This window comes from Rhinoderma darwinii, chromosome 4, assembly GCF_050947455.1.
Source record: "Rhinoderma darwinii isolate aRhiDar2 chromosome 4, aRhiDar2.hap1, whole genome shotgun sequence".
Classification (NCBI taxonomy): Eukaryota; Metazoa; Chordata; class Amphibia; order Anura; family Rhinodermatidae; genus Rhinoderma; species Rhinoderma darwinii.
Genome location: NC_134690.1, coordinates 84584538 through 84872895, shown reverse-complemented (window position 1 = coordinate 84872895; position 288358 = coordinate 84584538). Strand labels below are relative to the sequence as shown.

Genomic DNA, 288358 nt, shown 5'->3' with positions numbered 1-288358 from the left:
CCGAAGGACCTGGAGCACCTTCCTGACATGCTCAATGTGGGAGGACCAGTCCTTGGAAAACACCAGTATGTCATCAAGGTACACTACAAGAAATATCCCCAGGTAATCTCTCAAAATCTCATTTATGAAATTCTGGAAGACCGCAGGAGCATTACACAACCCAAAGGGCATGATGAGGTATTCGAAATGACCTTCGGGCGTGTTAAACGCAGTCTTCCACTCATCCCCCTCTTTGATGCGGATAAGGTTATACGCCCCCCGTAGATCAAACTTAGAGAACCATTGGGCCCCCTGAACCTCATTAAAGAGATCAGGAATCAAAGGAAGGGGATACTGGTTCCTTACAGTGACCTTATTCAGGTTACGGTAGTCAATGCATGGCCTAAGACCACCATCCTTCTTACCTACGAAAAAGAAGCCAGCACCTACCGGAGAAGTAGAGGGGCGAATGTAACCCTTGGCCAGGTATTCCTGGATATACTCTCTCATGGCTTCACGTTCGGGAAAAGAAAGATTAAATATCCTACCCTTAGGAAGCTTAGCTCCTGGTACCAATTCGATAGCACAATCGTATTCTCTATGAGGAGGTAACACTTCGGAGGCCTCCTTAGATAAAACATCAGCGAAGTCCTGAACAAACTCAGGTAGCGTGTTCACCTCCTCAGGGGGAGAAATAGAATTAACAGAAAAACATGACGTCAAACATTCATTACCCCGTTTGGTAAGCTCCCCAGTATTCCAGTCAAACGTGGGATTATGCAACTGCAACCAGGGAAGGCCTAAAACCAAATCGGACGATAATCCCTGCATCAACAGTACAGAGCACTGCTCCAAATGCATGGAGCCAACAAGGAGTTAAAAAACAGGGGTATGCTGTGTAAAATAACCATTAGCAAGAGGAGTGGAGTCGATACCCACTACCGGGACAGGTTTAGGCAAATCAATCAAAGGCATAGCAAGAGACATAGCAAATTCCACAGACATGATATTAGCAGAGGACCCTGAATCCACGAAGGCACTGCCGGTAGCAGACCTACCACCAAAAGAGACCTGAAAGGGAAGCAAGATCTTATTACGTTTCATATTTACGGGAAATACCTGTGCACCCAAGTTCCCTCCCCGATGATCACTTAGGCGCGGAAGTTCTCCAGCTGCATTCTTACGCTTAGGACAGTTGTTCACTTGATGCTTGTCATCCCCACAGTAGAAGCAGAGACCATTCTTCCTGCGGAAATCTGTACGTTGTTGGGGGGGCACGGAGGCCCCGAGTTGCATAGGTACCTCTGAGTCTTCCGGGGAGGAACGAAGCAACGGAACCTCGGGAGGCATCATGGGGGAGTCGGAGGAGGAAACACATAAACGTTCACGTTGTCGTTCCCTGAGACGTCGGTCAAGTCGTACCGCTAAAGCCATAACCTGGTCTAGGGAGTCAGAAGAGGGATAGCTAACTAGCAGGTCTTTCAGGGCATTCGACAGACCCAACCTAAACTGGCACTTTAAGGCAGGGTCATTCCACCGAGAAGCTACGCACCACTTCCTAAAGTCAGAACAATACTCCTCAACAGGTCTCTTACCCTGACGTAAGGTCACCAGCTGACTCTCGGCAAAGGCAGTCCTTGTCATAAATGAGTCCGGGAGCAGAAAAGAAACGATCAACGGAGGAAAGTTCAGGGGCGTCAGGAGCCAAGGAGAAGGCCCACTCTTGGGGCCCTTCCTGGAGCCGGGACATAATTTTACCCACCCGCTGGCTCTCAGAACCTTAGGAATGAGGCTTTAAGCGAAAGTAAAGCCTCCCGAAAGGAGAGAAAAGCCCTCCGGTCCCCTGAGAACCGGTCGGGCAACTTGAGGTGGGGTTCAAGAGGTGAGGTGAGGGGAACTACCAAGGTAGCATCAGGCTGGTTGACCATCTGAGCCAGGGCCTGGACCTGTAGGGAGAGACCCTGCATTTGCTGAGCCAGGGTCTCAAGGGGGTCCATAGTGGTGTCAGGGACCAGGGTAGACTAGGTATGGGCTTGTGATTATGTAACGACGGGGGTAGGGAAACGAACAAGTGAGCCCTAATCTACCCACCACTCTGTCCCTGCCTACTTGCAACGACCCGCCCTAGGCGACGGGGTACAACTGGGCGGCGGTCCCTGCGCTCAGTAAGTGCACGAGACAAACATACAAGGGAATACAAAGCAAAGGGAAAGGGGCAGTTGCCCACGGCAACACCGTGAGCAACCAGAGTGGTGAACGAGCCAAGTCAAACCAGGAGAGCACGAGGTACCAAACGCAGAGCAGGAGAGTAGTCAGTAAGCCAGGGTCAGTATGGAGCAGGATCAAATAGTTAGGAGCTGTAGCTGGGCCAGGAAACCACACGAGAAGAATCACAAGCAAAGGAGGAACAGGAAAGGCAGGTATAAATAGACAGGGGGCGGGAGCTAGCTCCGTCTGGCCAGGCTGCGATAGGCTCTCCCACTCCTAAGCCTGCCATCCTGAGTGGTGGAAGATGGAGTCAGTCTCAGAGACGTAGATTCAGGTGCAGACTGATTACCTATGGGAGTTAACCCCAAAGCTGTGCCTGGCAGATCCTTTACAAGCACCTAGTGGATTTTGGGGCCTTATTTTTATTACAATATATTTTGTATGTACATCTGGGCGTTTTTACTTCTTTTACTAGCTGGGCGTTGTGAATAGAAGTGTATGATGTTGACGAATCAGCATCATCCACTTCTCTTCGTTAACACCCAGCTTCTGGCAGTGCACAGACACACAGCGTGTTCTTGAGAGATCATGCTGTAACGTCACTTCCTGCCCCAGGTCCTGCATCGTGTCGGACGAGCGAGGACACATCGGCACCAGGCGACAGAGGCTACAGTTGATTCTGCAGCAGCATAGGCGTTTGCAGGTAAGTCGATGTAGCGTCTGTCGCCTGGTACCGATGTGTCCTCGCTCGTCCGACACGATGCAGGACCTGGGGCAGGAAGTGACGTCACAGCATGATCTCTCGAGGACACGCTGTGTGTCTGTGCACTGCCAGAAGCTGGGTGTTAACGAAGAGAAGTGGATGATGCTGATTCGTCAGCATCATACACTTCTATTCACAACGCCCAGCTAGTAAAAGAAGTAAAAACGCCCAGATGTACATACACAATACACGCCCACTTGTACTTAACTTTAAACACGCCCAGTTGTACTTAAGAAAGCCTCATTTGCATAAATATAAAAATGGTCATAACTTGGCCAAAAATGCTAGTTTTTGAAAAAAACAAACGTTACTCTTATCTACATTGCAGCGCCGATCTGCTGCAATAGGAGATAGGGGTTGGAAAATCTGGTGACAGAGCCTCTTGAAGGGCTCTTGCATTGCCAAAATAGTGGAAATGCCAAAAAAGTGACCCCATTTGGGAATCTACACACCTCAAGGAAATTATCTAGGGGTATAGTGAGAATTTTGACCACACAGGTTTTTTACAGAAATTATTGGAAATAGGTCGTGAAAATTAAAATCTACATTTCTTCCAAAGAAAATGTAGGCTTAGCGATTTTTTTCTAATTTCCACAAGGACAAAAGGAGAAAAAGCACCACAAAATTTGTAAAGCAATTTCTCCCGAGTAAAACAATACCTTACGTGTGGTCATAAATTGATGTTTGGACACACGGCAGGGCTCAGAAGGGAAAGAGCGCCATTTGGCTTTTGGAGCTCAAATTTAGCAGGAATGGTTTGCGGAGGCTAGGTCACATTTGCAAAGCCCCTGAGGGGACAAAACAGTGAAAACCCCCACAAGTGACCCCATTTTGGAAACTACACCCATTGAGGAAATTATCTAGGGGTATAGTGAGCATTTTGTCCCCGCATGTTTTTTGCAGAAATTATTGGAAATAGGCCCTGAAAATGAAAATCTAATTTTTTTCAAAGAAAATGTAGGTTTAGCTAATTTTTTCTCATTTTCACAAGGACTGAAGGAGAAAAAGCACTGCAAAATTTGTAGCGCAATTTCTCCCGAGTAAAACAATACCCCACATTCTGTCATAAACGGCTGTTTGGAAACACGGCAGGGCTTAGAAGGGAAAGAGCGCTATTTGGCTTTTGGAGATCACATTTAGCAGGAATAGTTTGCGGAGGCCAGGTCACAGGGGTGTAGCTAGGGGGGCAGGCGGGGCATGTGCCCCGGGCGCAGCTTAGAGGGGGCGCTAGCGCCACCTCCTCCTCCACTATAATTGTACCTGTGTCGCAGGGACACAGGTACAATTAGAAGCAATGAATGACCGGGCACGTTCCGCTGCGTTCAACCACCAGGAGACCTGCGCAGTAGAGAGCAGGTCTCCATGGCTGCCGGACGGCGTGGGAGCTGGATTAAGGTGAGTTTAAATATTATTTTTTTTGTTTGTTTTTAAATTGTAATGAAAGTGTGTGGCTGTATCTACAGGGGGGGCTTTATCTACGGGGGGACTTTGTCTACACGGGGGGGCCTTTATCAACAAGGGGGACTTTATCTACCGGGGGACTTTATCTACACGGAGGGGGCTTTATCTATGGAGGGGGGACTTTATATACACGGGGGACTTTATCTACAGGGGGGACTTTATCTATGGGGGGTGTCTATCTACAGGGGGGCTATATACTAGGGTGGGCTATCTATGGAGCACCATATACAGGGGGGGCTATATAGTATATAGCCCCCTGTAGATATAGCCCACCCCTGTATATAGCCCCCCTGTAGATATAGCCCTCCCCTGTAGATATAGCCCACCCCTGTAGATATAGCCAACCCCTGTAGATACAGTCCACCCCTGTAGATATAGTCCCCCTGGATATAGCCCACCCCTGGATATAGCCCACCCCTGTAGATATAGCCAACCCCTGTAGATATAGCCCACCCCTGGATATAGCCCACCCCGGGATATAGCCCACTTGTAGATATAGTCCCCCTGTAGATATAGTCCCTCTGTAGATATAGTCCCCCTGTAGATATAGCCCACCCCTGTATATAGTATCCCACAAATAGCTCCCCCTATAGTGCTCCACAGAAATCCCACCCCTGTATATAGCCCCCCTGTACATATAGTCCACCCCTGTATATAGTGCTCCACAGATAGCCCACCCCTGTATACAGGGGTGGGCTATCTGTGGAGCACTATATACAGGGGTGGACTATCTAGTGGAGCACTATATACAGGGGTGGACTATATGTACAGGGGGGCTATATACAGGGGTGGGCTATCTGTGAAACACTATATACAGGGGTGAACTATATGTGGAGCACTATATACAGGGGTGGACTATATGTGGAGCACTATATACAGGGGTGGGCTATATCTACAGGGGGCTACATACAGGAGTGGGCTATATACAGGGGGCTATATACAGGGGTGGGCTATCTGTAGAGCACTATATACAGGGGTGGGCTATATCTACAGGGGGCTATATACAGGGTTGGGCTATACGTGGAGCACTATATACAGGGCTGGGCTATATCTACAGGGGGCTATATACAGGGGTGGGGTATTTGTAGAGCACTATAGGGGAAGTTATTTGTGGGACACTATATACAGGGGTGGGCTATATGGGCGCACTATCTACAGGGGGCTCTATGGCAGGCACTATCTACAGGGGGCACAGTGTGTGTGTGGGACACGGTGTATGGTACTATTATAATTAGAGGTGCAGTGTATGGCGCTATTATATTTAGGGGCGTAGTGTGTGGTATAATGATAACTTTATCTTTATTTATAGGTGCAGAAATGTTGGAAAAGTGAGAAGCTGAAGACATGTGAGCGGCAAACTGCAGAAATGGTCTGTGACCGGGAGAAATCATCATAGAGGTCTGGACCGGATGGAGAAAAAGAACTAGAATCTAAGACGTCACCGGTGAGTCACCTAATGCAAATGTTCATTCTGCCTCTAATCAGTAATGTAGTCACTGTATGGTCTGCAGCGAGATGGTTGTATGATTGATAGGATTTATTTTTGCGAAACAGCAACTCCCAGCATATCCTTATCATTGTTCGGGCCATGCTGGGAGCTGTAGTTTTACGCCGTACATATCTATACGGCAGGGGTTGCACTAAATTGAGCTGTATTTGTACTGGTGCTGTATTTATGTACTGAGCTTGGTTCTGGGGCTGTATATATGTACTGAGCTTGGTTCTGGTGTTGTGTATAGAACCCTATTGCTTGTAAAATGTACAAGTGTTTTTATACTCGCGTTACATAAAAAGAAATGTGGAAAATAAATGACACGTCGATTGGTAGAGAAAACAAACACGGCGAGGGGGAAAGAGGTTGGGGGGGGGGCGCCAAACTGAATCTTTGCCCCGGGTGCTGGAGAACCTAGCTACGCCTCTGCCAGGTCACATTTGCAAATCACCTGAGTGGACAAAACAATGAAAACGCCAAAAAGTGACTCTATTTAGGAAACTATACCCCTTGAGGAATTCATTTAGGGGTGTAGTGAGCATTTTGACCCCACAGGTGTTTCATAGATTTTATTAGAATTGGGCAGTGAAAATAAAAACATTCCTTTTTCTTCAATAACACGCATCTTTAGCTAAAAAATTTTATTTTCTCAACAAATAAAGGACAAAAAGAACCCCAACATTTGTAAAGTAATTTCTTCAGAGTACGGCAATACCCCATATGTGGTCATAAACTGCTGTTTGGGCACACGACAGAGCTGAGAAGGGAAGGTACGCCATTTGGCTTTAGGAGTACAGATTTTGCTGGACTGGTTTCTGGGCGCCAGTGGGACTAAAATAGTGGATCCCCCCCAGAAGTGACCCCATTTTGGAAACCTCCCTCCAACAATGCATTCACCTAGGGGTGTAGTGAGCATTTTAATCCCGCAGGTGCTTTGTGGAAATTAGTGTGCATTCGATGTTGCAGAGTGAAAATGGGATTTTTTCCATAGATATGCCAATATGTGGTGCCCAGCATGTGCCACCATAACTAGACAACTCTCTAATTATTATACTGTGTTTCCCGGTTTTAGAAACACCCTACATGTGACCCTAATCTTTAGCCTGGACATTTGACAGGGCTCAGGACTGAAAGAGTACCATGTAATATTGAGGCCTAATTTGGTTATTTACAAAGTATTGGTTCACAATTGCAGGGCTCAGATGTGAAATAATAAAAAGAAATACCTGAGAAGTAACCCCATTTTGGAAACTACACCCCGCAAGTCATTTATTAAGGGGTGTAGAGAGCATTTTCACCCCACAGGTCTTTTCCATAAATGAATGCGCTGCGGATGGTGCAAATTAAAGATTAATATTTTTCCCTAGATATGCCATTTCAGTTGCAAATATGTTGTGCCCAGCTTGTGCCACAGGAGACACACACCCCAAAAATTGTTAAAAGGGTTCTCCCGGGTATTGCAATTCCATATATGTGGAAGTAAACTGCTGTTTGGGCACGCTGTAGGGTTCAGAGCGGAGGGAGTGGCATTTGGCTTTTGGAGCGTGGATTTTGCTTGGTAGTAGTTTTGTTTGAGTATTGCTGGTGTTTCCGTTTATAATGTAGGGGTACATGTGAGCTGGGCAGAGTACATCAGGGGCATAGTCAGGTGGTATAATAATGGGGTAAAAAAAACCAATAAAATAATCCATAGATGTGTGTTACGCTGTGACACAATCCTTTCTGCACAGGCCGGTGTTGCACTGATAAATGTCCTTCCTTATCCGTCTTTTGGTCCACAATCCGCACCTTTGCAGTTTTGGGAATTTTGCTGGGAAGTGTTGTCATGGTATCAAACGAGCACCCTCGCTTCCAGCGGATATGTTTGGGCCCTACCCTTCCTGGTTCCCTAATTTTAGGGCCTTGATAAATCGCGTCTTGAAACAGAAGAAATGTTCCCCTCGGGCTGGCACAACTGCATATTTTTTATTTCCTGACTTATTGGAGCCTTAACTAATTTAATTTTTTCATAGATGTAGTGGCATGAGGGCTGTTTTTTTTGCGGGACGAGCTGTAGTTATTATCGGTAGCATTTTGTGGTACATGCGACTTTTTGATCACTTTTTATCGTATTTTTTGGGAGGCCAGGTAACCATAAAAACGCAATTCTGGCATCGTTTTTTTTTTTTTTTTTATACAGCGTTCACCTTGCGTTATAAATGACATGTTATCTTTATTCTGCGGGTGAGTCCGATTACGGCAATACCTAATTTATAGCACTTTTTCATGTTTTACAACGTTTTGCACAAAAAATTACTTTTGTAAAAAGAATGTATTTTTTCAGTCGCCATGTTGTGAGAACCATAACTTTTTTAATTTTTCGTCGACAGAGCTGTATGAGGGCTTGTTTTTTGCAAGACGAGCTATAGTTTTTATATGTACAATTTTTGAATATGTGCGACTTTTTCATCACTTTTTATTCCAATATTTGTAGGGCAAAGTCACCAAAAAACAGAAATACTGGTATTGTTTTTACGGGTTTTTTTACGGTGTTCACCGCATGCAATAAATAATATAATATTTTTATAGCTCAGGCCGTTATGGTCACGGTGATACCAAATACATATGGTTTATTTATTTTTTTCAATAATAAAGGACTTGATAAGCGAACAGGGCGATTGTGTTTTATTTTATTACTTGAAACTTTTATTATGTTTCCAAACTTTTATTTTCTTTTACTTTTTTTACACTTTTTTATACTTTTTTTACACTTTTGTTCATGTCCCACTAGGGGACTTGAAGGTCCAACTGTCTGATTTTGTTTTTTTTTATAATATATTGCACTACCTACGTAGTGCAATGTATTAGATCTGTCAGTTATTCACTGACAGCAAGCCGATTAGGCTTTGCCTACCGGTGGGGCCTAATCGGCTTCCGTAGTCGCAGAGCAGGAGGCCATTGCATGTCAGGGCTGGCGATCTGCTAGCAACCGCTAAGATGCAGCGATCTCTTTCGTTCACTGCATCGAAGGGGTTAATGGCAGGGATCAGAGCTAGCTCCTGTTCCTGCCGTTACAGGTGGATGTCAGCTGTAACATACAGCTGAAATCCACTGCTGATGACGCTGACTCAGCGTGTCCTGAATGGCTTCCATGCTAGGCAGACCGGGAGGCCAGTATTAGACCTCCGGTTGCCATTGCAGCCACCGGAACCCCGGCAATTTCATTTCTGGGGTTCCGATGAGCTGCAAACACCTTAAATGCAACGATCGCGTTTGAGCGCTGCATTTAATGGGTTAATGGCGGGGATCGAAGCTAATTTCGGTCCCTGCCATTACAGCCGGATGTTATCTATAAGATAACGCTTACAACCGGCGATGATGGGACCGGCTCAGCTTCTGAGCCGGTGCCAAGCATTAGTTTTCTTTTTTTTTTCGTTATAAATTTTTTTTGATTAGAAAATAAAACAGAGCAGATAAAACATTTCACAAAATTGCAAAAGCTTGCACGCAGTGCAATACAATAAAGTCAAACTGTAGAAAATGTTACAGAGACATATGAACAATGGTAGGAGGTAGCCTCCCAAACATCAAAGTAATAGGAAGTAAATAATAAAATCTAATGGTAAGTAACAGTACCATAACCGCAGTAAAAGTAGTGCAATATTTAGGGAAACCAGTCCCAAAACGAGTAGTACTGACACGTTTAAGTGCAAATTTTAACACAAAGTTACATAAACACAAGACAACAAAGGAAAACACAAACGGACAAAAGCACACAGAATTTGGCGAGATGAGCGTTCAAAAGAGGCCATCCAACCAGAGGGGCAGATCAGTACCACCCCGGAATCTGGACCATACTGACCAAGTTCGAACAAAAATCTCGGATTTACCATGATCAGCAGACATCAGCTCCTCCATCCTCATGATCCCATTCAGCTCCGTTACCCATTGCTATAAAGAAGGCACAGTACTAGACTTCCAATGACGTGGAATTACCGTTCTAACTGCAGTCAGAAAATGCCTAAAGACCCCATTTTTGAGGTATGGGAGTGATCCAGGAACCATGGAAAGCAATCCAACAGAAGGCGAGGTAGGAACTTCAGTGCCAAAAAGCTTATTGCCAAGATCAAAAATGTTTCCCCAAAAGGGACGGAGCTTGGGGCAATCCCACCAAATGTGCAACATGGTTCCAGGAGCCTCCCCACACCTCCAACAATCTGCAGACACATTAGGAAATATCCTATGTAAAAAGGAAGGACAACGGTACCATCTGGTAAGTATTTTATAGTTTCTATCCTGAGCAAAACAAGAAGTTGGTAACATCCGGTGTAAGGGTCTTAGCCAAATATCCGCCATCCTGTCTCCCCCAACAGAGGAATGTGTCCACACCCACTGCCGGAGGGAAGGAAGGGTTATCAAACAGAGGAGTCAAAGGACCCGGACGGTGAGCAATGTCCATGGTACCAATGATCCGCTCCCATACCACTAGAAACTGACGTGTGAGGAAGGGCAGAGAAGACGTTGGTCGCTGTAAGCCAGACAACCAAGGCAAAGAGGAAAAATCAAGAGAGGACATATTATTCTCAATGCGCACCCATTGCTTACCCGCAGCTGCACGGTACCAATCCACCAACCTCATGAGGATCGCAGCTTGATGGTAACGCTTAAAGTACGGCAAACCCGCACCCCCTCCACCTTGGGCCTACTGAGAACAGAAAATCTAATCCGAGGCTTAGAAGACCCCCATACAAATTTGGTTATGGCCCTATGCAAGGTCTTAAAGAAGAACGCAGGAACCACGATGGGGACAATTTGAAATATGTACAGAAATTTTGGTAAAATATCCATTTTGACAGCGTTGATACGCCCGAACCACGACATGCGCCGACCCCCAAATGCCTCCAACTCTCACAAGATACGCTGTAAGATAGGTGTGTAGTTCATGGTAAACAGGTCAGACAAATGTGTGTGGATATGTATCCCTAAATATTTTAAGGATGCAGTTTGCCACTTAAACGGGAAAACCCGAGCGAGATAAGCAGCTAGAGGGGCGTCCAGAGATACATTCAGAGCCTCCGATTTAGAATAATTGACCTTGAAGTTACTCAAGTGACCAAATCGCTCAAACTCCCCAGTCAAAGATGGCAAAGAAATGCTAGGAGTCGTAAGATACACTAGAAGATCATCAGCGTACAGTGCTAACTTGTGATACTGAGCACCAACACAAATGCCCTTAATGCTAGGGTTAGTCCGCAGTGCCACAGCCAGGTGTTCCATTACTAACACATATAACAGAGGCAAAAGTGTAAACCCCTGTCTTGTTCCATTTGTAATAGGCAAAGAATCAGACAAAAGACCATTAACTCGTACCCGAGCTGTAGGCCTGTGATATAACGTCATAATCTTATCCACCATTGTAGAGCCAAGTCCGACCTAAGTCAAGACACTGCGGAAAAACACCCAGTGCACTCTATCAAAAGCCTTTTCGGCATCGACAGAAAGTAGGCACATCAGTATCTTGCGTGTCTGGCAATAGGATGTTAAAACCAGGGTCTTGTTAGTATTATCCCGGGCTTCTCTACCACGCACAAATCCCACCTGATCATCCGCAACCAAGCCTGGTAATAACGGAGAAATCTGGAGGCAATCAATTTTGCAAAGACTTTCACATCTACATTAATCAATGAAATGGGCCGAAAATTTGCACTCGTCGTGGGGTCCTTACCCTGTTTTGGTAGAAGAGTAATATGGGCCTCAAGAGACTGGGGCGCAAAGGGACAAGAGGAAGACACAGAGTTAAAGACTTTTGTCAAGAAGGGAGCAAGTTGATCCTTGAACGTCTTATAAAATCTATTGTTGAACCCATCAGATCCCGGACTTTTGCCCAAAGGAGAGTCCCCATTCGCCCGCAATACTTCAGATTCCAAAAATTCTTCCTCAAGTCCCAATGCGTCCCCAGCCTCCAAAGACGGAAAGGCCGTGTCCTGTACCTACTGGTCAATTTTTCCCCGCAACGCATCAGCCAGCATATCCTGAAAATGATCTTTGAGGTTATACAAAGTAGAATAATATTGTCTAAAACATTCAGTGATACCCACTGGGTCATGAACCTCACCGCCAGTGGGAGACGCAATTTTAGGGATATATGATGCTTGCGTACGGGAATGTAAAATCCGTGCTAAAGACCGACCACATTTATCCGCAAATTCGTAGGAGTGTTTGCGCATCCAATCCCGAAATCTAGCATGCGATTGATCTAGCAAAGAACGCAGGGATTCTAGCGTTGTAGTGAGCTCAGAAAAAACCTGTGAGGAAGAAGGAGCACGCTTATGTCTGGACTCCAACTCTCGTATCCGCTCCAGAAGCCGTGCAATAGCCACCCCTTTTTCCCTTTTCAAATGAGCCCCGTGCTGAATTATGACACCTCTAACCACGCACTTCAATGCCTCCCACTGTAAAGGTAATGGAGTAGAGTCATGAGCGTGCACAGCGAAAAAAGAGCTAAGCGTGTCTTTAAGAGCTGACATACACACACCGTATCCCGCAAGAGATTATCATTAAGCTTCCAAGACTGGAAATTGGGCACCGAATGAGGGAAGGTAAGGGACAAAAAAAACGGTGCATGGTCCGACCAAAACATGGGGCCCACCTCAGAAGTAGGGTGCCAAGTAAGCAAGTGATGGCTAACAAGAAAGGCATCTAAACGACTGTACATATTGTGCAACAGAGAGAAATAAGTATATTCTCGTACCTGAGGATGGAGAACCCTCCACACGTCAATCAATTGCATAGAGTGCATCGTAGTCTTCAAGTCCTCCAATTGCGTCTTAGGAACAGCAGGCCTGCCCGAGGAGGTATCAAGCCTGGAGTCAAATGTCAAATTAAAGTCACCTCCCACAAGTAAAACACATTCCGAAAACTCCTCCAATTTCCTGAGAAATACACGGCACACCCGAGCCTGATCCTGATTAGGAAGATAAAAGATAGCCAATGTGAAAATCTTATTCCTCAGGCCTCATGCACACGACCGTATTTTTTCCCACCCGAAAATACTGGCGTAAATACGGGTCCGGTGTCACACGTATTCCACCCGTTTTGCACCAGTATTTACGAACCCGTGCCCGTAAATATGGGTCCGGTGTCACACGTATTCCACCCGTATTTACGAGCACGTTTTTGGCGGCAAAATAGCACTGCACTAATCGGCAGCCCCTTCTCTCTATCAGTGCAGGATAGAGAGAAGGGACAGCCTTTTCTGTAATAAAAGTTAAAGAAATTCATACTTACCCGGCCGTTGTCTTGGTGACGCGTCCCTCTCTTCACATCCAGCCCGACATCCCTGGATGACGCGGCAGTCCATGTGACCGCTGCAGCCTGTGATTGACCTGTGATTGGCTGCAGCGGTCACATGGCCTGAAACGTCATCCAGGACGTCGGGCCGGATGTCGAGAGGGACGCGTCACCAAGGCAACGGGCGGGAGACCGGACTGGAGGAAGCAGGAAGTTGTCGGTAAGTATGAACGTCTTTTATTTTTATTTTTTACAGGTTTATACTGATCGGTAGTCACTGTCCAGGGTGCTGAAAGAGTTACTGCCGATCAGTTAACTCTTTCAGCTCCCTGGACAGTGACTATTTACTGACGTCGCTTAGCAACGCTGCCGTAATGACGGGTGCACACATGTAGCCACCCGTTATTACGAGAGCTCCATAGACTTCTATGGACTGTCCGTGCCGTTATTACGGCCTGAAATAGGACATGTTCTATCTTTTTCAACGGCACGGGCACCTTCCCGTGAGAAAACGGGAAGGCACCCGTCGCCAATAGAAGTCTATGAGCCCGTTATTACGGGTCGTGATTACGACCTGTAATAACGGGAGTTTTTACGGTCGTGTGCATGAGGCCTAATGGACAGCTTAAGAAAGACAAACCGACCACCCGGATCGATCAGGACATCAATGGTCTTATGAGAAAGCGATTTGTGGATATAAATACTAGCCCCTTTGGATTTAGCTTCCGGGTTGGCATTGTGAAACCAAACCGGATAATACCGATTAGTAAACTGTGGTGTATGGCCCACCTGAAAATGAGTTTCCTGCAGGAACAGGATATGCACCCGCTCTTTGTGCATGTGATACAGTACCTGTGAGCGTTTTTCAGGGACATTAAACCCTCTAACATTAAAGGTACAGACTTTCAACTGCGCCATCCCACCATACTCAGGATGAGCAAGCCAATACTGTGTACTAATGCAGCAAAGACAAAGACAAGACAAAAAAGGAAGGGATAACACGACAACAAAGACAAGCAAAATGTGTGAAATGATCACCCACTCCCTGATCTAATCAAGGAGAAACAATGCAAATACAGTAAACACCGGATACAACCAGTGAGTCCCTAAGAGAAGTGTCAGGACACGGTCTAGCCAGCGCTCTGCACCACCCAACCCAGCAATAATATGAAACATAGCTGAATTAATAAGAGATAAATGAAAAAGTAAAAAAAAGAAAAGGAAAAGGAAAGGAAACCAAGTGACGTAATATTAGGGCCAAAGACCAATGACAGAAAGCATACAGTATAAGGCACATGACATGGTCAGAAACAGACAGAAAACCCCAATAAAGAACCACCCACCATACAGTTATTGATAACATAAATGTACGTTTAGGCAAAGAAAAGTATGAAGTAAACATTCACATGGGATTAATGTCGACAACCCAGCAGGAGCCATAAATCAACAAGAAATGGCAAGAACATAAAGTCCACCTAAAATAAAAAAGAAAATTAAGCAGGCAACAGATTCATCATAGGAACATGTAAGTAGCAAACAACAGCCTCACAGTGCGAAGGCAAAATTGAAGATCCAACAGCAGCTCGCAAAATAGACTTCAGGAAGGAATCATAGCGGATCAGCATACCGACCACCATTACGCCTCATAGGAGATGCAGGGGAGCGGCCACACCTCCGTGATCGTGGACGCGGGGGCGGCTGAGGAACATAAGGCCATTCAGGTATAGAGACTCGAGGCAAATGAAGAGCAGCACAAAAATCCAGAATATCCCCGGGATCTCGAACAATCAGCAACCCGCCATCTTTCCGAACCTGTAACTGAAAGGGGTGGCCCCACGAGTAAGAAATCTAATGCTCTCTCAGCATATCCAGCAAAGGACGCAGCACTCTTCGTTTGTCTAAAGTCATCCTAGACAAATCAGACAGGAGTTGAATCTTGACACCATTCAAGAAAACGTCACCTTTATCACGGGCCTTCCTCATAATCTGTTCTTTGAGGGCGAAGAAGTGAACATGGCATAACACATCTCTAGGCCTGTCAGGATCCGGATTGCGAGGACCAAGAGTTCTGTGAGCTCTATCCAACTCCAGAGGATCACCTGCAGGGCGCTCCAGTAAGGAGTTAAACATCGACTGTAAAGTGGGTATAAGTTGCCCAGGAGAGACATCCTCAGGAATGCCCCGGAGTCGAATATTGTTACGACGGTTCCGGTTTTCATGGTCCTCCGACAGATTAAAAAGCATGTGAATCTGGTGGGAGTGTTGATCCAAGCGATCTGCATGTGAAACCTGTTGCACTGAGACAGATGAGATATCTCCTTCCATACGCTGTACTTGATCAGACAAGTGAGAGAGATTAGTAGTGAGAGATTGAATCTCAGATTTCTAAGTGGTCTCCAAGCGGTTAATATAACGTTTCATGTCCTGTTTAGTAGGTAAAGCTGACAACTGTAGCCGTAATCCCTGTAAATAATCCCCTGGGGCTGTTAGACTGTGAGACAAGTGACCTGCTGTATCCCTGGAGGAGATGGGAGGCCATGACGAAAGCCCCGGCATAGAAGAGGAGAAAGTAGGGGAGACTCGGCCGCCAATACAGGCACCACGTGGCGAGCGCTCCGGAGCAGGAGACGCCATGACAGTCCCAAGAGAACTCAGCTCACCCCCAGCCAGAAGGGGTGGAAACTGTCCCACAGGGCCACAGGGAGAGGAAAGGGTGCAGCCGGTACCTGGAGCATCAGCGGTGGCCGCAGATGTAAGCTCCTCAGCAAGCGGAGTCCCTCCGCCATCTCATCTCCCCTCTGGCGGCGCCATCTTGGAAGGAGCTCCAGCAGCAGCATCCGCAAGGAAACGCAGAATTGACCCGGTCGACGACATCTGCCTCGTCTGATACGGGGTCCCAGAGGTTGCCTTGGATTTCCTCACCATCAGGTAAGTGAACTTCAGCTTCTAACTGTGTTAATGATCGGGTTAGGGAAGTGCCGGAACGGAGCTCTCAAGCAGCACGTCTGGTCAGCGCCATGTCCAAGCCACGCCCCAAAGCACTAGCTTTCCATGATCTATCCATACGGCAAATGTCAGGAAGTGGTTAAAATCAAGAACCTAGCCATGCTGTCTGTCTTTAAAAACATTTGAGAAAGAATTGGTCTTTCCAAACAGCTCACTGAATTCGAGAGTGATACTGCTGTCTCTGTATTACCCTGCTCCCTCCTCCTCCTCCCCCTCCCATCTCCATAGATTTCTATTAGCAGTGCGCCTGTATCTCCTATTCTCTGCTCCTACTCCCTCCTCCGACTCCCACCTCCCCTTTCCATAGACTTCTATGGGCAGTGTATCTGTATCTCTCACTCACTCTGCTCCCTCATCCTGCACTCCACCAAACATTACAATTGCACAATGCAGTCAGGCAGGTAAATTTCTTCTGGCATTTGCCAAACCCAGACTTGTCCATCAGACTACCAGATAGAGAAGTGTGATTCATCACTCCATAGAACACATTTCCACTGCTCCGGAGTCCAGGGGCCGCATGCTTTACACCTCTCCAGATGATGCTTGGCATTGTGCTTGGTGATGTAAGGCTTGTATGCAGCTGCTCAGCCATGGAAACCCATGCCATGAAGCTCCCTGGGCACAATTTTTGTGCTGATGTTAATGCCAGAGTAGGTTTGTAACTCTACAGTCATTGAGTCAGCAAAGTGCTGGCGACTTTTATTTCCAATGCGCTTAAGTACTTATCACCCTTGCATTCAATCACTGGTGAAGACCTAAATTCTATGCTGAAACGGGTTGCATGCTAGCATTGTTTTACTTGTTTTTACTCTGTAAGTCAATACATTTTAAACTTTACTAAAATGGAAAGATCGTGGATCACTCCTTACCAAACAGAAGGGAAACCAAGAACTGCATACAATAAAAACAGGAGTGCAATGAGAAGGAGTGAATTTGTTTTGCATAATCCATTGATAATAGAATTGAATAGGATCCGGCGATGGTCCGAACAAGATCATTTTTATTTGTTTTTTTACAAAAAACATGCTGCAAATAATCTAAGAAAACAGAAGTCTTGAGGTGGGGACAGGATGGCCACAGCAATGGATGGGTCACATTTACTAATTCACATTCAAATATTTGGAACTTTTTTTTATTTTTCTATTGCAGTCATTAATAGGGAGCTTGAAAATCCTTTTAACACAGAGAGTTGTCGAGATTCACATATGTAGCACATAGGTGTTAATGGACACATATAGCTCTGTTACATCTGAATATGATGTTTCCATACATCTTGAAGGTGAAAATGGTGCACCTGATTATTTGAAGCGTTAAGGGTCCCAATCTTGTCTTAGAGAAAATATATATATTTATTTTTTTCAGCTTTAATTTGCCAAACTGCACTGTAACGATAAAACCTTGACTGGATACTATAGACAATCAGGACAGTTATGATATAAAAGGCTGAAGCCTAGTACGTCTCCAATACTGTCCATGGTGCTGAATTAATGCAAAAATCTAAATGACCATTGTGCATTATCTCTATCTGTATGATAGACCGTTGTTCTGTTTGTCTGCTTTTTTACGTTAAACTGTTATGCATTAATTATATCTGCCTATATTTTCTTTTTAATCACATTTTCATTAAGTCAAATTTGCTGACTTAATAATACAAGCATTAACAAAGTTATAATATTAACGTGCCCTTTAAAGGGGTATTTTAATCACACAAAAGAAAAGTTTATTGCTAGGATATGCTATCACTTTACAATCAGTGGGGGTCCAACTGCCGGGATCAACACTGATACTAAGATTAAAGGGTCTGCACCGCTGCTTTTGCGCCACATCCATGTCTCCGTTTTCCCTGCTCAGTGGCGCTCCCAGATACCTGATGAGCAGAGAAACACTGCTCTATTTAATTGTCTAGAGACAGATTCTCAGAGTACATTTTGTTATCTTTTCTGAACATATACCTTTACTTGCAGACCACTTTTTAAAGGAAAAAAAAACATATACAACATATTTTATTCAATAAACTTTTACAGTCATCTTAACACAGTTTTCAGAAAGCAGACATTTGCCTTAAACAGAAGGAGAATTATAAAAAGGATTCTGACAAAGTTGGACTTGAAATAAATTATCAAACCATTGCTGTTGCCCAGGGAATGTCAGGCAATAGCTGCATTGCACTTTCTTGAACTCTGTAAGAAACATAGAGAACTTAACTTTTTTAGAGCAATATTGATTTTATTGTCTCTTTTTACTTAATTTTGAGCATAATTAGTGGTTTTCTGGACATTGCACAACAGTCACATGAATAAAGGACGATTTTTCTAAATAATTGTGAAGGTAACTGGAGGCAAGTGTTCCTTTTTTTTTTTTACTACTTTTTCAATATGACTACTGTACCTTCAACAGAGGACAAATTTTCATGATCACATCATAAGGTGGTTATAATACGACCAATACATGTAATCAAAATAATAACTGGTCTCTTATGATGCTTACTTAAACAGGCTCTGTCACCACATTATAAGTGCTGTAATGTAGATAACAACAGTGTTTTTTTATTTTGAAAAACGATCATTTTTGAGCAAGCACTTATAATGTGGTGACAGAGCCTCATTAAGTGAAACCTCTAGTATCACAGTATGTATGGAATTGACTAAAAAGGGCACAAGGTCTAGGTCCCTCATGAAGATATGGACATTTACAGCCAGATCCTCAGGTAAATGTCCATATCTCCATGAGGGACCTAGACCTTGGAGTAGTCACCTAAAGAATAACTAGAATCTGGGATTGTCACCAGTGAGTCACTTAATGTAAATGTTTATTCTGCCTCTAATCAGTCTATAGTCACTGTATGATCTGCAGAAAGATGATGGGTGGTATAATTTTTTTTGTGAAACAACAACTCCCAGCATATCCTTATAATTGTTCGGGTCATGCTGGAAGCAGTAGTTTTACGCTGCACAAACCTATATGGCAGGGGTAGCCTGGCTGGTATATACAGGGATGATGGGGTTTAAATACAGAAATGATGGTTGTTATATACAGGGATTATGGTTGTTATATACAGGGATGATGGTTGTTATATACAGGGATGATGGGTAGTCCAGCCATCATCCCTGTATAAAACCTCCATCGTCCCTGTATACACCAGCCATCATCCCTGTTTATAACCCCCATCTTACCTGTATATACTAGCAAGGCTGGTATAAACAGAGATGATAGGGATTATATACAGGGATGAAGGCCGGTATATACAGGGATGATGGGGTTATATACAGAGATGATGGCTGGTATATACAGGGATGATGGGGGTTATATACAGACATGATGGGGGTTATATACAGGGATTATGGCTGGTATATTCAGGGATGATGGGGTTATATACAGATATAATGGAGGTTATATACAGGGATGATGGCTGGTATATAATTAGAATGTGCCTCTTCAGTTGTAAACATGCATTAGGGGGAGCCCACTGGGTTGGGGCCCATTTAGATATATTTCCCCCCCCTGTGCTAAACCCCTAGCTACGCCTCTGCATAGCGGAGAGGTGGGAGGAGCACTCAGCGGATAATAGAGTAGCTGGAGGATGTCGAAGCAGAGAGGGAAAAGGCTGGAGGTGACCTCGGCAAAGAACTTATAATTTGGAAGAGCCCACAAGAGAGACTGAAGGTGGCCACGACGGAAAGGCTGGAGTAGGCTGTAATGGAGAACTGAGGAGCTGGAAGAGACCACCGCGGAGAACAGAGAGACCAAAGAAGGCTGCGATGGAGAGCAGAGAGGCTGGAGGAGGCTGCGGCAAAGAACGGAAAGGAGAGGTGGGAGACACATCGGATAGTAGAAAAGCTGGAGGATGCCGCAGTAGAGAGTGAAAAGGCTGGATGTGGATGGGGCAGAGAGCATAGAAGCTGGATGAGCAGTCAACAGTGAGACTAGAGGTGACTGTGGCAAAGAGGCTGATAGTGCGGGAGTAGGACACGGCAGATCGTGGAGTAGCTCGAGGATGCCACAGTGGAGAAACTGGAGGTGGCCATGGCAGGGAGGGTAGAAACTGGATGAGCAGTCAATGGAGAGACTGGAGGTGGCCGTGGCGGAGAGGCTGGAGAAGGCTGTGGTGGAGGCTGGATGCCATTGTGGAGAGCAGAGAGAATGGAGGAGGATGCGGCGGAGAGCATCAAAGCTGAAAAAGGATGCAGCGGAGATCAGATGCCATTGCCGAGAGAGCAGAGAGAATGGAGGAGGATGCAGTGGAAAGCGGAGAGACTGCAGGAGGCTGTGACAGAGAGAGGAAAGGCTGGAGGAGACCACGGCGGAGAGCAGAAAGGCTGGATGAGGTTGCGGCAGAGAGCAGAGGGGCTGTATGAAGCTGCGGCAGAGAGCAGAGAGGCTGGAGGAGGTTGTGTCAGAGATCGGAAGATTGCGAAGAGCAGAGAGAATGAAGGAGGATGCAATGGAAAGTGAAGATACTGGAGGAGGCTGCTGCAGAGATCGGATGCCATTGCAGAAATAATGAAGGAGGATGCGGTGGAAAGCAAAGATACTAGAGGAGGCTGATGCAGAGAGGGAAGAGGCTGAAGGAGGCCATGGACAAGAGCAGAGAGGCAAGCGGAGGAAGGAACAGGTAGCAGGGAAACTGGAGGATGCCGCAGCAAAAAGTAGAAAAGTTGGAGGATGCTGTGGAGCGGAGAGGTTGGAAATGGCCGCGGCGGAGAGGGTAGAAGCTGAATGAGCCCATGACGGAGAGACTGGAGGTGACCGCGGTGGAGAGACTGGAGAAGGCCATGGTGGAGAGCGGAGAGGCTGGAGAATACCACGTCAAAGAGCAGTGAGGGTGGATGAGGCTGCGAAGCAGAGCAAAGATGCTGGAGGAGGATGCGGCAGAGATCAGATGCCATTGCGGAAAGCAGAGAGAATGGAGGAAGATATGGTGGATATCGGCGAGACTGGAGGAGGCCGCGGCAGAGAGAGGTGGGGCTGGAAGAGGGCATGGTGGAGTTAGGTGAGGCTATAGGAGGACACGGAAAGCCAGGAGCAATATGCACTGGAGAGCCAAGTGGCTGGAGGTGGCTGCAGCGGAGAGCGTAGAATGGAAGAGCCTGTGACAGAGAGACTGAAGGAGACCAAGGCTGCAGAGTAGAGAGGCTGGAGAAGACTGCGACAGAGAGAAGAGAGGCTAGAGGAGGTTGAGATGGAGAATGGAGAAGGATTAAGAGGGTGGAGGAGATCTTGGCAGAGAGCAAAGAGACTGACGGAAACAGTGGTGGAAAGCAGAGAGGCTGAAGGAGGCTGTGGTGGACAGTCTCGTGGAGGCCGGGGCAGAGAGTGGAAAGACTGCAGGAGGCTGTAGAGGAGAGAGTCTGGAGGTAGCCGTGGCAAAGTGGCTGGAGGAGGCCATGGCATAGACCAGTGAGGCTGAAGAGACTGGATATGGCCTTGGCGTACAGTGACAAGGCTGTAGTATGCAGTGGCGGAGAGCAAGAGCTGATTTAGATATGTCCTACACTCAATTGAGTAAACCCCCTGGCCATTGACAAAACCATGATTATTTTGTACCACAACCTTTTAATATCCAGAGGGAAGGACAGACCATTTAGCCATGATTTCTCAGAGGTTTCCTCCTAAGGAGGTTTTGCCTCTTCTGAGTGCTGGTGGATGACTTTTGACAAGTCAAAGGTTGTCTAAGTACAGGTCCCTTTTAGAGGGCTTTCCCCAAACTTAAAAGCAAACAACTATTCACACCCAAAAAGTTGCATTTGTTTTATTTAATATCATATGCTTTGTTTTGCTCAGGAAAACGACAGCAAAAAAAACCCTCAAAGCTTACTATCAAACTGAATAGTATGTCAAAAGATCCTATTTTCATGTAATATTAAAGGGGTTGTCCAGGCATGAACAACTGGTGACCTATTCACAGGATAGGTCATCAGTGTATGATTGGTGGGGGTCTGACACCCAGACCCCGCACTGATCAGCTTCTCCGGCTGCCTCCGGGTGCTGGATGTTATGCAGTGTTTGCAGTATTCGGAGCTGGAAGCAGATGGCTCCATACATTGCATAGCAGCCGTGCTGCAGAACAGCAACTCTGCTCCTATTCACTTGAATAGGAGCAGAGCTGCAGTACTGCAGCTCAGCTGCTATTCGGTGACCAGAGCCATCTTCTTCCGGCATGGATATCTGGTGCCCAGAGGCTGCTGGAGCAGCTGATCGATGCTGGGCCTGGGTATCGAACTCCCACCGACCATATACTGATGACCTATCCTGTGGATAGGTCATCAGTTTTCCGTGCCTGTAAAACCCCTTTAATTAACTGCACAATTTTTAGAGTATGCTGTGCCCTATAGGTCGTGTTGTAGTCACAGTCATGTGGTTTTCCCCCAATTGACTTTAAGCAAGAAAACAGCAGACCATGAAAGTAGTTGTAAATGTGGTACTACTATGCAGTACTCCATTCACTTGAATTGAGCTGATACCAGACACAGTCATTGGTAAAGCTTGGCACTGTTTGTAGAGAAAAGCAACCTTTTAATCAATGAGCAGTGATGTAGGTTTTGATCCCTGCACAGACAAATAAACATTGAATGTAAGATGAACAAATGTAAACAAATTGCTTTTATTAAAGAAGAAAAAGAGTAGTAGTCCATTGATCAACAGAAAATAAAATAAAACCGTACACATAGTGGGAGTATGCCACACAGTCAAAAAACACATGAAAATCATGTGATTTACCTGTACAATCTGTGCAGCCAAAAACTGCAACGCAAAACCATTGCAAGTTGCAGTAAAACCACGTTTAGCATGCCATCATATGTGTACGGGCAGCCTACATGATACAATAAAAACCTTATCGACCACTCATCAAGCTTTTCCAAGTCGCAATGGGTTTAAAATGAATGATCTTTGAGATAGAATAGTCTCCAAAACATTTGCAAATAATGTTTGGTAAACACAAAAAATAATTTATATTGGTTTTCTCATCACAGACTATAACCTTTACTCAGAGGTGTAGCTAGGGGTTTAGCACAGGTGGGAGGGGGGGGCAAAACAAATCTGACTGGGCCCCTAAAGCATGTTTACAAATGAAGAGGTGCATTATAATTATATACCAGCCAACATCCCTGTATATAACCCCTTCATCCATGTATATAACCCCCATCATCTCTGAATATACCAGCCATCATCCCTTTACATAACCCCCATCATCCCTGAATATACCAGCCATGATTCCTGTATATAATCCCCATTATCCCTTTATATAACCCCCATCATCTCTGTATATAAGCCCCATCATCACTGAATATACCAGCCATCATCCCTTTATATTACCCATATCATCATTGAATATAACCTCCAACAACACTGTATATAACCCCCATCATCCCTGTATATAACCCCCATCATCCCTGAATATACCAACCATCATCCCTGTATATAACCCCCATCATCCCCTTATATAACCCCAATCATACCTGTATATAAACCCTTCATTCCCTGTATATACCAGCCATCATCCCTGTATATAACCCCTATCATCTCTGTATATACCAGTATCTCTAGTATATACAGGTAAAATGGGGGTTATAAACAGGGATGATGGCTGGTATATACAGGGATGATGGGAATCATATACAGGGATGAAGGGGGTTATATAAGTGGATGATGGCTGGTATACACAGGGATGATGGGGGTTAATGCAGGGATGATGACTGGACTACCTAACATCCCTGTATATAACAACCATCATCCCTGTATATAACAACCATAATCCCTTTATATAACAACCATAATCCCTGTATATAATAACCACCATTCCTGTATATAAATCCCATCATCCCTGTATATACCAGCCAGGATACCCCTGCCATAAAGGTTTGTATGGCGTAAACTCCCTGGGAGTTGCTGTTTCACAAAAAAAATCATACGACCCATCATCTCGCTGCAGATCATACAGAGACTACAGTACTGATTAGAGGCAGAATAAACACTTACATTAAGTGACTCACCGGGGATGTCTTTTCAGATTTTAGTTGTTCTTTTTCTCTTTTCTTCTCCATCGGTCCAGACCAATATGATGACTTCTCCCGACCACGGCCCATTTATGCAATTTGCCACTCAGATGTCTTCAGCTTCTCACTTTTCAAACATTTCTGCACCTATAAACGTAGATAAAATTCTCATGGTGCCAGGCACTGTACCCCTAAATATAATAGCGCCATACACTGTGTCCCCGATTATAATAGCACTATACACTGTCCCTGATTATAATAGCACCCTACGCTATGTCCCACACACACACACACACACACACACACAAACACACACACACACACACACAGTGCTCCCTGCAAATAGTGCTCTCCAAAGATCCCCCTGTAGATAGTACCCACATACAGCCCCCTGTAGATAGTGCCCCACATATAGACCACCTGTAGATAGTGCCCCACATATAGCCCCCTGTAGATAGCGCTCTACATAAAGCCCCCTGTAGAATGTACCCACATACAGACCCCTGTAGATAGTGCCCCACATATAGCCCCTGTAGATAGCGCTCTACATATAGCCCCCCTGTAGATAGCGCTCTACATATTGCCCACTGTAGATCATGCCCCACATATAGCACCCCCAGATTATAGTGCCCCACAAATAGCCCCCTGAAGATCGTGCCCTACATATAGCCCCCCATGTAGATAGTGTCCCACATAAACCGTGTTCCAAATTATTATCCACATTGGATTTAAGTGTCATAAACATTTAATTATTCATTTTTCAATTAAACTCATGGATGGTATTGTGTCTTAGGGCTCTTTGGATCATTGTAATCAATCTCAGACACCTGTGATAATTAGTTTACCAGGTGTGCCCAATCAAAGTAAAACTACTTAAGAAGGATGTTCCACATTATTAAGCAGGCCACAGGTTTCAAGCAATATGGGAAAGAAAAAGGATCCCTCTGCTGCCGAAAAGCGTGAAATAGTGAAATACCTTGGACAAGGTATGAAAACATTGGATATTTCAAGAAAACTTAAGCGTGATCATCGTACTGTGAAAAGATTTGTGGCTGATTCAGAGCACAGATGGGTTCGTTCAGATAAAGGCATAATGAGGAAGGTTTCTGCCAGACAAATTAATAGGATTAGGAGAGCAGCTGCTAAAATGCCATTGCAAAGCAGCAAACAGGTATTTGAAGCCGCTGGTGCCACTGGAGTCCCGCGAACCTCAAGGTGTAGGATCCTCCAGAGGTTTGCAAATGTGCATAAAGCTATTATTCGGACACCCCTAAACAATGCTCACAAGCAGAAACGGTTGCAGTGGGCTCAGAAATACATGAAGACTAATTTTCAAACCGTGTTGTTTACTGATGAGTGCCGTGCAACCCTGGATGGTCCAGATGGATGGAGTAGTGGATGGTTGGTGAATGGCCACCATGTCCCAACAAGGCTGCAATGTCAGCAAGGAGGTGGCGGAGTCATGTTTTGGGCGGGAATCATGGAGAGAGAGCTGGTAGGCCCCTTTAGGGTCCCTGACGATGTGAAAATGACCTCTGCAAAGTACGTAGAGTTTATGACTGACCACTTTCTTCCATGGTACAAAAAGAAGAACCGTGCCTTCCGTAGCAAAATTATCTTCATGCATGACAATGCACCATCTCATGCTGCAAAGAATACCTCTGTGTCATTGGCTGCTATGGGCATAAAAGGAGAGAAACTCATGGTGTGGCCTCCATGTTCCCCTGACCTCAACCCTATTGAGAACCTTTGGAGCATCCTCAAGCAAAATATCTATGAGGGTGGGAGGCAGTTCACATCAAAACAGGAGCTCTGGGAGGTTATTCTGACATCCTGCAAAGATATTCAAGCAGAAACTGTCCAAATACTCACAAATTCAATGGATGCAAGAATTGTGAAGGTGATATCAAAGAAGGGGTCCTATGTTAACATGTAACTTGACCTGTTAAGTTTTTTTTTTTATTGAAAGAGCTTTTGATTTCTGTAAATATGACCTCCTGATGCTGCAAATTCAACAAATTACCGTTTTAGTTCTCTTTACAACCTTTAAAATGTTTTGATCTCTGATGTGCATAATAATTTGAAACAGTGCATTTTGAGTTTTTTACTTCTAAAAAAAAATCTGTTATCATTAGGAGATTTGTTCAATAAAATTCTCATTATACTCCAACGGTTGATTGCTTGAAGATTATAGTGACTGTCATTTGCATCGACTATTTAGGAAAATCAGCGAAAAATAAAATTTGCATAATTATTTGGAACGCGGTGTATAGCCTCCCCTGCAGATTATGTACCACATACAGCTACCCCAGTAGAAAATGCCACTCACACTTTTAAGTGAAATAAAAACAAAACTTGACATACCCACCTTGATCACCCATCCCCGCGCCATCCTGTGTCAATGCAGACCTGTAGAAACTGCATGAGCAGTCAATGTGGAGACTGGAGGTGACCGTGGCGGAGAGGCTAGAGATGGCTGTGGTGGAGGCCAGATGCCATTGCGGAGAGCAGAGAGAATGGAGGAGGATGCGGCGGAGAGCAGGATTGTGGTAAGGCCCCACCAGGGTTGCTAACCGTCCGTTAATTCACGGACAGTCCATGAAATTTGAAGACTTTTGTCAACTGTCCGTTGTGTCCGGAATAGAAAGAATGTGTAATGATGGGATAGGGAGATTCACAGGTGAGCCCTAATCTACCAGCCACTCAGTCCCTGCCTACTTGCACGGCCCGTCCTGCGACGGAGTACAACTGGGCGATGGTCCCTACGCTCAATATGTGCACGACAGACAAACAGACAGGGCTACACAGACGCTAATGGTAGTGGGGCAGTTGCCCACGGCAACACAGTGAGCAACAAGAGCAGGAGGATAGTCAGTCAAGCCAGGGTGAATATAAAGCAGAGGTCAATGGTAATAGCAGGAACAGCAGAGCCAGGAAACAAGGGAATCACAGGCAAACGACAAGCAGCAAATGAAGGTATAAGTAGACCAAGGGAGGGAGCTAGAACTGTCTGGCCAGGCTGTGATAGGTTCTCCCACTCCTCAGCCTACCAGCATGAGTGGTAGCAGATCGAGTCACTCTATCAGACCTAGGAGCAAATGCAGGCGTCGACACAGAAGCTGTGTCAGGCAAATCCTTTACAGTACCCCCCTTTTATGAGTGGCCACTGGACCCTTCCTAGGTGGACCTGGCTTGTTGGGGAACCGAAGATGGAACTTCCTGAGCAATAACCCGGCGTGAGCATCCCGGGTGGGTACCCAAGTCCTCTCCTCAGGCCCGTATCCTCTCCAATGGACTAGGTACTGGAGGGAGCCTTGGACCATCCTGCTGTCCACAATCTTGGCCACCTCAAATTCTACCCCTTCAGGGGTGAGAACAGGGACTGGAGGTTTCCTCAAGGTAGCCAAGAACGGGGAACAGCGTTTCAGGAGGGAGGCATGGAACACATTGTGTATTTGAAAAGACGGGGGTAACTCCAGCCGGAAGGAGACAGGGTTAAGGACCTCAATGACCTTGTATGGCCCTATATACCGGGGAGCACATTTTTTTTAAGGCACAAAGTTTTTTGAAGACAGCCACACCAGAACCCCAACCACAAACAAGGGGTTAGTAGAACGTCTTTTATCTGCCTGAGTCTTTTGTATGCTATGGGACGCCTCAAGGTTCTTCTGAACCTTTGGCCCAGACTGTGCACAGTTCCCGATGAACGACATCTATCTCGGGTTTGTTGGAACCACCAGGAGAAACAGAGGAGAACCGTGGATTAAACCCAAAATTACAGAAAAAGTGGGAGACCCCTGACGAGTTACTGACCCGGTTATTAGGGGAAAATTCAGTGAGGGGAATGAAGGAGACCCAATCATCTCGACAGTTAGAGATAAAACACCTTAAAAATTGTTCTAGAGGCTGATTAGTCCTCTCAGTTGGCCATTAGTTTCAGGATGGAAGGCCGAGGAGAAGGACAGATCAATCTCCAGCTTCTTACAGAAAGCTCTCCAAAATAATAAAACAAATTGTACCCCTTTGTCAGAAACAATATTGGCAGGAACCCCATGGAGACGCAGGATGTGTTTGACAAACAAGGTAGCTAACGTCTTGGCATTGGGTAGTTTCTTGAGTGGCACAAAGTGGCACATCTTACTAAAGTGGTCTACTACAACCCACACCACCGACTTGTCTTGGGATGGAGGCAGATCAGTGATAAAATCCATGGAGATCTAGGTCCAAGGTCTCTGGGGAATGGGCAAAGAACATAGTAATCCCGCTGGTCGGGACTTGGGAATCTTGGACCTAGCACTAATTTCACAAGCGGCGACGTAGGCCTTAACGTCATTAATCAACCCCGGCCACCAATAGGTTCTAGAAATGAGGTGCTTGGTACCCAGGATGCTTGGATGGCCAGATAGTGCAGAGTCATGATTCTCCCTGAGTGCCCTTAGCTGGAATTGCAGGGGAACAAACAGCTTGTTCTCAGGAAGATTCTCAGGAGCTGAACCTTGATCAGCCGCAATTTCGGATCTTCAACAGAGGATATGATTATACCTGGGGGCCAAACATCAGCAGGATCCTCCTCCGGCCATGAAGCTACGCTTTATTATTTTTAGACCCAGCCCTATAGGTGACCACAAAGTTGAATCTAGTAAAAAAAACAACGCCCATCGAGCTTGTCTCGGGTTTAGCCTCCGGGCAGATTCTAGGAAAACCAGATTCTTGTGGTCGGTAAGGACTGTTACCTGGTGCCTAGCCCCCTCCAGGAAGTGGCGCCACTCTTCAAATACCTATTTAATGGCTAAGAGTTTGCGGTTGCCAACGTCATAGTTACTCTCAGTGGGGGAGAACTTCCTGCAGAAGTAGGCACAGGGACGGAGATGGGTGAGAGACCTAGTACCCTGGGACAAGATAGCACCCACTCCCACCTCGGAAGCGTCGACCTCCACGATGAATGGCTCCATTTGGTTAGGCTGAATCAGCACTGGGGCAGAGATAAAGCCCCTCTTTAGGATCTCAAAAGCCTGGACCGCCTCCGGAGACCAGTCGAGGAGATCAGCACCCTTGCAAGTAAGGTCCGTAAGAGGCTTAGCGCTGACCGAGAAGTTAGCAATAAATCTCCTTTAATAATTAGAAAAACCCAGGAAGCACTGTAAAGCCTTCAGGGAGGCAGGATGGACCCATTCAGTCACAGCCTGAACCTTGGCAGGGTCCATGCGGAATTCGTTAGGAGTGAAGATTTGACCCAAAAATGGTATCTCCTGCACCCCAAACACACATTATTCGGTTATAACAAAGAGTTTGTTTTCCCGAAGGGCCTGGAGCATCTTCCTGACATGCTCAATGTGGGAGGACCAGTCCTTGGAAAACACAAGTATATCATCAAGGTACACTACAAGAAATACCCCCAGGTAGTCTCTTAAAATCTCATTTATGAAATTCTGGAAGACCGCGGGAGCATTACACAACCCAAAGGGCATGACGAGGTATTCGAAATGACCTTCGGGCGTGTTAAACGCAGTCTTCCACTCATCCCCTTCTCTTATTCGGATAAGGTTATAAGCCCCCCGAAGATCAAACTTAGAGAACCATTGGGCCCCCTGAACCTGATTGAAGAGATCAGAAATCAGAGGAAGGGGATTTTGGTTCCTTACAGTGACCTTATTCAAGTTTCAGTAATCGATGCACGGCCTAAGACCACCATCCTTCTTCCCTACCAAGAAGAAGCCAGCACCTACCGGAGAAGTAGAGGGGCAAATGTAACCCTTGGCCAGGCTTTCCTGGATATATTCTCTCATGGCTTCACGTTCGGGACAAGAGAGATTAAATATCCTACCTTTAGTGAGTTTAGCTCCTGGTACCAAATCGATTGCGCAATCGTACTCTCTATGAAGAGGTAACTCTTCAGAGTTTTTTTTTAAAAAAAACATCAGCGAAGTCCTGAATAAACTCAGGTAGAGTGTTCACCTCCTCAGGGGGAGAAATAGAATTAAAAGAAAAACATGACGTCAAGCATTCATTACCCCATTTGGTAAGATCCCCAGTATTCCAGTCAAACGTGGGATTATGCAACTGCAACCAGGGAAGACCTAAAACCAAATTGGACGATAATCCCTGCATCAACAGTACTGAGCACTGCTCCAAATGCATGGAGCCAACAAGGAGTTCAAAAACAGCGGTATACTGTGTAAAATAACCATTAGCAAGTGTAGTGGAGTCGATACCCACTACCGGGACAGGTTTAGGCAATTTAATCAATGGCATAGCTAGAGACATAGCAAATTCCACAGACATAATATTAGCAGAGGACCCTGAATCCATGAAGGCACTACCGGTGGCAGACCTACCATCAAAAGAGACCTGAAAGGGAAGCAAGATCTTATTTGGCTTCATATTTACGGGAAATACCTGTGCGCCCATGCGACCTCCCCGATGGTCACTTAGGCGCGGAAGTTTTCCGGCTGCTTATTCTTACGCCTAGGACAGTTGTTTACTTGATGCTTGTCATTTTCACAGTAGAAGCAGAGACAATTCTTCCTGCGGAACTCTCTACGTTGTTTGGGAGACACGGAGGCCCCGAGTTGCATTGGTTCCTCCGAGTTTTCTGTGCAAGAACGAAGCAATGGAACCTCGGGAGCCATCATAGGGGTGCCAGAGGAGAAGGCATAAAAATGTTCAAGTCGTCTTCCCTGAGACGTCGGTCAAGACATACCGCTAAAGCCATAACCTGATCTAGAGAGTCAGAAGAGTGATAACTAACTAACAGGTCTTTAAGGGCGTTCGACAGACCAAATCTAAACCGGCACCTCAAGGCAGGGTCATTCCACCGAGAAACTACACACCACTTCCTAAAGTCAGAACAGTACTCCTCAACGGGTCTCTTACCCTGACGTAAGGTCACCAGCTGACTCTCGGCAAAGGTAGTCTTGTCAGTCTCGTCATAGATGAGCCCGAGAGCAGAAAAAAAAAAGGTCAACAGAAGAGAGTTCAGGGGCGTCAGGAGCCAAGCTGAAGGCCCATTCCTGGGGGCTGTCCTGGAGCCGGGACATAATTATACCCACTCGCTGGCTCTCAGAACCTGAGGAGTGGGGCCTTAATCGGAAATAGAGTCTACAACTCTCCCGAAAGGAAAAAAAAGTCTTACGGTCTCCTGAGAACCGGTCAGGCAACTTGTGGCAGTGGTCAAGAGGTGAGGTGGAGGGCACTACCTGGGTCGCATCACGCTGGTTGCACCTCTGAGCCAGGTCTTGGACCTGTAGGGAGAGACCCTGCATTTGCTGAGCCAGGGCCTCAAGGGGGTCCATAGTTGTGTCAGGGACCAGGGTAGAAAAGGTATTGGGCCTGTAATTATGTAATGACAGGATAGGGAGACAGACAGGTGAGCCCTAATCTACCCGCCACTCAGTCCCTGCCTACTTGCACGGCCCGTCCTAGGCGACGGAGTACAACTGGGCAACGGTCCCTACGCTCAATATCTGCATGACAGACAAACAGACAGGGGTACACAGAAGCTTAGGGAAGTGGGGCAGTTGCCCACGGCAACACCGTGAGCAACAAGTGTAGTTTAACGAGCCGAGTCAAACCAGGAGATTACGTGGTAGCAAAAGCAGAGCAGGAGGATAGTCAGTCAAGCCAGGGTCAATATGAAGCAGAGGTCAATGGTAATAGCAGGAACAGCAGAGCCAGGAAACAAGAGAATCACAGGCAAAGGACAAGCAGCAAATGAAGGTATAAGTAGACCAAGGGTGGGAGCTAGAACCGTCTGGCCAGGCTGTGATAGTTTCTCCCACTCCTCAGCCTACCAGCCTGAGTGGTAGCAGAACGAGTCACTCGAGCAGACCTAGGAACAGATGCAGGCTGATTAACCACGGGCGTCGACACAGAAGCTGTGTCAGGCAAATCCTTTACAGAATGCGTCTGTGATTTCTGTATATTTGCTTTGTCCAAAGAACTGCGCATGTGCAAGTTGCGGTTGTTAAAGGAAGGAGAAGTATGTGCCTGTGTCACACGTGGTCTGCGTGATAACCTCTCATGAAGTACCTTGTTAGTGAGCCTTCCAAGCCTCCGCGCACCACGTATGGTATGTAGTACTAGAAGGGCCCTCCTGCCTGCCAGAGAGGAGCAGGAGGGGGAGAATAGAGTACAGGAAATCTGACAGCAGCAGAGAGAGAGAGCAATTTGTCTGGGACCTGACAGATGGCACAGGAGAATATGTGCAGAGCAGGACTGCTGGGCGGCCATTACTTCAACTTGTACTGCTGATGTGTGAAGCTCCTGCCCAGCATCCTGCTCTGCATCTAATTCACACGAGCTATACAGGTCAGCAGCACACTGCTCTATTACTGTGTCTTCACTGCTGACCTGTATAGCTGCTGCTAAAATTTCTCCTAAGCCCTGTACAGCCCAGTTCTTCATTCCCTGATAGCCCCTTCAGCCCTCAATCCCCATCTGTATAACAGCCCCTCAGCACATGCACCACCCCTGCTGAAGACGTTAAAGGAGACCGTAGTTGCCGAGAAGAGGGAGCAGACTACAGGAAGGAGATAAGTGTCAATGTATTTAAAGCCAAAGAGGTGACTGGAGTCACGGCCCGCCTTAGGATAGATGGCGCCCCATGCAAAATGTTCTTTCGACACCCTACCCCATCATAAATTAAATGCCCCATAAAAAAGTATAATGCCCTTTCAAAGTTTAATGCCCTTTTTAGTGTCCCCACAAAGTATAAAGCCCTTTATAGTTCCCCCTATAGTATAATGACCCATTTAGTGTCCCTCCCACAGTATAATGCCCCTTTAGTGCCCCCATACAATATAATGCCCCATAGCTGCCCCATACAGTACAATAATATTTAATAATATATAATAACCCCTTTAAGGACACAGTATTTTGTCCTCTACGCGTTCCCACACAGTACAATGCCCGCTAAGTGCCACACACTATATTGCCCTCTGTAGTTCCTCTACACAGTATAATGTCCCCTTAGTGGCCCCCCCAAATTATAATGTCCACCCTCCCCATCTCTGGGTGCCACACACAGCCCCCTTGTAGATAGTGCCCCCTGTTGATTGTGCCATACAGCCTCCCTGTATATTCTGCCATACAGCCCCTCTGTAGATAGTGCCATAAAACCCCCCACCTCCCCTTTGTAGATAGTTCCATACATACCCCCACCTCCCCCTTTTTGACAGTGCCCCGACATCCCCATTGTAGACAGTGCCCGCCACCTCCCCTTTGTTGATAGTGCCATAAGCCCCGACCTCCCCCTTGTAGACAGTGCCATACATCTCCTCACCTCCCCCTTGTAGACAGTGCCATACAGCCCCTCACCTCCCCCTTGCAGACAGTGCCATACAACCCCCACCTCCTCTTTTTAAACAGTGCCCCCACCTCTCCCTTGTAGATAGTGCCATAAGCCCCCCACCTCCTCCTTGCAGACAGTGCCATACAGCCCCTACCTCCCCCTTGAAGACAGTGCCATACAGCCCCCCATCTTCCCCTTGTAGATAGTGTCATACAGCTCCCCACCTCCCCCTTGTAGACAGTGAACGCAAACAAATAAAACAAAAAAATTATACTCACCTAGGCCCCATTCCCGTGACGGACAGAGCTGCTCCACAACGCCGATGGAATCCTTGCACAGGGTTCCTGTCCCTCGCCTGATAGACTGCAGGCCAATCTAGCCTGTAGCCTATTAAGTCGAAAAGCAGTGAGATACCAGCCATCATCCTTGTTTATAACCCCCATCATCACTGTAAATACCAGCCTGTCTGGTATATTCAGGGATGATAGTTGTTATATATGGGGATGATAGTTGTTATATACAGGGATGATGGTTGCTATATACAGGGATGATGGGTAGTCCAGCCCTCATTCCTGAATTAACCCTCATTAACCCTGTATATACCAGCCATCATCCCTTTGTATATAACCTCCATCATCCCTGTATATACCAGCCATCATCCCTGCATATAACCTGTATCATCTCTGTACAGCCTCGCTAGTATATACAGGTAAGATGGGGGTTATAAACAGGGATGATGGCTGGTATATACAGAGATGATGGGGGTTATATGCAGCAATGATGGCTGGTATATACAGGGATGATGGGGGTTATATACAGGGATGATGGTTGTATATACAGGGATGATGGCCGGTGGCAGACCTACCACCAAAAGAGACCTGAAAGGGAAGCAAGATCTTATTAGGTTTCATATTTACGGGAAATACCTGTGCGCCCAAGCGACCTCCCCGATGGTCACTTAGGCACTGAAGTTTTCCGGCTACTTATTCTTACGCCTTGGACAGTTGTTCACTTGATGCTTGTCATCCCCACAACCCCTGACGAAGCATCAGCGAAAGACGCGTCGGGTCCAGCAGCGGTCCCCCGGCCTTGATCTCCCGGCTATCCCCGTACTCTGCAGGTGTAGGTATACTGCCGTTTAGACGTTATACTTTTGTGATTGTACTCACATTTATTTATGTCTATATACCAATCTGTGCAAATGTACCATGCCTATTACCTGCTTAAAATTTACTATTTATTCACTATAGCATTCTGGGCGACCTTGTGACCGGATCACTATCTGGGTGTTCCGCTGCTTTAATGTTCTGATTCCATCCTTTTATCCTGCGAGGGTTATGTTATTTTATTGTGTCTAGTTTGTTTACTTGTTTGTGTCTAACTGACTTTAATAAAGTATTTTTTGTATTTTTTCAAATATATGGTCGTGACTTGTTTTTCTTTTTCGGTCTAAGTCATCCCCACAGTAGAAGCAGAGACCATTCTTCCTGCGGAGCTCTCTACGTTGTTGGGGAGACACGGAGGCCCCGGGTTGCATTGGTTCATCCGAGATTCCCGTGAAAGAACGAAGCAACGGAACCTCGGGAGCCATACCGAAGAAAAAGAGCTTTAACGTCTGAGTATACAAGAATATATAAATTTTATTGATAGAAAATAACATACATTTAAAAACACATCATAAGAAGACTCTAGTACTAATACCGTGGTACACAATACAGCACAGGACAAAAATAGGTAGCAGAGTGGTATATTAGAGCAGACCCATATTCACTACCCATACAATAAAGTATATAGTGGTATCTCATCCAAGTGGATCATATATTGATGGTTCTCAATGTCCTAATGTTTATATGGCAACAATGGATATATACCTGGCCAAAATAGAATGACATAGGGAAAATCAGTGAATATATGGTGAGCAGTTATAGTGATATTGTCTTACCCATTAAAAAGTGAGAGTATCAGGATATGTCCGTGCTGGAAGGTCCACAGTACAACCCAGAGGAGAAGGCACAAAAACGTTCAAGTCGTCGTTTCTTGAGACGTCGGTCAAGACGTACCGCTAAAGCCATAACCTGATCTAGACAGTCAGAAGAGGGATAGCTAACTAACAGGTCTTTCAGGGCGTTCGACAGACCCAATCTAAACTGGCACCTCAAGGCAGGGTCATTCCACCGAGAAGCTACGCACCACTTCCTAAAGTCAGAACAGTACACATCAACGGGTCTCTTACCCTGACATAAAGTCACGAGCTGACTCTCGGCAAAGGCAGTCTTGTCAGTCTCATCATAAATGAGCCCGAGAGCAGAAAAAAAAGGTCAACAGAGGAAAGTTCAGGGGCGTCAGGAGCCAAGGAGAAGGCCCATTCTTGGGGGCCATCCTGGAGCCGGGACATAATTATACCCACTCGCTAGCTCTCAGAACCTGAGGAGAAAAAAGTCTTCCGGTCCCCTGAGAACCGGTCAGGTAACTTGAGATGGGGTTCAAGAGGTGAAGGGGAGGGCACTACCTGGTTAGCATCACGCTGGTTGCACCTCTGAGCCAGGGCTTGGACCTGTAGGGAGAAACCCTGCATTTGCTGAGCCAGGGTCTCAAGTGGGTCCATGTTGTGTAGGAACCAGGGTAGAAAAGGTATATGGGACTGTGATTATGTAATGTCGGGGTAGGGAGACAGACAGGTGAGCCCTAATCTACCCGCCACTCAGTCCCTGCCTACTTGCACGACCCGTCCTAGGCGACGGCGTACAACTGGGCGACGGTCCCTACGCTCAATAAGTGCACGACAGAGAAACAGACAAAGGGTACACAGAAGCTAAGGGAAATGGGGCAGTTGCCCACGGCAACACCGTGAGCAACAAGAGTAGTGAACGAGTCAAACCAGGAGTGTACGAGGTACCAAACGCAGAGCAGGAGCGTAGTCAGTAAAGCCAGAGTCAATTTGAAGCAGAGGTCAATAGTACTAGCAGGAACAGCAGAGCCAGGAAACCAGACAGAATCACAGGCAAAGGAAGAGCAGGAAATGAAGGTATAAATAGACCGAGGGCGGGAGCTAGCTCCGTCTGGCCAGGCTGTGATAGTTTCTCCCACTCCTCAGCCTACCAGCCTGAGTGGTAGCAGATCGAGTCACTCTATCAGACCTAGGAGCAGATGCAGACTGATTAACCACGGGCGTCGACACAGAAGCTGTGTCTGGCAGATCCTTTACAGTATATAACCCACATCATACCTTTATACAACCCCATCATCTCTATATATACCAGCCTCCATCCCTGTATATAACCCCATCATCCCTCTATGTACCCCTGTATCCCTGTATGCATCCCTGTTTATAAACCCCAGCATCCATGCAAATACCAGCCTTGCTGGTATATACAGGGATGATGGGATTTATATATAGGAATGATGGCTGGTATATACAGGGATGATAGGGTTTATATACAGGGAAGATGGTGTTTATATATAGGAATGATGGCTTGTATATACAGGGAAGATGTGGGTTATATGCATGGATGATGGGTAGTACAGACTTTATCCCTGCATTAACCCTTATCATCCCTGTGTATATCAGCCATTGTCCCTGCATATAACCCCATCATCCCTCTATGTACCCCTGTATCCCTTTATGCATCCATGTTTATAACCCCCCAGCATCCCCGCAAATACCAGCCCGGCTGGTATATACAGGGATGATGGGATTTATATATTGGAATTATGGCTGGTATATACAGGGATGATGGGGTTTATATACAGGGATGATGGGGTTTATATATAGGAATGATGGCTGGTATATTAAGGGATGATGGGGGTTATATGCAGGGATGATGGATAGTACAGCCATTATCCCTGCATTAACCCTTATCATCCCTGTGTATATCAGCCATTGTCCCTGTATACAAACCCCATCATCCCTTTTATGCATCCATTATTGGGGAGGGGTACTTGCTTATCCTCTCCTCACACACAGGCTTCTTCTGCTCCTCTCTGGCGGGCAGCATCAGAGGTGTGCTCTAGCAGACATGCCTAGCGTGCGGCACTTCTGCTAGAATATTTTGGCGTGGGAGCGGCGGTCATGGCAAAGGCGGCAGGAGCCGCGGTCATGGCAAGGCAGCAGAAACGATGGACATGGCGAGGGAGGCGGCGGTCGTGGTGGGCCCCACCATCTCAGTGGGCCAGGGGCCACTGCTCCCCCTGGCCCCCAGTGGCTACGCCACTGGTGTGTATATGTAGTATGTGTGCAGTGTGTGTATATGTGTAGCATGTGTGAAGTGTGTATATGTAATGTGTGCAGTATGTACATGTAGTGTGTGTGCAGAATGTATGCATGTGTACAGTGTTTATATGTAGTGTGTGCGCAGTATGTATGTGTGCAGTGCGTGTATATGTAGTATGTAGCTATATTTCCAGTGATCCATGTGGCACTCTCTTTATAAATTGCACAGATCCTTCTAGAACTGGGTGAGTTTGTCCTGAACTAAACCAGACCATTACAAAAATAATTAAAAATGCAGACTAAGTTGACCTGACCCTATTATTAAGATTTCTAACTATTATCACTTTCTAATTCACAATTAACATTGCTAACCTAGTTATATTAATGTTTTAAGTTCGAGAAACATGTTATTATAAATTTTCTAAGCTGTCCATAAAATTTTTTGACTTTCCGTGATTTTGGGCCAGCTTGTCCAGAAAAAAAATTATATATATTTCCGTTACAGCCCCTTATAGATAGTGCCACACACACCACCTTGTAAATAGTGCCACACACACGCCCTTGTAGATAGTGCCACACACACCCTATTGGAGATAGTGCCACACACACCACCGGAGATAGTGCCACATACACCCCTTTGTAGATAGTGCCACACAACTCCACTGTAGAAAAAGCCACAAACAACCCCTTGTAGCTAGCGCTACACACAACCACTTGTAGACAGCGTCACCCCCCTCCCCGTAGATAACACCATTGAAGCTCCCTCTAGGAGTGGAATCCCCAGCCAGAGCATTGCCTATGCGCTGGCCGGGGATTCCTCTCCTGGAGGAGCCCCTGATGTCACTTTCCAGGTGGGCAAACACTTTTTGATCAAAATGTGCACTAAGAACCTCCCTATTATAAGTAGATTTAGCTTTAGTGCATATTTATTTATATTTAGTGGTTTAGGTGGCATTAGTGTCGCAGTGTGCTGATGCCATTCTTTTTCTGCTGTATATTTGCAGTCACAGGTGTTCCGGCACCTGCATACACATTTTATATCATTTAGTTGGAATGTGCTGTTCAAATTTTTGTTGTGTTTATGTGATCCATATATGTGGGGTTAGTGACTGCCTTTATTTTTGTTCTTGCACTCCTCCCATTCTGCCCTGGGCGATTTTAATTAGTTCAATGCTGGATCCTACCATCCCCAGGTATATATGTAGGCTTAGTCCCAGTTCTGGGTGTATGTGCAGCGTAGTTTCCCACCTTACAGAGGTCGCCTTGTCGTGGCAGGTGGGCAAACACTTTTTGATCAAAATGTGCACTAAGAACCTCCCTATTATAAGTAGATTTAGCTTTAGTGCATATTTATTTATATTTAGTGGTTTAGGTGGCATTAGTGTCGCAGTGTGCTGACACCATTATTTTTCTACTTTCCATATATGGACACTGCCGTCTGGGGCTCCCTCTGGAGACAGAATCCCCAGCCAGAGCGTCGGCAATGCTCTGGCCGGGGATTCCGCTCCAGGAGGAGCCCCTGACGTCACTGTCTATTAAATAGGTAGTGATGCCACGGGCTCATCCAGGAACGGAATCACCAGCCATCCAGCCGTTCCCCGTGTATTTTGACTTCGCTTTGGTTGATTCTTTGGTGAACAATTGTATAACTGTGCATGTAAGATTTAACCCCTTCCCGACATTTGTCGTAAGTATACTTCATGGAAAGCTAGTGCTTCCCGCAATTTGTCGTATACCTACGACAATTGGATGGCACGGGCTCAGTGTTTTCTTTGTTTTGTCATCACTAGACTTATTCGAACCTGACATAGTGACTAAAATATATTCTAATAAAAAAGAAGGACCCACAATGCACTAGGTGCTCCTTTGTTTCTGAGGCCTGTGCCTAATAATAACAATAAAATGATTGAAACAGAAAACCTAACAGCTTAGGTCAAATAAAGAAACTCAATAACCTTGTTGTTCTTTAACACGTTCCCGCCGCAGCCATTTTTTTTTTTTACCTCCCTTAGGGCTTGTTTTTTGCCGGAGGAGTTGTATATTTTCACGGCACCATTTATTGTACCATATAATGTAATGGCAAACTGGCAAAAAATATTTGTGGGGTGGAATAGGAAAAAAACTGTGATTCCTCAATATTATTGGGGGTTTTGTTTCTACGGCATTCACAGTGCGGTAAAAACGGCATGTTAACTTTATTCTGCGGATCAATATAATTACGGTGATACCAAATTGATATAGTTTTTTTTTATATTTTACTACTTTTACAAAGAAAAAAACTATTTGTAAGTAAAAAACTGACCGTTAAAAATATAATTTGAGTTTTGTCGCCATATTCTGAGAGCTTTTATTTTTCCGTTGATTGAGCGGTATGAGGGCTTATTTTTTGCAGGACGAGCTGTAGTTTCTATTGGTACTATCTTGGGGTACATAAGACTTTTTGATCACTATTCCATTTTTTGTGGGAGATGAAGTGATAAAAAAAACAGCGATTCTGATGTTTTTATTTTTACGGCGTTCACCATGCGGACTAAATAATGATTTATTGTAACAGTTCAGACTATTACGGATGCATCGGTACCAGTCATGTTAATTTTTTTATTTTTTTTTTACATTGTGCTTGAGGGAAAATGGGAAAAGGAAGGTTTTTTAAACTTTTAATTTTTTATTTTTTTTACTGTCTTTTACTTTTTCCCTAGGGGACTTGAACCAGCGATCGTTGGATCGCTTGCATGATATAGTGCAATACCGATGTATTTAATTATGTATTTATCAGGCCCCCATGCTGCCATGCCAACCAACGTCACAACGCTAGCGGGTTGCGTGGTGGCTGTTTGAATGTTAAAGCAGGCCGCCCACCTGATTTCAGTCATTTAAATGCTGCAGTCGGTATTGACTGCTGCATTTAACAGGTTAAATGAGCAGGATCCCGCTCGTTACCCTGAAGTGTCAGCTGTAACACACAGCCATCATGCTCGTTCTATAGAGCGGGCTCAGCCCTACCCGACGTGCGCCATTTATATACGGCGGATGTTGGGAAGGGGTTAAACGTGAAGCTTCACCTTTGGAGCGAATTACAATATTACGTTAGTTGATTTCATAGTTAGCAATTACTTAATAATATTATTACGAACAAATGTTCCATTTTGTTTTTCCAAATTCAATTGTACATTTCCTGACTTTCTGCCTAGATATTGAGCTAAGGAACCAGATTACAAATTTCAGCAACAGGTGTAAATACAATGAATATACAAAATCATCATATCTTTCATGCAAATTACATTTTTTTTGCAAGCTTACAACATGCAGGGGCACTGCAGGGGAATTGAGCACTTGCTGCCAGGTTTCCCCACACATAACAGCTGATTGCTGGAGGTGACTGCAGCAGCACATCCTGTAATCAGCTTATTTTCGGGGACCTTTCTGACAAAATGGGTTTTTCAAAAACAGACAATGCCTTTAGTTTCATATAATCAAACGGGACAGAAAACAGCCACCAGTTCAGTCCATATAATATTGCCACATAAAAGTGCCCCCCCCCCCCCCCAATTATATAACATTTCAACAGAATTCTCCAAGTTAACACTCCAGGGTTTTTTTTCCCCCATCCCCCCGTATGCAAATGTGATGTAGTGTAATGTAGAGATGTCTATTGACTTACCTGGTGCTGTAATTAATGGGCCACAGCTACTCTCTGGGCTGCTGTGAGGTCACGTTATCTTAATTCTAACTCCCTGTATCCTGCAGCGTCTACTGTAGGAACCAGAAGTCAGGTTCTAAATTTAAGTCTATGAGCGCCTTGATGTGAGTCTCATAGACTTGCATTGAGAGGCTGACCTCTGGTTTCTACAGTAGGCGCTGTAGGATGAGGGTTATCAGAGTACAGATCACATGACCCCATGGCAACCCAGAAATAAAGCACTTGGTAAGTCTAAATTAAATGACATCACATTTGGAAGTGTGCGAGGAGTGCTTCATCAACTACTTTTACCATAGTAAAGCCCACAAAGAAAGCTATTTAATTCCTTACATTACTAACTCCCTGCCATGTTGGTATTTTGAGTTTTGGAAATTACACAACATAGTGCCAGCATAGAAGTGACCATGTAGAACTAAACATACAATAATGCTACACCGTTGAATTTATTGGTGGCCATAACCCATGATGCCTAACAATAATATGTTCTTACCAAGGTAGTGTTTTAGGTTATGTTGTGTCACTTTTGTCTCTGGGGGACCAAAGAGGACATGCTTACAAGAAACAGTTTCCTTACAAGAAATAAAATAGTTCATTCTACATAATAAACATATTTCTTGCTGTCCGCAATCATTTTGATCTGTAATATAAAAAATAGAGCACTGCTGTGCTGACAAATTTGAAAATTGCTATAAACTACACAGTTAAGTCTTAAGTTACCGTATGGCATTGCAATCTCCACCTTCATTCAGTAAGAGCGCAGACAGCTGTGCATGTCAATATCACCACATGATATCTATCATCTTCATCAAAAAGTCTGCATATATCTAGAGCACGTGGGTATAGAAGCAAACCAGCAGGAGTATGTACAAGGAGCACTAGTGTGCACCCTTGTGGCCAGCTGTGATGAACAGCTGCCTGACCTATAAAGGTATATGCGTTGCACCCTATTGCGTCATATAAATAATTACATTGGGGTGGCTATCGTTACCCAGATAATACATGAAAGACTTATTACTTCTATTAGATTAAACAGTGGAAATCTTCTGATATGGGGACTCATTGCCCTGCACAAATTCAATGTACTGGCTGGTGTTGTATTTCAGAAGTTAAATTCACACATAATTATCAGGCGCTTGCAAATATTTTCAAAGCTGTCCAAATGCTTTTGGCAAATGTTTAAAGCACAGCAGGGAACAACCAATTATTTTCATCTCCACGTCAAATGCCTCTGGAGTTAGAAATATTTTAGATGGCTCTATTAAGATAATCTGACCTTGCAGCCTTCACTGTTCAGCCCAGAACAATTCATATAGAGGTGTTCTGTGCAAGGTAGTCACTGTCCTGTGCATCACAGTTTATTACAGATGCTCACTGTTCTGTATACACACCTGCTGCTTGGGCTATAACAGCACACTACTGATGCATAGTGCTCTGTTTGCTCATGTTAGACATGTATTTATCCATGTTAATAAGATCCGCTCTAAGCCATGTTTTGCCAAACTGAGCAAGCCCAATTTTTTATAAATCATAATTTAATATTCAAACCACTTAGCTTTGAACCCTCTCTATCAGTTCCGTATCCTTTCTACAGTGTGGAGCCCAAAATCAAACTGAATTTCCAAGGCGAGGCCTTACAAGTGGTATTATAGAGGGACACTTTTACATCTAGATCACAGGTTTTTCTCTTTTTTTTATACACCATAAAATCATACTTGCTTTTGCAGCTGCTACTTGACATTTAGTGTTTATTTTTAGTTTACTGGAAACCAGAATACATATTTACATAATGCTATGCCTGTTGTCGCTGACCGCCGCCATATCCCACTTACCGGCTGCTGCGACCGCAGGCCTCTGGAACCTGGCCGGCGTCTCCTCTCACAGAGACACTGGCACATACTGTTCGCTCCTCCTGCTGTTGCCTGTAGGGTGCATGCGCGTGCTCGTCGCCGGTTTTAAAGAGCCAGCGCTTCACACCAGCAACTTCGTCCCTGGACAATCACTGCACACCCGTGAATTTAAGGAGAACTCTGCCCACTTCCACTTTGCCTGAGCAATATTGTGTCTTTCCAGTGTTTATCATGCAAATGGTTCCTTAGCTGTATCCTGTATACCGTATTCAGTGTCCGTGTCACGTGCCAAGTCCATTGTCCGAGACGACTTCTGTGTTCAAGTCCATTGTCCGAGACGACTTCTGTGTTCAAATCCGGCGTCTGTGCCAAGGTGTTAGGAAAGTTTTATTTTAAATTGATGTATCGGAAACTAAAAGTGTGTATCGATCTATACAAGTTTCTCTGCAAAGGTTTTTTGCTAACAAGGTGTTTAATATGTTATCAAGTTGAGGGGGTGGGCAGTTGAATTCCTTTAGAGAGAGAAGTGAAGTATTTACATAAGTATTAACAAAACTGTCTAAGAACTGGTTTGAACTAGGTTTATCCCATGTATAAAAGCCATGATACTCAAGCTAGCAGCAGACATTTTGCCATATTGTCTCCTTATCGATAAGAATAAAAGACGCACATTCTCTATTCACGTGACTCCTTGAATCTCTTTGATAAGTACATAAATTCTTCTAACAATTGTCCATTGAGCCGGGAATCCAACATTTCCTGACCCCTCGTCTACCCGAGGACTGCATACCGTGCTCGGGGTGCGTTATTCAATGAACTCACTAAATCTAAAGACCTCCGGTTGAATTGCCATTAAACAGAGGCCAGTCTGATGGGACGGACGGGGTGGAGTGAAGGATTCTAAAAGAACGTATAGAGAAGAATTGAGGATTCAAGTTTTCTTCTGAATAAAGGTAATATAATTTTGTTTATATATATATTTTTATTATTTTTCATATTTAAATGTTGTAAGGTTATGTGATAAAAACCTAAGTTGGATCTTAAGTACTAAGACGGGGTCTTAGTTATATTAAGCACAGGTCTTAAAATAAAAACCTGGGAATAACGGTTCTCGAGATTAGAAGTCCATAGCCTGTGTGAGAAGGCTACAGGTAATAAATAACTCTGTGCAGCACGTAAAATATAAAGTACTTGGAGATTTAGAGGATCTCCTATAGATTAAGGATTATAGAGCATTAGCATTATTTGTTGTATACAGTTCAATATTGTGTTTAAAAGCATTGAATGATTGAGATATGAGGGGAACAGCTTTGTCTTTGTAAGTGTCTGAATTGTGCTGTGTAAGGTAATGATGTATATATGTGAATGTATGATATGAATCATATATGAGACTCTTTGACTGTGAAGAATGAATGTATGAGGGTTAAATAAATAAAACCCTGTGTGTATTAGGGAGTCCAATTAGGTATGGTCTAGGTAAAATTGTTACCAGGACAAATTTGTAGAAAAAATACTGTTAAAACACCCAAGAACATTAAGTATATGACTGATCAGCATAATACTTGTAAATATTGGTGCGCGATAGAAAAAAAAAATTAAGAAATTAAACTTTTTACTAAGGTATTAGCATGGAGAATGATGATGGGATCTTGTGAGAGAACAGAAGCTATAATGATTCTATTGTGTTAGTTACCAGACAGGGAGTCACAGGAATTCCATCTGTTCAACTAACCATTGTATATAATAAATTAACCTTTATCTTTACCGCTTTATATTATATAGACATGTGCCAGTGTTATTGTACACTAGGTCTCTCTATCTCCTGGTGTGCATACGTCATATTGGCTATATAAACTGCTTTCATTAATTATTTGATGTCCAATCTCCATAGGAAGACTTTGGTTTATATTATAGATTGCAGAATATGTGTAATATTGTAAAATATGTAGAATTTTTATGCTAACTGTATGCTTGCTGTTTGAATGAACGGAAGTATATAGTATATCTGTTTTTTTACAGACTTATCCACCAGAATGTGGATCTAAGTTGAGACACTTTATTATAAACTCCGTGTGTGAATTGGTCGGGCAACCACTCCCATCCGCGAATCTGGACAGCACTCTTGCACGTCCACGTTGTGACTATTATTGCGCTCGTGATCAGGAGTGAGTTAGCAAGTTAACAATTGAGGAAAGTAGGTTCTGCATCTTTTCTGTTGGGGTTATAAGCGTTTTCTACTATTAGAGTGATGCTCTTACAGCAATTATAACCCCACATGCTTCACCAATGTATTGTATGTCACCTAACATGATGATGATGATCTACTAACCACTATAATCAGAATTCCAAAGCCTAGAACAGGGGAATATATCCAGTTAGTGAGTTACAGTAAGTAAAAGAAGGTTTGATGACTGATGGTTACACTAATGTCGATATCCCCAATGTGATTAAGTCTGGGTGATTATAGAAACCATTGAACTTGTACTAAATTGTTGGAGTTGAAGAAACAAAGAGAAAGGGAATAATAATAATAATAATAATAAAATGTTGCCATTACATTGATCACGCAGGCAATCCATGTGTTAAAGCTAGTCTAACAAAAATAGCTGATTTCAGAGAAAAGTAGCTACAAGAACAAGAGGTTAACAAAGACTCCTAGTGGGATTATACCTTTTCTTTTTTTAAATCAAGCTAATTGATTTAAGGGAATAGCTGGATGGCTCATGAGTATACTTCAAACTGTGTTCCAAATTATTTTGTTTTGCATAGCTGGCTATATAGGCTTTTATTTGTTAATATGGCTAATGAACTGAAGTATAAGGTTTTGTAAAAAGACTGTTTTGATGTTTTTATGTACTGTATCTATAAGGTTTAAATAATTAAAGTTATCTGTGTACAGTCAGGTTTTAGAGTTATGAATATAGCAGAAATTTTGTTCCCTTACAGCATTTTGGCTCGCTGAAGCTTATTAGTTCTACAAGAAAAGGCGGGGGCTGCAGCTGAATGCAGTGTATGAGCATGTTAGAAGAAATGTAAAAAAGCTGCTCTCTCTCTCTCTCTCTTTCAATTGAAATATTTAACACGCATAGTCTGCATAAATGATATATTGCTAAGTTATCAGGTCATAAACTGATAACTCCCATTGTGTCTCCCTATAATATCTGTTTTTTCTCTATCCTTCTGTCTCCGGATTGTTACTAATATTTTGCCTTTACACACAGAGGCAAACAGTATGCCTGGATGGTGCTTCCCCGGGGTGCAGCAAATTCCCCTGATATTGTCATCCGTGCACTGAAAGAGCTGAAGGATAAGTGGTCCCCCAAACACTCCACCACTTGTCTATTGCAATATGTTGATAATTTGTGTTGTATCTCTGTTGACATGTGTGCTTAGGAAACGGTCTCATTATAGTTGTAGTTTTCCCATATAAGTTTACTGCTGTCCAAGACCACCCAGTCCCACACAACCATCACTATGCCTATGGTTGTAGAGAAAGCAGGGGAAAGGGGGGATGCCAGTGTAACGATGGGGGTAGGGAAACGGACAAATGAGCCCTAATCTACCCGCCACACTGTCCCTGCCTACTTGCAACGACCCGCCCTAGGCGACGGGGTACAACTGGGCGGCGGTCCCTACGCTCAGTAAGTGCACGAGACAAACATACAAGGGAATACAAAGCAAAGGGAAAGGGGCAGTTGCCCACGGCAACACCGTGAGCAACTAGAGTGGTGAACGAGCCAAGTCAAACCAGGAGAGCACGAGGTACCAAACGCAGAGCAGGAGAGTAGTCAGTAAGCCAGTGTCAGTATGGAGCAGGATCAAATAGTTAGGAGCTGTAGCTGGGCCAGGAAACCACACGAGAAGAATCACAAGCAAAGGAGGAACAGGAAAGGCAGGTATAAATAGACAGAGGGCGGGAGCTAGCTCCGTCTGGCCAGGCTGTGATAGGCTCTCCCACTCCTAAGCCTGCCATCCTGAGTGGTGGAAGATGGAGTCAGTCTCAGAGACGTAGATTCAGGTGCAGACTGATTACCTATGGGAGTTAACCCCGAAGCTGTGCCTGGCAGATCCTTTACAGCCAGACCCTTAATGTACGAACTTGTAAATGACAATGTCTTGTTTGATATGGAACATGAGACTGATTGTCACAGTTTAAGGGACCATTTGCAATACGAACATGGGTAGACAACAACAACGCTCAGGCAAGAAGTGGAAGAGTGGAGCCCTTTTTATTGTCCAGGGTTATCTGGGGAAAGGTTAGGGAACTTTAACATGTGCACGCACTGGCCCTTTAAGACCAAGCGCTTGCGTGCGCACCCTAACATTCAGAGCAGGGCCGGACGGCCACGAGTGCTGGCGTCTTCTAGGAGGAAGACACTGGCATGATGCCAATGGTCTGTGGTCGCGGCTGTCGTGGGGTAAGGAACGGCGGCCGTCCACGAGCACGGCCGTGACAGTACACCCCCTTACACCCCCTCTTCTTGGGTCCAGAGCGTAAGAGGAATTAACTTATAAAGGTAGGAGCATTAAGGTTCTCTTCCGGCTCCCTGGACCTCTCCTCAGGACAAAACCCTCTTCATCCTACCCTCTTGAAGTCCAGAATCTCCTTCACCTCAAAAACATCAGAAGAAGCGCTGGGAGCCACTGCAGAACTTGGAGACTTACTGTAGTGGTTCTGAACCACAGGCTTGAGGTGGTACACATGGAATGAGTTTGGGATTCTGAGAGTAGGAGGATGCTGAAGTTAATAGGATAAAGGGTTTATCTGTTGCAGAACTTCGAAAGGGCATAGGAACCTGGGAGCGAATTTGTGAGAGGGCATCTTGAGACAAATGTTTCTCAAGGATAGCCAGAACTTGACTCCAGGAGAGAACTGAGGAGGAACTTTTCTTTTTTTTATCGGCATGCTGTTTCATGCGGTCCACTGCCTGGAGGATCACAGACTTAGTTTGCTGCCAGATGTGAATAAAAGTCCCAAATGAGGAATTTGCTGTTGGTACTTGAGTCATGGCACGCACAGGAAGAGAAAGTCGAGTATGCTGGCTTTACACAATGTAGAAAGGAGATGAGGCAGTAGACTCACTTGGTTGATTGTTGTAAGAGAATTCCACCCAAGGCAGAAGTTGTACCCAATTGTCAGGTTGGGCGCAAACGAAATGCCGAAGATTATTTGTCTAAAATTTGATTGGTCCTCTCTACTTGACCATTGGACTGTGGGTGATAGGTAGAAGAGAAGTCCAGCTTTACGTCTAGCAGGTTGCATGGGGCTCTCCAGAACTTGGATGTAAACTGTACACCCCAGTACCAGACAATATGCTGAGGAAGTCTGTGCAGACGGAAGATGTGCAGAATAAACAGATTTGCCAGGCGAGGAGCAGATGAAATCAATGGAATAAAATGTGCCATTTTAGAGAAACGATCCACTACTACCCAGATCATAGTACATCCAGCTGAGGGAGGAAGGTCAAGAATAAAGTTCATAGCGATATGCTGCCAAGGGGCATCAGGGACAGGCAGGGGTAGTAGCAGACCAGCATGTTTGGAGCAGGTAGACTTGTTCGAGGCACAGTTCATATATGAGGAGACATAGTCCACAACATCTCTAGGCAGAGTAGGCCACCAATAGTGACGAGCTATAAAGTCCTGTGTCTTATGGATACCAGAGTGCCCAGCCAGTTTAGAGTTGTTTCCCCAGCGGAAAATTCTCTTCCTGTCTGCAGGACGAACAAAAGTTTTTCCAGGAGGAATGTCTCTGATTTTCAGAGGGTTAGCAGCAATAATCCTAGAAGGATCTATGATATATTGAGGAGTTTACTCAGTGTCATTGGTTTCATACGAGTCAGCCTTCACATTCTTGTCTGCAGGACGGAAGTGAAGCAAGAATTGAAATCGGGAGAAGAACAGCGACCATCTGGCTTGGCGAGGATTTAGTCGTTGTGCCAACTGTAGGTACGTGAGGTTCTTGTGATCTGTACAGATAATAATAGGATGGATAGCACCCTCCAGCAAGTGTCTCCACTCCTCTAAGGCCAACTTGATGGCCAGCAACTCCCGAACCCACGGTGGAATAGTTGCGTTCTGCTGGACAGAATAGTTTTGAAAAGAAGCCACAAGCCACCATCTTGCCTTTAAAAATTTTTGGGCATAGTAGTGCTCCAGCACCAACGGAAGATGTGTCCACCTCCAGAGAGAACTGGCAAGAAGCATCAGGGTGATGGAGAACGGAGGCTGAGGTGAAAGCGCTCTTGAGGTTAGTAAACTCTGATTCTGCCTCCAGGGGCCAAACCTTGGCATTCACCCCCTTCTTGGTGGGGGCCGAGATTGGATCAGTCAGAGACGAGAAGTTTGGGATAAATTGCCTATAGAAGTTTACGAATCCCAGAAATCGTTGTATAGACCGAAGGCCCTGTGGACGTGGCCACTCAAAGAAGACGGATTTAACCTTCTCTGGATCCAGCATGAGTCCACGGTCAGATACAATGTAGTCCAGGAAGTGCAGAGAGTTCCTCTTAAACACACATTTCTCGAGTTTAGCATATCGGCGATTCCCCCTTAACAGAAACAGAACTTGGTGAACATGCTTCCAATGTGTCATCAAATCAGGTGAGTAGATCTGGATGTCGTCCAGATAAACCACCACACAGATATACAGCAGGTCCCGAAAAATGTAATTTACAAACTCCTGGAACACAGCAGGAGCATTGCATAGCCCAAAGGGGATAACGAGATATTCGTAATGGCCGTCTCGGGTGTTAAATGTGGTTTTCCACTTGTCACCTTTGCGGATACGAATCAAGTTATAAGCTCCGCCCAGATCCATCTGTGTGAACACCTTGGCCACAAGAATTCTATTGAAAAGTTCTGAGATGAGCGGCAAGGGGTACTTATTCTTGACCGTGATTTGGTTCAGACATGGAAGAAGAGATCGGTCCTTCTTCACGAAGAAGAATCCAGCTGCGGCCGGGGAGGAAGAGTTCCGGAGGAACCCTCTCTCGAGGTTCTCCATAAGGTAGGGGACATGGCTAGGGTCTCTGGCAGGGAGAGAGGATAAACTCGCCCTCGAGGTAGTGAGGCATCAGGATGTAACTCAACAGGGCAGTCATAGATGCGATGAGGAGGAAGAGTCTCTGCTTCCTTTTTACTGAAGACGTCTGCAAAACTAGCATAATGTGAAGGTAGATCGGAGAGTGACTTAGGGAGTGGAGGCAAAAAGGAACGAACCTGTAGGAGGCAGCGGTGAAGGCATTCGGGCTCCCATTGGAGGACTTCTCCAAGACAGGCCCAGCAGAACAGGATTGATAGCCTTAGGCAAGACGAGGAAGGTGATCTGTTCCGATTGAAGAACTACGATTTCTAGTGTGAGTGGTTTAGTGACGGAAACAAATAGGATCAGGCAATGGTAGTCCATTCACAGAGGCAACAGCCGGGGGTCTCTCCAGGAGAACAGTGGGTAGATGTAGGCGATCCACTAGCTCCTGCTGCATAAAATTTACAGCTGCTCCGGAATCCAAATAGGCAGAGGAGGAGTTTGATGTCTTTCCAGAGATGATGGTCACAGGAATAGATAACTTGGGAGCTGCTTTGACGTTTTGCGTCTTCCCAACTAGAATTGTCTCTCCAACCAACCCAAGGTGCTGGAGTTTCCCGGCTTTTGTGGACATTAGCGCACGAAATGGCCTTTAAGGCCACAATACAGACACAGACCTGAAGAGCGTATGCATTGTTTCTCCTGCTCGGACAACTCGATTCTGCATAGGTACTTCAGGTAGAGCATCAGTAGGAGGCAATTGGGGTCTCTGGAACAAGGGTGCCAGCCTGTGGAACCATCTCTCTCGCCGAAACTCCTGAGCACATTCCTGGATCCTCATGTCGACTCGGGTAGCCAACAGGATAAGAGCATCCAGGGTAAAAGGAATATCGCGGGCTGCTAGTTCGTCTTTGATGTGCGTGGACAGTCTCTGCCAAAATGTCGCCACCAACGCCTCATTGTTCCATGCCAACTCCGCTGGCAGTGTGCGGTAGGAGATAGCATACTCTCCTACCATAGACCCTCCTTGCTTGGGAGTTAGCAGCGTGGCAGCTGCAGTGGTTGTTCGACCCAGCTCCTCAAATACAGTACGAAAAGTCTCTAAGAATAATGCTAGGTCCAAGAATTCCGGGCCCTCCCGTTCCAAGATGGGGTTCGCCCATGCCAGGGCCTTGACAGCGAGAAGGTGAATTATGAATGCTACCTTGGCCTCATCAGAGGGGAAGAGATGAGCATGCAGTCTAAAATGAATGGTACATTGGTTAATGAAACCCCTTCAGGCTCTAGGATCACCGTCATAGCGAGGTGGTAGAGGCAGCAAAACTGTGGATCCGGAAAAGACAGGAGGAGTACCTGGCAGTGGAACGGCAGCAGCATCCAGAGGAGGAGCAGGACACTGATCCAGTTGGGAGATGAAAGAATTTACTGCCACGAGGAATTGATCCTGGCATGCACGCAGGTCACGCATATCCGTTTGCATCACTTGAAACATGTTCTTAGCTTGGCCAGCGGGTTCCATGGCCTGAGCGTACTGTCACGATTCAGGGGTATGTGGACCCACTAGCCCGCTCATCCGTAGCGGTGTGGCAGCTGGCCAAATCAAAGTCTATACAAAGTCTAAGCAAAGTCCTTAGCACAAGGGTACCTGTGAGAGTCCAAACAGTAGCAGAGGCTTTGACACAGATGGAACTTGACGTGGTAGGTAGCACCAGACGTGGCAAATGATACCTTTCCCTTTTCCCATCCCTTGGTTAAACTTGATGGATATGTGTATTTTTTCAACCGTACTATGTAACTATGTAACTATGTATACCAGGAGTGGCAGATGACACCAGACATGGTGTATGACAGCAGGCATAGCAGATGACACCAGACGTGGTGTATAACAGAAGGCATGGCAGATGACACCAGACATGGTGTATGACAGCAGGCATGGCAGATGACACCAGATGTGGTGCATGACAGCAGTCATGGCAGATGGCACAACACGACTCCAACACTAAATAAAGCTCAGGAACAAACACAGCACGGGATTCAAGATACAGGAAGCAGGGCACAGGAACACTAGGAGCAGGATACAACTAAGGGACTATTTGTAATACGAACATTGGTAGACAACAACGATGCTCAGGCAAGGAGTGGAAGCGTGGATCCCTTTTTATAGCCGCCCATGATGATCTGGGGATAGGTTAGGGAACTTTAACATGTGCGCGCGCTGGAACTTTAAGGCCGGGACCGAGCGCGCACGCGTGCACCCTAAAATTCAGAGCAGGGCAAAACGCCCGCAAGTGCTGGCATCTCCTAGGAGGGAGACGCTGGCAGGATGCCAACAGTCTCTGGTCGCGGCCATCGCGGGGTAAGGAACAGCGGCGGTCCGCGACCATGGCCGTGACATCCTTTTTGCAATGTGTAGCCTAAAACTGAATTCCATATACAAGATATGGCCTTACAAGGGGTTTATATAACATTTGAATTATGGTTTTTTAATCTCTCTTTTTATACACCCTAAAATCCTATTTGTTTTTGCAGCTGCTGCTTGACATTGAGTACTGCAGCTTAGCTCATTTTTAACCAGAATACACAGGTCCTTCTTTTGTTCTGCTATTCCCTGGTTTATTCCATTTAATGTACATGAATTAATACTATTATTGCATCCTAGTGCCTCTCTTGTCCCAATGTCCCCAGCTGTATTTAATATAATGTAAGTGAAGCCTATTTTTTTTTAGTCAGTTCTATTACCTACCTAGTCATATGTGCCTTATATATATTTCTAATTAGAAGATAGATATATTGTTACATATATAACAGTAAAAAACATAATATGGCACTATGGGCCATGATATCCAGGTGCATATTTAATTGTGTATAAAAATAATTGTTTTGTTATGGTGTTAAATGAGATTTACTTTAGTAACATTGCTGGCAGCAAACACAAAGGAATAAATAGATGATAATTGTTCAGACATCAGTAATTTAAAAATAAACTAGTAATATTTGTCCATTTGTTGAAGTAGATCTTTAAAATTGTTAATAACATATTAGATTTACTAGAAAGTATGGTAACGTTTGTTGATTATGCTACTAACTATTGTCACAAATCAGGCACTTGCTATCATAATTCTTCTTTATTTAAGACATTAGTAAAGATAAACTACACAATAGTTTACAAAAAAAACTGCAGATTTAAATTAATGGAGTCATTGTTATTTTGTGACATATATAGTTTTTATTTTTTTAGGGTTAACACATCTTCCGACAAACACATTTGATTTATTTTACAGTTATACCCGTAACAGATTCTGATTAAATGGTCGGCGTTATATAGAAAATAAATTAAAACATGACATACATACATACATACATACATACATACATACATACATACATATAACGACTGAACGTGAGAAACACGAATGTAGAGAATTAATACCCATTGTCTTTCATTTTATTTGTATTATTATATATAAATATTTATATAAATGTCTTTACAGACATTTTTGATCCACGTGAGGGGTGCAGTCTATACTTCATACACATGATATTTTTTAAACAACACATTTACAATTTAAGTTTATACTGTACTTCATTGAAAATCCATTCTTATTTAGTCTTTTACAATTTTCTGTTAGTGGTCAGTCAAAATTCAGATGGACTTGTTTAGACATCTTGCAGACATTCATTTATCTGAATTGGTTACTCAGTTCAACTGCGTGTAAGAAAAATGTACCTGCCTTTATACAGTACCCTTGTGAGGAACTCAATCTCACCACATTTAAGACACACTAAAAGAATAAATAGGTCTCCATTCCTGGCAAAGAAGTGGCCACTTTAGCGTTACAAGAATGGTCAATCGGCTGTTTCACTTTCTCCCATTCACTATAATGCTGAGTGACTACACATGCTCAGTCACTTCTCTGCCTGGAAGAGGGTACTGGGACCCCCATGAATAGAAATAAATAGCATATCCTATCAATATGCCATAAATACCTCTAGCTGAAAGCTTAAGTTAATTTAATCACCATGGTTGCAAGGACGTTATGGAGGTTGACCACAACAATTTTTGGAAAAGTTTTTGAAGCTGTATGTTGTTCAAACTGTATACCGTATTTATATATCCCACTTAGCCCTTGTCCCATACATGCTGATAGTTGCCAGGGAATTTGGTTTAGCAAGGAAGTGTACCTGCTAAAAAGTTTTCTGGAAATGTTAGAGGGCCTTGTTGCTTGAATAAAAAGCATTGGATGGGTCCCTATTCCAATAGCCATTGCAGCTGTTAGTGGCAATAGTGGCTAAAGAGTCATATGTGTATATGTGCTGGATATGTTCTCTTTGGATGTTGGGCTTAGACTAAGGACCTTATAGACAGTTAAATAGTGTTTAGTAAGGGGCCAGGCAGTCTAGAATTTTGTTTCATTTAAAAAAAAATTTCCTCTGTGATTTCAACCAAGGAGATGGTGATCCGATCAAGTTCTCTTGTGTAGTTCAGAAAAATGCATGGAAATATTTTTATTTTAGTACATCTGAAGAAATGACTTGGATGAGTAGTGATATGTCTTCAACATTTCTAAACAAGTCCACTTGGTTTGGGTTTGACTTGGAAAAAAATCAAAACCCTCATAGACATCATGTGTAAGGGTATGTGCACACGATAATGACAATTACGTCTGAAATTACGGAGCTGTTTTCAGGAGAAAACAGCTCCTGCATTTCAGACATAATTGCTCGTACTCGCGTTTTGCGAGGCGTCAATTACGGGCGTAAATTGGAGCTGTTCTTAATTGGATTCAATGAAAAACGGCTCAAATTACGCCCCTAGAAGTGACCTGCACTTCTTTGTCAAGGCAGTCATTTTACGCGTCGTCTTTTGACAGCGACGCGTAAAATTAAAGGTCGTTGGCACAGTACGTCGGCAAACCCATTGAAAGCAATGGGCAGATGTTTGCCGACGTATTCAAGCCGTCTTTTCAGGCGTAAATCGAGGCATAAAACGCCTCGTTTAAGCCTGAAAATAGGTCGTGTGAACCCAGCCTAACTATCAAGCACAATATCCACACAACAAGGTGCTAGTCCAAGACTAGCATTTTGAGGTCCGACCTCAAGAAATCAGAGACAGCAGATTTTCTTTATACAGTAGATATATAACTACATTCATCTGCATATCCGTACTTCACATACAAAGACATATAATTATTTTACATATTTTTTCTAAGAACATATACAAATACATGCATTGTTGATTTCTTTGAATGTTATAAGCATGATTATTTTCACGTATAGACTGAAAGGCACAACAACACACAGCTGTACAGGCAACCATTCTATAAAGCACAGCCTATAAAAAAAGAGGTTGGCAGTAAAGTATATTTTTTTGAGCTTTATTTTCTAAAATGTTCTTAAAATGCTGAATCTAATATTTTTTTTATGAGCAATGTATTTTTGGTGTGTTCTAGATTTTCCTAGAATTGCTCACTGTCTAGGGCTTTGTATACAGTGAAAGAGACAAAAACATATAATTTGACACACAAGTATCTAGAAGATTCATATTCACTCTTGGTACGTACATAAATATGTATATTTATATTCATAGTCCTGAAACCATATTTGCTCTACAGTGCAACGGAGGCTACTGTATCTACTATATATTTAATGTTCACATTAACTGTTGATTTGTTATAATATTTAGTCCCAGACATATAAGGATTATTTTTTCTTTATTCTATTCTTTGGAGCTGCTTTGTTTGCTTATGTTTTTGAATTTAGATAATATAGTAGTTATACAGCCACAGATAATACATTATGATATTGCAAAACCTTGTATCAAATAGCAAATTCAGCTTTGTTATACAGTATCTAACTCAGCACTTCTACATTTGTATTTAGTCATTAGCTAAAAAAATGGGCTATTAACTTTGGTGTATTTAAAGAGGACCTGTCACTAGGTCATATAAATTGAACTGGTTAACTATCCTAAATAGCAGAAAAAATGTGAAAAAAATCCTCCAGCTCACCTTGTCACAAGAAGGGTATGGGAATCAGCACACGGATCCTCGTGTCGGCGCACGCAAGAGATACAACAGGAACAGGGGAGTTGGATCCAGCGCTGAGAGTGCAATTTCTGTTAAAACGGGAATCTATTCCCAAGTTTTATTTTGTCTTGGTTAAAATCGCAGCAGAGAAGCTACGAACAACAGTTAGTGACGGGTAGGTATAGTCCAAAGTACAGAGAGAAAAGGAGGATAGGCGGTAGCCTACGCGTTTCAGACCTTCGCTAGGTCCTTAGTCATGGCTTATGGTCATGACCATAAGCCATGACTAAGGACCTAGCGAAGGTCTGAAACGCGTAGGCTACCGCCTATCCTCCTTTTCTCTCTGTACTTTGGACTATACCTACCCGTCACTAACTGTTGTTCGTAGCTTCTCTGCTGTGATTTTAACCAAGACAAAATAAAACTTGGGAATAGATTCCCGTTTTAACAGAAATTGCACTCTCAGCGCTGGATCCAACTCCCCTGTTCCTGTTGTATCCTAAATAGCGCTGTCTCCCTGATTTCAGCTCTGTTTTCTTTATCCTGGACTCCCGTTCCAGAGATATGCCCCCCAATATGATAATTTGCTATAGTTAGCCAACTGGGGGGAGCCTGTTTCCCTGCCTCTGATGCTGACCAATCAGTATGAGTGCTTGAGGGTAGTTCACTCCCTGTTGGCTAACTACAGCAAATTAACATATAGGGAGCCAACAACACATTGGGCCCTATATCTTAAACAGGGGGGTTCCAGGAAAAAAAGAGAGCTGGAATCGGGGAGACAGTACTATACAGGTTAGTCAACCAGTTCAACTTATATGATCTAGGGACAGGTCCTCTTGAACTGAAGCCTTCGAATTAGGCAAAATCATGCACTAAATACAAGTAACACAGTATGCTCTGACTCTACAATCCTTATAGCAGATATCACCTTCATAGACTTAAAACTTTCTGTAAGCTTTTTTAAATTTACATGGCCAAAACACCTTCACACTTTATTCAATGCCATGTAAGATTCTTCTCTCTGAAAACCTTGAGACAGACAGCATGCTCCGTCCTACAGTGTCCTCCTGGCGCCTTCATATGAAAGATGAACATCATTCTGTATATTGAACTACTAGAGTCACAGCTGGACTTTGTTGAAATGAATATATTTGGTTATTGGTCTCTCTTTGGCAGTGGGTGACCTGCTTTGTATCTATATTGTTGCTTGGAGTATTCTGCTCTTCTGAGGTTGGATGTTTGGAGGGAGTATCGTTGACTGTGATGTTATCTGGTAGTTTACGGGTAGCCAAGCAAATCTTGGTTGATTTTGAGGAAAATTTATAACTGGAGGTGTGGGGGGCACTAGTACAGTGGAGAAGTGCAATAAAGCATCTGTAAAACTGAAAAAAGAAAATAGAATTGTTATCCTTTTACAAACAACGACATTAAATAGATCCAATAAATAATAATATATGCAATGATATATTGCTCTATATTTCCATTCATAAATCTGGTCATATGAGGAATAATCTTAACATATGTCTTATCACTGGACAAGTATCTCTTCTAAAATGTAACCTTAATGCGACCCTCCAGTCCCGCGACAACGTTTTTAATACAACAGTGTATATGGAGTAATAATATCTGATTCCCTTCAATTGTGCCCCTCCGCCAAGGTTTCACCATTTTAGGGTCTCCTCTTTGTTGTCTCAACATGGCTGCAGTGCTTCTTAGACCAGGGGTGTAGCTAGGGGGCTTGTGGGGCATGTGCCCCGGGCGCAACTAAGAGAGAAGGTAGGGAGCGCTGGGCCGGGCGCACAGAGCCACACCTACCATGAGGCAGGTTGAGCGCAAGGCTTTAGCATTGTGTGAGGGCGGCAAAAGCGCGATCACCACACAGACGCTGTAAATATTAGACCAATGTGCTGGAAACCTCTCTTGCTGCATCATGCAGGACTTCTTTCTCCGCCCTGCATGTCCCTTCTAGCTGTTCTATCATTAGCTGTCATCAGTCAGGTTCAAGCAGGAGGGAGGGGGAGGAAGTCTGCAGAGACAGGACAGGCAGAGAGTAGGTCAGGGAAGTTCACATCAGGCTCTCCTGTCACATGGGCTGAAGTACTGATAACAGCTATAAGCTAATAACAGAGCCTGGTGTGCACTCTTCCTGACCACCTCTCGGGGAAGCACTGTATCTGCAGGCTCTCTGCCCGCCTGCCTGAAAAAAACAAAACATATACCTCAGCAGAGTGTGAAACTGCACAGGAGTCTTTGCATACGTGTATGTGCACACCAAAGTTTACTAAAATTCAAAGGGGGGCGCCATTTAAGTTTTCGCCACTGGTGGCAAAAAAGCTAGAATCGGCCCTGCGGGCGCAGATACATGTAAATAAAAATGGCCGGACTATTGTACAGAACAAACACTGTTACACTTTGTGTCTCAATTAGTTCCTCATAAATTGTAAACTCTTGCGAGCAGGGTCCTCACACAGGTTTGAATTGTAAATTAACTTTGTCACTATGTAATGTCTGATATTGTTTGATTCATGTTCCCTCTAAATTGTAAAGTGCTGCGTAATATGTTGGCGCTATATAAATAAAGATTATTATTATTATTATTATTAAATACTCCTCCTGGAGCGGAATCCCCCTGACATCACTATCCATATATCGGCAGTGATGTCAGGGGCTCCTCTTCCAGGAGAGGAATCATACTTGCCGCTGTCCGGGACGGCCAGGGCTATGTCCTGCAGTCAACTGTATCTGCGTCCTTAGGACACAGATACAGTTGAACTTAATGCTGAAGCAAGGAACAGTCTGCTCCCTGTTGTTTCAGCATTAAGAGCAGTGAAGCAGAGGGAGCTCCTCCACTCGCTGAGGACTCCCCGGGCACAGTTCTTCTTTAAGCACTGTTCCTGGGGAAGCCCTTGACATCACTGTCCATATATGTATATTCAGTGGCTCCTCTGAAGTGGAATCCCCGTTGCTGATGCTCTGGCAGGGGATTCCGCACCAGGAGTAGCCCCTGACATCACTGTCCATTTATGGACAGTGATATCAGTGACGTCACTGTACATAAATGAACAGTAGCAACTAGGAGCGGAATCCCCAGCCTAGGCTCTGGTTTGGCATTCCGCTCCTAGAGGGAGTCCCAATGGCGCTATCTGCAGGGGGCAGCGCTATCTACGGGAACGGTGGCACTATCTTCAAGGGGCGTGTGGCATTATCTACATGGGCACAGTGGCACTATATAGCGGCACTTATCTACAGGGGACACTGGCGCTAGGTACATGGGTACTGTCTGTGGGCACTATCTATATGGGCACTGTGGCACTATACGTGGGCACTGGCACTAGATGGTGCCACTAGATGGACTGTATGGGGGTATCTAAGGCAGTATTATACTGTATTGGGGAAGCTGGGTCATTATACTGTATGGGGGAAGCTATAGGAGCATTACACTATATAGGGCAGTTGTGGGGGCATTATACTGTATGGCGGCAGCTAAGGTGTCATTATACTGTATGGGGCAGTTAAAGGGGCATTATACTGTATGGGGGCATTTTGCTGTATGGAAGCAGCCTTGTGTGCATTAAGCTGTATGGGGGCAGCTATCGGGCATTATACTGTATGGGGAAGCTATGGGGGAATAGCTGCCCCATATAGTATTGATTTATTCCGTCAAAAGCAATGGAACACTGTCACAACGGTGACAAACGGAAACCATTAGCAAAGTTTCCATCACCATTGAGATCAATGGTGATGCAAACGGAAGCGAAGGTTTCCCCCGACGGAAACCTCAGACGGAACCCCTCAACGGAAAGAAAACACTGATATGAACAGGCCCTCAGGCACTGACCTCTTCATTTATTTTGTTTTCATTTATTGTTATGTTAACTACTTTATATCATTATATCGCTTATAAAATGTACAAATGGTTTTATACTCAAGTTACATAAAAAAATGTGAAAAAATAAATAAATTACATCTCATTGATTGGTAGAGAAAACAAACATGGGGGAAGGAAATGTCAGGAAATTTGTTCGAGGGGGGGGGCACTAAACGGAATCTGAGCCCGGGTGCTGGAGAACCTAGCTATGCCTCTGCTTAGACAACAAGTCTGAGACACTCCCACTGTTCCCGGATTGGTCAGAGCTGCTCATGTGGCTGTGGCCATCTTGGGACAACACAGAGGGGACCCCAAAGTGGCAGATCCACGACAAAGGGGCACAACCAGGTAATATTACTCAATATACCTCATCACATTTATCATTTTGACCTGGGACTGGAGGGTCGCTTTAACTTACTTTCTCCAGTAATAAGACTTCATTTATAAGCCTAAATGTACAATTACAGTTCTAAAACTACATTTTGTCCAGTAAAGAAAATCTTATAATGTGTTCCAGAATTTATTGTCCAATATGACGAAACACATGGGTGACCAAATGTAAAAATGATTAGGCTAAAATAGAATATATTGTAGTTGCATAAGTTTTACTTCCGGTCCACTGCAACTATTAAGATTGTAGCTCACAGTAAATGTTCAGCTAGTTTTTGTACTACGCTATTGATTCCATCAAAAAGACAGAACCCTGCAACAACAGAGACAAACGGAAACCATTCGCACCGGATCCATCACCAGTGAAATCAATGGTGATGCAAACTGAAACCTTTGGTTTCCGTCTGCGTCAGTCAGGGTCCCGTTCTGACGTAAAGCTCCGACGGAACTAAGCCTAAATCTGACCTATTGCTCTGAGATGTTGACTTTGTATTATCTACAAAAGATCTCCTACTGAGTAGTAACATTACAAATGAAAAAAAGAAGGCATTATCACCACCAATTTATCATGGAGCAGTGAATAGGTTTGCAGAAATAGTAATTTGTATCAGAGAAAGAGATCGAGAGAAGACATTGTCAGCTATACGGGTAATCTTATATATAATATAACAAGACAATCAGTCTAAGCTTAGAAAAATTACGTCAATGCTTATCTAGTTCTTTCTGCTGAAGCAATGAGAATATGGACATATTTACAAATGCTAGAGTCCTTATCAAGAAAATATTACTCTACTCTCGTTAAACAAGAAATATTAACTGTGCCGTATGATACAAGATTTTAAAGGAGCGATTAGAACTGTAAAATCATTTGCTTGGTTAAAGGAAAAAATAAATAATAATAATAATTATATATATATATATATATATATATATATATATATATATATATATATATATATATATATATATATAATGTCCTTGGGCAAAATTAATGATTTTTTTTCAGATTAATAAATCAATTTTATTTTTTAAATAATTTATAATAATTTATATTCTGCCAACTCGGAAATTCATGTTGGATGCTCATGAATATTCATTACATGATCCAGCCCTGTTAAGCCTTTATTTAACATATTTTTCTACATGCTGACAGCTGGTAGGTTCGCTCCATTCTATGGGGTTGACGAAAACAGCAAAGCGCTATACTCTGAACCCATGTGTGACCACTGCTCCATTCAAACTCCGAAGTGAGGTGGAACGAAAGGGCTTGGGACCCCCGTTTTAGTGATCCAGTTCCATATTGTACTGCTGCTGCCACTACAACTTCCTCTACTCAGCTGCACATCTCCTCCATTGTCCATCATGTTCCATACTGTACTGCTGCTGCCGCTAATTCCGCTACTACTACGCCTACTCAGCCGCACATCTCCTGCCTTGTCCATCATGTTACATATCGTACTGCTGCTGCTAGGAACCCTATTCTGCACAGCGTAAATATGACTAGCCTGAAACTGCTCCCATAAGAGGGATAATTTTGGAATCACTTGTTAAAATTCCATTACTTCTTCCGACACAAACATGTGTATATAAGCACCGGCAGGCACCTGCCACCAAAAATGGTTAATATTTGGACCCTTCTTTTATTTGAAAAAGCATTACAATTCTGAAAACATGATACGGTATGGGATGGTATTCCCGCGGGGAGGCTGGGACTCCTAGGCTCATAGATAAGTATGATGCTAGGAGTCCGGCTCCTTGAACTGTGTTCGGTCTGGAAAATGCAGCTGACATACTGTTTAGTCCATATCTTACGGACCGAACATGGCTGTGTGAAGCAAGCCTGAAGGCCGGGGCTACACCTAGCCTTTTTGTAATGCTACTGATTGATTTTAACTCTCGAGCTACAGCTGCAGTCCAAATAAATACATTGAATTGCATGCAATCTTGTAGACTGCAGCTGTCACTAAAGAGTTAAAATCAATCAGTAGTACTACAAAAAGTCTAGGCGTAGCCCTGGCATAATTTTCAAGATTCTAATAACTTCCTAGCACATTAACCCTTTTAAGTAATTGAAATCAGAATGTGACTGTGTGAGACCCGACACTTTATCATGTACCGATAGAATATATATATTTTTTTCAATTGCCAGTCATCCCACAGACACACTTCAAACTTAGAAACCTGAATTTTTCAAATAGTAAATTCTGGTACACTTTGATCTACCTAGTACAGAATGTAATAATGTAAAACCTAAATGAGAACAACCTCATGGTTGGACTTAAAAGCTTCTGTATGGTCAAAGCATAACGCATCAAATAGAAGCAGAGTTCATAGAGGTTTAGTCATCATTGTCCACACATTTTGGATAGAATGTACTGTATTATCCCGCAAAGATCACTGTATCATTTCTTTAACAAAAATTTAGAATCTGGTTTTCATGTGGCATTTATCCTTTGGCTTAAATCTACTAGGGAATATATGGAAAAAAATAAAGATTGTGAATATAAGGAAATAAAGGTGGGCTTCCATGTGTCTTTGTTCTTGGTGTATTACTGTCTGATACATTTATTATAATAGTTTGTTGTCTATTTCTTGCATCTTAATGTATTGAATATCTTAGTTACAATCTCTTTTGTTCTAATATTCCATTTTATTTGCAGGTTTGCAGCCTGTTCTCTCCCACCTACTGGCTATGAATAAAAGGATCCTTTTTTCATTTTCACTGTTCTATATTCAATACTGTGATGCCGAGGCTACACTAGGGTGATTTTTCTTCTTTCAAACACAGCGCCTCTTATAGCAGTGCTTCAAACTAAAAGTGGATATTACACAGAAAACGAGGGTCCAGGACTGAAGCATATAAAGCAAAGCAGCCTAACAATAGATAAAATAGTGTATAAGAATTGAAATAATATAGAGGATTAGCCAATGCTACTTATTAAAAGAAAAGCAAATTAATATTATTGGCTGCAGGCCACGTTAGGCCTGCAGCCTATAAGGCGCTGGGAAGACTCCCTGCGCAGGCCGGTGTGATGAGGTACTGCATCACGCCTGTCTGCGCATGCGTCTAGTCCGGAAGATTCACATGCGTCCAGCTAGAGCGGCCGCCACGGGGCAAGGTAAGTAAAATATATATATTTTTTTTAGGTGAGGGTAGCACTGTGTATATATTCAAGGAGGGGAGGGGAGTGCTCCGTTACACTATATACAAGGGGGAGTGCTGGGTGGCCCTATATACAAGGGGGAGGGTAGCGCTGTGTGAGCCTATGTACAAGGGGGAGGGGAGCGCTGTGTGACACTATATACAAAGGGGGAGCGCTGTGTGCACTATATACAAAGGGGGAGCGCTGTGTGCACTATATACAAGGGGAGCACTATGTGGCCCTATATACAAGGGTGAAGTACTGTGTAGCTCTACATACAAGGGGGGGGAAGTGCTGTGTGACCCTATAGACAAGGGGGGACTGGAGCGCTGTGTGCACTATATACAAGGGGGAGCGCTATGTTGCCCTATATGCAAGGGGGAGCGCTGTGTGGCCCTATATACAAAGGGGGAGCAATGTGTGGCCCTATATACAAAGGGGGGAGTGCTGTGTGACACTATGTACAAAGGGGGAGGGCTGTGTAGCACTATATACAAGGGGGGCTTTGTGACACTATCCACAGCGGTATGTGTGTGGCGCTCTTTACAGGGGGGGCTTTGTGGCGCTATTTACAAGAGGGGGAGGGCTGTGTGGCGCTATTTACAAGAGGGGGTGGGCTGTGTGGCACTCTCTACAGGGGGGCTGTATGGCGCTATCTATAGGCGGCTGTGTGTAATTCTCTCTACGCAGGGGATGTGTGATGTGCTAGCTATAGGGGGGATGTGTGATATATACAGGGGGCTGTGTGTGGCACTATGTACAGGGGGCTGTGTGTATGTGGTGTTTTACAGTGTATGGTATTATTCTATACAGCCGTGCAGTGTTTGGTGCTATTATATTTAGGGCACAGTGTGCGGCAGCATGATAATTTTCTTTTCTTTTATAGGTGTGGAAATGTTGGAAAAGTGAGGAGCCAAAGACATCTGAGTGGCAAATTCTGCAGAAATGGTTCATGGCTGGGAGAAGTCATCATGAGCTCTGGACCGGATGGAAAAGAAAAGAGAAAAAAACGACTAGAATCTGAGACGTTGTTACCTGTGAGGCACTAGATTTATAGAGAATCTGTCACCTCTCCTGACATGTTTATTATAGGAAATCCTTGTATTTCACAAAAAGTATTTCTGCAGTCCAGGACTGATGGACAGATCCCCTTGTCAGGAGGATGTGTCCCTGCACAGTGTGACGCTGTCAGTATGTAGGGACGCAGCCCTGTGACAAGGGGAATCGTAACACCCATTTGTTAATACTTGCCCAAAAAGGTAGTGTTAACAATAGTTACGGCGCGGCAGGACGGTGGTACAGAAGGGGGGCCCAAGTTTGGGTAACAGCCCAGGGCGTATGGTCTACTTAATCCGCCACTGGGACCACCTTCCGCCATCATATCCACAATGTACATCTTATCATATTTAACCCCTTAATGGCCATGCCTATGTTGGCCTTACTGACCAGGCATTCTTTTTTCTCATTTCACCTTCGCATTCTAGGAGTCATAACTTTTTTATTTTTCCATCGACCTGAGGGCTTGTTTTTTTGCATGACAATTTGTGTTTTTGAATGGCCTTTAAATGAAATAAGGGAATTGAAAAAAAAAGCGATTCTAGTATTTCCCATTTTAAATTTACGCTGTTCATTATGCATAGTAACTTTTATTTTTCCATCGATGTATCCATATGTGGGCTTTCTTGCGAGACGAGTTGTAGTTTTCATTGGTACTATTTTGGAGTACATGGGACTTATTGATTAACTTGCATTATATTCTTTTGGTGGGAATGAGAAAAAAAGTAATTTTGCAGTTGTTTTTTTGTATGGCATTCACCATGCGATTTAATTAATGTGTTAACTGTATTGTTAAGGTCGTTATGAGCACAGCGATACCATATATGTGTTTTTTATATATATTTTTACACTTATTTTTTAATAAACTTTGTTTAACTATTTTCAACTTTTTTTTTTTGTCCCACTACAGATCTTCACTATACAATTTTTTGATCACTGATATAATGCTTTGGTATACTCAGTATACCAAAGAATTACTGCCTGTAAGTGTAAAAGTGTTGGGGTATGTTCACGCGGCCTTAAAATCGGAAGCAGAACGCCTCCAAACATCTGCCCATTGATTGCAATGGGAAAAAAGGCGTTCTATTCCAATGGCTGTTTTTTTACGCGGCTGTTTTTGAAAAAGAAGTGCAGGTCACTTCTTGGGACGTCTTTGGAGCTCTATTGAAAACAGCTCCAAAAACAGCCGTAAAAAAACTCTGTGAAAAATGCGAGTGGCTTAAAAAACGTCTGAAAATCAGGAGCTGTTTTCTCTTGAAAACAGCTCCGTATTTTCAGACGTTTTTGAGTTTGTGTGTGAACATACCCTTAGGCGATCTAGTAGGCCATGCCTCTGGCATGGCTTAATAGTTATGGCAGGCCTGGGAGCCTTTGTTAGGCCCCTGGGTGACATGGCACCCATCAGTGGCCGGTGATGGCGTTCGCAGGCCGCCGATGGGTGACAGAGAGAGCCCCGCCCTTCTGTCAAACCACTTAAATGTCACAGTCGCTATTGATCACAACACTTAAGGGGTTAAACGGCCAGGATTGTAGGTTTCTCCAATTGCAGCAAGTGTCTGGCTGTTAGTCACAGCCGGGCTTCCACTGTGAACTTCTGTGCCCGCAGATCACCATTACATGAATGCACGTCAGAAGTACAGGTATGTGATAATGCGGTAGGGTTTACAATAAATGCTGACTGTAAAAAAACTGTCCAATATTAAATTTCCCCTCCATCAATTGGTAACATCCCTGGGGATCTAGACAAGTGGAGGCTATAATGATATTATCCCTGGTGGGATGGGGCAGTGAAGGGGTTAGAAGTAACATTCCTGGTGGTTTAGGGTAGTGTAATTCCCTGTGAACTCCCTGGGAAGGGGTTAACTACCTGTACTAAAGGCTGTAAAGCTCTATTTTTGGACTTCAATTCATCAATTACCTATAAAACAAATGTTATTTACATTACAAATGGAATGCTGGTTTGACAGATGTGAGTTTTTATGGGAAAAGACCGACATTGTGGTCCTCATTTATAAAAAGAAGTGCAGACAAAAATGAAGTTGTTTGTTGTAACCAGTTAGAAAACGGTTTACAATTACTTTCCTGCACTAGAAAAATTTAATCTGGAAGATAATTGGTTGTTATGGGTGACATTACGGATGTATGAACACAAACCATTTTGTCACCTTTTTCGCTGGTATGTATTCAGCTTCTTTTTTTTAAATTTTATTAAATGCCCAAAAAAATATATTTCTATCATTTCCGCAAAATAGGGCTGCAGAATTCACATCAAAAACTAAGAAAACAGTGACAAAAATTGCATGTGAATGCAACCTTATTATTTGGTGCACTGTAAATACTCACAGTTTGCTACAATACAGATGTAGCCATCTTTATCTTGACTTATAAAACATTAAATACACAGTGACAAGAAACTTTGACTTGACTTTTTCAATAGCTTTTGCTGTGTGATATCATGCTGCAGCAAGTTATCAGTCAAGAGAAATTCGGCGACATCTGTACCTCTACTTGTACATTGTTGCAGAACAGAAGAGAGGATTAAGCTGCTAATGTATTTAACTCACAGTGGATTGACAGGATACAATGGTATCTATGTATCAGCTACGCGAAATATTAAGGCCCCTTTACACGGGCCAATGATGAGGCAAACGAGCGTTCATATGAACTCTCGTTCCAGATCATTGTCCTGTGTAAACAGGGAAACGATCAGCTGATGAACGAACAAACACTCATTCATCAGCTGATCTGCTAGTTTATGCAGCAATAAATATAATAGTTGTTGGCAGCACATCTCCCTGTGTAACCAAAGAGATCTGCTGCCGACATTATGGGAGCGTACGATCGTAGTAATGATCGCTCATCCCCATACATAACCGATCATTGCTCCTTCTGAAAGGAGCAAACGAGCGCCGATCAATGACCTGTCTCGTTGATCAGTGCTCGTTTTCACAGCCCATATTGGCCTGTGTAAAAGGTCCTTTAGGTTTGGACAGGTTTCCAGCCTTTAGATCAGTGAGGGACAAATAGTAGATCTCAATCTACCTGAGGACCTCAGAGCGAAGATGAGTGGATCTCAATGTTAGGTCAGCTAGCTTAAAGGCATGGTGTTGCCAGAAAAACATGTTGTTTTTTTTTTTAATTAAACATTTAGTGTGTGGGTGATTAAACATTGTTCAATTTTTTTTTATTTTTTTCACGAGTCAGGAAATATTATAAATTATTTCTAATTTATAATACTACCCATTTTTGGTCACTAGATGGAGCTATTTCCCAAAATTGCAGCATTGCAACATTGGGTTAAAAGCCCTAGCTCTAGTGAGCTCTCAGCATCCCCCCCTCCTTTATCCTGGCTAGTGCCGGGATAAACGAGGGGTTTGAACGGTGTAACCTCCTACACTGTGTGTCGCCATTTTTTGAGCTAACACACAGCGTAGTAGGTTTACATACAGTAGTAAACACACACAAACACGAACATACATTGAAATCTCTTACCTGCTCCTGCCGCCGCGGCTCCCTCCGGCCCGTCCGCTCCGTTTGCTGCCGCTGGTCCAAGTGCACAAATCCGGAAGCCGCGACCGGAAGTAGTAATATTACTGTCCGGCCGCGACTTCCGGTCCACAGGAAAATGGCGCCGGACGGCGCCAATTTCGAATTGGACGGTGTGGGAGCGGCGCATGCGCAGTTCCCACACAGACGCCGTACACTGAAGTCAATGGGACGGGAGCCGTTCGCAGTCCCTATGGGACTGTGGCTGCCGTATTCCATGTCTGTATGTGTCGTTAATAGACACAGACAGAAATGGAACAAAAAATGGCAGCCCCCATAGGGAAGAAAAAGTGTAAAAATAAGAAAAAGTAAAACACAAACACACAAATGAATATAAACGTTTTTAATAAAGCACTAACATCTTTAACATATAAAAAAATAATTTGTGATGACACTGTTCCTTTAAACACAAAAAAGGTGAGACTACCTCCGTACATTTGTGTTTCAGTGTGACTGTCACCACCCTTTTCTAGTGGAAAGCTCATTGGTAAACCATATAGGAACATGTCTCGATCAGTGCTATCAACTAGTGTAGGTCTCACACACTCTTTGATGACTAATATATACTCCCACAACAGGACAGAGGTGAGGAGCAGCATGTTCATGCATGAAGAATGCATGGCATGTAACCACCATAATAAACTATGGCTGCTACCACTATTAGGCCATATTCACACAGGGGCGGATACACTGTGTAAAAGTACACAGCGTATCCGCCCTAGAGCCCGCAGGGAATTCCGGATGAAAAACCGCACCACATTGGGGTGCAGTTTTTCGGGCGGAATGTCTGCTGTGGAAAACTAGTTCAAAGAAAAAAAAAAGACTATACTTACCTCGGTCTTCGTAGTAATGACGATGCGTCTCTGTTGTCCGTGCAGCCTGGCCTCCTGGGATGACATTTCATCCCATGTGACCGTAGCAGCATGTGATTGGCTGCAGCAGTAACATGGGATGAAAAGTCATCCCAGGAGGCCGGCTTGGATGGAGAAGTATGGAGATCTGGACAAGTATAAGCTTTTTTTTTTCTGAGTTGTGATTTTTGCAGCGGAAAAGCTGCGATTCAGTCGCAAAAATTGCAACATCTGCGATTTGTTGCAAGTTTTACCTCCTGCTGAGGGGTGAATAGTGAATTAGCTTATCTGTGTATCTCTCTCTTTCACCTGCTGGCCAGCAAGCCTTTGTCTTTGTCCACTTGTTTTTACAGACAATCTGATTCCGCATTCCCCAATAACACACAGCATTACCTGTACCTTACCTGCATGTGACCAAACCTGAATGGAGGGTGTAGTGGGTTTATATAGGAGGCACTTGATTAATGACAGGTGAGGCAGAGTTGCAGCCACACAAAGTATATGTATTTTTATTTTGTATGATTTGGTTATGTGTATCGAGATTGTAAGAACCTTTTCTTTTTAAAATGAGCCAGGAAGTATGGAATATGTATAATATGTGGTTTATGTATAATATGTATGTGTTTGAAATTTAAACACAAATGTGTGTGTCCCTTTAAGACTGTAGAATTCTGGGAAATAGAATATTGTGTATTTGATTGCACCCAGAAGAGGGTGGAACAGGTTCAGTTAAGAGCATATGAGCTGAGGATTGGGGTGTGTCTCGATATGAAGGCAGCTGCAATTCAACCCCTAATGTACCTGCTTTTTATTGTTTTATTTTGTATTTGCTCAAAATAAATACGAGCATTGTTTGCCAAATCCTGAGTGAGGACTGTTTATGACGGCAAGAACACCCACACCCCAACACCTCCCCATTGAATTGAATGGGGAAAACGCACAACAGAAAAGCAGCAATTCCAAAGCATAAATTGATGTGCTGCGGATTAAAAAAACGCATTGCAGGTCAATTTATGAAAATATTTTCTGAGTATTTTTAACACAGTGTGTGGATGAGATTTGTTTTGTTTAAAGTTGCAGACCGTTTCTTTTTACAATGATTTAAGTGAATGCCCACTCGCGAACACAATTTTTTTTTTTTGCTATTTTATCTAAAAAGGTCCAAATTCTTTACTGATTATTTCCTTAATATATCTTGATAGGGGTAGGACCTCCATTTATCTGATACTGAGCTCCAAATCTTCTGCCTTCAACCACCACTAGGGGGAGATTAGGAGTTTACTGCAGACTACATTGAATTCAATAAAAAAACCAGTATGTAATAAGCTCCAAAGTTCCCACCGGTGGCTGCTACACACAACCAGAATTGTATTATTTAACTATCTGTCTATAGAAGGGATGTGCAGCTCAATATCAGAAAAATGAAGCTTCAACCACTATAAAGTTATAGTAAGAATATAATAATCAGTATAAAATATTGAACCAACTAAGGTGGTAATAGGTGTTGCAATCTGATTGGCATAACATGTTTCTGGAGATTCTTCTTTTAAAAATAATGAATTGATATTATCACTGATTTAACAATATTAAAATGAGAATTCAATTTTGTCAGAACTCTCATACAGTAACAGACCTGGACAAGTCTGATAGGACCAAGAAGAACAAAACGTGTATTGCTGGGTCATAGTTTTTGACAGCAGGTAGTCGAGAGAGTGGGAAACATAACCCAAATACAACACATGCCTTCTGTCTTCTATTGCTTTGTAACTTTGGTTGAAGGAGACATGACTTTCAAATATTCTTAAAGACAAATTTAACCTAGGAATCAATGTAAAAGTTTTAAAACAAATGTAAAATCTGTAAAGTTCTAGTTCTGAAGTGAAGGAATAAATGACTTGGTTAACAGCAGCCAAGTGATAGAATATTGAAAGACCATAGAGCTCAATATAAAAGCTCAATATAAAAATAAATAACACTTTAGGGTATGTTCACACGCAGAGTCAAAAACGTCTCAAAATACGGAGCTGTTTTCAAGAGAAAACAGCTCCTGATTTTCAGAAGTTTTTTGTGCCACTCGCGATTTTCGCTGCATTTTCACGGCCGTTTTTGGAGCTTTTTTCGATAGAGTCTATGGAAAACAGCTCCAAAAACTTCCCAAGAAGTGTCCTGCACTTCTTTTTCGCGGCCGTTTTCTTACGCGTAAAAAAACGCTGCGAAAAACGCTCCGTCGGAACAGAACTCAGTTTTTCCAATCGAAATCAATAGGCAGGTATTTCTGCGTCTGACATTTCGGCAGTTTTTCGGCCGTTTACGGCCCAAAAACGGCCGAAAATAGGCCGTGTGAACATACCCTCATAATAGTTAAAATGTAAAAACTGCTCAATGGCCGCAATTTCAGCTGAAACTCTTTAAGATTTAGTGAAGGAACAAAAATGAAGAATAACCCACAAATAGCAAAAAAACACTATGGGGGAGTGTATCACATTTCTGTCCCAAATTGCGCCTCATGCATACCGTGTGTACTATGGCTCCATGAAAGTTCCAAGTTGTAGAGAGCGTAAAATACAAATGTTTTTCTTTTAATCTTGGATTCATAAGGAATTTGACAGGGAAAAAAATGTGCCATGTACCATCGGATACCCTGTACCAAACCTCTGTAAAGCAATGCCTTAAAGGGGGACCTGTCACTAGATTTTAGGGTACTAACCCATGACATATGGTATGTGTATGAAGCCTAAGAGTATGTGCACACGACCTCTTTTCAGATGTAATGGAGGCGTGTTACGCCTCAAATTACGCCTGAAAAGTCGGCTCCAATACGTTGGCAAACATCTGCTCATTGCTTGCAATGGGTCTTACGATGTTCTGTGCAGACGAGCAGTCATTTTACGCGTCGCTGTCAAAATACGGAGCGTAAAATGAATGCTCGCCAAAAGAAGTGCAGGACACTTCTTGGGACGTTTTTGGAGGCGTTTCTCATAGACTCTATTGAAAACAGCTCCAAAAACGGCCGTAAAAAACGCAGCGAAAAACGCGAGTTGCTCAAAAAACGTCTGAAAATCTGGAGCTGTTTTCCCTTGAAAACAGCTTCGTATTTTCAGACGTATTTTCAGACATATTTTGTTAATCGTGTGAACATACCCTTAGTGTAGAGAATGAGCTTCTTGCATGAATTCAGTATGCACCATCCAGCCACACTTCATCAGCAAATCAAAAAATGGTTTTGTATTTTTCGTGTTGGTATCATGTATAATTTTCTCCTCTTGAGTCAGTGAATTTATGAATTATAGAAAGGAGTCATGGGGTTGTAGGAGGCAAAGGAAAGAAAATTAGGTATTACTGGTAAATTGTCTTCTCTGCTGTTTCCCAATTTGCATTTAACTGGTTGCCGACACAGGACGAGTATGCTCGTCCTGAGCGGCGGGCACTTCGCGCATTAGCACAAGCATTCTCATCCTGTGTGACAGCCGTCGTCGAGAGTGGGGCAATGACTGTAATACACAGCCACGGCCCCACTCTGACAGCGAAGAGGAGAGAAACCTCTTCTCTCTGCCGTTAACCCTTTGAACGCCGCGATGAAAGCAGATCGCGGCGTTCAAAGAGGGGGGACTGCACATTGATCGCATCACAGAAAAGAACTGTGACGCGATCAAAGCCCACAACTCATATGGCCAGACAGCCCAGGGTCCATTGAAGGACCCCAGGGCTGTCTGAACTTATTTCCTGTTGTTAGGGCGTACTGAGGTATGCCCTAACAACTGCCTGTGTACAATCAGTACACAGGCTAATATACTAGCATATAGATCTATGCCAGTATATTACAGTTACAAAAGAAAAATAAAAATGATAAATCCCTTTATGGGATTAAAAAAAAAAGTTAAATGAATGTAAAAAAATAATAATGATAAATAAATAAATAAAAAGTAAAAAAAAATGCACAGAAACACACATTTTTTTATAATAAATAAACTTTTTAAAATATAAGTCCCAAAACATGAAATAATATAGACATATTTGGTATCGCCACAACCGTAACAACCTGTACAACATATGTATAACATTATTTATGATGATCGGTGTATGGTGTAAAAAAAAAATATTAAAACTGCAGCGGAACTGCTTTTTTTCTGCATTTTCGCCAAAATAAAAATTTATAGAAATTAAACGATAATGTATTTGTACCAAAAAAATGGTACCTACATAAAGTACAACTCGTCCCGCAAAAAACAAAGTCTCATACAACTACATCGTACAAAAAATAAGAGTTATGAGCGTCGGGATGCAAAGAGGAAAATGTAAAAAAATTGTTCTGTCCTCAAGGCCAAAATTGGCCGTGTCCTTAAGGGGTTAAACTAAAATACAAAGACAGCACTATTACGATTCTTTAAAGCTACAAACCTGGCTATAAAGATGGGAAAGTTACTGCCAGAAAAATAATGCTTTACACTTAGAAATATAAAAAACATGAAAGTCAAGAGATTCAGACAGACAATAAACCAATTATTTGCAACATTTAGTATGACTCTAGTACCACACTTTAAATTATGGAAGTGATTTTGGATTAGGCCTTGTTGACACAGTGCAAATTTGCTGCAGATATTGCAGGAATTTTTTAAGCCAAAACTAAAATTGGGTCTATGAGAGGAGACACTTTAAGACATTCCTTTATACAATGCTTTCGGAAAGTCTTCAGACCCTTTCACTTTTTTCACTTTTTGTTATCTTGAGGCCTTGTGCTAAAATAAAAATAACAATTTTTTTCCCCATCACTCTGCACTTAATACCCCATAATGACAAAGTGAAAATAGAATTTTAGAAATGTTTGCAGATGTATTAAAAATAAAAAACTCAAATTTCGCATGGACAATAGTATTTAGACCCTTTGATATAACAATTGAAATTTAGCTCTTGTGGCCTCCCATTTCTCTAGATCATCTTTGAAATGTTTTGACGCCCTGATTGGAGGCCACCTGTGGTAAATTCATTTGATTGGACATGATTTGGTAAAAAACACCCCTGTCTATGTTGCAGTATTTGCAGCTTTCAACAGCAGGCATTGTGGGAGAATAAAACCATTTTTTACATGGGACAAAAAGCAACAACATCAAGATGGAGAATACAAGAGATAACATACACATCACTAGAGGAGCCACACATAGATAATAACTAATAGTTAACACAGCGCCATCTACTGTCAGTTCAAGATAGTTCTTCCAGCATTAAGCTGCCAATGTAATATTCCAACACCCCTTCTCAACAGCTAAGGCATAGCCCCTTCCCGCCACAGCTATTTTTCAGATTTTCATTTTCGTTTTTTCCTGCCCACCTTCCAAAAGCTATAACTTTTTATTTTTCCGTCGATATAGTCCTATAAGGGCGTGATTTTTGCAGGATGAGTTGTAGTTTTTCGTAGCACCATTTATTTTGCCATTTAATGTACTAGGAAACAGGAAAACATTATTTGTGCGGTAGAAAATGAAAAAAACAGCGATTCTCCATTGTTTTTTGTGCTTCGTTTTACGGAATTCCCTGTGCAATTAAAACAACATGTTAACTTTATTCTGTGGGTCAATACGATTACGGCGATACTAAATATATATCATTTTTTCTATATTTTTCTACTTTTACAAGTAAAAACCTAAGTGTAAAAAATATTATTTATTTTGCGTCAACAAATGCTGAGAGCCATAACTTTTTTATTTTTCTGTCGATTAAGTAGTATGAGGGCTTTTTTTTTGCGGGATAAGCTTTAGTTTTTAATGATACCATTTTGGGGCACATGCGACATTTTGATCACTTTTTATTTCATTTTTTTTTTGTGGGAGATGAGGTGACCAAAAAAGAGCGATTCTGGCGTTTACATTTGGATTTTTTTTTTCGGCGTACACCGTGCGGGTTAAATAATGATATATTGTAATAGTTCAGACTTTTACGGACACGGCGATACCAATTATGTTTATTTATTTATTTTGTTACTATGCTCTAGGGGGAAAATGGTAAAATGGTTTTAACTTTTAATACTTTCTTTTTTTTTTTAAATAAAAAAAAATGTTATTTTACAAATTTTGCTTTTTTTATTAGTCCCCCCAGGGGACTTCAACCAGCAATTGTTAGATCGCTTGCACGATATACTGCAATACTAATGTATTGCGGTATATCGTGATTCTGACAGGCTTCTATTAAGCCCAGCCAGAGGCAGTGCTTAATAGGAGCACAAAGATGGCGGACCTGGGGGCCTTCAGTTGGCCCCCAGGCAGCCATAGCAACCATCGCCACCCCACGATTGCATTGCAGGGGGTGCGATGAGCTGTTAGAGGGGGTCGCCCCTCTCTTTCTAATAATTTAAATGCCGCGGTCACTATTGACCGCGGCATTTAACAAGTTAAACGAGCGGGATCGCACTTGAGTTAATTCCGTTTGGAATTTTGAGGCAGATTTTGCTCTGCCTGAACACTGCCGTTTTTCACGGCCATTGAGCGCCGCAGGCAAAAAACGCAGTAAAATACGCTTTCTCTGCCTCCCATTGTTGTCAATGGGAGGTCAGAGGCGTAAACGCCCGAAGATAGGGCATGTGACTTCTTTTTCCCACGAGCCGGTTTTTCATAACGACCCAAACTATAAAACTATAATATTATTTTTCCCGGACGGTGAACACTGTAAAAAAAACAAAAAAAAAAAAACAAATGCCAGAATCACTATTTTTTTATCACCACCCCTCACAAAACATGGAATAAAAAGTGATCATAAAGTCGTATGTACCCCAAAATAGTACCAATAAAAACTACAACCCGTCCCGCAATAAACAAGCCCTTACACAGTTTTTTTGACTGAAAAATAAAAAAGTTCTGGCTCTCAGAATATGGCAACACAGAAATGTGCAAAGTGTCCAAAAGCGGATAAGATCGGGCACCAGTTATCAGTGTAACACCGGCCACATATCTCTGAAATATTATTTTTTGACCACATTATTATACCCTCTTATTATGCCCTGATGTTCTCCGCACAGATTACATATGCCCCCACATTATAAACTGAAATACCAGCAAAACCCCAAACAGAACAACTACCAAGCTAAATCTGCACTCCAAAACCCAAATGGCGCTCCCTCCCTTCTGAACCCTACAGTGTGCCCAAACAGCCGTTTACGTCCACATATATGGCATCGCCATACCCGAGGGAACCAGATTAGCAGTTTACGAGTTGTGTGTCTTCGGTGGCACATACTGGGCACAACATACTGTGCACTAAAATAGCATATCAGCGGAAAATTGCAATTTTCACTTTGCACCATCCGCTGTGCATTAATTACTAATGGAAAAACACCTGTGGGGGCAAAATGCTCACTAAACCTCTTAAAATGCCTTAAGGGGTGTTGTTTCCAAAGTAGGGGTCACTACTTTGCAGTTTGTTTTGCTATTTGACTTCAGAGCCCTGCAATTGTGGGCCAATGCTGTGAAAACCACCAAAATGGTCCTCAAATGCGCATGTTGCTCTTCACGTCTGAGCTCTGTCATATTTCCAGGCAAATGTTAAATGCCTTGAGGGGTGTAGTTCCCAAAATGGGGTCACTTCTTGGGGGCTTCCACTGTACTCTGGCACCTCAGGGTTTTGCAAATGCGACATGGCACCAAAAAACCAATCCAGCAAAATCTGCATGCCAAATAGCGCTCCTGCCTTTCTGAACCCTGCTGTGTGTCCAAACAGCAGTTTATGACCACATGTGGGGTATTTCCGTACTCTGGGGAAATTGCTTTACAAATGTTGGGGTGATTTTTCCATTTTATCCCTTGTAAAAATTAAACATTTTTACTTTTTAGTGGAAAAAATGTTGATATTTTTACGGCCTAATTCCAATCAGTTTAGCAAAAGACCAGTGGGGTCTAAATGCTTACTATATCCCTAGATAGATTCCTTAAGGTGTATAGTTTCCCAAATGGGGTCACTTTTGGGGGGTTCCTGCTGTTTTGGTCTCGCAGGCACTTTGCAAATGTGACATGGCACCTAAAAACCATTCCAGCTAAATTTGAGCTCCAAATGGTGATCCTTCCCTTTTGTGTCCAAACAGCAGTTCATGAGGACTTAGGGGGTATTGCGATAATCGGGAGAAATTGCTTTTCAAATGTTGTGGTGCTTTTTCTCCTTTATGCCTTGTAAAAATTAAGAATTTCAACATTTTATTAGAAAAAAATTTCGATTTTCATTTTCACGGCCTAATTCCACTAAAGTCAGCAAAAGAATCTATGGGGTCAAAATGCTCACTAAACCCCTCAATAAATTCCTTGAGGGGTGTAGTTTCCCAAATGGGGTCACTTTTGGGGGATTTCCACTGATTTTGTCCAACAGGGGTGTAAAGGATCTGCCAGGCACAACTTCTGTGGATACGCCCATAGGTAATCAGTCTGCACCTGAGTCTATGTCTCTGAGACTGACTCCATCTTCCACCACTCAGGATGGCAGGCTTAGGAGTGGGAGAGCCTATCGCAGCCTGGCCAGACAGAGCTAGCTCCCGCCCTCTGTCTATTTATACCTGCCTTTCCTGTTCCTCCTTTGCTTGTGATTCTTCTCGTGTGGTTTCCTGGCCCAGCTACAGCTTCTAACTATTTGATCCTGCTCCATACTGACCCTGGCTTACTGACTACTCTCCTGCTCTGCGTTTGGTACCTCGTGCACTCCTGATTTGACTCGGCTCGTTCACCACTCTTGTGGCTGAATTAGCTAGACAACTGTCGGATATTAATGTTTATGAGCCACTTCCTGGAGATCCTAAATTTAGAATCAAAAATACCATTGATACTATATTGGTTGAGGCTCATAATGCGGGTATCATTGATGGTGACCTGTTGGATTTTATGACGGTGCGGCATCCGGTGGTCCCTGTGCTGTACTGTCTTCCAAAGATCCACAAGGCATTGGTTGACCCTCCGGGTAGACCGATTATATCGGGTTGCGGTTCCATTTTTTCACCGATAGCCATTTTTTTAGACAAAATGTTACGTGATTTTGCCACCAATGCCAAATCGTATATTCAGGATACCACTGACTTTTTGATTAAATTGAATGAGGTTGAATTGACGGGGGACTGCACACTTGTATCATTCGATGTGTGCAGCCTCTATACCTCAATCAACCACACGAGAGGCCTACATACTGTATCTGAAGCGTTACAACAATCTAATTATACCCATGAATGTATTAACCTTCTTATGTGTCTTTTGGAAATTGTCCTCACAGAAAATTACTTCTTATTTGGTGACTCCTTCTATGCACAGAGGAGGGGTACGGCCATGGGATCTAACGTGGCTCCCACATACGCAAATATGTTTATGACAGCTTTAGAGGAAGGCGCCGTCTATGTCTCTCCCCACTTCACCAAGGTTTTGAGGTGGTGGAGATACATAGACGACGTCTTCGTCATCTGGACAGGCACTCAAGTGGAGTTGGAATGTTTTTTTAGCTTTTTGAATAATATAGATGATGACATTAAATTCACTATGGATTCTTCAACAACATCTTGAGGTTTGAAAGCTGTCACCCCCATCCTATGATCGCATCTCTTCCCTACAGCCAGATGTTGAGGGTGAAAAGGATTGTGCAGGATCCTTCCACTCTTGACATCAGGTTGAGCGATATGTCTCAGAAATTTAGGAATCGGGGGTACCCTAAAAAACTATTGGACAATAAAAAATCCAAAGTGGAGGGGATTTCGAGATGTGATCTTCTGCAAAAACGCAAACAAACGCCCTCGCATAGACTAACACTGGTGTCTACATACTCTCATAAGAGCAATGACATTGCCAACATCATTAAAAAAGAATGGGGGATACTTAGGAGTTCTTTTGATAAAATTCCAGAATTTGAGGTCCCACCACGTATAGCTTATCGTAGGACCAAAAATTTAAGAGATCGTTTAGTACATGCCGATGTGGGCTCTTTGACTAAGAATTACCAGTCTTTATTAGCCCCCCAAAAATTTGGTTGTTTCCCGTGTTTGGGTTGCAATAATTGTAGGAATTTGGTTAGGAGCGAGGTGTTCACCCATCCTATTAAAGGTTCTACTTATAAAATTAAATATCACCTCACATGTAAATCGGATCATGTAATATATATTATTCAATGTCCTTGCAAATTATTGTATGTAGGTGAAACCTCTCTTGATTGTAGAAAGCGTATAAACAATCATAAGTCCACCATTCGTACCAAGAAAATTGACCTACCATTACCCAAACATTTTGTGGAAAATAACCATGGTGAGAATGACTTTAAGTTATATATTGTTGATCATGTACCGCGCCATAGACGAGGTGGAGATAGGATCTCCAAACTGAAAAGATTGGAGTTGGAATGGATTTTTAAATTAGACACCTTATCCCCTAGAGGTCTTAATATAGACTTCAAAATCTTTCCAAGTTTCTCTAGATAATCCAGTGGTACATTCTGATTTGAACATCTGCCCGTGCATTTATCATCTTCCCCTTGTTCCTCCCCCTCCTCTGTGCATTAGGAGAATAGGAAATAATTTGACTATATCTATATTATAATTATATTCTGTATGCTATTTACAATATTTAGGTCTGATATATATTATCAATGTCCTATAAACTATTTTATATATTTTTCTCCTTTTTCTTTTTATCCTAGATATTATTCTCAAGATTTGCCTCAAGGATCGGTTGAGGCTGTATATCTGCACTACCCTTATACTTGACTATATGCATCTTATATTTTATTTTTTTTGAAAAGTGTTCTCATATATATTATTCATGTCTTCCGTCCACAGTATCCCTAAGACGATGTGTAAATCTCTGTATATTATGAGCTTTATATATACGCATATGCGCTCCTAAAATCCTCATCATTATAGCTGAGGTATAGGGATTATTGGTCTGAGACATTTAATCTCAGTCTACAGAGATAGTATACATAGTTCACATCGCTTTATATTTGATCAATTAGACTTCATAGTGGACGGGATGTATGGGCAACATATGGAGTGATGTTGCCCTTTTTCAAAATGGGTCCGACGATCCTTTATGGGCATTGCGCAGATGTGAATCTGCGATATGTCTAATGACTCATAGTTGAGACGGACAGGATCCGAAGTCACTCATGAGAAACATCTATGGGTGTATAGCCCTTTTTCAATATGGCGACTAGCGCCTCTGGTAGACAATGCGCATGCGTATAATGACGTATCATGCGATGACTCATACACACAGGTGCTAGGATTACGCAATACTCAGTTTCCATGTAGTAAGGAAGTGCACAACGCTATCAGCCGATCCAGTGAGGGTAAGATGTTTTTAACTTTATTTTATACACCTGTCTTTGTACACTATCACATGTCATTATACACATGTAGCCCATCTGATTGATTGGCCTTATTACAGTGAATGCACGATTTATACTATGTATATGTAATGTTTTTATTTATTTTTCTATTCATGTATTAGCACATTCATAGGGGATCCTATTGATATAAAAAATTTTGTATACCTGCTGTAGCATTATTGCACAAGTTTAGTATATGTATGTAATTGGTTTAATGACCCTGTATTGCATATATATGCGTTTTGTATGTCACATTATTATGCTTGAGAAAGGCTCGTATTGAGCTGAAACGTTGCACCGTGGAATAAAAGGATCTTCACTTTGAAAATTTGGTAGTGCTGTCTCCATTTCTTTTTTATCTTGATTGAGGGGTCACTCGGACTGTGACCCAGGAGACGCGCACCCTCTTGAAAATTTATCCTGTGCTGCTGATCTACACATACTTGTTGCTCACGGTGTTGCCGTGGGCAACTGCCCCATTTCCCTTAGCTTTGTGTACCCTTGTCTGTTTGTCTCGTGCACTTACTGAGCGTAGGGACCGCCGCCCAGTTGTACCCCGTCGCCTAGGGCGGGTCGTTGCAAGTAGGCAGGGACAGAGTGGCGGGTAGATTAGGGCTCACTTGTCCGTTTCCCTACCCCCATCATTACAAGGGGCTTTGCTAAGGCGACATGGCACCCGAAAATCATTGCCGCAAAACTTGAGCTCAAAAAGCCAAATGGTTCTCCTTCCATTCTGAGTTTATCACTACATATGGGGTATTGCCGTAATCGGGAGAAATTGCTTTTCAAATGGTGGGGTGCTTTTTCTCCTTTATGCCTTGTAAAAATAGAAAATGTCTTTGTTTTATTGGGAAAAAAATTTCGATTTTCATTTTCACGGCTCCATTCCACTAAATTCAGCAAAAAAAAATGTGGGGTCAAAATTCCCACTATACCCCTTGATAAATTCCTTGAGGGGTGTAGTTTGCCAAATGGTGTCTTTTTGGGGTTGTTTCCACTGTTTTGGCATCACAAGACCTCTTCAAACCTGACATGGTGCCTAAAATATATTCTAATAAAAAGGAGGCCCCAAAATCCTATAGGTGGTCCTTTGATTTGTAGGTCTGTGTTTCAGTGAATTAGCACACTAGGGCCACATGTGGGATATTTCTAAAAACTACAGAATCCGGGCAAAATAAATATTGATTTGCGATTCTCTGGTAAAACCTTCTGTCTTACAGGAAAAAAAAAGGATTAAAAATGAATTTCTGCAAAAAAAATGACATTTGTAAATTTCATCCCTACATTGCTGTAATTCTTGTGAAACGCCTAAAGGGTTAATAAACTTTCTAAATGCTGTTTTGAATACTTTGAGGGGTTCAGTTTTTAAAATGGGGTGATTTATGGGGGTTTGCATTGTATGGGCCCCTCAAAACCACTTCACAACTGAACTCGTCCCTGTAAAAATAGCCTTTTGAAATTTTCTTAAAAATGTGAGAAATGTATGATAAAGTTCTAAGCCTTGTAACGTCCTAGAAAAATAAAAGGATGTACAAAAAACTATGCCAATCTAAAGTAGACATGTGGGAAATGTTAATTAGCATTTATTTTGTGTGGTATTACTATCTGTCTTACAAGCAGATACATTTAAATTTAGAAAAATGTTGATGTTTTTCACAATAAAATACTGAATGTATCGACACAATTTTACCACTAACTTAAAGTATAATGTGTCACGAGAAAACAATCCCAGAATTGCTTGGATAAGTAAAAGCATTCCGAAGTTATTACCACATAAAGTGACACATGTCAGATTTGAAAAATGGGTCTGCGTCCTGAACGTGCAAACTAGTCCATGTCCTTAAGGGGTTAAGGCCAAAAATTCTGATCATTTCTTGAATCTTGTTTCTTTGGTTCAGAAGAAAACTACTGTCTTCCTCTCTTTCAATTTGAATACCGAGGTCATGATTTATGTTTCCAAGATCTTTGGTCTCAAAATTCTCATTTAGAGTTTGTATTATTTTTGTTTCATCCCCTTCTTGCTCAAAACAGACTAGAAGATCATCCACATATGTGAGCTCATAAATCCATCTGTCTGTCAGTCTCCTTGTGTATAGGCAGGGGTCGGCCTCACTCCTCTGGAAGTCTTCATCTGTGAGCACTTCATTTATATTGACGTCCCTGCTCTTGCAGCCGGCTTTAGACCATATATACTTCTCTGGAGTTTGCACACTACGTCTAGTCTTTGTTCATCTTTAATTGCTGGTGGTTGTTCCATGTAAATGTTCTTAGTTAGGTCACCATGCAGAAATGCTGTTTTCACATCAAAATGTTTAACCTGCATTTTCCTTGTAACTGCTACTGCGAGGAAGCTCCTGACGGTAGCATGTTTGACTTCTGGAGTAAATGTCTTATCGTAGTCCTCCCCATATTTTTGAGAATATCCCTTGGCAACGAGTGTTGCTTTGTATCGTTCCACCGTGCCATCTGTATTGTATTTAACTTTAAAAGTCCATTTACAACCTATGGCTTTTCTACCTAGTGGCAGCTCTGTTAGCGTCCATGTTTTGGTGTCAATCATGGATCTAATTTCATCCTCTGCAGCCTTGATCCATTTATTGGCTTCCCCTTCTGGAAGCTTGGATACGTCTTCCCAAGATGTGGGTTCATATACAGTGGCGGTGCTTGCCTTGTATGAGAGACGTACAGGTGGTTTACCTTTGTTTTCTCTTGTTGAACGCCTTGGTTCTGTATCTGGATTTGGTAGCGTCTGATCATTGGCAGGGCTTGGGCCTACACTAACTTCAGCATACAGGTAGTCTGATCAGTGTCAGTCATCTGTTCTGCTCTTGATTCCAGTGATGTCATCACAACATCTTTCAGATCCTCAGCAAAAGTTACACTGTTGTCACTCTGTCTGTTTTAGGGTTTAGGATTCTGTAACCTTTACACTGTATCCGACAAAGTTTCCATCTACTGCTGTGTTATGGAGTTTGGTGTGTTTTTATTGTGGAATATACACAAATGTTCTACATCCAAAAACGTTTAAATGCTTTACACTTGACTTCCCGCCATGCCACACTTCATATGGGGTTTTTGTCACCGTTCTGGAGAAGAGTCTATTTTGTAAATAAGTAGTTGTCATTGCGGCTTCACCCCAATATTTTTCAGGTAATCCAGAATCTGTCACCATGCATCTGATCATTTCAGTCAGAGTTCTGTTCTTCCTTTCAGCTACCCCATTTTGCTCTGGTGTATATGGAGCTGTCTTTTGATCTTCTATCCAATCTTGTTTAAAATAGTCTTCTATTTTGTATCCTGTGAATTCCCCTCCATTATCTTTGAAGTATGAGAGGCTTCCTCTGAAACTTGTTGCTTGTCTTTGTTACATAGTCTTGTAATTTATCCAAAACGTAGTTTTCGCTCTTCATTAGATAAGTGACTGTGTATCTTGAATGGTCATCCATAAAGGTCACTATATACCTGTTGCCGCTCGGTGTAGGCACTTTCATAGGACCACAAACATCACTGTGTATTAGGTCAAGTGGTTGTAAGGCTCTGGTCCTGCTTTCTTTAGGAAGTGTTGCCCTTGTAGCTTTAGATTTAATGCAACATTCACATCTAACAGTGACTGGACAAGTGGACACTGTAAGATCCTTTGTTAGTTTCTGCTTTTGCAGTTCCTGAATGCTTTCTGGATGTCTGTGTGACCTAAACGTCTATGCCACATTTGAATACAGTCATTGTGTCCATGCGGCAGAGTCTCACCTGTCTCTTCACAGTGTTGAGATCATATATATGCTCATCTGCTTTGACACTGACTGTCACCCACTTTCCGTGCAGGATGACACACTTGGTACAGCTAAGTTGTGCCCATTTTGACTGGGGCTTACCAAGATCCCATGCCTGGTTCCTTCTGCATTTATTGTGCTTCAATCTGCAAGATAAATTGTTTCCTTGTTATTTAAAGAGGCTCTGTCACCAGATTATAAGTGCCCTGTCTCCTACATAATCTGATCGGCGCTGTAATGTAGAGAACAGCAGTGGTTTTTATTTTGAAAAACGATAATTTTTGAGCAAGTTATGAGCAATTTTAGATTTATTCTAATTAGTTTATTTATAGACAACTGGGCATGTTTTTACTTTTGACCAACTGGGCCTTGTACAGAGGAGTGTATGATGCTGACCAATCAGTGACCAATCAGCGTCATACACTTCTCATTGTTCCAGCCCAGCTTCTTTCACAGCACAATCACACTGTAACAATGGGCTGGAACAATAAGAAGTGTATGACGCTGATTGGTCACTGATTGGTCAGCATCATACACTCCTCTGTACAAGGCCCAGTTGGTCAAAAGTAAAAACACGCCCAGTTGTCTATAAATAAACTAATTAGAATAAATCTAAAATTGCTCATAACTTGCTCAAAAATTATCGTTTTTCAAAATAAAAACCACTGTTGTTATCTACATTACAGTGCCGATCAGATTATGTAGGAGATAGGGCGCTTATAATCTGGTGACAGAGCCTCTTTAAATCAAGTTCCGTGAAAAAACATTTATTAGTTGTCATGTGACTTGTTGCTCCGGAGTCAATACACCAGCCACGCAATATCTGACCATTTGTCACTTTAAAGGTGCCATCCCAATTATCTTCGCAAGGATCAGAGATTGTGGTTTTGACCTTTTGTTTAGTCCCTTTTGGAAATTGTTTCTGCTGTTCTGCTTTCCATATTGTACATTCTTTCTTTAGGTGTCCCTGTTTGTTGCATCGGAAACATGCTCTTGTTTCCTTCTTTTGATATCTTGTCTTTGTAGCTTTAAGAGCTATTCCAGTGTCAATTGATGTGGAGTCCTGCATGATTTCCTTTCTTTTCTGGTATTGATCGACTAGCCTGGTCTTCACAAATTCTAGTGTCAGATCTGCCTCAGGCCTTGTCTCCAGCGCATTGATCAGTGCACCGTATGAGTCAGGTATACCGCATAACAGTACGGCTACAAATGGCTATCTTTAATGTACTCACCAACTGACCTCAGTTGTGCAGCCACTTCCAGCATTGCATTTATATGCTTCTGCATATCTTTTTCTATGTTGTGTCTCATTTTATACAGTTTCCTCAGCAGAAATAACTTGCTATTTAAAGTGGATCTTTCGTGCAGCCTTTTTACTGCATCCCAGATGTCTTATGCAGCGCTGTCATGTCTGATGTGGATAAGATGGTCATCCTCCACTAATAAGCTTATGGTGGCCCTTGCCTGTCTATAGTAACATTTCCACTTTAAACTTCCATAGCTGGTAATTAGAGATGAGCGAACTTATGAAAAGTTCGGTTCGGCAAGTTCGCCGAATTTCGTGCAAAAGTTCGATTCGGACTGAACTAGTTCTGACCGAACCTGTAATACAAGAAAGCCCCTAAAAATCGTGTATAACACTGTTTTAAAGCCCTAGAAGCCCTGTATAACACTCTTAGGTCACCCATGAGTGTATCCAAGTACTTTTGAGCTGTCTTTAATGCAAAGTTGGTGTCAAAGTTACGCCAACATGTATGGCTCTAGGAAAACGGATGGGACACGGAGATAACTAACAGAAACCACTGCACTTGTGCATGTTGTATGCTTAATGCATTGTTAAAAAGGTACAAAAATTAACCATTTTAGGCGGCTGATGCCTGCCAGGGTTCATACATATAAGGTGGTAAAAGAAGAAGCAATGGCTTTTGACAAGCCCTCCAAAAATTGACCCTTTTTATTGGCAGATGCCTGCCGGGGTTCTTCCATACATGGATGTAAAAGCAACAAGCAATGGCTTTTCACAAGCTCTCCAAAAATTGACCCTTTTTATTGGCAGATGCCTGCCGGGGTTCTTCCATACATGGATGTAAAAGCATTAAAGCAACAAGCAATGGCTTTTCACAAGCCCTCCAAAAATTGACCCTTTTTATTGGCAGATGCCTGCCGGGGTTCTTCCATACATGGATGTAAAAGCAACAAGCAATGGCTTTTCACAAGCTCTCCAAAAATTGACCCTTTTTATTGGCAGATGCCTGCCGGGGTTCTTCCATACATGGATGTAAAAGCATTAAAGCAACAAGCAATGGCTTTTCACAAGCCCTCCAAAAATTGACCCTTTTTATTGGCAGATGCCTGCCGGGGTTCTTCCATACATGGATGTAAAAGCAACAAGCAATGGCTTTTCACAAGCTCTCCAAAAATTGACCCTTTTTATTGGCAGATGCCTGCCGGGGTTCTTCCATACATGGATGTAAAAGCAACAAGCAATGGCTTTTCACAAGCTCTCCAAAAATTGACCCTTTTTATTGGCAGATGCCTGCCGGGGTTCTTCCATACATGGATGTAAAAGCATTAAAGCAACAAGCAATGGCTTTTCACAAGCCCTCCAAAAATTGACCCTTTTTATTGGCAGATGCCTGCCGGGGTTCTTCCATACATGGATGTAAAAGCAACAAGCAATGGCTTTTCACAAGCTCTCCAAAAATTGACCCTTTTTATTGGCAGATGCCTGCCGGGGTTCTTCCATACATGGATGTAAAAGCAACAAGCAATGGCTTTTCACAAGCTCTCCAAAAATTGACCCTTTTTATTGGCAGATGCCTGCCGGGGTTCTTCCATACATGGATGTAAAAGCAACAAGCAATGGCTTTTCACAAGCTCTCCAAAAATTGACCCTTTTTATTGGCAGATGCCTGCCGGGGTTCTTCCATACATGGATGTAAAAGCAACAAGCAATGGCTTTTCACAAGCTCTCCAAAAATTGACCCTTTTTATTGGCAGATGCCTGCCGGGGTTCTTCCATACATGGATGTAAAAGCATTAAAGCAACAAGCAATGGCTTTTCACAAGCCCTCCAAAAATTGACCCTTTTTATTGGCAAGGGTGAGTAGTAGCAGCACATTAAAAGACACTCGACGACAGTCACAGGACAAAGCCCTGTGGTGGGGCAGGCCTGCTTGTAGCAGACGGGCGGCAGTGGAGGTGTATTGGTGGTAGTAGAGGTACTAGCCAACACAGACAGCAAGGGTGCAAGCAGTAGTAGCAGTAGTAGCAGCACATTAAAAAAAAGAGACTGGACAGTCACAGGAGGACAAAGCCCTGTGGTGGGGCAGGCCTCAGGCCTGCTTGTAGCAGACGGGCGGCAGTGGAGGTGTATTGGTGGTAGTAGTCGAGGTAGCCAACACAGACAGCAAGGGTGCAAGCAGTAGTAGCAGTAGTAGCAGCACATTAAAAAAAGAGACTGGACAGTCACAGGAGGACATAGCCCTGTGGTGGGGCAGGCCTCAGGCCTGCTTGTAGCAGACGGCAGTGGAGGTGTATTGGTGGTAGTAGAGGTAGACTAGCCAACACAGACAGCAAGGGTGGTAGACTGGTAGTAGCAGCAGCACATTAAAAAAAGAGACTGGACGACAGTCACAGGACATAGCCCTGTGGTGGGGTAGGCCTGCTTGTAGCAGACGGGCGGCAGTGTAGGTGTTTTGGTGGTAGTAGAGGTAGACTAGCCAACACAGACAGCAAGGGTGCAAGCAGTAGTAGCAGTAGTAGCAGCACATTAAAAAAAAGAGACTGGACAGTCACAGGAGGACAAAGCCCTGTGGTGGGGCAGGCCTCAGGCCTGCTTGTAGCAGACGGGCGGCAGTGGAGGTGTATTGGTGGTAGTAGTCGAGGTAGCCAACACAGACAGCAAGGGTGCAAGCAGTAGTAGCAGTAGTAGCAGCACATTAAAAAAAGAGACTGGACAGTCACAGGAGGACATAGCCCTGTGGTGGGGCAGGCCTCAGGCCTGCTTGTAGCAGACGGCAGTGGAGGTGTATTGGTGGTAGTAGAGGTAGACTAGCCAACACAGACAGCAAGGGTGGTAGACTGGTAGTAGCAGCAGCACATTAAAAAAAGAGACTGGACGACAGTCACAGGACATAGCCCTGTGGTGGGGTAGGCCTGCTTGTAGCAGACGGGCGGCAGTGTAGGTGTTTTGGTGGTAGTAGAGGTAGACTAGCCAACACAGACAGCAAGGGTGCAAGCAGTAGTAGCAGTAGTAGCAGCACATTAAAAAAAAGAGACTGGACAGTCACAGGAGGACAAAGCCCTGTGGTGGGGCAGGCCTCAGGCCTGCTTGTAGCAGACGGGCGGCAGTGGAGGTGTATTGGTGGTAGTAGTCGAGGTAGCCAACACAGACAGCAAGGGTGCAAGCAGTAGTAGCAGTAGTAGCAGCACATTAAAAAAAGAGACTGGACAGTCACAGGACAAAGCCCTCTGGTGGGGCAGGCCTGCTTGTAGCAGACGGCACTGGGGTGGATTGGTGGTAGAAGTAGTAGCAGCTGCAGCACCAACAGCGGTACATTAAAAAAAGAGTGGACAGGACAGAATCCCATAGTAGCAGGCAGCAGTAGCAGGCGGCAGCGGCAGCAGCAGCAGCAATGTCAGATCTAATCAGTGGCATCAGGCACAGGGGTTTTAAAATCCTCACCGATCCACGCTTGATTCATTTTCAGAAACGTGAGATTTTCCAAGCTGTTGGCGGACAATCTTGTTCGCTTAGGGGTGACGAAGCCCCCTGCTGCGCTGAATACCCTCTCTGACGCTACACTGGAGGGTGGACAAGACAGTACACCCATGGCAAACTGGGCCAGTTCTTGCCAATGATCCAATCTGCTGACCCAGAAGTCCATGGGGTCTGGGATCAGCATTTCTGACGGAGAAAGGGCACAGTCCAAGTACGAGTGAACCTGGTTGTTTAGGTGCTGCACCTGGAGATGGTGAACATCCCTTTGGTGACTAGTGCTACGATGTGTGTCAGGTCGGGGTATTGGATGTAAAAATGTCAAATGGCAATGAATGAGAATTTCAATCAGCCTCGCTGCAGTGCACTCAGGGAATGCTGGGCCTTGTAGTACTTCTAGGCTGCCTGTATGGCAAGTTGGATTGTTATTCCTGTTAATAACGGCCAGGGATGAGCCCCTTTTAAAAGCGTATTCACACACGGACACTGGCTTGGCAAATGGCAATGAATGAGAATTTCAATCAGCCTCGCTGCAGTGCACTCAGGGAATGCTGGGCCTTGTAGTACTACTACTACCACTACTACAAAGGCTGCCTGTATTGCAAGTTGGATGCAATGGGGATGAGCCCCTTCTAAAAGCGTATTCACACACGGACACTGGCTTGGCAAATGGCAATGAATGAGAATTTCAATCAGCCTCGCGGCAGTGCATTCAGGGAATGCTGGGCCTTGTAGTACTACTAGGCTGCCTGTATGGCAAGTTGGATTGTTATTCCTGTTAATAACGGCCAGGGATGAGCCCCTTTTAAAAGCGTATTCACACACGGACACTGGCTTGGCAAATGGCAATGAATGAGAATTTCAATCAGCCTCGCTGCAGTGCACTCAGGGAATGCTGGGCCTTGTAGTACTACTAGGCTGCCTGTATGGCAAGTTGGATTGTTATCCTGTTAATAACGGCCAGGGATGAGCCCCTTTTAAAAGCGTATTCACACACGGACACTGGCTTGGCAAATGGCAATGAATGAGAATTTCAATCAGCCTCGCTGCAGTGCACTCAGGGAATGCTGGGCCTTGTAGTACTACTACTACCACTACTACAAAGGCTGCCTGTATTGCAAGTTGGATGCAATGGGGATGAGCCCCTTATAAAAGCGTATTCACACACTGGCTGAGTAGTGAGTAGTGGATGAGCCCCTTCGATTTCTGAATTCCTGCCTTTTAGATTCCTAAAGCTTTCCCTTACTGCACAGAGATGCTATCCCTACAGCTCCTGTCTGTAAAATGGCCGCTGAGCTCCGTGCATAGACTTTTATTGCAGGCTTGAGCCCGCCCCTATGCTGCCTCCCGATTGGCTGGGAGAGCCGTTTGCAAGGCATTATGGGGTAGCCTGATGTCAGGTGATCTTCTGTAATCCTCCATTTTAGATGTAACATGTGGCAGGCGCCAAAATGTAGCCGGGTTCGGTCAAAACGGGTTCGGCCGAACTCGGTAAAGTTCGGATTCGCTGCGAACCGAACTTTTCCTGAAGTTCGGACCGAAACCGGGTTCGGTTGTCCCGGTTCGCTCATCTCTACTGGTAATTGTCATTGTTCAGTTTGGCCACTGTAAGTTACAGCTCTGAGCTGCCGGCCATCTTCCTTTATATGTTTCTTACTTCTATTCAGGAGATGAGACCTCTGGATAATTCCTGGTATCAGTCTGATCACCAAGCTGTGCTGTTCTGTTCCTTGTCTGTGACTGGGCCCATAACCTGCTGCTGTATTTGCAGCTTTCAACAGCACTCAGGCATTGTGGGAGAATAAAACCATTTTTTACTTGGGACAAACAGCAACATTATCAGTAACAACATCAAGATGGAGAATACAAGAGATAAGGGCCTGTTCACATCACCGTTCATTTCCGTTCCGGGGTTCCGTCTGAGGGTGCCGTCGGGTGAACCCTGCAACGGAAAGTGAAACTGATAGCACAGCTTCCGGTTCAGTCACCATTGATCTCAGCGTAGTCGACTACGCTATTGATTCCGTCGGAAAATCTTCACCAAGGCCTTATGATTACATTCCCTCCCCTGAACATCTCATCATTTACAGTAGCTGATTTACTGTTTACATGGAGTAGGAAAGTACTGCTTATTCAACATTTTTGTTAAACTTTTTGAAGGTTACTTTTCTTTTATACTATTATTTTAATAAATTTTCTTACTGAAATGTTCCGAATATGTTTATTGCCCCTGACTGCCATGTTTTTTCCTTTTTATTCCCTCGATATTGCAGGGAGCAGTGTCTTTCCTATTGAGGTGATCACTGTGCTACATAAAAGCATAAGAGCAATGGTCGTGGCGACCCTTTTATGACACAGCACTGACGCTAGTGAAGAGAATTTACACTGAGACAACGATTTCACAGTTAAAAAAACAAAGAATACAAAAACCCAGATATCAAATATTAGTTAGAAAGGGTGCTGTGAAGAATCAGCTTTGGGTGTCATATGGTTGCCTCGGCAGCTCTAGTGCCTAATGTGCAGCCAACATCTCTCACCATCCCATCAAGCCTCAGATGGAGATGCAGAGAAGATGAAATTTCAACAGGACATACATAGGCGGATTGGTTGAAATGTTATATGCTACTACATGGGTGCTGGAAGATGTACTAATACAAAGGTAATAGGGAAATGTGTCAAAAACTGTGTAACAGTAAAAGAAGGATGAAGGATTAAAAATAAATACGTAGGATGTGTTAGTGGGACAAATATGTTGTAAAATAGGGGTAATGGAAAATTAACCTGTTATAGAGTTAAGGGCAGAGCCCTAATGTCCCCGGGCTTGCCTGCTGCTCTCTTAATACACAAGCTTTAATAGCACTCATCAGACTCATCTAGCAAATCTTTATGTTATATATATCATAACATATAAGGACGTTATATGGGAAAAGGTGGAAACATTGTTTTATGACGAGTGAGCTAGCATTTTCCAGGAATGCTCTGATCAAAGCAAATCAGATACATGTTTAGAAAATCTCAAGATAACTTGTTATTGAATCCCTAGACTTTTGTAGTTCTAGTAATTTATTTAAACTATTGAGCTACAGCTGCAGTCCAAATGAATACATTGATTTACATGCAATCTTGTGGACTGCAGCTGTCACTCAAGAGTTAAAAACAATCAGTCGCGCTACAAAAGTGTAGGTGTTGCCCTGGCCTTAGAGAGGTTTTTTTCAGATGGGACAAGCCCTTTACATTTTTACCAAGACATCCATTCATGTTCCATCCGTATGTAGAGGCACCACTGGTTAATCCTCATCTCATCATGAGTGAAGAGATCAAGAGTTGTCAACGTCTTCTTGCCTGTCTTGCTAAGTAGTGACCTGAATATATGCAAACTGCAGCTTAGCAAACATCGTGACTAAAAAATATACATTAGAGAATTTTTAAGACTCAATCAATAATTACAATGGAAAATCATGGGTGTATGAAATTGTTTGCGCTGAAATGATCAATCTTTGTTTATGGGACACTTGATTCATTTAAATTATCATGTGCTCATCAAAATATAATGAGTGTTTATCGTTGTTGAAACATAATGATTTACTATCCAATTTTCCTCATGCGCATGAACATATTATATGATCTAACTGATTTATTTCAATTGCATTTTCAGGTTTTGGGTGGATAACTGGATAGTTCCTGGAGGAAATCATCCCAAGTCCAGAGGAGCGCAGGTACTGTATAGATGAGGTGCAATGGTAAAAATGGTCCCACAATGCAGAGGTGTAGCTAGGCAAAGATTCAATTTGCTGCCATAGTTCTGTATCTAAATACAGTAGCTAAGGCAAAGTGGCTTTTTGGCACCCTCTTTGGTACTCAGCACCCATTGAAAATGCCCTGCAAGCCATCCTTAGCTACGCACCTGCCACCATTTAACATTTCAATCCATTTGATGTTGTCAAGATAGTTGATCCTTTATTTAAAACTTTATCGATCAAGCAAAAATAGATATGACAACAATAACACAATTCGAGTATACAAACTCAACAGAAATAAATAACCTGAACACATAGGCATCAAAGGGAAATGTATTGTATTTCTTTAATTTGTATTCTTGTTTGGCTTGTGGGGGTAAAAGGCTACGTTTCAGGAGAAAACTTTCCAGTATTGTATTTCTGAAATTACTTTTAATAAAAATAATGCTATTTTTCTCATCCAACATGACTGCAATAGAATAAGAGTTTGTGCAGTGAATAAGGCGTATTGATTAAAGCGCTATGAATACTTGCAAGCAATAATAAAATGAGAATGTATGGGGAAAGGTGAGTGAATGTCCCTCTCTCCCTATGAATCTGCCCCAGTATACATACCACCCTGCTGTGTGCCCCACTCCCCCGCTGAGCACGTCAGACACTTTCCATAACAAACAAATCTGGAAGGATGAGCTGCAATTTACTTGCAATGTCTTGTATTGTGCTGTGCTGTCATTAAATAGAGTAATTTAAAATAAATAGGACATGAGATCTGGATCTATAAGAAAACATTAGCTGTCAGTGAAATTTGTTTTATCTCATAATGTAAAATGCGCCACTTCAAACATTGTCTGAGACTAAGTAGACCCTGAATTTCAGATGAAGTTATACTGTATGGCTCATTATAAGTCTGCCGCAAAATAGTGTTTATCTTACAAACCTCTATGACTCCAGCTACCCCAGTAGACAGCTCCGGAAAGCTTAATAATGACTGTTCTTAATCAGCTGTACTTTGGTGCCTTGGACTTTGCAGAGAAGAGGTCAGACTTGATGGAATAAGGAAAGGTTTGCAGTCAAAATATTGGTGTATTGTTTTGAATGAAATCTCAAAAGAAAAAGATTAAAGATGTGCTCACTTATCATTGCTTACACAGCATATTTATTCTAATAAAGTCACTTTTTTGGAGGGTCTGGGTCATTCCCAAGTTTGAAAATTCATACAGTTCTTTTTATCAACTTTCAAATTAAGACAGGTCCAACTTAGTTCCGGATGAATAGTTATAGTTTTAAGACCAGAATGCATCAACATATGATGTTTAAAGGCCTAAAAATACTTTATTTTATGAAAAAATTCCACATATCCTGCTTCAGAGGAAGAAACCATTAGGACAAGCCCCCAGTCCACGAGCCATATTAGGGCATATGGACATTACAGATGGGATCCTCTACTTTATTACCCAGAACATGCAGCCACTGAGCTTTAATAGCAGGAGTCAGGCCATGATTAGGAGTGTCGATGGGTTGTCATGGCAACCTGGGCCTAACAAAGGCATGACCAGAGGAATAGCCTAATAGATTGTCAGTGTAACACTGATACTGCAATAATACTTTGGAATACTAAGTATTGCACAGCATTATGTATGCAATCCAAAAATTCTCTAGTGGGACAAAAATAAGAAAAATAAAATTGTATACAACAAAAAAATACATATAGGGAACCAACGCAATCAGAACAACCTGTAGAATAAAGATCATGCACAGTGCATGGTGTAAATAGAAAAAACAGGAAATGATTGCGGATTTGCCTTTTTTTCCCCATTCCCCTCCAAAATCTTTTTTTTTTCATTAAAAAATGTTTTTCTTTTTTTTAATAAAGTTCACCACGGGTCCTTCAAAAGTCAAGCCATCATACAGCTACGTCTATGGAAAATACAACAAGTTAGGGCTCTTGGAATGTGGCAACACAAAAATGACCTTTTACCAAAAAACATGCTATTATTGTGCAAAATAACAAAAATATATTTTTAAAAAATGTATTAGTATTGCATATTTCTACCGACCCATAGAATAAAGCTAAGTTGTTATTTTTACTGCACAGTAAACACTGAATTAAAAACTATGGCAGATTTGCTGTTGGTTGTTTTTGGGGTTTTTACTCCCCCCCCCCACCCTTCAAATTTTTATAGTAAAAGCTAATCAATAATTTATTTGGATGCTGAAATAATGCCATTAAAAAACAAAACTTGGGGAAGTGGCCTGATGCCGAGGAGAGCGGTCGCATAATCCCGAGCTCCGCTTCTAGCCTCAACTAAAACGGCTCACATCTACCTTTAAAGGTCGAACAACGACATACACTTACCTGGAAACCTCAGCAGCAGGCACAGAGCAGCAGTTATGGTGAGAGGAACCCAAGACGGCCGGTCCGGTAAAACTCACCTCATATTACCCTCCGGCGGGAAACTCACAAAATGGCGCTGGCCAGCCTCTGCAGGCAGACAGGTTGGAGCCGGGAGCTCCTACTCTCACCCACGCAGCACAAAGCATGGCAAGCAATCCGTCTGCTGTTGATGGATCCTCAGGCACACCAGACAAGCTGTATGCACTGGACTTCAGGTCAGTTTCTTCACCTCCTATACTACCTAAGATCGGTGGCTCCAGGGAATGCAGCCCTCCTGAGGGATCAGCCATTACCTTGTCTAACATGAGAAGCTTGATGTCAGCGTTGAGATCCTCTATGCAAAAAGATTTTCAAGCTGCCTTCACTTCATTGTCTAAGGACATTAAAGATATTGGTGAGCGTACAGCACACCTTGAGACGAAGATGGATGAGTTTACCTCTGCTTATAATACTTTAGTGGATGCTCAAAATGAAACAGATGAAGATATACTGCCAGTAAAATTAAAATTGGCTGATTTGGAGGACCGCTCCTGTAGGAACAACATTCGCTTTCGTGGAATTCCTGACTGATTACTTTTCTGCATTGCTTCCAGAGGCAGATCAAAGAGATTTGATGATTGACAGAGTACATAGACTGCCAAAACCCAAACAACTCCCGCAGGCTACACCAAGAGATGTGCTGGCGAGAATTCATTTCTACCAAACAAAGGAGGCCATCTTAAAATCGCCGATTAGAGCTACTGGCGTCCCTGAGCAGTTTATGGGTATTTCTTTGTATGCTGATTTATCGTCAACCACTCTCAACCGTAGAAGAGAATTTGCGCCTTTCACAAAGCAATTACGTGACCAAGAAATACCCTATAAATGGGGTTACCCGGTCAAACTTATTTTTAAAGGAACGGTACTACTCATGTTCTTCATTCGCCCAGGGAAGCTGAGATTCTTCTAGAAAAATGGTTTCCTGATCTCCAACCACAGGATCAACAAATGCTGAAGAAAAGGATATCTCCTTTACTAACCCAAGAATGGACACAGGTTGGATCTCCGAAGAAATCCTCATCCAAACCTGTTTGAAATCGGTGGAGCGAGTTCCTGCAATAACTCTGATCCTTCTCTTATTTCTATATTAAGGTTATCCATTTCCTAACTGGTATCTATGGGTATATTTGATATTGAGGGTTTGATATGCCTTTAAATTAACCAGTAGGCTAGGTAGGCACTACTGTTAAAATGTTTGCCTTAAAATGTCTTACCTCCCCTCCACGATGCCAACAACCCTTACAAGGTTTTGGCTTGTTCACTTTGAACATATTTTTGTATTTTTTTCTCAGGTTTATATGTTATATGGTATCATTATCGCTCAGCAAGAAGAATACGATATATATATATTGTCTTTTATTACTGGGATATTAATGTGAGAGACGGGAATGATTTGACCAATCTGGGATGTTACGTTGTTACACCGTATATGATTTTTTCTTTCCCTCATGGTCTTTCAAATATCATCTTTGAATGTGAAGGGCCTTAACAGCCCCTTCAAACGCTCTCTCATGTGGAAAGAATGTAAAATGCTTAAATGTGATGTTTTATGTGCACAAGAGACACATCTTCTGGAAAGAGACGTCCACAGGCTTAAAAATGCACAATTCCCCCATATCTTTTGCACTCCAAACTCACATAAAAAGAAGAGAACGCTAATTGCTATCAAACGTTCTCTGGCCTTCCAACTTATTCAGGTAATTTACGATAAATGCAATAGATTTATAATTTTACAATGCATTATTAATAATTAAAAATACACTTTGGTTTGACTATATGCCCCTAATAAGCATCAAGGTAGATTTCTCAAACGTTTAATTAGGTGACTTGAGAATAATAAATTTGGCTCCCTTGTGCTGTGTGGAGACTTTAATAAGGTACTGAACCCTCAGCTAGATAAAAGTCATCACAAACCGAAAGAAAAGAATACGGATATTTACAATATTTTGTACAAGGAAAATCTTTATGACACATGGAGAACGTGTAGTGCTTCGGAAAGAGACTATACTTTTTTCTCCCACCCTCATAGAAGCTATTCTAGGATAGATTTTATCATTGTCGATCAATGCATGCTCCAACGTGTAATTAACCCCACTATTGGGGCCATCACTTGGTCGGATCATGCCCCGGTCTCTGTGTCTATTAATGAGCAATATAACCATGTTCCTACTTCCCCCTGGCGCACAAACAATTCCTTACTGAACAATGAGGAATACAATGCCCAGATACACAAGGCGCTGAATGACTTTTTGGATATTAACATTCCGGAAGATACCTCCATTTTTAACAATTGGTGCGCACACAAAGCTGTTATTAGGGGTCATCTTCTTAAAATTGCGGCAACAGCAAAGAAATTAAGACTAGCCAAAACACAAGATCTGCTGTCCAAAATTAAGAAACTAGAGGACCTTAACAAGAATAAAACAACCAGAGGCCTCACACTCGAACTAAAACAATTAAGAACGCAACTTCACCAACTGCTATACCATAAGTGTAAATATGCACTGAGAAGGAATGGAATGCTTTACTATTGGCAAGGGAATAAAGCTGGGAAAATGTTAGCCAACAAATGTAAAAATAAAACCTTGAAAGCTAAAATTCCCTATATTATCAACTCTTCTGGGGAAAAAATTTTGAATCCCCAAGGAATTGCTAACTCCTTCACTGAGTATTATGGTCATTTATATAATCTAAACAAGGACCCCACTACTAGTCAGCCTACGCAGCAGCTTATAGAAAGGTTTTTTGGAGACTGTCAATTTACCGTCTATTTCGAGCGACAATCTACTGCTCCTTAACTCGCATTTTACCTTATCAGAAGTACAGACAGTTATCAAACAACTCAAGATTAATAAATCACCTGGACCGGATGGTCTGACAAACTAATATTTTCAACAGTTTTCTCAGATTATCTCCCCTCACTTAGTATCGGTGTTCAACCAAGCAAATGCATCTGGCTGCTTCCCTAGAGAAATGCTACAAGCATTAATAATAACTCTCCCGAAACCTGGCAAATCTCCTGACAGACCCGAAAATTTCAGACCAATTTCATTGTTGAACAGTGATTTGAAAATATACTCTAAAGTATTGGCCAATAGGCTTGTTGACATCCTTCCTTCTTTGATTAAAATTGATCAAGTTGGCTTTATTAACCCCTAGGCGCACCAGGAGGCAACTGTACGTCCCTGCTGCCAGTGTCTTAGCGCACAAGGAGTTTTTCCCGGTGCACACTGTCGGCGACAATGTGCACCGGGAACCGGGAGGTCAGCTGTCGCCGACAGCTGACACTCCCCTCTTGCCGACCAGCGGTCCTTTGCCGCTGGTTTCGGCGAATTAACCCCTTAAATTCGGCGATCAGGTGCAATGGCCAAATTTTGGGGGTTTCTAACATATCGGCAGAACCCGGTCAGAAATCGCAGGGTTTGCCGATAGTTACTATGACAAACGGAAGCCAAACAATGGCTTCTGGGTCTGCCATGGACGGAAGCCCATCAGGACCAACCTTCGGCTGGTCCTGATAGGCTTCCTGTCAGAGTGACAGGAAGTCACTGTGTTGTTCCCGATGGCACACTGTCGGCGACAGTGTGCATCGGGAATTTGGAGATCAGCTGTCCCCGACAGCTGACACTCCAGTGTTGCCGATCAGCGGCTCATCGCCGCTGATTTCGGCAATTAACCCGTTACATGCGGGGCTCGATTGCGATCTCCGCATGTAGTGGGTTTGTAGTGCATCAGCAGCCCCCATACAATCGTGGGGGCTTCTGATGCTTGTGATGGCACCCGGGGGCCAGACGACGGCCCCCAAGTCTGCCATGTATGTCAGCCTATGAGGATCAGCCGCTGCTGATCCTTGTAGACCAACTGTCAGAGTGACTGTGACGTCACACTGACAGTTGGAATACGTTACACTACCTAGGTAGTATAATGTATTCTAGCAGCGATCAGAGCTGCAGGTCAAAAAAAGAAAGTGTAAAAAGTAAAAGAAAAGTTAATAAACAAAAAAAGAAAGTGTAAAAAGTAAAAAAAGTTAATAAAAATATTTTAGAAAAGTGTAAAAATAAGTTTTTGTTTTCCTACAATAAGTCATTTATTATAGGGAAAAAATGAAAACGTTAAAAAAAAGTACACATATTTGGTATCACCGTGTTCGTAACGACCCAAACTATGAAACTATAATGTTAATTTTTCCACACGGTGAACGCTGCAAACAAAATAAACGGAAAACTATATCAGCATCGCTATTTCTTGGTCACCACCCCTCACAAGATATAGAATAAAAAATTATCAAAAAGTCGCATTTACCCCAAAATAGTACCAATAAAAACTACAACCCGTCCTGCAAAAACAAGACCTCCCACAGCTTTTTTGACGAAAAAATAAAAAAGTTACGGCTCAGAATAGCGTGTCCCAGAAAATAAATAATTTTATAGAAACGGCATTTTATTGTGCAAACGCTACAAAACTTTAAAAAAAACTAAACACATATGGTATCGCCGTAATCGTACTGACTGGCAGAATAAAGTAAAACTTAATTTATTGCGCACGGTGAACGTTGTAAGAAATAAAGAATTGAAAGTGCCAAAATCGTTGTTTTTTGGTCACCTTAACTCTAAAAAAGATCCTGTGGGGTCAAAATGCTCACTATACCCCTAGAAAAATTCCTTGAGGGGTGTAGTTTCCAAAATGGGGGTCACTTTCGGGGGGGTTTCCACTGTTTTGGTCCCTCTGGGGCGTTGCAAACCCGACACGGCACTGAAAACCAATCCAGCAAAATCTGCGCTCCAAAATCCAAAAGGCGCTCCTTCCCTCCTGAGCCATGCTGTGGGTCCAAACATCAGTTTACGACCACATATGGGGTATTGCCGTATTCGGAAGAAATTGATTTACGAATGTTGTGGTGCTTTTTCTCCTTTATTCCTTGTAAAAATTAAACAATTCTATGTTTCCACAGAAAAATAGGTGATTTTCATCTTCACAGACTAATTCCACTAAATTCTGCAAAAAAACTGTGGGGTCAAAATGTTAACTATACCCCTAGAAAAATGCCTTGAGGGGTGTAGTTTCCAAAATGGGGTCACTTTTGGGGGGTTTCGACTGTTTAGGTACCACAAGACCTCCTCAAACCTGACATGGTGCCTAAAATATATTCCTAAAAAAAGGAGGCCCCAAAATCCCCTAGCTGCTCCTTTGCTTCTGAAGCCGATGCTTCTGTCCATTAGGACACTAGGCCCACATGTGGGGTATTTCTAAAATCTTCAGAATCTGGGCAATAAATACTGAGTTGCGTTTCTCTGGTAAAACCTTCTGTGTTACAGACTTTTTTTTTATTACAAATGAATTGCGGCAAAAAAAATGAAATTTGTACATTTCACCTCTACTTTGCCTTAATTCCTGTGAAACGCCTAAAGGGTTAAAATACTTTCTGAATGTGATTTTGAATACTTTGAGGGGTGCAGTTTTCAAAATGGGGTGATTTATGGGGACTTTCTAATATATAAGGCCCTCAAAACCACTTCAGAATTGAACTGGTCCCTGAAAAAATGGCCTATTGACATTTTCTTGAAAATATGAGAAATTGCTGCTAAAGTTCTAAGCCTTGTAACGTCCTAGAAAAATAAAAGTACGTGAAAAAAATTATGCAAACATAAAGTAGACATATGGGGGATGTTAACTAGTAACTATTTTGTGTGGTATTACTATCTGTTTTACAAGCAAACACATTTAAATGTAGAAAAATTTTAATTTTTGCACATTTTTGCTAAAATTTGAAGTTTTTCACAAATAAATATGGAATTTATTGACCACATTTTTTCACTAACATAAAGTACAATATGTCACGAGAAAACAATCTCAGAATCGCTTGGATAGGTAAAAGCGTTCCGGTGTTATTACCACATATAGTGGCACATGTCAGATTTGAAAAAATCGGCTGTGCCACAAGGCCAAAACAGGCTGCATCCTAAAGGGGTTAAACACAGGCAAACGGTAGATGGTACTAGGAGACTAATCAACCTCCTTCACTATGCAGAAGCATATAACATTCCCTCTCTGCTCTTATTCCTTGATGCGGAGAAGGCCTTCGATAGGATCCATTGGGGCTATTTGGAGTCAGTTCTGAACAAAATAGGACTGGTGGGGCCGATTGGTAAAGCTATTTTAGCCCTCTATTCCGGTCCATCTGACTCAGTATACTCAGCGGGCTTCTTGTCCTCACGCTTTGACATCACAAATGGAACAAGGCAGGGGTGCCCCCTTTCTCCTTTAATTTTCGCTCTACTAATGGAACCCTTAGCTGAGAAAATTAGGACTTCTAGTTTGATCTCCGGCATTACTATAGGGAAGTATGAATATCGTATAGGACTGTTCGCGGACGATGTAATAAGAATGTGTTCCTCTCCATTAATATCTTATATTAATAAACAATGTTATATCTGACTTTATATAATTCACTGTATTTCAAAGATATATTCAATTGTGCTCCCACAACATAACCATTTTAAAGGATTCACTGGTGTGATATATGAGTAAAATATAACATTTATTTATAACTCTCTAAAAACAGGGGTACAATCACCACTGTGAAAAAGCCCCACCGTGTGTATAAAAAAGTATTAAATAATAAACACTGAGTTCTAATTCAATTGTGAACCTCCTATAGCTCAGTGTTCAACAAGAATATCAATACGGAATCAGCATTTGAAAAATGGGCATAACAATAGTCTTGACCCTAATTCACACTAGAGTCCGTGATAACCGCACCGGAAGCTCCTAGTGTTAAGGTATACAAACAATGCTAGTGTTCCCAATGCTAAAAAATTCCTATTCACAACCGACCCTACGCGTTTCAATACTCATCATCAGGGGTCTGTAGCTTGGTCACTCTGGCCGGGATGCCAGCGATATTTAGTTCAGTTTTGTGTAGATAAATGAATGTCTACCCCACTATAAAGTGTCATTTGACCACCTACTGAAAAAGGAACCAAAGCCAGACTGCCCACATGATGATCATTGATAATTAAGAGACCACCTGTCATGACGACCATGTGGGTCTCTTGCTATCCTGAAGGGATAACTGGCCATGGAAATGCATGTTTAAATGAATGTTTAAATAAAACATGCATAGTTTGTCTGCTCATTTAAACCCCCTGGGGTAGACATTCATTTATCTACACAATATGTATTATCAGTGTAGTTGTTTATCAATGGCAGTCCAGCTGCGGGTTTTGAGCTGATCCGCAACACTTACCCAAACTTTAAATATCGATATACTCCTTCCTTACAGTGGTGAGTTCCTGGCAGCATGGGCGACTCGATTGTGGCCTCTAGTGCGCCTGCGAGTTCGGCATTTGATGCGGTCGATGTTGGTTCCTGGCTGTCAGCTGATGGCCGGGAGTCACATGGACAGGTGTCACGAATTCGATTGGTGAGTGTGATTGGCTGTTTCGATTGGCGGTGCCGAGGACAGGGGGAGGAGTCAGATGCTTTAAATAACTCAGAGTCCCAGAATGAAGCATTCTTGTTGAACACTGAGCTATAGGAGGTTCACAATTGAATTAGAACTCAGTGTTTATTAATTAATACTTTTTTATACACACGGTGGGGCTTTTTCACAGTGGTGATTGTACCCCTGTTTTTAGAGAGTTATAAATAAATGTTATATTTTACTCATATATCACACCAGTGAATCCTCTATCTGACTTTAGTAAAGCCTCCTATTACAAAATTAATACATCTAAATCGCAAATTCTGAATATGGGTCTCCCTATGAAGACTGTCCTACGACTTAAAGCGATATTTAAATGGGTAAAGGATGCCCTTCCTTATCTAGGTGTTAATTTAGCATTCCCGGTTTCGAAAATGTTTGACCAAAATTATCTCTCTCTTCACAAGAAAATTGAAGAGAATTTACATAATTATAAGCATCATGGTGTATCGTGGCTGGGCAGAATTACAGCTATCAAAATGTTAACTCTCCCCAAGATACTCTATATTTTTAGGAATGTTCCCATATTTGTACCAAATGCTTTTATTGCTAAATTGCAATCTGAATTAATGAGATTTATATGGGAAAAACCAAACCAGGAGTTAAAGCAGACATTCTTTATAGACCCTTGCGAGAGGGAGGTCTGGGATGCCCTACCCTTATACAATATTATAAAGCATCTATCCTCGATCAACTGAAATCATTATGGTCCATGGATGTCTCTAAACACTGGGTATCTATTGAATCTTTCTTTTTGGGGAGGTCATCACTGGTAATCTCTCTGTCTGCGTCCTCCTTGTTTGGCGAACTGATAAGGTCCACTCATCCCACCTTAAGAGCGATCATGGACTTATGGCACCACCTAGTTATTAAAAATAACTTATTCTCAACCGACTATGGGAGGTCTAGTATTGCAATGTTTATGGCTTTCATCCCAGATCTTGATATTTCCTCTTGGATGGCTAACGGTTTACTTACATTGTCTGAGTTATGGGAAAATGATTTGCTCTTATCTTTTGAAAAATTGGCCCAATTATACAATATACATAAACACAACTTTTATAAATATTTACAAATCAGACATGCAATCTCCCCCTTATCCTTGCCTCTTCCAACCTCAGAGTCGCTCCTAAGCAAGTGGTTAGCATCTAAAGTACCTCCCAGATGTAACATATCCTATTGTTATAAATTTTTATTATGCTCCTTTCCAAACGACTTGCATATTTATAAACAGAAATGGGAGCGGGACCTGGATATAAATTTTTCTGACAATCAATGGAACGCTGCCTTTTTAGCTGTTTCCTCGATTTCCAGATGCACTAACCACATAGAAACTGCCAGAAAACTCCTATATAGATAGTACCTTACGCCTTCAAAACTTTACAAATACTACAAAGCTTCGAATGATTGCTGGAGATGTAGTAATATTGGAACTATGAAACATATCTGGTGGGAGTGTCCGTCTGTTTTAGCGTTATGGAGGAAAATAGGTTGATTTTTTGTCACATATATGTGGATATCCAATTATACTAGATGCCCCACTATGTCTTTTGGCAATTGATGCTGATAAATTTGATCGTACCCACAGAGGGTTATCTTACATAATATTATAGGGACAAGATCCAAAATAGCGAAATATTGGAAATCTGATAAAATCCCGTCACTCTCAGAAATCATTCAGGGAATAAATGACAACTGTTGGTTTGAGTCCATGGTCGCTTCTTCTCTTAAAGAGACTCTGTCACCACATTATAAGTGCCCTATCTCCTATATAAGGAGATCGGCGCTGTAATGTAGGTGACAGTAATGCTTTTTATTTAAAAAAACGATCTTTTTTCACAACGTTAGGAGCGATTTTGGTTTATGCTAATGAGCTTTCTTAATGCCCAAGTGGGCGTACTTTTACTTTCGACCAAGTGGGCGTTGTACAGAGGAGTGCATGACGCTGACCAATCGGCATCATGCACTCCTCTCCATTCATTTACACTGCACTAGCGATATAGATATATCGCTATGTGCAGCCTCATACACAAACCCTAACATTACTACAGTGTCCTGATAATGAATACACATGACCATCTAGCCTGGACGTCATGTGTACTCAGAATCCTGACACTTCTGACTCTTTTTTTGTGAGATTCCAGCAAGTGAAACCAAATCTCGTTTAGCTCCGTGATCTCGCGAGATTTGGTTTCACTTGCCGGAATCTCACAAAAACAGAGTCAGAAGTGTCAGGATTCTGAGTACACATGACGTCCAGGCTGGATGGTCATGTGTATTCATTATCAGGACACTGTAGTAATGTTAGGGTTTGTGTATGAGGCTGCACATAGCGATATATCTATATCGCTAGTGCAGTGTAAATGAATGGAGAGGAGTGCATGATACCGATTGGTCAGCGTCATGCACTCCTCTGTACAACGCCCACTTGGTCGAAAGTAAAAGTACGCCCACTTGGGCATTAAGAAAGCTCATTAGCATAAACCAAAATCGCTCCTAACGTTGTGAAAAAAGATCGTTTTTTTTAAATAAAAAGCATTACTGTCACCTACTTTACAGCGCCGATCTCCTTATGTAGGAGACAGGGCACTTATAATGTGGTGACAGAGTCTCTTTAACAAGAAAAGAACATTTGACAATATGTGGGATGTCTGGACCTCTGGTCAATACTGTAATACTATTCACTAAGTTATTTTGCTTTATCTGTATCTTGACTTTAAGATAGAGTGAAAATCGCCATGCTATATGTCCTGGAATTTTCTCATTTTTTCATGCTCTATACAACAAAGTGCTTTGAAATTGTTCTGGTACCTCTGTAAAGTTTTTTATATTCTGTTTTGTTAACTTGGTAAGCTTTGTTTCTGCTTACTTGTATGTACGATTTGAAAAAAATTAATAAAAACGAATGTGACAAAAAAAATAAATAAATAAAACTTGGCCCACAAATAACAAACCCTCATATACTGTAGCTACATCGACTGAAAAAAACGGATTAAAGGTCTTAAAGGGTAACTAAAATTTTTAAAAAGTTAAAAACCGATTGCTAAAACGAAGCTGCAGAAGTGCTTGGATGAGTGCTGTGCCGCTTTGTTTCTGATCGACTTTTCTCGGAAAGCCGAGTGAGGGGTTACCGGCTCATTAGAAAGTCTATGAGTCCGTACACCGCTTTCTCTGACATGTATCACAAATACTTAAATTCAATGTTACTAAAAACAACAAAAATAAACTCAAATCAATATAAAATGAATTATTTTTATCAAATCTTTATTTTAATTTTCATGTAAACAGCACTTGACATGTAATACATATTGATAAGAAATGTTAGGAATAATCATCGCATATCGTGGCATCAGAATATAGTTGGAAAACAAATAACAAAAGACAACCAACAGATGGCACTCAGACATTATCAAATCAAATAATATATATAAAGGACAAAATAATAAGTTGTAAATTGCCACTTGTCAAAGAGTACAGCAATTGGCATTTGTGCCTTTGGATAAAAAGCAAATCACGGAAACAAGCTCTGCCTCATGGTGAGTTGGCCATAGCCCTTGGTGTCCATGGAGACCAGAGCTCCAAAAATGTTTCATGGGACATAGTCTCCCAACTATAGAATTCTTCAAGTCTGTAAAATTTTTGGACCTTATGTATCCACATTCAAATATGAGGAGGACCTTTATTAACCCCTAGGCACACCAGGAGACAACTGCACGTCCTGGTGGGAGGTCATTTTGCGCACCAGGACATACAGTTTCTGAGCGGTTCCAGGTGCACACTGTCCTAATGGACAGTGCCTAGGAACCAGGAGGTCAGCTATCCCCGACAGCTGACACTCCACTGTTGCCGAGCCAGCGGTTCATCGCCGCTGATTTTGGCAATTAACCCCTTAAATGCGGCAATCGATTGAGATCGCGGGGGGTTCCAATGGTTGGCATGGCAATCGGAGGCCAGACAATGGTCTCCAGGTCTGCCATATATATATGGAAGCCTATCAGGACCAGCCTCAGGCTGGTCATGATAGCCTTCCTATCATGTCACACTGACAGTTATAATACATTACACTACGTAGGTAGTGTAATGTATTAAAGCAGCGATCGGTAATACAGGTCTTCAAGTCCCTTAGTGGGGCAAAAAAGAAGTTAAAAAAAGAGTTAATAAAAATGTTGCAAAAAAGTGTAAAAATAAAAGTTATAAGTTAAAAAAACATGTGCCCCAAAATAGTACCAATAAAACTACAACTCGTCCCACAAAAAAACAAAAAAAATGTATGGCTCTTAGAATAAGGGATTTTATTGTGCAAATGCTGCAAAACTTAAAATAAAATATATACGTGTATATAATATACGGTATCGCCGTAATCGTATCGACCCGCAGAATAAACTAAAATTTAATTTATAGCTCACGATGAACACCGTAAAAAGAAAGAATACAAAACATTGTCAGAAATGCTGGTTTTTGGTCCCCTTGCTTGCTAAAAAATTAAATAAAAAGCGATCAAAAAATCAAAAAAATCGCATGTACCCCAAAATAGTACCAATAAAAACCTGCAGCTTTATCCACAACAAATAAGCCCCATTGGAGAGAAAATAAAAATGTTATGCTCTCAGAATGTGGCGATGCAAAATGTGCAGAGTGTTCCAAAAGCGGATAAGATTGGGCACCATTTATAAGTGCAACACTGGCCACACATCTACAGTTAGGTCCAGAATTATTTGGACAGTGACACAATCTTCATGATTTGGGCTCTGCATGCCACCACATTGGATCTGAAATGAAACAACTGAGATACAAATGAAGTGTAGACTTTCAGGTTTAATTCAAGGGGTTGAACAAAAATATCCTGTGAAATGTTTAGGAATTGCAACCATTTTTCTACACAGCCTCCTCATTTCAGGGGCTAAAAAGTAATTGGACAAATTAACATTACCAGAAATAAAATGTTTTTTTTTTAAATACTTTGTAGAGAATCTTTTGCAGGCAATGACTGCCTGAAGTCTGGAACCCATGGACATCACCAAACGCTGGGTTTCCTCCTTTGTGATGTTTTGCCCGGCCTTTAGTACAGCTGTCTTCAGTTGTTGCTTGTTTGTGTGTCTTTCTGCCTTACGTTTTGTATTAACCCCTTCCCCTCGTAAACAACTTTCAGATTTTAATTTTAGTTTTTTCCTCCCCACCTTCCAAAAGCCATAACGTCTTTATTTTTCCGTCAATATAGTACTATGAGGGCTTGAGTTTTGCGGGACAAGTTGTAGTTTTTCGTAGCACCATTTATTTTGCCATATAATGTACTAGGAAACGAGAAAAAAATATTTGTGAGGTAGAAAATGAAAAAAACAGCGATTCCTCCATGTTTTTTTGCGTGCCATTTTTACGGAATTCACTGTGCAATTAAAACAACATATTAACTTTATTCTTTGGGTCAATACAATTACGGCGATACCAAATATATAGTTTTTCTATATTTTACTACTTTTACAAGTAAAAAAGTTTATTTTGTGTCGCCAAATTCCGAGAGCCATAACTTTTTTATTTTTCGGTCAATTAAGTGGTATGAGGGCTTATTTTTTGCGGGATAAGCTGTAGTTTTTAATAATACCATTTTAGTGTACATGCGACGGTTTGATCACTTTTTATTTCATTTTTTGTAGGAGATTAGGTGACCAAAAAATAGAGATTCTGGCGTTTACAATTTTTTTTTACGGCGTTCTCCCTGCGGGTTAAATAATGGTATATTGTAATAGTTCAGACTTTTACAGATGCGGCGATACCAATTATGTTTATTTATTTATTTATTTACTATGCTCTAGGGGGAAAATGGGAAAAGGTTTTTTTTTTTTTACTTTTAATATTTTTTATTTTTTTACACAAAAAAAACCCTTTATTTAACTTATTTTTATTAGTACCCCTAGGGGACTTCAAACAGCGATTGTTAGATCACTTGCACGATAAACTGCAATACTAATGTATTGCAGTATATCGTGATTCTGACAGGCATCTATTAACTTCTTCAAAGGTGACATGGTGCCTAAAATATATTCTAAAAAAAGGAGGCCCTAAAATCTACTACTTGCTCCTCCTTTCTAAGGCCTGTTCTTTGGCTTAATTGGTGCCCTAGCTAATAACAGTTTATTATAAAGCTTTGCAATCAAATATTTTGGTGTGGGGATTAGATATACTGAGCCTGGTTTCATACCAAGTGCAGTATCTTTGAATGTCATAGGCATCTAAAAACTCTTTTCAGAAAATATGGCAGTGAGTGTATTGCATGGGGGACCAGTTACTAATGTCAAGTGTCTCTACAGTGGGGATGTTTGTTTCTTTCAGCAATGTCCAAATTTGGACATCTCGCAAAGAATGGCAAACATCCGGGATCATCAAACCAAGAATTGATACGGCAGTAAATTAGAGGTGGCGAGGGGTCGAAAGGAAAGACATCAGGTGAAGGAGGTTAGTTTCAAAGCTTCATGAAACTAGGAGTCTTTTAAGTTCAGGGTGTTTGGTCTTTTTAAGTCTAAGGAGCAGGGTGGTTTCAATAGCCTTAAAATCCCAAATGTGAACCTGAAAGAAAATTCGGCATAATAGTAGAGAGGATGGGAGGGGAGGCTAGGGGATGGTAAAAGGTAATGAGGTAAGGTTAATATCCTGATTGGGTAACCACCAGAAAATACGCACATTAATGCATATTACAGTAGTGTAGATCCTAGAAGTGAAACAGTGGAAGATGAGGGGCTAATATCAACTCTATATTTAGAGCAGCATTTCTGAGGAAACGGGATGCACAAAGGCAAATGTAGCAGCATGTGTCAGTGGTATAATAACAAGTCCCCTCGTACAGAATAAGGGAAGCAAACTGTACGAAAAGGAAATGGTCCGCACTTAGAGATCAAGCATTAAAAAGGATATACAGTTGTGTACAGTTCGGACAGTCAGGTAACATCCTCTCTTGCTCGGGATTTCCTTATTTAGGTCTTTAGACTGTGAATCAGTAATCCAGCCCACGGAGATTTGGGAGGTCCTCATCCTCTGGAAGGAGCAGCTAAGAAGGAATGTTCATGGATTCTAGTTGAAGGGGTTCCCACATCACCAGGAGATCGTCTGGTGATTTAATAGCTATCCTCTTTCTTGTTCTCGTAAGAGCAATCCCCAAGAGGTATAGCCAGCGATAAGGTACCTTGAGAGAGTGCAGTTTGTTGATAAGTGGCTTAAGAATTCAGCATTTTTTTATAGGCAGATGGCGCCAGATCTTAAAAAAATTATAGACATGTGTTTTTCAAAGAGGAAATCTTCCCTATTTCTAGCTTTGGTAAAAATGTCTACCACATCCAAATAACTTAGTAAGCCACATACAATGTCTCTGGCCAGTTCATTCTGGGCTGCTCTAGGCCTGAGGGCTCTGTGCACAATCTCAAATACGATTCTTTCAGCTCTATCAGGGCTTAAGAGGACTGAGAAAATGTTCATCGTTGTGGCTGCGAGGGTGTCTTATGTAAAGTTTTCAGGCAGACCCCTGATACGTACATTTTTCCTTCTAGCTCTCTGCTCCTCGTCTTCCAGGACCAGAAAGGTTTGTTTGATCTTTGCTCGCTGGAGGCAAATTTTCTCCCTCAATGCTTTACTGAAGGAAATGGAGGCCTACTACGACTGTTTAGGGGACTCAACATTCCCCCCAATATGGCATACGTGCGCCTTAATATTGGCCAGTTCAGTGGAAATGGGCGCTTGTGCTTTAGTAAGACCTTTCTTTAGGAATTCTCTCAAAATAGAGAGGGAGTCTGTACCTCTCTTGTGATCAGAAGTGCTCTCCTCCTCTGAATCCTTTGTGAGCGCATCTCCTGGCGCCATCTTGGATGTTCTGGCCACACTGAAACGGAGCGGTTTCCTAAAGAATTTCCCCATGTCAGACTGAAAATGTTGCAGTTTGGGTGTTGCAGGGGGTTCGGAAGGATTCTCCCTGTTAGTGAGTTTACCCATGCAGGCTCTGAAATACTGTGTATTCTAGCAGTAAGAGTGCGGTTCACGCATCCGCCATCTAGCTCGGTCTGGCTTTGTCCCATATAAAATGAATTCTTGACTACAGTATTGATAAACTTATGGAAGACCTGTCACTTTTCCTGACATGTCTGTTTTTATTAAATCATTGTATTTCCAAATATGCAGATAAGGTATTTAAATAGTGAGCTAGATATTTGTATTATGTATTTTGCATATGTTGGCGCTTTATAAGTAACATAAATAAATAATACATAGTATGTATCCCAGCACGTAAAATATAATACAAATACCATTGAAAAGTTTAGCAAAATGCCACTCAGTGGTACTTGACCTAACTAACTTTTTTTTTCTTTATCAAGAATTTTATTAGAATATAAAACAGAGCATATAAAACATCTCACGAAATCTCAAAAGTTTGCACGCAGTGCAATAAATTCAAACTGTAGAAAATGTTACCGAGACATAAGAACAATGGTAGGAGATAGCCTCCCAAACATCAAAAAAATAAATAAAAAGGAAGAAAATAATAAAATCTAATGGTATGTAACAGTACAATAACCAAAGCAAAGTAGTGCAATATGTAGGGAAACCAGTCCCAAAAACGAGTAGTAATGACATTTTTAAGTATTAATTTCAACACAAAGTTACACAAACACAAGACAACAGAGGCAAACACAAACAGACAAATGCACATAAAATTGGAGATATGAGCATTCAAAAGAGGCCATCCAACCAGAGAGACAGATCTGCACCACCCTGAAATCCGGACCACATTGACCAAGTTTGAACAAAGATTTCGGATTTACCCCGATCAGCAGACATCAACTCCTCCATTCTCATAATCCCATTCATTTCAGTTACCCATTCCTGTAAAGAAGGCACAGTACTAGACTTCCAATGACATGGGATTACAGTTCTAGCTGCAGTCAGAAAATGCCTAAAGACACCCTTTTTGAGGTGTGGCAGTGATCCAGGAACCATGGAAAGCAATCCAATAGAAGGCGAAGTAGGAACGTCAGTGTCAAAAAGCTTGTTTCCAAGATCAAAATCTTTCCCCCAAAAGGGACGGAGCTTGGGGCAATCCCACCAAATATGCAACATAGTTCCAGGAGCCTCCCCACACCTCCAACAATCAGCAGACACATCAGGAAATATCCTATGTAAAAAGGAAGGACAACGGTACCATCTGGTAAGTATTTTATAGTTTTACTCCTGAGCAAAACAAGAAGTCGGTAACTTATGAGCCAAGAAGAAAGAAGTCCCCCAATCCTCCTCAGAGTGTGGAACCCCCATTTCCTCATCCCAAGCTGTAGTGAATGTCAACTGAGAATAAGAGTAACCAGGTTGGAGGATCCCATTTAAATAGGACAGCATATGAGAAGGAGCAGAAGTCAAAGACAGATAATGTTCCAAAGGAGTCTTATCCTGGAGCAACACAAGACAATCAGCCATGGAAGAGAGATATGAACGCAGCTGAAAATAGGACTACCATATTGAACGTCTCCCCGGGCAGGCTTTAGAGACAGCAGTAAGTGACAAAATTGCACCATCAGGTGTAAGGGTCTGAGCCAAATATCCGCCGTCCTGTCTCCCCCAACAGAGGAACGTGTCCACACACACCGCCGGAGGGAAGTAAGGGTTATCAAAAAGAGGAGTCAGAGGACCCGGACGGTGAGCAAGGTCCAGAGAACCAATGATCCATTCCCAAACTACAAGAAACTGACGTGTGAGGAAAGGCAGAGAAGACGTTGGTCGCTGGGAGCCAGTCAACCAAGGCAAAGAGGACAATGCAAGAGAAGACATACCTTTCTCAATGCGCAACCATTGCTTACTCGCCTCTGAGCGGAACAAGTCCACCAATCTCATGAGGATCGCAGCTTGATGGTAACGTTTAAAGTCCGGCAAACCCGCGCCCCCCTCCACTTTTGGCCGACTAAGAACAGAAAATCTAATGCGAGGCTTAGAAGAGCCCCACACAAATTTGGTTATGGCCCTATGTAAAGTCTGGAAGAAAACCGCTGGCACCACAATAGGGACGATCTGAAATATGTACAGAAATTTGGGCAATATATCCATTTTAACAGCGTTAATACGCCCAAACCACAACATGCGACTACCTCCATACGCCACCAACTCCCATAAGGTACGCTGTTGGACAGATTATATAATTCAAGGCAAACAAATCAGACAAATGTGTGGGGATATGTATCCCTACATATTTTAAGGACGTGGATTGCCACTTAAATGGGAAAACCCGAGCGAGATGAGCAGCAAGAGGGGCGTCTAGAGATATATCCAACGCCTCCGATTTAGAGTAATTAACTTTAAAATTACTCAAATTACCAAATCGCTCAAACTCCCCAGTCAAATCATAGGAGTCGTGATGTACATGAGAAGATCATCAGCGTAGAGGGCTAGTTTGTGATGCTGTGCACCAACACAAATGCCATCGATGCTAGGGTTATTCCGTAGTGCCACAGCCAGGTGTTACATGACCAAAACATTTAACAGAGGCAAGAGTGGGCACCCCTGTCTCGTACCATTTGTAATAGGCAGAGAGTCAGACAAAGGACCATTAACTTGAACTCGAGCTGTAGGCCCGTGGTATAATGGCATAATCCTATACACCATAGTGGTGCCAAGTCCAACCTGATCCGACCAAAACATGGGACCCACCTCAGAAGTAGGGTGCCAGGTAAGCAAGTGGTGGCTAACGAGAAAGGCATCTAATCGACTGTACATATTGTGTAATAGGGAGAAATAAGTATATTCTCGTACCTGAGGATGGAGAATCCTCCACACGTCAATCAATTGCATGTAGTGCATCGTAGTTTTCAAGGCCACCAATTGTGACTTAGGAACAGCAGACCTGCCCGAGGAGGTGTCAAGTCTGGAATCAAGCGTCAAATTGAAATCACCTCCCACAATTAAAACACCCTTCGAAAACTCTTCTAATTTTCTCAGAAACAATCGGCACACCCGAGCCTGATCCTGATTAGGAAGGTAGAAATTAGCCAAAGTGAAGATCTTATTCCTAATGGACAGTTTAAGAAAAACATACCGACCACCCGGGTCAACAAGGACATCTATGGTCTGAAGAGAAAGCGATTTGTGTATACATATAGTAGCACACTTGGACTTGGATTCCGGGTTGGCACTGTAGAACCAAACTGGATAATAGCGGTTAGTAAACTATGGTGTATGGCCCACCTGAAACTGAGTCTCTTGTAAGAACAAGATATGTACCCGCTCTTTGTGCATGTTATACAGTACCTGCGAGCATTTTTCAAGGACATTAAGCCCTCTAACATTAAAGGTACAGACTTTCAACTGCGCCATCTCCACCGCACTCAGGATAATCAAGCCAATAATATGCACTAAAGCAGCGAAGAAAAAGACAAGACAAACAAGGAAGGGAGACCACGACAACAAAGACAAACAAACGGGCGAAACAATCACCCACTCCTTAATCTAATCAAGGGGAGACAAACCAATATACACCGGATACAACTAGTGAGTCTCTAAGAGGACAAGTGTCAGGACAAGGTCTAGCTCTTATTCATGGCTAGTTCGAGCTAGCCATGAATAAGAGCACAGTCAGTGCTTGAAACGCGTAGGCTTTCATCTACTTGCCATTCCTACCACCTTGTCATTCCTCCTGGTGTTCTTTAGAGCTCTTTTTGCTTATATTTCAATAAAGTGGAAACTGAGTTTCCCCACTTATATCACTCATCGCTGGATCCTCTCTTTCTTTTGCTCTCAACTTTATTTTCAAACTGGCACCAATGGTGCACACGGCCTCATGGTAACTTCAGAATATTTCCCATGTGGGAGGCACTTGTTAAGACACGGCTTAGGCAGGAGTGTATGATGGCTGGCTTGCTGTTGCATTGTCGCGGACAGGGCCAAGGGTGCCCGTCCCTGATGCAGGGATTTTAGTCTGGCAATTCGGGCTGTTCGTAGGCAGGCTACTGCCTGCACCCACCACTGCTCACACAATCAAACTCAAAGTGACTCCTGACTACCACCCACAGCTCGTTTGAGGATCCCTGCCACAGGCCCAACGATAATACCCATGCTATCAGCAGCTTCACTAACAGCTTTTCCATCTCTTTCTGCAGCAGGTCTATATATCAGGTATATATCACTGCCTTTTGTGTGCTGACATTGAACAGTGAACTGGCGGGAATACTACTGTCCAATGTATTAGGCGCCGTCCCCGATGTGATGACACAGAATAGCTGTGTTGCATGTTGTCATGGTGTGATTGCAGTCAAAATGACATCTAGACTCTACATATCGGCGCCTACCAAGTTTAAAAGCCCACGAGTCAACCACTACTTTAACTGTATAAACAGAGCCACAATGTTACAGTAAAAAAAAAAAACGGCAATACAACACAACATCTATACAGGCCGGATAGACATAACATAATCACCATACATCAGAGCGGCTGAACGCACCTAGTGGGAAAAAAGCAGATAACCCTGGCAATAGAATACAGTTAAAGGCACAGTGCTCAAATTATCTCATCTGTAGGGTTACAATGCCACTAAGGGCCCAAAATGCAATGTAATAAAGTAAAGTTGCCTTTTAGGTTGGGGATTCCATCCCCACACTTTACAAGCTGATGATATAGTCCCTTCTTACTTTTCCCTTACAAGAAGTCTTCTCATGTATGCCATGCTACTGCAGAGACTCTGCTCCTTCCCTGACAAGCAGGGCAGAAAGGTATTTATATTGGCTGCTCTACAATGAACAGAGGATCACTAGGCAGAGAACTGGCTGTGTGGAGAGCTACTGAGCATGCCTGTTCACCAGTACTCAACTCATTAGATAGACTTGCACATTAATATACTCTTTGAACAGAAGGTGGCACCATATAATGTAAGTATATGCCATAACTCTTCACTGGATCATTTTTTTAAACTCCTTAACGACTGCCGACTGTCTTGATGAGAGCTCCTGTGATCTCTCATCTTCAAACCAATAGTTGCATCTAACAGCTCCCGAACTTTGATAAGCCTCCTGAACAAAGCTGGGATCAGAAAAAAATCCGACCCCAGCTGTTTAACCGGTCAGTGACTGCGGCATGATCAAAGGGGACTCCCTTCTTTGATCGCGTCTCCGGAAAACCGGGTGATGCCATTGAAGACTGGGGAATCCTCTGCAGTCAGCCCTGGTGTCATAGAAAGGACCCTAGAGCTGTCAGTTCAGTATGCCTGTTGTTAGGGCACACTATTTGCTGCCCTAACATCAGCCTGTGTCATAGTGACACAGTGGAATGTATTAGCATAAAAGAGTATGCTAATACATTTTAAGTAAAAAATAAAGTTGTAAATAAAGTTATCTCTTAATGGAATTGAAAAAAAAATGTAAAAAAAAGAAAAAATTGAACAAAAAAGACATTATTTTGCATCAAATATATTTTAATTGTCCATACATCACATAAAAACAAAAAAAAAACGTATTAGGTAGCTAAATGACCATTATAACCTGCATAATTAATGTAAAAGGTTATTTAGCGTAAAACGTGATAAAAAATAAACAAAAAAAACAATGCCAAGAATCACTTTTACTTATATTTACGCCGTAAAAATAAATGATATTACTTACAAAGTGATTTTTTTTCTAGCCCCAATCCACGCAGAAAAAAAAAAAAATGTCTCCCGCATAAAACAAGGCATCATACAGTCACGTCAATGAAAATATAATCAGGTGAAGCTGGTACAGCTGCCGCCAGTGGCAAAACTACTGCTATAACAGCAATAGCGGCCTCTATGAGGGGGTCCGTGACGCTTGACCCATAATGTGCCGGGCGGCATGCACTCTCTAATTCCCGGTGGCATTACCTGCACCGGGCATCCGGGGCTCTGGGCGACTGCCACATCCTTAGGATGCAGATGCAATTGAATACTATGGGGGAGCAAGGATCTAGCTCTGCTCTGCCATTCATTGAGGTGCTGGGACACGATGACGTCAATGGATCACGCCAGTCTACTCAAGGATAGGCTGCTGAGGAGGCTGCGGAGCTGCTCCGTTCATTGCGGGAATGGGGCTAGGTGCGTACAAGTTTTTTTTATTTGTTTTGGGGCTGTGGGTCGCTATCTACATGGGGGGGCTGTGTGTCGCTATCTACAAGTGAGGGGCTTTGTGGCACTATCTACAGTGGAAGCTGTGTGGCACTAGCTACAAGAGGGGGCTGAGTGTAGCACTAGCTACAAGAGGGGGCTGCGTGGTACTACTTGCAATGGGGGGCTGTGTGGCACTATCTACAAGGGGGAGTGTGTGTGGCACTATATACAAGAGGGAGGCTGTTTGGCACTATCTAAAGGGGGGGGGGGTTGTGTGGCTTTATCTACAAAAAGGTGTGTTGCACTATCAACACTATCTACAAGTGGGTGGGTGTGTGTGGCACTAGCTACAAGATTGGGCTGTGTGGTATTATTTACAAGGGGGCTTTATCTACAAGAGAGTATGTGTGTCACTATATACAAGGGTGTGTGGTTGGCACGCTCTACAAGGGGGGATGTGGCACTGTCTACAGGGGGGCTGTGTGGACCTATCTATAAGGGGGTGTGGCACTATCTACAAGAGCAGACTGTTCATTATTCACCATATAGTCTCATTAGCCTGCCGACATGATCATAATGTATGTGGACGAGAGATCGGAGTAACAACCGCTGGTCCCCATCCATAGCTCCGTGTGACAGGAGCAAATGAGTGCTGATCAACGATGTCTCGTTGATCGGCACTCGCTGCACCGGCCAATTATCGGCCAGTGTAAAAGGGCCAAAGGACCTTTGCAGCATATAACTGCTGTTGTCAAATCTGCCTCCCCTTCTCCACCTCACCAACAATGGGGGGTTGCCTTACCAATGAGGCCCACCTCACAGTTTGAAAGTGCTGATCTATACAATAAATATGATATTCACTGTGTGACAACCCCTTTAATTCATTCATAACTAAAGATGACATCATTATAAAGCCCTGCAGAGTGTGAAGGCATGTCAATTTTCTGTCCATGTCTCTATTTTGTTCATATCACTTCATAGGAGGACTATCATTACTACAATAACAATGTGTAACAGGATGGTTGCAGAAACTGAATATTGGTGTTAATATAGTACATGCTCTCTTGGCATATATCATGTATAACAATGGTGTGATAATGTGATGTTCTGTATGCAGGGTCTTCAGATGGGTGACCAATAAGAGGATCTGTCATAGGCAGAATACAGAAATGATATGCTCCACTTACTTTGAAAGGAGACATGATCCACAGCTACAGCACAGTACATTATATGTCACAAACATTAGGGAGCCAAAGATAGCTCTGTCCATAGAAATGTTCAATCAGTTTGTAAAATTAGGTTAGTCTGAAATTTCATGGTCAGTTAAAGTTGCAGTGAGGTGGTGGAGAGAAAAAGCTGAGGGCGGAGGACTAAAGAGATGGAGGAAGTGAGAGATGAGATTAGGGGTGGAAAGGAAAAGATAAAAAATGCAGAAAGGTAAAAGGACAAGTAAATGTTCTTATATGAAAAAAAGAAGCCAAGCTATGTCATAACAGAACAGAGAGTAGTTAAAGAGGATCTGTCCCAGATGTAGCAGAGTTGACTTTCTTCATTTAGCGCAACCCTTTGTAATATATGTTTTATGTGGTTTTATTATCACAATATACTAATAATGAGGTTCTAAAGATTAAAATGATAAATGTACATAAATTATTTAGAAACATTGCAAGCACGTTGCATCACTAATATTTTACTAACTTTGAGTAACACAAAAAAAAAATTCCACTTAAATCTGAAGCTAAAGTAAAAATTGTACTGGTTTCCTGTAACTAGATTGCAGTGCATCCTGGGAGCTAAGTTGTCTCACAGTGTAAATAAACCACAATCTGTTTCAGGGCAACCAGCGGACTTTGGAAGGCAGCTATGGATATGACTAGATAAAAAGATAATAAATCAACCGCTCTTTAACCCCTTTCCGCTGTGGCCACTTTTGACCTTACTGACAGAGCCTTATTTTTCAAATCTCAGATTTGTTACTTTATGTAGTAAAACCTTTGGAATGCTTTTACCTATACAAGCGATTCTGAAATTGTTTTCTCGTGACATATTGTACTTTAGGTTAGTGAAAAAATGTAGTCGATAAATTCAATATTTATTAGTGAAAAACACCAAAATTGTGAGAAAATGTGTAAAAATTAGCATTTTTCTAAATTTTAATGTATCTGCCTGTAAAACAGATAGTAATACCACACAAAATAGTTACTAGTTTACATTTCACATATGTCTACTTTACGTTTGCATAGTTTTTTTGAACATCCTTTTATTTTTCTAGGACGTTACAGGGCTTACAACTTTAGCAGCAATTTCTCACATTTTCAAGAAAATGTCAAAAGGCTATTTTTTCATGGACCAGTTCAGGTCTGAAGTGGCTTTGAGGGCCTTATATATTAGAAAGTCCCCATAAATCACTCCATTTTAAAAACTACACCCCTCAAAGTATTCAAAACAGCAGTTAGAAAGTTTTTTAACCCCTTAGGCGTTTCACAAGAATTAAAGCAAAGTAGAGGTGAAATGTAAAACATTCTTTTTTTTTTTAAGAAGAAATTAATATTTTATTGATTTTTTCTGTAACACAGAAGGGTTTACGATAGAAACACAACTCAATATTTATTGCCCAGATTCTGCATTTTTTAGAAATATCCCACATGTGGCCCTAGTGTGCTAATGGACTGAAACACAGGCCTCAGAAGCAAAGGAGCACCTAGAGGATTTTGGGGCCTTCTTTTTATTAGATTATATTTTAGGCATCATGTCAGGTTTGAAGAAATCTTGTGATTCCAAAACAACGGAAACACCCCAAAAAAGACACAATTTTGGAAACTGCACCCCACGAGGAATTAATCTAGGGGTGTAGTGAGCATTTTGAACCCACAGGTGCTTCATACATTTTCCAATAAGATGTCACTTTAGCTAAAAAAAAAATAATTTCCACAAGGAATAAAGAAGAAAAAGCCCCCCAACATTTGTATAGCAACTTCTTCAGAGTATGTAAATACCCCATATGTGGTCATAAACTGCTGTTTGGGCAGACGGCAGAGCTTAGAAGGGAAGGAGCGCCATTTGGATTTTGGAGCGCAGATTTTGCTGGATTGATTTCTCGGCACCATGTCGCATTTGAAAAACCCCTGAGGGACCAGTACAGTGGAAACACCCCAAAAGTGACTCCATTTAGGAAACTCGCTTGAGGAATTAATCTAGGGGTGTAGTGAAATAATAAAAGAAACCCCTAAGAAGTGACCCCACTTTAGAAACTACACCCCTCAAGGCATTTATTAAGGGGTGTAGGGAGCATTTTCATTCCTCAGGTCTTTTCCATAAACGATTGCGCTGCGGATGGTGCAATTTTTCCCAAGATATGCCATTACAGTGGCAAATATGTCGTGCCCAGCTTGTGCCAGTGGAGGCACACACCGCAAATTTGTTAAAAGGGTCCTCCCTGGTTTGGAGATGCCATATATGTGGAAGTAAACCGTTGTTTGGGCACGCTGTAGGGTTCAGAAGGGAGGGAGTGCCATTTGGCTTTTAGAGTGTGGCTTTTGCTTGGTAGTAGTTTTGTTTGGAGTTTTACTGGTATTTTAGTTTATAATGTGGGGGTACACGTAAGCTGGGCAGAGTACATCAGGGGCATAGTCAGGTGGTATAATAATGGGATAAAAACAACCATAAAATAATCCATAAATGTGTGTTACGCTGTGAAGCAATCCTTACTGCACAGGCCAGTGTCGCACTGATAAAGTGTCCTTTCTTATCTCCCTTTTGGTCCACACTCTGCACCTTTGCAGTTTGGGGAGTTTTGCTGGGAACGTGTTGTCCCGGTATAATACGGGCACCCTCGCTTCCATCAGATATGTTTGGGCCCTACCCTTCCTGGTTCCCTAATTTTAGGGCCTTGATAAATCGCCTCTTGAAACAGAAGAAATGTTCCCCTCGGGCCTGCACAACTACATATTTTTCTTTCCTGACCTATAGTAGCCATAAATTATTCTAGTTTTTTTGAGGGACGAGGTGTCATTTTTATTGGTACCATTTTGGGGTACATGCGACTTTTTGATCACTTTTTATCCTTTTTTTTTTGTGAGGCAAAGTGACCATAAAACAGTAAATCAGGCATGTTTTTTTTTAGCTTTTTTTATATAGCGTTCACCATGCATTATAAATTACATGTTAACTTTATTCTGCGGATCACCAAATTTATAGAACTTTTTTATGTTTTACAACTTTTTGCACAAAAAAATTACTTTTGTATAAAGAATGTATTTTTTCTGTCACTATGTTGTAAGATCCATAACTTTGGAATTGTTTAGTCAACGGAGCCGTATGAGGGCTTGTTTTTTTGCAAAATAAGCTATAGTTTTTATAGGTACCATTTTTGATCACTTGTTATTTCAATTTTTGGAGGACAAAGTGACCAAAAAACAGCAATTCTGACAATGTTTTTTAGGTTGTTTTTTTACGGCGTTCACTGCGCGGGATAAAAAACATAATATTTTTATAGTTCAGGCTGTTACATAATAAATGACTTGATCAGGGAAAAAAGGGTGATTGTGTTCTATTTTATTACTTGAAACTTTTATTTTATTTTTTACAACTTTTATTTTTACTTTTTTTGACACTTTTTTTTTTGACACTTTTTTTGACACATTCTTTTAGGCCTCATTTACACGAGCGTATTATACGCGCGTGCGACGCGCGTGCTTTTCACGCGTGTCGTACGCACCTATAATAGTCTATGGGGCTGTTTAGACGATGCGTGAATTTTGCGCTGCGTGAGTGCGTTGCGTAAAACTCACGACATGTTCTATATTCTTGCGTTTTTCACGCAACACGCACCCATTGACTTCAATGGGTGCGTGAAAACAACGCATGCCACACGGACGGTCCTGCGTTGCATGCGCGAAAATCACGCAAGAGCTGTCAAACTCCTGAATGTAAACAGAAAAGCACCACGTGCTTTTCTGTTTACAAACATCCAAACGGAGTGTCAAATTCGAGATGAGCGCACCGAACTTCACCGGGTTCGGCCAAACTCGTTTTGACCGAAACCGGTAAAAAATGTTCGGGTACGCGACGTCAGGAGACAGTCACTGTCCACGGTGCTGAAAGCGTTAAACTGGTTCAGCACCATGGACAGTGACTTCCGCTCCGAAAATCCATGAACCTGTAAAAAAAAAAAGACGTTCTGACTTACCGATAACTCCGGTCCGACCTCCCGGGATGACAGTTTAGTCCAAGTGACAGCTGCAGCCAATCACAGGCCAAGCACAGGCTGCAGCCAATCACAGGCTGCAGCGGTCTCATGGACTGCGGCGTCATCCTGGGAGGTGGGGCCGGTTGACAAGAGAGGGACGCGTCACCAAGGCAACGGCCGGGAGCCCGGACTGGGGGAAGCAGGAAGTTCTTGGTAAGTATGAAATTTTTTTTTTATTCACAGGTTGGTGTATATTGTGTTCGGCATTCACTGTCGAGGGTGCTGAAAGAGTTACTGCCGATCAGTTAGCTCTTTCAGCACCTTGGACAGTGACGGGCGTCGACTAGCCTCATCTCTATGATGGCGGCTGCGTGAAAATCACGCAGCCGCGCATCATACACGGATGACACACGGAGCTGCCAAGTGCCTTTTGCGCGCGCAAAACGCAGCGTTTTTTGCGCACGCAAAACGCACACGCTCGTGTAAATGAGGCCTTAGTCCCACTAGGGGACTTGAAGGTCCAACTATTTGATTGCTGTTCTAATATATTGCACTGACTATGTCACTGACAGCAGGCCGATTAGGCTCCGCCTCTGGGTGGGGCCTAATCAGCTTCCGTATTGGCAGACCAGGAGGCCATTGTTAGGCCTCCTGTCGCCATAGTAGCAGTCAGCAGCCCTGCCATCGTATGGCAGGGCATATCATTTGCTACAAACCACTCAGAGGCAGCGATCACTTTTGATCGCTGCATCTAAGGGGTTAATCGCAGGGATTGGAGCTAGCTCCGGTTCCTGCCATTACAGCACGGCGTCCGCTGTAACATACAGCAAACATCCACTGCTGATAACGCCGGAAGCTGAGCCGGCACCGTCTTGCCGTTGGTACCGGAAGCCTTTTAGGCCCCATCTCTGAGCGGGGCATAGGAGGCTTCGGTAGCTGGCAGACAGGGAGGCCAGTAATAGGCCTCTGGTTGCCTCTGCAGCCACCAGCAACCCAGCGACTACGTTGCTGGGGTGCCGGTGGCTAAAAACCCCTCAGATGCTGCGATCTCTATTGAACACAGCATCTGAGGGGTTAATCAGCCGGATCGAAGGCTAGCATCGGTCCTGGTCGTAACATACAGCTGGCACCCGGCGGTGATGGTGCAGCTCAGCTCCTGAGCCTGCACTATCACCGCGACGTAATTGTACTGCGATTTGCAGTAACCCCTGTATATATACGGCCAATGTCGGGAAGTCGTTCAATTATTTTTGTTAAACAACCATTGTGTACTTGATACTCATGATAAATATACAGTGCATTGCTGTTTGTCCGCTGGAGCTAGATTATTTCCTGTATTTTTACTATTCATGTGTGTTTATGAACATCATTAAATTGTGCTTTCTTCTGGGCAAGTATGAAATATTTATGAAGACTATTGCTGATATGAGAAATGTACCAACCATGTCGTATTGAATCAAATACTTGTATGCACTGCACAAAACTGCTTTGTAAAGTTTTAACTTGGGCTATTCATTATAGAACTCTCAAAACTAAACTCCATTTTAATCTAATATGAAAAGACTTTGTCCCAGTCATCCCTATACTACCTCTCTCCATATACCCTATTAGGTAGAGCTGGGCGATTACGGCCTAAATAAAAATCCCGATTAATTGAACATGTAACCTCGATTATGTTAAATAAACAATGTTTAGGTCACACCCCTTTTTGCATGTCATGCCCCCTATTTGCATGCCACACCATTGAAAAATATAGATCTTGAGCCTGCTGTATACTACTGTGTATAATATACCCCCGACACTGCCCCTCACACAATATAATGCCCAGATAGCTGCCCTCACACATAGTATAATGTACCTCTAGCTGCCGTCTATGCAGTATAATGCATATACAGTTATATCCAGAATTATTTGGACAGTGACACAAGTTTTGTCATTTTAGCTGTTTACCAAAACATATTGAATATACAGTTATATAATCAATATGGGCTTAAAGTGCAGACTCTCAGCTTTAATTTGAGAGTATTCACATACTAATTTGAGGAAGGGTTTAGGAATTACAGCTGTTTAATATGTAGCTGCATCTTTTTCAAAGCACCAAAGGTAATTGGACAATTATCTCAAAAGCTATTTAATGGGCTGCATGGGCTATTCCCTCGTTAATCCATCATCAATTAAGCAGGTAAAAGGTCTGGAGTTGATTTCAGGTGTGGCACTTGCCTTTGGAAGCTGTTGCTGTGAACCCACAACATCAGGTCAAAGGAGCTCTCAATGCAAGTGAAACAGACCCTCATTAGGCTGAAAAAAATGAAGAAATCCATCAGAGAGATAGCACAAATCTTAGGAGCGGCCAAATCAACAGTTTGTTACAGTCTTGAAGAAAGAAAAAAAAGCGCACTGGTGATCTCGAGAACTCCAAAAGGCCTGGATGTCCACGGAAGACAACAGTGGTGGATGATCGCTGAATCCTTCCATGGTGAAGAAAAACCCCTTCACAACATCTACCCAAGTGAAGAACACTGTCCTGGAAGTAGGTGTATCAGTATCTAAGTCTACCATAAAGAGAAGACTTCATGAGAGCAAATAAAGAGGGTTCACCACAAGGTGCAAACCATTAATCAGCCTCAAAAATAGAAAGGCCAGATTAGACTTTGCCAAACAACATGTAAAGAAGCGAGACCAGTTCTGGAACAGCATTCTTTGGACAGATGAAACTAAGATCAACCTGTACCAGAATGATGGGAGGAAGAAAGTATGGAGAAGTCTTGGAACGTCTCATGATCCAAAGAACACTACATCTTCTGTAAAACATGGTGGAGGCAGTGTGGTGGCATGGACATGAATGGCTGCAAAAGGCACTGGGTCACTAGTGTTTATCGATGATGTGACTGAAGACAGATGCAGCCAGATGAATTCTGGGATACACTTTCTGCTCAGATTCAACCAAATGCAGCAAGGTTGATTGGACGTCACTTCACAGTACAGATGGACAATGACCCAAAACATACTGCGAAAGCAACCCAGGAGTTTTTAAGGCAATAAAGTGGAATATTCTGCAATGACCAAGTCAATCACCAGATCTCACCCTGATCGAGCTGCATTTCTCTTGCATAAGACAAAATTTAAGGCCAAAAGACCCACAAACAAGCAACAACTGAAGGCAGCTGCAGTAAAGGCCGGGCAAAGCATCACAAAGGAGGAAACCCAGCGTTTGGTGATGTCTATGGGTTCCAGACTTCAGGCAGTCATTGCCTGCAAAGGATTCTCTACAAAGTTTTTTAAAAAAAACATTTTATTTATGGTAATGTTAATTTGTCCAATTACTTTTGAGCCCCTGAAATGAGGAGGCTGTGTAGAAAAATGGTTACAATTCCTAAACGCTTCATACAATATTTTTGTTCAGCCCCTTGAATTAAACCTGAAATTCTACACTTCAATTGCATCTCAGTTGTTTCATTTCAAATCCAATGTGGTGGCATGCGGAGCTCAAATCATGAAGATTATGTCACTGTCCAAATAATTCTGGACCTAACTATATATACAGCCCCAATAGTGACTAAACAAAATGATAAAATACATACTCACTTAACCCTTTTCCAATGACGAGTAGAGGAGGTCCCTCTGCTCCTCCATTCTGTGTGGCTTGGCCCATATTTTCAGATTCTGCTGGACTTCTGCCATATACCACCGTTTCAGGCATCCTAGTGGTCCATGGTGTCCTCAATGCCTTGCCCCATTTACTTTTTGTTTGTGCCCACACATCAGTGCAAGCGGACAGTGACCGCCCCAATGGTATGTACACAGATGATGGGGGTTATATACAGGGTTGATGGTGGTTATATACAGGGATGATGACAGACATTTTTAGATAAGTGTGGTCCGACTCTTGGCAACCCCGCCGACCAGCTCGTATGAACGCTGCAGTCTCTTCATTGTTTACATGTATTTGTTTTTCAATCGTACTTGCAAGCACTGTTAATTCCTACAATATGAACAATTTCTCCCAATCATTTGCATCATGGGAAATGTTAAAACGGTGAGTTGCCTCAAATATATTTTTCTCAGATAACAGAAAAGTTTATGCTGGTAGTGTTCACCAGTAGAGATTTTCCTACCGATCATTTTTAGTACCATACATGTAACAATTATCATTAACAATCAGAAAATCATATAGATTATTAACATTATTTATTATGTTCCTGCAAAGAGGCACTAAAATTTATATAAGCAACAACCCAAACACCTTGCTATTATGGGATGAGAAGATGAAATACAGAATAAGATAATTAATTTAAGTAAGGCCGTTTCTACACAAGCATCATACAAAGTTAACGATGTTAAAAAAAGACACATGACCATCAAGTTTAACCTTTCTCAAATAATTAGACATATTATTTATAACCATCAATGCCTTTTGTCATTAGATAAACATCGAGCCCTTGTTTAAATGCTTACATAGTATCTGGCATTACTACTTCTTGGGGTAGGGCATTCCATAGTTTTACTACTCTTACTGTAAAGAGCCCTAATACAAGTGCAATGGACTTTGTCACAGATCTACCTCTCTCTGCTGGATGCAGTGTGGTCTGGGTGGTGGTGGATCGATTCTCCAAAATGGCTCATTTTGTTCCCCTGACTGGTCTGCCTTCTGCTTCCCGACTGGCCGGCCTCTTCGTCCAACACATCTTCCGTCTGCACGGCTTGCCTCTGCATATTGTCTCGGATCGAGGGGTTCAGTTCACCTCAAAGTTCTGGAGAGCACTCTGCGGTCTCCTCGTGTAAAGTTGGACTTCTCCTCGGCCCACCATCCCCATTCCAATGGTCAAGTCGATAGGGTTAATCATATTATGGAGAACTATCTGCGGCACTTTATCTCCAGGCAGCATGATAACTAGGTGCAGCTGCTTCCTTGGGCTGAGTTCTCTTATAACAACCATACTAGTGAGTCCACCACCTCCAGCCCATTCTTCATTGTCTACGGCCAACATCCACAAATACCTCTTCCTGTTTCCACTATGTCCCAGGTGCCTGCAGCTGACTCTTCTTTCAGGGACTTTCTGCAGATATGGCAGCAGACCCAATCTTCTATTCTGCTGGCGGTTGGCCGCATGAAACGAAAGGCAGACACTAGAAGACGAGAACCTCCCCAGTTTCTTCCAGGTACTAATGTCTGGCTGTCTTCCAAGAATATCCGGCTGAGGGTGCCATCTTGCAAGTTTGCCCCCAGGTTCCTCGGACCCTTCGGGATTCTGCTGCAGATAAATCCTGTCTCTTACAAGCTTCGGCTGCCTCCCACCCTCAAGATCCCAAACTCCTTCCATGTCTCCCTGCTGAAGCCTGTGGTCCTGAACATCTACTCCAGGACTCCTAGTTCCACAGTGGCTCCGGGCGGCTCGTCAGGGACATTCGAGGTGACGGAGATCATGGACACCAAGAGAGTAGGATGAAGAACGTTTTATTTGGTGGATTGGAGGGGATTTGGTCCAGAAGAGAGGTCTTGGAAGCCAGAGGAGAACATCAATGCTCCTGCCCTCGTGAAGAAGTTTCTCTCCCGCTCTTGCCCCAAGAAGAGGGGGCGTAAGAGGGGGGATACTGTAATGTCTATGGTCGCGGACCGTCGTCCTGACTTACCCTCTGACGGCTGCGGCCATGGACGTCTCCTGGGAGACGCCGGCACTCACTTCCTGGTCCGGACACTGTCTCTCGTTGTTGTGTTACCTTAAGTTTGTCCTTACAAATGGTCTCCTAGTGTTTTCCAGTTCCCAGTGTTAGGCCTCATGGACACGACCGTAAAAACTCCCGTTATTACGGGTTGTAATTACGACCCGTAATAACGGGCTCATAGACTTCTATTGGCAACGGGTGCCTTCCCGTTTTCTCACGGGAAGGTGCCCGTGCCGTTGAAAAAGATAGAACATGTCCTATTTCAGGCCGTAATAACGGCACGGACAGTCCATAGAAGTCTATGGAGCTCTCGTAATGACGGGTGGCTACATGTGTGCACCCGTCATTACGGCAGCGTTGCTAAGCGACGTCAGTAAATAGTCACTGTCCAGGGAGCTGAAAGAGTTAACTGATCGGCAGTAACTCTTTCAGCACCCTGGACAGTGACTACCGATCAGTATAAACCTGTAAAAAATAAAAATAAAAGACTTTCATACTTACCGACAACTTCCTGCTTCCTCCAGTCCGGTCTCCCGCCCGTTGCCTTGGTGACGCGTCCCTCTCGACATCCGGCCCGACGTCCTGGATGATGTTTCAGGCCATGTGACCGCTGCAGCCAATCACAGGTCAATCACAGGCTGCAGCGGTCACATGGACTGCCGCGTCATCCAGGGATGTCGGGCAGGATGTGAAGAGAGGGACGCGTCACCAAGACAACGGCCGGGTAAGTATGAATTTCTTTAACTTTTATTACAGAAAAGGCTGTCCCTTCTCTCTATCCTGCACTGATAGAGAGAAGGGGCTGCCGATTAGTGCAGTGCTATTTTGCCGCCAAAAACGTGCCCGTAAATACGGGTGGAATACGGGTGACACCGGACCCATATTTACGGGCACGGGTTCGTAAATACTGGTGCAAAACGGGTGGAATACGTGTGACACCGGACCCGTATTTACGCCAGTATTTACGGGTGGGAAAAAATACGGTCGTGTGCATGAGGCCTTACCCGTTCCTGCTGCCTATACCCTGTATCCTGTGCTACCGTGCCTCTGTGCATTCAAGAGTTGGAGTCGTGTTGTGCCCTCCGCTGCATCTATTGTGTCGCACCCCGCCGGGTGTCTGTCTACTGTCGGAGCCTCATCTTAGCCTGAATCCACCGCTACTGTCTACATTGCCTCAGGTACACTTTCTGAACTATAGACATCGCATTATACCTGTTTGGCCAGCTGATATCCCGCTAAGCGGTACGGCCCAGTGGGTCCACACCCCGCGCCGGGACAAAAATCAAGCCCCAATTAACTAAGACTCCCTTTGCCAGTGGAAAATTGGCACCTATTTCAAGTGTTAAAGGATGTGAGACATTGGGTTTAATTGTTGTTTATCCTCCCTCTGACTGCGGCTGATCAGTGGAATGGAAAAAAGCAGCCATATTTTTATAATCCTGGGCAACCGTTATAATACAGTTGTTACGGCTTTATTATTGTACAGAGTATTCCCTGGCAGGGACTTGTAGTCAGGATTTTGTTCAAGTATAAACTGGGATCTAGTTCCTAGAATCCTGACTCCTGCGTATAATATTACTTGGAATGTAGGACTAGTTTACTATAATATAATTTGCCTTACAGTAAAGGAAATCATAACCAACTCTGCTTTGATGTAGAGTAATTTAAAGGTGTTGTTCAGTCTCAGTAGGTGGTAATGTAATTACAGGGGTCAGTTATTTATAAGGATGTTAAAAATGATTAAGACATGTCCAAAACTAATTATGATGAAAATTTAGTGACTTGAACCTGCTTGAAATCCAAATTGATTTGCTCTGTGAATTATATAACAATACAATCAAAACTTTAGAACGTCATAAATGACAATGGATGAGCAAATGAACATGAATTGAAAATATATCATCACCATTAAAAGAAACAAGTAGAACAGTAAAAATATTGAATGCATAAACTGCAATAGACAATTTCTTAAAGAAAATGTTTTTATTAATATTGTTATTACCATTAATAATAATAATAATGATAATAATATTAATAATAAGAAAACAATATTAATAATAATCATTTACAATTTTCATTATTAATTATTTTAAAAAAAAGAATAGCCTCACAACCCAAATTCAGTGTAAACCTTTATACTATGCTCTTTTGCATATAAATTGAGCTGCTATTGGAGCAGTTGTAAGTATCACGATGTTACTCGACAAAAAGTGAAAGCTCTGCTTCTGACCATACACATGGAGCTCTAATTGTCCACCATCCCCTGGTACTTTGGGTGGGGGGGGGGGGTTGCTTGGCAGTAAACTGCAGTATTTTAAATTGTAGAGAGGCAGTATAGAGGTGTCATGGCATTTCATGATTTAATTATCGTATGCTAAGTTTTCTTACTATACAAATAGAAAATTCACTTCTGTATATAGATTCCACACATTGTAAACCAGGTCACAATGGTATACCAGGAACCCAAATGTCATGGGTCTATATTTTCTCCTGAAGTACTGGAGGACCAACCAAGTTTATACTGAATTTGCCACAGTCTGATTTAAAATAGTCATTATTGCTGATGCCAGGAGATCGATACCTACCAGAATGCATAGTGCCTACTATAAAATTTGGTGTAGGAGGGATAATAGTATGAGGCTGTTATTCAGGGTTTGGCTGGGCCCCTTTTTTCCAGTGAAGGGTAATATTAATACCACAGAATACAAAGACATTTTGGACCATTGTATGCCTCCAACTTTCTAGCAACATTCTGGGGAATGCTCTTTCCTGTTCCAGCATGACTGTGCTTATGTGCACAAAGTAAGGTGATACAGAAAAGTTGTGATGAATTCGGTGTGGAAGAATTCAGGTGGTTGCACAGATCCCCGACCTCAATCCCTCTGATCACCTTTGGGATGAATTGGAACACCGATTGCAAACCAGACCTTCTCACCCATCACCAATGTCTGACCTCATAAATACTCTTTTGACTGAATGGGCACAAATTCCCACAGACACACTCTAAAATATTGTAGAAATCCTTCCAAGAAGAGTGTAAGCTGTTAAAGCCGCTAAACGTGGCCAAACTTCTTATTAAAATCCATGTTTTTGGAATAGGATGTCTAACAAGCTCCTGTAGGTGTTAAGATCAGGTTTCCACATAATTTTGGCCATGTAGTGTCTATTCTGAAAATGATTTTTTAATTATGTAAGGAATAAACTCCATTTATATAAAGCAGGAAAATCCCCTATAAGTGTTGTTTTAACCCTTCAGTATCATAAAACCTTATGATGACCAATTGCAATCTTTAGTTTGTTCTCTACATAACTACCTCTCATCTGACTTATAAATATATACAAATACTTCGATATATGCCAGGAAATATCCCAGGAAACCCAATTATCTACAGTATACAGTATGTCCATTGCATGCATCCAAAAAGTGGTTGGTCTTACAAAACAGGCTTTGCTATAAAAATGTGTAATATGAGTAGGTGGGTGAAAGCAAAGATTGGCGCATGTAGCTCTAACATAGTTTACACAATTGGGCAGGTGATAAAAAAAAAAGAGTTACCACACAGTGTAGGTATATTAAATATAATTTATGGCATTTGTATAGCTTTAAAAGTAATGTATCATATATTTAATTTTAGTTTTAATAATAAAATGTATGTATGTTGAAAATAAATAATGTGTGTATTATTTTTTTAAGTGTTACCGCTATTTATATTTTATTTTTAAAAACGTCCCTATAGGCGGCTATATTGGAGACATACACTCCCTTTCTGTATGGACAGTGCAGCAGGTTGTGTGTCCTTTATGGGCAGCTGCAGTAAGTGAGAGTAAATGGACATAAATGTGCCGATAGACTATGCAGTCTCCAGGAAGATGAAGTACAGTCCCCCTCCCCCAGAGACCTAGGAGATGCAAACAGAGCCTAATCTGTGTGTATAGTGTTGCTGTCCTCCCTTATCTAGGCCTCTAGCAGTACAATGGAGCTGTCATTAAAAGGAATGTGTCGCTAGCATTTTTTTTTTTTTTTTAGTTAAACAGTTATTATTTGAGTTGATTACACATTGTTTTAATTTTTTTAATTTTTTCACAAGTCAGGAAATATTATAAATTAGATTCTAATTTATAACATTTCCATGTGCTGGGCACTAGAGGGAGCAGTTCCCAAAATTGTAGCATGGTCAATGTGGTAAAGCAACCTCATTGCTTTATGCTGCAAATTTTGGGTAGACACACTCTCTGGTGTCCTCACACAATCCCCCCTCCCTTAGGCCTCGTTTACACGAGCGTGATATACGTGCGTGCGACGCGCGTGCTTTTCACGCATGTCGTACGCACCTATATTAGTGTATGGGGGCATGCAGACAGTCCGTGAGTTTTGCTCAGCGTGAGTCCGCTGAAAAAAACTCACGACATGTCCTATCTTTGTGCGCTGTTCGCGCATCATGCACCCAATGAAGTCTATGGGTGCGTGAAAACCATGCATGCCGCACGGAAGCACTTCCGTGCGAACTGCGTGATTCGCGCAACAGCTGTCAATCTCTGAATGTAAACAGAAAAGCACCACGTGCTTTTCTGTTTACAAACAGCCAAACGGAGTGTCATAATGATGGCGGCTGCGCGAAAATCACGCAGCCGCGCATCATACGCTGATGACACACGGAGCTGTTATGTGCCTTTTGCGCACGCAAAACGCTGCATTTTTTGCATGCGCAAAACACACACGCTCGTGTAAATCAGGCCTTATTCTGGATAGTGCCAGGAGAAGGAGGGGGTTTGAATTGTCTCACAGTGCTCAGTAGTCAGTATAACATAAACATACGCGAACATAAAACACACATCAAATACACGAACATAACTTACCTGCTCCTGCCGCCGCTGCCGCCTCCGCTCCTATTCCTTGCGCCTTCGCTTCCTTGAACATATGGCCGAAAGCCGCGGCCGGAAGCCGCGGCCGGAAGTCGTCATCTTACTGTCCGGCCGCGGCTTCCGGTCCACATGAAAATGGTGCCGGATTTCACTCTGCCAAAGACCTTCCTTTTGGTCTGTGTGGGAGCGGCGCATGCGCCGTTCCCACACAAGCGGCGTACGCTTCAGAGAATGGAACGGCTCCCGTTCGCATTCTCTATGGGGTTGTATGTGCCGTATTCCATCTCTGTATGTGTCGTTAATCGACACATACAGAGATGGAAAAAAAATGGCAGCCCCCATAGAGAAGTAAAAGTAAGAAAAAAGTAAAAAGTAGAACACAAGAACACAAATAAATAAAATTTATTTTAATATCATACTAAAAGCAATTTGATAAAAAAAAATTAAAATGTCATGACACCTTCCCTTTAAATCTCCTGTCCTATAATGTGATGAGTCATTCAGCCCCAATCTATACAACAAAGCTGAATAGTGGACTTCAGAAAACAGGGTATGTCAGCCTACTTTGTGTGCTCCAGTGGCCAGTGTAAAAACTGTATAATGTTAAAGAGGCTCTGTCACCAGATTTTGCAGCCCCTATCTGCTATTGCAGCAGATCGGCGCTGCAATGTAGATTACAGTAACGTTTTTATTTTTTAAAAACGAGCATTTTTGGCCAAGTTATGACCATTTTCGTATTTATGCAAATGAGGCTTGCAAAAGTACAACTGGGCGTGTTGAAAAGTAAAAGTACAAGTGGGCGTGTATTATGTGCGTACATCGGGGCGTGTTTACTACTTTTACTAGCTGGGCTTTCTGATGAGAAGTATCATCCACTTCTCTTCACAACGCCCAGCTTCTGGCAGTGCAGATCTGTGACGTCACTCACAGGTCCTGCATCGTGTCGGCACCAGAGGCTACAGTTGATTCTGCAGCAGCATCAGCATTTGCAGGTAAGTAGCTACATCGACTTACCTGCAAACGCCGATGCTGCTGCAGAATCATCTGTAGCCTCTGGTGCCGACACGATGCAGGACCTGTGAGTGACGTCACAGATCTGCACTGCCAGAAGCTGGGCGTTCTGAAGAGAAGTGGATGACACTTCTATACACAACGCCCAGCTAGTAAAAGTAGTAAACACGCCCCGATGTACGCACATAATACACACCCACTTGGACTTTTACTTTTCAACACGCCCAGTTGTACTTTTGCAAGCCTCATTTGCATAAATACGAAAATGGTCATAACTTGGCCAAAAATGCTCGTTTTTTAAAAATAAAAACGTTACTGTAATCTACATTGCAGCGCCGATCTGCTGCAATAGCAGATAGGGGTTGCAAAATCTGGTGACAGAGCCTCTTTAACTTGGGGGAAAAACGGGAATTTTCAATTGTCAAGAGTTATATCTTATTAATTTCACTGGTCCAAAGTAATATATATGGATTGAAGTAACGTAAGATGACTCATGATGGAAATGGATAAGTGCATGGCTTAGGGCACATGCACATGGCCAGATTACAGCTCAACTTTTCTACAAAGCTGTAATATGGCTGCCATAGAGTTGCACGAGGCATGCATCTACTGCTCCATGGTCTCTGTATGAGGCATTAGTTTAACAAGGTGGTGTTAACTACAGAATCTCTCTCTGTTTTAATCAGCTGATACAGGGAAGAAAATGTATCACTGTATTTTTCTCTGGCTACAGCAAGAATCAATATTGGATATCATTTTTAAGGTAGTTTAAGGAGTTTTAAGGTAGTAAAACTGCACATTTTTATTATTGTTATTATTAATTATAATAATAATAATAATATGGTTAGATTGAAGATCCCACACATGGTTAGGGCCTGTTCACATCTGCGTCTGTGTTTCTGTTGTTTTGCTCCGTCAAAGGAGTAGAACAACAAAAATACCAGAAGCGACAGTTCCTTTGCATGTAATTTTACCGGAAACAATAGCACAGAATTCTGCACTATTGATTTCAGGATCTTGGGCCGGATTTGTGACAGAGGACCCTAACGAAGACTCTAAGGGCTTATTCTGACGAACGTATAATAGGTCCGTGCAACGCGCGTGATTTTCACGCGCCTCGCACAGACCTATGTTAGTCTATGGGGCCGTGCAGACAGTCCGTGATTTTCACTCAGCGTGTGTCCGCTGCGTAAAACTCACGACATGTCCTATATTTCTGCGCTGTTCGTGCATCACGCACCTGTTGAAGTCAATGGATGCGTGAAAATCACGTGCGTCACACGGATGCACTTCCGTGGGACGCGCGTGATTCGCGCAACAGCAGTAAAACTATGAATGAAAATAGAAAAGCACCACGTGGTTTTCTGTTTACAAACATACAAACAGAGTGTCATAATGATGGCGGCTGCACGAAAATCACGCAGCCGCGCATCATACGGGGCTGACACACGGAGCTGTTATGTACCTTTTGCGTGCGTAAAAACGCCACATTTTTTGCACGCGCGCAAAACGCACATGCTCGTGTAAAGCCGGCCTTACTCAGATGTGAACAGGCCCTTATACAGAAAGTAGTTCTCTTTGTAGAAGACTTTGCATTTCTGTGCATTTCTAAACTAACTAAAATGAATTATTGCATTTTTATGGCAATGCCAATTAAACTGCTTAATATGACAAGTATGTGATCGTTCAGAAATGTATCGTTGTCAGTGTCACTGTTAGGGTATGTTCACACGCAAACTCAAAAATGTCTGAAAATACACAGCTATTTTCAAGGGAAATCCGCTCCTGAATTTCAGACGTTTTTTAAGCCACTCGCAATATTCGCTGCGTTTTCCACAGAATTTTTTACGGTCGTTTTTGGAGCTGTTTTCTATAGAGTCTATGAAAACAGCTCCAAAAACGTCCCAAGAAGTGACCTGCACTTCTTTTTTGCGGCCGTTTTTTTTACGCGTAAAAAAACGGCCTGTCGGAACAGAACGCGGTTTTTCCCATTAAAATCAATGGGCAGATGTTTGAAGGCGTTTTGCTTCCGATTTTTTGGCCGTTTTTCCGGCGTTTACGGCCCGAAAAACAGCCAAAAAAAGGCTGTGTGAACATACCCTTAATGTGTGTGGGTGGCCATAGACGGGTAGATACTTTATCTGAACTCATGTAAGACACATTAGTCTATATTCAAAACTTTGCCAGCTGTACATGAGTAGTGGACAATATTCCTTCCTTTTGTAACAAATCATTTTGGAAAAACTTTTTCCAATACACTTTCTGTATCAATTCCTCATAGTTTTCTAAATCTCTGCTTGCAGTCATTAAATTTACTTCCAGAAGATAACAATCTGTCCTGGTCATGTCTTGGACACACCGGCGCATGGTTCGTTACAATACAGTTACCAGCGCTCTGCCTTCTAACGAGCCGTGTATCCGTGTGTTCATCACATGACGATTACTGATTTTTATCCTCTGGAAGTAAACTATGAAGGTTCCCATTGAATAAAAACAAGCAGAGATCTTGAAAACTGTATTTTGGATTGTATCATTTTTATTTTACAATGAATACGTTTTATTTGTTGAAACTGTAATATCGCTTTAAACAATTCTTGGGTCAGAAATGTTAATTGGCGCGAGGGTTCAAACCACACGGCATTGCCGATTGCATGGATCTATCATGGTGGTGCACGGTGTGTATACAGGTTTGTATTACAATCTGGATTACATGCCGCTATATTGTTTTCTGTAAGGTACTGTATTAGAAGCCAGGTCCAGTATGGGCTTCTAGCAGGCTATGGGTGTCATAATACGGATCTATACAACATGGTTTTATAATACAGCTGTATGCATGAGTCCTAAGTCTCGGGTAAATTCAGCCGGAAAGTAGTAAAGTCATTTGTACAATAATAAATGTCTCTTTTTACATTAAACTTGGAAGCTCAGTCTACAGACCAACAGGTCCTCTATTCTCCTCCAAATACCTTTCCAAACATGATGCCAAATGCCGCTTCTAGTTTACAAGTGGTACCAGTTATTAGGAGATTAAAAGAGCATAAGGAGGTTTAGTTGGCATATAAATACATGAGTCTTCAGGCAAATACTGTGTCACCAAAGATGAACGTCCCAAAAAACCCACGGTTGATGTCTTCATATATTATATTTAATGCGTCTTTTAGGACTTTCACAAAATAAAACAGGTTTCATTGTTTCCCTATACTGTAAAAGCCCTTCTACACCGGCCAATTATCGGGCAAACGAGCGTTCACAAAACGCTCATTCCCGATAATTGCCATGTGTAAACAGGGCAACGATCAGCCGATAAACGAGCAAAAGCACGCTCATCTGCTGATTGTATAGTTTACGCAGCTAAAATATTATCGTCGTCGGCAGCACATCTACTCGTGTACACAGGGAGATGCGCTGCCGACATGATAGAAATGTATGGGGATGAGCGATCGTAGTAATGAGCACTCATCCCCATACATACAGTGAAGGAAATAAGTATTTGATCCCGTGCTGATTTTGTAAGTTTGCCCACTGTAAAAACATGAACAGTCTAGAATTTTTAGGCTAGGTTAATTTTACCAGTGAGAGATAGATTATATTTAAAAAAAAACAGAAAATCACATAGTCAAAATTATATATATTTATTTGCATTGTGCACAGAGAAATAAGTATTTGATCCCTTTGGCAAACAAGACGTAATACTTGGTGGCAAAACCCTTGTTGGCAAGCACAGCAGTCAGACGTTTTTTGTAGTTGATGATGAGGTTTGCACACATGTTAGATGGAATTTTGGCCCACTCCTCTTTGCAGATCATCTGTAAATTATTAAGATTTTGAGGCTGTCGCTTGGCAACTCGGATCTTCAGCTCCCTCCATAAGTTTTCGATGGGATTAAGGTGTGGAGACTGGCTAGGCCACTCCATGACCTTAATGTGCTTCTTTTTGAGCCACTCCTTTGTTGCCTTGGCTGTATGTTTTGGGTCATTGTCGTGCTGGAAGACCCAGCCACGAGCCATTTTTAATGTCCTGGTGGCGGGAAGGAGGTTGTCACTCAGGATTTGACGGTACATGGCTCCATCCATTCTCCCATTGATGCGGTGAACTAGTCCTGTGCCCTTAGCAGAGAAACACCCCCAAAACATAATGTTTCCACCTCCATGCTTGACAGTGGGGACGGTGTTCTTTGGGTCATAGGCAGCATTTCTCTTCCTCCAAACACGGCGAGTTGAGTTAATGTCAAAGAGCTCAATTTTAGTCTCATCTGACCACAGCACCTTCTCCCAATCAATCTCAGAATCATCCAGATGTTCATTTGCAAACTTCAGACGGGCCTGTACATGTGCCTTCTTGAGCAGGGGGACCTTGCGGGTACTGCAGGATTCAATCCATTACGGCGTAATGTGTTACCAATGGTTTTCTTGGTGACTGTGGTCCCAGCTGCCTTGAGATCATTAACAAGTTCCCCCCGTGTAGTTTTCGGCTGAGCTCTCACCTTCCTCAGGATCAAGGATACCCCACGAGGTGAGATTTTGCATGGAGCCCCAGATCGATGTCGATTGACTGTCATTTTGTATGTCTTCCATTTTCTTACTATTGCACCAACACTTGTCTCCTCACCCAGCGTCTTACTTATGGTTTTGTAGCCCATTCCAGCCTTGTGCAGGTCTATGATCTTGTCCCTGACATCCTTAGAAAGCTCTTTGGTCTTGCCCATGTTGTAGAGGTTAGAGTCAGACTGATTAATTGAGTCTGTGGACAGGAGTCTTTTATACAGGTGACCATGTAAGACAGCTGTCTTTAATGCAGGCACCAAGTTGATTTGGAGCATGTAACTGGTCTGGAGGAGGCTGAACTCTTAATGGTTGGTAGGGGATCAAATACTTATTTCTCTGTGCACAATGCAAATAAATATATATAATTTTGACTATGTGATTTTCTGTGTTTTTTTTTATTTTATATAATCTATCTCTCACTGGTAAAATTAACCTAGCCTAAAAATTCTAGACTGTTCATGACTTTGACAGTGGGCAAACGTACAAAATCAGCAAGGGATCAAATACTTATTTCCGTCACTGTAGCTCCTTGTGAAAGAAGCAAACGAGCGCCGATCAATGAGCGGTGTCGTTGATCGGTGCTTGTTTACACTGTACTCGTTGGGCTGTTTAATAGGACCTTAAAGGAATAATGTTAATTAGTATTATATTGTGATGAATTGTGTTACCTGCTTATTCATGAAGATGTAGATAATAGGGTTATAGACAGTACTGCTCTTTGCAAGAACAGAAGGGATGATACTAGCAGACGGGGTTATGAGTCCAGGCTTCCCGAAAGTAGCAATCAAAGCCATTATTCCATAGGGCAACCAGCAGAGAAGAAAGCAGATAACCATTACGATGACCATGATAAGGACCCTTTGTTCCCGGGTACGAGCTGTTCCTTTCGTGACACCACTGACCTGCAGAACACAAAACAGCATGGTAAGTTTCTTACATGCACATGGGATGTCCAGATCCCTGCTATTACATCATTTCTTACATATTTGAATTAGTATTAATTTCACATTCCCCATTTCTTGATATTTTTTTTCACCTTTTTCTTGACATTTGCCATATTCCTCAGCACTTCAAGTATGAGAATAAAACATGGCTGCTGTCTTTACTATTGTCCAATGGTTGTGGATTTACTTGATTCCGGCTAAACTGCAATACCAGACCCAGCCATTGACAAGAATGGCGATGTTTCTGTAAGAAAGAAGCCCTGCTTTCTAACCTCAGACAACTCCTTTGTTCCTATTTTTTCCTATTACCAATACAAAAACCATCATACAAAAACATAATTCTTAAAGGCCTTTTACATGGGGCAATAATGGGTGCTCGTTACAAGCAATTTATCTATCCATGTAAATGGACCCTTCAAACAAAACCATTCAACCCCAACCGTCCAAGGAGACCAATATTTATCAAACTTGTGCAGCTGCCCTTTTCTTCATAAAATACATTTTCAGAGTTTACTAATATATACATTGCCTTGACCAAAACTTTAAATCCAAGAGATGTTTTAGCTTTCACTTCAGTCAAATCAGTCTTCTAGCTATTTGTAGAACCTGTAACCCAGAAATGATATTGCCAAGTACTCCATTATCCCATTTTACTGCCTAAATTTAAATATGGCAATAATCTCCTCTACAACCAATAGATGTAAAGCTTCGGACAACGCCACAAAGTGTGAATAAGGTTAGCATTTAGGCTTTTATAACTTGGGCATTTAAAATTGAGGATTGAATTTATTCAGCCGTTTAGAGGTATAATACACATAGTGTAAAAAGTTAGCAAACACTAAATGCATTTTTGATTGTAACAAACACCATTTTCAAGTAATTTCTCCACTGGCACCAGGGAAGTTATTCCGTACCATCCCTCAATTTAAACTCCTATACTACAACTGTATGTTATAGTAAAATCCATAAGAGTCTTGTTCAAACCGCTATATAATTCTGTAAACGGTGCGGAAGCAATGCCATTTATGCTCAATCTTGCGCTGGCCCCACTATGCTACAATCTCACCCAGGCTATGTATTGATCCCCCAGGCCAAATTTATGTAGTACACCCCAAATATATTCCTACTTGACCATGTCGAGTGAAAGCAGGACACAGGACTCCTCCTCTGCTGCATATTACTTAAAAATAATTAGTTTTGCAATATAAATGTATTAAAAAGAATTTGTGTGTTTAGAGATTATTTACATTAATATCAGTGTAGCGCCCCCTAGATTTTTTCCAACCTCCGATTTTTTTGTTCACCTACGGCATCAAGCAGTGCTGGACACGCATACGCCGTTCATCTGGTCTGTAAAGCTGCAGTTTGGCACAGCGCATTGATCCATTACATGTGCACACGTAGTGTTTTCAGGCATTTTTCGTGCCGTAAACGTCCCAAAATACGGCTGAAAAATCGGAAGCAGAACGCCTACAAACATCTGCCCATTGATTACAATGGGAAATACGGCTTTCTGTTCCGACTGCGTTTTTTTACGCAACCGTTTTTAAAAACGCCCGCGAAAAAGTGCATGTCACTCCTTGAGCCATTTTTTCATTGACTCTATAGAAAAACAACTCCAAAAATGGCTGTAAAAATCGCAGCGAAAGACGAGAGTTTGCTTAAAAAACGTCTGAAAATCAGGAGCTGTTTTCCCTTGAAAACAGCTCCGTATTTTCAGATGTTTTTGAGTTTGTGTGTGCACATACCCTAACAGGGAACGCGGAGTATACTCAGTTACTACCTTGACAAGCCTTGAACATCCTGCACTAAGCCAAACCAGTACACTAAAGTAAACTAGTGGGCTCTATAGGAACATGTGGGGGGACTATTTGTTAGGCAGCCTGTGGGAGAGATACTAGAAAACAGAGCTCAGGCTTCTTTACACGCAATGCACTTTTGGGAGATCGCGAGGCAGGAGAGTCACGTGGAGCGGCGCTGCTGCCCATCCACAGGATCCCGAGGAACCAGAAAAAGGAGAGTGGTGAGTAAATTAATAAAAAAGATCAGATATTTAGTTCTGACATGCTTTTTTTGCATCACTCTCCTTAGAATTAAGTTTTATCTTAATAGCTTGAGAATTATTTTTTAACATGGTTCCTGGGATAACGCCTTTAATATTGTACAATTTATTTAATTTGTTTCCCTAAATTAATAACTAGTTAATTAATAACTAATACTTCTTTAGGGTGCTTAAATTCAGATGTTCTTAAAGAGGACCTGTCACTAGCTCTACAAAGTGAGGTATTAGACTCACGTAATCCCTGCTGTGTCTGAGTCCAGAGGTGTTTGTTCCTTACTTATGTGTCCCCACGTTGCTGAGATATTGCCCCCTCTTTATTTATTAAACAACATGTAAATTAACCGCTGGCTAGTCAAGTGGGTTTGGCCGCCAGTGATTCTCAATGGGCGTAGCTAGCAGAGAGCCTCTCCCACTCCTAGGCCAGCGTCATCATGAGAGACTCACGCGATGACAGTAACACATAGTTTAATGTAATCGGGGCACCTGTCGCTATATATTACTATAAATTACTATATTAAGAAAATATGAATTGCAATAGGAAAAGCACTAACAGCAGTAACAATATTAAAATACAGAGACTGTAAGGCCCTGTTCACAGAGAGTTTTTTTGCAGGCGGAAAAATCGACCTTAAAATTCCTTCAGGAATTTTGAGGCAGATTCTGATCTGCCTACACGCTGTTTGCCTTGAGAGCCGCGGGCAAAAAATGCTGCGAAAACCGCTTTCTCGGCCTCCCATTGATGTCAATGGGAGGTCAGAGACGTAAACGCCCGAAGATGGGGCATGTAGCTTCCTTTTCCCGCGAGCGGTTATTACCGCTCGTGGAAAAAAAACGACTCTGCCTCCTATTGAAATCAATGGGAGGCGCTTTCGAACTTTTTGGACGCGGTTCCATGTTAAAAAAACGTGCCAAAAAACTCAGTGTGAACTCCCCCTAAAGCCTAGTTCCCCTGGAGAAATTTGCAGGCAGAAAAAATCTGCCTCAAAATTCCTTCAGGAATGCCTGCACCTTTTTGCTGCGGTTTTTCCGGCGTTTTTCACCGACGGCCATTGAGGGCCGAGGGCAAAAAACGCCATGAAAAATGCTTTCTCTGCCATTGATTTCATGGGTAGGTCACAGGTGTAACCGCGGCAAAAAAGAGCATGCCACTTCTTTTTCCTGCGAATGGCTAAAAGCCTCCACGGAAAAAACCTGCCTATTGAAATCAATGTGAGGCGGTTTCAGACATTTTTTGCAGCTGATTCCAAGTGGTTTCCGCATCAAAATCAGCGCCAAAATACTCAGTGTGAACTGACCCTAAGAGACACAGGGAAATCCATATCAGAAGATAGAAACAAAGAAAGTAAACATAGAAGTATAAAAACATATACAGTATACTATATTACAAAGAGAACCATTCATGCAGCTAATACCTGTTTCATAATTCAGATTAAGTTTAATTCAAACGTATGCCCACAAGCTACTTTCTTATTTTGCGAAATTCAGCCGAAATACTTTGTGACTGAACTGGAGCATATCAGCTATAAGAACATATTCTGATTTATTCTACTAGAATGGTCTTGTGTTAAACAACAAGGACCTGGAACAATAATGGTCAAGAGTAAAAATGTTTTTGGTGCACTGAAGCCAAGGACGGCAGTGGGTGGGATGTACTTGCAATTTTTTTGTGCTATTAGAATTGTTAATAACAGAGCATAGCCCTGAGCTTTAAACCTGTGCATAGCCCCGAGCTTCAAACCCCAGCCCTTATAAGACGTCTGGGCCTATTTTGAATAAATAAAATAAAATTATACCATTCTAAACCATATAATAATAATGGTAATAATAATAATAATAATAATAATAATAATAATAATTATAATAATAATAATAATCTACTTAATTCTATTACTATATAATATTAAGTGTTAACCACTAAATCACCCTAGACCCCCTTGATATTAACCCATACCCTTAGACCTTATTAGCATTTCACATCCGTGTTACACGCGTTAAATCAACAGACATCACACGGACCTATCCAATTCAATGGGTCCATTCAGACATTCGGTGTTTTTCACAGTGTGTGTCCGCTGCGTGAAACTCACTGCATGTCCTATTCTTGTGTGTTTTTGCGCATATCACACCCATTGAAGTCAATGGGTGCGTGAAAATCACGGACAGCACACGGACGCACATCCATGGGATGTCCGTAATTCACGCAACAGTTGCTAAAGAAATGATGAGAAAAAGAAAAACACCTCCTTCGATTTTTTTTTGCTGACGTAAAATACGTGTGACATACGGATGACATACGCGCGTAAAAAATGCAGATGCGCACTGTACACGGATGTCACACGGAACTGCAACGCGCGCAAAACATTGCATTTTTTATGCGCGCAAAACGGACATGCTCGTGTGAATAAGGCATAACTAGACTAACATGGATAATAAATATCAATATTTATTCATCACCCAAGACCCCAGAGCAGTGGTTCCCAACTGAGGTGCTGCGAGAACCGTCCAAGGGTGCCGCGACACACGGTTCATCCACTGCAAGAAAAACAACTTTTTTTTGCTACAAGCTCCGCCCCCGATGCTTACTCTAACTATGCTTGTAGCAGACGTGACGCGCGCACGTCTGCTGCAAGTACCACCCACTAATTCCCACTAGAAGAGCCCGACGGAGGGAGAGGAGCAATTAACGCTGGGCAGAGTAGGTTACATTCACACGAGCGTATTACGTAGCACGTAAATCTAGTCCGTGTGTGTTGCGTTATGCATCAGTGTGCTTTCCGAGTGGCATGCGTTTTTCACGCACTCGCAAAGCACTTCTTTTTTTTTAATGGAATTGATGCGTAAATCACGCACTGCACACGGATGTGCATCCGTGTGCGCTGCGTTGTTTTCACGCACCCATTGACTTCAATGGGCGCGTAGATGTGTGAAAACGCACCAATATAGGACATGCAGTGAGTTTCACTCAGCGGACTATCGCATGTGAGAACGGCCCCATTGAAATCAATGGGTCAGTGTGCTGTGCATGATTTCCATGCGCAGCACACGGACGTTATTCACGCTCATGTAAATGGAACCTACGTATTTGCTATGTAGTTTGTTAGCAATTGTGTGAGAACTGGAGCCAGGAGAATGCTGGAAGTTGTAGTTCTCTCCTTTACCTCCTCCCTGTAATGATATCACATAACAACAGTCTGTAAGAGATATGGAGAAAAAGTGTAGGACCACAAACTGCGCCGCTAATCCAAACAATTGTAATAATATATTCATATTTATTAGTACAAGGGCTACGTATTTCGACGCCGGACAAGCATCTTCATCAGGCCATGTACTAATAAATATTAATACATTATTACAAGTCCTAGACTTTTTCTCCATATCTCTTACATATTTTGGCAACAATCCAGTTGCGATTATTGGACCTGGCTGCAGCAATACTTTTGATTCGGTTGTCCATGGCCTTTCCCAGAGTTGTGCCTGTTGCACAACTTCCTAAGGTGAGCATAATACTGTTCCCTTTTCCGCCCTCATCCCTCCTTGGGTAATCCGCACCATGTGGCGCCGTCTTATGTTTTTTCTTTTTTAGATTTCATAACAGTCTGGACATGCTGGGAGTTGTAGTTCTCTCCTCTTATACCTCCTCCCTGTAATTGTTCTCTGATATCACATAACGACAGTCTGGACATGCTGGGAGATGTAGTTCTCTCCTCTTATACCGCCTCCCTGTAATTGTTCTCTGATATCACATAACAGTCTGGAAATGCTAGAAGTTGTAGCTCTCTGCTTTTATACCCCCTCCCTGTAAATGTTCTGATATTACATAACAGTCTGGACTTGCTGGGAGTTTTTAGTCTCTCCTTTTATACCCCCTCCCTGTAAATGTTCTGATATTACATAACACTCTGGACATGCTGGGAGTTGTAGTTCTCTCCTCTTATAACCCCTCCCTGTAAATCTTCTCTAATATCACATAACAGTCTGGGCATGCTGGAAGTTGTAGTTCTCTCCTCTTATACCTCCTCCCTGAATTGTCCTCTGATATCACATAACAACAGTCTGGACATGCTGGGAGTTGTAGTTTTCTCCTCTTATACCCCCTCCATGTAATTGTTCTCTGATATCACATAACAGTCTAGGCATTTGGAAGTTGTAGTTCTCTCCTCTTATACCCCCTCCCTGTAAAGTTCTGATATCACATAAAAGTCTGGACATGCTGGGAGTTGTTGTTCTCTCCTCTTATACCTCCTCCTTGTGGTCATATTACTGTGAGTGGGGGTCGGATTTTCACTTTACTGGAGGGGGCTGATAGTCACTTTACTAGAGGGGGCTGATGGTCACTTTACTGAGGGGGCTGATGGTCATTTTACTGTGAGGAGGGGGCTGATGGTCACTTTACTAGAGGGGGCTGATGGTCACTTTACTGGGGTGGCTGATGGTCACTTTACTAGGGGGCTGAGGTTACTGGGGGGCTGATGGTCATTTTACTGTGAGTGGAAGGCTGATGGTCACTTTACTGGAGGGGGCCGATGGTCACTTTACAGGAGGGGGCTGATGGTCACATTACTGGAGGGGGCTGATGGTCACTTTACTGGAGGGGGCTGATGGTCACTTTACTGGAGGGAGCTGATGGTCACTTTACTTGGGGGGGCTGAGGCTGAAGGTCAGGCTGATAGTCACTTTACTGGAGGGGGCTGGTCATTTTACTGCGAGTGGGGGGCTGATGGTCTCTTTACTGGAGGGGGCTGATAGTCATTTTACTGTGAGTGGGAGGCTGATGGTCACTTTACTGGGGGGGCTGATGGTCATTTTACTGTGAGTGGGGGTCTGATGGTCACTTTACTGGAGGGGGCCGATGGTCACTTTACTGGAGGGGGCTGATGGTCACATTACTGGAGGGGGCTGATGGTCACTTTACTGGAGGGGGCTGATGGCCACTTTACTGGAGGGAGCTGATGGTCACTTTACTTGAGGGGGCTGATGGTCACATTACTGGAGGGGGCTGATGGTCACTTTACTGGAGGGGGCTGATGGTCACTTTACTGGAGGGAGCTGATGGTCACTTTACTTGGGGGGGCTGAGGCTGAAGGTCAGGCTGATGGTCACTTTACTGGAGGGGGCTGGTCATTTTACTGCGAGTGGGGGGCTGATGGTCACTTTACTGGAGGGGGCTGATAGTCATTTTACTGTGAGTGGGAGGCTGATGGTCACTTTACTGGGGGGGCTGATGGTCATTTTACTGTGAGTGGGGGTCTGATGGTCACTTTACTGGAGGGGGCCGATGGTCACTTTACTGGAGGGGGCTGATGGTCACATTACTGGAGGGGGCTGATGGTCACTTTACTGGAGGGGGCTGATGGCCACTTTACTGGAGGGAGCTGATGGTCACTTTACTTGGGGGGGCTGAGGCTGAAGGTCAGGCTGATGGTCACTTTACTGGAGGGGCTGGTCATTTTATTGCGAGTGGGGGGCTGATGGTCACTTTACTGGAGGGGGCTGATAGTAATTTTACTGTCAGTGGGAGGCTGATGGTCACTTTACTGGGGGGGCTGATGGTCATTTTACTGTGAGTGGGGGTCTGATGGTCACTTTACTGGAGGGGCTGATGGTCACTTTACTGTGAGGAGGGGGCTGATGGTCACTTTACTAGAGGGGGCTGATAGTCACTTTACTGGGGGGCTGATGATCACTTTACTGGGGGACTGAGGCTGATGGTCTCTTTACTGGGGGGGCTGATGGTCATTTTACTGTGAGTGGGAGGCTGATGATCATTTTACTGTGAGTGGGGGGCTGATGGTCATTTTACTGTGAGGAGGGCTTATGGTCACTTTACAGGAGTGGGCTGATGGTCACTACTGGAGGGGGCTGATGGTCACTTTACTGGGGGGCTGAGGCTGTTGCTGAGTCTGATGGTCAATTTACTGTTGGGGGCTGATGGTCATTTTACTGTGAGTAGGGGACTGATGGTCACTTTAATGGAGGGGGCTGATGGTCATTTTACTGTGAGTGGGGGACTGATGGTCATTTTACTGTGAGTGGGCTGATGGTCATTTTACTGTGAGTGGGGGTCTGATGGTCATTTTACTGTGATTAGGGGTCTGATGGTGATTTTACTGTGAGTGGGGGGTTGATGATCATTTTACTTGTGAGTGGGGGGCTGATGGTTATTTTACTGTGAGTGGGGGACTGATGGTCATTTTACTGTGAGTGTGGGGCTGATGGTCATTTTACTGTGAGTGGGGGACTGATGGTCTTCAAGTGGTTTCCACCTCTGAGCTCCAATGGAAATTAATAGGAGGCAGAAAATACCTTTCTACTTTTGCATATACTTTTGTATATTATTTGTTGTTGGGGGCTATGTTCCCTTATGGTTCGCATTTAGGTTGTCTACTTGTAAATTAGGGACCCCTTTTTACGCCATTGGTTTGGTTAGAGGTTTTTGTAGGTTTTTCATATGGGTTAGCTTAGTTTGTCAGAATAAAAGAAGAATAAACTTGAAAAAGAGAGATAGTTTTCTGAGACAGAACTATATGTCAAGTAAAACTCACTGTTATTGAACGTGTTACATTGCACTGAGTGTCAATGATGATGTGCAGATAGTGTTTTCTGAGGGTGAGGATCATGAAAATTTGTCTCCCAATCTAACTGACCTACAGATAGACAATTACCAGGATGATTTTTTTGAGTTACCCTTATCCAGTACCAAAAGCTGTGCTGGATGTGATAATAAAAAGGGTTTTTGATTAGCTAAAAAAAAAGTTATTTGTACAGGTGACACAAGAAGCGCAATTTTCAGTAGCAGAAAAGTTTTAATCATAATTATAACAAGATATAGTTGCTGTATAGTATTGTAGAGACAAGAATGTGGCAGATACATAAGAAGGAACCATAAAGGGAAAACTAAGAAAATGAAAGGCTAACTAAACTTTTAAAAAAACTTTTAACATGTCCTAGTGACCTGTCAGAAGTCTTGATCGGTTTGGGTCCGGGCACTGAGACCCCCACTGATTGCTAAAATGAAGCTGCAAAAGCGCTCGGTGAGCAGTGTACAGACCCATAGACTTTCTATTGAGCCTGTACACCACTCGCTCAGCTTTCTGGGGAAAGCCAATCAGAAACCAAGCAGCACAGCACTCACCCGAGCACTTCTGCCTCTGCGTTTTAGTGATCGGTGGGGGTCTCAATGTCAGACCTCCACCGATCGAAACTTATGACATGACACTATGACATGTCAAAAGTTTTTTTTAAAAGTTTAGTTACACTTTAAGTAAAAAAACAACCTGTTGACTATAAGGTCATGATGACATATTCAGGTTTTGATGAGGATTTAGGCACAGATTTTTTGCTAACAATTTTTGCAGCAGAAATCCATTCCATACATCTGAAAAACGCTTGCAAAAGTTCCATCTACATGATACAGAAAGAAACCCATCAGATGCATGGAATGGGTTTCTATCCCAGAAATTTTTACAAGTTATCTCTCACGTGATCTTTTTCCTAGGTTTACCCCAGGAAATTTATGAAAAGTCCTAAAGTTTTTTATGAAATGTAAATTTTTAAGGGACTCCTACATTTTAATATAGAGAAATTATGATTATATTCTTTGAAAAATGTGACAGATAATATTCCTACACAGAAAAATGAGGTGTAATTGCCATCCCGGAAAAAACGCTTGTCTTTTTTCCCGGTTTTTCTGTGCATAAAATGATGCTTCCTTTTTGTGTATCGCTGTATGAACGTGAGGACACCTGAAACGCGTAGTATCTATTACAATAAAATCTACTGAAAAATACTTTGTTTTGAGCACTTACCTGTCAGGCGCCGTGTCCCGAATACTGCAACTTTTCTTCTCCACATCCTGTGTTCGTTCTCCCCGGGAACAGATTTTTCTCCCGTGAGATAGTAGCGGGTGGCAGCCGACACCTACAACGATCTTCAGCAACATTTGTTTCCATGCTAAGCAGTAGTGTTGTGCCTATCCTTGCACAACACTGCCAGGTGAGTGTACCAGCTCACCTCTCTGCTCTCACTGACCACCCGTTCCTTACAATATTACCTTAGAGGAGCGCCGTTGTCCTCCTCTTTCCTTTTTCTTCATTTAGTGATAATATTCCTAGGCTTCCTGAACTGTGTGTCCGCAATGGACATTAGGAAAATATACATCACAGTCAACCTGTTCTTTAACTTGTAACTGTCATGGCAACAAATTACCTTAGGGAAAATACCAATATTCAAGTGTGGCACTGGCAAAGCATAAGTAGTAAATTTAAGAAGCACTAATATAGAATTATATAAATACCATATGTGTTTTGTACAAAAAATAAATAAATAAAACCTCACTTTTGCTGAAATTACACAAATAAAATTTCACAGTAAGAATAACAGAGATAAAGTTTCCAGTAGGCTGTATAGATATGGCCTTGAGCACTGTACATCAGCTTGATTGGAAAGGATCATGAACCACACAGAGGGGACTTGCATCACACACATAAGGAGATTTATGCAAGCTGCTTTATAAAATTGGAACAAGCTGCCATAAAAGTACATCCATTTTTATCTTTCGGCAATGTACTTTCTTATGAACCAGACTGCAAAGTTTTAATCAACAAATTCTTCCCCTTAAGACATTTGGTTCAGTTTCTCTGCAACTTAAATCCACTATTGATCGATTACTATATTTCATCGTATCGTATCCTTGACTCCCAAACATTCTTCCTCTTCGAGACTTTTTCACATTGGAAAGTTATCACAGCTGGTGAAGAACAAATCTTTCTATATTTAAAGAAAGATTTATAGCTAGCACATTCATTACTCAGGTTGTATAGGTCGCTTTTCTTCAATCCATAATGAAAATCAGGATGCAAAGCCTCCAATACAAAAATCTTAAGACATTTTCATGTACATAACTGAACTTTGCTCTCCTTGTTCAGACACATTTTTGGGACCTACTTATGCTTGGGCACACTGATAACTTAATCCAATGGTAACTTATGCGGCTAAGATTTCCTATGATGGACTGTAATAAATAATACTATGCCTTTCATTTTTTTCTTGGTAAGACTGCAGGGAGCCCAACGGAAAAAAACTGGGTTTGTCAATAGCTACTAATGCCCACCTTGCCCAAATCCATTTTCCTCTTTTTTCTTATTGAAGGTCAATTCCAGTTTTTATTAGAAAAGGTACATATCAAAAATATAAAGCAACTGGATCTTATGCCCATAACCAGTAACTTGACAGCATGTTTACACCTACCACTTGATAGTGACCACTCAATGAACTATGACTTACATGAGCCAAGACTATGAGCAACCACCTTCAATGGCAACACAAACTACTGATCCGTATCCTTTTTTTATATATTCTTTATTTTAAAGACACAATTTTTTCAGTAAGAAACAACATATCATATATCATATATAACATTATAAAAGCAGTGCAACAAAGGCAATCACTTTCATATATCCAAATTGCAATAAGGATATTCCCGCATAACAAATGTTTGAAATAGAAAATATTCATGAAAGTAAGTCACTGAGCAAAACCAAATCCGATTATCAGACAAGACAAACAAGAAATCATAAATGAAAAAGAAGAAAGGGGACATACAAGACAAACAAACAAACAAACAAACAAACAAACAAACAAACAAACAAACAAACCGTATCTCCAGCATTAGATGTATGGGGGCATGTAATATCATATTGATCAGCATATTCACCAGCTCAGAAAGCAACCCATACCCCCCCCCCAGCTTATTATCTCTCGGATGTAGCCAGCGTCAAGACACAACATATCATGAGTGTCATGAGTGTCAGCCATACAGATTATGTGCAGGTATTCTGTGAGGGATTTCCTGGGTCTAAAACTGGGTCCAGACTGGGTCTTAACCCCCCCCCCTTAATGGGCATGTCAGATGACATATCGTACCTCCCCAAGTGCTATTAATGTATATCCTGCCTCCCGTCTCCCGAATCCCAGCCACGTCCTTGCTCCAGTCTCTTATGATAATCCCTCCATGGCTTCCACACCCTCAGAAACAATTCCCTTGAGAAGGTATGCCAACCCACGAGCTCCTCCACTGAGTGTAGCTGATGAACCCTAGACCACCACATATCCATGGAAGGAGGTTCCTCACTTCGCCACTTCAACGGTATCAATAATTTAGCCACCGAGACCATCAAAGTGGCCAAGTCTCTCCGTGCAGGGATAAAATCTCCAGAGGGAAGCCATAGAAGGATCAGGCCAGGTGATAGTACCACAGAGCCACCAACAACATCGTTGATAGCCCTTTCCACCTGGACCCAAAAAGGTTTGATTTTGGAGCAGTACCACCAGACATGTGACAAGGATCCAGGGGCCAACCCACATCTCCAACATACATTTGAGGCAAGAAGACGATTCTGGTAGAGATATGCCGGAGTTCTGTACCAGCGTGTTAGCAATTTGTAGGAGTTCTCCTGATGTCTCACACAGCAGGAAAACCCGTGAGATCTAGATAGAATAGTGGAGACTTCTCTTTGTGAGAATACAATATCTAACTCCTTCTCCCAGGCCAGCAGAAAAGAGGGTTTGGTGGGGGTTAAATCTACCAGAAGATTAGTGTAGATTTTTGACAGAGCTTTGGCGGGAGACTGTGACATAAGAGTATAATTCTCCATCCAGGTAGGATCTGGATATGGAGCAGGAACCGTAGCCAAGAACTTGCAGCATGCTGATTTATAACCCCTTTGGTGGAGAAATGTAACATTCGCGGCCCAAGTAGCCCCCCCTTCGTCACCAGAGCGTCCCAACAGCGCATTTAAATCCGGAACCACCCTTCCCGCTGTAACCTCCCTAACCTGAAGAGAGCTCAGGAGAGGCCATAATGTCGACCCTAGAGATGTATCTCTATCCGTAAAGTAGGGAAGGGCCCCCAGTGGAGCTATCGGGGACAAGTAACCCCTGGCCATATTCAGTGCCTTAGACCTCTGACAGACTTTAAGCATACCTCTCGTCATGTCACTAACTAAAAGCGTTTTCGGCGGTAGCGGCAATTTAACCCAAAGTAAGTGGAGATATTCCTCCGAGAGGACCCGTCTCTCCAAATCTAAATAACTATGAGTAAGAGATACGTTAGCAAGTTGTGACCAACGAAGTAGTTGAATGGCTGTATAATATAACCCTATATCTGGTAATGATAAGCCCCCCTGTTTCTTTTTCAAAATGAGTAATCTATGAGCCAATCTGGGGCGTCTACCCTTCCACAGAAAATTAATAAATAGCCGCCTGAATCTATTGAAATAGCTAACCGGGATATCTATGGGAATATTCTGCAATGGGTACAGGATCTGAGGGAGCACATAAGTGGCCAATAGATTTTTCCTGCCAATCCAAGAAAGGAATGGAATATTAATTTTAGACAGGAATTTTTGTATCTTCAATACTAGAGGGGCAAAATTCAGGAAGAATATATTTTTGGGGTCCGCTGGGATTTTAATGCCTAAATATTCGATAGCTGAAGATTGCCATTTAAACGAGGAAATGACTTTCAAGTGTGCTAACTGGTCCTTTGGCAAAGAGATACCCAGGGCCTCTGATTTCCCATAGTTAATTTTAAAATTGGATATATCTCCGAACTGAGCAAATACATCCAGGATCAACGGGAGGGTAGTGAGTGGATTCGTAACCATTAGCAATAGATCATCTGCAAAGGCCGCCGTCTTATGGACGCGTCCCCCAACCCGGAGACCCTGGATGCCCTCGGTCTGGCGAAATTTTAAAAGCAGCGGTTCCATCATAATAACAAAAAGGGACGGGGACAGAGGACATCCCTGCCTGGTCCCATTTGATATGGAAAAGGGAGCAGACAAGGATCCATTAACCTGAATCCTAGCAGAAGGTTCTCTATACAATGAGAAGATAGCATTTATGAATGTGGACGGAAAATTAAATTTCAGTAGAGCTCTCCTCATGTACTCCCAACAGACCCTGTCGAAGGCTTTTTCGGCATCAGTGCCTAGCAGCACCATAGATCCCCTAGTTTTACGCACCTGTAAAATCGCATGCAACACTCTGCTCACATTGTGCTTACCCTCTCTCCCCTTCACAAATCCCACTTGCTCATCTCCAATAATCAAAGGCAAGAGCGATTGCATGCGTGTCGCCAAGATTTTTGCCCACCATTTAACATCACAATTTAATAGCGAGATGGGTCTATAGCTTCCGCACTGCTCAGGATCTTTCCCTTCCTTAGGAAGAATAGTGACAAATGCTTCCAGAGACTGTGTGGGGAGAGAGGATCCCCCCAGCAGGGAATTACAAACTGCCGTAAATTCTGGAATCAGTTGTTTCCGAATTTTTTTATAAAAGGAGATAGGCAACCCGTCTGGCCCCGGGCTCTTCCCTGAGGGAATAGAGTCCAAGATCTTTCCCACTTCTTCCTCCGTGATGGGCGCTTAAAGCGCCTCGCCTTGTATCTTGGAGAGCTGAGGTGTTAATATATCTGACAGGAAAGCGGTTATACGTTCCTGCCTGTCTAGTGTAGGAGGGAAGGCCCCCCCGGCGACATCAGGCAGATTATAGAGCTGGGAATAAAAAGTCTGAAAGGCCTCGGCAATGTGCGGTGTTGAGGTCACTCTCTCTCCTTGATCAGTTTTAACAGCTTCTATAAACACTTTTGCCTGCCTCTGTTTAATTAACCTGGTCATCAACTTAGAGCCCCTATCTCCATGCATATACGTCTGAGAACAAGCTACCTGATATGCCTTAGTGGCTTTATAATTAAGAAGGTCCCTAAGCTCTTGGCGTAATGAGCACAGCAATTTATAATCTAAATGGGATCCCCCCTGTTTATGTAATCTCTCGGTTTCGGATATTTGCTCCAATAAGAGTAAAATATGTTTAGAACGCTGTCTCTTAAGGTGAGAAGCCAATGCAATAAGCTCCCCCCTCATATATGCCTTATGTGTCTCCCAGAGAATGGGTCTGGTTACCTGCGGGGAATCATTAAATTGAAAAAATTCCTCCAACTTAGAAGCTAACACCGCACTATTTTCATCTTGTGCAATAATTTTGTCATTAAGTCTCCAGAGCCACTCCCTTTGAGGAATACACCCCAATTCCAGGGTAGTGCATACCGGGGCATGATCCGAAACCGTAAGACTCCCAATATCAGCATGCTGCAAGTTCGGCAACAAAGCTAAAGAAAGGAAAACATAATCTATTCTATGATAGGTGCCATGGGGAGCAGAATAAAATGTATAGTCCTTTACCGATGGATTACCCAACCTCCAAGCGTCTACCAAGCCCAGTTTAGACAAGAGCATTTTAAGCTTACGGAGCATCAAAGGCGGAAACGTCTGGACCAAAGAGGTGGAGTCCATCGGCAAGTCAAGAGACACATTAAAGTCTCCCCCCAAGATAAGCTGACCCTCAGTAAAGGATCGAAGGGATAGGAGGGTAGACCTCATCCATTTATATTGCCCTATGTTAGGGGCATACAGGTTAGCAAGCGTAATTTTCATACCAGAAACTAGGCCTTTTAAAAAAAGGTAGCGTCCTCCTTCATCCACCAGAGACGATTCTACCTTAAACTGTACATTCTTATGAATAGCTATAGACACCCCCCGTGACTTAGAAGAGTAAGTACTATGAAACCATTGTGAGTAAGTATGTACAGGCAACGTGGGGATGTGTGCCAGTCTAAAGTGCGTCTCCTGTAGAAACAAAATATCAGGAGCCTGTACCCGTAGAGAACCCAAGACCCTGGATCTCTTCTGAGGGGAACCCAAGCCCTTCACATTAAATGAGCACAACTTCAACCTACCCATCTATATGACTGACCAAGAGACATCGCAGCAGGCGCTGAGATAGTAGACCAACATCCGAGAGATACTTCGCTCCAACCCCAAAAAATGGGAGACACTAGAAAAATAAAGACACATATAAGAAAAGGAAAATAAAAATAAAACATAGAAAACCTGATGACAGCAAGTGACCTCCTCCCTATTATCCCGGAATAAGGAGAAAGTATAGCCCGAGACAGAGGTCTAAGGACCTGCCCCTGTCCAGGGGGGGGGGGGAGAAAAAGAGCTCACCATGAGATCATAAACACTTCATCAAAACTAAAGAAGCATAAAACAAGTCAAATACAGTCAAACACCTTAATGAAAATGATACAGACATATTCGCTCAAATTATTAAAGGCATTAGTCTAGCTACAGCACAACATTGACTAAAGCAGAGCCTTAGCAGAGCATTAATGGTTCTTACGGAGTATATCATCCGAAGTTACTCACTCGGCCAGCGAAACAAGGAAAATGTGAGAGAGGAAGGAGGAGGAGGAAGGGGGGGGTGGATAGGGGGGTTAGAGAGGGGGGGGTAGAGAGGGGGGGTAGAGGGGGGGGGGGAGGAAAAAAGGGGGGGGACAAATCCCAGTTAGGCAGCCGTGCATTCCCATAGATAAGAACCAATTATCATTCCATCAAAGGAAAAGCAGCCCAGATCTTCTGTAAAGTACCAGCTCCAGCTCCATATTCGCCATTAACCGTAGCCAGCACCAAGTCCCATCAGGTAATCAGGGATTAACTCCTAAAGGAAAGAAGATTCTGCCTTTTGGGCGACTTGGCGTTCACCACTGGTTTCCATGGTCGGCGCGTTCTGGGCCTGGCGAGATCCATAGCCACTGGCATCCAAGAGGGGACAGTTATAGGATCCAAATCCAGCACCTGCCACGATTTCTCCAGATCTTCCGGCGTGCGAATGGTAATCTGCCTCCCCGCTCTCATAGTCGCCAGCCCAAATGGAAAGAGCCATCTTATCGGTAGCTTATGAGCCCGTAGAGCATCCCATGACCGGCTTTAAGATTCGGCGTTTCGCTAGCGTGCTAGCTGCGAGATCTTGGTATACCGCAAGCTTAGTTCCTTCAAATACTAGCTCCGTGGCCTCTCGTGCCGCTTTTAAAATGGCCGCCGTGTGTACAAAACTTAAAATGCCACATATGATATCTCGTGGAGGCTCCGTGTCAGCGGGTTTAGGCCTCAGCGCCCTGTGCACCCTCTCAACCACCAAGGAAGCGACCCGGTCCTCTCCTATCAGGGAGGTAAAAATCTGCAACACAGTACCTGCTAGCGAGTCCACAGCCACCGATTCCGGGAGGCCCCGTAGCCTAATATTCCTTCGCCTACTCCGGTTCTCCTGTTCCTCCAGGTGTGTATATATAGGGTATTCAAGTGATCAGCATGCTCTTTCGCCGTTTTGTGCTGAATAACTTGTTGATCCAAAATGGATGCCTGCGTCTCCTCCAAGGCGAGGACCGTGTCCAATATGGTGCATGTCAGCCTTTATTTCCCGGAGGTCGTTCATCACGGGGGTGAGAGCCTGCATCAGGGTCTCCTTCAAATAAGCCCTGGAGATAGGTTCAGCATCTACCTCCCCTGCACAGTCCGAGGGAGCGTACGAGCTGTCTGAATCCTCTGCCCTCTAATCGTCGTGCGATAGTTCCAGCGCCATCTTGGATCTCCCCGCCGAAGAAGCCCCTCTCTTCTTAAAGAATTTGTCCATCTCCGGCACAGGTTTGGGGTGCCGAGGGGTACCCCCCGTGTCCTTGGTCTTGTCCTTACCCGTTTTTCCCATGACTAACGGTAAGTGGTCGGTGTTTTTCGGTAGTTTTGATGAGTGTGAGGAAGAGCTCCGGGATCACACCTCCATCTCTCAGCGTAGCAAGCTCCGCCCCCCACTGGTCCGTATCCTTATCCACTTCCCTCTTTGGCCACTTTTGACCTTCCTGACAAAGCTTCCTTTTTCAAATCTGACGTTTCACTTTATGTGGTAATAACTTCGGAATGCTTTCACCTATTCAAGCGATTCTGAGATTGTTTTCTCGTGACACATTGGACTTTATGTTACTGGCAAAATTTGCTCGATACATTCAGTATTTAATTGTGAAAAACACCAAAATTTTGTGAAAAATTGCAAAAATTTGAATTTTTCTAAATTTAAATGCATCTGCTTGTAAGACAGGCAGTTATACCACACAAAATTGTTGCTAATTAACATCCCCCATATGTCTACTTTAGATTGGCATAGTCTTTTGAATATCGTTTTATTTTTCTAGGACGTTACAAGGCTTAGAACTTTAGCTGCAATTTCTCATATTTTCAAGAAAATTTCAAAAGGGTATTTTTACAGGGGCAGTTCAGTTGTGAAGTGGCTTTGAGGGCCTTATATATTAGAAACCCCTCAAAAGTCACCCCATTTATAAACTTCACCCCTCAAAGTATTCAAAACAGCATTTAGAACGTTTCTTAACTCGTTAGACGTTTCACACAAATTGAAGCAAATTAGAGGTAAAATTTACAAATTTCCTTTTTTTTTTGTTGCAGAAATTCATTTTTAATAAAAAAAAATTGTAACACAGAAGGTTTCACCAGAGAAATGCAACTCAATATTTATTGCCCATAGTCTGCAGTTTTTAGAATTATCCTGCATGTGGCCCTAGTTTGGTAATGGACTGAAGCACCGGCCTCAGAAGCAAAGGAGCACCTGGTGAGTCTTGGGGCTTCCTTTTTATTAGAAAATATTTTAGGCACCATGTCAGATTTGAAAGGCTCGTGCGGTGCCAAAACAGTGGAAACCCCCAAAAGTGACCCCATTTGGGAATCTAGACCCCTCAAGGAAATTATCTAGGGGTATAGTGAGCATTTTGACCCAACAGGTTTATTTCATAAATTATTGGAAGTAGGCCGTGAAAATTAAAATCAACATTTCTTCAAAGAAAATGTAGGTTTAGCTAATTTTTTTTATCATTTCCACAAAGACTAAAGGAGAAAAAGCAGCGCCAAATTTTTAAAGCAATTTCTCCTGATTAAAACAACACCCCACATGTAGTCCTAAATGGCTGTTTGGACACACGGCAGGGCTTAGAAGGGAAAGAGCGCTATTTGGCTTTTGGAGCTCAAATTTAGCAGGAATGCTTTGTGGAGGCCATGTCACATTTGCAAAGCCCCTGAAGGGACAAAACAATGGAAACCTCCCACAAGTGACCCCATTTTGGAAATTACACCACTTGAGGAATTCATCTATGGGTGTAGTGAGCATTTTGACCCCACAGGGGTTTTATAAATTCTATTAGGATTGGGCAGTGAAAATTAAAAAAATAATTTTTCTCCAATAAGACTTAGCTTTATCTAAAACATTTTCATTTTCTCAATAAATAAAAGAAAAAAACAACAACAACGTTTGTAAAGCAATTTCTCCTAAGTACGGCAATACTCGATATGTGGTCATAAAGTGCTGTTTGGGCACACAGTAGGGCTCAGAAGGGAAGGAGTGCCATTTGGCTTTTGGAGTGCAGATTTTGCTGGATTGGTTTCTGGGCACTATGTCGCATTTGCAAAGCCCCTGTGAGACCAAAACAGTGGAAACCCCCCACAAGTGACCCAATTTTGGAAACGACATCCCTCAAGGTATTCACCTTGGGTTGTAGTTAGCATTTTGACCCCACAGATGTTTTATAGATTTTATTAGGATAGGGCAGTGAAAATAAAAAAAATCTGTTTTCTTCAATAAGATGTAACTTTAGCTTAAATGTTTTCATTTTCCCCATAAATAAAGGAAAAAAAGAACAACAACGTTTCTAAAGCAATTTCTCCTGAGTACGGGAATACCTGATCTGTGGTTATAAACTGCTGTTTGGGCACACGGTAGGGCTCAGAAGGGAAGGAGTGCCATTTGGCTTTTGGAGTGTAGATTTTGATGGATTGGTTTCTGGGCACTATGTCGCATTTGCAAAGCCCCTGTGGGACCAAAACAGTGGAAACCCCCCACAAGTGACCCCATTTTGGAAAGTACACCCCTAAAGGTATTCACCTAGGGGTGTAGCGAGCATTTTAACCCCGCAGGTGTTTTGCAGAAATTAGTGTGCACTCGATGTTGCAGAGTGGAAATTGTATTTTTCCATAGATATGCCAATATGTGGTGCCCAGCTTGTGCCACTATAACACGACAGCTCTCTAATTATTATGCTGGGTTTCCCGCTTTTAGAAACACCCTACATGTGACCCTAATCTTTTGCCTGGACTAATCGACAGGGCTCAGGAGTGAGAGAGTACCATGTGAAATTGAGGCCTAATTTGGCAACTTACACAGTATTGGTTCACAATTGCAGAGGCTCTGATGTGAAATAATACAAGAAACCGCTGAGAAGTGACCCCATTTTGGAAACTATACCCCTCAAGGCATTTATTAAGGGGTGTAGTGAGCATTTTTACCCCACAGGTCTTTTCCATAAATGATTGCGCTGCGGCTGGTGCAAAGTAAAAATTAAAATTTTTCCCTAGATGTGACAATTCAGTGGGAAATATGTAATGCCCAGCTTATGCCACTGTAGACACACACACCAAAAATTGTTAAAAGGATTCTCCCAGGCATGGCGATGCCATATATGTGGAAGTAAACAGCTGTTTGGGCACGCTGTAGGGCTCAGAAGCTTTTGGAGCGTGGATTTTGCTTGGTAGTAGTTTTGTTTGGAGTTTTACTGGTGTTTCAGTTTATAATGTGGGGGTGCATGTAAGCTGGGTAGAGTACATCAGGGGCATAGTCAGGTGGTATAATAATGTGGTAAACATTAAAATGATCCATATATGTGTATTATGTTGTGACACAATCCTTTCTGCACAGGCCGATGTCGCACTGATAAATTGTGTCCTTACTTATCTCCCATTTGGTCCACACTCCGCATCTTTGCAGTTTGGGGAATTCTGCTGGGAAGTGTTGTCCTGGTATAATACGGGTGCCCTCACTTCCAGCAGATATGTTTGGGCTCTCCCCTTCCTGGTTCCCTAATTTTAGTGCCTTGATAATTTGCTTCTTGAAACAAAAGAAATGTTCCCCTCGGGCTGGCAAAACTGCATATTTTTCTTTCCTGACTTATTGGAGCCTTAACTTAATTTTTTTTTCATAGACGTAGTGGTAGGAGGGCTGTTTTTTTGCGGGACGAGCTGTAGTTATTTTGGGGTACATCCAACTTTTTGATCACTTGTTATCCTTTTTTTTGGGAGGCAAGGTAATAAAAAAACAGCAATTCTGCCATAGGTTTTTTTTTTTTTTTTATACAGCGTTCACCATGCGTTATAAATTACATGTTACCTTCTTTCTTTGGGTCAGTACGATTCCGGCGATACCTAATTTATAGAACTTTTTATGTTTTACAACTTTTTGCACAATAAAATTACTTTTGTAAAAATAATGTATTTTTTTCTGTCGCCAAGTTGTAAGAGCCACAACTTTTGTCTACGGAGCTATCTGAGGGCTTTCTTTTTTGTGAGACGAGTAATAGTTTTTAGATGTACCATTTTTGGATGCATGCGACTTTTTGATCACTTTTTATTTCAATTCTTGTAAGACAAAGTGACCAAAAAATAAGCAATTCTGGCATTATTTTTTAGGTTGTTTTTTTACGGCGTTCACTGCGAGGGACCACTAACATAATATTTTTATAGTTCAGGTCGTTACGGAAGCGGCGATACCAAATATGTATGGTTTTATAATTGTTTTACAATAATAAATGACTTGATAAGGGAAATAGGGCGATCGTGTTTTATGTTATTACTTGAAACTTTCATTTTATTTTTTACGACTTTTATTTTTACTTTTTTTTTTTACACTTTTCTTTAGTCCCACTAGGGACCTGAATGTCCAACTGCTTGATTGATGTTCTAATACATTGTACTACCTAAGTAGTGCAATGTATTAGAACTGTCAGTTATTCACTGATCAGGCTCCGACTCCGGTCGGGGCCTAATCGGCTTCAGTAATGGCAGACAGAAGGCCATTGTTAGGCCTCCTGTTGCCATAGTAGCAGTCGCCAGCCTTGCCATCGCATGGCAGCCTGCCGATTTGCTACAAACCACTTTGATGCAGCGATCGAATTGGATTGCTGCATCGAAGGGGTTAATGGCAGGAATCGGAGCTAGGTCCGGTTCCTGACAATACATCGTTGTGTCACCTGTAACATACAGCGGACACCCACTGCTGATGACGCCGGCTCAGCTTCTGAGCCGGAACCTGAGCCGGCGCCATCTTGCCGATGGTATCGGAAGCCTTTTAGGCCCCGCCGCCGAGCGAAGCATAGGAGGCTTCCGTTGCTGGCAGACCGGGAGGTAAGTATTAGGCCTCCGTACGCCTTTGCAGCCACCGGCAACCCAGCGATCACGTTGCTGGGGTGCCGGTGTCTAATAACTCCTCACTTGCTGCGATCTCTATTGAACGCAGCATCTTAGGGGTTAATCATCCGGATCGGATGCTGGCTCCGGTCCAGGCCGATACCTCAGGGTGCCAGCTGTAACATACAGCTGTCATCCGGCGGTGATGGTGCAGGCTCAGCTCCTGAGCCCGCACTATCACCGCGACGTAATGGTACTGTGCTTTGTGGCAAGCCCTTCCCGATTGCGCTGTATATATACGGCGCATGTCGGGAAGGGGTTAAAGCCTGCACTGTTTCCACTGCCAGATTCCTTGAAAAGTCTTCTAGGGAGCACAGATGAAATGCATAGAGACATGAAGGAATGCAACAGGGCATAAAAGGGTAAAGTACCAGCATGTGGTAGCTCTTTTCAGGGCGATTACTCCATTATTTCCACTAGGAGAGAAACAAGGACCTATGTAGGGTGCAGCATAGGGATTTATTGCATCAAACTACATCCAAATTAAACCATCATACATCTAAAGTATCTACTGAACCCTGGTAAGATGTTTTTTTTTAACACTGTGAGGGAGATCACTATCTAACAAATAGGAGTAGATATTTAAGGTAAAAGGTATATAGGTGCTCTGTATATTCATCATATTTGTACTTTAGTCTTTTGATATATACATATTGTATACATATATTTGATATATACATGATTTAGATTAAAACTTATATTTTAGAATCTACTCTGGAATTGTTCTAATTAAATATTTATATTGTACCATTATACCTTGCACTAGGTATTTTCTATAAAATGTATGGTGTAACTAGCCAACCCACTGCTGTCTTCCCAATTACATTAAGGAGTAATTACAATCGTCAGATGTGCAGCCGCAATATCTCTTGAATAGGACTGACAGCTTAAATAATGCAACTGCAGCAACTGCAGCAAGCTCACCTGTGGCGCTGGCTAGAGGATGACGAAAAGCTACTATACATGCCTGTGTGACATTTCCCTGCAGCGCTCAGTGACGATGTTTACTAGTGCCTTTCCTGCCTCTGTGCGCTAGATATCGGGAACCATGCATTTGGTTGACTGACTAGGGTGTTTATGAGCTGTCATTAAGCTCCTGCTGTTATCAGTGACATCAGACTCCATGAGTATCGTGAGACTAATAAGGATTATGAGGGGAGGGGGTTGAGAAGTAAGGGAGTATATGGTAAGAATTATCAGGATGAAGATAGGAGGTATTTTCAGGAGATGAAGAAAATATAAGAACAAAAAAAGAGGCTGAGAGACATACAGATGTAGCATTCTTTATCTTGACTTTTAACGCATTAAATACACAGTGGCAAGATCCTTTATCTTAAATTTTCCAATGACTTTTCAATGGCCTTTGTTGTGTGATATCACGCTGCAGCAAGTTATCAGAGTCAAGATAAAGATGGCTACATCCGTAGGCAGATTTATCTCTGTATTTACACCAAATTTTCTTGTGTAAATAAATTGAAAAACAATGGTGGATGGGATGAATGCAACATTTAAGAAGACCCTCCAACACTATTTTAGACACATGCGACTGTCACTTGCCAAATTTGACACATGGGCTTCATTTATGAACATTTCCCACCACTTTCTTTATTAGAAAACTTGCAGAAAACAACCTAGCTGTAATGATCCGTGGGTATGTGGACCCACTAGGCGGCAGAGCCGTGGCAGAGCACCAGCTGGCCAAACAGTATATACAATGTCCTAGTAGTTCAGACAGTAGCAGAGGCTTAGGCACAGATGAAACTTGTAGGTAGATGATGCCACGCGTGGCGGATGAAATCAGGCGTGGCAGATGACACCAGGCATGGTGTATGACAGCAGGCGGGACAGGTGGCACAACACGACTCCAACACTCGATAAGGCTCAGGAACAACCACAACACGGGATGGAGGTAGCAGGGCACGGGAACATTGGGAACGGGATAATACTAAGGGCCCATTTACTAAGACCAACATGGGAATACACAACAATGCTCAGACTTCTATGACTTCTCCCGGCCACGAGCTATTTCTGCAGTTTTCCGCTCAGATGTCTTCAGCTTCTCACTTTTCAAACATTTCTGCATCTATAAACAAAAAAAAAGTTATCATAGTGCCGCACAATACGTCCTTATATATAATAGTACCATACACTGCACCTCTAATTATAATAACGCCATACACTGTGTCCCTGATTATAATAGCACCATACACTGTGTCCCACACATAGTGCCCCTGTAGATAGTGCCCCCATAGATCCCCATGTAGATAGTGCCCCCATAGCGCCCCCCATAGATAGTGCTCCCATAGATAGTGCCCCCATAGAGCCCCCTGTAGATAGTGCCCCACATATAGCCCCCTGTTGATAGCGCTCTACATATAGCCCCCTGTATATAGTGCCCCCATAGAGCCCCCTGTAGATTGTGCCCCACATATAGCCACCTGTAGATTGTTCTCTACATATAGCACACCCTGTATGTAGTTCCCTACATATAGTCCCCCTGTAGATTGTGTCCCACATAAAGCCTCCCCTGTAGATTGTGCCCCACATATAACCCCCTGTAGATGGAGCTCTACATATAGCGCCCTACATATAGCCCCCCTGTAGATTGTGTCCCACATAAAGCCTCCCCTGTAGATTGTGTCCCACATATAGCCCCCCCTCCTGTAGATAATGCCGCCCACACTTTTTAGTTGAAAACAGCAAAATTTACATACTCACCCTTATCCCGTTACCACGCCGTCCTGTGTCAATGCAGGCCTGCTCTCTTCTGAGCAGGTCTGCAGGGGCTGAGTGACGCCACTGCGCCACTTGTGTCGTTGAAAGGCGCTGACTGGCAGGGAAGAATGACATGCCCCGTCAATCAGCGACCTTCAACAATGGAAGCGGTGTGATGACGTTATCGCGCCGCTACCATCGTTGATTGGCAGGGCAGAATGAGTTGTCCCGCCAATCAGCGCCTTTCAACAAGTTGAAAGGCGCTGATTGGTGGGACATCTCATTCTGCCCTGCCAATCAGCATCATTGTAAGGAGCTGAATGGTCAGGTATGGAATGTACCCGACCATTCAGCGCTTATGCAGATACACGCAGGTACAATTAGTGCAGGAGGGGGTGGCGGCGGCTGGTTTCAGTTGCGCTGCCGCCCCCTCAGAGAGGCAGCAGGGCAGACGGTTTGGCCCTATTCCCTCTCAGCCCGCCCCTCCTCCCCATTAGCTTTGCTAGCACGCTGCAATGTTTTTTTTTAAAAATGATGTGCGGCCGCCCAAACCGCCCATATGATAATCCGCCACTGAGAATAAGGTGTGTGTATAATGTACAGCATGTAGTGTGTGTTGTGTCAGTGGGTACTATCTGTCAGTACAAGCAAATACAAAAAAGGCCATTGCTTTGTGAGTAGGGTGTCTGCTGCCGACACGATTATTACTGCTCACTAGCACCCTAGCAGGTCACCATTACCATGGGGTCCGGCACTTGCTGCTATCTATTGGATTTTACTTACATAAATTAATAAATGATCCAAAACAATCCAATAGATAATCCAATCTTCACTTACCGCTCTTCACTCCTCCCCACCTACGAGCGCCACCGCAGTAGGTCCTTACGCGTCCAGCGCCAAAGTTTTTGATGCTGGACAACATCAGGACTAAAAGATGCAAACAGGCTCACCACGCTTCCCTTGTTGGTGTTGTAGTTCTTTATACTCTGGTGTGCACAGAAATAAACTTGTGGGCTTCCGTATAGGTGAAAGGAAAAATGTCAACCAGCACCTCCTTGTAAAAATGTATTTCTTTATTGGCAACTCATTAAAAGGTATAGATGAAGCACAGGTATGTTCTCCTAACACTTACGCATTTGGAACATCTTTTCTTAGTCTGCAATGGCTAAGAACAGTTGTGTTTGAAACTCGTAAGCATCAGGCGATCATACCTGTGCTTCATTTATACCTTTGAATTAGTTGCTAATAAAGGATTCTAGTTTTACAAGGTGGTGCTGGAGGATGGCATTTTTTATTTTTACCTAACGTCAGGACTTAGAGCGACAGCATCTGGAGATGAAGAGGACCTAGCGAGAAGCGGTAAGTAAATGTTGGGGTCAGACGATTTTTGATCTGAATACATTTTGGGGTCTCATGAAGGGATCTGTATTCATTTTGGGGTTGTGATAGCGAAGCTCCCAGAAAACAATGATCTCTTTGTGTTGCAATTAATAAAATTTTTAATTATGGTGTGCCCCTATATATATATATAAATATATATATATATATATATATATATATATATATATATATATATATATATGCTAGTAGAGTTACCCAGCTTCGCATGGTTCTATTTGTTTGTTGTTTGTGTGTGTGGTTAAAAACTTTGTTTCCTATTCATATGTCTCAGTCTGCTGGGGAGTTTCAGCAGCTCGCTGTTTGCTGTGACGTATGTGGTCAGCCTGGAGACGGGCTTGGGTCTGTTGAGAGGTTTCAGCATATCGGACAGCAGCCATATGCCATTTAAGATTTTGCTGCCCTCGCCCACCCCACCAAGGGGGTGGGGGTGTTTTTTTTTTGGCGGTAACTGGTAGATTTTATTACCCCATTAAATCCCACCAAATTTCAACCCTCTACCTCGAGCCGTTCAAAAATTATGAGGGTGTTACGATACTTTTGGTGGGCACTGTATATATATATATATATATATATATATATATAGCACACAAGAATATGGCGACAGCACATTGTGAACACTAATGTCACCTAAACACTATAAATAAATAAATAAATAAATAAATAAATAAGCATTGTTGCTGAATCTACTTACAGTAGTGAGGTTCTTAGCGCACATTTTGATCAAATTGTAAGGGCCCACATGCCACGACAAGGTGATCTCTATAAGGTGCGTCCCTACGCTGCCAATACACCCAGCAGTGGGACTAGGCCTACATATACTTGGGGATGGTAAGAACCAGACTTAAACTATTTAAAATCACCCACAGCAGAATGGGAGGAGTGCAAGATCAACAAGGGACATAGTCCCGAACCCCACATGCAATTATGTTATGCAATACATAAGAGACACAAAAGTTTGAGCAGCACATTCCAACAAAATGAAACAAAATGTGTAAACAGGTGCAAGAACGCCTGTGACTGCAAAATGATACAGCACACAAGAAAATGGCGACAGCACACTGCAAACACCAATGCCACCTAAACACTATAAATAAATAAATAAATATGCATTACTGCAGAGTCTCCTTACAATAGTGAGTAGGAACCAGCATTAAACTAATTAAAATCACCCAGGGAAGAATGGGAGGAGTGCAAGATCAAAAAATGGAGGCAGTCACTATCCCCAGATATATGCAATACATAAGGAACACAAAAGTTATATATACACTACCGTTCAAAAGTTTGGGGTCACCCAGACGATTTTGTGTTTTCCATGAAAACTCACACTTATATTTATCAAATGAGTTGCAAAATGACTAGAAAATATAGTCAAGACATTGACAAGGTTAGAAATAATGATTTTTATTTGAAATAATAATTTTCTCCTTCAAACTTTGCTTTCGTCAAAGAATGCTCCATTTGCAGCAATTACAGCATTGCAGACCTTTGGCATTCTAGATGTTAATTTGCTGAGGTAATCGGGAGAAATTTCACCCCATGTTCCAGAAGCCCCTCCCACAAGTTGGATTGGCTTGATGGGCACTTCTTGCATACCATACGGTCAAGCTGCTCCCACAACAGCTCTATGGGGTTGAGATCTGGTGACTGCGCTGGCCACTCCATTATAGATAGAATACCAGCTGCCTGCTTCTTCCCTAAATAGTTCTTGCATAATTTGGAGGTGTGCTTTGGGTCATTGTCCTGTTGTAGGATGAAATTGGCTCCAATCAAGCGCTGTCCACAGGGTATGGCATGGTGTTGCAAAATGGAGTGATAGCCTTCCTTATTCAAAATCCCTTTTACCTTGTACGAATCTCCCACTTTACCAGCACCAAAGCAACCCCAGACCATCACATTACCTCCACCATGCTTGACAGATGGCGTCAGGCACTCTTCCAGCATCTTTTCAGTTGTTCTGCATCTCACAAATGTTCTTCTGTGTGATCCAAACACCCCAAACTTCGATTCGTCTGTCCATAACACTTTTTTCCAATCTTCCTCTGTCCAATGTCTGTGTGCTTTTGCCCATATTAATCTTTTCCTTTTATTAGCCAGTCTCAGATATGGCTTTTTCTTTGCCACTCTGCCCTGAAGGCCAGCATCCCGGAGTCGCCTCTTCACTGTAGACGTTAACACTGGCGTTTTGCGGGTACTATTTAATGAAGCTGCCAGTTGAGGACCTGTGAGGCGTCTATTTCTCAAACAATATCTACATGGGTGTATAGAGGCCCATTTCCAGCAACCATCACTCCAGTGTTCTAATGGTACATTGTGTTTGCTAACTGTGTTAGAAGGCTAATGGATGATTAGAAAACACTTGAAAATCATTGTGCAATTATGTTAGCACCGCTGTAAACAGTTTTGCTGTTTAGAGGAGCTATAAAACTGACCTTCCTTTGTGCTAGTTGAGAATCTGGAGCATTACATTTGTGGGTTCGATTAAACTCTCAAAATGGCTAGAAAAAGAGAGCTTTCATGTGAAACTCGACAGTCTATTCTTGTTCTTAGAAATGAAGGCTATTCCATGCGAGAAATTGCCAAGAAACTGAAGATTTCCTACAACGGTGTGTACTACTCGCTTCAGAGGACAGCACAAACAGGCTCTAACCAGAGTAGAAAGAGAAGTGGGAGGCCCCGCTGCCCAACTGAGCAACAAGACAAGTACATCAGAGTCTCTTGTTTGAGAAATAGCAGACAAAAAATGGCGACAGCACCCTGCGACACTAATGCCACCTAAACCACTAAATATAAATAAATATGCACTAAAGCTAAATCTACTTACAAATAGGGAGGTTCTATATATAATATATAGTACTATATCACTTAAAATAAATATGCGTATATAGATCTATGTACATCTTAAAGGGGTATTCTGATCGGTCAATGAATCTGCCATAACTTTAATCAGATTGGAATACCCCTCTAACAAAAAATAAATGTAACATCTGATGATAATCACTGAGTATAATATCCCTTATAGATATATACAGTTTTGGAGAACAGGGCCCCATGTCACCAATGGTGCATTAGAATGTGACCTATAATAGTTACAAAGGGGGGATAGCTGACTTTCTGGCTCCATTATGGTATATAGAACTTAATTATATATTAATTTGATTAATGAAGAAAGCCTTTGTTTGCATACATTTTCCTTTTCTTATGATGATTGGAGGCACCAAAAGAAAATGTTGCACAGAGTGCCATGTAACATGAGGCCAGCCCTGCTGACTGGACTATACACAGAGGTGCTGCTGTAGTGTGCAGTGGCTCTAGAATAAAGTCTAAAGGTGTCCATGTATATTCAGACAGTGCAAACCTCGATATGCCATGACTAAAAAGAGAATAAACTAAAGCAGTCCCCAATTTCCTCTAAATAAATATCCAGGAGCAATAATTGCCGCAAAATATCATATATATCAAATTATCTGAAAGACTGAGTTGCGGTATTATTTTCATGTTTGTGACTTTGTTTATCAAATCTCAATAAACCACAGCTTAAGAAATATTTGCACAATTGTGAAAATGCTGACAGGGTTTAAAAAAATACATATGGAGGATAACAAATGTGGAAATGCAATTACGCAATATTTTCCTTTAAATTTAATTATGTTGCACGGTTTTACACAGAAGATAGTACAATACTTAATTTCAGGTAATGTGATCATTATGGTAATTATATTCATATCTGTTGGAAAAGTCCAAGAGGTCATACAGTGTGATGTAGATAAGTGTAGAATATACAATATTTGATTTCCTTTTGTACTGAATATAAATTATCACAAGGAGAGCTCTGTCAGATTAATTTAGCGTAAACCGTAAGAAAAAAAAATCATACCAACTGACCACTTGTTAGTTAACCCTATGTACATTGTTACAAAAGATTATTAATAAACAAAATGTAACATGTCTACTCCTAGATGTTGAAAGTATTGACAATAATATTGTGGACACCTAAAACACAGTTGTTATTTTATTAAATAGTTTCAAAATTATTTGTTGATTCATTTTTTAATATATCATTATAGTTGAAGCTCTGATTTTCCTCCAAATCCCCTACATAGACAAAGTAAATTATAACATTTTGTCTGACTGCAGCCACCACTAGAGGGAGTTTAGGAGAATACTGCATACATTTATACACCCCCTAGAGGCAGCTGCATAATTTTATCATTCAACTATATATCTATGCAGGGGATTTGGAGCTGTGAATCAGAAAAAGTTCCAACCCCTATAAAGATAAAATATATATATACACCGAATTCCAAATTATTATGCAAATGTTATTTTTCGCTGATTTTCCTATATCGTCAATGCAAATGACAGTCAGTATAATCTTCAAGCCATCAACCGTTGGAGTATAATGCAAATTTTATTGAACAAATCTCCTAATGATAACAGGTTTTTTTGTAGAAGTAAAAAACTCAAAATGCACTGTTTCAAATTATTATGCACAACAGAGATCAAAACATTTTAAAGGTTGTAAAGAGAACTAAAATTGTAATTTGTTGAATTTGCAGCATCAGGAGGTCATATTTACAGACATCAAAAGCTCTTTCAATAAAAAAAAACTTAACAGGCCAAGTTACAAGTTAACATAGGACTCCTTCTTTGATATCACCTTCACAATTCTTGCATCCATTGAATTTGTGAGTATTTGGACAGTTTCTGCTTGAATATCTTTGCAGGATGTCAGAATAACCTCCCAGAGCTTCTGTTTTGACGTGAACTGCCTCCCACCCTCATAGATATTTTGCTTGAGGATGCTCCAAAGGTTCTCAATCGGGTTGAGGTCAGGGGAACATGGGGGCCACACTATGAGTTTCTCTCCTTTTATGCCCATAGCAGCCAATGACACAGAGGTATTCTTTGCAGCATGAGATGGTGCATTGTCATGCATGAAGATAATTTTGCTATGGAAGGCACGGTTCGTCTGTTTGTACCATGGAAGAAAGTGGTCAGTCATAAACTACGTACTTTGCAGAGGTCATTTTCACACCGTCAGGGACCCTAAAGGGGCCTACCAGCTCTCTCCCCATGATTCCAGCCCAAAACACGACTCTGCCAGCTCCTTGCTGACGTCACAGAGTGCCATGTAACATGAGGCCAGCCCTGCTGACTGGACTATACACAGAGGTGCTGCTGTAGTGTGCAGTGGCTGTAGAATAAAGTCTAAAGGTGTCCATGTATATTCAGACAGTGCAAACCTCGATATGCCATGACTAAAAAGAGAATAAACTAAAGCAGTCCCCAATTTCCTCTAAACAAATATCCAGGAGCAATAATTGCCGCAAAATATCATATATATCAAATTATCTGAAAGACTGAGTTGCGGTATTATTTTCATGTTTGTGACTTTGTTTATCAAATCTCAATAAACCACAGCTTAAGAAATATTTGCACAATTGTGAAAATGCTGACAGGGTTTAAAAAAATACATATGGAGGATAACAAATGTGGAAATGCAATTACGCAATATTTTCCTTTAAATTTAATTATGTTGCACGGTTTTACACAGAAGATAGTACAATACTTAATTTCAGGTAATGTGATCATTATGGTAATTATATTCATATCTGTTGGAAAAGTCCAAGAGGTCATACAGTGTGATGTAGATAAGTGTAGAATATACAATATTTGATTTCCTTTTGTACTGAATATAAATTATCACAAGGAGAGCTCTGTCAGATTAATTTAGCGTAAACCCTAAGAAAAAAAAATCATACCAACTGACCACTTGTTAGTTAACCCTATGTACATTGTTACAAAAGATTATTAATAAACAAAATGTAACATGTCTACTCCTAGATGTTGAAAGTATTGACAATAATATTGTGGACACCTAAAACACAGTTGTTATTTTATTAAATAGTTTCAAAATTATTTGTTGATTCATTTTTTAATATATCATTATAGTTGAAGCTCTGATTTTCCTCCAAATCCCCTACATAGACAAAGTAAATTATAACATTTTGTCTGACTGCAGCCACCACTAGAGGGAGTTTAGGAGAATACTGCATACATTTATACACCCCCTAGAGGCAGCTGCATAATTTTATCATTCAACTATATATCTATGCAGGGGATTTGGAGCTGTGAATCAGAAAAAGTTCCAACCCCTATAAAGATAAAATATATATATACACCGAATTCCAAATTATTATGCAAATGTTATTTTTCGCTGATTTTCCTATATCGTCAATGCAAATGACAGTCAGTATAATCTTCAAGCCATCAACCGTTGGAGTATAATGCAAATTTTATTGAACAAATCTCCTAATGATAACAGGTTTTTTTGTAGAAGTAAAAAACTCAAAATGCACTGTTTCAAATTATTATGCACAACAGAGATCAAAACATTTTAAAGGTTGTAAAGAGAACTAAAATTGTAATTTGTTGAATTTGCAGCATCAGGAGGTCATATTTACAGACATCAAAAGCTCTTTCAATAAAAAAAAACTTAACAGGCCAAGTTACAAGTTAACATAGGACTCCTTCTTTGATATCACCTTCACAATTCTTGCATCCATTGAATTTGTGAGTATTTGGACAGTTTCTGCTTGAATATCTTTGCAGGATGTCAGAATAACCTCCCAGAGCTTCTGTTTTGACGTGAACTGCCTCCCACCCTCATAGATATTTTGCTTGAGGATGCTCCAAAGGTTCTCAATCGGGTTGAGGTCAGGGGAACATGGGGGCCACACTATGAGTTTCTCTCCTTTTATGCCCATAGCAGCCAATGACACAGAGGTATTCTTTGCAGCATGAGATGGTGCATTGTCATGCATGAAGATAATTTTGCTATGGAAGGCACGGTTCGTCTGTTTGTACCATGGAAGAAAGTGGTCAGTCATAAACTACGTACTTTGCAGAGGTCATTTTCACACCGTCAGGGACCCTAAAGGGGCCTACCAGCTCTCTCCCCATGATTCCAGCCCAAAACACGACTCTGCCAGCTCCTTGCTGACGTCACAGCCTTGTTGGGACATGGTGGCCATTCACCAACCATCCACTACTCCATCCATCTGGTCCATCCAGGGTTGCACGGCACTCATCAGTAAACAACACGGTTTGAAAATTAGTCTTCATGTATTTCTGAGCCCACTGCAACCGTTTCTGCTTGTGAGCATTGTTTAGGGATGGCCGAATATTAGCTTTATGCACACTTGCAAACCTCTGATGGATCCTACACCTTGAGGTTCACGGGACTCCAGTGGCACCAGAGGCTTCAAATACCTGTTTGCTGCTTTGCAATGGCATTTTAGCAGCTGCTCTCCTAATCCTATTCATTTGTCTGGCAGAAACCTTCCTCATTATGCCTTTATCTGAACGAACCCGTCTGTGCTCTAAATCAGCCACAAATCTTTTCACAGTACGATGATCACGCTTAAGTTTTCTTGAAATATCCAATGTTTTCATACCTTGTCCAAGGTATTGCACTATTTCACGCTTTTTGGTAGCAGAGAGATCCTTTTTCTTTCCCATATTGCTTGAAACCTGTGGCCTGCTTAATAATGTGGAGTGTCCTTCTTAAGTAGTTTTCCTTTGATTGGGCGCATCTGGCAAACTAATTATCACAGGTGTCTGAGATTGATTACAATGATCCAAATAGCCCTAACGGTATGTGCACACGATAGCAGGACTTTACGTCTGAAAAGACAGACTGTTTTCAGGAGAAAACAGCTGCCTCGTTTCAGTCGTAAATGCTCCTCCTCGCATTTTGCGAGGCTTCTCTGACAGCCGTAAATTTTGAGCTGCTCTTCATTGAGTTCAATGAAGAACGGCTCAAATTACGTCTGAAAGAAGTGTCCTGCACTTCTTTTGACGAGGCTGTATTTTTACGCGTCATCGTTTGACAGCTGTCAAATGACGACACGTAAATGACAGGTTGTCTGCACAGTACGTCGGCAAACCCATTCAAATGAATGGGCAGATGTTTGCCGACGTATTGTAGCCTTATTTTCAGACGTAAAACGAGGCATAATACGCCTCGTTTACGTCTGAAAATAGGTCGTGTGAACCCAGCCTTAGACACAATACCATCCATGAGTTTAATTGAAAAACTAATAATTAAATGTTTATGACACTTAAATCCAATGTGCATAATAATTTGGAACACGGTGTATAGATCTAAGAGGTAAATCAGTATAGAAGTTTGGACCTAAAAATAACATGGTGTATGCGGGTGGATAAATCAGGAGGCAAAATTCTATTTGTGTGACACATACGTTATACTTGTCAACGGTTTCAGAGCATTTTTGCTCATGGCAATATCCATATTTTCCGAGCATTATATAAGAAGTTTACTTAAATAGTGCATCCACTTTGTATTTTCCAGGTACATTCCAGATCATGAATATTTCCTTTAACATGGTTTATCCCTATATTTCCGCATTAACCAAATGTGCAGTGCAATTGTTTCCGATGCTTGAATTTAAAACTTCAGAGTAGAAGGGATGTTCCAGGCTAAAAAAACAACAACCAAATCATTTAACTATACTCAAAATGCTAAAATAATAAACTTCTCAAGAAACAATATACTCATTTCCAGTAGTCAGGTTCCATGCTGCATCTGTCAATACAACCTGCGTGATGACCATTGTGCGAGTAGATGAGTCAATCATGCCCACTGTAGTGACGTGTCGATCATACGGATTTCACTATGGGGCTGTGACTGTGCACTCACATGATGTGTCATATGGAAAGAAATGGGATGAGAACAGCATAAAACCGTCAATGCAACATACGTTCTACTGGGTTAGCTCTCACCCATCAAATGGGAATATCTGGAAGAAGTGAATGAACGTCAGCATTAGCTTCAAAAATGAATTAGATTTATTGTGCCAAAATATACACCAGACATGGTGTATTTTATGGAACAATAAATCTAATTCATATTTGAAGATTTTAAAGATAATGCTGACGTATATTCACTTCTTCTAGATATTCACATGATGTGTCATCCCTGCAGACATGTAAACATAGACCCTGTGGGGTGTCTGAGAAACGGCAGAAAGGGAACGGTGGGAAATACCAAAGGCGAGTACTGTATATTGAGAATTTTATTATTTTGTTTCAGTACTTCTGTATTTTTATATCCCCAATAATCCCATTCAATGATTTATCACTTAGCTTAGATAATGTTTTATTAAAAATGTTAAAATAAAGTAAAAATAGAACACGGATGTCAAGATAAACATAATGGGGTGTGCAATAAGTCAAGGGCCTCCGCTATAGCATTGTGGTAATAGGGTCATCTCCCCTGAATCATGTTTTATTTTATGCAGTGATGCATCAAAAACTATATTTCTTTTTAGAGCAATGAGGGTAAGAAAGAAGTCTAGACATTGAATCTACTTAAAGTGGTTGTGCCATCAATAGAAATGGCAATATATAAACTCAATATACATTTTAAAGTAACTTTGTGAAGTATTGTTATTAAAAAAAAAAGGTTTCCTTGCAGAACTATGGCAATTATCTGCTTGTATTAGCAAATGTATAGGTCTCTGCAGGGCTTTCTGTCCAGGGTAGAAAAACCTAATACCATATTGTGGGATCCAAATTGATCTTTGCTATAGGTCCCCCTCTGTTCTACGTATGCCACTGGTTGTCTTAGCCTTGTACAGACCTATGAACTTGAGCATTGAAAGAAATATATGTCATAAGAGTAGAGCTTTGGTTGAACAAAGGTCGTGAATTCTTTAAATCTCTCATCATGATATTTTTGATGATCTACAAGTTATTACAACATGTCCTGCATAAAGTTTCAGCCCATCCTGGCTTCTATTAGCTAATAATACTGCCATCTTGCTCTGTTGTGATCAGGGATCACAGATACAAGTCAACAAGTACAAAGGTGGGTGTTTAACAGGTTTCTATTTCACACAAAGGGGGAGTTCACACTGAGTTTTATGACAAGTTTTTTGATGCGGAAACTGCGCCAAAAAACGGCTGAAAATGCCTCCCATTGATTTCAATGGGAGGCGGAGACTTTTTTCCCGCAAGCGGAAAAAATGGCTCGCGGGAAAAAGAAGGGACATGCCCTATCTTCGGATGTTTACGCCTCTGACCTCCCATTGACATCAATGGGAGGCAGAGAAAGCATATTTCGCTGCGTTTTTTGCCCGTGGCGCTCAAAGGCCGCGGGTGAAAAACGCAGCGAAAGTCGGCGTGCAGGCAGAGCAAAATCTGCCTCAAAATTCCAAACTGAATTTTGAGGCAGATTTTCTGTCTGAACCCGGCCTAAGGTTGCAGGATTACCTTCCTCAGTATTGTCCTGAGCCATGAGGAATTTGTACTGCATGCTGTCAAATATATGATTTTTCTATTATCTATTATAGACTACCATTATCTGTAAATCTGTGGAGGCCAGGTCCAATGTTTACTATTGTTCATTTGGATAACAAACTCCATGTCATACCACTTATCTAAAGTTATAGTTCTTTATAGCAATTTTACATTCTGAAAAATACCTGGTTCGGAGGAAATTTTTTTTTTTTTCTAATTACAAAAGACACACAGACATTAGTCTATAAATACTCACCTAATTTTATGAAGTTAACCAACCCTAACTAGTGAGGAGGGGAAAAAAAAGGAGGACATATTTGATACTATTAAAAGGGGTTAGCTCATCATGACAATGCCTTTTTAAATTGAAGCCGCCACAATGATCAGTTGCCATCACCAAGGTAAGCAATTATGCAGTCGAAATGCAGTGTTTGCAATGGAGTATATTCAAATGAGTGGTCATCCATGTAATACATGAACACCCCAAGATTGCTCTTAGTGGCTCTGGCTAATAGAGGGGATCCTCTAGGATGTCCATATTTCCTAATAGGAGATGTGGAGAGGTGAGGCCTTTAACTTCCTTTTGGAATATTATCAATGTAAAGATTATGGTAGCTTCTGCACATGGTGACACGTCTTATTAGGACACAATTCACATTATTTGGATCTATTTAATTAACACGTTGTTTGGCACTAATTTGTTTGCACATACCATCGCTGTATCATTAGGGTAAAGGTGGCAATACACATTATGTGAATGTAGGCCGACCATCCAGATTTTAAAGGCATCGGCCGACCATCTAATGTGTATGGCGGGGTCCCGACCCTCCAGATATCGAGAGAAAAGGATTGGGCTGTTGGATTTCAACATGCTCGATGCTTTTGTTTGCAAGGAGATAAGCCACTGCTAGAGGTGTCTGTCAGGGGCTTCCTCCCGTCTTCCTATTGAGAACATTTCACGTTCGGCCGAGCTGGGCATGCATGTGTATGGGGGGATCGGGCGGAATAGCTGTCAGCCAAATGAGCCTTCAACCGACAGCTATCTAAAGTATATGGTTAGCTTAAGGCCAGACATGGCGGACCTGCTGCAAATTGCGATGCGGATACCGTAACGCAAATTTGCAGCAATTCACAGTACAATACAAGTTAATAGTTGTCAAACCCACTCCACATGTAGCGGAAAACATAGGGCAAAGTCTCCAGACTATTTAGTCTCACAGACAGACAATATTTTCTAGAATTCTAAGTCTAGAGATTATTTTTCACAAATCTTATACAAATACATACAAAAATATGAACAATGGAAAATAGTATTTGGACAAGAAAAATTAATGGGCAAAAATAGCCTGATGTGCAGTATGTGTCAAAGTCTCTAGAGCACAAATTACTGTCAGACTGGACCTTCTTACATTTATTCTACATGGCGGAAGCGTTATTTGAGGTGACTCTTCTTTCAAACGCCTTAGATCTGAGCAGCAGTATGCCTCAAACCTTCTTTTATTATGTACAAAGCTGGGCTGACTCTGCACCTCCTGCAGTCTGAACAGTCTGAACAGTGAGGCTAACTAGACTTATGCTCATGGTAAGGGTTGTTTCTAAGAACATTCAGACACTTGTTGCACAGGGATATAATTAAAAAACTTTAAACGTATAGCGTCTGACCCTTTATGTTTGAAAAATAGAAAACATTTTTTGAAGTCCCCTTAAAACGGCAAATTGTAATTTCTACCACTGTTTATAATAGAAAAATACAATATGCAACACAAAAATGAATTCATTTGAAGTCTATATACTTTTACCCAATATGTATAGCTCTGTTTTTTAAAGGAAACACTAGATATGAAAAATAAAAGTAAACTTGCTCAAAGAGTTTGTCAGTTGGCAGAATTTTCTCCATTATCCTGTGACAGCCTTCTAGAAATTTAGTAGAGGATACAGGAGTTAATATCCCTCTGATTTCTTCCATTTTTGTCTGACTGAGGGATTGGAACTTAGCTAAAGGGCAGGTTTTAGTATCTCTGCAACACTGGAAGCAGCGGCAGATGGGATGGAGCATCTTTATAAGGTAAGTATATGGCAATACTTTTATTTAGTCCCGTTTTATTTCCAGAAAAACCCATCAAAAGACTAATTTCATATGATAACTGCATGACATATATAATTAACAGTACAGAATATGCGCTATTGCACGTCTTGTATGTATATTTTGTAAGCTGTAGTCAGTGCCGCATCTGCCATGAGGCCAGGTGAGCCGACGACCTCAGGCGGCACCACCTACCCAAACAGGGGGGGCGGCATTTTCAGCCCAGGACGGACTGGACCGGGGAGAGACGTGCCGAACGTCTGTAATACTCCTCCTCCTCTCTGACGCTGCACACAGCACATGCAGCCAGAGAGGAGCAAGTCTGCAGGAGGAGCAAGTCTGCAGGAGGAGCAACGAGCAGCAGAGGTAAGTTCCTGCCTTGCTGGGACCGGGACCCGTGACGTGAGTATACTGCAAGGGGGGGTCTGGGCATTTTACCGACAGCACAGGCCTCTATGGGGCTGGAATAATCCACCCCATAGAGCCCTCACATCACTATAATGCAACGATTAGTGTGGGTGGGGGAGGGTCTGACTGTCTGACTTACTGCAGAGAGCTCTATAGGGGGGGATTCTGCCCCCCCCCTTTAGAGCAGTCAGTCAGATGCTCAGACCCCCCTAACCTTTCAGTATAGAAACTAGTCAGGGCTCTATGGTGGGGGGATAATTCCCCCCTATAGAGCCCTCTGCTGTCAGTAAAACGCCCCCCCCCCCCCTTGCAGTATACTCCTGGCTTTGTAGCTTTCCTGTGCTTAATTAGCGTGGGAAAGCTACAAATAGGGCTGTGACTGGTGAGTCTCACAGTCACTCACAGTGCACACTGAATGCGGCAGCCAGTCTGACTGTGAGTCTCTGACCAGTCACCACCCACACGCAGCAGAGACAGGAGAGACTAATAGTAAACCCTCAACTACTACAGTTTCACAGGAATTGTCTGACAGCTTCTATAGTGTAGTGGTTAGCTTGTCTGCCTTACACATGGAAGGTTGCTGGTTCAAATCCCAGCTGGGTTTTTAGTTTTTTTTAAATATTAATATCTTGTATTGGGCTTTGTTCACACTAGCATTAATATACGTTTACCTCTCTTCCGTCAGAGGGAGAGAGGATCGATACGTTAAACGGAAAGCAAAGGTTCCATTAGAATTACCATTGCTTTCAATGGTAATTCTTTTGTATCAGTTGCTTTCCGTTTGTCTCCGTTCACTAGGTTTCCGTTCTTTTGAACGGAAATAAAAGTTCTGCAGACTGCACTTTTGTTTCCTTTAAAAAAAACGGAAACTTAGCGAACGGAGACAAATGGAAAGCAACTGATACAAAAGAATTACCATTGAAAGCAATGGTAATTCTAATGGAACCGTTGCTTTCCGTTTAACGTATCGATCCTCTCTTCCTCTGACGGAAGAGAGGTAAACGTATATCAATGCTAGTGTGAAAGAAGCCTTAGGGCCTGTTCACATCAGCGTTGGCTTTCCGTTCTGGGGTTCCGTTGGAGGTAACCCTGCAACGGAAAGTCAAACTGAAACCACAGCTTCCTTTTCCGTCACCATTAGCGCAGTCGACTGTGCTATTGATTCCGTCACAAAAACGGAAACCTGCCGGAATGGTGACGAACGGAAACCATTAGCAATGTTTCCGTCACCATTGATTTCAATGGTGACTGAAACGGAAGCTGTGGTTTCAGTTTGACTTTCCGTTGCGGGGTTCACCCGACGGAAACCTCCCACGGAACCCCGGAACGGAAAGCCAACGCTGATGTGAACAGGCCCTAATCCTTCCCCATAAACCTGCCCCCACTAAATTAAAATAAATATATTATATAATGTATATAGCGCTGTATCCTGTATCCGTCAGGTCAGCGGGTCCTGCAGGATCGAGCTGTTACCAATCACATCTAAGTTCATAACTTAGATGTGATTGGTAATAGGCGACCTAATGGATTCAGGTCTCAGCGCAATATAAAAAAGTACAAATCATTTTCAATAAAAAGTAATTAAAACTTGCACCAATCACAGTAATAGATATCTTTATATATCATAGTGACATGTCCGAAGTTTTCATCGGTGGGGGACCGAGCACTGAGGCCCCCACCGATCCCTAAAACGAAGCAGCAGAAGTGCTCGGGTGAGCGCTGTGCCGCTTCATTTATGATCGACTTTCAGCCGAGTGAGCGGTGCACGGGCTCCTAGACTTTCTATTGAGCCCGTACACTGCTCCAAGGAAAGCCAAACAGAATTGAAGCGGCACACCGCTCACCCAGGCTCTTCTGTTGCTTCGTTTTAGCGACTAGTGGGGGGTCTCAGTGTTCGGACCCCACTGATCAAAATTTCTGACATGTCAAAAGTTTTTAAAAAAGTTGTTACACTTTAAAGAGAATCTTTCACCTGCCCACAGATTTGCATTTGAGTGCAGCATGTAATGGTCAGGGCTGCACAAACTCTGGGGCACTTTACATTTTTTTTTCCTACCCTCTTTCCTTACTTAGATATCGGTGCCGTAATGTTTGGCGCCGATATTTAAATAACCCCATGAACTGCCAATGGGGCGGTAATTGGCAAGGGGGCGTGTTATATCGCTGTGACACTGTCCAATCAGCTACGGACAATGTCAACAGCAAGAGCTGGAGAGAGGAGAGCATGTGCGCGCGCACGCTCTCACTCTTCAGCTCACGGCAGGCAAGTACAAGACTGTGATCTCAGGTGAGAGATCAGTCTTGTCGTCCTTGTCTGCCGAGAGCTAAAGAGCGAGAGCGTGCGCGCACAGCTCCGATGCCATGAAACAGAAGAAGAATTCACACTCTTCTTCTGTTCCTTAGTGGTGGCGGAGCTGCGCTCTCGCGCGCACGCGCTCTCTATCCAGCTCTTGCTCTGAAACTGTCTGTAGCTGATTGGACAGTGTCACAGCGATGTTACACGCCCCCTTGCCAATTACCTCCCCATTGACAGTTCAGGGGGTTATTTAAATATCGGGCACCAAATATTACAGCACCGATATCTAAATAACGAAGGAGGCTAGGAAAAAAATGGAAAGTGCCCCAGAGTTTGTGCGGCCCTCCCCATTACATGCTGCACTCAGCTGCACATGTATGGGGAGATGAAAGGTTCTCTTTAAAAGAAAGGTGTTATAATTTTATTTTTTTTATTTGATATGTTTTATTTTATGGGCCTAATTTTTCTTATTATTTTAATATGTTCCCGAAGGTAGCTATTTATTCATATGTTTGTACGTCTGTGGGGGCAGCCAACTTTATTTTTATTTTTCATACTGCTAATTCTTGTTTTGCAGGTTCCGCTGGACCATTTGGACTACGTCGTAGATTCGTTGGACTACTTCGCTGATGTAAGCTTTTTTTCTTTTTTTTTTTAATAAAATGGTTAAAGTGGATTGTGTGGAAGAGTTGTCATTTCAATAAAATAAATTACTTTATGTCTCTGTTTTTTAATACTTCATTACCGCCTTAGTAATGGCTGCTGTCTGATCGAGAGCGTCCATTACTAAGAAGGGGCTTAGTGTTAGCCAGTAATAAGGCTATCACTAACCCCTATTATTACCCCGGTACCCACCGCCACCAGGAGTACCGGGAAGAGCTGGGTACCATCCAGCACCCGACCGTTTGAAGAGAAGGGCACTTGGGTGGCCGCAGGCTGGTACTATCAGGCTAGGAAGGGACAAAAACCATGGCCCTTCCCACCCTGGTGATGCTAGGCTGCTGCTGCTGCTTTATTGTATCTGGCTGGCTATGAAAAATGGAGGGGATCTCACGTAATTTTTTTTTCAATTTATTTTAAAAAAATGACGAGGGGTTTGCCCAATTTTTCATAACCAGCCAGATACAATAAAGCAGCTGCAGCCTAGCATCCCCAGGGTGGGAAGGGCCACTTTTTTGGCCCTTCCCAGCCTGATAATACCAGCCTGCGGCCTAACAGTAGTTTCAGATGGCCAGGTACTGAATCGTACTCGACTCTTCCCGGTATCCCTGGCGGCAGTGGGAACCGGGGTAATAATAGGGGGTAGTGATAGCCTTTTTACTGGCTAATGCTAAGCCCCAGCCTTAGTAATTGAACACTGTCAATCAGACAGCTGCCATTACTAAGGCCATAATAAAGGATTAAAAAAAACCAGACATAAGATTTTTTTTTTATTGAAATCAAAACTCCCCCATGCAACCCTCTTTCACAATTTTTTATTTTTTTTTAAAGTAGATCATTGAAGTAGTCCAATGAATCTACGACGTAGTCCAAACGGTCCAGCGGAACCTACTGTAATGGCAGGAAGGAGGTGAAGGGAAAGTGAGCCCTAATCTACCCACCGCCCTGTCCCTGCCTACTTGCAACGACCCGCCCTAGGCGACGAGGTACAACTGGGCGGCGGTCCCTACGCTGTCTAAGTGCACAGGAAAACAAACAGGGAACACGCAAGGGAAGGGGCAGTAGCCACGGAACGCCACGAGGAAACGGAGCGGCGAACGAACAGTCAGGACCAGGACGAAGTGAGTACACCCGAGCGGGCACGGAGACAGAAGCAAGCCAGGGGCAAAGCAAAGCAGGTCAAGCAGAACTGCAGCAAGGCAGAAGCACGGCAGAAGCAGGCTGGAGCAAGCAGCAGTGGGGCCAGGAATGCAAAAGAATTACAAGCACTGAGGGAGAGAACAGGGCAGGTAATAAAGGACAGGGGGCGGAGCTAACTCCGACAGACCAGGCCGCGATAGGCTCTCCCACTCCTGAGCCTGCCACCCTGGTTGGTGGGAGATGGTGTCAGTCGAACAGGTCTGGCCTCAGGTGTGGATTGATTAATCCCAGGAGTATACCTAGATGAAGTACCTGGCAGATCCCTAACAGTACTCCCCCTTTTATGAGGGGCCACCGGACCCTTACTAAGGGGACCCGGTTTAGTGGGGAAGAGAAGGTGGAACCTCCTGATCAATACCCCAGCGTGAACATCACGGGCAGGTACCCAAGTCCTCTCCTCCGGCCCGTATCCTCTCCAATGGACCAGGTACTGGAGGGAGCCCTGGACCATCCTACTGTCCATAATCTTGGCCACCTCGAATTCCACCCCCTCAGGGGTGAGAACGGGAACAGGAGGTATCCTCGAGGGGGACCAGGACGGGGAGCAGCGTTTAAGGAGGGAGGCATGGAAGACGTCATGTATGCGAAAGGATGGGGGGAGCTCCAGACGGAAGGATACAGGGTTGAGGACTTCAATGATCTTATAAGGTCCAATAAATCGGGGAGCAAACTTCCTGGACGGGACCTTAAGGCGCAAGTTCCTGGACGACAACCAGACCAAATCCCCGACGACAAACCGGGGGTTAGCAGAACGTCTACTATCCGCCTGAATCTTTTGTGCGCTCTGGGACGCCTCTAGGTTCTTCTGAACCTGGGCCCAGACAGTGCACAGTTCCCGATGAACATCCTCTACCTCAGGATTATTGGAACAACCAGGGGAGATGGAGGAGAACCTTGGGTTAAACCCGAAATTACAGAAAAACGGGGAGACCCCTGACGAGTTACTGACCCGGTTATTCAGGGAAAATTCAGCAAGGGGAAGGAATGAGACCCAATCGAATTGACAGTCAGAGATGAAACACCTTAAATATTGTTCCAGGGATTGGTTGGTCCTTTCCGTTTGGCCATTAGTTTCGGGATGGAAGGACAGATCAATCTCCAACTTTTTACAAAAAGCTCTCCAAAATAAGGAAACAAATTGTACCCCTCTGTCAGAAACGATATTGACTGGGGCCCCATGGAGACGCAGGATGTGTTTCACAAACAAAGAAGCTAACGTCTTGGCGTTAGGTAGCTTCTTAAGGGGCACAAAGTGGCACATCTTGCTGAAGCGGTCGACTACCACCCACACCACCGACTTGCCCTGAGATGGAGGCAAATCGGTGATAAAATCCATGGAGATATGGGTCCAAGGTCTCTGGGGAATGGGCAAGGAACATAGTAGGCCCACAGGTTGGGACCTAGGGGTTTTGGACCTAGCGCAAACCTCACAAGCGGCGACGTAAGCCCTAACATCTTTAGGCAACCCAGGCCACCAATAGTTTCTGGTAATGAGGTGTTTGGTGCCCAAGATGCCAGGATGACCAGATAGAGCGGAGTCATGGTTTTCCCTGAGTACCCTCAGCCGGTATTGCAGGGGAACAAACAGTTTGTCCCCAGGGACGTTCCCGGGAGCTGCACCCTGATCAGCCGCGATATCAGAAGCTAAATCAGAATCCGTGGCAGAGACGATTATACCAGGGGGTAAAATACAAGCAGGATCCTTCTCGGAAGGAGGATTGGCCATGAAACTACGTGACAGAGCATCAGCCTTAATATTCTTGGACCCAGCCCTATAGGTAACCAAGAAATTAAATCTGGTAAAGAATAGTGCCCACCGAGCTTGTCTAGGATTAAGCCTCCGGGCCGATTCTAGGAAAACCAGATTCTTGTGATCCGTAAGGACCGTTACCTGGTGTCTGGCCCCCTCCAGGAAGTGCCGCCACTCCTCAAAAGCCCATTTAATGGCTAGAAGTTCGCGGTTGCCAATATCATAGTTACTCTCCGTGGGCGAAAACTTCCTAGAGAAATAAGCACAGGGGCGGAGATGGGTGAGGGAGCTGGTACCCTGGGACAAGACGGCCCCCACTCCCACCTCGGAAGCGTCAACCTCCACAATAAATGGCTCCTCTTGGTTGGGCTGAATCAGCACGGGGGCCGAGATAAAGCACTTCTTGAGAGTCTCAAAGGCCTGGACGGCCTCAGGGGGCCAATGGAGGACATCAGCACCCTTGCGGGTAAGGTCCGTAAGAGGCTTAGCGACGACCGAGAAGTTGGCAATAAATCTCCTGTAATAGTTGGCGAACCCTAAAAAACACTGTAACGCCTTAAGGGAGGCAGGTTGGACCCATTCCGCCACAGCTTGAACCTTGGCAGGGTCCATGCGGAATTCATGAGGAGTGAGGATTTGCCCTAAAAATGGTATCTCCTGTACCCCAAAGACACATTTTTCAGTCTTAGCAAACAGATTATTCTCCCGAAGGACCTGGAGCACCTTCCTGACATGCTCCACGTGGGAGGACCAGTCCTTGGAAAACACCAGTATGTCATCAAGGTACACAACAAGAAAATTACCCAGGTACTCTCTCAGGATTTCATTAATAAAATTCTGGAAGACAGCAGGGGCATTACACAACCCAAAGGGCATGACCAGGTATTCGAAATGACCCTCGGGTGTGTTGAACGCAGTTTTCCACTCATCCCCCTCTTTGATGCGGATAAGGTTATATGCCCCCCGTAGATCGAACTTAGAAAACCATTGGGCTCCCTGAACCTGATTAAAAAGATCCGGAATCAAAGGAAGTGGGTACTGGTTCCTTACGGTGACCTTATTCAGGTTACGATAATCAATGCACGGCCTAAGACCACCATCCTTCTTCCCCATGAAGAAGAAGCCAGCACCTACAGGAGAAGTCGAGGGGCGAATGAAACCCTTGGCCAGGCATTCTTGGATATACACCCTCATAGCTTCACGTTCAGGACATGAAAGATTAAATATCCTACCCTTAGGAAGCTTGGCACCAGGCACCAAATCGATAGCGCAATCGTAATCTCTATGGGGGGGCAACACCTCGGAGGCCTCCTTAGAAAACACATCGGCGAAGTCCTGAACAAACTCAGGAAGCGTGTTTACCTCCTCCCGGGGAGAAATAGAGTTAACAGAAAGACATGACATAAGACATTCATTACCCCATTTGGTGAGATCCCCAGTATTCCAATCAAACGTGGGATTATGCAACTGCAACCAGGGAAGGCCTAAAACCAGATCAGACGATAATCCCTGCATCACCAGTACAGAGCACTGCTCCAAATGCATGGAGCCAACCAGGAGTTCAAAAACAGGAGTATGCTGAGTAAAATAACCATTAGCAAGGGGAGTTGAGTCGATTCCTACTACAGGGATAGGATAAGGTAAATCAATACAAGGCATCTTTAGAGACATAGCAAATTCCACAGACATGATATTAGCAGATGAGCCAGAATCCACGAAAGCACTGCCCGTGGCAGACCGGCCAGCAAACGAGACCTGAAAGGGAAGCAAAATTGTATTGTGTTTCACATTAACGGGAAATACCTGTGCGCCCAAGTGACCTCCCCGATGATCACTTAGGCGCGGAAGTTTTCCGGCTTCTTATTCTTGCGCCTGGGACAGGTGTTCAGTAGATGCTTGTCGTCCCCACAGTAGAAGCAGAGACCATTCATTCTGCGAAACTCCCTACGTTGTCGAGGGGACATGGAGGCCCCGAGTTGCATAGGTACCTCCGAGTCCTCCGTGGGGGGGCGAGGAGACGGGACCTCGGGGGGGGGATCGCAGAAAAGTCAGAGGGGAGCACACTGAAGCGTTCTAGCTGACGTTCCCTGAGACGTCGGTCAAGTCGTACTGCTAGGGCCATAACCTGGTCAAGGGAGTCAGACGAGGGGTAGCTAACCAGCAGATCCTTCAGGGCGTCAGATAATCCTAACCTAAACTGGCACTTTAGGGCCGGATCGTTCCACTGAGAAGCTACGCACCACTTCCTAAAATCAGAACAGTATTCCTCAACCGGTCTCCTACCCTCACGTAAGGTCACCAGCTGACTCTCGGCTAAAGCAGTCCTGTCAGTCTCGTCGTAAATGAGTCCGAGGGCAGAGAAAAAACGATCAACAGAGGAAAGTTCAGGGGCGTCAGGAGCCAAGGAGAAGGCCCACTCTTGGGGCCCTTCCTGGAGTCGGGATATGATGATACCCACCCGCTGGTTCTCGGAACCTGAGGAGTGGGGCTTTAGGCGGAAATACAGTCTGCAACTCTCCCGGAAGGAGAGAAACGTCTTACGGTCCCCTGAAAACCGGTCAGGTAACTTGAGGTCGGGTTCTAGAGGTGAGGTGAGGGGTACTACTAAAGCAGCGTCACCCTGATTGACCCTTTGGGCCAGGGCCTGGACCTGTAGGGAGAGGCCCTGCATCTGCTGGGTCAGGGTCTCAAGGGGGTCCATGATAGCGTCAGCGTAGGAGAAATGGTAGACTAGGTAAGGGCTTGTAATTATGTAATGGCAGGAAGGAGGTGAAGGGAAAGTGAGCCCTAATCTACCCACCGCCCTGTCCCTGCCTACTTGCAACGACCCGCCCTAGGCGACGAGGTACAACTGGGCGGCGGTCCCTACGCTGTCTAAGTGCACAGGAAAACAAACAGAGAACACGCAAGGGAAGGGGCAGTAGCCACGGAACACCACGAGGAAACGGAGCGGCGAACGAACAGTCAGGACCAGGACGAAGTGAGTACACCCGAGCGGGCACGGAGACAGAAGCAAGCCAGGGGCAAAGCAAAGCAGGTCAAGCAGAACTGCAGCAAGGCAGAAGCACGGCAGAAGCAGGCTGGAGCAAGCAGCAGTGGGGCCAGGAATCCAAAAGAATTACAAGCACTGAGGGAGAGAACAGGGCAGGTAATAAAGGACAGGGGGCGGAGCTAACTCCGACAGACCAGGCCGCGATAGGCTCTCCCACTCCTGAGCCTGCCACCCTGGTTGGTGGGAGATGGTGTCAGTCGAACAGGACTGGCCTCAGGTGTGGATTGATTAATCCCAGGAGTATACCTAGATGAAGTACCTGGCAGATCCCTAACACCTACCAAAAAAAAGTTAGCAGTATAAAATGTAAAAAAATGATTAATTTGCCACAATAGAAACCCCTGCTCCGCCGTTTGCTCTTGTAGGCCACAGCCTGGTTTAGGCCTGAGGCCTAAAAGAGATCGGGAGCACGCTGATGACGTCAACTGCCTGGCACGATGACGTCACTGCATCATGCCGACCACACCGGGCCACTGAACTCGGTTAAAAATCATAAGTCAATTAGGTAATAAAAAGGGGGCATAGAAGACGTTAAACCATTTTCAGTGTTAATGCTGCGTTGCTGATCTATGATACTAAAGTAATACAGTAAAAAGAGTTCTTTAAATCTTCTCTATACATTAAACAGCACTTTACAAATAAACAACAAATGTTTTCCTATTTAATTTTTTTTTATATATTGCGTGTTTGATGTGTAAAGGTAGTAATGAGAAAACTCCGATAGATTGGGGGGGGGCGCCTTTTTATAGTTCGCCTCAGGCAGCAGAGGGGCTAGGTTCACCCCTGGCTGTAGTACTTGAGTTCCTCTTTGGAATTTACCATTGATATACAGTACATGTAGCTACAGAGGGATTCATAGGGAGTAGTTAAAGGAATGTCTACCTTCTATACCAGGGGTAATAAACTGGCAGACCGCGGTCCAATTCTGGACCACGAACGCTAGCTGTCTGGACACTTGTACTTAACTGTATCCACGTCCTTAGGACCCAGATGCAATTGAAAAGCCTAAAAAGCGCTGGCAAGGGAACATCAGTTCCCTGCTCTGCCATTCAAGACTTTTACTTTAATGCAAGTGAAGTGATGACATCATTGCACCACCTGCATCGTTCCCATAGAGCAGGTCTGGCCAGAAGAAACCTGCATCTCTTGATTACAGCGAGGAAGTGCGGAAAGGTGAGTTTGTGGTTGTTTGCCATTTTCCACAGGGGGTACTGTGTGGCACTATCTACAAGGAGCACTATGTGGCACTATGTACAATGCACACTCTGGCACTATCTACAATGGGCAATGCATGGCACTATCTACAGGGAGCACTGTATGGCGCTGTCACATTCCCTGTTCTCAGAACTGGTCTGAGAGCTAGACGAGGGTTAAAATCTTGAATGCTTTGCTTAGCTGTCAATCTCCATCATCTAATTAGCCACTTACAGTGGAGGAAATAAGTATTTGATCCCATGCTGATTTTGTAAGTTTGCCCACTGTCAAAGTCATGAACAGTCTAGAATTTTTAGGCTAGGTTAATTTTACCAGTGAGAGATAGATTATATATAAAAAAAAATAAGAAAATCACATTGTCAAAATTATATATATTTATTTGCATTGTGCACAGAGAAATAAGTATTTGATCCCCTACCAACCATTAAGAGTTCAGCCTCCTCCAGACCAGTTACACGCTCCAAATCAACTTGGTGCCTGCATTAAAGACAGCTGTCTTACATGGTCACCTGTATAAAAGACTCCTGTCCACAGACTCAATTAATCAGTCTGACTCTAACCTCTACAACATGGGCAAGACCAAAGAGCTTTCTAAGGATGTCAGGGACAAGATCATAGACCTGCACAAGGCTGGAATGGGCTACAAAACCATAAGTATGACGCTGGGTGAGAAGGAGACAACTGTTGGTGCAATAGTAAGAAAATGGAAGACATACAAAATGACTGTCAATCGACATCGATCTGGGGCTCCATGCAAAATCTCACCTCGTGGGGTATCCTTGATCCTGAGGAAGGTGAGAGCTCAGCCGAAAACTACATTGGGGGAACTTGTTAATGATCTCAAGGCAGCTGGGACCACAAGAAAACCATTGGTAACACATTACGCCGTAATGGATTAAAATCCTGCAGTGCCCGCAAGGTCCCCCTGCTCAAGAAGGCACATGTACAGGCCCGTCTGAAGTTTGCAAATGAACATCTGGATGATTCTGAGAGTGATTGGGAGAAGGTGCTGTGGTCAGATGAGACTAAAATTGAGCTCTTTGGCATTAACTCAACTCGCTGTTTTTGGAGGATGAGAAATGCTGCCTATGACCCAAAGAACACCGTACCCACTGTCAAGCATGGAGGTGGAAACATTATGTTTTGGGGGTGTTTCTCTGCTAAGGGCACAGGACTACTTCACCGCATCAATGGTAGAATGGATGGAGCCATGTACTGTCAAATCCTGAGTGACAACCTCCTTCCCTCCACCAGGACATTAAAAATGGCTCTTGGCTGGGTCTTCCAGCACGACAATTACCCGAAACATACAGCCAAGGCAACAAAGGAGTGGCTCAAAAAGAAGCACATTAAGGTCATGGAGTGGCCTAGCCAGTCTCCAGACCTTAATCCCATCGAAAACTTATGGAGGGAGCTGAAGATCCGAGTTGCCAAGCGACAGCCTCGAAATCTTAATGATTTACAGATGATCTGCAAAGAGTAGTGGGCCAAAATTCCATCTAACATGTGTGCAAACCTCATCATCAACTACTAAAAATGTCTGACTGCTGTGCGTGCCAACAAGGGTTTTGCCACCAAGTATTAAGTCTTGTTTGCCAAAGGGATCAAATACTTATTTCTCTGTGCACAAAGCAAATAAATATATATCATTTTGACAATGTGATTTTTTTTTATTTTTTTTATATAATCTATCTCTCACTGGTAAAATTAACCTAGCCTAAAAATTCTAGAATGTTCATGTCTTTGACAGTGGGCAAACTTACAAAATCAGCAAGGGATCAAATACTTATTTCCTTCACTGTACATCAGAAATTTCAGGGCAACATACAGCCAAATTGTCTAGGCCCCCCTCCCGTGGTACCGCCCATTAACGGTTCCCATGTCCAGCACAATATCACGCTCTTTGTGTACTATAAAAAATAAAAAAACAATTACAAATTCTACTGAACCAACTGCCTATTTAGAGACAGGCAGCAGCTTCAGGAGCACATCATAAGGGTAGGAACACACTTGGCGGATACGCTGCGTAAAACTACACAGCGTATCCGCCCGGTTAGCGGCAGGGAATTCCGCCAAATAGTGGTGCAGTTTACATGTCCGCTGCGGAAATCCTGCAGAGAAAAAAAAAAGTTTAGACTTACCCCTAGCTGTAGTCTAGGTGACGCGTCATTCTCTTCTAAGCGTAGCCCAGCCTCTTGTGATGACGCTGTAGTCCATGTGACCGCTGTGATTTTCCGGAATGAATTTTGTTGCATAAAATCCACAGTGTTCACGCCTAGTGTGTTCCTACCCTAATAATAAGGGCCAGTTTACAGAGAGTCTTTTGGCATTGATTTTGTTGATTTTGCCGCGGATCCTGCGTTAGAACCAGCACCAAAAAAACGTCAGAAACCACCTCTCCTTGACTTCATCTGAAATCTTCGAGCCATTCGTGGGAAAAAAAAAGTGCATTTTCACCTCTGACCTTCCAGTCAAATTACTGGGAGGCAGGAATAGCGTTTTTCTCTGTGTTTTTTGCCTGCGGTCCTTTATCCCTGGGGGCGAAAAAAGCCACAAAAGCGTCGGCAAGAAAGTGCAAGCAGGTCAAAATCTGCCTCAAAATTCCTGTAGGAATTTTGAGGCACATTTTTTCTTCCTGCAAAATACTCAGTGTGAACGGGGCCTAATACTTTTCAGACACTTTACTTACTGTGTCTGAAGAGTTGTTGGCCCCCACTCCAGTCCTCATTGTCCCAAGACCAGTCCTTGTCAGGCAAATAATTTCAGGCTCGCAGGTCTTCCAGATCCAGTCCTCTATGCTCCAAAAAATGGCAGGGATCGGAGAACGCCCACTGCCGCGCTCTAAGGAGGTCAGTAGAAGAGGGGGCAGCCGAGAGGCGTAGCTAGGTTCTCCTGCCCCCCCTTGTAGATAGCGCCACACACAGCCCCCCTCCTGTATATAATGCCACACAGCCCCCTGTAGATAGCGCCAGACACAGCCCCCTCTTGTAGATAGTGCCACACACATCTCCCCTTGTAAATAGCGCCACACCCACCCTTTGCAGATAGCGCCACACACAGCCCTTCTCTTGTAAATAGCGCCACTCACAGTCCCCTGTTGTAGGTAGCGACACACATAGCCCCCCCTTGTAGATAGCACCACACAGCCCCCTTTGTATTTAGCACCACACAGCCCCCCTTGTAAATAGCGACACCCAGACCCTCCTTGTAGATAGCTCCACACAGCCCCCCTTGTAGATAGTGCCACACAGCCCCCCTTGTATATAGCGCCACAATTCCCCCCTGTAAATAGCGCCACACTGACCCCCTTGTAAATAGTGGCACACTGCCCCCCTTGTAAATAGCGCCACACAGCCCCCTCTTGTAAACAGCACCACACAGCCCCCCATGTAAACAGCACCACACAGCCCCCCTTTGTAGATAGCTCCACACAGCCCCCCTTGAAGATAGCTCCACAAAGCCCCCTTGTAAATAGCGCCACACAGCCCCATTGTATATAGCGCCACCCAGTCCCCCTTGTATATAGCGCCACACAGCCCCCTTGTATATAGCGTCACACAGCCCTCCTTGTATATAGTGCCACACAGCCCCCTTGTACATCGCACCACACAGCCACCCTTGTATATAGCGCCACACTGCCCCCCTTGTAAATAGCGCCACAATGCCCCCCCTTGTAAATAGCGCCACACTGCCCACCCTTGGAAACAGCGCCACACAGCCTCCTTTTGTAAACAGCGCCACACAGCCCCCCTTGTATATAGCGCCACACTGCCCCCCTTGTAGATAGCGCCACACAGCCCCCCTTGTAAATAGCGGCACACAGGCCCCCTTGTATATAGAGCCACAAAGCTCCCCTTGTATATAGCGCCACACAGCCCCCCTTGTATATAGCGTCACACTGCTCCCCATGTATATAGCACCACGCAGCCCCCCTTGTATATAGCACCACCCAGCCCCCTTTGTATATAGCACCACCCAGCCCCCTTGTATATAGTGCCACACAGCCCCCCTTGTATATAGCGCCACACTGCCTCCCTTGTAAAAAGCACCACACTGCCCACCTTGTAAATAGCGCCACATTGACCCCCCTTGTGAATAGCACCACACTGCCCCCTTGTAAATAGCGCCACACAGCCCCTCTTGTATATAGCGCCACACTGCCCCCCTTGTAAATAGCGCCACACTGCCTCACTTGTAAATAGCACCACACTGCCCACCTTGTAAATAGCGCCACATTGCCCCCCTTGTGAATAGCACCACACTGCCCCCTTGTAAATAGCGCCACACAGCCCCTCTTGTAAACAGCGCCACACAACCCCCTTGTAAACAGCACCACACTGCCCCCTTGTAAATAGCGCCACACTTCCCTCCTTCTAAATAGTGCCACACTGCCCCCTTTGTAAATAGCGCCACACTGCCCCCTTGTAAATAGCGCCACACTGCCCCCTTGTAAATAGTGCCACACTGCCCCCTTGTAAACAGCGCCACACAGCACCTCTTGTAAACAGCACCACACAGCCCACATTGTAAATAGCGCCACACAGCCCCCCTTGTAATTAGCGCCACACTGCCCCCCCCCCCTTGTATTGTGTTTGGTCTCTACCTCTCAGAGAACTAGAAAAATAAGAATATTACACAAAAGAAAGGGTAAAATGCGCAGGAACAAGAATGATGCGCTTACTGATCGGTAGATAGAGAAAGGCTTCCTATACCCCTTTGTAACCCACCCTTGCTAGCAAATTTACACAGTAGATATTTAAATGTAATGTCATAAAGATTTGTTTTCTCACACACCAGTAGTTTGGTCAGTCACTTTACCTTACGTATCTTGACGTATCTGGGCTGATCTAACTAATGTATGTTACACTGTTTTTTTTTTGTATAATGAGAATATTAAGTGTATGTTCACGTAAACGCCTCGAAATTGTGCCTGAAAAAACAGTAGCTGAACGTCTACAAACATCTGCCCATTCAATTCAGTGGGAAAAACGTTCAGACAGGGTTGTTTTAAAATACAGCTCGTAAAAAAAAACAGCGTAAAAAGGAGCATGTCACTTCTTGAGCCGTTTTTGGAGCTGTTTTTCATAGTCTCAAATGGAAAAACAGCTCCAAAAACATCTAGAAAAAACACCTCAAAAAACATTTTCAGCTTCAAAAATGGCTGAAAATCTGAGTCTGTTTTCTCTGAAAACCGCGCCGTAATTTTCAGCCGTTCTTGACTCAGCTTGAGAACACACCCTTAAAGATAAGGGTATGTTCACATGCAAAGTCAAAAATGGCTGAAAATGACGGAGCTGTTTTCAGAGAAAACAGCCTCTGATTTTCAGCCATTTTTGATGTTGAAAACGTTTTTTGAGGCGTTTTTTGGAGCCGTTTTTGGAGCTGTTTTTCAATTGACACAATGAAAAACAGCTCCAAAAACGGCTCAAGAAGTGACATGCTCCTTCTTTTTATGCATTTCTTTACGTGCCATTAACTTAAAACAGCGGCGTAAAAAAATGCCCCGTCTGAACAAAACACAGTTTTTCCCATTGAATTCAATGAGCAGATGTTTGCAGGCAATTAGCTACTGTTTCTTGAGGCGTATTTAGGCCTGAGAACACAGCGTGTGAACATACCCTTAAGGTTCCAGAGGTGTAACTTAAAGTTCCTTGATCCCAATGTAAAATCTGCAATAGAGCCACTACCTACCATGTGCCATGTATAATACTGGTGTCTTCTTTTGTGACAGAGTGGTCTTTGATCTCCATCAAGCACCAGGGCCCGTATGCAACTGTTACCGCTTGCACCCCTATAGCTATTCCCCTGAGTGGTTCAGTAAACAATTTCAAACTATTCCAGATACTTGATTTATTTATAACAAATATTGTGTAGCAATGACTAGCGCTGATGTTAATGAAGGGCGAGATCTGAACAAATCCAATATATGACAATGATCTGGCAGAAACGGCGTTACCAGACATTAAAAAGAAAATAAAAACACTTTTGTATTGTAATACTGTCACTAATTAGGCATTCTTGTGTCATTAGTAAAGCAGCTTCACCATTATTATCTCATTTTTGTTTACATTTCTCTCCAGTGAATAAACATGAAGTGTTCTCAAGGGTATATAAAACAACTGATTAATATATTCAGCCAGAAATAGTGCTGTTAATTTTTTTTATCTGTGTTGTTTAGAATTTTAAATATCATCAAGAAATGTCAGGATCAAATTCAAATTTTTAAAAAAAATCTAGCTACAAAATTGATATAAATTGGTACTTTTTTAACTCCTAAATGCTAGAAATTCTTATACACTGTATGTACATGAGTACGTGGACACCCCTAATTATTGAGTTCAGGTGTTTCAGCCACAACCATTGCAAACCGGTGTATAAAATCAAGCACACTGCCATGCAATCTCCATAGACAAACATTGCTAGTAGTATGGGTCAAACTGAATAGTTCAGTGACTGTAAACGTGGCACTGTCATAGGATGCCATCTTTGTCACAAGTTCGTTTGTGAAATTCCTGATCTGTTTAATCTGACCCGGCCAACTGTATGTGCTATTATTATGAAGTGGAATCATCTAGGAGTAACCACAGCTAAGCCACGAAGCGCTAGACCAGGCCAACTCACAGTGTGGGGCTGCCTAGTGCTGAGGCATGTGGCTCGTAAAAATCACCTATCAACTGTTGTATCACTCACTACAGAGTTCCAAACTGCCTCTAGAAGTGACATCAGCCCAAGAACTGTGTGTCAGGAGCTTCCTGAAAAGAGGCAATGTGTAACGGCTGCCGCGCCGTTCCCACTGCCTCTGCTCCGGTTCCGGCGCCCTCCCTCATCAGCTGCTCGTCCCGAGCTCCACTTACCCGATCCGGACGCTCTGCTGGCCCTGGACGGCGTCAGGTCAGTGCAGCCATTACCTCCTTCCGCGGTCGGCATCCTCGATGTGCGGCTGCAGTCACTAGAGGGCCGCACGCTGACTCGTCCTGCCTTAAAGGGCCAGCGCGCGCCTTAATTCCCAGAACTTCCTATTTAAGGTTCCTCCTCCCTTCCATCCCTGCTTGTTCAACCAAGTTCCCATGAGTTCCCTGTGCCCTAGTTCCCTGTTTCCGTTCCTTCTGCCTTTTGTCTGGATTTCCCGTTACTGACCTCTGCTTGAACTTGACTATCCTTGTCTGCCACCTGCCTTGACCTATTGCTGCCATACCCGTTACGACGTCTGCTGCCTGCCTTGACCTATTGCTGCCATACCCATTACGACATCTGCTGCCTGTCCTGACTTCTGCCTATCCATCCAACCGCCTCTACCCGCTGTGCCAAGCGTTGCCTGGGTCCCACGCACCATCTCCCAGATGACACCGAGGATCCACGAATAAACCGGTGAGAACCATTATACAATGGAAGTGTAGACTTTCAGGTTTAATTCAAGGGGTTGAACAAAAATATCCTGTGAAGCGTTTAGGAATTGCAACCATTTATCTACACAGCCTCCTCATTTCAGGGGCTCAAAAGTAATTGGACAAATTAACATTACCATAAATAAAATGTTATTTTTTTTAATACTTTGTAGAGAATCCTTTGCAGGCAATTACTGCCTGAATTCTGAAACCCATGGACATCACCAAACGCTGGGTTTCCTCCTTTGTGATGCTTTGCCAGGCCTTTACTGCAGCTGTCTTCAGTTGTTGCTTGTTTGTGGGTCTTACTTAAGTTGTCTTAAGCAAGAGAAATGCATGCTCGATTGGTTTGAGATGTGCTGATTGACTTGGCCATTGCAGAATATTCCACTTCTTTGCCTTAAAAAACTCCTGGGTTGCTTAGTGCCTTTGGCAGCCATGCATGCCCATGCCATCACACTGCCTCAACCATGTTTTACAGAGGATGTGGTGTGCTTTGCATCATGAACTGTTCCAAGCCTTCTCCATACTTTCTTCCTTCCATCCATCATTCTGGTACAGGTTGATCTTCGTTTCATGCTGTTTCAGAACTGGGCTGGATTCTTTAGATGTTGTTTGGCAAAGTCTAATCTGGCCTTTCTATTTTTGAGGCTGATTAATGGTTTGCACCTTGTGGTGAACCCTCTGTATTTTCTCTCATGAAGTCTTCTCTTTATGGTAGACTTAGAAACTGATACACCTACTTCCAGGAGAGTGTTCTTCACTTGGGTAGATGTTGTGAAGGCATTTTTCTTCACCATGGAAAGGATTCTGCGATCATCCACCACTGTTGTCTTCTGTGGACGTCCAGGCCTTTTGGAGTTCACGAGATCACCAGTGTGCTCTTTTTTTTCAAGAATGTACCAAACTGTTGATTTGGCCACTCCTAACATTTGTGTTATCTCTCTGATGGATTTCTTTCGTTTTTTTCAGCCTAACAATGGTCTGTTTCACTTGCACTGAGAGCACTTTTGACCTCATGTTGTGGGTTCACAGCAACAGCTTCCAAATGCAAATGCCACATCTGGAATCAACTCTAGACCTGCTTACTTGATGATGGATTAACTAGGGGAATAGCCCATGCAGCCCATTAAATAGCTTTTGAGATAATTGTCCCTTGAAAAAAGGCAGCTACATATTAAAGAGCTGTAATTCCTAAACCCTAAAGCCTAAATTAAATCTGATAGTCTGCACTTTAAGCCCATATTGATTATATAACTGTATATTCAATACGTTTTGGTAAATAGCTAAAATGCCAAAACTTGTGTGCCTGTGCAAATAATTCTGGACCTCACTGTATAAGCTGCAGCAGCATGGAGGAGATTATACAGCCGTAATGAGAAGTGTAGCTCAGAATCCAGCCCTCGGGGGAGATATAAATCTTATTATGAGCAGCAGCAGTACGTCTGTCTGTGTCTTTCGACTCTTTCTCACTCTCACCCTCCGTGGACTTCTATAGGTAGCTGTAACCTGATTTCTAAGTGAGCTGAGAGACGGTGTTCTATAAAACAAGATGGAGAAAGCAGTATATTCAGAGTGAGTGAACAGTTTAGGAAGGAGGGGAGGAGTCTGATAAGTAGAGAAAGAGGCATTTTGCTGTAATAAGATATATTACAAAGTTTCTTATATTTACTTATACTAATACTATTGATTTATGCAGTTTGTTCAAAGTGCAGTGCCTATTTAAAGGGGTGTTATGGTTTCAGCAAATAAAATGTATTCACTGTATAATGACAAGTTAATCCAATTTTTCAATACACTTTCTATTTTAATTTGTCACAGTTTTCAAGATCTTTGCTTGAAGTCATTCACTAGGAATCTTAAGTATTTACTTCCAGTGGGTAATCTGTTGTGGTCATGTCACAACGCGTTACAAGACAGATAGATCACTGATAACTGTAGTGTAACTGTAACAAGCCAAGCACCTGTGTCAGTGGCGCAGCTATAGGGGTTGCAGAGGTCACAATTGCGACCGGGCCCCAAAGCCTATTTACAGTTACTATAGTAACTCGGGCCTATGTAATAATCTACACGGACCCCTGTTACTGTAGTAACAGTATACTTACCCTCCTCGCTCCAGGCACAGCGCTGGTTCAGACGTCTTTAGCGTCATGACGTCACGAAGCTACGTGTACCGCGCACAATGTCATGATGCTGAATGGTGTCAGGACCTGCGCTGCCCCGGAGCCGAAGAGAAGTGTAAGAATAGGATTTCTGGCTGCTGGGGCCCTGTATCTAAGCCTACCATGTGGTAGGCTTAGATACAGGGCCCCGCAGACAGTATCGCGCATGATGTGATACTGTCTGCTGGGTCCTGTATCTAAGCCTACCACAAGGTAGGCTTAGATACAAGGCCTAAAAGACAGTATCATACATGGGCCCTGTATCTAAACACTATCACACATGGTGTGATTTTGTATGCTGGTCCCTTCATCTAAGCTTACCATGTATACTGTCTGCTGGGCCCTGTATCCAGGTCCTAATTTTTCCACTAGGTACCAGTGCTCTTCTCAGGGACTCCAGAACTGCTCTTGATGACACTGTCCATATATGGACAGTGATGTTGGGAGCTCCCGGAGGTATACGTTTAATTTACACTTGTGACCGATGAAATATAGTGGCATCCCATACCCATAGTCTCCCAAGCCTAATTCACATATGCGTTGGAGGCTTCAATAGAGGCCTCCATTGCAGATTCTGCTGAAAATACCGAAAACAAAACCACGGACAATGGGTTCCATCGGGCAACGGTTGTCTCCGTTCAACGGAGCCTGCACTTCTGCCATTTTCGTTGTTCTGCTCCTCTGACGGAAGACTGATGTGCACAGAGCCTTGTTACTAATGATTATTCACTTACTTTTGAAAGTAGGTGAATGGCCACTAATAACTCCTAGCACAGAGACTCCTTTGTATCTGAAGGAGTCCCCACACTAGAATTTTTTAGTGGTGTACGCACCCAAGATGCGCTAAAATTCTGGCACATCTCGGGTGATCCTGCGCCAAACTGAGCAGCGACAGCTCTAAGCTGTCATTAGTTCATTTATATCACGTGGTGCCCTGTTAGCTCAGTTCATTGGCCTGATTTTAAAAGTAATGCTGGCCCGCTGCTGCTATGTTGCATCTGTCTGGTTATGAAAAATGGGGGGAACCCCATGTCGTTTTTGTTAAAAATAATAATAAATAATTGGAAAAAAATGTAGGGGCCCCCCCATTTTTCATAACCTGCCAGATACAACATAGCAGTAGCAGGTTGGTGTTACCAGGGTGGGAAGGGACACTGTTTTTGGCCTTACCTAGCTTCATAACACCAGCCTACGGCCGCCCCAGTGACCGGCCATCCCTACGGAGGATTGGTTACTGGATCATACCCGGCTCTTCCTGGCACTATAAATAAATAAATATGCATTGCTGCTGAATCTACAAACAATAGTGAGGTTCTTAGAGCACATTCTGATCAAATTGTGTGAGCCAACCTGCCTCGACAAAGCGACCTCTATAAGGTGGGTCCCTACACTGCTCATACCCCAGAACTGGGACTAAGCCTACATATACCTGGGGATGGTAGAAAACAGCATTAAACTAATTAAGATCACTAAATGTAGAATAGGACGAGTGTAAGATCAAAAATGGAGGCAGTCTACATATATATACACACCGAAAACAGAGTATAATGCCAAATATATGTGAAAGAAATAACAGATCTTTATTAAATACATATAAAAACATACATGTTAAAAAGGTACATGAAGGGAGAGACTACCCCACATATATGCAATACATAAGAGACAACAAAATTTGATCAGCCCATTCCAACAAAATGAAACAAAATGTGTATACATGTGCAAGAAATTCTAAGGGTATGTTCACACGGTTAACAAAATACGGCTGTAAATACTGAGCTGTTTTCAATCTAAAACAGCCCCTGATTTTCAGCTGTTTTTTAATCAAACTAGCGTTTTTCGCAGCGTTTTTACAGCCGTTTTTTACGCTGTTTATCTATTGTGTCAATGAAAAATGGCTCCAAAAACGGCTCAAGAAGTGACATACACTTATTTTTACGGGGCGTCTTTTTACGCGCTGTTTTTTTAATCATACGCCCCGTCAAAACAAATCGCTGTATTTGCCATTGAAATCAATGGGCAAATGTTTGTAGGCGTTCTGCTTCTGATTTTTCAGCCATTTTTCGGGACATTTACGGCCCGAAAAACAGCTGAAAATAGGTCGTGTGAACCTACCCTAAGACCTCAAACAATAAAATATCCAAAAATATAAAAAAAAACCACTATAAATACAGAAAAAAAGCATTCCTGCTGAATCTACTTACAATAGTGAGGTTCTTCAGCAGCAATGCATATTTATTTATTTATAGTGTTTAGGTGGCATTAGTATTCGCAGAGTGCTGTTATGTGTCATACTGTCTGCTGGGGCCCGTATGTAAAACTATTATGTGTAGTACAGTCTTCTGAGCCATGTATCTAATCCTAATCATCTAATCATATTTAATACAGTCTGCTGAGCCACTTTATGTATTCCTACACAATATATATATATATATATATATATATATATATATATATATATATATATATATATATATATATATATATACATACACACACATGTTTTTTTTGGGGGGGGGATATGTATCGGGGCTATTAACCCTGACATTTTAAGATTTAGCAACACCCCTGCCTGCTAGTGCTGCATCGTTGGGTCACTTAGGAGGCCCAAAGATGCAGATGAAAGCTGCAGGCCGTTGGCCATAAAGAGAATTTGGTGGGGGCCCAAGATGAACTTTTTCATCGGGGCCCATGAGCCTTTAGCTACGCCTCTGATCTGTGTGATTAACAAATCACATGACTGCAAGCAGAGATCTTGAAATATGTGAGAAATTGATATAAATAGTATGTTGGGAAATTTTCTAACTTTCATTATAAAATGAATAAGATTTTTTTTTTGGCTAAAACTCTAATACCCTTTTAAAGAGTAATAAAGGAAGGCTTTCTTATCTCTTCAAAATCTTACTGAAATAGAGTCCCATGATGTAGAGATGGCCATGGTTCTTGTGATCTGCTAAAGTTGCTTTCCAAAGTTAATTTCCCACATTAATCTCATAGATTAATAATTAGTTATTTATTCTTCTAAAAAATAATAATAATATTGTACATTATATTGCAACAGAGTTTATATGGAAGAGATCAACAATATCTAAAAAGGTAAAAAATTAAACACCTCTGATGAGGAATATGCTACAGTATGTGCCTTTATGCACAGCCCTTTACATTTAATAGTTTATTTATTTAAAGGTGTAACTGTATGCAAAAATTGAAAATCCAGTTTTTGCCGACTCAGTAGCTGGGGACCCAAAATCCTGAAGCCCAGCAATAGGGCATTTCTTTATACAGATGACAAATCAGTGTAGGATACCAGTATGTGAGTGCAATGCAGGTATGGTGATCTACAGAGAAATTATATGTGAACACCTAATATGTCCTCTTTTCAGGGCTTCAGGAAAGTAACATTTTGTGAGGAGAGATATATCGCAGAATGTCATCCAAAAAACTCTACTTGGTCATCATCAAGATGCTTGTTAGCAAATGTGAAATCTGCCTCTATTTTTGTTAGCAGTGGCTTGTGACTCTTTCATGGATACCATTTTCTATTGGTGGAATCATGAACGCTGGCCTTATCTGAAGTGAACTAAGTTGTTCCCCGGATGTTTGTCTGGATTCTTTTGTAACTTTCTGGATGAGTCATCAATGCTTTTTTGTATAGATTTTGGAAGGCTGGCGTCATCTAAGGGTATGTTCACACGTAGTCAACAAAAACGTCTGAAAATCCAGAGCTGTTTTCAAGGGAAAACAGACCCTGCTTTTCAGACGTTTTTTTACCAACTCGCATTTTTCGCTGCGTTTTCACGCCGTTTTCGCGGCGTTTTTTCCGTTAGTTTTTGGAGCTGTTTTCATTGGAGTCTATGAGAAAACAGCTCCAAAAACGTCCAAAGAAGTGTCCTGCACTTCTTTTTACGAGGCGTAATTTTACGCGTCGTAATTGCCGTACGACGCGGAAAATTACGCGTCGTGTGGACAATACAGCGTTATACCCATAGAAAGTAATGGGCAGATGTTTGACGACGTATTTGAGACGTATTTCCAGACGTAAAACGAGGCAAAATACGCCTCGTATACGTCTGAAATTTGGCCGTGTGAACATACCCTAAGAAGATTCACTGTACTAAATTTTCTCCATTTGCACATAATGGCTCTCACTGTGGTTCCCTGGACTCCCACAGGGTCTTAGACCTGCCTTTGTAATGCTTTCCAAACCCATATATTTTAATACGTTTCTTTCTCATCTCATTAAGAACGTTTTTAGATTTCTGTCCAGTTTGCTGCTTGTTGAACCCTTTTTATATTGCTGGTTCTATTTAAGCGATTTTTAGAATCAGCAGGGCTAGCAGAAGTCAAGTCTAGTCTAAGTGAAACCAATTTGAATACAATTTGTTCAATCATTTGAGTTATTATAGTTACTAAGGGGGCAATTATTTTTTCAGACAGGGCCAGTTGGTGTTGCATGGCTTTTTCTTTCAGTAATTGAAATGATCTGTTAATTTTTTTTTGTGACCTTTGCTCATAATGTTGGCAATGAACAGTAAAATTTTATCAGGAACACTAAAGCTGCTGGAGACAATAAAGAAAAAAAAAACAACAATGGATAAATAATAGGAACATTTGCTCACCCAATGCCAGAAAAAGTGCAATGTATGTAAAAAAAACAACTTTACAGTAAATTACATTCTTTTATCTTTAAATGGACTTTTGATAGACTATAATTTAATGTCCCTCCCAATCACATTGATATACAGTATAAATGTGCAACAGCTCCAGCTGTGAGGGAAAGAGTTGTAACACAGCTTACTAATATAAATGGGAATATGCTTTTCCGCTGCCTGAGGTGAAAATGTAAATAGCGCCCCCCAGGTTTTGATTGACATCCCCCTGGCTGTTCTACATTCCTAGCAGCCTCCTCCAACTCTTGCAGATGCGCCGTTGCCTTGTACTGGCATGTGCAGGGCAGCCAGTCAGAGTACACCTCACTGCTAGGTGCGTGCCCAAGTAGTACAAGGCAATGGCACATCTGAGAAAGTTGGAGGAGACTGGTAGTGATGTATAACAACCAGGGGGATGTCAAACAAGCATGGAAAGGTGGTTTTAGAGGCAGGACTATGTGACGCTTTAGGATAGCGGCACCGCCCCATTACCCCAATTACAGCATCAGAACCAAGCTCTGATATATACTGCTCCAGAACGAAGCTCACTACATAAATACAGCACCAGAACCAACCTCAGTAAGTATATACAGCCCCAGGACCAAGCGCATATATATATATACAGCACCAGAGCCAACCTCGGTACATATATATATATACAGCTCCAGAACCAACCTCAGTACATATATACAACACCAGAACCAGCTCAGTACATATATACAGCACCAGAACAAAGCTCAGTACATATTATACGGCAACAGAACCAAGCTCATTACATATAAACAGCACCCAAACAAAGCTCAGTACATAAATACAGCACTAGAACCAAGCTCAGTACATAAATACAGCACTAGAACCAAGCTCAGTACATAAATATAGCACTAGAACCAAACTCAGTACATAAATACAGCACTAGAACCAAGCTCAGTACATAAATACAGCACTAGAACCAAGCTCAGTACATAAATACAGCACTAGAACCAAGCCCAGTACATAAATAAAGCCCAGAACCAAGCTCATACACATATACAGCACCAGAACAAAGCTCAGTACATATATACAACACCAGTACCAAGCTCAGTACATATATGCAGCACCAGAACAACGCCCAGTACATAAATACAACACCAGAACCAAGCTCAGTACATATATACAGCACCAGAACAAAGCTCAGTACATATATACAGCTCCAGAACAAAGCTCAGTACCTATATACAGTACCAGAACAAAGCTCAGTACATAAATACAACACCAGAACCAACCGTAGTTTCATAAATACATCACCAGAACCAAGCTCAGCACATAAATACATTACCTGCACAAATACAGCTCAATTTAGTGCAACCCCTGCCATTTAGGTTTGTACGGCGTAAAACTACAGCTCCCAACAATGGTAAGGATGTGCTGAGGGTTGCTGTTTCCCCAATAAAAAAAAAATCATACCACCCATCATCTCGCTGTAGATGACTATATTACTGCTTAGAGGCAGAATAAACATTCAAATCAAGTAACTCACCAGTGACGTCTTTTCAGATTCTAGTTATTTTTCTCTTTTCTTCTCCATCTGGTCCAGATCTCTATGATGACTTCTCCCAGCCACGACCTATTTCTGCAGTTTGCCGCTCAGATGTCTTCAGCTTCTCACTTTTCAAACATTTCTGTACCTATAAATGAAGAGATAAAATTCTCATGGCACTGCACACTATGCGACTAATTATAATAGTACTATACACTGCAGCCCTAAATATAATAGCACAATTCACTGTGTCCCTGATTATAATAGCACAATGCACTGTGTCCCCCAGACACAGTGCTTACTGTAGATAGTGCCCCATAGAGCCCCCTGTAGATAGTGCCCCCAGAGGCCCCTGTATATTGTGCCCCCTGTAGATAGTGCCCCCATAGAGCCCCCTCTACATAGTGCCCCCATAGAGACCCCTGTAGTTAGAGCCCACTGTAGATAGTGTCCCCTGTAGATAGTACTGCCATAGAGACCCTGGTAGATAGTGCTCCCCATAGAACCCCCTGTAGATAGTGACTCAATAGATATCCCTGCAAATAGTTCCCCCCCATACAGCCCCCTGTAGATAGGGCCCCACATATAGCCCTCCTAGAGAGAGCGCTCTACATATAGCCCCACTGTAGATAGCGCTCTACATATAGCGCCCCCTCTATATAGTGCCCCAAATATACCCCCCCTTTAAATAGTGCTCTAAATATAGCCCCCCAATTAGATTGTGTCCCACATAAAGCCTCCCCTGTAGATTGTGCCCAACATATGGCTCTCCCACTAAGATAATGCCACTCACACTTTTAAGTAAAAAAAACAAAACTGTACATACTCACCTTAACCCCATTCCCACGCGGTCCTGTGTTAATGCAAGCCTGCTCTCTTCTGAGCAGTTCTGCTGGGGCTGAATGTCCCAAGCGGTGCAACGACATCATGCGTCGTTGATTGGCAGGGCAGAATGACTTGCCCCACCAATCAGCGTCTTTCAACAACGGAAGCCGCTAGCGTCGTTGAAAGGCGGGATAAGTCATTCTGCCAATCAGAGTTATTGTAAGGCGCTGAATGATTGCGCTCGGAAACGTGCCAGGCCATGCAGTGCTTATGCATGTAATTGCACCTGTATCCTTTAGGATGCAGTTAGAATTAGTGCAGGAGGGGGTGGCGGTGGCTGGATTCAGTTGTGCCGCTACCCCCTCAGAGAGGCAGCAGGCCAGACAGTGCAGCCCTGCCCTCCCCATCAGCAGCAGCCCTATTGACTCCCAGCCAGCCCCTGCTATTGCTCTCCCTGCCCCTCCTCCCCATTAGCGGTGCTAGCATGCTGCAATACTAATTTTTTTAAATGATGTGCGGTTTGGCCAATATGATGATCCACCACTGACCGCTATACAACTCTAGAGTTCCAGGAATATTAGATGTTAGGCCTTAACTATCTTAGATCACCATGGATAATATATATCAATATTAACTCCTTCATTACCCTATTTTACAGCTTTAACAATAATTGAATAGTTTTAAGGGAAATTGGAGTACTTGTGATTTGCAGGGAATTTATTTGAACTGAATTCGAGGGCCAATTTGATTGAATCTGACTTGAAACGAATTTCTAGAAAATCTTCTCTACAAGGAAATAAAATACGTGTAAGCAGAATGAATGGGAAAGCAGAAAACAATTACTTGAAGTGCTATTACTAAAGGATAATGCACTGGGAGCAGAAGTTCCCCTTTGAACGTTAAATTCAACTAGAAATTGAATAGTAGTTTCAGTGGATAAAACAACACTGTCCATTTTTGTATTGCTAGTACAAGAAAGATCATAAATACTTGTCTCTTAAAAGCAGGAATGGAGATGCCGGCCTCAGGGGAAGTGTTTTTCTCATCATCTGTCTATAGAGGTAATCTTACTTTGGTGAACACTACTGATTCGGTCATTTGCAGATTGACTTCACCTAAGAACTGCTAACATACATCTGAGTGATAAAAGAAAAAGCTTACAAATTATTCAGCGGAATGAGAAAGGTTACATTGTGTTCACTAGCTGAATGAGAAACCATGCAACACACAATTGGTTGAGAGGATAAAGATTTATCCACTATGTACAAAGAAGTAGTAAAGTAGTGGTGGAGGAATATAACTTTGGGGCATATTTACACTACCGTTCAAAAGTTTGGAGTCACCCAGACAATTTTGTGTTTTCCATGAAAAATCACACTTATATTTATCAAATGAGTTGCAAAATAACTAGAGAATATAGTCAAGACATTGACAAGGTTAGAAATAATGATTTTTATTTGAAATAATAATTTTCTCCTTCAAACTTTGCTTTCGTCAAAGAATGCTCCATTTGCAGCAATTACAACATTGCAGACCTTTGGCATTCTAGCTGTTAATTTACTGAGGTAATCGGGAGAAATTTCACCCCATGCTTCTAGAAGCCCCTCCCACAAGTTGGATTGGCTTGATGGGCACTTCTTGCGTACCATACGGTCAAGCTGCTCCCACAACAGCTCTATGGGGTTGAGATCTGGTGACTGCGCTGGCCACTCCATTACAGATAGAATACCAGCTGCCTGCTTCTTCCCTAAATAGTTCTTGCATAATTTGGAGTTGTGCTTTGGGTCATTGTCCTGTTGTAGGATGAAATTGGCTCCAATCAAGCGCTGTCCACAGGGTATGGCATGGCCTTTGTAAAATGGAGTCATAGCCTTCCTTATTCAAAATCCCTTTTACCTTGTACAAATCTCCCACTTTACCAGCACCAAAGCAACCCCAGATCATCACATTACCTCCACCATGCTTGACAGATAGCGTCAGGCACTCTTCCAGCATCTTTTCAGTTGTTCTGCGTCTCACAAATGTTCTTCTGTGTGATCCAAACACCTCAAACTACGATTCGTCTGTCCATAACACTTTTTTCCAATCTTCCTCTGTCCAATGTCTATGTGCTTTTGCCCATATTAATCTTTTCCTTTTATTAGCCAGTCTCAGATATGGCTTTTTCTTTGCCACTCTACCCTGAAGGCCAGCATCCCGGAGTCGCCTCTTTACTGTAGACGTTGACACTGGCGTTTTGCGGGTACTATTTAATGAAGCTGCCAGTTGAGGACCGGTGAGGCGTCTATTTCTCAAACTAGAGACTCTAATGTACTTGACTTGACTTGTTGCTCAGTTCTCCCGGGGTCTCCCACTTCTCTTTCTACTCTGGTTAGAGCCTGTTTGTGCTGTCCTGAAGGGAGTAGTACACACCGTTTTAGGAAATCTTCAGTTTCTTGGCAATTTCTCGCATGGAATAGCCTTCATTTCTAAGAACAAGAATAGACTGTCGAGTTTCACATGAAAGCTCTCTTTTTCTAGCCATTTTGAGAGTTTAATCGAACCCACAAATGTAATGCTCCAGATTCTCAACTAGCTCAAAGGAAGGTCAGTTTTATAGCTCCTCTAAACAGCAAAACTATTTACAGCGGTGCTAGCATAATTGCACAAGGGTTTTCAAGTGTTTTCTAATCATCCATTAGCCTTCTAACACAGTTAACAAACACAATGTACCATTAGAACACTGGAGTGATGGTTGCTGGAAATGGGCCTCTATACACCTATGTAGATATTTCATTAAAAACCAGACGTTTGCAGCTAGAATAGTCATTTAGGACATTAACAATGTATAGAGTGTATTTCTGATTAATTTCATGTTATCTTCATTGAAAAAAACTGTGCTTTTCTTTCAAAAATAAGGAAATGTCTAAGTGACCCTAAACTTTTGAACGGTAGTGTATATTTTTAAACTGTAGCTCCACAATTGAATCGAAAATATACCAAGTAAGTGTCAAAAATAGAAATTCTATAATGTAATGATATTGAAGGAGAGAAGTAGTATTAAATGGTGGGCATTCAGATGACAGAGGTTGGATAAGTCATAAATGTCTAAGATAAGACCCATTAGAATGAGTTTTCCCATGTTCACAGGATATGCCATAAATGTCCAATAGAAACATGTCCCACCTTTTAAAAATCCCTTTTGTCCCCTAAAGTAATCTAAACAATAATTTTTTTTTTTTCATAATTAGTTTTCCCTTGTATACCCTGTTCCTACAAACCAAACTATTACAACATAACATTGTTTAATCCACAGGGTGAACGCCATAACAAAATTGAATTGAAATTGAATTGAAAAAATTTAATTGAAAAAAAAATCCAGAATTGCTGTTTTTGGTCCCCTTGCCTCCTCCAAAAAATGTAATAAAAAATGATCAAATATGGTACCAATAAAAATAACAGCTTGCCCTGCAAAATCGACGGTAAAAAATAAAAAGTTATAGGGCTCACAATATGGCAACATATTTTTAACAAATATTTTTTTTTATTTTTACTTTTTTTACTTTTTTTATTTATTTTACTCATAACATTTACATCATGTACATATCGTAAAGAAAACAAAAAAAATTGAGAAAAAATAAAAACAAAATATTTTATTTTGTAAAAGTAGTAAAAGTAAAAAAAAAAGAGCTATATACATTTGATATTGACCTTAAAACAATCAGAATTGATGATTTTATGCCACTAAACCCACAAAATTTTTTTTGAAAGTTTCCCAGTATACTATATAGACCATTAAATGGTGCCATTAAAAACAACAATTCGGCCCACAAATAAAAAAATCCCACTCGAAGTAAAAATAGAAAGGTTATAGCTCTTGGAAGACACTGAAGGAAAACATGAAAAATGGCTGTGGTGAGAAGGGGTTTATGTCCTATATTTTAAAAAATGAAAATGTTTTTGGGTGAGGGATGATTTTTCAATTCTAACAGATTATTGGTGGGGTTAGGTCGACTTTAATTAAATTGAAATAGAGCCATATACAAGCAGTGGCGTAATAATCGCAGGAACAGGGGGTTAGACCGTGAACGGGCCTAGAGGGAAAGGGGAATGCCACGGATCTCCTCAGGCTGCCACATCAGGCCCCGGCAAACTTCTGCGATGCAAACAAAGTCCTGATACCAAGCAGTAAATTCTTTTTTTTTTTTTTAAATGTCTTATATGGTGAAGTGGCGGTATAGGGCACCGACACAGAGTCAGGCTCTATGTTGCTATGCCCCTGGTAGATACAACAGTAAAAAGCAACTAGATTTTCAGTTTTTACATTTTAGGGAGTAAAAATAAACCCCCAAAAATACCCAAACAGTAGTAAAGGTAATGAAGATATGTTAAACAGATGCTAGATCTTTTATTTGCTGGCAATATGACCAAAATGAATGTATGTGGAGCTCCGCTGAATGACTAGTACTGTATTTAACTATTTACTAAATGTAATATTTACCTGTAATTACTTGTAATTATACTGCTGTAGGACTATGTATGCACACTTATATGTATAATGTATTTCTCAATGATGTTATTCTATTATAAACAAAGTATAATTAGACTCAACTAATTGCCATAATTGAATGATCCCAATGATGTAATCATGTACTGTATATTGCACGTTCATGATTTGATCTGCATTAGACCACATTATACTAATATGTCTGAGTAATTAATTTTAATTGCAAGTAATCTTAACCTTATGTGATGCTGTTTTATGCTAATGTAATCATATAGTGCATAATTGATCGAGAATCCGTGTCTTGCAGCAGTTTTCACGTATTTTTACATGATTTTCAGATGAGTTTCTGAGAGAGTTAAGGGGCAAATAGATTAAACACTGACAGATTTAAGAGGGACTTGAAATAACAATCAGACAAGGATCTTTTTAATAAGATAGATAAATATATATTTTTCCCGTTTATTCGTCACTGTTTAGCTCCCATCAGGTGTCATACAGAGCTCAGCATGACTATTTTCTTTAGTAAAGGGCTAGGCAGATACTTTGTATAATGTGACGCAGGAAGGTAGAAGTTAATATTTAAAACGTATTTCTTTATTTTTTACATTATAAAAATTGTTATAAAGTTGTAATTGGGTATGACACTTTCTGCTATATTCATAATTCAAGTCATAGGACGTGTCTGTTGTGGGATTAGGGTGGCACTACTTCCTCTTTGTAAGGCATAATTCAAGTCATAGGACGTGTCTGTTGTGGGATTAGAGTGGCACTACTTCCTCTTTGTAAGGCATAATTCAAGTCATAGGACGTGTCTGTTGTGGGATTAGGGTGGCACTACTTCCTCTTTGTAAGGCATAATTCAAGTCATAGGACGTGTCTATTGTGGGATTAGGGTGGCACTACTTCCTCTTTGTAAGGCATAATTCAAGTCATAGGACGTGTCTATTGTGGGATTAGAGTGGCACTACTTCCTCTTTGTAAGGCATAATTCAAGTCATAGGACGTGTCTATTGTGGGATTAGGGTGGCACTACTTCCTCTTTGTAAGGCATATGGGTGTCAGACAGTGGGATCCACGCTCGGGACCATGCTCTGTGGGCAGAGCGGAGCTACGCTAACAAGCAGCAGCTCACTCTTTGCCGGACCCCGTTTGGCAATTCATTTTTGGCCACTTTTACACGGCAGTATTTTGGTCAGCAGTTTGCATCAGTATTTGTGAGCCAAAACCAGAAGTGGTTACAAAACATGGAATAGGGGAAAACACATGAGGTGGCTATGAAGCATTCGTTGTCAATGGAAGCATATTCTAATAAAGCTTGAGAGTTGACGTTCATCAACTGCATCATTGAGTGTCCAGTAGGATTATTTAACCCCTTAGTGACCAGCCTATTTTAGGCCCTAATGACCAAGCTATTTTACTCGTTTTTCTATAGTCGCATTAAAAAAAGAGCTATAACTTTTTTATTTTTTCGTCTACATAGCTGTATGAGGACTTGTTTTTTGCAGGATTAGTTGTACCTTTTAATGGCACCATTTTGGGGTACATATAATGTTTTGATTAACTTTTATTAACTTTTTTGGGGGGGATTAGAAAAAAAACCTGAAATTCCACTATTGTTCTATGTGTTTTAAATTGACTCAGTTCACTGTGCACCGTAAATAACACATTACCTTTATTTTACGGGTCGGTAAAATTCCGACGATACCCCATATGTATAGGTTTTTTTATGCTTTACGACTTTTACACAATAAAAACACTTTTGAACTAAAATTATTTGTGTTTGCATCGTCGCTTTCCAAGAGCCGTCATTTTTTTTTTTTTCCGTCAATGTAGCGATTTTTGGGGCTTGTTTTTTTGCGGGACGAGACGTAGTTTGGATTGGTACTGTTTTGGGGTACATGGGACTTATTGATTCATTTTTATTATTACTTTTTTGGGGGACAATTGAAAAAAATTGCAATTTCACCATTGTTTTTTGCAGTTTTTTTTACGGTGTTCATCTTGCGGTTTCAATTACATATTAACTTTATTAATTGAGTCATTACGGTCGCAGCGATACCATATATGTGTACTTTTATTTATTTTTTACACTTTTACTAAATAAAACCACTTTTTATTAGAGGAAGCTCCTGTGATCCGTGCCTTAATGAGACCTGAGTTCCCGGGAGTGCAATCCCCTCCTCCGTCGTCCATGCTGCCAGATTACTCCCTTTCTTAAAGCCCCTTTCCCATAGCATTTGTACCCGAGACCGACCCGCACAGCAGCCCGACTATTCCGGAGGCCCTTGCTTCTATTATCTCTATTGAGGTAGCCCTAGTGACATAACTGGCCATATGTGGACATTTACGTCACTGGGTCTACGTCAGGAAAGCTCCAGTGACGTAGCTTTCCCTTGAGAGATAAACAGAGGCCGTAGAATAGTGGGAATGGCGTGCAGATGGCTGTGGATTGCAAAGGCCTCGAAAATGGGGCAGCAAGAGATGGGAGTCATCTGACTGTCTCGTGCATGAAGGCTGGAGTGCGGGCAGCATGGACGAGGATAATGGAGAAGGTGAGTGCGCTCCCAGGCACTTAGGAGGTCTTATCGGGGCAAGGATCACAAGAGCTTCCCCTACCGGCCTCACACAACACGAAGCTCCTGACATAACTTTGAGAGTTCCCAGGCAGAGCATCAGGATTCAGAGAGGGGAAACTCTCTGAATACCGATACATTATTCCGGATTCTAAAGCTCTTCACAGCCCACCCGTTGCCCCTTGCAGCATATACATAACAGGAGTGGAGAGTGTTTGGGCAACATATCCCACTGTATGCCTATACAGTGGGATACGATGAAGCCTTCTGTCACAGGTATACATTAGGAGTGCTCCCGACGTATACCTATGACAGAAGGCAATAACATAATGTGACGGAGGCTCTTAAATGGTGGCCGGTGTTCAACCGGTGCTCACCATACTGTCGTATTTTGTGCACTGTGAACCCTAAATGTATTTTGGAAATTTGGATCGAATTTGATTTGTGTAGAAACGCTTCGCTCATCTCTATTTAGGAGTCATCAGGATTCAGCAGCTACGGACAGACAGCAGGGACTCTCCTCATCTTCTGTTCCTTCTGCATCCTTGCCCATCTGAATGAAAGCCGGGCTCTTGGCTTAGAAGCATAATGATAGGACTTCATCTACTACCTTCAGCATAGTGTTTGTCATGTCATGGCATCATAATAATGTCTGAAGCAGTAGACAAGGAAAAGCAACCCTTAGAAGCCTAGAAGTGTCCCATGTAGTCAATTATGTGTAATGAACAGTCCATATGGTTGCAAATTGTTGCATTTTGGGGTTTGCTCATTGTTGGATGGTGGAGGTAGGATCCTTTTTTGGGATAGTTAAAGCCTGGCTCCTAAAGGTAGAACCAGCTGTACTGCTATGATAGTGGTCTTGCAGCCTACAGTAAAACTGAATGGGATTACCTGACCTGATTATCACTAGTAGAAGGGGTTAATGCCAGAATGGCCGTTCTACCTACATAAAAAGGGACAATTGCTGACATAAATTATAGTGATAGGGACATGATTATATGGTTACCTGGGGAGGAGTGATTCCATTCGCTCTCCTCTAAAACATAACTTGTTGTGAAGAAGAGGTGGGGAAGTACTGGCTAATGCGATACAGTATGATACAAATTAAATTAATATGAAAATATTACATTGCACAAAAGAATAAAAAAAATCCACTGATAAGATTAATTATTTTGACTAATTAAAATGATAATAGGTGTCCTTTTAAATATATTACCTATAAAGCACAAGGAACAGATTAGAGCTGCTGCCTACTTCATTACAAAAGATTTTGCTACCACTACATATCTATTATGAACTTATATTATTGCAAAAGATAATATTTAAATCTCCAATACCTTTGCTCATAATTTGTTGCTACAGTTACGGAAAACAATTCTAAATTGTATACATAAAGACTAGAGATGAGCGAACCGGGACAACCGAACCCGGTTTCGGTCCGAACATCGGGAAAAGTTCGGTTCGCAGCGAATCCGAACTTCACCGTGTTCGGCCGAACACTTTTTGACCGAACCCTGTCAAAAATATTATACAAATCGGCAGCCACTTGTCTCTATCAATCACTGATAGAGAAAAGACGCTGCTGATTAAAAATAAAATAAAAAGCATTTCATACGTACCCGGTCGTTGTCTTGGTGACGAGACCCTCTTCTTCCTCCAGTCCGACTTTCTTTCCTGACGTGGCAGCCTGTGATTGGCTGCAGAGGCCGCTGCAGCCTGTGATTGGCTGCAGAGGGCGCGGCAGCCTGTGATTGGCTGCAGCGGTCACATGGGCTGTAACGTCATCCGGGAATGTCGGGCCGGATGTCGAGAGGGACGCGTCACCAAGGCAACGGCCGGGAGACCGGACTGGAGGAAGCAGAAAGTTCTCAGTAAGTATGAACGTCTTTTTTTTTTACAGGTTACTCTATATTCTGATCGAAATTCACTGTCCAGGGTGCTGAAACAGTTACTGCCGATCAGTTAACTCTTTCAGCACCCTGGACAGTGACTATTTACTGATGTCGCCTAGCAACGCTGCCGTAATTACGGGTGCACACATGTAGCCACCCGTCATTACGGGGCCTCATGCACACGACCGTAAAAACACCCGTTATTACGGGTCGTAATTACGACTCGAAATAGCGGGCCCATAGACTTCTGTTAGCCACGGGTAACTTCCCGTTTTCTCACGGGAAGGTGCCCGTGCCGTTAAAAAGATGGAACATGTTCTATTTTTTTATTTTACGGGTCGTGCTCCTATACTTTATAATGGGAGCACGGCTCTTAAAAACGACCGGCTGCCCGTGGCCGGCCGTGCCCGGTCGTGCTCATCTCCTGAAATACTCTGTGCTGCCTTAAACTCTGTGGACAGGTCAGGATCCTGTTTCTTTTAAATGCTGCTGGGGAATCCGCTCGATCCACTATATAAGGCTGCGCTACTGTCACGGTCACTGGGTTTGTGGACCCACTAGGCCGCTCCACCGTAGAGGGGAGGCAGCTGACCAGGTCGCAGTCTATGTGAAAGTAAGATAGACAGTAATGCTTAAGGTACCTGAAATAGTCCGGACGGTGACTATGGCTTAAGCCCGGATGGAGGCAGGTGCGGAAAGTGGCGGCAGACGTGGCGGGCAGTATCCGATGAGCAGATAGCACTTGACGTGGCAGATGGCACTTGACGTGGCAGATGGCACTTGACGTGGAAGACGGCACTTGACGTGGCAGACGGCACTTGACGTGGCAGACGACACTTGACGTGGCAGATGGCACTTGAAGTGGCAGAAGACACTTGACGTGGCAGACGGCACTTGACGTGGCAGACGGCACTTGACGTGGCAGATGACACTTGAACACGGGTAGGCACAGGAACAATGCGGAATACAGGAACGGTAACAGGGCACAGGTAACAGCTGGAACGGGAGACACTTAAGGAACCATTTGCGCGCGCACCCTACGGGACCCGGCCGGACGGAGCGGAAGTGAGTGCTGGCATCTCCTAGGAGGGAGACGGAGGCCAGCGCTCACAGATCCATGGCTGCGGGCGTCAGGAGGTGAGTGAACCCGACGGCCCGCGGCCATGGGCGCTACAGTATCCCCCCTCTTACACCCCCTCTTCTTGGGGCCAGAGTGAGAGAGGAACTTTTTAATAAGAGCAGGAGCACTGAGGTTCTCTTCTGGCTCCCAGGACCTCTCCTCAGGACCAAACCCTCTCCAGTCCACCAGATAGAAAGTCCTTCCTCCTACCCTCTTGCGGTCCAGGATCTCCTATACCTGGAATACATCAGAAGGACCGCTGGAAGCAACTGTGGAACTAGAGGTCTTGCTGTAGCGGTTCAGGACCACTGGTTTCAGGAGGGACACATGGAAGGAGTTAGGGATTCTGAGGGTAGGGGGCAGCCGCAGCTTATAGGAAACAGGGTTAATTTGTTGCAGGATCTCGAAGGGACCAAGGAACCTGGGAGCAAACTTGTATGAAGGCACCCTCAAGTGAATGTTTAGAGAGGACAGCCAGACTTTAGTCCCAGGAAGATACTGAGGCGGCTCTCTTCTTTTGGTATCTGCCTTACGCTTCATGCGATCTACCGCCTGCAAAATAGAGGACCGGGTCTGTTACCAGATTTGCAGGAAGTCCCCATATGCATCAGTCAGCAGCGGGTACCTGAGATGAAGTCGACACTGGAAGAGGAACTCTGGGATGTTGACTGTACACGATGTGAAACAGAGTGGAGGTGGTGGACTCACTTGTGTGGTTATTATATGAAAATTCCGCCCATGGTAGAAGCTGTACCCAGTTATCGTGCTGTGAAGAGATGAAGTGGCGGAGGTAATTTTCCATGATCTGGTTGATCCTCTCAACTTGCCCATTGGACTGGGGGTGATAGGCAGAGGAAAAGTCCAAACTCACATCCAGGAGTTTACAGAGGGCTCTCCAGAACTTGGAGGTAAACTGAACCCCACGGTCGGACACAATGTGAAGAGGCAAGCCATGCAAGCGGAAGATGTGCTGAATGAAGAAGCTTGCCAGTCGAGGAGCAGAGGGTAGGCCGTTTAGCGGGATAAAATGTGCCATCTTAGAGAACCGGTCCACCACCACCCAGATGGTGTTGCATCCTGCTGAGAGAGGAAGGTCCGTGACGAAGTCCATAGCGATGTGCTGCCAGGGGGCACTGGGTACAGGCAGGGGTTGAAGCAGGCCGGCAGGCTTGCTGTGAGCCACCTTGTTAGAGGCACACACCGTGCAAGCAGAGACAAAGTCCAGAACATCTTTAGGCAGCATGGGCCACCAGAAGTGACGAGCGACCAGGTCTTGGGTTTTACGGACACCAGCGTGCCCAGCCAGTTTAGAACTGTGTCCCCAGCGGATAATCCTTTTTCTGTCAGCCAACCGAACAAAAGTTCTCCCTGGAGGGATATTTCTAAGCTGCAGAGGATTGGCGGTGACAACGCAGGATGGGTCTATGATCGTCTGAAGGGACTCCACCGTGTCTTCCGTTTAGAATGATCTGGACAGGGCATCGGCCCTCACGTTCTTGTCCGCAGGACGGTAGTGGAGCAGAAATTGGAAACGGTTGAAGAACAGTGACCACCTGGCTTGACGAGGATTCAGTCTTTGAGCGGACTGAAGGTAAGTGAGATTCTTGTGGTCGGTGAAGATCAGGATGGGGTGAGCAGCGCCCTCCAGAAGATGTCTCCACTCCTCCAGGGCCAATTTGATAGCCAGTAGCTCCTGATCTCCAATGGAATAATTGCGCTCAGCAGAGGAAAACAGTCTTGAGTAGTAGCCACACACTACTGCCTTTCCTTTGGAGCTCCTCTGGAACAGACGTGCGCCTGCACCAACAGAGGAAGCGTCCACCTCCAGTGAGAACTGCCGAGATATGTCAGGGTGATCGAAGCTGAAGTGAAGGCTTTCTTGAGGCTAATGAATGTGGACTCTGCCTCCGGAGTCCACACCTTGGTGTTCACACCCTTCTTGGTAAGGGTAGAGATGGGGGCCGTCAGAGAAGAAAAGTTCGGAATAAACTGCCGGTAGAAATTGGCGAAACCCAGGAACCGCTGTTTGGCCCTTAGGCCTTGAGGACGTGGCCATTCCAGGACAGACTTTAACTTCTCAGGGTCCATCTTAAGGCCCTGATCCGAGATGACATAGCCCAGGAAGGGCAGAGACCTCTTTTCAAATGTGCATTTCTCCAACTTGGCATACAAGCGATTCTCTCTTAGTCGCAGAAGAACTTGATGAACGTGCCTCCGATGGGTCATCAGATCTGGGGAGAAGATTAGAATATCATCGAGATAAACTACAACACACGTATAGAGGAGATCTCGGAAGATGTCATTAACGAACTCCTGAAATACTGCGGGAGCGTTACACAGTCCGAAGGGCATCACTCGGTATTCGTAGTACCCATCACGGGTGTTAAATGCCGTCTTCCATTTGTCACCCCGGCGAATACAGACTAGATTATAGGCCCCACGCAGATCTAGCTTGGAAAATATTTTGGCTCCTCGTATGCGATCAAACAGCTCGGAAATGAGTGGCAACGGGTATTTGTTTTTGACCGTGATCTGATTGAGACCACGGTAGTCAATGCAGGATCGGAGAGATCCATCTTTCTTTTTAACGAAGAAGAATCCTGCCCCAGGCGGGGAGGAAGATTTTCGAATAAAACCCCTCTCCAAGTTCTCCTTGATATAGGCTGACATTGATAACGTCTCTGGCAAGGAGAGAGGATATACTCGTCCACGGGGAAGAGAAGCATTGGGAACCAGTTCAATGGGACAGTCATAACTCTGATGTGGAGGCAACGTCTCAGCCTCTCGTTTGCAAAACTGGCGTACTGAGAAGGTAGATCGGAGAGTGACTGAGGCAGAGGGGCCACAACAGGACGGACTTGTGACAGGCAATGGCTATGGCATCCCATTGAAGAACTTCTCCAGAACTCCAGTCGAGTGTCGGGGCGTGTAGACGGAGCCATGGCAGACCCAGCAGGATAGGATTGATAGCCTTGGGTAGTACCAGGAAGGAGATCTGTTCTGAGTGAAGAGCTCCGACCCGTAATGTCACCGGCTCAGTGATGAGCATGATTGGATCAGGCAGCGGTAGACCATTCACCGAGGCAACTGCCAGGGGTCTCTCCAGACGGACTGTGGGTAGTTGAAACCGATCCACTAGATCTTGGTGGATAAAATTAGCAGCCGCTCCAGAGTCAAGATAGGCGGAGGAAGGATGTGATGCCTGTCCGGTGACGATGGCCACAGGTATCGATAATTTGGAAGAGGTTTTAACGTTTGGAGACGTTCCACCTAGAGTTGCCTCTCCAACCAACCCTAGGTACTGGAGTTTCCCGGTTTCTGTGGGCATTGACGCACGAAATGACCCTTGAGGCCGCAATACATGCAAAGTCCAGAGGAGCGTCTGCGCTGCCTCTCCTGTTCAGATAACCGGACTCTGTCTACTTGCATGGGTTCCTCAGGTAGCGCACTAGGAGTGGACAATTGTGGTCTCTGGGCAGGGGGTGCTGGTCTGTGGGCCCGGCTCTCCTGACGAACCTCTTGAGAGCGCTCCCGGATTCTCAAATCAACCCGGGTGGCTAACAGGATGAGGGCATCCAAGGTAGAAGGAAGGTTGCGGGCTGCCAGTTCGTCCTTGATGTGAGAGGACAGTCCCTGCCAGAAGGTCGCCACCAGTGCCTCATTGTTCCATGCCAGCTCGGCTGCTAGGGTACGGAAGGAGATCGCATACTCCCCTACTGTGGAGCCTTCTTGCTTGAGGGTCAACAGAGTGGCTGCGGCAGAGGATGTTCGACCCGGCTCCTCGAACACGGCACAAAAGGACTGCAGGAACAAGGCAAGGTCCGCGGATACAGGTCCTTGTTGCTCCAAGATTGGGTTTGCCCATGCGAGGGCCTTGCCAGCGAGGAGGGAGATGATGAACGCTACTTTAGCCTCCTCGGAGGGGAAGAGATGAGGCCGTAGCCTAAAATGCACCGTGCATTGATTGAGAAATCCTCTGCATGCTCTGGGGTCACCGTCATAGCGAGGAAGGAGAGGCAGAGGAACTAAGGATCCGGAACAAACAGGGGGAGCAACCGGCAGTGGCACGGCAACAGCTTCTGGAGGAAGAACCGGGGGTGGAACAGCGAGTAGATCCAGGCGGACCAGAATAGAATTCACCGCCTCAAGGAGTTGATCCTGACGAGTGCGTAGGTCATGCATCTCTGTCTGAATCTTCTGTACTGGGGTCTTGGGCTGGCCAGCGGGTTCCATGGACTGAGCGTACTGTCACTGACACAGGTCGCAGTCTATGTGAAAGTAAGATAGACAGTAATGCTTAAGGTACCTGAAATAGTCCGGACAGTGACTGTGGCTTCAGCACGGATGGAGGCAGGTGCGGAAAGTGGCACCAGACGTGGCGGGCAGTATCCGATGAGCAGATAGCACTTGACGTGGCAGACGGCACTTGACGTGGCAGACGGCACTTGACGTGGCAGAGGACACTTGACGTGGCAGACGGCACTTGACGTGGCAGACGGCACTTGACGTGGCAGACGACACTTGACGTGGCAGATGGCACTTGACGTGGCAGATGACACTTGAACACGGGTAGGCACAGGAACAATGCGGAATACAGGAACGGTAACAGGGCACGGGTAACAGCTGGAACGGGAGACACTTAAGGAACCATTTGCGAGACAGACAGGGAAAGACTAACAACGCTTAGGCAAGGATCAGAAGGGCTGGGGCATTCTTATAGGGCAGGGAATCACGTGGGTTAATGATAATTGTTTTCATGTGCGCGCGCTGGCCCTTTGAGAGCGGGCGCGAGCGTGCGCGCGTACCCTACGGGACCCGGCCGGACGGAGCGGAAGTGAGCGCTGGCATCTCCTAGGAGGGAGATGGAGGCCAGCACTCACAGATCCATGGCTGCGGGCGTCGGGAGGTGAGTGAACCCGCTACAGCTACAGTGCTTGGGAATAAGTGACTGGGGCAGAAGAGGATGGAGGTGCAGCCTTATATAGTGGATCAAGCGGGTTCCCCAGCAGCATTTAAAAGAAACAGGATCCTGACCTGTCCACAGAGTTTAAGGCAGCACAGAGTATTTCAGGAGATGAGCGTGCGGTACTTGTGCGGGGTGGTGACTTGCCAATCATGTGAAGGTGTTATTGAGGACAGGAGTGGAGGAGAGGTAACAGACTGAGAGCTACGTAATGGTAAGAGCAGAATTCGCTCCTCTCCTGAAATATTCTGTGATGCTTTGAACTCTGCTCTTACCATTACGTAGCTCTCAGTCTGTTACCTCTCCTCCACTCCTGTCCTCAATAACACCTTCACATGATTGGCAAGTCACCACCCCGCACAAGATCCGCACGCTCATCTCCTGAAATACTCTGTGCTGCTGTGAACTCTGCTCTTATCATTACGTAGCTCTCAGTCTGTTACCTCTCCTCCACTCCTGTCCTCAATAACACCTTCACATGATTGGCAAGTCACCACGTAATGGTAATAGCAGAGTTCACAACAGCACAGAGTATTTCAGGAGATGAGCGTGCGGATCTTGCCAATCATGTGAAGGTGTTATTGAGGACAGGAGTGGAGGAGAGGTAACAGACTGAGAGCTACGTAATGGTAAGAGCAGAATTCACAGCAGCACAGAATATTTCAGGAGAGGAGCGTGTGCTTGGCTGCAGAGGCCGCTGCAGCCTGTGATAGGCTGCAGAGGCCGCGGCAGCCTGTGATTGGCTGCAGAGGCCGCGGCGGCCTGTGATTGGCTGCAGCGGCCACATGGGCTGTAACGTCATCCAGGAATATCGGGCCGGATGTCGAGAGGGACGTGTGATTGGCTGCAGAGGCGGTCACGTGACGTGCGTGACCGCCACTACAGCCTGTGATTGGCTACAGCGAGCGGCGACATGGATGAAACGTCATCGCTGGAGGCCGGACAGGAGGAATGTAAGTATGAACGTATTTTTTTAATTTATTTATTACATTAAAATTTTATTTTCCGCGCGCCGAGCATGGTACTGTCAAGGTTGCTGAAAGAGTTAGTGCAGCCCATTAACTCTTTCAGCACCCTGGACAGTACCATACTCGGCGCACGGAAATTACAGGTTCGGTCAGAACTAGTTCGGTCCGAATCGAACTTTTTCGTGAAATTCGGCGAACTAGCCGAACCGAACTTTTCATAAGTTCGCTCATCTCTAATAAAGACGAATTGCGTTTCCTAATTTTCACCTCAATTGAAAGGCCAGACAATATGACAGAGGCTCACTAACAAGATTATGAGACCATTATTCACAGGTGACACCACATGACAGTTTTAGGAATTGCAACTTATGAATGAAAATGTGATGATGTGAAAAGACACTTATTGTAAATGGGCTCTTAATCTATGACATGGAAGTATATACAAAGAAGAAAGCAGTTTTGTGGGTGCAGTAAAATATTCCGCTTTTACTTTTTAAAATAATATGAGCTTTTTTCATGTCAACAGAATTACTGACCACTGATGAGTTTTCTATGACAATGAAACTTTTCTAATTGTAATACTTGATAAAACTTATGATCTAGTTCTTCATTCTTAATACTTAAAATTTAGAAAGTGGAATGGTTATAATTGTAGTTATACCCGAGCAACTTCTGGGACACCAATTGCTTGTGCCTAGCTTAAAGAGGTTTCAATAGAAGACAACAGCTTTTACATTGCCGCAGACCTCAGGAAACAACTGATTCTCTGAGCAAATGTAGTATTACATGGTGGCTATAAAAGGGAGGCCAACTGTATGCAAAAAAAGGTATAAAGTTAGGATACAGTTGCATCCCATTCTGGCAGTATACCTTTTTTTTAAAGGTATACATCTGGAAAGGTGCACAAATGTGGTGCGAACTTAGACTTAGTGTCAATGCAGTAGCTGGCAACTGGGTGAAATATCCATTTCTCAAAAGTGCATGGATGTTAGTATCTGCCCAGTAGAGACAGTGTAGTACTGAATTCATAATTTTCAAATACAATGTAAGGTTGTTTGTCAATGACACCCCTCAAATGAAAGTTCAAAAACTGTAAAACCTAAAAATAACACGATTATACGTGCCAGATACTGTCAGGATTCTGTTGTTTTTTACAATTTCACCACTTGTGGCTGCTGTTTTACAATTAGAGGAATGGTGCTGCTCTTTCACTTCTCACCATCGAAGGCTGCTAGATTGACCTTTTACCTGCCCTTAATCAAGATGGCCAATGGTGTGTGGAATGGGAACCATCCTGCTTCCTGTTTGGGCCTACTTTAGACCATGTAGGTTTCCAAACGCATACAGGGGGCTGTGTGGCTCTATCTACAGGGGGGCTATGTGGCTCTATTTACAGGGGGCTGTGTGGCTCTATCTACATGGGGCTGTGTGGCTCTATCTACAGGGGGCTGTGTGGCATCATCTACAGGGTGGCTGTGTGACTATCTACTGGGGGCTGTGTGGCTTTATCTCCAGGGGGCTGTGTGGCTCCATCTACAGGAGGCTGTGTGGCATCAGCTACAGGGGGGCTGTGTGACATCATCTACAGGGGGCTGTGTGGCTCTATCTACATGGGGGCTGTGTGGCTCTTTACAGGGCGTTGTGTGGCTCTATCTACAAGGGGGCTGTGTGGCACTATCTACAGGGGGCTGTGTGGCTCTATCTACAGGGGGCTGTGTGGCACTGTCTACAAGGGGGCTGTATGGCACTATCTACAGGGGGCTGTGTGGCATTATCTACAGTGGGGCTGTGTGGCTCTATCTACAGGGGGCTGTGTGGCACTATCTACAGGGGGCTGTGTGGCACTATCTAAAGTGGGCTGAGTGGCACTATCTACAGGGGACTGTGTTATTATCTACAGAGGGGCTATGTGGCACTATCTACAGGGGGCACTGTGGTCAATGTTGTGTGGAATGGGAACCATCCAGCTTCCTGTTTGGGCCTACTTTAGACCATGTGGGTTTCCAAATGCATACTTGCCAACAGTCCTGAATATTCTGGGAGTGTCTCGAATTTACAGAGCCAATCCTGGCAAATTACTATCCCAGGATTTGTCCCGTCAACTGCTACATGCAATTGTATCTTCATCTTCAGGACGCAGATACAATTGAATACTATGGCAGAGCAGGAAACTATCTGCTTCCTACATTGACATTCACTCCTTCTGGAGCACCAGAATCACCGGCCAAAGTGTTACAGACGCCCTGGCCGAGATTCCGCTCATAGACGGAGCCCCTGACTTCACTGTCCATATAAGGGCAGGGACGTCAGGGGCACCACCTGCAGCAGAATCCCCAAACAGAGCGACTGCAATGGACTGGCTGGGGATTCCCCTCCTAGAGGGAGGCACAATGGCTCTATCTACAGGGTAGGGTGGGTGGCGATGTCACTATCTACAGGGGGCTATGTGGTATAATCTACAGGGGGCTGTGTGGCTCTATCTACAAGGGGGCTATGTGACTTTATCTCCAGGGGGCTGTGTGGCTCTATCTACAGGGGGCTGTGTGGCACTATCTAAAGGGGGCTGAGTGGCACTATCTACAGGGGACTGTGTTATTATCTACAGAGGGGCTATGTGGCACTATCTACAGGGGGCACTGTGGTCAATGTTGTGTGGAATGGGAACCATCCGGCTTCCTGTTTGGGCCTACTTTAGACCATGTGGGTTTCCAAATGCATACTTGCCAACAGTCCTGAATATTCTGGGAGTGTCTCGAATTTACAGAGCCAATCCCGGCATAATCTACAGGGGGCTGTGTGGCTCTATTTACAGGGGGGCTGTGTGGCTCTATCTACAGGGGGCTTTGTGGCATCATCTACAGGGTGGCTGTGTGGCTCTATCTACAGAGGGCTGTGTGGCTTTATCTACAGGGGGCTGTGTGGCATCATCTACAGGGTGGCTGTGTGACTATCTACTGGGGGCTGTGTGGCTTTATCTCCAGGGGGCTGTGTGGCTCCATCTACAGGAGGCTGTGTGGCATCATCTACAGGGGGGCTGTGTGACATCATCTACTGGGGGCTGTGTGGCTCTATCTACATGGGGGCTTTGTGGCTCTTTACAGGGGGTTGTGTGGCTCTATCTACAAGGGGGCTGTGTGGCACTATCTACAGGGGGCTGTGTGGCTCTATCTACAGGGGGCTGTGTGGCACTGTCTACAAGGGGGCTGTATGGCACTATCTACAGGGGGCTGTGTGGCATTATCTACAGTGGGGCTGTGTGGCTCTATCTACAGGGGGCTGTGTGGCACTATCTACAGGGGGCTGTGTGGCACTATCTACAGGGGGCTGTGTGGCACTATCTAAAGTGAGCTGAGTGGCACTATCTACAGGGGACTGTGTTATTATCTACAGAGGGGCTATGTGGCACTATCTACAGGGGGCACTGTGGTCAATGTTGTGTGGAATGGGAACCATCCAGCTTCCTGTTTGGGCCTACTTTAGACCATGTGGGTTTCCAAATGCATACTTGCCAACAGTCCTGAATATTCTGGGAGTGTCTCGAATTTACAGAGCCAATCCTGGCAAATTACTATCCCAGGATTTGTCCCGGCAACTGCTACATGCAATTGTATCTTCATCTTCAGGACGCAGATACAATTGAATACTATGGCAGAGCAGGAAACTATCTGCTTCCTACATTGACATTCACTCCTTCTGGAGCACCAGAATCACCGGCCAAAGTGTTACAGACGCCCTGGCCGAGATTCCGCTCATAGACGGAGCCCCTGACTTCACTGTCCATATAAGGGCAGGGACGTCAGGGGCACCACCTGCAGCAGAATCCCCAAACAGAGCGACTGCAATGGACTGGCTGGGGATTCCCCTCCTAGAGGGAGCCACAATGGCTCTATCTACAGGGTAGGGTGGGTGGCGATGTCACTATCTACAGGGGGCTATGTGGTATAATCTACAGGGGGCTGTGTGGCTCTATCTACAAGGGGGCTATGTGACTTTATCTCCAGGGGGCTGTGTGGCTCTATCTACAGGGGGCTGTGTGGCACTATCTAAAGGGGGCTGAGTGGCACTATCTACAGGGGACTGTGTTATTATCTACAGAGGGGCTATGTGGCACTATCTACAGGGGGCACTGTGGTCAATGTTGTGTGGAATGGGAACCATCCGGCTTCCTGTTTGGGCCTACTTTAGACCATGTGGGTTTCCAAATGCATACTTGCCAACAGTCCTGAATATTCTGGGAGTGTCTCGAATTTACAGAGCCAATCCCGGCATAATCTAGAGGGGGCTGTGTGGCTTTATCTACAGGGGGCTGTGTGGCTCCATCTACAGGGGCTGTGTGGCTCTATATACAGGGGGCTGTGTGGCATCATCTATAGGGAGGCTGTGTGGCATCATCTACAGGGGGCTGTGTGGCTCTATTTACAGGGGGCTGTGTGACTCCATCTACAGGGGGCTGTGTGGCTCCATCTACAGGGGGCTGTGTGGCTCTATCTACAGGAGGCTGTGTGGCATCATCTACAGGGCGGCCGTGTGACATCATCTACAGGGGGCTGTGTGGCTCTATCTACAGGGGGGCTGTGTGGCTCTATTTATAGGGGGTTGTGTGGCTCTATCTTTAGGGGGCTGTGTGGCACTATCTACAGGGGACTGTGTGGCTCTATCTACAGGGGGCTGTGTGGCACTGTCTACAAGGGGGCTGTGTGGCACTATCTACAGGGGGCTGTGTGGCATTATCTACAGGGGGCTGTGTGGCATCATCTACAGTGGGGCTGTGTGGCTCTATCTACAAGGGGGCTGTGTGGCACTATCTACAGGGGGCTATGTGGCATAATCTACAGGGGGCTGTGTGGCTCTATTTACAGGGGGGCTGTGTGGCTCTATCTACAGGGGGCTGTGTGGCACTATCTACAGGGGGCTGTGTGGCACTATCTAAAGGGGGCTGAGTGGCACTATCTACAGGGGACTGTGTTATTATCTACAGAGGGGCTATGTGGCACTATCTACAGGGGGCACTGTGGTCAATGTTGTGTGGAATGGGAACCATCCGGCTTCCTGTTTGGGCCTACTTTAGACCATGTGGGTTTCCAAATGCATACTTGCCAACAGTCCTGAATATTCTGGGAGTGTCTCGAATTTACAGAGCCAATACCGGCAAATTACTATCCCGGGATTTGTCCCGGCAACTGCTACATGCAATTGTATCTTCATCTTCAGGACACAGATACAATCTAATACTATGGCAGAGCAGGAAACTATCTGCTTCCTACTTTGACATTCACTCCTTCTGGAGCACCAGAATCCCCGGCCAAAGTGTTACAGACGCCCTGGCCGAGATTCCGCTCATAGACGGAGCCCCTGACTTCACTGTCCATATAAGGGCAGGGACGTCAGGGGCACCACCTGCAGCAGAATCCCCAAACAGAGCGACTGCAATGGACTGGCTGGGGATTCCCCTCCTAGAGGGAGCCACAATGGCTCTATCTACAGGGTAGGGTGGGTGGGGATGTCACTATCTACAGGGGGCTATGTGGTATAATCTACAGGGGGCTGTGTGGCTCTATCTACAAGGAGGCTATGTGACTTTATCTCCAGGGGGCTGTGTGGCTCCATCTACAGGGGGCTGTGTGGCTCCATCTACAGGGGGCTGTGTGGCTCTATCTACAGGAGGCTGTGTGGCATCATCTACAGGGCGGCTGTGTGACATCATCTACAGGGGCTGTGTGGCTCTATCTACAGGGGGGCTGTGTGGCTCTATTTACAGGGTGTTGTGTGGATCTATCTACAGGGGGGCTGTGTGGCACTGTCTACAGGGGACTGTGTGGCTCTATCTACAGGGGGCTGTGTGGCACTGTCTACAAGGAGGCTGTGTGGCACTATCTACTGGGGGCTGTGTGGCATTATCTACAGGGTGCTGTGTGGCATCATCTACAGTGGAGCTGTGTGGCTCTATCTACAGGGGGCTGTGTGGCACTATCTACAGGGGGCTGTGTGGCACTATCTAAAGGGGGCTGAGTGGCACTATCTACAGGGGACTGTGTTATTATCTACAGAGGGGCTATGTGGCACTATCTACAGGGGGCACTGTGGCCAATGTTGTGCGGAATGGGAACCATCCGGCTTCCTGTTTGGGCCTACTTTAGACCATGTGGGTTTCCAAACGCATACTTGCCAACAGTTCTGAATATTCTGGGAGTGTCTCGAATTTACAGGTCCAATCCCGGCAAATTACTATCCCAGGATTTGTCCCGGCAACTGCTACATGCAATTGCATCTTCATCTTCAGGAAGCAGATACAATTGAATACTATGGCAGAGCAAGAAACTATCTACTTCCCACTTAGATATTCACTCCTTCTGGAGAACCAGAATCACCGGCCAAAGTGTTACAGACGCCCTGGCCGAGATTCCGCTCATAGACGGAGCCCCTGACTTCACTGTCCATATAAGGGCAGGGACGTCAGGGGCACCACCTGCAGCAGAATCCCCAACCAGAGCGACTGCAATGGACTGGCTGGGGATTCCCCTCCTAGAGGGAGCCACAATGGCTCTATCTACAGGGTAGGGTGGGTGGGGATGTCACTATCTACAGGGGGCTATGTGGCATAATCTACAGGGGGCTGTGTGGCTCTATTTACAGGGGGGCTGTGTGGCTCTATCTACAGGGGGCTGTGTGGCATCATCTACAGGGTGGCTGTGTGGCTCTATCTACAGAGGGCTGTGTGGCTTTATCTACAGGGGGCTGTGTGGCTCCATCTACAGGGGCTGTGTGGCTCTATATACAGGGGGCTATGTGGCTTCATCTATAGGGGGGCTGTGTGGCATCATCTACAGGGGGCTGTGTGGCTCTATCTACAGGGGGCTGTGTGGCTCTATTTACAGGGGGTTGTGTGACTCTATCTACAGGGGGCTGTGTGGCACTATGTACAGGAGACTGTGTGGCTCTATTTACAGGGGGCTGTGTGGCACTATCTACAAGGGGGCTGTGTGACACTATCTACTGGGGGGCTATGTGACATTATCTACAGGGGGCTGTGTGCCATCATCTACACTGGGGCTATGTGATTCTATCTACAGGGGGCTCTGTGGTACTATCTACAGGGGGCAGTGTAGCACTATCTAAAGGGGGCTGAGTGACACTATCTACAAGAGGCTGTGTTATTATCTACTGGGGGGGGGCTATGTGGCACTATCTACAGGGGGCACTGTGGCATTATCTACAGGAAGCAGTGTGTGGAAAAATCTACAGGGAGCAGAGTATGACACTATCTACTGGGGGCAGTGTGGAGCTCCATCTACAAGGGGCACTGAGTGTGGCACTATCTACACTGGTTTTTACGCTGCCAAATTCTGGAAAGAAAGGCCCACCCAGTAGTCACACCCACCAAATAAGCCATGCCCCATAAACCGCACCCACCAAAAACGCCACACCCTTCGTGTCCCTGGAAAAAAAACCTTGCTTGAGTATTGTGCCTTGTTCCAGTCTCCTGCGCCAGAGAACTATCTTTGCCAGACAGTTCTTACTCCTTGTTTGATTTATACTATAGTAACTATACTATATCTGCGCTACAAGATGCACTTCTGAGGACGTTTCCATAAGTTTTTTACGATGCTCCGCTCATTCCTTATGACTTGGATTTCAGCAGTGTTCACCAGTATCGTGTCAGATACATTAATATCTTAGTTACTCAGCATGAGTGTTTTACCAGTGACTTTGGATATGATGGTGTACAGTATTTGTGACATCCCTTTTTTCTGTAAAACTCTAGTTAAGCCATTTAATTCAGCTCCAGGGTCAGTATTTAACACTAGCACCAATCTAATACCTATTGGCAATGTTCCCATAAAGGTTGCTTACCATAGATATAAATATTGAGGGGTGATTTATCTATTAAGTATGTAATCCATAATGACCTAGTGGTATTGTGTGTCATGTTAAACAGGGCTGGCATTACTTTGGATTTTGCCCCGTGCACTACCTTCTGGTGTACAAATAACCATACCATACAGTGCCTAACTATAAGCACCATACACTATTGTGCCCAAATAGCAGTGCTGTACTTTGTAAAAATAAGGCCTCATGCACATGACCGTAGTGGTGTGCACGACCGGGATTTTCGGCTTGGACATCCGCGGAGTGCCACCCGCGGGACGCCCGCAAATCGCGGGCCATGCACATGGCCGCCTGCTTTCATTTCTATGAGCCTGGACCAAAAAACACAGCCGTAGTAAGGCATGTCCTATATTTTTGCGGTCCATGCTAATGAATGGAACGTGGAAACCACGGTCGTGTGCATGGGCCCATTAAAGTGAATGGGGGTGAAATTCACCCGCAGATTTGCGGTGAATTGCGTCCGCAAAAAACAAGTTCATGAGTATGTGGCCTTACACTTTTTAAAACAATTGACTAAATAACAGTGCTATACAGTGCCACCACCATACACTGCAGACATTATATACTGCACAGTGCTAGCAGTGCCACACAAAGTCTATGTACGGATGTAGCCACCTTGACTGACAACTTGCTGCAGAGTGATATCACACAACAAAAGCCATTGAAAAGTCATTGAAAAAGTCAAGATAAGGGATCTAGCCCCTTTTTAATTAATGCGTTAAAAGTCAAGGTAAAGATGGCTACATCTGCAAATATTACCACACAGTGCTCAAAAAATAGCATCATTCAGTGACCAAATAACAGCTCCATACATAAAATAAACTAATAACAGTACATAACAATGTTTATGGTGGTAGTTTCATGCCCTTCAGCAGCACTCCGCTTTGACTCATAGAGGGGGCTCTGAGCAGGAGTCCCCCTATTTATATACCCTATAGAACAAATATAGACAAATTATGGCCAGATGCTTTTAAACCTGTTAGGCATACTTTTGTCTCTATGATCCCTGATTCCACAAGCACCACTTACTACTTCACTACAGTAAGGCCTCATGCACACGAACGTATTTTTGTCCTCCCGTAAATACTGGCGTAAATACGGGTCCTTGGTCACACGTAGTCGACCCATATTGCACCAGTATTTACGGACCCGTGCCCGTAAATATGGGTCCGCTGTCACCCGTATTCCACCCGTATTTACGGGCACGTTTTCGCTGCAAAATTACACTGCAGTAATCGGCAGCCCTTCTCTCTATCAGTGCAGGATAGAGAGAAGGGACAGCCCTTTCCGCAGAAAAAGTAAAAGAAATTCATACTTACCCGGCCGTTGTCTTGGTGACGCGTCCCTCTCTTGACATCCAGTCCGACCTCCCTGGAGGACGCAGCAGTCAATGTGACCGCTGCAGCCTGTGATTGGCCTGTGATTGGCTGCAGTGGTCACATGGGCTGAAACGTCATCCCGGGAGGCCGGACTGGAGGAAGAAAAAGGGAGTTCTGGGTAAATATGAACGTCTTTTTTTTACAGGTTGCTCTATATTGTGATCGGAAGTCACTGTCCGGGGTGCTGAAACACTTTCTGCCGATCGTTTAACTCTTTCAGCACTCTGGACAGTGACTATTTACTGACGTCGCCTAGCAACGGGTGGACACACGTAGTCACCCGTAGTTATGGGAGCCCCATAGACTTCTATGGGCCTGCCCGTGCCGTAATTACGGCCTGAAATAGGACATGTTCTATATTTTTCAACGGCACGGGCACCTTCCCGTAAGCATACGGGGAGGTACCCGTTGCCAATAGAAGTCCATGGGCCCGTAAAAACGTGCCGTAATTACGGCCCATAATTACGGGCGTTTTTACGTTCGTGTGCATGTGGCCTAAGCCAATGTTTTTGGTAAGTTTCTCACTGATGTGGCACTGGAGTTTGGATGTGGCACTAGAATGTTTTTGCTAACTCCCAAATAATTTAATAGAAAGAGCCATTTACATCTTGCCAACTCTGCCCGTCATTTCCTCCTATTTGTGACTGACACCCTGTGAATTAAATTACAATATGGGTGTCACAATATCCTTTGTTCTACTAATCAGTCGGAGTCTCAGACCCCCAACCTCAGACATCCTGTGCATATATAGTGAGCATATGTCTTCAATTTGTTTGGTCAGAATACTGCTTTAATTGTTACAGAATTATTTAAAATAAGAAAAAGTCTAGATCTATCTGCTATCACCTTGAACTGCGACTCAAAAACACCCCTCTATAGCTCAGAAAAGTATTGTCAGAACTGGACTTTGTGAAAGAATGGCTACCAAAAAGTAAATCCTGAGAAGTGGAAATAAAATCAAGAGACTTATCTATACACAAAATTACAAAGAGTGGGTGCTGAGCAATGGCATGAAATGCTCGGGACTGATAAGTCGAAGTTGGGTCAAGAAGAATGCAATTTTTTGGGAGTAGAGCTGGAGAGTACAAGGATGAATGTCTGCAGTCAACTATTAAAAGTTTGCATTCCTATGTCAGATTATATTTTTGCAAATTATGTCAGTGATTTGGGTAGAATTACTGGGATCCTCGGTGTTGAGAGGTACAAACAGATTCTCATCTATCACACCATACCAAAAGGGATCAAATCAGGTATTGAGGAAATGCCACAAACACAAACTTGTAAATTGTACTCCTGCTAGTAGCTGCTTCCCATGCTTGATGTGACACTGTAATAGCATCTGCAGCTGTCACTAAGGGGAGCTCACTGCATACAGATTTATAGGACATTGAGCTCCCTGTTAGCTGTATAAATCCATTTGCAGTTATCTTGCCCTAGTGTTGACTGCAAGCAGGTGGAATTATATTGTTTATCAAGTCAGACAATGAGTACATATAAAAAAATATATAAGCACATAATAGAAAAACTGACTACTATACATAATTGTAAGGAATACTACATTTGAGCTTTTAAAATGGTGAAGCCCAATTTGAGTTTTGCTATTGAGCCCTATGATGAGTCTGTAAAGGGTTTGCCAGACACAGGTTCTGTTTCGACGCCCGGGGTTAATCAGCCTTCATCAGCTCCAAGGTCTGCTAGAGTGACGTGATCTGTTATCACTCAGGCTGGCAGGCTGAGGAGAGGGAGAACCTATCACAACCTGGCCTGACGGTTCTAGCTCCCACCTTTGGTCTATTTTTACCCTCACTTGAAGCATGTTCCTTGCCTGTGATTGTCTGGTTTCCTGGCTCTGCGATTCCTGCTATTTACCTGATTGATCGCTGTTACTTATTGACCCTGGCTTGACTGACTATTCTCCTGCTCTGATTTTGCTACTATGTACTCTCCTGGTTTGACTCGGCTCGTTCACCACTGCCTGTTGCTCACGGTGTTTCCATGGTAACTGCCCCAACTTCCCCCTTTGCTTCTGTGTGCCCTTGTCTTGTGTTGTCTGTCTTGCACTTATTGAGCGTAGGGACCGTCGCCCAGTTGTAAGCCGTCACTTAGGACGGGCCGTGCAAGTAGGTAGGGACTGAGTTGCGGGTAGATTAGTGCTCACCTGTCCGTCTCCCTACCCCAATTCATTACGGAGTACTTGCTAGTTATTGAGTTACAAAAAAAAAGAAAAAGAAAACTCCATCTAATATAGTAGTACATATGAATATTTGCTGGACCTTCTTACCTATTAGAACTTTGTTGAAAATGTGGTCCACTTCTATATCATTCATGAACTACTGTGCCCTGCTTGAAGTGCCATGTCTCCAGGTTGGCATTTCTTAGGTAGAACTGGAGCACTTGTCAGCACTCTGCCTATATTTGCCTGGTAGAGTGTCTGCAAGAATCTCTGCAGAAATTTAGTACAAACAGAAAACTGTTTTTTATATGGGACAATTTCATAGGGAGCTGCATTTGTGGCCTATGGAGGTTAAACCAGTCCTCATTAGCATCTGCCTGTTGAGTTTTCAGGATTTTGGCATGCTGTTAAAATGTGAAACAAAATTTAATCTAAGATGAAGGAATTGGTTAAAATAAGTACAAAACAAACAGTCATCTAAACACAAGATATTGGCAGAACAAATGTCTCAAACAGAAATCCCCCAGAGGGTAATCTTGAAGATTAAGAAGGTCAACAGACTTGATATATTTAGCCAATCAAATAAATGAAAGATGAAACAAAACCATGAAGTGTTTTTTAGAGAGTACCATCATAAGTGGCAACATGACCAAGATTTCCCAAATCATTGAATGGCATATTATGTGAACAATCCACAAGTTGTTCTCGTCCTTTGATCTCATACAATAGAGTAAGACATACGGAATAACAACTTAACTCCCACAGGCCTTAATTAGATGGAAGCTGGACAATATATTTCTGATGAAGATGATCCAGACATTTGGATGAACTTACCAACATGGAACTATTTTCCTGGCTCTAGGGTTTTCAGAGCAATACTTAGGAATATGATAATAATAGGAGTTCTTGTTCAACATCACTAACAGAACTTTTTTTTAGGTAAAGTCTACCCAACTGCTGCCTCTCACCACTTACTGTTTATTCTCATTCGAAAATGTTTTGTCACACGTATGGGTCAAAAGCTGCCTTTACATCCACAAGACCCTCATTCTCATAATTGTTCTTTGATATCAATATAAGCTTTCTATAGTAATTTTACAATTTTTATGTCCTTAGTTTCTATTGTTGTGCAGATATATGAGTCATACGCTTAAAGGTTTGTCCCATTTGGACTACTATCCCTAGGATCAAGCCCCCAGAAACCGATTCCCACTAGACAGACTTCTTTAACCTCCAATGGTCAGATGTTAGCAGCGTCGGACTGGGGTTCATTGGGCCCACCAGAGAAGATGATTCTGAGAACTACCCTTCATCTATAGAGAACATGTGCACATCCACTTTTAATCATCCAACAAGAAATAAACCCAAGGGGCATGTGATTGGCCCCAAAGAGCTCCAAATGGGATTTTCTTTTGCTGCACCTTTAAGGCCCATTATTTTGTTAGAGTCTGGGCCCAACGGAAGGTCCTCTGGTACTCAGGTGGTCTAGTCAGAACCTGGTGGTTAGCACTTGCAGTGGGTTGAATGGGCAACCGTGTTATACATGGACGCACCGAGCCAACAGAGTGGGGGAAACGTCCCTCTATAACAATGATAGGGCATATAGAACAGGGTTGTCAGTTGGGACAATGTTTTTTAACCCTATTTTTAGGGCAACTATTTTTATTAAATGCATTGATTTTATAATGTAACAATCGGTGGTCAACAATCTGAGCACACTTCCTACCATCATTTTCCATACCTGTTTGATGGCAACCAGGAGTCTTCCATAGCAGTACACAATCATGAAAAAAGGCAGGGCCAGGCAGAAAACAAAAAGGCACACAATGTAAGATGTGTTTCTGGCATCACGTGAGTGCCAGTTCACTGAACACGTAGTACCAGGCCCTTCTGGACCATAGCTGCTCCACCCAAAAAGCGGAGGCAAACTCCAGAACAGTGAGTAGGACCAAGAAACCAGGATTCCCAGCCAAGCCTTCCTGTAGTTTGTCAAATCTGCTTCTGTGCTCCCAAGCATGGTACAGTAACGCTCATATGACAACACAGCCAGAGATACCAAAGATACTGTCCCTAGAGGAGAAGAGAGGTAGATGAACAATTATTATAGATTAAGCAAACAGAAAACTAATAGAGCAAAAGTGCATTGTGGATAATGTTATTTTTGCTTTGTCAATTAAAACGAGAATCTCAACACTAAACTACAGTTACTTTGTGTCCTGTAAAAGTAAAAGACTTTATTTAAAAATATGTAAGATTCCTGATCAATTAAAGAGGGGGATCCGAAGGTTATGTCACTAAGGGGATAATGTGTCTCAGAGAGCCATATAAGAGAGCCATATAAGTCTTGTTAAACTGTAAGAGTTTTATTGTCCTTATTTTATTTTTTTTCGTGTTTTTGTTATTTTTTATACAAAAATCCTCTTTATATGGTAATGTACAGGATAAATACACATACAATAATGTTGTATCTATTATAATTGTCTTTTGTAAGCACATAATACACATATACTTATATACAATCACATTAGAGCACTTGAAAAACAAAAGCAGCCTTTGTATCATGTTATAATATATAGAATGAGTAATGGGATAACAGTTCTGATGAAAATGAGGTATCAAGCAGGATTTTTTTAACCTTGAATCGAACTGTATAAAAAGAGTGAAAATCTTACAAACCTAAAGATATAGTCTAGTAGTCTAAGTATAACATTGGGTTTGGTAAATTGAGGGTAGTTTTTAACAAGACATGGTGATAGTCTTCAATGGCTTTTTATTTATTACATGCCTTACTTAACCCATTGAGGGTGCAGCTATTTTGGGTCATGAGGACGCAGCAATTTTTTTGTTTTTGTTTTTTGCATCACTGCGTTCAGAGAGTCGATTGTATTGGCACCATTTTAGGGTACCTTTAATGTATTTAAACTTTTATCATTTTTGGGGGGGAGGGAGGGAAGAAAAAAAGAGCAATTTCCACAATAGTCTTTTACGTTTAGGATTACGGCATTCACCGTGCAGTATAAATTTGTTAACTTTGTTCTACGGGCCATTACGATTACGGCAATACCAGATTTATAGTGTTTTTATGCTTTAATACTTTTACACAATAAAAACACTTTAAATAAATAGTTTTTGTGTTGTTATTTTCTCAGAGCAATGTAATTTTTCATTTTGCATTAACAGAGCTGTGTCAGGGCTTTGTTTTGCGGGATGAGCTGTAGATTTCATTGGTACAATTGGGGTACATACGACTTTTTAATCATCTTTCATTCCGTTTTGTTTTTTTGAGGCAGAATTAACAAAAAAACAGCAATTCTGAAAAAAGTTTAGGTTTTTTCATGATGTTCAACGTGCGGGATAAATAACGCGTTAGGCTGGGTTCACACGACCTATTTTCAGGCGTAAACGAGGCGTATTATGCCTTGATTTACGCCTGAAAATACGGCTCCAATACGTCGGCAAACATCTGCCCATTCATTTGAATGGGTTTGCTGACGTACAGTGCCGACGACCTATAATTTACGCGTAAAATGACTGCCTCGTCAAAGAAGTGCAGGACACTTCTTTGAACGTAATTTGAGCCGTTTTCATTGAATTCAATGAAGAACAGCTCTAAATTACGGCCGTCAATGACGCCTCGCAAAATGCGAGGACGAGCAATTACGTCTGAAATTACGGAGCTGTTTTCTCCTGAAAACAGCTTCGTAATTTCAGACGTAAATGCAGTTTACGTGTGCACATACCCTTAGTTTTATAGCATGGGTCTTTATTCTTACAGTGATAACGTGTACTTTTCTTTTTATATATGTTTTTTTACATAATAAATCATTTTGTATTGTTTTTTGTGTTATTTTTCTTATTTTTTTTAAACATATTTTTTTAGTCCCTCTAGGCCTAGAGGGACTTGACCATGCGATTGCTGACATAATACAGTTCAATACTTCTGCATTGCAGTGTATAATGCCTGTCAGTGTAACACTGACAGGAATTCTTTTAGACCTTGCCAGTATGGGAAGCTGCTATTAAGGTGGTCTATTTATTTAAAAGGTAACTTATAATGCTACTGTACGTTGCTTCTGCAGGGGCCGCTGGCATTGCGCATGGTAATCCCAGGCTTGTTTGAAACTGATCAGCCATGGAAATCCAATCCATGATGAATCAAACTAAAGCCTTGTCTATACTTATCTAACTCTCTTTTCACACATCTACAATATGGCTTCTGACCCCCCCACTTACCTCCCAACTGGCCCGGATCCGGCGGGACAGTACCGGTTTCTCACCGCTGTCCCGCCATCCCGGGCGGTCTGCAAAAGTTTCCGCTGGGCGCTGCAGCTGTATCAAACAGAAGGCAGGATAATGCCACACACTGCCCCCTTGTAGATAGCGCCACACGCAGCCCCCTGTAGATAGCTCCCTGTAGGTAGCGCAACACAACCCGCTTATAAGAGGTAGCCAGCCCTACTGCTGCCACTCTCCGCTTTGCTTTCACTCACCGTCAGGAGAAGGCAGGAGTCTTGCGGCGGTGTTCTCACTGGGATCGATGCCGGCACGGGAGTGGACCAGTCCAGTCACCTGACCTGTCATCTGACCTCACCGGTCAGGTGACAGGTCAGGTGACTGGACTGGTCCACTCCCGGGCCGGCATCGACACCAGTGAGAACGCCACCACAAGACTCCTGCCTTCTCCTGACGGTGAGTGAAAGCAAAGAGGAGAGTGGCAGCAGTAGGGTTGGCTACCTCTTATAAGGGGGTTGTGTTGCGCTACCTACAGGGCGCTATCTACAGGGGGGCTGTGTGTGGCGCTATCTACAAGGGGGCTGTGTGTGGCGTTATCTACAGGGGGCTGTGTCTGGCGCTATGTACAGGGGGGCTGTATCTTGAGCTATCTCCCGGGGGGCTGTATCTGGAGCTATCTACAGGGGGGGTTGCGTCTGGCGCTATGTACAGGGGGGGCTGCGTGTGGAGCAATCTACAGGGGGGCACTGACCGGTAGCAGGGTTACACAACTGGAAAAAAAAATCCCCATCATTTAACTCTGCTACCTGTCAATTGAAAAGTCATCAACCACAGTGTCTCCCTCTTGACTTTCATTGTTCTCAGCCTTTTGGTTTGTCCTGCAGCTGCTGCCGCCGTGATGAGCAAATGTTATACCCAAGTGAGGAAAAGTGAGGCTGGGTTCACACGACCTATTTTCAGACGTAAACGAGGCGTATTATGCCTCGTTTTACGTCTGAAAATATGGCTCCAATACGTCGGCAAACATCTGCCCATTCATTTGAATGGGTTTGCCGACATACTGTGCCGACGACCTGTCATTTACGCGTCGTCGTTTGACAGCTGTCAAACGACGACGCGTAAAATGACTGCCTCGTCAAAGAAGTGCAGGACACTTCTTTGAAACATAATTTGAGACGTATTTCATTGAAGTCAATGAAGAACAGCTCAAGATTACGGGCGTCAAAGACGCCTCGCAAAATGCGAGGAGGAGCTTTTACGTCTGAAACGACGCAGCTGTTTTCTCCTGAAAACAGTCTGTCTTTTCAGATGTAAAAGCTAGTTCTCGTGTGCACATACCCTAACACAAAGACGATATAACCGGATCCATAATATCTGTAATATCCAGACAGTCTAGAGATGCGCAATGGCAATGTGTGCGTGCTATTTGCAGAAGGATCTGGCCGTGATTTGATGTGTTGATGCGGGATATTGGGCGTGGTTAGGGGGTGTGGCTTAAAATGACCCTCTTTTCCGAATTCAAAAGTTGGGAGGTATGCCCACCACTCAATAAAAACTGCCCTAACTAAAGTGACTACACTGTCAAAGACTCATGACATTACTCTGTGATCTTCCTTCTAAACCTGTCCTCCCCCTTCGAGACAGTCGAGCACTCCCTCCTATTACAAATTCTCTCATCTCTTGGTATCACATACTTTGCCCTCTCCTGGATCTTCTCATACCTCACAAAAAAAACATTTAGTGTCCCTCACTCACATACCACTTTCTCGTCTGCACTCTCTCTGTTGGTGTCCCTCAATGCTCTGTCCTACGACTCTTGCTCTTCTCCTTCTACACCTTTGGCCTGGGACAGCTCATAAAATCCCATGGCTTTCAGTACCACTTCTGTGCTCACGACACACAAATTCACTTCTCTGGCCCAGGTGTCACCTCTCTGCTTTCCAGAGTTAGACAGTATATCCTCCTTCTTCTCCTCCATCTTCCTTAACCCCTTAATGACTGCCGATACGCCTTTTCACGGTGATCATTAGTGGGCTTTATTCTAGAGCGCCGCCTTTTCACGGCGGCACTTTAGAATGAGATTGCGCTGCAAGCAGCGTGGATATCTCCATACCCCAGCTGTTAGGTTACAGCTAGGGGTTTGGAGACAACGTTAGGGGACCCTCTGATAGGAGGAGGTGATCGCTGTGAACACCCTATTACAGAAATCACCACCCGCTGAATATAAACAGCGGGCTCTCTCCTCTGCTCTCCTCCTCTCCTCTATGACCTTATGCAGCTGATCCTTCAAAAAGGCTACAGAGTGTACAATGACAATTTTTATTCTTGTGTGCCACTTTTCAAACGTCTTCAGGCTGACAAAACAGGGACCTGTGGGACGGTTCGCAGAAAGTGCAACGGATTGCCATCAGAACTTCTCTCAATGCGCCTGGCAAAGGTGGAATCATTTGCATTTGCAAGTGAAGAACTTCTTGCACTTAAGTGCAATGATCGGAGGGAGGTTTTTATGCTGAGCACTGTACATGCTGAAACCAAAGTCACTGTGAGAGAGAGAGGCGCTACTGCGGACAGACAGAAAAAGTTCTGAATTACAGAGTACAATAGGTTCATGGGGGGCGTCAGAACCAGGCTCTCCAACTTTATTTGATCAAAAGTAAGACTGGAGCCCGGTACAAGAAGGTGGCAATATATCTGATGCAGGTTTCTACTTTTAATTCCTATGTCATATACAAAAAGGCCCAGGGAACCATGACATATCTGGAATTCCAAGAAAAAAATATTGAACATCTTTTATTTGAAGCAGGGGAAGTATGACTCCATGAGTCAGAAGATGTCAAGAGACTCACAGAGCATCAGTTTTTATATCCTGTCCCTGCCACTGAAACGCAAAGGCATCCGCAGAATAGATGCAAAGTTTGCCGAAAAAAAGGCTGAAGAAGCGATACATGTTTTTTTGCCCCTTTTGCCCTTCAAAACCGGGACTGTTTAATTACCCATGCTTCGAGACCTATCATACAGTAGCAAATTACTGAATTAGGGAGACCCAAAATAGGGAGGGATTCCTTATGTGAAAGTGAACCTTTCAGAATGATAATTCTGGGTGGGTGGTCTCTACATCTGTGAGGGAAAAACTTTTTTTCATTCTCACTATACCCCTAGATGAATTTATTCAGGTCTATGATAATACATAGTGTCATAAACATTTTATATATTTTATGTCAGATTTCAACAAAAATCTGAAAGGCCTAGGTACCAATGGCAGATCATCATATGGACGGTTCGGGCAGCCGCCCAGGGGCCCGAGGCTCCCAGGGGGACCATGGCCGCCCGAACCGCACATAATCTTAAAAAACTATGCAGCGCTCTTGCGCTGCTTACTGCCGCTGTGGAGAGTGGTGCAGCGATAGGGGTCACAACGGTCGCGATTTGCGACTAGACCCCTAAGCCTGTGGGCCCCCGTTGCCATACAGCGCTGACCGCGCTGGACCCGCTTCCAACTGAACCTGCGTCCGCACCAGAATTCACTCTGCCGTGAGCTATACTGTATGGGGCAGCTATGGAGGGCATTATACTGTGAGGCAGCTATGGCGGCATTATACTGTATGGGCAGCTAAGGGGAACATTATACTGTATGGGGCAGCTATAGGGGGCATTATACTGTGTGGGGCAGCTATGCGGGCATTATACTGTATGGGGCAGTTATAGGGGGCATTATACTGTATGGGGCAGCTATAGGGGGCATTATACTTTATGGGAGAACTATGGAGAGCATTACACAGTATGGGGCAGCTATGGAGAGCATTATACAGTATGGGGCAGCTATGGGTGGCGATATACTGTGGGGGCAGCTCTGGGGGACATTATACTGTGGGGGCATCTATGGGGGACATTATACTGAGCAATTCCAAGAGCCGCAGGTCCAAAGGGGGGGCACTGTGTAGCACTATATACAAGGGGAGGTGGCGCTGTGTGGCACTATATACAAGGGGGTATTGCTGTATAGCACTATATAGAAGGGGGAGCGCTGTGTATCACAATATTTAAGGGGGGATTGCTGTGTAGTATTATAAACAAGGGGGGACTGTGTGGCACTATATAGAAAGAGGGGGATGGCTGTGTGACGCTATTTACAGCGGTCTGTGTGTAGCGCTATCTACAGGGGGGCAGTGTGGCACTATTTAAAGATGGGGAGGGCTGTGTAGCGCTATTTGCAGGGGTCTGTGTGAAGCTATCTACAGGGTGGGCTGTGTGGCTCTATCTACAGGGGTCTGTGTGTGATGCTATCTACAGGGGGTCTGTGTGGCGCTATTTACAAGGGGCTGTGTATGGTGCTATCTGCGGGGGATGTGGCGCTATCTGCAGGGGGGGAGTGGCGCTATCTACATTGGGTTGGGTGTGGCGCTATCTATAGGTAGGGCTGTGTGTAAAGCGATCTACAGGGGGATGTGTGTGGCGCTATCCACAGGAAGGGGGTGGTGCTATCCACAGGGGTTGTGTGTGGCGCTCTCTACGGGGGGGGGGGGGGGGTGTGGCGCTATCCACAGGGGGTGTGTGGCGCTTTCTATAGGGGAGGTGTGTAGCGCAATCTACAGGGGGATGTATTTGTGATGCTATCTACAGGGGCTGTGTGTGGCGCTATGTTCAGGGGGCTGTGGGTGGCACTATCTACAGGGTCTGTGTGTATGTGGTGCTTTACTTTACAGTGTTTGACACAATTATATTCAGGGGCGCAGTCTATGGTGCTATAATATTTAGGGGCACAGCGTTTGGTACTTTTTTATTCAGGGGCACAGTGTTTGGTGCTATTATATTTAGGGGCACAGTGTGTAGCACCATGATCATTTTATCTTTGTTTATAGGTGTGGAAATGTTGGAAAAGTGAGGAGCCGAAGACATCTGAGTGTCAAATTGTGCAAAAATGGGTCATGGCTGGGAGAAGTCGTCATGAAGTCTGGACTGGCGAGAGTAGAAGAGAAAAAAAATGACGTTGTCACCTGTGTGTCACTAGATTTATAGAGAATCTGTCATCTCTCCTGACATGTTTATTATAGGAAATCCTTGTATTTCACAAAAAGTCTTTGTGCAGTCCAGGACTAATAGACACTATCCCCTTGTCAGGAGGATGTGTCCCTACACGGTGCGATACTGTCAGCGATGGTTGGAGACTGTCAGTATGTAGGGACATAGCCTTTTGACAAGGGGAGTCGTAACACCCATTTGTTAATGCCTGGACAAAAAGGAAGTGTTAACAATAGTTACAGGATGGCGGTGGAGAAGGGGGGCCCAACTTTGGGTAACAGCCAAGGGCCTGTGGTCTACTTAATCCGCTACTGCTAGGTACAAACTATACCAATAGGTAAAAACCCTGTGGGCTCTTCTTTCCCAGATTGGGTAATTCTTAGGTGAATTTTTATGATCCGACACCACAGGGCCTCTGCAAAGACACTATGGTGCCTAAAAATCAGCTTTGGAAACAAAGTCATCCTTAGGCCAAATTGGACACCTTTAGTTTGAGGCCTTGCCAAGTGCCCAGTAAGATAACATACGCCAACAAATTTGGTATCCATGCAATCAGAACAAATTCAAATTCACAAATAAATCTAGAGGCATGTAAAAGTAAAACCATTATTTGTTTAAAAACTTTGACAAAACAAATTGAAGAAAACAGATTTTTTTTCACAATTTTTTGCATTTTTTTGTAAGATTTTGAAAAAGAAAACCTAAAGTATATATTACCAAAATAAACCCCTGTTTCTTCTGAAAAAAAAAAAATCACACCAAATTTGTAGGGATACATACGATTCCTACAAAGTTATAACCAATTAAATGAAGACATAGTGAAACTGCTCATTTTGCTTTGGTCATTAACGCCCAGAATGGATGCAGGGGGAAGGGGTTAAACTCAACATGGAGAAAACAGAATGAATCATTTTTCCTCCATCTCACTCAGTCCCCTTACCAAAACTATGAATCAAAACTGAAGGCTCCACACTTTTCCCAGTCTCACAAGTCTGCTGTCTCGGGATAACCTTCAATTCCGACCCGTGTTTCAACAAAAAGGCTAGTAAATGCCATCATCATTTCCCGCCTAGACTCGTGCTACATTGATCTCTGTGGTCTTCTGTCAAACACTTTTGAACCTCTCAAATCCAACCTAAACTCTGCTGCCTGGTTAATCTACCTTTACCCTTGTTTCACCCCTGAAACTTCCCTCTGTCAATCCCTTCGCTGGCTATCTATTGCCCAGTGAATTCAGTTCCAAATATTAACAATGACATACAAGGCTGTCCACAACCTGTCCCCTGTATTCATCTTTGCCCTAATCTCCTGTTACCTCCCCACATGTAATTTCCGTTCCTCACAAGACCTTCTGCTTTTGTCTCCTCTTATCTGCTCCTCATATCATCCTCCCCAATATTTCTACCGTGCATCCCCCATACTCTGAAACTCTTTACCCAAACACACCAGACTCTCTCCTACCACCCAAACCTTCAAATGCAACCTGAAAACCCTACTGCCACTACGCACTACAGCTTCTACCCTCACATACTGTCTCCTTCCACCCTTCTCTTGTATATTGTAAACCCTCGTGGGCAAGTTCTCTCTCCTGCTGTACCAGTCTATCATTCAGGCAGCTCATTTTTATTGTACTTGTTTGTATTGTCTTATGTTGTTCTTATACTCTTTTTCATATTTGCAGCACTTTAAAATAAATAATATTATTAATAAAAATAATAATACTAAGAAATCAACATTACGATTAATTTGTTTCCAAAGATAATAACAGTAATTGCCAAGTGAAAATGCTCAAAAATATCAATGATAAATGCTAAAACTATCATTTATCTAAATCAATTGTGCATAACAGTAGCAGTATCTATTAATGTAAATGCTGATCAATGCGACATTTACCTTTACAATAAATTTTCCAGTTGCTCACACCCCATGAAAACGTAGATGTAAAAAAATGAAGATATAGTAACATAACTAAGTCTAGTGCATAGATACGGTAACTTAACCAAGCTTACTCTTAGGCCGGATTTACACGAGCGTGTGCGTTTTGCGCGCACAAAAACGCGGCGTTTTGCGCACGCAAAAGGTACTTAAAGGGATCCTGTCATCAACATCTTACCTGTTAAACTCACCTGACCCCTCAATGGCCGCAGCTGTCCAGAGTTCATTCCTGTTCTCTTCTTTCCTGAAGTCCTCCTCTGTCAGTAAATATAGTCCTTTAAACTTTTCCCGCCTTTTATGGTAATTATTTTTCCCTCTGGGATGCAGCTTCTTAACCACGCCCACTGCCACCACCTGTCCGGCCCTGACTGGCTAAGGAGCTGTCAATCAAAAAGAAGGAGGTGGAGTCCACTCTGAGATGCTGGAGGAATTAAAATCTGACTCTTTTCAGATGAAGATTTGACTCTTTTCTGCTCATTTGCATACGGTGTGGGACCACTGAAAAACGGAATACTAAAGCTACAGAGCTTACTTAGAACATATTTATAGCTTAGATGACAATGATATTTCACCCACTTTCACCAGGTATTGCTGGCTTTATAGCTAAAATGCTGGTGACAGGTTCCCTTTAACAGCTCTGTGTGTCATCACCATATGATGCGTAGCTGCGTGATTTTCGCGCAGCCGCCGTCATTATGACACTCTGTTTGTATGTTTGTAAACAGAAAAGCACTTGGTGCTTTTCTGTTTTCATTCATAGTTTTACTTCTGTTGCGCGAATCACGCGCGTCACACGGAAGTGACTTCAATGGGTGCGTGATGTGCGAACAATGCACAAATGTCGTGAGTTTTACACAGCGGACACACGCTGCGTGAAACTCACAGACAGTCTGCATGGCCACATAGACTAACATAGGTCCGTGCGAGGCGCATGAAAATCACGCGCGTTGCACGGACGTATTACACGTTCATCTAAATAAGCCCTTACAGAGTCAAGTGAATCGTCCAGATGCGGTACCAGACCCAACCTTGCTTCACAAATATCTTACCAAAAGCAAGCTTAATGCATAGATATGGTACTAGTACCAAGCTTAATACATAGATATAGTACTAGAACAAAGCTTAATGCCTTCATATGGTACCAGAAAGAGGCTTACTACATAGATAAGGACCCTTGATGTGGGTTGTGAGCTTGCGTATTTTGGCCAAAATATCACCTAATAGCTCATGTTTATCATGGATACTTTTTTCAGGTTGCAGCCAGACCTCTTAATGTTGGGGGAGCTGGATCACAGCCAGGGCTCGTAATTTTGGAGGAGCATAGTGTGCCAGTGTCTGGTGTGGCGTGCAGGACAGCCGCCTCATCTAATAGTATGGGCGTGACTAATAGGCTGTGATCTGGCAAGATATGCTACACCGTGCAACCAACACATTTTTTTGAAGCTTTGGTTGTGTGCAGTGATAACACTAAGCAGACACTCCCCTTAGGAATAGTGGGAGTGGATATCACTAGCTAATGTACCTGAGCACTATCCCTCTATGTAAAATTTGTGGCTTGTCTGCGTCCTGTTGGGAAATGGTGTTAACCTGCCCATTTAGTAAGTATGGCCTGTTTTTGTGATTTTTTTTGAGTATATGTATGTCCCATTTTTCTGTAAATTGCTTTTACTACATAGATACAATGACAGAACCAAAGTTACTGCACAGAGTTGGCACCAGAACCAAACTGACTGCACAGATACATTATATATCCATCAGATACTTGGAATGACTTGTTAAACAATTCTTGCGCTAAAGTAGCAATGGTCATGACTATTTTATAGTGTACATTGTGACAACAAATGTTTCACAATTCTGGAAGTCATGGTTCAAGAATTTTTATATATAAGGATGCAAAAGAAAATAAGAAGGAAAAGAAGATGTGACAGGAACTTCTATATTACAATGATCACTAGTACAGGTTATTGAAGCATTGACATGAAAGTTATGACTTTGAGCTTATATAGAGCAGTACAAGACATATGAAAAATAATATGAACCATTGTCACAGGGGTTATTTGATAAGATTGCACAATACAGTACGTAAAGTCAGCAAGTTACATGAACTAGCCTGGGCTCAGTAAAGCTGCACTGTCGAGGGTTAAAGGGGTTGTTGGAGCATTTTATATTGATGGCCTATCCTTAGGATTGGTCATCAATATCAGATCGGTGGGGGTCCCATCTGATATTGATGACTGTACCATTTTTGTAGCGCTGCAACATTAGATTCTAATGATTTAAAGTATAAGCAATGTCAGCACCATTTCTAAACTAGATCTCCTATATATTACTTCCCTATACATCCAGCTTAACCCCTAGGCGCACCAGGAGGCAACTGTACGTCCTGGTGGGAAGTCTCTTCGCGCACCAGGACGTAAAGTTACTGAGTGGTTCCCAGTGCACACTGTCGGTAACATTGTGAACCGGGAACCGGGAGCTCAGCTGTCTCCGACAGCTGACACTCCACTTTTGCTGGCCAGCGGTCCATCGCCACTGATTTTGTCAATTAACCCCTAAAATGCGGCGATCGATCAAGCATTTAGGGGGTTTGTAGCAGATTTGCAGCCCCATGATACGATCGTGGGGGTTGCCGATGCTCGTCATGCCAACCGGAGGCCAGACAATGGCCTCCGGGCTGCCATGTACGGAAGAGTCCTCATAGGCTTCCTGTCAGAGTGACTGTCACGTCACACTGACAGAATGCATTACACTACGCAGGTAGTGTAATGTATTCTAGCAGTGATCAGTGCTGCAGGTCTTCAAGTCCCCTAGTGGGACAAAAAATGTATAAAAATGTTTTCTAAAAGTGTAAAAATAAGTTATAAGTTAAGTAATTTATTATAGGAAAACAATTAAAACATTAAAAAATGTACACATATGTGGTATCACCGCGTTCGTAACAAACCAAATTATAAAACTATAATGTTAATTTTCCCGCATGGTGAACACCGCAAAAAAATAAAATAAAAAACAATGCAGGAATTGCTATTTTATAGTCACCACCCCTCCCAAAATATAGAATAAAAAGTGATTAAAAAGATACATGTACCCAAAAATATAACCAATAAAAACTACAACCCATCCTGCAGAAAAATAAAGAAGTTATGGCTCTCAGAATATAAATAAATATAAAATATAAAATAAATTATTTAAAAAAAAGTGATTTTATAGTGCAAAAGTTGCAAAACATAAAAAAAAAACAACGATATACATATGGTATCGCCGTAATCGTATCGACCAGCAGAATAAATTAAAATTGTCATTTATAGCCCACGGTGAACACTGTAAAAAAAAAAAAAAGAATAAGAAACATTGTCAGAATTGCTTGTTTTTGGTCAACTTGCTTGTCAAAAAATTGAATAAAAAGTGATCAAAAAATTGCATGTACCCCAAAATAGTACCAATGAAACCTACAGATTGTCCTGCAACAAATAAGCCCTCACACAGCTCCGATGGAGAAAAAATAAAAAAGTTCAGGCTCTCAGAATATGACAATGCAAAATGTGAAGAGTGTTCCAAAAGCGGATAAGATCTGGCACCATTTATCAGTGCAACACCGGCCACGCATCTGTGGATAATTATTTATTTACCACATTATTATACCCTCTTATTATGCCCTGATGTACTCCGCACAGATTACATATGCTCCCACATTATAAACTGAAATACCAATAAAACCCCAAACAGAACAACTCCCGAGCAAAATCTGAGCTCCAAAAGTCAAATGGCGCTGCCTCCCTTCTGAACTCTACTGCGTGCCCAAATAGCAGTTTACGTCCACATATATGGCATCTCCATACCCTGGAGAACCCGTTTAACATTTTATGATGTATTTGTCTCAGTGGCACAACATATTGTGCACCAAAATGGCATATCAGTGGAAAATTGCAATCTTCGCTTTGCACCATCCGCTGCGCATTAACCACTTTGTGCACCATGAAGTAATAGCATTTTGTGGTGCAGGGGTGATGTATGGAGTTTCTGTTACAGAAGCCTGTAAAAATGACAACATACTATATTGATATATATTAATATAAAGTATGGTAAAAAATAAACATAATTGGTATTGCTGCGTCCGTAAAAGTCAGAATTATTACAATAAACAATTATTTAACTCGCACGGTGAACGCCGTAAAAAATAGAGGATTTGAAATGCCAAAAAGCGCTGTTTTTTGGTCACCCTAGCTCTAAAACAAAATGTAATAAAAGTGATCAAAAGTTGTATGTACCAAAAAATGGTACCAATAAGAACTAAAGCTCGTCCTGCAAAAAATAAGCCCTCACACAGCACAATCGACTAACAAATAAAAAAGTTATGGCTTTCAGAATGTGCTGAAACAAAAAAATGTTTTTGTTTTTAATACATAGGTTTTTCTTTGTAAAAGTAGTAAAATATAAGAAAACCTATATAAATTTGGTATCACCGTAATCGTATTTATCTGCAGAATAAAGTTAAGTTGTCATCCTTACTGCACTGTGAAAGCCGTAAAAACGAAACCCAAAAAACAATAGAGAAATCACAGATTTCTTAAATTTTAGCCCGCAAATATTTTTTTTTCAGTTTCCTAGTACATTATATGGTACTTTAAATGGTGTCAATTGAAACTAAAACTCCTCCCGCAAAAAAAAATAAGCCCTCACACCACTCTATTGATGGAAAAATAAAAAAAAGTTATGGCTCTTGGAAGGCGGGGAGTGAAATAGCAAAAAAATGGATTGGTCCTGAAAGGGTTAATTAATTTCTAATGAAAAAAACATTTATGACCAAATGTGGGGTTTTGCCGTACTCATGAGAAATTGCTTTACAAATGTTGGGGTGCTTTTTCTCCTTTATCACTTGTGAAAATTAAAAAATTGAACATTTTAGTGAAAACTGTTGATATTCCTTTTCACGGCCTAATTCTAATAAATTCTGCAAATGACCTGTGGGGTCTAAATGCTCACTATCGAAACTTTGATACGGTTTCGAAACCGTGCACCCCCAACCGGTTTGATACCGTTATTTCATGTATTTCGATACAAAGCAATGCGGCCGCACAGCTCAGTATTGTAACACATAAATGTATTAGAGCGGGGCTGCAGCTGTGTGATACAGCCACTGCCCCTCTCCTGAGTCCTGACAAGTCTGTGCCGCCAGGATGATGTGAGCACTAATAAGCGCCGGCACTGAAGACAGAACATGGCGGGGGCACTGCAAAACACCCACATGTTCTGTCTTCAGTGCCTGAACCGCCGCTCATTAGTGCAGGGCCGGCCGCATCACCTCATGCTGACCGCACGTGCACTTAATGTCAGGAGCGGGGCAATGGCTGTATTACACAGCCGCAGCCCCGCTATATAACGGTAGAGATCAGAGAAATCTCTCATCTCCGCCACTATTTTACTGAATGCTGTGATCAAAGCTGACTGCAGCATTCAGAGGTAAATGGGAAGGGGGGATGCCCCTTGGATCGCATCACAGGAATCCCTGTGACGCAATTGAGGGACATACCATATATGGGCAGACAACCCAGAGTCCATTGGAGGACCCCAGGGCTGCCTTACCATATTTCCTGTTATTAGGGCATACTTAGGTATCAGTGGCGGATCATCATTAGGGCGGTTCGAGCGGCCGCCCAAGGCCCAAGGCTCACGGGGGGCCCATGGCCGCCCGTACCGCACATGATCGCATGGACCCTTTCATGCCCGGTGGCGTCGCTAGCACCGGAGGGGGCCCCGGTACAAGCGGAAGCCACATTCATTTGTATCTAAGACCTCAGGACTCAGATACAAATTAATATTACAGGCTGCAGGCCAAGTTAGGCCTCCAGCCTATAAGGCGCTGGGAAGCCTCCCTGCTCAGGCCGGCGTGATGAGGTACTACATCACGCCGGTCTGCGCATGCTTCTAGTCCGGAGGATTTACATGCGTCCAGCTAGAGTGGCCACCACAGGGTAAAGTAAGTAGTATATATATTTTTTTTTTAGGTGGGGTAGTGCTGTGTACATATTCAAGGAGGGGGGGCTCCGTGACACTATATACAAGGGGGGGGAGTTCTCCGTTACACCATATACAAGGGGGTATAACGGTTCTCACCGGTTTGTTCGTGGATCCTCGATGTCGTCGGGGAGATGGTGCTTGGAACCCAGGCAACGCTTGGCACAGCGGGTAGAGGCAGTCGGATGGATAGGCAGAAGTCAGGACAGACAGCAGACGTCGTAACGGGTATGGCAGCAATAGGTCAAGGCAGGCAGCAGACGTCGTAATGGGTATGGCAGCAATAGGTCAAGGCAGGCGGCAGACGTTGTAATGGGTATGGCAGCAATAGGTCAAGGCAGGCGGCAGACAAGGAGAGTCAAGTTCAAGCAGAGGTCAGTAACGGGAAATCTAGACAAAAGGCAGAAGGAACAGAAACAGGGAACTAGGGCACAGGGAACTCACGGGGGAACTTGGTTGAACAAGCAGTGATGGAAGGGAGGAAGCTTAAATAGGAAGTTCTTAGGAATTACAGCGCGTGCTGGCCCTTTAAGGCAGGACGAGTCAGTGCGCGCACCCTCTAGTGACTGCAGCCGCACATCGAGGATGCCGACCGCGGAAGGAGGTAATGGATGCACTCACCTGACGCCGTCCAGGGACAGCAGAGCATCTGGACCGGGTAAGTGGAGCTCGGGATGAGCAGCTGGTGAGGGAGGGCGCCGGAACCGGAGCAGAGGCCGTGGGGACGGCGGGGGACAGCGCGGCAGCCTTTACAGTACCCCCCTTTACGCCCCCTCTTTTTAGGCTTGCTTGGAAACCTTCGCTCAAAGTCCTTGATGAGAGCTGGGGTGTTGATATTCTCCACGGGCTCCCATGATGTCTCCTCAGGACCATAATCTTTCCAGTCCACTTGGTACCATAATCTCCCCCGTGATCGTTTGACATCCGGAATCTCTTGAATTTCAAATTCGGCATCAGCCGCTGGTGCAGGATGGACAGGAATTTTCTTAGAAAATCGGTTGAGTATAGTGGGTTTCAGCAGAGAAATGTGGTAGGAATTAGAGATTTTTAGAGACTGAGGAAGGCGAAGTTTGAAAGTTACTGGATTAATTTGTTTTGTTATTTCATAGGGGCCCAGAAACCGAGGAGCTAGCTTGTAACAAGGGGTCTTCAGACGTATGCACCGGCTGGAAAGCCAGACTTTATCTCTAGGAAGGAGCTGCGGCGGTATCCTGCGTCTTTTATCCGCTTCTCTTTTAAACCTGGCTACGGCTTTGTGGATGGAGTCCTTGGCCGTCTGCCAGATCCGTACAAAGTCACGGTGGACCGTGTTAGCAGCTGGAACCTCAGAAGGCACAGAGACTGGTAGGGGAATTCCTGGGTGCTGGCCATACGCCAAGAAGAAGGGAGAAGAGCGAGTAGACTCCCCCGTATGGTTGTTGTAGGCAAATTTGGCCCATGGAAGCAGACCTGCCCAGTTGTCTTGTCGCGGAGACATGAAATTCCTGAGGAAACCTTCAAGTATTTGGTTTATCCGCTCTACTTGACCATTGGATTGGGGATGGTACGCGGAAGAGAAGTCTAGTTTGACCTCCAGCAGTTTGCACAAGGCTCTCCAGAACTTGGATGTGAACTGAACTCCTCTGTCAGAAACAATATGCTTAGGAAAACCATGCAGGCAAAAGATGTGCTCGACAAAGAGCATTGCCAGTCAGGAAGAAGACGGAAGGCCTGAGAGGGGTACGAAGTGCGCCATCTTGGAAAAGCGATCCACCACAACCCAGATCACGGTACACCCAGCAGAACTAGGCAGATCGGTGATGAAGTCCATGGCAATGTGCGACCAGGGAGAGTCAGGCATGGGCAGGGGGTGAAAAAGGCCAGCAGGTCTTGAATAGGAGACTTTATTTTGAGAGCAAGTGGAGCAGGCAGAAAGTCTTTAGTGTTTTGAGACATGGAAGGCCACCAGTACTGACAACAAATCAAATTGAGAGTCTTTTTGATGCCAGGGTGCCCAGAAAACCTGGAGGCATTACCCCAACGCAGAACACAATCCCTTTGTTTCGGGGGTACGTAGGTCTTTCCTCGGGGAACATGTACCACTTCAGCAGGAGCAGCGATCACAATAAGTTTCGGATCTATAATAAACTGTGGGCTGGGCTCTTAGTCTGTGGAATCAAAACAGCGAGATAAGGCGTCAGCCTTGGTATTCTTTCGAGCAGGTCTCTAGTGAAGCTGAAAATCGAATCTGGAGAAGAATAATGCCCACCGAGCTTGACGATAGTTTAGGCGTTGAGCAGTTTGTAAGTATAGGAGGTTTTTATGATCTGTGTAAATGATGATGGGGTGCCATACATCCTCAAGCAAATGTCTCCATTCCTCCAGGGCCAATTTAATAGCTAAAAGTTCTTTATCTCCAATTCCATAATTTTTTTCAGCGGATGTGAACGATTTGGAGAAAAAAAACGCAGGCCGCGAGTCTCCCTCTACAAGTCTTCTGGGACAGAATAGCTCCAACTCCCACAGATGAAGCATCGACCTCCAGAACAAAGGGTTTGGTGGAATCCGGTCTATGTAGGACTGAGGCAGAAGAGAAGGCAGCTTTAAGAGCTTGGAATGCGGCTTTGGCCTCCGCAGTCCAGTCTTTAGCAGTAACCCCTTTTTTGGTCAGAGCAGAAATAGGAGCCGTCATAGAGGAGAAATGAGGAATAAACTGGCGGTAATAATTTGCGAATCCTAGCAGGCGTTGGACCGCTTTGAGTCCTTGCGGACGAGGCCAGTTAAGAATTGAGGACAGCTTGGCTGGATCCATTTGAAGACCCTGGTCGGAAATGACATACCCCAAGAAAGGCAGGCTGGTTCTCTCGAAGAGGCATTTCTTTAGCTTGGCAAACAGAGTGTTCTCTCGCAGACGTTGTAACACTTGGCACACATGCACACGATGAGTTTGAGTATTGGGAGAAAAGATTAAAATGTCATCTACCTATACCACCACACAGCTGTACAACAGATCTCGAAAAATGTCATTAACAAAGGCCTGAAAAACCGCAGGAGCATTACAAAGTCCAAAGGGCATGACAAGGTATTCAAAATGCCCATCACGAGTATTGAAGGCGGTTTTCCATTCGTCTCCCTCGCGGATACGGGTGAGATTATAGGCTCCTCAAAGGTCTAGTTTGGTGAAGATTTTCGTCCCCTGTAGACGGTCAAAGAGTTTTGAGATCAATGGTAACGGGTACTTGTTTTTTAACGTGATATTATTTAATGCTCGGTAATCAATACAAGGACGCAGGGAGCCGTCTTTTTTTCCCACAAAGAAAAACCCTGTGCCAGCAGGAGAGGAGGACTTACGGATGAATCCTCTCTCCAGATTTTCTTGGACATACCTAGACATGGCCTCAGTCTCGGGCAAAGACAAAGGGTAGACTCTACCTCTGGGAGGCGTGGCATTGGGGACCAGGTCTATGGCACAGTTGTATGGCCTGTGAGGAGGCAGCGATTCAGCTTGTTGTTTGCAGAAGACATCCGAGAAGCTTTTGTATGGAGTAGGAAGTCCTGCTGAGCTAGGTTCTGTAGACTGAGGCATGTGTGGGCGAATAGATAGTAGACAATGTTGATGACAGAAGTCACTTCAGCGGGTAATTTGACCTCCAGTCCAGTCAATAACAGGAGAGTGCTTCTGCAACCACGGTAGACCAACAAGCAAAGGGTTCAGAGAGTTCTTTAACACATAGAAGGAGATACGTTACTGGTGCAGCGCCCCTGTTAACATGAGAATGGGCTTGGTGACGAGATAGATAGTTTCCGGTAGAAGCCTCCCATCTACAGAAGCAATGGGCAACGGTTTGGTTAGTTTTTGCACTGGGATTTGGTAGCGATTTACCAAGGACTGGCACAGAAAATTCCCAGCGGATCCGGAATCTAGGAAGGCTTGAACGCCGAAAGTGGTTTCTGCAAAGGACGTATATCTATACGATTATCTAGAGTAATCAAGTCATCCAAGGACGGTGGAAGGTCTCGGCCAGCAAGTGCATCCTTGATTCGGCCCGCCAGACCCTCCCAGAAGGTCGATACCAAAGCCTCATTATTCCACTGGAGTTCAGTAGCCGGGGTGCGGAATTGAATGGCGTATTGGCCTACAGTGGAGGTTCCTTGTCGGAGCTAGAGTAGAGAGGAAGCTGCAGAAGAGGCTCGACCTAGTTCTTCAAACATCCTTTTAAACGTGGAGAGAAAGTTCTGAATGTTGTACATGATCGGGTCGTTTCTCTCCCACAAGGGTGATGCCCAAGCCAGCACTTCACCAGACAGCAGGGACAGGATATAGGCCACCTCAGCCCGGTCTGAGGAAAAATGATGTGCCATAACTTCAAAGTGGATGGTGCATTGGTTAACACATCCCCTGCAGGTCTTGGCATCTTCCGCATAGTGGGCAGGCATAGGTAGGTGTAGTCCAGGACTGTAGACAGGAGCTTGCTGTGGTGGTGGTGGTGGTAGTATCGGAGGCGCCGGAGGTGCTAGTTCGTTCAAACGAGTGGACACATTCTGCAGTAGCTGAAACAGCTGATCTTGGTGGACTCGTTGTCTAGAAAGCTGTGCCATATCAGCCGTGTCAGGCAGGGCTGTGTCAAGGGGATCCATGGCTTGTTCAACCTATAATGGTTCTCACCGGTTTGTTCGTGGATCCTCGGTGTCGTCTGAAAGATGGTGCTTGGAACCCAGGCAACGCTTGGCACAGCAGGTAGAGGCAGTCGGATGGATAGGCAAAAGTCAGGACAGGCAGCAGACATCGTAACGGGTATGGCAGCAATAGGTCAACGCAGGCAGCAGACGTCATAACGGGTATGGTAGCAATAGGTCAAGGCAGGCGGCAGATGTCGTAACGGGTATGGCAGCAATAGGGCAAGGCAGGTGGCAGACAAGGATAGTCAAGTTCAAGCAGAGGTCAGTAACGGGAAATCCAGACAAAGGGCAGAAGGAACGGAAACAGGGAACTAGGGCACAGGAAACTCACGAGGAACTTGGTTGAACAAGCAGGGATGGAAGGGAGGAGGAACCTTAAATAGGAAGTTCTTAGGAATTAAGGCTCGCGCTGGCCCTTTACGGCAGGACGAGTCAGCGTACGCACCCTCTAGTGACTGCAACCGCACATCGAGGATGCCGACCGCGGAAGGACTTAATGGATGCACTCACCTAATGCTCCAGGGCTAGCAGAGCGTACGGACCAGGTAAGTGGAGCTCGGGATGAGCAGCTGGTGAGGGAGGGCGCCGGAACCGGAGCAGAGGCCGTGGGGACGGCGGGGAACGGCGTGGCAGCCGTTACAGGGGGAGTGCTGGGTGGCCCTATATACAAGTGGGAGGGTAGCGCCGTGTGGGCTTATATACAAGGGGGAGGGGAGTCCTGTGTGACACTATATACAAAGGGGAGGAGTGCTCTGTGACACTATATACAAGGGGGGAGCTCTGTGTGCACTATATACAAAGGGGAGCGCTGTGTGCACTATATACAAAGCGGAGAGTGATGTGTGCCCTATATACAAAGGGGGAGCGCTGTGTGTACTATATACAAAGGGGGAGTGCTGTGTGCACTATATACAAAGGGGAGCGCTGTGTGCACTATATACAAAACGGGGAGTGATGTGTGCACTATATACAAAGCGGGGAGCGCTGTGTGCACTATACAAAGTGGGGAGCGCTGTGTGCACTATATACAAAGGGGGAGTGCTCTGTGCATTATATACAAAGGGGAGCGCTGTGTGCACTATATACAAAGGGGGAGCGCTGTGTGCACTATATACAAAGGGGGAGCGCTTTGTGCACTATATACAAAGGGAGAGCGCTGTGTGCACTATATACAAAGGGGGAGCGCTGTGTGCACTATATACAAAGAGGAGCGCTGTGTGCACTATATACAAAGGGGAGCGCTGTGTGCACTATATACAAAGGGGGAGCGCTGTGTGCACTATATACAAAGGGGGAGCGCTGTGTGCACTATATACAAAGGGGGAGCGCTGTGTACACTATATACAAAGGGGGAGCGCTATGTGGCCCTATATACAAGGGGGAAGCGCTGTGTAGCCCTATATACAAGGGGGGAAGTACTGTGTGACCCTATATACAAGGGGGAGGGGAGCGCTGTGTTGCACTATATACAAAGGGGGGAGCAGTGTGCACCATATACAAGGGGGAGCGCTATGTGGCCCTATATACAAGGGGGAGCGCTAAGTGGCCCTATATGCAAGGGGGGAGCGTTGTGTGGCCCTATATACAAAGGAGGAGCGCTGTGTGACACTATATACAAGGGGGAGCGCTGTGTGACACTATGTACAAAGGGGGAAGGCTGTGTAGCACTATATACAAGGGGGGGCTGTGTGGCGCTATGCACAGCGGTATGTGTGTTGCGCTCTTTACAGGGGGGCTCTGTGATGCTATTTACAAGAGGGGAAGGGCTGTATAGCGCTATCTATAGGTTGCTGTGTGTAACGGTCTCTAAGGGGATTGTGTGTGGTGCTAGCTATAGGGAGATGTGTGATATATACAGGGGGCTGTGTGTAGCACTATATACAGGGGGCTGTGTGTATGTTGTGTTTTACAGTGTATGGTATTATTAAATTCAGGCACGCAGTGTTTGGTGCTATTATATTTAGGGGCACAGTTTGTGGCGCCATGATAATTTTATTTTCGTTTATAGGTGTGGAAATGTTGGAAAAGTGGGGAGCCGAAGGCATCTGACATTCTGCAAATTCAGCAGAAATGGGTCATGGCCGGGAGAAGTCGTCATGAGCTCTGGACCGGATGGAGAAGAAAAGAGGGAAAAAACGACTAGAATCTAAGAGGTCGTCACCTGTGAGTCACTAGATTTATAGAGAATCTGTCACCTCTCCTGACATGTTTATTGTAATGACAGGGTAGGGAGACAGGTGAGCCCTAATCTACCCGCCACTCAGTCCCTGCCTACTTGCAACGACCCGTCCTAAGCGACGGGGTACAACTGGGCGACGTTCCCTACGCTCAGTAAGTGCAAGACAGACAAACAGACAAGGGTACACAGAAGCTAGGGAAACGGAGCAGCTGCCCACGGAGACACCGTGAGCAACAAGAGTAGTGAACGAGCTGAGTCAAACCAGGAGAGAACGAAGTACAAAACGCTGAGCAGGAGAGTAGTCAGAAAGCCAAGGTCAATAACAAGCAGAGGATGAGTAGTACAAGCAGCAGCAGCAAGCCAGGAAACAAGCATAGAAGAATCACAGGCAAAGGAGGAACAGGAAAGGCAGGTATAAATAGACAGTGGGCGGGAGCTAGCTCCGTCTGGCCAGGCTGTGATAGGCTCTCCCACTCCTAAGCCTGCCATCCTGAGTGGTGGAAGATGGAGTCAGTCTCATAGACATAGGAGCAGGTGCAGACTGATTGCCCACGGGCGTCGACACAGAAGCTGTGTCTGGCAAATCCTTTACATTTATTATAGGAAATCCTTGTATTTCATAAAAAGTCTTTCTGCTGTCCAGGACTGATGGACAATTCCCCTTGTCAGGAGGATGTGTCCCTGCACAGTGTGATACTGTCAGTATGTAGGGACACAGCCCTGTGACAAGGGGAATCGTAACACCCATTTGTTAATGCTTGCCCAAAAAGGTAGTGTTAAAAATAGTTACGGGGCGGCGGCACGGAAGAGGGGCCCAAGTTTGGGTAACAGCCTAGGGCCTATAGTCTACTTAATCTGCCACTGTTAGGTATGTCCTAACAACTGCCTGTGTACTATCCATACACAGGCTAATGCACTGGCATATAGATATATGCCAGTACATTAAAGTTTAAAAATAAAGTAAAAGCATAATGTAATATTAAATTAAAAAAAACATACACATACACCTTTTTTACAATAAACATTAAAATAAGTCTCAATACATAAAATATACACACATTCGGAATTGGCGCGGCCATAATAACCTGCACAACTATTTTTTTGCGTCATTTATGATGTGTACCCTGTAAAATAAAAAAATGTAATCTTCTTTCTTTCACTTTTTAATGTAAGGCACGAGGTGTGATGAATTTAACCTCTATGTGCCTCACATTAATAGTAATTAACCCCATCATGTACCTTATACATTAACTCATTATGACTGAGAAACATGATGGGGTTAATTACTACTAATGTGAGGCACATTCAAAATTCATCACACCACGCGCCTCACATCAGAAAATGGAAGAACTTTTTTTTTTATTATTACTGTTGGCAAAGTATCGAAATCGCAATACTACACAAAGCATCGGTATCGAAGTCCAAATTCCGGTATCGTGACATCCCTAGCTCACTATACCCCTAGATAGACTCCTGAAGAGTAAGGCCACACGGAGCGGCCCTGACACGGTCACGGCACCATGTTCGGTGCGGCTATAAAACAGTCTGTTAGTGGCCGCATGTTAACGCGGGTAAACCGTTCCTTTATCTGTAAAATCGTGCGGCCATGAATTAATGCACCCTTTATGGGCACACGATTTTGCAAACTACAACAACTTACCCCCTATTCATGCTCTATGGCAGCGCCGGAAAAAGCAGAACACTGCACTCGGCTATCACCGGCGCTCCCATAGAGAATGAATGGAGCGGCTGTGCGCATGCGCATGTCACCGGAATACCTCTTAACAAAGTTTTTGTCAGCCGCTCCTACATGGTGCCGGCGTGGTTGTTTGCCACGTTGCAACCGTGTCAGGGCCGCTCCGTGTGGCCGTACCCTAAGTTTCCCAAATCTGGTCATTTTGGGGGATTTCCGCTGATTTGGTCCCTCATGGGGCTTTGCAAATACGACATGGCGCCGCAAACCGTTCCAGCTAAATTTGAGCTCCAAAAGCCAAATAGCGCTCCTTCCCTTCTAAGCCCTGCCGTGGGTCCAAACAGCAGTTTATTACCACATTTTCAGAAAAAAAGGAGATTTTCATTTTCATAGCCTAATTCCACTAAATTCTGAAAAAAAAAAGTGAGGTCAAAATGCTAACTATACCACTAGAAAAAGTCCATGAGGATTGTAGTTTCCAAAATAACCACTTTTGGGGGTTTCTACTGTTTTAATCCCTCCAGTGTGTTCCAAACACAACATGGCACTGAAAAGCATTCCAGGAAAACCTGCAGTCCAAAATCCAAATGGCGCTCCTTCCCTTCTGAGCCCTCCCATGGGTCCAAACAACAGTTTATTACCACATGTGGGTTATTGGCGTAATCGGGATAAATTGCTTTACAAATGTTGGGGTGTTTTTTTTCTCCTGTATTCCTTGTAAAAATTAAAAAATGCATTTTTTTTCAGAAAAAAGTAGATGTTTATTTTCAGACTAACTCCAATAAATGTAGCAAAAACCCTGTGAGGTCAAAATGCTAACTATACCCCTAGAAAAATTCCTTGAGGGTTGACGTTTCCAAAATGGGGTCACTTTTGTGGGGTTTCTACAGATTTGGCACCACAAGAGCTCTTCAATCCTGACATGGAGGCCCCAAAATCCTCTAGGTGCTCCTTTGCTTCGGGGGCCTGTGTTTCAGTCCATTAGCACACTAGAGCCACATGTGGGATATTTCTAAAATCTGCAGAATCTGGGCAATAAATATTGAGCTGCGTTTCTCTGGTAAAACCTTCTGCGTTACAGAAAAAAATGTTCTAAACCTTGTAACGTCCTAGAAAAATAAAAGGACGTTCAAAAAAGTAGACATATGGGAACTGTTAACTAGTAACTATTTTGTGTGGTATTAGGCCTCATTTACACGAGCGTGTGCGTTTTGCGCGCGTAAAAAACGCAGCGTTTTGCGTGCGCAGAAGGCACTTGACAGCTCCGTGTTTCATCCGTGTATGATGCGCGACTGCGTGATTTTCGCGCAGCCGCCATCATAGAGATGAGGCTAGCCGACGTCAGTCACTGTCCATGGTGTTGAAAGAGTTAACTGATCGGCAGTAACTCTTTCAGCACCCTCGACAGTGAATTCCGATCACCATATCGAGTAACCTGTTTAAAAAAAAAGTGGTTCGTACTTACCGAGAACTTCCCGGCCGTTGCCTTGGTGACGCGTCCTTGGTGACGCGCCTCTCTTGACATCTGGCCCCACCTCCCTGGATGATGCGGCAGTCCATGTGACCGCTGCAGCCTGTGCTTGGCTTGTGATTGGCTGCAGCTGTCACTTGGACTGAATTGTCATCCCGGGAGGTCAGACTGGAGGAAGAACCCGGGAGTTTTATCGGTAAGTCAGAACTTGTTTTTTTTTTTACACGTTCACGTATATTGGGATCGGAAGTCACTGTGCAGGGTGCTGAACCAGTTTAACTATTTCAGCACCCTGGACAGTGACTGTCTCCCGACGTCGCGTCCCGCAACATTTTTTGCCGGGTTCGGCCAAAACGAGTTCGGCCGAACCCGGTGAAGTTCGGTTCGCTCATCTCTAAGACACTCCTTTTGGATGTTTGTAAACAGAAAAGCACGTGGTGCTTTTCTGTTTACATTCAGAGTTTGACAGCTCATGCGCGAATAACACAGTTCGCACGGAAGTGCTTCCGTGCGACCTTCGTGGTTTTCACGCACCCATTGACTTCAATGGGTGCGTGATGCGTGAAAAACGCACGATTATAGAACATGTCGTGAGTTTTACGCAACGCACTCGCGCTGCGCAAAATTCACGCATCGTCTGCACTGCCCCATAGAGTAATATAGGTGCCTACGACACGCGTGAAAAGCACGCGCGTCGCACGCGCGTATATTACGCTCGTGTAAATGAGGCCTTACTATCTGTCTTACAAGCAGGTACATTTAAATTGAGAATAAAAATTTTTGAAAATTTGCTTTACATTTTCGTGTTTTTCACAAATAAATATTGAATTTATCAACCAAACTTTTTCACTAACATAAAGTATAATATGTCATGAGAAAACAATCTCAGAATCACTTAGATACGTAAAAGCATTCCAAAGTTTTACCACATAAAGTAACACATGTCAGATTTGAAAAAAATCAGCAGTGCCACAAGGCCAAGTGTTGCGATTTTTGCTGCGTAATCGCAGCGAGTACGCCGCAAGCATCGCACCTACGGAAGAAAAATCATACTTACCCAGAACACCCTCCTTCTTCCTGCAGTCCGGCCTCCCGGGATGACGTTTCATACCATGTGACTACTGCAGCCAATCACAGGCTGCAGAATTACATGGCCTGCAATGTCATCGTAGGAGGCCGGACTACGCACAGAGAAGATGGAGGGGGTAAGTATGAGCGCTTTCCTCCGCAGCAGAAATTTTGTTTGAAAAACCGCACCACAATGTGGTGCAATTTTTCGGGCGGAATGTACTGCGGGTTCCAGGTCGGACACGCTGCATGATTTTTACGCAGTGTATCCGACCCATGGGAACCCGGCCTAAGGCTGGATTAACACTTACAGCCACAATACACAGACCTCCCGCAGTTTTACTGAACTTAGATGACTAAGGGTCCTAATACACGACCCGACATGGGCTGAGTAAACAAGCACCGATCAACGAGACAGTTTGTTGATCGGTGCTCGTTTGCTCCTTTCACACGGATCAATGATTGGATATGTATAGGGCCAAGCGCTCGTTACTACGGTCTGATTACACAGAGCAATGATCGGGAACGAGTGTTCATATGAACGGTCCTTTGCCCGATCATTGGCCCGTGTAAAAGGGCCTTAAGTCAAAGAAGAGGCTGACCTAATGATATTTATAGAGGGGTTCTTCATCTTTCGCCACTTCAGCACACACTGTCAAAGCTAAATCATCTGTTCTGTGGTTATGTACCTTCATGACCTTCCATGACATTAGATATGAAGGTACCTGTATAGGAAATATCCTAGAAAGAACAGCTAGTTTACGTTCAGCTGTGTGGCAGGAATTTTAAAGCTAAGCAACCCATTTTAAAATGTGAACTAATTGTTCAGTACTTGTAATACCTCCTGGCACTAATCCGGGAATGACTCACAACTACACTAGAGACCCCCTCACCTTAGGCTCTGTTCACATCCTGCTAGGAAAACTCCGGCACATATGCCGAACAGAACCACAGTTATCCTCAGGGACCCATGCACCTGCCGTACTGTATATGCCAAAAGATTGTAATTTTTGTATAACGTCAGGCCACTATGCATTGGAGTATATTTTTTTATTTTGCTGCATAGAATAGTACATTATGCTATTCTTTACAGAGGAATACAGTGAAATAACTGTGTACAGTATGTGTACCTATACTATGGGGTCCCATTAGTGACATATGCCTCTGTATAGGCATATCCACCCAATGTATACCTCCTGTTTTGTCCTAAATCCAGTGTATGTAGTCAAGACAAATAATCCAGGTTTGTGACAATGATGCTATAGCAAGTTATTTACTGCACAATGAAGACTTTTATTGTCCCAATTCACTATAATTGTAAATATAATTATTTGAGTTACCTTCTTTTATTACCTTGATCGGCTCTGTTCACGTCTGCGTCGGAGGCTCCGTTAAGGTATACGTTTTTTTTTTTTTTGGGGCTTCCGTCTCAGATCCGGCATGGTTTACCGGAGTTTACCGGAGACAATAGCGTTGGTTCCATTATTCCCTTGTTCTGGTCCTCTGACATAGCAGAACACTGGAACTACTCAACGCAGATGTGAACATAGACTTACTTGTTGATATATATTAAATCAGGGTGACAAGCATACTACAGTTCCCACAGATTTCTCAGACTTCTGAATGGTAAATCTGCCTAGGCGGGGCCTGTTCACATCAGTGTCGGCCTTCCTCCGACAGAAAGGTCCAATGGAACCCATGAACAGAAGGGTAACGCGATTTGAACACACCCTTATAAAGTGATATTCCCTGGCCACAATCCCATGGAACTAGGTACATTTGCATGCCATCTTGTAGGCTCACAGGAGTATTAGCCGCTGAGCCTGGGACTGTTGCTGGCTAAAGGGTTAAATCATAGTTGAGGTACTGTAGATGTGGCTTCCCTCCCTCCTTTTTCTTATAGTGAGTCAGCTATTCTAGGAGGGGAACGGCCTATGGTTAGGGATAGGGGGTGGTTATGGGGATGAGGGTAGTATGTAGCTTCCCTCCCCCCTCTCACCAACCTCGTTTGGCCGAATTTTTTTCCTCACTCCCTGGTAGCACGATGGTTTCGGTGATGGTGTCTTATTCTGTAATTTTCTGTCTCTAGCTATGTGCTTGTTTGGTTTAATTTGATTTTGGTATCTCTTCAAAAAAAAATAAAAAATAAAAATAATAATAATATATAACTCACATCAGTAGATCGTAAACATTTTTTTGTAATAATATCAAACCTACAGTGGATGTGGTTAATGGTTTTGTAATGCTAATTCTGTGTGTATAAAAAAAATAATTAAAAAGAGGGAGAGAGGCCAAAGATACACTATGCAAATATATTATGTTACATGAAGAGATGTTCTCTCTCGTGATTTTTCTTTCTGCCACGGTGGTGTCTTGATGGTGTAATTTTGATGTATGATGTTTTGTTTCTGTCCCAGCTGGCGGTATTAGAAGGGTTTCACCTACATGTCCTTGAAATAGGCAGGCATATGGGTTTTTTCATTGACCTTTTCGTCAATGTTATTTAATTATTTATTCAAATTAATAAAGCTGCGGCCAACCCCCAGGTCAACCCTACATTCAAAGAAATCAAGTGTTGGTGGTTAATTTATTAGGGTATGTTCACACGGCTTATTTACGGACGTAATTTGGGCGTTTTACGCCTCGAATTACGTCTGAAAATGCGCCTCGTTAGCGTTGGCAAACATCTGCCCATTGAAAGCAATGGGCTGACGTTTGTCTGTTCACACGAGGCGTATATTTACGCGTTGCTGTCAAAAGACGGCGCGTAAATAGACGCCCACGCCAAAGAAGTGTCATGTCACTTCTTCAGACGTAAATGGAGCCGTTTTCCATGGACTCCATGGAAAACCAGCTCCAGTTACGTCCGTAATGGACGCGGCGTTCAAGCGCCTGCACATGCCGTTACGGCTGAAATGACAGGAGAAAACAGCCCCGTAATTTCAGCCGTTATGGACGCTGCCTTGTGAACATACCCTTAGGGGGTTATTCAATTATCTAGACTACCAGTTGGTTATATGTTTTTATATGCATACAGTCTGAAAAAACTGGGTGTTAACCCATTTGAATACTATAATGACCGTAAAAATTATCTCACAAAAAATCGATTGCATAGACTTTTTCATATTTTGACAGAAAGGATAACTTTAGGAATTATATTTCTGGGGCTGTTTATATTGTACAGGGAAAGATCCTCTAAGGCCTCATGCACACAAACGTATTTTTTCCCTCCCGTAAATACTGGCGTAAATATGTGTCCTTGGTCACACGTATTCGACCCGTATTGCACCAGTATTTACGGACCCGTGCCCGTAAATACGGGTCCAGTGTCAACAGTATTCCACCCGTATTTACGGGCACGTTTTTGCTGCAAAATTGCACTGCACTAATAGGCAGCCCCTTCTCTCTATCAGTGCAGTGAAATTCATACTTACCCGGCCGTTGTCTTGGTGACGCGTCCCTCTTTCGACATCCAGCTTGACCTCCCTGGATGATGCGGCAGTCCATGTGACCGCTGCAGCCTGTGATTGGCCTGTGATTGGCTGCAGCGGTCACATGGGCTGAAACGTCATCCCGGGAGGCCGGACTGGAGGAAGAAGCAGGGAGTTCTGGGTAAGTATGAACCTCTATTTTTTTTACACGTTGATTTATATTGTGATCGGTAGTCACTGTCCAGGGTGCTGAAAGAGTTACCGCCGATCAGTTAACTCTTTCAGCACCCTGGACAGTGACTATCCACTGACGTCGCCTAGCAACGCTCCCGTAATTACGGGTGCACACACGTAGTCACGCGTAATTACGGGAGCCCCATAGACCTCTATGGGCCTGCCCGTGCAGTAATTACAGCCTGAAATAGGACATATATTTTTTAACGGCCCGGCCACCTTCCCGTAAGCATACGGGGAGGTACCCGTGGCCAATAGAAGTCTATGGGCCAGAATCCTGCGCGTGATAGGTTTATATTGCGGGATCCCTTTGTATTAAAAGCATAGTCGACTATGGGTGCATTTTCTGCTGTGTACTCCACTTTCGTGGTGTTTCACAAGTTTGTCAGCATGTAACAATTGAACCAAGCTCTATTAGGGTACGTTCACACTCAGCATAAACACTGCAGAATTTACGACCAGACTTTCTGTGAGGAAATTCCGCAGTATATTACAGTAGCAGTAAAGTGGATGAGATTTTAATAAAAATCGTCAGAAAATAAGTATTGAAATCGGCCTGCGATGCGAATTCTCAATCTGCAGCATGTAAATTTATCTTACAAAAACAGTGCAAAATTTTCTCACAAAAATTTACGCTACATGTGAACATACCCTTAGGCATTGTTCCCACAGTGCGGATTCGCGTCAGATTTTGCATGTATTTTTTAAGCCAAAACCAGGAACGGAACCTAAACAGAATAAATATATAAAGGAAGGTTTTTTAGGTTTGCTCTTCAGAATCCAATTCTGGTTTTGGCTTAAAAAAAAAAATGCATGCAAAATCTGCAGTAAATCTGCACTGTGTAAACAGGATTTTAGGCCACGTTCAGCTAACGTTTTCACATCCGAGATGCACCCGTGCGGGACGCGTTATCACAGATCCCTCATGGACTAGAGTCTAAGGAGGGATGTTTGAAAATACAAGAAAATAGGACATGACCGATTTTTCCACGGACCCTTCACGCGCTCCTTTGAAACAACTGAAACAACGACCGCGTGAATGGCCCCATTGAAATACATGTGTCCGTGTGACAGCCGTTGTTTTAACGGCCGTCACATGGACGAGTTGCTCGTCTGAATGAGCCCTAAGGGTATGTTCCCACATACAGGATACACTGTCACAGAAATCTGCAGCGAATAGTGAATTTTGGCAGGGCATAATGCTGCGGAAACGATGCTGTTTTTCTACAGCGGTTTTACCTGCAAATTTAGTGTTAAACATTAAAGTGTAGCTAAACATTTGACAAACTTCTGACATGTCATAGTGGCATGTCAGAAGTTTGGATTGGTGGGGGTCCGAGCACTGATACCCCCACTAATCACTAGAACGAATCATCTGAAGCACCCGTGTGAGCGCTCAGCCGCTTCGTGTCTGTTCGGATATTTCCAGAAATAAATGTATCAGTGTACGGACTCGAAAGAAAGTCTATGAGCCCGTACTCCGATACATCGGCTTTCCGGAAAAAGCCGAACAGACACGAAGCAGCTGAGCCCTCACACGAGCACTTCAGCTGCTTCATTCTAGAGATTAGTGGGGGTATCAGTGCTCGGACCCCCACCAATACAAACTTCTGACATGTTTCTATGACATGTCAGGAGTTTGTCAAATGTTTAGCTACACTTTAAAGCAAAGTATATGTGCTTCTGCTGATTTCCAGGGGTTTTTACTGCGTTTCCACCATGTAAATGCTGTAAAACACACAACACAATAAATCAGTTTCAGAATTTATGCTCTGCATTCATGTCTATGACCCATACACGCAAATCCCCGGACAGAACCTGTAACACAAATTGACATGCTGCGGAATTGAAACTTGCACTGCAGAACATTTTCCACACAATTTCTTTGTGTTTTTTTCCACACCGTGTGCCTGAGATTTGGATGTCTCGCCATGACAATGGCCGAGGGTAAGTATAGTCTTTTTTTTCAAGTGCCGGTTTTTCCGAAGCAGAGTTTTGGCCCAAAAAACTGTACCATAATTTGGTGTGGTTTTTGGGGCGGAATGCACTACGGGTTCTAGGTCGGATACGCTACGTACTTTTATGCAGCATATCCGACCTGTGGGAACCCGGCTTAAGGTTGCAGTTACACGCGGCAAATTTGGTTGCAGAAAATTGTGCGGCTGAAAGGAATTGTTTCTGCAGCAGCTGCATGGATTTCTGCAAGTTCCACTCAGATGAATGGAACTGATTTTTAGTCACAGAAATTTCTGTAACAAAATCTGCCACATGTTAATATACCCTTGCAATGCATACAATGCTGATGTTCTGGATGCCTTTCACACAGAAACGTACCAATAAGGTGTTGGTCAGTTCGAATTCACTTCACTATTAGGGTATGTTCACACAAGGGCGTCCGTAACGGCTGAAATTACGGGGATGTTTCAGCCTGAAAACATCCCCATAATTTCAGCCGTAGCGGCATGTGCAGGCGCTTGAACGCCGCGTCCATTACGGACGTAATTGGCGCTGCTATTCATTGGAGTCAATGAATAACGGCTCCAATTACGGCCAAAGAAGTGACAGGTCACTTCTTTGACGCGGGTGTCTATTTACGCGCCGTCATTTGACAGCGGCGCGTAAATTACGCCTCGTGTGAACAGACAAATGTCTGCCCATTGCTTTCAATGGGCAGATGTTTGTCAGCGCTATTGAGGCGCTATTTTCGGACGTAATTCGGGGCAAAAACGCCCGAATTACGTCCGTAAATAGGCCGTGTGAACATACCCTTGCTGTTGAGTCAAAGTTGACATGTACTACATGTTTCCTCTCATCCTGTGCCGCACCATTGACTGTTACATGGAGAGCGGAGCGATTGGACAATTAGGGTATGTGAACACGGCTTATTTTCGGCCGTTTTTCGCGCGGTAAACTGCCAAAAAATCGGAAGCAGAACACCTCCAAACAGCTGTCCATTGATTTCAATGGGAAATACGGCGTTCTATTCCGACGGCGCGTAAAAAGACGCCCCATAAAAAGAAGTGCAGCTCACTTCTTGAGACGGTTTTGGAGCCGTTTTCCCTTGAAAACAGCTCCGTATTTTCAGACGTTTTTTAGTAAGCATGTGAACAAAGCATTAGGGTATGTTCACACGTCTTAACAAATTACGTCTGAAATTACAGAGCTGTTTTCAGGTGAAAACAGCTCCTGAATTTCAGACGTTTTTGCAAGTACTCGCGTTTTTCGCGGCGTACATTACGGACGTAATTTCAGCTGTTTTTCAATGGAGTCAATGAAAAACGGCTCCAAAAACGTCCAAAGAAGTGACATGCACTTCTTTGACGCAGGCGTCTTTTTACGCGCGGTCTTTTGACAGCGACGTGTAAAATTATACCTCGTCTGAACAGAACATTGTAAAACCCATTGCAAGCAATGGGCAGATGTTTGCAGGCGTAATGGAGCCGTCTTTTCAGGCGTAATTCGAGGCGTAAAACTCCCAAATTACGTCTGAAAATAGGCCGTGTGAACATACCCTAAAGGCTATGTAAACCTTTGAAAGGGATTATATATATATTTTAAAAATAAACAGGTTAGTCAGTGTGTTTGGTGCAACTTTATAATTCGTTTTTATTAAAAATTATTTTTTACTTTTTGATATACAGCTGCTTTGTATCCTGTATACAGAGCAGCTGAATTGTTCGCTAAATCCAGTTCCCGTCAGGTCCGCAGAACTGACGGATTCAGTGAAAACGGGTCCTTATTGTCTCTGACACGCAGGATCCAACTGTTATCCATCACATCTAAGTAAGTTCATAACTTAGATGTGATAGATTACAGGTGGAACCTGCGTGTCAGAGACAAGCAGGGCCCGCTTAAACTGAACCCGCCAGGTCTGCGGGACTGACGGTTTCATCTCTTAGCAAACGATACAGCTGCTCTGTATTCAGAATACAGAGCAGCTGTATCTCAAAAAGAATTTGATAAAAACGAATTTTAAAGCTTCACCAAACACACTGACTAACCTGTTTATTTAAAAATAAAAAATCCCTTTCAAAGGTTTACATAGCCTACAATAATTTCTGATACAGACAAGCTGTGAGAACTAGAAGTACACATTATCAACGAGGCAGAAAGGAATGAAGGTGCTTAGTAAAAGTGAACACAAACTAATTCAAGCATTAGCTTCTAATAGTCTGTAGGATTTAGATGAATAAGCATTGCACCATGAAATTATCGACTTTTTATTTTTAATATAGGACTGTGAAAACGTTCCATGGGATTCCGGAGTGTTACTAAACGTTCAGTTCCCTTTATTCCCTTGATCCAGACATTGCATGGAACGCCCCTTCCCCCTCCCCACCAAGGTTATTTTCTGACATGTTTTCCTTAAATCCCTTTAAAGAAAAAGTCTACTTCATTTCATGCCCATTCACTCTCATATTCTAGGTTAATTTGTAATAAGTTAGAAAAGTTTTGAAACTTTCAGCTCAAACTACAGATGTCTCGCCATTGACCAGCAGTGTGTAAGCAGTTAATAGACTGTCACACCTCTGGGCACTGCCAGCTCACACACTCTCTAGTGATTACAAGTGACACATTCTCACGTTCTCCTACTGTGGTCCTGACAAACATCCACGTCCACCCGCTGCTCTGCATCCTGAAGGAAATGCTGTTTTAGGATCTACTTATACAATAGATGGCTTTTTACACTTTACACATAGGAGTCCGGTGGTTTTAAAGTTGTTAGTATGAGCTTCTTAATGCTATTTCTTTATTTCTAAATACTTATATAATTATAACTTTAAGGGCACGTTCAGGCTGAGTTCACACGTTGCGGATTTGTCACAGATTTTGTTGCGGTTTTGACGCAGATCTCACCCTTTTGCATTGCAAAGTGTAAAATCTGCGCTGAAAATCTGTGTGAAATTTGCGACGTGTGAACTCAGCCTAAGACATGGCGGAATTTTTCCGCTGGAAATGTTGGTGCAGATATGGGGCAATTACGCAACGAATCTGCACCAACATTTGCATCTTTGACAGGTAATTCAGACGTTGCAGATATCACAGCCGACTTGCCACAGATTTCAGTTTTTGCATTGCAAAGGCTGAAATCCGCAATGAAATTCCGCTTCTTCTCCACAATGTAATGTACATTCTGCGGAGGGAAAAATCTGTACCACAGCCTAATTTCCGCAAAGTCATTTTCTGCAACGTCTGAACGAACTTCCCTAAAAATGTATAGAAAGAAATGAAAAAAACGGCCGCTGCAGAATTCCACTACGGACTGTCCACAGCGGAATTCCACAGCAATTCCACCACGTGTGAACGTCCCCTTAAGCTGCATAGCCGGGAAAGTTCATGCTTGTAAGTTTTGTGACTCAGAATGCAGCCATATTACAAATATTTAATACTGTATGTAATAAGACACGTATAGCATGCAAGAGGCCCTTACTGACCTCTGTGTACACTGTACTTCTGCATGAACCTATGAGAAAAGAGTAATGGCATGCATTAATATGCAGGTATTCTCCCCTAGAAGCTGATGGAGGAGCATACAGTGGCACATGGACTGCCTACCGGTCCGCTCTTTGCTGTACAGGCTCTGTTCACACATATTTGACTTGTTTATAAGTCTTTAGGGTACAAGATATTGTCACAAACTTGGAAAAACGTATCAGCTCACCAGCTAATAGCAGGCATTTTTTATGTGTGTTATATATATATATATATATATATATATATATATATATATATAATGCGCATATAAATATTTTTATTTTTATTTATTTATTATTTTATTTTTGAGCATTTTCCAGGGTATATACCAGCACCTAACAAGTGTTTTGTGTATATTACATGCATTTAGTGGCCTTGTAGATACATATGTCTTCCTTTATGTGTGTGTGCAGTGTACTGTGATGTCGGAAAACTTATAGAAACTCAAGAAGAAGTCATTGCCGGGGAAGTTAAAGATTTAGATTAATGATATAAGAGTAATAAATCATAAGAATCTTAATTTTAACCGAATCAGAAAAAACTCAAACTGCAATCTAATAAACTTGTCCGCTGCATGGGCATGTGTAGCATAAGCATTTTTCTTAAATTGCTGATAACGTTGTGCTCTTACCTTGAACTACATAAAGAAATCAAGTGCTCAGCAATGCACGACATAATTATTCTGCAGAGATGAATGAAAAATGATACTCACCAAAAAGTGTATTGACAAATCCATACCAAATGCAGCCAGCTTCACCAATGAGCCAGCGTCCCTGTATACTTGCTGCAAAGCTGAATGGAGTGCCCAGGATGCAGACCATTAAGTCACTCAGGCAGATGTTCATCAATAGCATATTAATTGGTGAACGCAGGACCTTGTACTTGCAGAAGAGGACAACTACCAGCAAGTTATTGAAGAAGCCCAAACTTCCAATAATTCCAAGGGACACAGCTACCAGCAGGTGGCCAGTTGGGGACAAGTTTGCCTGATCTGTTCCATAGTAATGGTTGCTTCTGCAGGTAACACTGCTGCTGTTACTGCAGCTGGAACTGAAACTAGGGAGAGCCATGTATATTGTGGCAGGAGCATGCAGTGCAATACAAACACCAGCCTCTCATATATATTACACTTTTTTTCTATGAGGGATTTTGATACAGTTTCAGGCTCTATAGGGTTAAAGGCATCTGTGGGAGAGTACACAGTGCCTGCAAGGCTCCACCATGTGGCCATTTGGCAGCTGGATCAGCTCTGTCTTTTTATGTGTGCTGGATTTAAAGGGGGTGCGGCAAGCACCTCTCATGGGGGCTGCCACTCAGTAATGGGGGCTGAGCTCAGACCAGTAGTGATGGGTGAGACCGGAGAATCATCTGCAGAAGGCTGGAAAATCCTTCCTGGACTGTGTCACTCTGATATCCAGAATGTAGAGAATCAAATCAGTTGTATACATTATATTTAGTTAAAGTGATTTATTAGTCCAGATTACAATAAAGCACCTAATAAACACAATATAAAATGAGATAATATGCTGTATGTTCTCATGACAGCATTAGAAAAATACTTTACTATTGCATAAAATAAAAATGTATATGTGTATATAGATAAATATAAGATATAGATATATAATAGATTATATATATTAATATAAATATACATAAGTGAACTATGTACAGTATACACACACACTGCAGAAGCTCTAAGATATAGATTATAGATTTGATAAACAGATATATACATTCAAGGTGACCATGAGCAAAATATTATTCACTCTTTTAATGTAGTAAAAAATACTTTATATGGGATCTATACTTTACAATTACAAACCTATTACTGTATAGTACATTTATTACGCTATACAATCCTAAAAAAAATACAATATTATTTTATAAAGACAACTACAGTCATTTTTATAAGAGTCTAAGATAAAAAATACTGACATGTATCCTGATAAATGAAAACAAATTATTATTCTCTTTTAATAATGAACAAACGAATATATCTTATATATACACACAACACCAGGAAGGACAAGCCGTAAGTTTATGCAAATCGAGGAAGTAGCAGGTGTCGCTAAGATCTGCAGATGATCAAGTTTCCAAGCACCTCGCTCCAATCTGTGGCATGTGTGGAAAGGGGGGGGGGGGGGGTCATAAAAGAAAGATTGGAAGCAAAGTTTTTTATCCACATGAAACCTCAAAAATCAAGTGTTGTGGGATGATTGTGTGATGCCTCCAGTTCATCAACGTGCCAGTTATCGCCACTTGTCGCAATCTGAGAGGGACAGAATCCTTGAGCTGAAAAACCTTGGTTTATCACTCCGGCAAACTGTTCCCACAAAGTTGGAAACATACAATTGTCCAAAATGTTGTGGTATGTTGAAGCATTACGTTTTCCCTTCATCTAAACTAACGGGCCTATGGCCAAAACCTGAAAAACAACCCATAGCATTATCCCTCCTTCACTAAACTTTGCAGTTGGCACAATGCAGTCAGTCAGGTAACGTTCTCCTGGCATTTGCCAAGCCAGGGCTCGTTCATCAGACTGACATATAGAGGAGCGTGATTGGTCACTCCTCAGAACACTTCTCCAGAGTCCGGTGGCCGTGTGCTTTACACGACTCCATATGACGCTTGGCATTGTGCTTGGTGATGTAAGATTTGCATACAACTGCTCGGCCATGGAAACTCATGCCATAAAGCTCCCGGCGCACAGTTTTTGTGTGGATGTTAATGATAGAGGAGGTTTGAAGCTCTGCAGTTATCGAGTCATCAGAGCGTTGGCGACTTTCATGCACTATGATCCTCAGCACTCGGTGATCCTGCTCTGTAACTTTCCGTGGTCTAACACTTTGTGGCTGAGTTGCTGTGGTTCCTAAACGCTTTCACTTTCCAATAATACCACTCATAGTTGATCGTGGAATATCTGGGAGGGAAGAAATTTAATAAACTGACTTGTTGAAACAATAGCACCCTGCTACATTACCACGCTGGAATACGGTGATCTCTGTAGAATGACCCATTCTTTCACAAATGTTTGTAAAGGCGACTGCATGACCTTGTGCTGGATTTTATACACCTGTGGCAATGGGACTGAGTGAAACACCTGAATTCAATGATTAAGAGGTGTGTTAAAATACTTTAATCCATATATTATATATATATATATATATATATATATATATATATATATATATATATATACACACTACCGTTCAAAAGTTTGGGGTCACCCAGACAATTTTGTGTTTTCCATGAAAACTCACACTTATATTTATCAAATGAGTTGCAAAATGACTAGAAAATATAGTCAAGACACTGACAAGGTTAGAAATAATTATTTTTATTTGAAATAATAATTTTCTCCTTCAAACTTTGCTTTCGGCAAAGAATGCTCCATTAGCAGCAATTACAGCATTGCAGACCTTTGGCATTCTAGCTGTTAATTTGCTGAGGTAATCGGGAGAAATTTCACCCCATGCTTCCAGAAGCCCCTCCCACAAGTTGGATTGGCTTGATGGGCACTTCTTGCGTACCATACGGTCAAGCTGCTCCCACAACAGCTCTATGGGATTGAGATCTGGTGACTGCGCTGGCCACTCCATTACAGATAGAATACCAGCTGCCTGCTTCTTCCCTAAATAGTTCTTGCATAATTTGGAGGTGTGCTTTGGGTCATTGTCCTGTTGTAGGATGAAATTGGCTCCAATCAAGCGCTGTCCACAGGGTATGGCATGGCGTTGCAAAATGGAGTGATAACCTTCCTTATTCAAAATCCCTTTTACCTTGTACAAATCTCCCACTTTACCAGCACCAAAGCAACCCCAGACCATCACATTACCTCCACCATGCTTGACAGATGGCATCAGGCACTCTTCCAGCATCTTTTCAGTTGTTCTGCGTCTCACAAATGTTCTTCTGTGTGATCCAAACACCTCAAACTTCGATTCGTCTGTCCATAACCCTTTTTTCCAATCTTCCTCTGTCCAATGTCTGTGTGCTTTTGCCCATATTAATCTTTTCCTTTTATTAGCCAGTCTCAGATATGGCTTTTTCTTTGCCACTCTGCCCTGAAGGCCAGCATCCCGGAGTCGCCTCTTCACTGTAGACATTGACACTGGCGTTTTGCGGGTACTATTTAATGAAGCTGCCAGTTGAGAACCTGTGAGGCGTCTATTTCTCAAACTAGAGACTCTAATGTACTTGTCTTGTTGCTCAGTTGTGCAGCGGGGCCTCCCACTTCTCTTTCTACTCTGGTTAGAGCCTGTTTGTGCTGTCCTCTGAAGGGAGTAGTACACACCGTTGTAGGAAATCTTCAGTTTCTTGGCAATTTCTTGCATGGAATAGCCTTCATTTCTAAGAACAAGAATAGACTGTCGAGTTTCACATGAAAGCTCTCTTTTTCTAGCCATTTGGAGAGTTTAATCGAACCCACAAATGTAATGCTCAAGATTCTCAACTAGCTCAAAGGAAGATCCGTTTTATAGCTCCTCTAAACAGCAAAACTGTTTACAGCGGTGCTAACATAATTGCACAATGATTTTCAAGTGTTTTCTAATCATCCATTAGCCTTCTAACACAGTTAGCAAACACAATGTACCATTAGAACACTGGAGTAATGGTTGCTGGAAATGGGCCTCTATACACCTATGTAGATATTGCATTAAAAACCAGACGTTTGCAGCTAGAATAGTCATTTACCACATTAACAATGTATAGAGTGTATTTCTGATTAATTTAATGTTATCTTCATTGAAAAAAACTGTGCTTTTCTTTCAAAAATAAGGAAATTTCTAAGTGACCCTAAGCTTTTGAACGGTAGTGTGTATATATATATATATATATACACATACACAGTATATTTTTAATCATGTAAAGTATTACTGTGTTGCCTTCTAGTTAATACATTTTCTTTACAACACTGTAACATTGTTACAAACTATATAAAAATGTTTACAAATATTGAGGAAAGAATAATCACAATGCCCTCCCCAGCAGGCAGAGATGATACTGGCTTATTTTGGTCATGTGATGGTCTGTTGAGGCATCATGGGTTTTGTAGTATACCACAGAGGAAGAAAAAGCAGGATTAAATATGAAAATCAAGATGGTATCTGACCAGACAGAATCCTGAATTTCAGAATGTAAAATATACATAAAGTTCCGATTTTCGAGAGACAATTAGGTAAAGGTGCTACGATGAAAAGTTGTGTTTAAGCTGGAGGACTTCTTTAAAGTGTTTTTCTCATTAGGACAGTCTTTGTCCATATGCCTTATTATGTCATATGGATATCATAGAGGGGGCATTCCTTTTCAAACTCCCGTATATTTGCAAGAGTAGCTTCCACTTAGAAAAAATTAGCATGACCATGTATTGCATGGTCGCCCATCGATTTGAATAAATGCTGTGTAACTGAACATTTCCCCTGCAGTGGCTGATACAGGAGAAATGTGTATACTACGCCTGTACCTTTCCCCTGGAGGTAACAGCTGGTCCATGGGGGGGGGGGGGGGTTTAGCTATTCGACCTACCACAGCAATCAGCTGATCTCCAGAAGGTCATCATTCAAAAGGGGCTTTCCAGATAGCTCTAGCATACAGGGGTTCTAGGTTATTAACCCCGCTCTATTACCTTGACATGCCTTATTAGGACAGTATAAAGATGTCAATCTAAGCTAAGTCCCCTTTTTTAAAGGCAGATTACCCATTTGCAGGTATTTGCTATAGTTTGTGAAACAATATGGAAACAATTGTTTATTGTGTCTTGCTCTGCAATGAAGCTGGGCACATTTAGATCTAATACACAGCAAATTTCTGTACAAGTTGGCCAACATTATTTAAAGGTCTTCAATCAGTGGTAATTTGGGTATTGATTTGGCTTGGGATTCAAATGCCAATTATGCAAGGGTCTCTGGGCACTGTGTAGTTTGCTTATAAAACTCTCACTTTATGACAGAAATCAAGTGAGCACTTATTTCTGAAAAATTATGATGCAAACTATTAACATTTTAGACTCTCATGCTCCAAAATAAGCAAAATAAGCAAATAGCTTTCTGTAACATTATGTGTATAGCAGGATGGAACTGGTAAATCATAATAGAAGTAAAAGTTAAATTTTCAATGTAAACCAAGATTATATAGACAAATAAAATATACAGGGTGGGCCATTTATATGGATACACCTAAATAAAAAGGGAATGGTTGGTGATATTAACTTCCTGTTTGTGGCACATTAGTATATGGGAGGGGGGAAACTTTTCAAGCTGGGTGTTGACCATGGCGGCCATTTTGAAGTCGGCCATTTTGTATCCAACTTTAGTTTTTTCAATGGGAAGAGGGTCATGTGACACATCAAACTTATCGAGAATTTCACAAGAAAAACAATGGTGTGCTTGGTTTTAACGTTACTTTATTATTTCATGAGTTATTTACAAGCTTCTCTTTGTTTACAGCCATTGACATGTCGCAGATGTTAACACGTGAGGAGCGGATAGAAATTGTGTTGATGTCTGGTGAACCTCCAAAAAGAAAAAGAACATTGCAGAAAATAAGAGGGAAGTTTATACTTAAATCTTATTTCTAGAATGTTTTTCTTCAGCATGCAATGATTGTTAGAAGTTCTTCGTTAATGAAGATTATTGGCATAGAATCTTTTGTCCTCATCTCCTTTCAGTCTACTTCCATTTTTAGAGAACCGCTGATATATCATAAAGAAATGTCAGAGTTTCTCGTCTGTGGAGGTCTGTGCATGTTCTGTATGGAGATATTGAAGGAGTGCTTCTCAGGAGGAGATACTGTATGTTATAAAGTTCAACCCAATAATACTATTAATATATTCCTTCTTTCTGGTTTCTATTTTTACTAACATAAGGCTATGCTCAAACAGGGCGGACATGCTGCGTAAAAGTACACAGCGTATCCGTTCTTGAACCCGCAGGGATTTCTGCCGGAAAAACCACACCAAATTGTGGTGCAGTTACTCAGGCTGAATCTCCACTGCAGAGAGAGGTGGTTACAAAATTTTTTAAAAATACTTACCCTGTTCTCTGTTGTAATTGTGATACGTCCCTCTGGTCTCCGTACAGCCCGGCCTCCTGATGTAATCAGGAGGCCGGGCTGCACAGAGAACAGAAGAAAGCCCGGGGGTAAGTATTAACCTTTTTATTAATTTTAAACCAAATAAAGTTGTTTTATTTCTGATTTGCGATTTTTGCGGCAGAATCCAAGCTTTTCCGCTGCAAAATTTTCTACACTTGCTATTTGTTGTGGGTTTTATCTCCCCATTGAATTCAATCAGCGATTCCAAAGCATAAATTGACATGCTGTGAATTGAAAAACCGCACCGCAGGTCAATTTATATACGGTTCGTCGGCAGATTTTTTTGCGCAATGTGTGGATGAGATTTGTTTAAAGAGGCTCTGTCACCACATTATAAGTGCCCTGTCTTCTACATAAGGAGATGGGCGCTGTAATGTAGGTGACAGTAATGCTTTTTATTTCGAAAAACGATCTATTTTAAACCACTTTAAGATCGATTTTTAGCTTTATGCTAATGAGTTTCTTAATGCCCAAGTGGGCGTGTTTTACTTTAGACCAAGTGGGCGTTGTACAGAGGAGTGTATGACGTTGACCAATCAGCGTCATGCACTTCTCTCCATTCATTTACACTGCACTAGTGATATAGTTATATCGTTATGTGCAGCTTCATACACATACTATAACATTACTGTAGTGTGCTGATCATGAATATACATCACTAGCAGCCTGGACGTGATGTGTATTCAGAATCCTGACACTTCTGAATCTTTTCTGTGAGATTCCAGCAAGGCAAGCGTAATCTCGTTTGAAATAAGAGGTTACATCGTAATCTCGCGAGATTACGCTTGCCTTGCTGGAATCTCACAGAAAAGATTAGACAGTGTTAACTTAGACAAGGAAGCCAGAAAATGTGCTAAATTTATCAAAGTGGTGCACGTTGCATGATCAATTTGGCACATCTAGCTAGACATGTTAGACACCTTCTCTTCCCTATATCCCCTATTAGTTAGCTTAGTTTTTTTTTACCAGATTTTTTTGCAGCAAAGATTTGGCGCATGGTGGCACATTTTATGAGCAACAGTTACAAATGCCTATACTTCTAACAACAGCAATGATTTCATGTCTGTACTACTAATATTGATTACAATAATTTTACCATTGACCTTTTTGTGTGTTTAGCCAAAGATCGTTACAATTAAACAAATTGCAACAATTATTGATACATGTAAATGTAGCCCAACACCAGTTGTTTTGTAAACTCCACATTTCAGTATAAACTGTTGTCTCTATTATTAATCAGCTTTCCTCTCCATCTGTCCTACAAGCTGCCGCTGCTACATGGGGTCACACTGCCCTGTGTTTCCAACATTGTGCCTGCTGCTACTCATGGAACAACACAGCTCTTTATAGGGATTCTCAGATAAATTTTTTCACATAGTAGTTCACATGAATCCTATCCTATTCATATATAATTGATATTTGTGCCCCCCCCCCATAACTCGTGAAATCTCTATAAAATGCTTTTTTGGGGTTTTGCCAACGCTGCGGTCCTTCTAGGTTACTGTGAGATCTGTAGCTTTAAAAACGTAATCCTGCTAACAGCAAAATGTCTATAACCTCCTTTTAGGCAGAGCAATTGTATGAGACAATATTATAATACCCCTACTGTATGCCGCTTGGTCACCTCTATCGCACTGCACCACATTGATCGTGTGCTGGAGTTTTTAATATGAAAATAAATATTTAGCCAATTCTAATTATGAATGTAAAAGGGAAAACATAGCATGTAGCAAATTAGTGGTATAAAGGGAATGCTGGGCTCTACAATTTGTTCTCATCTGTTGTCAAATTAAGTTCTTTTGTCTAATGTTCAAGATACAAGTAATAAGTAAATGAATTGATAGTGTGCTGTGGGAGCTGAATGCGGTATGTGTGCTGAATATTTTAATTACAGCCTCGTATAGTCGCATGTCCTTGAATAAATCGATGTTTGTTTATACACTCTTTGCTGCAGATTTTATATTGTTAAATTAATCATTGCACCTCATAGTGGCAATGTAAGCCTACTTCATTTATTTCAATGACAAAAGTATTATATGTTCCATGTTGAACCCTAAAAGTAAGTACAGTGATAAAATAAAGGCTTTAATTCAATGGTTTATTTCTGCTATAGTTTATAGTGAATTCCCACTTTTGGTTAAAGCACACCTCTAGCCAAATATGGAACTTAGTTATGATCAGGGATGTGCCATTCAAAAAGTAGACCACATGACTGGAGAACATGGTGAGAGGAGGCCCAACACTGAACTGCTTTGCCTGCTTTCCAACAGACAGCCATAGCATTATCCACTAGGGGAGCTCATTGCATAGAGATCTTTATAGTTATCTTTGAGTTCAATGTGTGAAAAATTGTGCTCTAAGGCCTCATACACACGACCGTAGCCAGTGGCGGATTAAGTAGACGATGGGCCCTGGGTTGTTACCCAAACTTGGGCCCCCATTGCGCACCGCCACCCTGCCGCGCCGTAACAATTTTTAACACTACCTTTTTGGGCAAGCATTAACAAATGGGTGTTACGGATTCCCCTTGTCACAGGGCTGTGTCCCTACATATTGACAGTATCACACTGTGCAGGGACACATCCTCCTGACAAGGGGAATTGTCTATCAGTCCCGGACTGCAGAAAGACTTTTTGTGAAATACAAGGATTTCCTATAATAAAAATGTCAGGAGAGGTGACAGATTCTCTATAAATCTAGTGACTCACATGTGACAACGTCTCAGATTCTAGTAGTTTTTTTCCTCTTTTCTTCTCCATCCGGTCCAGAGCACATGACGACTTCTCCCGGCCATGACTGATTTCTGCAGAATTTGCCACTCAGATGTCTTCGACTCCTCACTTTTCCAACATTTCCACACCTATAAATGAAAATAAAGTTATCATGGTGCCACATATTGTGCCTCTAAATATAATAGCACCAAACACTGCGCGTCTAAATATAATAATACCACACACTGTAAAACACCAGATACCCACAGCCCCCTGTGTATGGTGCCAAACACAGACCCCTGTACATAGTGCCACACACAGCCCCTGTAGATATTACACCCCCCATAGATAGCGCTACACACAGCCCCCTGTACATAGTGCCACACACAGCCCCCTGTACATAGTGCCACACACAGCCCCTGTACATAGTGCCACACACAGCCCCTGTACATAGTGCCACACACAGCCCCTGTAGATATTACACCCCCCCCCCCATAGATAGTGCCACACACAGCCCACTGTACATAGTGACACACACTGCCCCCTGTACATAGTGCCACACACAGCCCCTGTAGATATCACACCCCCCCATAGATAGCGCCACACACAGCCCCCTGTACATAGTGCCACACACAGCCCCTGTGGATATTACACCCCCCATACATAGCACCACACACAGCCCCCTGTAGATATCACACATCCCCACCCCCCGTAGAGAGCGTTACACACAGCCCCCTATAGATACAAATGAATATCCCCCTAAACTAAAATCTTTAGCAAAGTTTCCATCAACATTGAGATCAATGGTGGTGCAAACGGAAGCTAAGGTTTCCATTTGCCTTTCCGTTGAGGGGTTAACCAGACGGAACCCCTCAATGGAAGGGCAGTGGTGATGTGAACTGGGCCTTAGATACAGGGCCCTAGTTACAGGGCCCATGTGCATGTGTGATACTGTTTGTTGGACCCTGTATCTAAGCCTGATGTAGGCTTAGATACAGGGTCCAGCAGACAGTATTTTTATGCAGTATAATCTGGGGCCCTGTATCTAAGCCTAACACATGGTAGGCTTTAAAGGTTGTCCAGTCCCTAAACATTGATGGCCTATGCTCAGTATAGGCCATCAATAGCTGATGGGTTGGGGTCAGACACCCGGGACCCCCGCCAATCATCTGTTTTGAAGGGGTTGAAGCCGCTCGTATGAGTGCTGCTTCCCCTTCATTTCCCTCATTTTCTCACACTGTGAATCGCTGACATGTCCATGAGCGAAGGGGAAGTAGCGCTCGTATGAGCGGCTGCAACCCATTCAAAACAGCTGATTGGCGGGGATCCCGGGTGTCTGACCCCAACCCATCAGCAAAACAATAAAATTAAACTTACCTTCTCTTCGGCCGCAGGTCCTCACTCCATGAAGTGTCGGGACACTGTGCGCGGCGCATAGCATCGTGACGTTATGCGCTGCGCACAGCGCTGTGACGTCAGAACCTCCGATGCGCTCCAGGAAGAGGAGGGGTAAGTACTGTCAGTTACTATAGTAACAGGGGCCCGTGTAGCTTATTACATAGGCCCCAGTAACTTTTCATTGATGTGTGAATGTGGCTTCCGCTAGCCCCCTCCGGAGCTAGCGACGCCACAACGTGCATGAGGGGGGCCGTGCGACCATGTGTGGTTCGGTCGGCCATGGGCCCCCCGGGAGCCTTCAGCCCCGGGCGGCCGCCCGAACCGCCCTAATGATAATCCGCCATGTGCACGGCCGTGATTTTCGGGTCTGCCGGCCGAGGAGTGACACCCGGAGCCGCCCGCATATGGCGGGTCATGCACATGGCCGCGTCCATTATTTCCTATGAGCCTGGACCGCAGAACACGGCCGTAATAAGACATGTCCATTCTTTCTGCAGTCCAGGCTCCAGGTGTTAGGGATCTGCCAGGTACTTCATCTAGGTATACTCCTGGGATTAATCAATCCACACCTGAGGCCAGACCTGTTCGACTGACACCATCTCCCACCAACCAGGGTGGCAGGCTCAGGAGTGGGAGAGCCTATCGCGGCCTGGTCTGTTGGAGTTAGCTCCGCCCCCTGTCCTTTATTACCTGCCCTGTTCTCTCCCTCAGTGCTTGTAATTATGTAATGGCCGGAAGGAGGTGAAGGGAAAGTGAGCCCTAATCTACCCACCGCCCTGTCCCTGCCTACTTGCAACGACTCGCCCTAGGCGACGAGGTACAACTGGGCGGCGGTCCCTACGCTGTCTAAGTGCACAGGAAAACAAACAGGGAACATGCAAGGGAAGGGGCAGTAGCCACGGAACGCCACGAGGAAACGGAGCGGCGAACGGACAGTCAGGACCAGGACGAAGTGAGTACACCCAAGCGGGCAAGGAGACAGAAGCAAGCCAGGGGCAAAGCAAAGCAGGTCAAGCAGAACTGCAGCAAGGCAGAAGCACGGCAGAAGCAGGCTGGAACAAGCAGCAGTGGGGCCAGGAATCCAAAAGAATTACAAGCACTGAGGGAGAGAACAGGGCAGGTAATAAAGGACAGGGGGCGGAGCTAACTCCAACAGACCAGGCCGCGATAGGCTCTCCCACTCCTGAGCCTGCCACCCTGGTTGGTGGGAGATGGTGTCAGTCGAACAGGTCTGGCCTCAGGTGTGGATTGATTAATCCCAGGAGTATACCTAGATGAAGTACCTGGCAGATCCCTAACACCAGGGCCATGCACGGACCATGGAAACCACGGTCGTGTGCATGGGCCCATAGGAATGAATGGGGCCGCAATTCTCCCGTGGAATTTCGGGGGAATTGTGGCCGCAAAAGCATGTTGGTGTGCATGGAGCCTAACCCCTGTACACATTGTGTAGTCTGTTAGTGAACTCCGTTTTTTTTAATCTCCAGATCTCTAAAAGCTACTCCCTGTCAGTCCTGTTAGCTCTCATAGGGCTGATTTCTTTGTCCCCTGCTCGTTCATGTGCTCCTCCCCTTCCCTTTGTAGGTATCCCTGGCAGTCAATCACAGTCAGAGAGCCCACCGCATTGATCTCTCTCACTGCAATAACGTGCTTGAGTAAATCTATGTCTGGCATGGTTAAGGCAGGGTTAGGTACTGACAAGACATGGCATTTTTGACAAACAAAAAAGAAAACAAATCTCATCCACACACTGCCTAAAAAATTTGCAGAAAAACAGTTCATAAATTTCATACATTGACAGCTCATAAATTGAACTGCGGTGCGTTTTTTTAATCAGCAGCATGTCAATTTATGCTTTGGAATCGCTGCTTTTCTGTTACAAGTATTCCCAATTGAATTCAATGGGGAGGTAAAACCCGCAACAAATAGCAGATGTTTACATTTTTGTGGGGAAAAAGCTGCAATTCCGCCCAAAAAATCACAATGCAGAAAAATAAATAAAAAAAGCTTAAACTTACCCAAATCTCTCTGATCCTGCATCCAGCCCAGCCTCCAGATATGATGTTTTATCACATGTGACTGCTGCAGCGCTCACATGGGATAAAACATCATCCCGGGGGGCCAGGCTGTAAGACGTCAGAGGGACTTGTCGCCATGACTAGGGGCAAGTATGAGCTTGTTTTTGTTTAACCTGCTGTTTTCTGCAGCGGACATTCTGGCCAAAAAACTGCACCACGATTTGGGTTCAAGGGCGGATACGCTATGTACTTTTACGCAGCGTATCCGTCCTGAGTGAACATACCTACATACCGATCAAGTCTAAGTTGATGAACATAGATTGAATCAGTATATGGGTTATATTGTGTATCAGAGGCACACAGGAGTCTCTGTCAGCTGAGTTGTCAGTCCAACTGACTGCTAGATTCACCTTACAGATTCGTTTTGCAGAGTATAGTGGACACATAGAAGCTGCAGCGCTAAAACAAAATAAATTTTTTAATAAATAAATATTAGAAAAATGTTAAAGATACAAAAGACATACATTAACCCCTTAATGACCAGCCTATTTTAAACCTTAATGACCAAGCCATTTTTTAAGTTTTTCCATCGTCGCATTCCAAGAGCTATAACCTTTTTATTTTTGCGTCGACATAGCTGTATAAGGTCTTGTTTTTTGCGGGACAAGTTGTATTTTTTAATAGCACCATTTTAGGGGACATATTATTTATTGATTAACTTTTATTAACTTTTATTTGGGGGGAAATAGAAAAAAACCTGAAATTTCGCCACTCTTTTTCGCGTCTTAAATCTACGCCGTTTACCGTGTGATATAAATAACACAATAACTTTATTCAGCGGGTTGTTACAATTGCACGATACCAAATTTGTATAGTTTTTGTATGTTTTACTACTTTTACACAGTAAAAACGCTTTTCTTTCAAAATTATTTGTTTTTGTGTCTCCATATTTGAAGAGCCGTAACGTTTTTATTTTTTCGCCGATGCGGTTGTATGAGGGCTTTTTTTTTGCGGGAAGACTTGTAGTTTTTATTGGTACCATTTTGGAGTAGATGCGACTTTTTGATCACATTTTATCAATTTTTTTTAAAGTCAGTATTCACAGAAAACAGCAATTTTTCCATAGTTTTTTATTCAATTTTTTACGGCGTTCACCGTGCGGGTTAAATAATGTAATATATTTATAGTCGGGGTCGTTACGGACGCGGCAATACCAAATATATGTAACTTTTTAACTTTATTTTGTTTTTTTAATAGTAAAGCAGTTTGTAAGGGGAAAAGCTGGGTTTTTCATTTTTTTTCACATTTTTTTTAAATTAACTTTATTAAACTTTTTTTTCACTTTTTTACTAGTCCCACTAGGGTACTATAATATGTGATTCTGCGATCGCTATTATAATACACTGCAATACTTTTGTATTGCAGTGTATTACTGCCTGTCCGTTTAACACGGACAGGCATCTGCTAGGTCATGCCTCCGGCATGATCTAGCAGGCATTCGCTCCAGGCAGACCTGGGGGCCTTTATTAGGCCCCCGGCTGCCGTTGGAGACACAGACACTCGGCGATCGTATCGCCAGGTGTCGGTGGGAGAGAGAGGGAGCTCCCTCCCTCTCTCCAAAACCACTCAGATGCGGTGCTCGCTATTGTGCACCGCATCTGAGGGGTTAAACGGGTGAGATCGATACTAATATCGATCTCACCCGGCAGAGCAGGGACGCTCCCAGCCCTCAGCTGCCTCTGGCAGCTGAGAGCAGGGAGATTTGACAGCTCCCTGCTCTGTTTACTTATTCCGATACCGCGACGTAAAAAGTCTATGGCATCGGAATAAGGCCCGTTAGTGACCGACGTAAAAACACGATGGGCCGGTCACTAACGGGTTAAATAATTTAAAAAAAAAAGGCTTCAAAGTCTAACAAACAGCCTTTAGGGTCAGTTCACACGTTGCGTAAATACAGCGATATTTCCGCAACAGAATTAATTGCGGAAAATCCACAGCAAATACAGTAGCAGCAAAGTGGATGAAATAAAACAAATCTAATCCACACGCTGCATATATACTGACAGGAAAAAACACTCAGAAATGGACATGCATTGCAGAATTTTATTCCGCAGCATGTCAATTGTATTTGCGTAAACACTGCTTATTTTTTGCGGGATTTCCACATTGAATTCAATGGGAAGGTAAGTCCCGCAACAAATAGCAGTTGTTTCGTTTTATGCGGCGGGTTCACAATGCTTCCCCCGCAAAAAACTCAACTAAAAAAAAATCTCATACTTACCCAGGAGTCTGTGTTCCTCCCTCCAGCGCGGCCTCTGGGATGACGTTTTATCCCAGGAGGCAGGCCTGGATTATATCAACGGGCCGGCCTCCTAGAATGACGCTTTATCTCATGTGACCACGATGAAACATCATCCCAGAAGGCTTTGAAGTCTAACAAACCGCCTTTAGGGTCAGTTCACACGTTGCGTAAATACAGCGGTTTTTCAGCAACAGAATTAGTTGTGGAAAATCCACAGCAAATACAGTAGCAGCAAAGCGGATGAGATAAAACAAATCTCATCCACACGCTGCGTAAATGCTGAGCGGAAAAAACGCTCAGAAATGGAGTTTGGTGCGTTTTTTCGCCTGGAAATCCCTGCGGCGCATAGGGCAGATTCGCTGCGTGCTATTACAAATAGCAGTTGTGTTTTTTTGCGGCGGGTTTCTTATGCAATGCATAAAAAAAACAGAACCCACACTTACTGAGAAGTCTTTGATCCTCCCTCCAGCGTGGCCTCCTGGGATGATGTTTCATCCCATGTGACCGCCGCAGCCAATCACAGGCTGTAGCAGCAGTCACATGATATGAAACATCATTCCAGGAGACCTGTATGACATCAGAGGGCCGGTCTTATGGGATGACGCTTCATCCCATGTGACTGCCGCTGCAGCCAATCACAGGCTGCAGCGGTCTCCTGGGATGAAGTGTCATCCCAGGAGGCCGGCCTTCTAGCAGGCCGATTAATGCAGCAGTTTTCCACAGTGGACATTCCAGGTGAAAAACTGCACTACAATTTGGTGCGCTTTTTCGCCGCGAATTTCCTACGGCACACAGGGCGGATCATTACCATGTATATTGTTTGAAAAATATTATCCTTATATATATATATATATATATATATATATATATATTCAGTATATTACACAAAGAGATTGGATTCATGGAGCACAAAGAGCCTGCATAACACGCCTATGGAAGACACCGCCCCCTGGAATGCAAAGAGGAGTGTGCAGAAGAATGTACAGGAGAACTTACAGCTGAGGAGCCAATGGGACTTAAGCAAGTCCCACATCTCTAGGGAGGGGCATGTGTCTTTTCTCTGTTGGTTTCTTTGTTCTGAATAAAGGGCAGTCTTCCTCCTGGCTGACCTAGGGAAAGATGTCTACCGACATTTGTCTGTGTGGTGTACTTCTTTCCAGGCATGCCTTCAGCTTTCAATTTACAGAGGTGGTTATTCGGTGTGAGATAACAGGGAGAAGGAAGGTACCCTGACATTTCCGGCCAGTGTGAACAGGGCCTTAAAGGGAGCAGGGCCGTACACAGTCTTCAGGATGCAAGAACAGTTAAAGGCTACATAAACCTTTGAACACTTTTTTTTTGAAAAAAAAAAACAACTTATCGTGGTCTTTTAAAGACCTTTGCATTTGTTTTTATTTAAAAAAATGTTTTTACTTTTTGAGATGCAGCAACATAGAAGCTGTATCTTGCACTCAAACCCGAATCGGTTAGGCCTGAAAGACTGACGGCTTTGGAGACAGCGGGTCTTGCATGTCTCTGACACGTAGAATCCACCTGTTATTGATCACAGGTTGGCCAGCTGCCTTACCGCCTAGGTGGTACGGCCCAGTGGGTCCACAGACTCTTCGTGACATGTAGCACTGGGAGAGAAAACTTGTTGACTACTACTACTATTTTTACCAAGTGTTCTCTTCCGGCACTGCAGCACTAGGACAGGCAGTGCTGTGTAGAGTACAGAAGATTTTGCTGAGTTAAGGATGGTGCCAGGGCTGACCTTACGATAGATGCCGCCCTGTGCAAAATTATCTTTCGGCGCCCCACCCCATCATAAAAAAATGCCCCATAAAAAGTATAATGCCCCCACAGTATAATGCCCTATATAGTGCCCCCACACAGTATAATGCCCCTTTAGTGCCCCCCATACAGTATACTATAATATATTATAACCCCTTCAGGGACACATTATTTTGTCCTCTAATTGTGCCCACACAGTATTATGCCCCCTAAGTGTCACACACTATATTACCCACTGTAGTGCCCTTACACAGTATAATGTCCACTTAGTGGCCTCCATAAACTATAATGCCCCCTCCCCTGGCTGCCACACACAGCTCTCCCCTTGTAGATAGTGCCCACCCCTGTAGATTGTGCCATACAGCCTCCCTGCAGACTGGGCCATAATCCCCCACCTCCTCCTTGTAGACCATGCCATACAGCCTCCCACCATGTAGACCGTGCCACACAGCCCCTTGTAGGTAGTGCCACACAGACCCTGTAGGTAGTGCTATACACCCCTCTGTAGGTAGTGGCACACAGCCCCCTGTAGGTAGTGGCACACAGCCCCCTGTAGGTAGTGGTACACAGCCCCCTGTAGGTGGTGAAACATAGCCCCCTTGTAGGTAGTGCCATACAGTCCCCTTTTAGGTAGTGCGACACAGACCCCATGTAGGTAGTGCCACACAGCCCCCTTGTAGGTAGTGCCACACAGCCCCCTTGTAGGTAATGCCACACACCCCTCTTGTAGGTAGTGTCACACAGCTCCCTTGTAGGTAGTGCCACACAGTCCCCTTGTAGGTAGCAGCCCCCTATCCTATAACCGAAAAACACAGCATGGATCTGAACAGCCCAACAAAAGTGCCCTGCGGCTGTCAGCAAGCAAGAAATTAATTGATGTGATATGAGCTAGATCCTGGGGCGTGTACCCACATAGGCATCCAAAGCATAAATATATAACCTAAAAAAGAAGATGCCTGAAGACTGGAAGTATATGAAATTGAGAAAATACTTTATTGAAAACAACATGTAGACGTACTGGAATAAAAAACGAATCCATAAACCAACAGGTTAAAAGGACATACAAGCCATGCAGCTCATGAGGTAAGTAATATATAAATATAGAAGCATGGAAAAATGCCTGGTAATAAACACTATCGCTATGACAAATGAACTCCTGCCCAACACGGTTGGTATCAACATAGAGTAAAGGAATACATAATGAAATAATTGATTTAACAGGTATGTGTGAACAAGGCAGAAAATACACATTGCTAATAAATAAGCGAATTGCGATGGTAAAACTTACCCATAATAAGTCCAGGACTGGATGCACAGCAGTATGTCCACCCCAACGCGCGTTTCGGCGCTAATGCCTTCGTCTGGGGGTAGTGCTGGACAATGCGCATGCCACTTTAAAAAGGGGAAGCCAGCCAATAGTGACAGAGTATCCAAAAT

The 288358-nt window shown here is 43.4% G+C and overlaps 1 protein-coding gene across 1 annotated transcript; it reads right to left on the bottom strand.

Annotated features, from left to right (window-relative positions):
- Positions 1 to 56764: 56764 nt before the first annotated feature.
- On the bottom strand, positions 56765 to 270795 carry LOC142760764 (vertebrate ancient opsin-like). The gene is made up of 4 exons (XM_075863943.1): positions 270340 to 270795; positions 233957 to 234285; positions 138605 to 138838; positions 56765 to 57653 (listed from the first exon to the last, which is right to left on the bottom strand). The coding sequence occupies exons 1-4, from the start codon at positions 270695 to 270697 to the stop codon at positions 57366 to 57368; spliced, it is 1209 nt and encodes a 402-aa protein (XP_075720058.1). The 5' UTR covers positions 270698 to 270795; the 3' UTR covers positions 56765 to 57365.
- Between the last annotated feature and the right edge of the window lie 17563 nt (positions 270796 to 288358).

Bases quoted from the DNA above. Each gene is read 5' to 3' on its own strand.
- LOC142760764 (XM_075863943.1), bottom strand. From the start codon at position 270,697: ATGGCTCTCCCTAGTTTCAGTTCCAGCTGCAGTAACAGCAGCAGTGTT. The intron at 234,286-270,339 runs GTGAGTATCATT...CTTCTCCTCTAG, and splicing joins ATTTGTCAATACACTTTTTG to GGACAGTATCTTTGGTATCT. The intron at 138,839-233,956 runs GTATGGAAAATG...TGTGTTCTGCAG, and splicing joins TCCTGGTTGCCATCAAACAG to GTCAGTGGTGTCACGAAAGG.